This window comes from Fundulus heteroclitus, chromosome 20, assembly GCF_011125445.2.
Source record: "Fundulus heteroclitus isolate FHET01 chromosome 20, MU-UCD_Fhet_4.1, whole genome shotgun sequence".
NCBI lineage: Eukaryota > Metazoa > Chordata > Actinopteri > Cyprinodontiformes > Fundulidae > Fundulus > Fundulus heteroclitus.
In genome coordinates this window covers 41,607,460-41,865,208 of record NC_046380.1, presented here as the reverse complement: position 1 = coordinate 41,865,208, position 257,749 = coordinate 41,607,460, and the positions used below count along the sequence as shown (strand labels likewise).

The window sequence follows — 257,749 nt, the reverse complement described above, 5'->3', positions numbered from 1 at the left end:
CACAGACTGTTTATTTCATGCGTCTTTGGGCTTCTTTTTTCGCTTGTAAATTTCATAAGTCACGGGTTGCGGAGGTTTTTGGGCACGTTTCTGAAAGTGAAATCGCTTATATGGGCTCTAAAATAAGTGACGAAACAGCGGTTATTAAGAAACCTGCCTGCACTAGACACTTTGTATCCAGCTGAAATATCCCTCCGCCATAGAAGCCAACGGTAGTAAAGGCAGACAGAGCAACTCTGCACGTATTTTCTGCAGTTTACGGCTGCAATAACCGGTTTTAACTGCTGAAAGTAGATTACTTGGTGTAGATCACCATTTTGAGCAGACATTGGTTCTGAAGATGACTTTTTAACATGTTGATAACATTGCAGAAACCCAACCCATAAACCGTACTTTAATGCGTATTAATTTGTTTTCTCTGTATTTGACAAACTAAGGCTGAATTACGTTGCCAAACGAAGGACCTGGAGTTACTAAACAGTTGCTAAACAGTCTCATTCAGGGTACTAAGCTCCTGCCCAGTTGCAAGCAAAGTGTAAGACTGGAATGACCTGAAAATTTAAAACCTTTTTCCAGGCTTAAACTGTATGAATATGGATATAAACAGCAAGCAAAAATGTTGTTGTTGGCGTGAAAGCTCAGAATTAAATGTGTGTGAGAGAGAGTGAAAAAAACAAACAATAAAACTTATGACTTTTGAAATGTAAAATTTTTATTAATGCCTAATACCATGTCTATGTTTGTTTAAGAGGCAAAAAATATATTGTCATGGTATTTATTTACAAATTTATTTACACATTGTGTAAACATCACGGCGTCATGATTATTCATTTAGCCATCATAGTCCAGAGTTTAACGTTTGGCACTAGAATGTCTTCATTCCAATTCTCAAAAGTGCTTGAAAAATAACAAAATAAAAATATTTTTTGTACAAGCATGTATTTTATTAATGTCATTTATTGCAAAATTGTATATTAAAATGCCAAAACAGGCTATTACACTTTCAGAAATAAAAGGATAAAACATGCATTTAATTTGCAATTAATCTCGAGTTACCTATCGACATTATGTGATTGATCGATTCAAATTCAAATTTTTAATTGTTTGACAGCCCTAATATAAATATGTGACTTGTGTCCTTCACATTTGTTAATTAATTTTTTTGTTGTCTGTTTTTAAAGAGTATTAATAAGGTTTCTGCTCAAAGCGGTTAAAGTAAACTAATACCCACTCCCGAGTCCAGACAGTAGATGGCGCAAGTTTAAAAACAATAGTCTAACCTACTGGATATAGCTATTTAACTGAAAGAGCAGCTGCTAGCTAACCAAGTAATGAATGAGAACATGTGGCAGCATGAACATCAACAAAGTATTTTGTCATATTTCGACATGAAAAAGAAACAGAAAAGGTCAAGAGTAGATGACAGGACAAAAAGCTGTGGTAATGTTACAAGACGAACTTTGGTGGATGAAGATTTGCAGGCAGCGTCACAAGACAAGAAGTAGCAGCAGCAGCCGATTTATAAGTAACGCGTTTTAAGTAACGCGTTAGAGTACTCTTATTAGTTTTTTTCAGTAACGAGTAATCTAACGCGTTAGTTTTGCGAATTCAGTAATACGTAACTCCATTATTTTCCAAAATAAGCACTCGTTACTCTGTTACTTTAAGAATTTCCCTCGATAAGGAAAGTGAAGTGCCTGCTTTTCTGCATTTAGTCAGATGCGGCTGCTTGCGTCTGTACCCTGCTCCTTGCCTCTGTGTGTGTGTGTGTGTGTGTGTGTGTGTGTGTGTGTGTGTGTGTGTGTGTGTGTGTGTGTGTGTGTAAGCTACTTGTGTTTGTACCCCGGCAAGATGACCGAGAAGACAGCGTTTGATTCTTGGAGGTAAGCACATTATTTTGAGTTAAACAGCGAAAAGGACAAGAACATGGGTCCGGCGACTCATGCGTCGGCGCATGAGTCGTGCTCGTAGAGCAAAACCTGTGTCGATGCGCGTATGCGCTACGTGACCGATACAGGAACTGTTTCGAACTGACTGACGCGCCAAACTGTTAATGTTCCTTCTGAATTGCGTGCGTGTGCATTCGCGCACAACAAAGCTATGCTGCACAGTAAATAAAATCCAAGCTGAACTGTAAACAAAATAATAATAAACCAAGTTTTTTAAACCATTTTGCAACTCTGGTGAGATTGTATACTATGGCTCCGCTCAGTGAGCGCCAGGTGCTGATCGGAGCGCACCGCTGATTGATGGCTTGGGCAGACGCCTTTATGGTTGGGCAGGTTGCTCTGTCCGTCTTTGTTCTGAGCGTCGTTTCAGAAAAAACGGCTGATCTACACTGAGTAGAAAGCTGCAACTCTGAGCAGCTCTTCCTCCCTTTGTCATTCTCAGCATGTCCGTTTTCAGAACAGATGATATCAGTCAGGTAACTAAACACAGCGCCCGACCAACCTTTGAACGTGAGCATGAAAAAAATCCCGATCACTGGAACGCAAATAACGATTCACCATGGCAATGACAGGAAATAAGTTTGGAATTGCACATGTCCTGCGAGTAGAATTAGAAATATTTAAAGAAGGCATATGGACAATATTAAACCATAAGAAACACTGTTGTTGCTGCTGAAAACCGCAAGAGAGAATTGTTAAAAAAGTCAATGCATGCGCGATATGAAAGTTATGTGATGGAGAATTAAAGCTGCTTTCACCACACCTCACTGTTCAACACAAAAGGGGGAATATGTGTGTGTGTGTGTGTGTGTGTGTGGGGGGGGGGGGGGGGGTGCATTGAATGGACATGGCAGCAAAACATTTGTAAAAAAAATAAAAATAAAAAAGCCAGAAACGAAAAAGTAACGCAATAGTTACTTTTACTGGTAACTAGTTACTTTTATAGTGGAGTAACTCAGTTAGTAACTCAGTTACTTTTTGGGAGAAGTAACTAGTAACTATAACTAATTACTTTTTCAAAGTAACGTGCCCAACACTGGTAATGATAGTGACTGTATCACAGTACACAAATGGCTACTGTGATACCTGTGGGAAACACTGAGGCCTCATTTATTTCTACTTGTTAGTTTATTATCTCAACCTACAAAGTGATGCGGTAAACACTGTTGTCTCTTAGCAGGGAGATTCATAGTTTCAACCTCAGCTGAGAGTTTACATTGTTACGATACATGTTGCCCTTTATTTTCCTTCTAATGTCCAAATGCACACATGTTATTTTCATTATTTAAAAATTATTCCTAGCAGGGTAGGTGAGATGTGATTTCACTCTGTGAAATGCTTAAAACCTTATTCCTGATTGCAGCTTTGATCTGCTTGTAACCTTGTAACATCATAAAATAAATGGGCGCTCCAAACTAATGTTCATGTCCCTTGCTCCAATCTTACTGTAACTCTTCCAGGGTATAATGACATTTCAGGGGACTTTCCTTAAACAAAAACCTTTGTGTAGAATATGTACATAACTCAACACAAGACTTATTGTAATATTTATTTGTGCAGTAACTGCTGAATTTTCTTGTTTTTGTTTTAAAAAGGACATCCAAGAGCCTGACATTGACTGGGACGTTGCTGCTGAGTATGATGGACATGTGGATGGTGCGTTAGTGGTCCCTGAATTTCCATCTCCACTCAATGAACAGCAACTGGCTGAGGTGCAGTTGCTGCTTGAAAATGAAGCTGAGAGTGATACTGCAGAACTTTTTTCTACTTTTCATTAAATTTGTCAATGGCCTATGGAAGTCTGGAGGGATGGCAGTAAAAGCCTAACAGCAGCGCGATCTCTCCTCCCCTGCAGCGCCGGTAAAGAGCTGCGTGAAGCTGACACCCCACCCACAAAAAAAACTCAGTTAAATAGACGGAATGGTTAGTGCTTCGTTTGTGCAGGTTTGTGCCGTTAAAAATAGCGTTTGTGCTGTTTTGGTTTTGAAGATATTAAAGAATATTTGTTAAGGTCATCCAGAGTTCACCATCTCCCCATTTTGCTTCGAATCCGATCAAACTGGGCTACTTTTTTAGTGATTCGTTTGTGCCGTTAAAATTAACATTTGTGCTACTTTGGTTTCGGAGATATTATGAATTTTAATTTCAGCCGATGACGTCATTCCAGACCGCCGCTTCAAAATAAAGTGCTACGTTTTTCTTTCTTTGCTGGTGCTGAGCTGGATCCGAAGCAAACCACAGTGGGCTACTTTTTCAACACGCAGTGACCATTTCGAAGAAGAATGTTTTGAACATGACATGAGAGTGAGGATTTTCGGTAAGTTGATTTCTCCTCCGCTGCAGCGCCGGTAAAGCCGTGCTGCAGCGGAGCGCGCGTGCACACACACACATACGCACACACACACACACGCGCGTATACATATAAACTGTAGGACCCGACAGAGTTTGCCCTGGAAATAAGTACGGCTGGATTCCGTCAAAAGTCCGGTTTCTGTCAAGAAACTCTTCTAAAAAAATCCATATCGCTATCAGATGATGATAGCTGCACGCAAGGATGTGAAGAGACTGTTGGAGGGGCAGGTGCTCAAAGTTAAAAGAGGGCACATGGGGCACGGATTTAAAACACGATACAGAAACATACCTTGTTATACAACCGGCTGAACTGTACCAACCCTTACTATAAAGAATGTAACATGGAATCAAGGGTGTAGGTTTGATTTGAACTTTGGTAGGGACACTATTGGTCCAAAGCTTCATTGGTCCTACACAATATGCATGCTCCTATTTTTTGATGCTTGATTTGAGCATTAGGATGCGTTTTGCCTGTCTAAAAAGAAAAGGCAGCATTATTTGCTACATTTATACAAATTTTATAAGCACGACACACACTAGATGCTGTTTGTTTATCTTTAAAGCATCACAGGATCTGATCAATGTCGAATTGGGACTTTTTCCCACTTTGAAAAAGTTTGCATTTGAACTTACCAGCAACAGAGACAGATGGTAAATACGTGCCTATTAAACCAAATATATTCAAAATATGTCTGTTGTCTAGATATATCCTGTATTTTATTTTGAAGATATAGAAATGTGCAGAGATAAACCCCACCCTTATTCTTTTTTTAAATCTAAGAAACTCTGTCAGCATCATAAAACACAGCAAAATTATACATTCAAGTGACTGCAAATAAATGTATTGTATTTACTTTGCACTGGAAGTAGAAGTGTCACTGACACTGACAGCATTTAAAATTTTAAATTCAAACTTCAACAAATGTACAACTGCACTGTTGTTACTCTTTTTAGCCCATTTCATGTAATTTATCTTAACATTCCAAACACATTTCTTACATCATATATCTGAAGTGTAGATAACAGCTTCTCCTTACCTACATCCTGTCAGACAACTAATTATTTCCCTAACAATAGTAAGATTTCAATGTTTAAATGTGCAGTACATCTTAATACATAAGGAGCATGGAGGACCCAATACTGTACTTTAAGTAAGATTAGTGACACTAAAACTGATCTGTTACATGAGTGGTTGTCCATTTCATTATTGAAATGAGAACATATTAATTACTATTGGGATATACTAGTAAGACTATTAAAGAACAGCAGATTAATCTTTAAGATATGTAAAGGCCTATATTAAATTAATTTTGCAACCACATCAATAGATTAAATATTTTTTTCTTTTTGTCTTATTAAAATTGGTGGGGGTGTCGGCGACGTTGCAGCGTAAACAGGGGCGTAATGCAGCCGCTGTCGGGTGAACATTATTGCACACTGATAGCGCAAAGAAAACTAAAATGATGCGGCGTGCTGCTGCTGCACCGCATTGACTCTGCTTCTCCCGGCACCGTCTAGCGATCACCACCTCCCCTCCGCCGCAATTTAAGTAGAACAATGACCAGTGCAAAATTAAGTTCTATTTACCGAAGATGAAGTGTAGACTGCACATTCTGTTGTAGTATGATGGCTCCCACAGTCCATTGAGATTGTCTGCCTGCATCCTTTTCATGGATATTATTCATTTCTTTCTTCTTTCCTCGTCCTTTGGTAAATGACAGAAACGTACATCCGATGATTTGGAATGCCTCTGTGTGCAACCGGGAGCACAACAAGTCATAGACATTGTTTAGATTCCAAAAATAAACTAACTAAAAGTACTTTCTAAATCACCCGTTTTGTAATGATAGTAGACGGGAACAGTTCTGCTTTTGCCTACCCGCGGGAATCGGATGTAGCGCGGACGTCACGCATGACGTCACACGTGAACTGGTCTATAGTGCATCGTGACAAACAGAGCGTTGGGACTTGCTCAACAGCGGGTCCGCTGAGTGACATCACAAAATGGGAGGTGACAGTACTATTGTTGAACAAGATGGGTTCCTCCACATAAACATGATTAAAAGAAAATTATTCTTAACTAAAATAAACATATAATTTATTGCACAGTATGTAGTAGTTTTATATTTAAAGTACTTTCAGCAGTTTGATTTCTGATTTTGACTGGACTTCTCCTTTAAGCAGAAACGTGCCTCTACTCAGCGCTGGTTCTCAGACCAGTGTGATGCGTTCGCGAGCGTCAGAAAGCTATGGTGCATTCAAGAGAATAAGACATTTCTAATTTACAAGGAAAGGCACATAAAACCAAACACAGCCCGAACCGTAGGGTCTACCCCCACAAACTATATATCAAAACGTGCGTCTCGATGCCGTGAAGTGTGCTATTTGTACTTCACTCCATTTCCAGTTACCATGGCAACGAAATTAGCGAAAAACCACTATTGCCTGTTTAAAGTTTGTTCTGTTTTTTTCAGTTAATAAATATGTTTATTGTCAGTATACTGATGTCTGTTTATTTGTATACATGACAATGGTAACTAGTACAAGGTTTAACATGCAAAATGTATAAACATACAAACATGTTAAAGAAAATTGAGCAAAAGGAAAACATTTACTCCTAAACAGTGCCCCAGCAACAGCAAGAACTAGATTCTTTGTGAGAATTGGCAAGAATCTATTCAATAAATTGGGAAAAGCCTCCCAATGAGAAGACTAAACACAGAGTTGGTGGATAAAGACCACTTACATACCAGGTATGGACTTATAATGTGGAGTACTCTGTGTCAGGACCCTCCAAACCAGAGCCAATGTCAGAAGTGCCTTTTTGGGGCTAAAGACAAAATAACCAAAGCTGTTGATCTGTGATCGACAGTACTCCATTGCAAAAAGTTATATATTACAGTATACATGCTAAATTATGGGAAAACCACAAGGAAAGCAACTTAAAAAATCCAAATAAACAACAAATGTAACAAAACAGAAAAAGCAGTGCAAGCCTCTAAGTAAACTAGGAGTTTATTTCACAAGTGCACAATGATAGAAAAAGGCTTCTTTTAAAAATGTTGCCAACTTTGGAACAGTGCTTGTAATGGGTTCATTCTAGGGCCCCACAATTCCTAGCAATGCATGGGAGAACTACCCATCCAGATAAAGACAGCAAACATTGAAAATGGAAACATAAGCTTGTTGTTGCTAAGTATCTGGTTGCTACAACTTCCAGAAGGTGTAGGTTTTGTTTGTGTCACATTAACATATTTAAATATTATGTTGAGCACACCTTTTTGTTATATGTTACCCATAAACACATTGAATCTGGTACAGAAATGTCCAGTGCTGAAATGGCTGCAGACTTTCCGGGCTGGGCTCTATAGTCACCACAGGTGCTGTCCAGTGCCTAATCCAATGAGACTCTGAGTGCTAATGGAGGTAAGGCCCTGTCTTAAGTTTTGACCCGTGGCAAAAGGTTAAATACTAAAATATTGGAAAATCTTGGGGTATTTGTCTTACCTTCCACAGTGTCAGCACACTGATTCAATTGGTTTTAGTGTCTTCCCTGTGTTGTTTTCTGATGTTTCTTTAATGACAACAGTTTACATAGAAGACAGACATTTTGCCTTCCTGCACACAAATCTTTTTTCAAACACTTGTATCAAACCTCTGCTTAAGAAGAACCTCTAAAAACATTTGATTTAAAATCCCCAAGCAATAAAAGCCTACAACCAAGGATAATTTTTAAACAACCAAACATATTTGAAACTAGAATCGTTCAACTTCTGAAGAAGTTGAAGAAGGCGCCCGCCTGGTGGTGCGCGTAACCGTCAAAGGCAAAGCTTCCGAGTTCCTTGGTCGTAGGCTTTTATCACTTGGGGATTTTAAATCAAATCTTCTGAGTGTGAAAAGGATTTGTCTTTGTCAAAACCAGCCGACAGGAGAAAGTTTGCATCCAAGCAGCATGGAAAATTGGTGTTATTAAAACATGATTAAATAGTTCAATGTAGAATAAAAAAATGAAATATGTGAATAAAAATGTTAAAGGCATTACAAACTACTAAAGGAAGTACAAACACTGTGAAGCAGAAGTTGGTGAGACCTTCCTAGAGCTACTTCCGGTTAGCAACATGCTAAGCGTTAGCCGCTAACATGGTTGTGTCCAGTATCACCGGGTGATTGTACTCTGTTAGTTTGGTCCAAATCCTGTACTGGGAAGTTCCTCAAAAAGGGTGCCAATACTTAATGTCACCAAAGCTCACCAAAGGCCATGTGTCAGATCGGCCTCCTTTAGCAACTAAGCCTCACCAAATCTGGGCCCAGAACTCAACATGTGACACAAATGGTGTGTAGTGCCACTTCCCACAGGTGAGTGGTGCTGTATTGGCCGGGGGTAGTTCTTGCTGTTGCAATTTTTTCATCATTCATTCATTTATATCAGTTGTTCAAATTATTTATTTGTTACTTGTAAAAAAAAAATAAAAAAATATTGGGTACCCCTGAGCGGGTTGCGAACCTGCTCAAGGGTAAAAAAAAAGTGCCATGCTTAGCTCTGCTTTTTTGAGAGGTCAATTGTGTCTAGGAAGTGGTTTTGAGAAGTGGTTTTTGGTTAATTTTGTCACCACGGTAACTTTAAATGGCGTCAAGTACAAATAGCACACTTCGCGGCGTCGAGATGCACGTTTTGATATATAGTTTGTGGGGGTACAGCCTACGGTTCGGGCTGTATTAACGGTGACGGAAGAATAAAAAGCAATAATAAAAATAAAAAATAAAGAAACCCTTATTAGGTGCATAGTATAAGGCCTCCGCCATGCATTTTCAATGCATAGACGGGCGCCTAATAAGCAGCATCCGATCTGAACAGCTTACAATTTCCTTTCCACCACATACAGAGAGAGACACATTTATAATTCTTACAAGCTCTTAACGGATATACCTTACACCCTACAAAAGCTCAGCCTAACCAACACTCAGAAGCTTTGCCTTTAACGGTTACGCACACCACCAGGCGGGCGCCTTCTTCAACTTCTTCAGAAGTTGAACGTTTCTAGTTGTTTATTAATCTTCCGTCACCGTTAATACAGCCCAAACCGTAGGGTCTACCCCCACACACTATATATCGAAACGTTCGTCTCGACACCGCGATCAGGGCTTTTTGTACTTGACGCCATTTCGACTTATGGTTGTAACAAAATTCGCAAAAAACTACCGAAAAATGGCAATTTTCAACGCTCTACTGTGTCGTCATGCTTTCACCTACGAACATCGTTTAACTTGCAGTTTGTAGATATATCTTTGAACTATTCAGAAGTGAAAACGGAATGTGGATATCTTTTATCGTTTTCTCATCACGCCATTTTAAGTTACCATAGTGACAAAATTATCCAAAAACCACTGAACAACTAAAGCTTACTTGCTCAATTTTCACTCTACCTACATCAAAACGTAGATATTTCTGTCTGGATTCAGGAAATGTAACCCTCATTGGTGTAGGTCTTTTAGATTTTTCGCAAATCACCTCAGACCGGCAACAACCCCAAAGTCAAAATTATGCAGAAAAGACCTAACAACTTCAGCCTACTCGCTCAATTTTCACTCTACATAGACAAATTATACATCAAAACGTGGGTATTTCTGTCTGGATTCAGAAAATGTAACTCTCATTGGTGTAGGTCTTATAGATTTTTCGCAAATCACCTCAGACTGGCAACAACCCCAAAGTCAAAATTATGCAGAAAAGACGGAACAACTTCCGCCTACTCGCTCAATTTTCACTCTACGTAGACAAATTATACATCAAAACGTAGGTCTTTTTGTCTGGATTCCGGAAATGTAACCCTCATTGGTGTACAATTTATAGATTTTTCGCAAATCACCTGAGACCGGCAACAACCCCAAACCCTCCCCAAATTGAGCGATTAAGCTGCCGTTGTTGTGAGTTTTCCATGTTGCAGAGAGCCAGCCAGGTCCGGTCACAGCCATAGGCGAACAAGGGGCCGCTTGGGCCCACTGGTGCAATGGGGGGCTCCCTAATTGTCTTTTTTTTTTCTTTTTTTTTTTTACAAGTAACAATTAAATAACTTGATCGATTGATATAAATGAATGATGATAAAGGAATTTGTTTATTTTATTTTGTATTCAGAAGTTTTAAGAAAACATTAAAGTGTTTCATGTATTGTTTATTCATTTATTTTATATTAATTACTCTATATGTATGTATGTATGTATATATATATATATATATATATATATATATATATATATATATATATATATATATATATATATATATATATATATATGGAACAGTAAATATATTTCACCTCACTAGACAGATTAAAAAAGAAACAGCGGATCCATCCCTCTGGAAACGTGGATTTGGTCGACAACTAAGAAGACAGTTTCTGGTTAACATTTTTGCATGTGAAGTTTGTTGCTTCAGTTTCTGGTTAACGTTTTTGCATGTGGTGTTTGTTGCTTCTGCTGTTTATAAAAAAAGCTTCTGTGTTTGTTATAGGGCATTCTTGGATTTAATGCTGGGAGGATTATTGCTGTCATGTTCCTGGTCTCTGTGTGCATGTTGTCACTGCTTTTTCCAAATAGGGGACATATACTGGAAGCCATGGCTCTGGAAGCCACCGTGGCTCTTGATACATCACAAACACTTGCTGTCTTGGTCACAGATGCGCCAGCAAGACGTGCACCAACAATTTGTCCTCTTTTGAACTGTGGTATGTCACCCATAATGTTGTGTGCATTGCAATATTTTGAGCAAAACTGTGCTATTACCCTGCTAATTGGACCTTCTCTTCTTGGTTTAATGTGCAATTAATGAAGATTGGCCACCAGGCTGGTCCAATTTAGCCATGAAACCTCCCACACTAAAATGAGAGGTGTTTCAGTTTCATTGTCCAACCCCTGTATATAGTGTATTTCACTTACTGAATTGAGTTACTGAAATAATTGTCTATACTTTTATTTATTACAGTTTTTCTCAAATGCTAAAACACATTTCACAAACGTTTCGTCCATGTTCTCCAATGTCTAAACACAACACCCTTTTCTAAAGCTACATAAACACAACCCCACCTTCAAAACTAAAACTTTCACACCCAAAGAGCAGCTCGAAGATTTGTGAGTTTCATATGAAGGGTATAAATCTATAGTAAATTCTGTACACTACTGTAACACAACTCACTGCAAAAGCAGAATCTATTGCACACATTACTCTTGAAAACATGATCAGGGTGTGAAGTTTTTTTATTCATTTTACAGTATTTACACCACAATCACTGTGCGGCATCATGTTGCTGAGCTGCATCAGGCCACATCACCTCATCCACATCACAGGCTATATTGTCTCTTGCCAGGCACAGTGGGAAAAACGCCCTGGAATGGCGGATCCATCCTTGGAAGTTCTTCACTGGGATGTCAACACACGCCAGCTCCATTGCCCTTAGGAGGTTTTCTCTAGTCTATGGTTGTCTGTCATAAACCTTCCATCTCCACGATGAGAAGAACTCCTCTATAGGGTTCAGGAAAGGGGAGTAGGGTGGCAGACAGACGTTTACGTAAAAAGTGGTTACTGTTGGTGGTGAACCACTCACTGATTTGGTTTGTTGTGTGGAAGCGTACATTGTCCCAAATGATCACATAAATGGGATGTTCGGGCCCAGGATGGTGTTGTTGGCGGTCCAGGAGGATATCTTTTAGCTCCTCTTGGAAGGTTAGGAGACGTTGGGTGTTGTAAGACCCAAGGACAGCCTGCCGGTGGACAAGCCCCTCCAAACCCATAGCCGCACAAAGAGTAATATTACACCCCCCCCCCTGTTGGCCAGGAACCTCAGTGATGGCTCTTTGGCCAATGATGTTACAGCCTCTTTGCCTTCGTTTGTGCAGGTTGAAGCCAGCCTCATCCAGGAAGAGGTACTCATGAGGTCTGGCCATCGCGTCCAACTGTAATATCCTCTGTGAAAATGTGAAAGTGCACAGGTGTTCAGAACGACAGTCAATCAGGTAGCATATTACTGTATTGTAGGCCACAGAGCAACACAGTATGTTTACTAACTGTACTGTGAACATGGATGTATACTTACTTGCACATACTCGTAACGTAGGTCTTTGTGTCATGCAGAGTTTTGCTCAAAGGGAACCCTATAGACTTGTTTCATCCGCATCTTTTGGCGCCGGAGAACTCGGTCTATTGTGGCCAAGCTGACATCATCAATGTCCTCAAAGTTCACATTATCGTCAATGACTTTGTGTCTGATCTCCCGGAGTCTGATGAGGTTGTTCTCACGAACCATATCCACAATGGGTGTTTCTTGTGCCGCTGTAAATATGGCAACCCGTCCACCTCTATGGGGCATTCTTTCAACTCTAAAGAAAGAAACGTGTCGTCAATTGACATGTTTTACAATACAGTAACAACTGATTTGAAACTACTGTAATAGACTACTTTCACAGGCTTGTAAAATTGTATTGTGACAAAGAAAGCAATAGAGTACAATACCTGTTGTGTTGTCTGAATGCCCTTATAATGGTGGCCACGGTGAACCTACTCAGGTTTGGACGGACTCTTAGTCCTGCTTCAGCCATTGTCATGCAATGGACAATGACATGGTCAGTGACTGTTGCTCGCATCTCGTCCGTAATGATGGTACGAGGTTGTCTTGCTCTCCCTTCTGGACCTTCTCTCCCTTGTTGGCCTGCTCCTCTTCCTCCCTGGCCTGCTCCTCTTCCACCATGGCCTGCTCCTCTTCCACCATGGCCAGCTCTTCTCCCTCCTCTGACGCGATTACCTCTTCCCCTGACTCTGCCTTCATCCATTGTGTTTGTTTGGAATCTTTAGCAAACTGTGCACTCTGAACTTGCTTTTATACATGTGGTCACAGCATTAGCAACAGGTGTTTTCAATTTTGAGTCGTTGTGTGTAATGAATGACGCCAGGTGTGTTCATTTTGTTCAAATATTGCTGACTGTGGCAAGCATTTTGCATCACATGAGCTTTCATTTGAGAATATGAGCAGAGTTCTTTTGCAACTTGTGTTTTAGCAAGGAAAAATGTGTTAAGATTTATGTGAATGGAGGATTGTGTTTTGTGAATTGTGTCTTCATGTGAAATGTGTTTATGATATTGGAAAATGATGGCTAGATTTAGTAAATGTGTTTAGACAACTGGTCATTTGGTTCAGAGGATTGGCTTTTGTGTTTTAGCATTTGAGAAAAACTGTAAGATTTAATTCTAGTGTTTATGTAAGGCAGAGGTGAACTGGGGTGATGTGCTCTACTTTCTTGGTCTTAGTGAGGACGCAGGCAGCAGCGTTCTGGATCAGCTGCAGCTGTCTGATCCACTTTTTAGGCAGACCTGTGAAAACACCGTTGCAGTAATCAATTCATTGTCCAACTCCTGTATATAGTGTATTTCACTTACTGAATTGAGTTACTGAAAATTTGTCTATATTTATTAGGATTTAATTCTAGTGTTTATGTAAGGCAGAGGTTACAAATGTAAACGTTACAACCTTTTGTTTGGACCGTTTTTGCCTTTTCTTCTTTCTATTAAAAACCGCTCTAAGAGAAGAGGTGGAAACAACGCCCCCAAAATGACGCTTGTGGCCAAAAAGTGTATTATGTCAGTAGTGGTTTAGGACTACTGTAGCAAATGAATGGGAAACGTTGACCATCGGCTGTCGGCAATTAGCTCATTAGCTGCGTCTCAGATCGAAATACGCAGTTTGCAGCTCTGCAGACGCAAAGTTTTCCCGGTCGGCAGGTTTTGATGAAGACAAATCCTTTTCACTCAGGTTTGATTTAAAATCCCCAAGCGATGAGAGCCTACGACCAAGGAACTCGGAAGCTTTGCCTTTGACGGTCACGCCCACCACCAGGCGGGCGCCTTCTTCAACTTCTTCAGAAGTTGAACGATTCTAGTTGTAATATGTGTCTTGGGACCCACCCTTGAGTCTCCACTACATTGGTTCAGTCCATCTTACTGCGCAAATCAGCAGGACCCAGAAGACAGCACAACATGTGAAAAACAGAAAAGCAAAGCAGACTAGCGTTGTGTCTGAACCCTCTATGGGAGCTTCCACCTGGTTTGCATCATGATGAGAAAATAATCTTGTCCTTAACTCCACATTACAGAATAAGATAGAGTTATAAAGTTTGGTCAATTTAGCTATATTAAATTACATTTAGGTGAACTAATTAAAAGGTCCTTCAGATCAAAACATTGTTTCAAATTCCTGCAGCCAGTTCAATTCTACATGTAGACAAAGTGTTGCAAACTATAACAAAGTGATGCTTATAATATATAGTACTAGTGAGTGTAAAAGTCAGAACCCTTTTTATATTTAACATGCAGCTCTGAGTTTTTTAAATGTGCACTGTTAATAGGAAAAAATATCACAAGCAATCACAAATGTACCATTAATTAGTTAACTGTTTTATATTTCTGTATATTCAATTCAATTTTATTTATATAGTGCCAAAATATATAGCTAAAATTTGAGAAATATGATCCCTTTTGTTGATTTTTATCAGAACTCTTGCTGCAGCATTTTGGATCAGCTGAAGACTTTGAACTGCATTTTGTGGACTTCCTGATAGTAAAGAATTACAATAGTCCAGCCTTGAAGTAACAAATGCATGGACTAGTTTTTCAGCATCGCTCCTGGACAGAATGTTTCTAATTTTGGCAATATTCCGGAGGTGAAAAAAGGAAACTCTGGAAACCTGTTTAATATGGGATTTAAATGACATGTCTTGGTCAAAAATAACACCAAGATTTTTAACTTTATTACCAGAGGCCAGGTTAATGCCACCCAGATTAAGTGATTGGTTAAGAAGTTTATTTTTTGAGGACTCTGGCCCAAAGATTACAACTTCTGTCTTGTCAGAATTTAAATGCAGGAAATTTAAAGTCATCCAGCTTTTAATGTCATCAAAACATGCCTGTAGTTGAAGTAATTGATTGGATTCATCAGGATTTATGGACAAATACAACTGAGTGTCATCAGCATAACAGTGCAAATTAATCCTATGCTGTCTGATAATTTTGCCAATCGGAAGCATATATATAGTAAAGAGAATTGGTCCAAGGACTGAACCCTGTGGTACTCCACAAGTGACCCTAGAGTTTGAAGAAGATTTATTATTTACATGAACAAATTAGAATCTGTCTGACAGATAGGATTTAAACCAGCCTAATGCTTTCCCCTTAATCCCTACAGTATGCTCAAGTCTTTGTAGGAGAATATTGTGATCAATTGTATCAAATGCAACACTGAGATCTAACAGGACAAGTACAGACACAAGTACAGACAGGTTGGTGGTGATCTGGGGGCTGGGAACTAGAGCTATGTTTCCTACGCACCGTCACCCAGCCGGCCTGGTTACCCGGCTGTTCGGGTGCTGCTGCTGGAGGACCACTACGTGAAGTTACTCTATGTGGCTCCGCGCTAGCAAAGGAGCGGCTATCAGCCGGTTTTTCAACAGCACGGAGTCGGGTCTCCAATTCTGATACCCTCGCCTCCAAAGCTACAAAAACACTACATTTATTACATGTACCATTATCACTAAAGGAGGCAGAGGAATAACTAAACATCTGAAACAGAGAACAGCAGATAGGAGACTTAGTCAGAGACGGAGAAGCCATTATGAGGCTAAGGCTTGGCTAAAGCTAGGCTAGCGCCCTCTTACCACGCTAAAAAGCAAACAGTGTGAAACACGAGGAGTTCCCAAACGTGATGTGCAGCCACAGAAAATGTTTTAAAAGTGCTTATGTTTTGGAAACAGATGTTGCAGCAAAGAGGTTTAATGATAAAAGCGAGAGAGCCTGGAGCAACACACTGCAGTTCACACAGCGACAACAGGAAGTGACACAATACGCCTTACTGCAAACAGGAAGTCCCGCAATGGTTGAGGGCAAATAATCATCCTGAACATATGTAATATAAAGTAAAAACAAAGTATTCACACTGATGGATGACGAGCCGTCAGTCAAAAGCTTCCTGACACTACTTCATGTGTGATCGTGTCTGCAAGGCCCAATCAGGAGGAGGCCTACAGAAGAGGTTTGTCTCCGCCCAACCTGTCAACACACATTTTCCTTCGCGCGAGGAGAAAATCAGTCTGAGCGCAGCCGTCCTCGAGCGCAGCCGCTGGATAGAAAATCATGCGCGCGGTGAGATCCAAAGCGCACGTGAGAGGAGCTGGCGCGCGCGGAGAGTGATTTTCTCCTCTCGAAGCGGCAGTTTCTCGCGCGGCGGTTGATAAAACATGCGCAGAAGTAGTTTAACATACATGCGAATATGTTTGTTTTGCTTGCAGGACTTATGACATAAATGTGATTCCATACAGGGGTTCTGATGAAAATCAACAAGAAGGATCATATTTCTCCTACTTTAGCTTCCCTTCATTGGCTTCCTGTTAAATCAAGAAAATAATTAAAAATTCTCCTTCTCACATACAAAGCCCTTAATATATATTTTTGTATCCTTTATTTAACCAGGTAATACCCATTGAGATTAAAAATGTCTTTTGCAAGGGAGACCTGGCCAAGATAATCAAGCTCCATCATATATCAGTGCTCTGATTACCCCGTATGTTCCTAACAGAGCACTATGCTCTCAGACTGCAGGTCTGCTGGTGGTTCCTAGAATGTCTAAAAGTAGAAATGGAGGCAGATCTTTTAGTTAGCCGGCTCCTCTCATGTGGAACAAACTCCTAGTTTTGGTCCATGAGGCAGACACCCTGTTTTACTTTTAAGACTAGGCTTAAAATTTTCCTTTTTGACAAAGCTTCTAGTTAGAGTGGCTTAGGTTACCCTGCGCTATCTCTGTAGTTATGCTGCTATAGGCTTAGGCTAATGGAGGACATCAGGGTCTCTTTTCTCACTGTGCTGAGTTTTTCTACTGTTTACCAATTATCATTGTCTGTTGTTATTTCAACTTCTATCTTTTTTCTCTTCATAGTAGGTACGCTTGGGCTGGTCTTCTGTTAGCTGTGACATTATCCAGTGGAACATAGAAATTGCTGGATCAATGTTTGCTTCTGTGCTTTTTGTATCTCTGCTCTGTCTTCTCTAACCCCCAGTCGGTCAAGGCAGATGAACGTTCACACTAAGCCTGGTTCTGTTGGAGGTTTTTCTTCTTGTCAAAGGGGAGTTTTTCTCTCCACTGTCCCTTCATGCATGCTCAGTATGAGGGATTGCTGCAAAGCCATCGACAATGCAGACGACTATCCACTGTGGTTCTATACTCTTTTATGAGGGGTGAATGCTGCTTGTCAAGACTCTATGAAATCTCCAGAGTTTTCTTAGCTAGGAAACTTTTTGACCAATCTGTATAATTTGATTGAATTTGACCAGACTGAACATTAATGTGGGCATATCTATGTCCACATCAATGTTCAGCCTCTGGATGCTAATGATCCTTTAGCCTCCTCCTCTAAACCAGGAAGTGAGGTAAGGAGAAAAAGGCAAATCTGATGTAGGCCTCAGTAATGCCTCAGCAGAGTGGCTGCCCTTGGCAACACCAAGGCGGTCTGTGCCAGTTTTGGGCCACTTGTGTCCTAGGGCTCTTTTGAGCCCAGAAGAATGTCAAGGGAGCAGATTTGGAAACCTTCCCTGAGCTCAGGATGAATGGCTGCCCCCAACAATTTCTCCCAGACTCTCCAACTTTCTTCCTCTACACACAGAGAAGTAGCAAAAAAAAAAAATGGTTGTTGGAGTTTTCATTCCACAACTTATTATCGTCCAATCCCTTTACTCCATCCGATTGATGGAGTAACAAACATTCAAGAATCTTAAGAATTGTATTAATTATCAGTTGATTTCATCATCGTCATCATCATCGTCACCATCATCATAAGTAGATTATTATTGTTGTTATTATTATTTTATTATTATCCATCCATCCATTTTCTAACACATATATCCCTTGTAGGGTCGCAAGGAGTGCTGGTGTCTCTCCACAGCTGTCAGTGGGCGAGAGACGGGGTACACCCTGGACAGGTCGCCAGTCTATCGCAGGGCAACACAGAGACAAACAAGACAAACAACCATTCTCGCACACACTTATTATTATTATTATTATTATTATTATTATTATTATTATTATTATTCCCTAATGGCTCCCTTCACAAATGTAATATGTCCTGCAGTTAACTGTGTAAGTTTCAAAGGGAAAAAGGAAACGTTTTATAAATATTAGTCAATTAGTTAATCATCTACTGTCAGAAGGCAAACGATGAATACATTTTCCTGCTCTAGATTTTATGTTACAAAGCATTGTTTTTTCTGGCAACTTAACAGATAAGGAGGAGAAAGGAGAAATGTGGTCAGAGAGCAGTTACTTGGAAACATTGGACACACAGGATGAATTAAGTGGTAAAATGTGATAATAACAACAACAACAACAAACTCTGTTGCATCTTCGGTATAACTTTAATGGTAGAGCTGGCGATTTTTCTGGAATTGTAAGTAAGAAACACTCAAGTCCCCTTTTGAGTAACTGCGCAAGACCGTCTTACCTGCTCTTCCGTTCCTCAAGGGGATCGTGTGGGGAAAAAAAATCTCCTAAATCCACTCTGGTCTTATTTCTTTCTTCTTAGGCATTCCTCCTCTCATAAACTTCTACGTATTTTGCTACTTGCGACTCTCTACCATTTTCAAAATATACAGTGAGAGCAGCGGAGCTATAATGAAAAGCTAACACCGAAGCTAACTGGGAACATAAACACTAGAAGTGTGCATTCACAGCCAGCAAGCGGAAACCAACAAGGAACGTTCATGCACATTGCCGTTATGTGAGCCCGTCACAATGTGGCATGTGAGACAGCCAATTAATAAAGCGATCCCCTGGAACTCGAGGAACAGATGGGGTGTGGGCAAGAGCAACCATCTGACCAATCCCATTTGTCAGAGTTTGTACAGTCCTTTTCTGAATACATAATGTATTGACTACTGTCAGGATGGAAGGGCCATTTCACCCAGTAGAACAAAAATGTTTGTGAACAGGATTGCCAACTATCGCTTTAATGTACCACTGTGATAAATGACTGTGACAAAAGACGTATTTAAGACAGCTCAAATAATGGCACAATTTGTTTCTCCCTTTTTCTCCCTTTTTCCAAACAATTATGTCAACATAGTACTATATATCAGTAAGTTGTATAGTGTTGTGTAAAACATGGCAGCAGTGAACGGAAGCAGAAGAAACCAACCATCTTTCTACACACATTATAATTTATGTTTTGGTTAATTTGGTCATACGGGTTTAACTGCACTTCAGTTTAGCAGATGTCAAACAGTGCTCTCACACCATTTCTGCACCTGGTGTGAGATGTGTGTACTCCAGGTGAAGTCAACAGAGAGCTGGACACCCAGGATGACACATAAAACACTACTTCATAAGGTATCAACACTAAAATGGTCGCACTGCTAAGTAAAGAAGACAGTTACTCTTATTGCTATGCAGCTCACAGGTGCACTAAATGATCTGGATTGCAGGGTGCAGCAGGAATGTGAGGGAACCCAGCAGAGAGTCGGGCCAGAACCTGACAGTTAATTGTTGTAAAATGAAGATAGATCATTTATCAAAAATATTAATCTTTAAAAACACTAAAAATAAATTTACATTTGAAACTCTTTTTTTCCCTAGATTGGAATAAAAACTTTTAATCGATGTACATCAGCACAAATGCACAGATGTTTTTTTTTTTTTTTAAATAGTGCCTGATCAAAACACATCTCAAACAGGCTTAAATTTAGCAAGGTCCAACAAGCCAGGAGTTGAAGTATTGAATATACTGAAATATTTAATTAGAAGATTTTAATGTTCCAAATTAATAATCTGACAGTACACAGTTAACATGAATGGAAAATGTGTGTTCTGAGCTGTGAACACTAACTGTTGTAATGGATGAGCTAAACCTCCCGCAGTGAGGTAAAACACAGAGCCAAAGTTACATAACGATTGAAAAATATGAATGTCAAACATGGGAGGAGCTGATTGATGATTCCCAAAGTTTGTTATCCATAAGTAACAAGACTTGCTGTAATCGGAAGGAAAAGCTAAGAGCCGTACCCATTAACTGTTTTGTACCTCCATGTGTGCAGATGTGGAAGGATGGATGTGAGGGTGGGTGAAGGATTACCGGCTACAAGCAGCACATAGTTCACCTATTGAACAAAACAGACATCATCTAGAGAAACTGAAAAACTAATATTCTACTTCTTCTCGAAGTTCTTCTACTTCTACTGGTAGAAGTAGTTATTTGATATTTAAGGTATTTTACAAACAGCTCAGAAGCTTTTGCTGGCACCGATGTTGAATTGGATTTAATTACAGGCAGCTTTTTATTATTATTGCCAATCCTACAAAAATGTGAGCAAAATCCTGGGTACAAGTAACTGTCTGCTAGGCTTACGTGTGATTAAAGTCAGATTAGATCTAATGCTGAAATGATCTGAACTATGAAACCAGCTATGCGGCCTCTGGGTAAATTTGTTTACTTCTTTAGGCGCTGCTGTCAGCATAAAGCTGAAATAATGCCTTGCCCAGCTGAGGTCGAGGACCCTTCAATTCCTCTGCATTACTGTCCTCTACACAGATTATCTGAAGGATAATGAGTTTAAAAAAAACATGAAGTTGTTAAAGAAACTGCAGGAAGCTGCTGATTGAATTTTGAAGTTTATTCTTTCCCAGCTGATCCTCACAACATGGCTGATAAGGCGGAGCCTGAGAAATTGGTGTCTGGTCTGGTGTCATGAGTCATGTCTATGAACATGACTCATGGGACTTTAATATTAATTTACAGCTCAAGTCTGGTGAGGGCGTTTCATCTTCTACGTGGTTTATGCTTATGGTGTCAAGCTAAATGCTAAGGGAGTGGCAGGCCCAACCTCAGGTCTTTCAGCCCAGAGCCATATGCCAATCATGGCCCAGTTGCAGCACCTTCAGCACAATGTGCTCCATGCTTCAGCCTCACCAGCTTAGCACCTACTTAGACATAGCCACACTGATCACAGTGTCCCTACATCCACAGCCTGAGAGCTTCTCCACCTCTCAGATTCAGGCTGCACTAGGCCAACTGAAGCCGAACTACAATGTCATTAGCTCTATTAAAACCAATATAAAACTCCTCAATTAAAACCCACCAATAAACCATGTGAAAAATAATCCACAAATTATATAGAAAAATCCTAAAACCAAACACCATTACTATAAGTAATTCCCCAAACAATCTAAAACCATAAACTATTCCCCCCGTCCCTTCTTCACTCTTGGTCCGGCCCGGAAGTTTCAAATAGGTGTCTGTGGGAATTCTTTTGGCCAGACATCTAGACAAGAGAAGAAGGTAAGTAAAAACAACACATCACACAACGCTAAAACCTTTTAAAACATACATATATGCCCGTGGCGCAGCGGGTAGCTCGATCCATATACAGAGGCCTTAGTCCTTGACTCGGTCGACCCGGGTTCGAATCCGACCTGCGGTCCTTTGCCGCATGTCTGAAAAAGCCCCAAAAAAAGAACGAAAGAAAAAACTTACATATACTACACACAAACACTTAGGTATTAAGGTATTACTAAAATAACATATTGCACAAATGATTGCACATTTACAATTGTTGTTTCTGCAGGCCAGAGCCCTGGGGATGTACTGCTACCGGACCTGCATGGGAAACCCAAAATGTTAAATAAATGTCTTTTAAAACAATTGTGTGCAATTCATGCATGCTCAGTATGAGGGATTGCTGCAAAGCCATTGACAATGCAGACGACTAATTTTGGTTGTGCAAATTAGCCAATAACTTAAAAGTGCAGTGTGTTGTAAAAAGTGCCATGAGCATGTTCCAAGCACTTCATGTAAGGTGTATGTATGTACTTGTTCAGTAACGAACTGGGCAATTAGTATTAGTATTATTATTAATTACTGCTGTCCTATCAAAAGAGCCTCCAAATCGAGATGTGGATCTCAACAGAAATATCATTTAACTTCTTCTTCACAAATATGGGCTACTTTGCATTTGTCTAAGACACAAAACCCAAATAAAAATTGTTGACATTTGTGTTTGTAATGAGAAAAAGATTTAAAAAGCTTTGAGGGGTATGAACACTTTTGGATTTACTGGATATGATAAAAGCAAGTCTGTGTCTTGGCAGTGGCACGTCAAAACAGTGTCCAGTGACCAAACGAGTGTCTGGTGCTGAAGGCGAATAAGAAACCCCCAAATACACACTCAGAGTCTGCCTTTTGATAATAAGTAGTACAAGATATTGTTCTAGAAGCATTTTACAGACCAGGACACACTTGACATAATAGTGATGCTAAATTGATTGTGCAGAGACATGCCTCCACAAATTACGCAACAGGTTTAAACACCTTGAAATCAGATCAAATATGAGCTTCTGGGAGAAATGTATAAAGTGCTTTAAAGTTGCTCACTGTGATGTAGCCATGTTGGATGATAGCTACAAATGAGCATCAATTCCATTATCCTCTTCCTCTATCCTCTGAGGGATTGCAGCAAAGCCATGTACAACGCAGACGACTCTCCCTGTGGCTCTACGCTTCTCCAGGAGTGAATGTTGCTTGTCGGGACTTTGATGCAATCAACTGGTTTCCTTATATAGGAACATTTTTGACCAATCTGTATAATCTGACCCAATCTGTATAATATGATTGAACTTGACTTTGTAAAGTGCCTTGAGATGACATGTTTCATGAATTGGCGCTATATAAATAAAATTGAATTGAATTGAATTGAATTGAATTTAGATTAAATTTTTAACTACAGCTACCAGATGTCGCTGCGTGAAAGGGACACAGCAAGAAACGGGACTGGGAAGAGGGCTTTTCTGTGAGGAGAATACATGCATTCTTTTTATTTTACTTTCTGAGTTTAGACATTTTATGATAATGGATGATTCAAAGTTGGCCCCAGGAGTGAGAAAGCATGGATGTCAGCTGCTTGAAATAAATAATTCCATCTACGTTCTTCTGGTACAATCAAAATGGTAATCTTACCTGAATGGTTAAAAAGGTCTAACTATTTCAGGCGACTAAGCAACCCCTCTGCTGCTGTGCTAGAGCAATTACCTTTAATGTGTTAATGTGGAAAAAGCACAGCCAGGGATAAAGGTCTCACTCAGCCACTACTTCCTGAATGCAATCAGCCATTTTTAGACTCTATGTCAAAGTTAGGAGTTTGTGTGGTTTATTGTGCAAAATTAGAATTTTGATGGCAGCAAAAAAGCCTCACCGAGGAAATCACTGCGGTAGAGAAGTGTTACCCAAAGTGCATGGTAAATTTTTACTAAATCTGGCCGCATCCGCATCCGTAGTGCAGCATTTGTAGCTGTTTGACATTAACACTGTATGAGTCAGCGCAGGCAGGACTCTTTACAAAAATGCGAGGCAACTCCTCCCTGTCTGACATTAAACTTTCTAAAGGTGGTTTTAGAAAAAAGCATGAACCTTAAATTCCAACTGTTCATATAGACTGTACTTTGTGTTTCATTTTGAGAAGGATGTCACTGTGTGAATCCATGTGTTTTACTTATATTGTCTATGTGTAACCCGGAAAGGCATCTGAGCAAAATGGCAGCATAGTTACAACACAATTCAATTCAATTCAATTCAATTCAATTTTATTTATATAGCGCCAAATCATGAAACATGTCATCTCAAGGCACTTTACAAAGTCAAGTTCAATCATATTATACAGATTGGGTCAGATTATACAGATTGGTCAAAAATCTGTACAGGGTCAATGATTTTTTTCTTTTATAAAAGGAAAAACTGAGTTGGAAAGACTAAAAACTTAGCCTGGCACATCTGTCTATCAGAATAATCAATACAAAACACGTGGACGTGGATTTGCAAGCGGCAAGATAAATTTCTTCGCTTTCCCAGGCTTGTAAGTGCAAAATAACATCATTCTGTTCTGCCAGATTCAGCTGCATCTGGACCAGGTAATCTCACTATCATGTTTATTTTATTTACTTCACAATCTTTGTGCTTCAATGACAATCCGGGGATAATAGTGCTAGGCTCTTTGCACAGTCTGGGTGTAGTACCACCAACTTGTTAACTAATTATGATAAAATGCTGAGGTGGGCAAATATTCATCTGTGCAGGCGGAGTTTCTCCACAGTGCAAAAGAAATTGTGTAAGCAATCAGACTCTGATATGGCAGGTGGTGGTATGCACCTGGAAATCAAGGTTGCAATCTGCCATAACAGAATAATAATAAAAAGATCTAAGGAGGGCAGAGAACTAGCAGGAGCAGAGCGGAAAAGCTAAATGTAGCAGGGAAGAGGATAATGGCATGACATGGGAAAATATAACAAAACTGAGCAAATCTAACAGAACTACTGAAATAATAACTCAGGACCAAAATTTACCAAATACCAACACATCTATATCTAACATGAATGCTGAACAGAAAACGAACAGGAAACAAACTCGAGGATCAGGGATAAACATAACAAAATAACCAGACTGCAGGGTCCCCAGGGAGCTATCATAAGTAATCACTCCCCTGGGGATCCTGACACCTGTTTTTACCCAACTTATTCAGGAACACAACTGAGCTGTCTGCCACTGGGCATTTCTTACTGCCGTTAATGAAATGGAAAAGATCACAGGGATGTTTCATTCCCCATATAATAGCCAATGATTTAAGGACATTTTCATAGATAAAGGAAATGTGGTTAGATTATTTTGCAGTTACCTGATATAAGCCGTTTCCTGCAACTACTCACTGCCTGTCAAAATCTTCATCTGAAAATAAATGGTGGCTAATTCACAGTCAGACCTCTCCGTCTTACACTGGAAATCAGACCTACAGTAAATATTCACTCGTGTGGACAAGTGGGTCACAGAAGATAGATTAATAACAAGACTGCAAGTGTAGAGTGATGATTTATCGCATAGCACCAGTTCACACATTACCTTCAGTATGCTCAACTTAAATCTTAGAAACCTTCTTTTTTTTTATTTCATTCACTTTAATTGTTAGAAATCTTAATTTCAGCAAAACATTTGTTAGTCTTAAAAATACATGAATGTTTAGTTCAATCTGGATGCTGTTTCCAGGACCTTTTAAAATCAACTTGGTGTCGAATACAGTTTTCTATAATTAAGTAGGAAGAGTATGCAAAATAAAAAAGGTCTATTTTCTGTGCTAGTAGCTAAAGCACACAGAGTAAGGCAGTTACAACTTCCTGTTTCCCTCCCATTCAGGGTAAACTCATAGAAACACACCCAGCATCAGAAGTGGACCCCCACCGTTTACTTGGTGTCAGCACGGCTGGATTTGCACTCTCTGCCTGCTGGGTGAAGCTGGAGCTGAGTAAGAGGCATCTGTGTAGCAACAAGAAAACTAGACGGAACTGGTCCCCTGAGATTATCTCCAAGTAACAACAAAAGACACACAACACTATGCAATGAAATTCAGTGAGAGTGAAGTGAAAGGGTGATGAAACACCTTTTAGCTCTACAGAGCCTTTCAAAGCTGAACTTTCTGATATTTTATCACTTTATACACACTTAAATGTCCTTTCTAATATTTGGATGTTTGTCTATGTGTAGCACCTTATCGCCAAAGTAAATTCATTGTATGTGTAAAATATTACTTGGAAATGAAGCTCATTTTGATTCTGATTTCTTAAGATGTAATCAGACATACCAACAATAGTTAATAACTGTAAATTTAAGAAAAATCATATCTGGTTCAGTACTTTATAAATCAACATTTTGCTGCGATTACAGCTTTAGTTGTGAACCTCCATCCCAGTCTCAATTCATTTGCTGCCTTTTTTCCAGGATTTCTCTGTATCATGGTCCATTTATCTTCTCATCAACACAGTCAGGATGATGTCCTGCAGGTTAATATGCTAGTCTACAAAGTTAAATTTAAGCTGAACAGAGCATGTTTTTAGAGATGTTTGCTATGTTCTCTGCAAGTCTTCACAAAGCAATGACAAACTTCACAAAGCAATCATTAGTTGTTGTTGTTTGTGTGTTTGTTTTTAAACTGTAGTTTTCATCACATTACTATTTGGTCAGGATTTTTTGAGTCCATGGCTATAGGTTGTCCAGACAGATTCTCACACCTGAAAGTGTGCCCGGATTCACAAAGAATCGTAAGGAAACGTTCACACTGCAGGTCTTGATGCTCAATTGAGATTTTTTGCTGAAATCAGATTTTTTGGGGGGGTGAAAAGATCACAATTGAGTTGTTCACACTGCCATGAAAAAGACAGGTATGGGTGGCATATGGGCAAAAAGATCGGATTTTTTTCACATTTCCCTGCCTAAAAGTAGCTCTTAATGACGTTGTTTTAGGAAAAATTGAATTTCCTGAATTCTAAGATTTTTCTTAGAATTCTCCTTTGGTAAAATAAATGTTATTCACAAAGCATCTTATGGAAGAAACACACCGGAAAGATTGCGATGCGCAAAGCAGCATATGCGTGTCCTAGACTTTGGTTAGCTTTTCATTTTAATCAGTCAATTTACACTAGAAGCATAATATGCGCGTTGTATCCGCGTATTTACGCTACGCAACGCCTAAATTACATTGAAGTTCCAATTTCAGATACGTTTACGCTCCTGTTTGGCGGGGAATAAATGGGAAAACAACATCCTGTGTCAAACTTCACTTCCGAAAGTATCCCAGACGTCAAGTCTCAGTTCAGTCGCAAGGTGGTAGAAGTTACCTTGTTGACGCTGCTGATTTATGGGATTCACTCATTTTTGCTGAGCTCTCTGCCTGTTCGTCAACTAGAGGAAGGAAGGTTGAGGTGCACCTTCTACTAGATGCTCTTTTTACGTGACAATAGTTCTTTTCGGAGCAGGAACACACAGCTGTGGACTGTACTTTGCAGAGGCTGGTATAAATTTATGCTTTTAAAAACATGCCCGTAAGCTGCTATGCTATGCTTACATTAAATGCCCAGTGTATTTCCTCCTTAAGGCCTTAAGAGAGCTCCTAAAGTGGAAAAAAATGTTAGCAGTGGTGAGGAGGACTTTTAGCAAGCCTAAGAAGCAGGGAAGATGGTGGAAACGGAAAGAGCCGATTGGCTGATCCACCACCTAAACAATGGAGGAATAGAGCACATAAACTTCTATAACAATCATACAATATTAATATGTAGATTAGATAAATTCTATCATCCCCATAGAGGGAAATTAATTAATTTCAACTACCCAACAGGTTAAAGGGGGGGCTCTAGTAACATAATTTTATTGAGGATAAATAAATATTAGACAAAATATTGAATAATCATGAATAAAAAGTGGAGAAATTTACAAAGAATATATAAAATAGAGGCAAGAAAGTGTGTATTGCATGATATTGTCAGTAGCCTAAATGGTTATATACTGTATACTGTGCAGTGCTTCCCCAGAAGCACCTAGCGAGCACTACTGCTCTGTCATGTAGCTAGCCACCTTACCAATTTGAGGACAGTGCTGAGAGACACTGCAGAGCTTTCCCAGAGCACCTGGATCTCCTAAAGAAAGCCTTTCGCAGCTTTCATGACCCAAGCCAGAGCTCTCGCTTACTCCCACTAAAACAACTCATTGCCACTGGATGTCAACCACCCAGGCACCACAGCAGGAAACAATAAAGGATGAGGTTTGGCGGAGAAAACAGGAAAAGTTTATTTGGATGGAACATTTGGGTATTATTTACTTCTGATGTGTATTCACTGTGTTTTTAAGGTTAAACTGAGGTCAAAAACTGAAGCTAAGCTACCTGGGTCCAGTTTCAGAAAGCATGGAAACCCTATGCTAAATAGAAAGTAGATACTCTGAGTAGTTCATCCCCACTCTTTTAACTCTGCTACCGAGAATGGTTGTTTCACCAAGTAATTTGTTGTTATAATGTGACTGAGGGTAAATGCTTCTAAGCTTTCTGGAATGGAAGAGTCAGGGCATGCAGGAACTTACCCTGGATTTCCACTAACCCGGCTTTGTGAAATGGGGCTCTGCTAGTGCTCTTTTGAACCTGATCATGTGTTTGGGTTGTGTTTTAAGGCTATGACAAACTTTCTTTCCATGACATTTTTAAAACAATTATGGGATGTTAATGTTTGTGTTTTCTGATCTGCTCATTACACTGAAATATGACTCCATTTAAACAAGTTCCAGGAGGTCCACTGGCTGCTATGCTAACAGCTTGCTACGAGCCAAGTTAAACAGTTTGTTAAAACATAATGTTTGTATTTGTTTGTTCTTCAATTGTCCAACAATACCTTGAGCATTTATATATCATTAGTAAGCATCATTAATGTTAATTAATGGTGTTTTGTGGCGCTTAAGAGAAAGATATCAAGTTTATGGGGCGTTTCGCAAATAACGTCACATTTTCCCAGAGCCAGTCAAGTTTCCCGGATATTTGGAGAACCAGAGCACAAACTAGAATTGCAACAACTGCAGTACCAATCATTTTGGAAATGACAACTTCCCAGGAGCTTGTTTCAGTCAAGAAACACAGAGTAAAATAGCTTAAACGGTTGAAATGTAGAAGCCTCAAAATAAGCCGAAAGAAAGCAATATTAGTAGAAAGGTTGGAGAGGCTGTTCTCTCCTCTCACACAATGGATCAAACATGAGGAAGAAACCCACTGAATTTGTGTAGAATTACAGCTAATAGAAAAAAATTATACATTATTACAGGCCTATGCTTTCAATTATTATGAGACTAGTTGCAAATAGTAGACTTAAAAACTGCTTATTTTCTAAAGTTGCAAAGTCATTTGTGCAAGTCTGTAATCAGACACTGAGATCTTATCTCACCTTCACGCACATACCCCTCCACAGACTCACACAAACAAGATCACCAGTTTTGTGAGATAAACAAGCAACTTGCTCTATGAAAAGAAGTACAACATGCAAACCACCACACTGTAATACAGAGGCCGCTTCTAACATGTACTAGTGCTGTCAAACGAATAAAAATTTTAATCGTGATTAATTGCATAATTCCAGTAGTTAACTCGAGATTAATCGCAAATTAATTGCATATTTTATCTTTTTATTTCTGAAAGGGTAAAAGCCTATTTGGGCATTTTAAGATGCAAGTTTACAATAAAAGACACTAGTAAAAAAACATGCTTGTAAAAAAATATTTTCATTTTTTATTTTCAAGCGCTTTTCAGAATTGGAATGAAAACATCCTGGTGCCATAAAATGTTAAACTCTGGCCTATAATGGGCTAAATCACTAATAATGCCCTGCTGTTTACACAATGTGTAAACAAATGTGCAAATAAATGAACATTTCATACTGAAATATTTTTTAGCCTCTTAAACAAAGATAGACATGGTATTAAGCATCTACATATAAAGTAATACTAATTTTACATTTTAGAGACAAAAAAAGACAACGAATGAATGAGCATTAAAGTATGGTTTATAGGTTGGGTTTCTGCAATGTTATCAGCGTGTAAAAAAATAATCTTCAGAACCAATGTCTGCTCAAAATGGTGATCTGCACCGCCAAATCTACTTTCAGCAGTTATCATCAGTTATTGCAACCATGAACTGCAGCAAATACGGGTAGAGTTGCTCTTCCTGCCTTTACTCCCTCGGCTCCTATGTCAGTCTAGAGGAGGATGCGCTGCAGCGCATAATGAGGCGGAGGGACATTTCAGCTGGTTATACTCATTGTGTCTGTAGTGCAGCAGCGTTACTTATTTTAGAGCCCAAATAAACAACTTCACTCTCACAAACAAGCCCAAAAAAACTGCAACCCACAAATCATGAAATTTATAAGCATCTTTAGAAAAACGAAGCCCAAAGTTGCATGAAATAGCAGACTTGGCAACAGTGAGCGCGGGTCTGTTTTGCTAGTCCTTAGCATTCTGGGAACTAGGAAAAGCTCGAGGATAAAGAGAAAAAAAAGACGGTGTGGAGAACGCTGCGGGGATACAAAGCATTAACGCCATTAACGCGCATAAAAAAAAAAAAACTGCCGTTATGGTCTAACAAAGTTAACGCGTTAATAACGCGTTAAAACTGACGCGTTATCCCTCATAATTACAAATATGTGTATTTAGTTGCTATTTACTGGGATGTTCCTGCTTGCAAAATAGTTGTCAGGGAGGATGGGGGTTGATATTAGCCCAGCTGATAGCTCTGGTTGCATGGAATGATAAACAGGAAGAGGGGTCCTGTCAGAAAAAAAGCCAAGCCCAAAAACGCGATTTCACGTTCAAAACAAGCCAAAAAAATAAATAAACAGCAAACGTCAACTCATGAAACTTTAGGGAAAACCAAGCCCAAAGTTGCTTACAATAAGTGGACTATGCAACACCAAAGCTCACATGAATACCCCTCATGGATTGTATGATGATGTGTAATAAATGCTTAGATAGAACCCGATATTCAGCCAGACACAGAATCAATGTAAACAGGGTTTATTCACAGAGGGGTAAATGGACAAAAGGCAGAACTGAATCCATGGGTTAGCCAGACAGGATGAGCAGAGATAAGCTGACAGACTGAAGGGCTAAGGTGGGTAGGTAGAGCTCCAGCAGCAGTACTGATAGGGTAGAATGAGCCATAGGACAATCCGGGTCAGGGTAACTGGCTGGACCCCAACAACCTCAGAGAGTTCCTCAGGCTCCAAAACACACAATCCGGCAGGTTCAGAATTCAGAACCCACGTAGGCAGGTTTCAGGCAGGCAGACAGAATCAGATAGGGGTCAGGCAGGCTCAAAAACGGAGAACAAAGAGAGCAGGTCGGGCAACAAAACAGGCATGCAGACAGAAATGCTGAAAGGCTCTTACTGAATAGCTTGAGACGTTCTGGCACTGGAGGCTGATCAGAACAGAGTTTATATGGAGGTGAGACCAGGTGAAATCATTAAGGGTTGATTGCAGGCAGGGTGGAGACTGAACAGGTGTGCTGAATAGTAATTAGATCAGCTCCAGTGCCAGGAACGTTACATGATGTTTTCCTTGGGTCAAGCTCAATAAAAGTAGCCTACTTGCACAGATGTTGCAGTTGCTGGTATTAGGTCTGGACATTCAAGTGTTGGCTCCTTACGACGGAGAAAATGTAGAGATCACATACAGTGTAGGTGTCTCTGGTCAGATTCCATAGTAAAGTCCTCTTGGTTACAAACTTGTATCCAACACTGGCATTTCTCGGCAATCCTTTGGGGTTTTGGGAAATCAATGAAAAAAACCTTCATATGGTCACAATCATCACATTGCATGTCACTCTGGCAGATACCAACGCAGCAGTGTTTTGCTGTTGCTATAACATGTCTGTTGAGGCGTGTTCAAGACAGATCTGTTCACTATTTGACTCACAAAAGTAAACCATTTGTTTTTCCATGCTTGTCCAACTCTAAAATGTCCATGTCCCATGCGCACTGTGCTGTTCTAAATTTTGCACTTTGACGTTATTTGAGAAAAGCCCTATTGCCTCACGGTTAGCCACATAGTTAGCTGGAGGTGCTTCCTGTCATGATGCAGCCTGTCTGCTGCACCATGCACAGTCTCTAGACACTTTCCACCTTCCATACAGCTCCAGTCTTCAGTTCAGTAATCATCTACACCTGTCAGTCCCTAATCAGTCAGCACTCAGCACACCTGTCAGCCTCCCTATTTAAGCTCCCTGCATTCAGTCCTCCCATATCGGTTCGTTCTGTTGGTTCTGTTTTCCTGCTTACCTCTGTTTCTGCTGCTCACCTCATCCAGTCTCGTCCAGCCCGAAGTTCCTCCATTCTCCGCCAGCCTGCTGTAGTTCTGGTTTCAAGTCTCCATTCTGTCGTCCTGTAAGTCAAGCCTGGTTCCAAGTCTCCTTCTGTCGCGCTCCTGGTTCCAAGTCTCTATTCTGTTGTGCTGCTGGTCCAGCGTGGTTCCATGTCTCCATTCTGCTGTGCTTCTGGTTCTGCTGCCTCCATGCCCTGGCTCGGTCCCGCTTGCCAGTTCCTGCCTTCACCATCCTCCTGCTTCAGCTCAGCACAGACTCTTGATTCCTTCCTCCACTATCCACAAACTTCAATAAACTGTTAAACTATACTCTGCTGTGGTTGTGTTCGGGTTCAGTCTACAAAACATGACACTTCCTACATAACTTCTGCCCGTCCATCTTTTTTAAAGCTTTCCTCCACCCTCTTGAGTTACAATTAAAATCTGTTTCTGTAGAAATAGCTACATTAATAAAAAAATAAGTGTTCTTAAGCTGTCTGGTCTGCTTCTCTTATTGGCTTCCATGTTTCCAGGCTGCAGCTCTTTTGCCAAGATAAAATACCAAATGCTGAACTCTGTTTTCGCATCCCTGGGAACTCTCATGGGATTGGCTCAGAAACCAGGAAGTAAACACAGACTACATTCTGCAATAAAGTACCTCTAGGTGTGAAAGGAGAAAAACATGACAGACATTGTTGATGGGGAGGATGGAATGTTAATAGGGAATGTTACTTCCATCCCAGGTGACAAATGAGAACGATTTTGATTTTGTACATAGTTCCTTAGTTTCTTTCACTTTATTTTGCTTAATGGTTTTGGTTAAGTTTTACTAGCCTAGTAAAGAAGAGTCGTTGACTGAAATGTGTATGATTTAAGTTTAATTATTTCAGTGAATAAATTCTTAGATTTGATGTGAAGTTATCACTTATCCATTCCATATATGTGCAGACTTTGCTGTTAAGAGACTGCTTGAGGACTGGCAACCTGTCCAGGGTGTACCCCGCTTCTCGCTCATTGACAGCTGGAGATAGGCACCAGCACCCCTCGCGACCCCAATAGGGATAAGTGTGTTGGAGGATGGATGGATGGATGGATGGATGGAGAATGCTTGAGCTTGAGTCCCTCTATTGTCCTAATATCAAAGCCAAATTGGAGTGATATTCACAGGACAATACCTGACAGACAAAGGGTTAATTGAGTAAATATTAAATACATTTGTTGGTGTTAAATTGCAATGGAGCAGTTTGCAGTCAGGAAGAACCTGGCTCGGTCCCGCTTGCCAGTTAGTCAGATCTTCTAAGTTTGAGGCCATGATCTTCTAAGTTTGAGGCCATGTTTCTATACCATAAGGTGAGGGATAATCTTTGCCTCAAAATAAGAAATCTCGTATATTGATGTCTTGTTTATGAGTGATAGGATGGACTATATTTATGGACAGACTTGTCACGTCTGTTGCTGTGAAAAACCATAAAGCAAAATTCTTGATTAACCAGCCTGTCTACATTCCAACCGTCACATATGGTCATGAGATATGAATGGGGACTGAAAGGAACAAGATCCGAAACACCAGTTGTTGAAATCAGCTTCCTCCACGCTAGCCAAACGATAGGCAGAGCCTTGAGGTGGTTCAGGCATCCGACTAGGATATCCTGCATACCGCTCCTCATGTTTTACTGGGAGGTCCCATTAGGGGAAGACTGGATGGATGGATAGATGAATGGATGGATGGAATGGTTGGAATATCATCCATTAGCCAATGGAGAGCTCTCCTGTTGACAGGAATTTGTCAATTTTTCGGGACTCAAATGTAATTAATCTGTATGAGTTGTCACATTTTTAAATCAGGGATCATATGTCTCCAATTTTAGCTTCCCTTCATTGGCTTCCTGTTAAATCAAGAATAGAATTTAAAATTCTCCTTCTAACGTATAAAGCCCTTAATAATCAAGCTCCATCATATATCAGAGCTCTGATTACCCCGTATGTTCCTAACAGAGCACTTCGCTCTCAGACTGCAGGTCTGCTGGTGGTTCCTAGAGTCTCTAAAAGTAGAATGGGAGGCAGATCCTTTAGCTATCAGGCTCCTCTCCTGTGGAACCAACTCTCAGTTTTGGTCCGTGAGGCAGACACCCTATCTATTTTTAAGACTAATGTTAAAACTTTCCTTTTTGACAAAGCTTATAGTTAGAGTGGCTCATACCCTGAGCTATCTCTATAGTTGTGCTGTGATAGGCCTAGGCTGCTGGAGGACATCAGGGTCTAATTTTCTCACTCTACTGATTTCTACTGTTCTTCAGTTTACTGTTCTCCAGTTTTGCATTGTATTACATTGAAATGACTGTCGTCATTTCAGCTTTTAACTTTTGCTCTCTCTCTTTTTCTTCATAGTAGGTACACCTGGTCTGGTGTTCTGTTAACTGTGACATCATCCAGAGAAGACGGCTCACCCGCTACTTCCATCTAATGTAGAACAGATTACTAGATCAATGTGTGCTTCTGTGCTTTTTTGTTTCTCTTGTTGTGTCTCTGTTCTGTCTTCTGTAACCCCAGTCGGTCGAGGCAGATGACCGTTCATACTGAGCCCGGTTCTGCCGGAGGTTTTTCCTTCCCGTTAATGGGTGGTTTTTCTTCCCACTGTCGCTTCATGCTTGCTCAGTATGAGGGATTGCAGCAAAGCCATGTAAAATGCAGATGACTCTTCCTGTGGCTCTACGCTTCCCCAGGAGTGAATGCTGCTTGTCGGGACTTTGATGCAATCAACTGGTTTCCTTATATAGGACATTTTTGACCAATCTGTATAATCTGACCCAATCTGTATAATATGATTGAACTTGACTTTGTAAAGTGCCTTGAGATGACATGTTTCATGATTTGGCGCTATATAAATAAAATTGAATTGAATTGAATTGAATAAATAGGTGGGATTAAATTATTAAAAATACTGTCTCAAAATATATTTTTTATGGTTTTGTTGTTTGTTTTGTCAGTTGAACATGGTGTATGTGTACTTCTTAACACCCATAAAAATGTGATAAACTGATTTTCACAAAGATAAAAAAAAATCTATATTTAGGTCATTTTCAGGTCAAACATTCTTGATACTTTTGCGCAGCCAAGATTTATTAACCTCCGGTGTCTGTGGATTAGTGGATTAGTGACCAACATGTTCCGATCTGCGTGAGCGCCAATTCATTTTGTGAATGTGGGCCTGTTGTTAAATTAAAACTTCGGCTTAAGCGGCTGGTTGTAAATTACTAGGCTTGCGGAGGAGGCTGGCACGCTGGAGTTTCCACTGGCGTTGGGACATCGCAGCATGATGTGCGCAGCTGAGACGAGACCAAAGCACATCCGATATGCACCACACACTGCGGAGGCCCGTGTTATGGCCTCTTGGCACCCCCTTCCTGATGGATTACAGAGGCGCATCCGTGCAGCCGGGCAGGCGGCGCTGGGACACTGACTGGACGGGCGCAATGTGACGGGGAGGCAACTTCAGCCACGAGGGAGGGAGGGGTGGTTTAACTATTAGCCACCACCAAGCATTAAGACAGCTGTGCGGAGCCGGTGCCGTACACAAGGCGTGCGCAAAGCCGAGGATCGGAAGACAGCAGCGTCCAGGCGGCCGCATGGAGTCTTTGTGCACATACTGACCTTCAATTCTCCGCTTCTTCCTCTCCGGGTCTTGGATAGTTTGAGGTAAACTCTTTTATTTGAGATCGCATTCCATTCAGTGGAGCAGAGCACAGAAAGTTTCATTGGGTGAACACCGTGTGCCATTTGGCAAAGGTGAATAAAACAGCATGCACCTGATCATTATGGAGACAAGTTAATTACGCGTTTATGGAGATAATGTCAAGACTTAGATCCCTCCTGGTGATAGCGCTAGGGACGCTTGAAAGCCGGGCATCACAACAGAAAGCCCCCCTGCGCCGGTATAAACGAGCAGTTAGAACAGAGCAGGAGGGCTCGACTATTCAGCCCTGACCAGGAGAGCACTAATTTACGCCTTTGCCATGTTGGGTTCGGGCAGTGTTGGTCCTGACTACTAAGCAGAGGATTGTTTCAGCGCGGAAAGCCAACGGGCTGTGCGAGGATGTCGCAACATGCTGCCGGAGGAACGCAGTGCAAAGTCAGAGAGCAGGGAAGTTTTGCAGACCGGCATCCCAAGGAAAGGTGTCATTTGTGGATTGATTGATTGATTGATTGATTGATTGATTGATTGATTGATTGATTGATTGATTGATTGATTGATTGATTGATTGATTGATTGATTGATTGATTGATTGATTGGCAGATAAACTGATCTGGGTAAATGATCAGGACAGAGCCCTCTTAGAGCTACGCCATAAATCCAATAATCTGTATTGGTATTAGGAAAATGTGACTCAATATATTTTGTAACCTGCTTTTTTTAAAAGCCCTTTTAAGTGCTCTAACAAGCTTCCCTGGCAGGAATATTAAAATTGTCATCGGCATTGCACGTTCTTTCTCCACACTTTTGCAAGATAATTTCAATGTAAAGTTGACGTTTTATGGCAGAATCACAAAATGGTCCCCGTGACGTTCCCTTTAAATTCTAAAAACAGCTGTGTTGAAGCTCCCCAAATCTCTATCTATCCAAATCTATTTCGCCAACTAAGTCCAGGGTTAAATATGGAGTGATCCATCCCAGGTTTGATTTAACACAACTGGGTTGGGTATTCTGAGATGAACCCAGAATACTGGGTTTGATTTTCAAGATTTGGTTTAACATTAATAAGCAGGATAAGCAAATCTAATTTGTTTTAACAAGTTTTAATTTTGTCATTAATGATCTGTAAAAATATCATGAGAATCTCTTATAATCTCTAAGGAAATGATGTTGTTAGAGTTATTCTGTCTGTCTATAGAAAAGAGCATAAAACCAAGAATAGAACAGAGCAGAAAAATCAACATGTTAGGAATAAGTGCAACCTTAAGTACAAAATACAATGAAAAAAATAAGGTGCTCCAATCAGAGCAACAACACAAGGTCCAGTAACTTGTTTTATTATTATCAGCCTTATTGGCCAACTTTGTACACAACACAGGATTTGAGATTGGAGATAGGTTCCTGCCGTTGGTGACATTTTTAAATTCTTCCCAGTCTGGCATTGGGGTCATCTACTGAGAAGCTGTTCTTTAGCTTCTCACTCTAGCTTGTCCTAGCTGCCGTGATCTCCTCTTCCTCGGTCTGATGCAATTCCCTCACATTGGAAGTGAACCGCGGTTTATTGTTGTATGTGCAAACGATCTTTGTTTGAAAGTGTAATTTTGGTAGCAAACTTTAAACTGAATATAAAATGTTGTATAAAATATTGCCTGCCTATATTGAGGTCAACTCTTGGAGTGAATCAGAGGGTCAGTGCTAAGCATAGCTAGCATTAGCTTGCACTAACTCCTAAAGAGAGTAAAAGGTGAACCTTATTTTAAGAGAACAAACCGATTCTTTATTGTGAATTCAAGTTATTAACTTCACCTCCTGACATTAATAGTATTGTACAGCATCATTGCACTGTTTTATCACTTCCTGTTTTATCTCATAGTAGAGGTTAAGTGAAGCCTGATCAGGTCACTGTAAAGTTCAAAGCAGCAGTCTGTAAAGAATGAGGATGTTCCTGCTTGTTCATTCACTAAATCAACAAAGTTGGACAAAATTTTGGACTCAACGTTTGGTTAAAACTGACCAACTCCTGTTCCAGCACATTTCAAGGACTATCACAACAGTTTTAATTTTTCTAAAATGGGACAATCTTGAGCGGTTTAAACCCTCTGCATGTGCACCTGAGTGATACACTTGACAGTCAATCTTCAAAAGTGAGCTTTTAAATGTCTTAAAAGGTTCAACAGGAATTATGGTCACTAAATACAAAATTACAGAGGTCTGACCAGCATTGTCCCATCCACTGGTTATGTATTTTAGCAACCTTTTGGAAATTCGGTACTGGATGAAACTGGTTAAGTCCACTGAGTCTCAACTCAACACTCCCATAATGCCAGAGATTAAAACCTGAACTGCCAGAAATGTCACATGCTTCCATCAAAGTAGTTGGCTGAACTTGATGTAACTGTGTTCCCTTTGTTATCATTACAATTTGTACTTTTATAGGAATCTATTGTGTGGCTCAGCGACATTGTTATAATGGAATCAGGTTGGTCGGCTGACTCATAATGTTTAAAAAAACCCTGAAATATCAATGGATGGTGATTCTTTAAAGACCGAATAACTGATGGATGCGTTCTTTTCCACAGGTGACTGGCAACTCTGGTTTTCAGAGGTGGTTTTCTGCAGCAGGTAATTTGATCCTCATACAGAAGATCTTTAAATATCCTCTTTGAAAAGCTTCCAGCCACCACGTGGCGTAAGGGGAGACATTTCCAGACCGGTGCTCTGAGCAGGATCCCACTATCAGCGGACTGACCAGACTGCAGAAATCTGGCTTCTTCAGTATTTCTTCAGCTTGTTCTGGACTTTAAAGGGCTCTTTACAAATGACTGGCGGGGGGTTATGCAGTAAATCCCGAGTCTACTTTTTTCTTTTCTCTTTTGTTTTGAAGCGCAATGCCTTTTCTTTTGCCGGCCAACCCCTAGCACCTTAGAGTGAATGGAGAACATACTGGTATTGCTTCCGAAGCACCGACAGGAACACATGCGCTGCGGTAGGACGGCTGCTTGTGCCTTGCTGGAAATTTTTATCTACAGAGCAATTTACTCTTCCTCTTTTGTAACAGCCCACAGTACCTGTTAGCCTATTTAATGGGATAAATCAACTGGAGAGACCAGGTGTAAAACCAGATCCACCAACAGGTTTCATTCTGACTTTCCCCAAACCATTAGCCTAAGGCACGCTTACCTTTTCTTGCTGAGGACACTGTCTGTCAAAGGCCTCCGCATGGTACTTTGGTCAAAAGAACAAGACAAACTCCCTGACATCGAGATGTCCTCAGGGGACTTTGAGATGAAGAAGGAGGGAGGTCTCCTGACCCCAGCCTTCCTCAATTCTAACTGCTCTGTCCACCCACTGATCCTCACCAGAGGCCCAGAAGAAGTGAACCCACAAATTGGAGGTGAGTTTGAACTCACTGAGGTCACATCTTTTACGGAAAGAATCAGCGAGATTGGGGAAGATGAGGAGAGATCGGAGATCGTGGTGGCGTTAGACTGTCGGGCCAATGCCAAAGGTCAACGAGAGGAGGATGCTCTTCTGGAGAATGCAAGCCAGAGCAACGAGAGTGATGACAACAGCCTCAATCAGAGCCCTGAGCCACCAACACCACTTAAGGAGACGTCCATTTCCATCGGCCTGCAGGTGGTTTTCCCCTTTCTGCTGGCTGGCTTTGGAACTGTGGCAGCAGGAATGGTGCTAGACATTGTCCAAGTAAGTTTTACTGCCAAATTATAATCAATTAGAAATTGTTTGATAACAAGATATATAGCAGATTACAATCTTGTTTTATCCCTGTCATGTGTGGCTTCATACCATTGCTCCAAAAATGTGTGTTAGGTTAATTTGCCACTTTAAATGAGCACTCTAAATGGTCACTTTAAATAGGCCTTAAGTGTGATTGTGTGTGCACATGGTTATCTGTAGTGTGTGTCTCTGTGTCACCTTGTGGTGAACTAGCGACCAGTCCAGGGTATATCCCCCCTTTCATCACCCTGCCATTGGAGATCGGCAATAGCACCCTGTAAACCTATAAAGAACAAAATGAATGCAAAATTGATGGATGTTTAATTTTAAAAGTACATGCATAAAACAGATCACTGGACTGCGTTAGCTGACAGCAAATCCATTTTCTCAGTGTTCTAAATATATCAAGTTGGACTGCGTGTAGATACCACTGTATACACGCCAGTTACAGACGAAAAACAGCCTGAACAGGTTTTGTTACAGTATTCCTTTTAAGCAGATAATGCACACCTCAACACACAATGTTGAGGGATTATCACTGGAATGCATTGGTTTACCTGAGGCTAGTTCACATTGGCACACATCAGTCATTGTGCTGCTGGTTCATGTAATGCTGCACTTTAGGAGATACATGGGTGTTTTATTGAAGTGACGAGATGGATCTACATACACTCAGTTTTTCTCAAACTGTTTTGTTTTTTACTTTGATCGTGCCTTAGGGACAGATCACCTATTTATGTTAAAAGTTAGCTTGTAATGCAGAAAGATCTGGAGGTGTTAGCCTGCCAGGAGACCAGTACATTGTGTACTGATGGCAACATAGTGGACCCTCAGAGACTTAGCACAAAGAGGAGGGGGGGGGGGGGGGGGGGGGGCAGGGCAATAAAGTGTACTCTCTTTGAGCACCTGAAATGGCAGCACAGTGCAGCTAAGCTGGAATCTGAAGGAAAGCAAAATACAGTGTGGGTGTCAGAGCCGTCATTATTGTGTAGTGAGGTATAGTCACTTAACCAGGAATGTAGAGATTCAAGTTCAAAGTTTTCATGCTGCTTCAGCATAGGCACCATGCTGTTGGAATTTGAGAAATAACCCACAAAGAATGCTGTGTCGTTTTTGACTAATTTGTCACAGCTTTGCCTGCAGCCAATTCTGCTGCCCATGGACCGCGGAACGCATTTCAAATTGGTCGGGCCCATCAGGCAATACTCACAATACCACTACCCATCACATACGCACGCGCCCGCATACACATAAAACACCAGCATCCCCTTGATCACGCAACTGATTTGCATCACATGACACAAGACAAGCCAATCCATTTTTAGACACCACAATTTATTGCTTTCTCATAGGCTGTGGTCCCTGAGCATGATAAATGTGTCTGCCATGTTATAATTAAAATCGGCACCGAATTTTTATTTAACTTTTTTTCTGACGTTCCAGCACACACGCCCCGGATTTATTTCCACTTACAATCATTATATTACAGCTAACACAATATTTACAGAATAAAAATACTTTGAAAAGAAAAGTCAAACTCACCCCTGCTCTAAATATTCCCGAAAAAGTGTCTCCGTCTGTCATTATGCTGGATGAAGTCCCTGGCTATCCTCAAAGCATCACTGTGGTCAAAAGATCCCTGTGTGTGTGGGCGCACATCAAGCTATTTAGTCTTTTCTGGGTCGTTGTTGATCTCAGATAGGTCTTGATACGACGGCGGGATGAGAAACACCTCTCAGCGCTTGACTAACTAGCTAACTAAGCTAACGAAGCAAACGAAGTAGCGGTCATAAGCAGCGCAGAGGTGGGAAAACTTTTGTTTACATCACATGACACAATCAGCTAATACATTTTTAGATGGGATGATTTATCGCTTTCTCATTGGAGAATGATGCTGCTGCCATAGACTACTGTGCATTTGAAAAAAATAGCTATTAAATATTTTAATTTTATTTATATATATTATTTTACATGTTTGATCATCAAAAGTAGGTAGGGCCGCGGCCCTACTGGCCCTACCTGTTCCGCGGTCCATGCTGCTGCCAGTGCTTGCATTGAATGTTCAGGTGAGTCTTGTCTGTAACGACTGTCCAAGTGTGTTCCCCTGAGCATCTAGCAGGTCGCCTAGCTGCCTAATTCCTTCTTCAAGACACTGTCAAATGCTAACTCAGCTAATCCTGCTTGTCCTTGCTGGAGGGTAACTATTTATCTCTGTCTCCGGTCAGGCCTGTTGATCTTAAGAGTTAAAGGGAATTTAAACACCCCAGTGCCACAGAAAGCTCAAATTCATTCACCTTTGTTGATGGAGTTTGATAAGCAGATTACTTACTCTTTTGTGTCAGGCTTCCTCGGTCACTATGACCATCCGCAGTACCTCTGACCTCATTCCCACTGAAGGTTGGCTCAAAAAGGATAACGCTGCCTGATATAGAAAAGGGAGACTTCTGCAGTGATTTGGTAGCAACTAGGGGTGTACCGATACATCAATTCACATTGACATATTGATTATGCATGCAAGATGAAAATATCGATCCATATCCTTATTTTTAAGGTACACCTTTATCTTGAAATTCAGAGGACATGAGACTATAGTGAACAGGTGATTTTTTTATTATTATTTTAAAATTACAATATTGTTGGTTTTGTTCATGTAAGAGCAAAAGAGAGAAATAAGATGGTCAAATCATATTTGGGTTTTATGTGTGCGTGTTCTTGTACTTGCAGCTGAGTGAGAACATTTTATGTTCGTTTTACTAGTAAAGTGAGGACTTTGATATAAAGTGAGGGCCTTTCTTTGGTCCTCACTTTGTTTCTGGGGTAGAAGCTAGATTTAGGACTAAGGTGTCAATTAGATTTAGGTTTAGGGTTAGGCCATAGAAACTGTTGAAAATTAATGAAAGTCGAGGCACGGTTGTCAATTTGTATTTTAAACAAGGATGTATGTGTGGGTGTGTGTGTGTATGGTTGATAATGCAAACAATATTGTTAGATAGACAGATGAGATTGCATCATACCAATCATATACTTGTGAACTGAATTTACTGAAGCTATTTCATATAACATCGTATCGTGACAAAGCTGGTGGTTTAAACCCCTACTAGCAACATTACCTAAAGCTGTCTGTTTCTTTGTGTCTGGGCTACAAAGTCGACCGGTTCATTTGGGAAAATGTCATAAAATATAGCTTTCCTGTGCATACAAGGGGCCATGGCCAAATAAATAATTTTCTGTCACAGCAATAGGTGTAAGCTTGTAAAAAAAAATTGGAAACCAAAGCTGAAAAAATATATGCATGTACATCATACTATCATGGTCTTCTGTGTAGTTCTCTGTTTTTGGCTGTTAAATATAGGGTTAGGATTTGTAGACATAATAAAATACACATCTAAAAAGAAAGATACCAGAAAACAGGAAATCTTAATCAGCAAATCAGAGAAACTGAAAGAATGTTAGATTTAATTACTTCAACTCTATACAACATAATGGAAACAAGAGTTTATCAGTGTGAACCTGTCAGTTTTTATTTTTTAATGGTGCTTGAGCCTGACTTCCTAGTTTAGATTGGCTGCACAGTTTGGTGTTATTACCCAACAATCTTTAACATCACCTGAGCTCTGAGCTATTAAATCCTAACAGCGGCTATGGCTGCTTCTTGTTTAGGATGTGAGTCATTGAGACCGGATGGATTAGCCTGCTGTTGTGATGTCTCCAACTCTGGCTAATCTTTTACTCTGTCAACCATCCCTGTAAATCCCTAGAAACACCCATGCTAATTATTTTATATCTCTTTGATCAGCTAGATCAAGCTTAAAACTAAAGTTATCTACACCTGTCTTGCAAACCCTTCAGATGTTAAACTTTAAACGTGTGGCAAAGTTTATAGCTTACTTGGACATTTATAACAGAAAAAGTGGCTCACTGCACCTGTCATTGCAAAACCATATTTTCCGGCGTGCATTCGTATTTAACCGTTAATCGCTTTTCTTTCACTACACCATTACATTCTACTTTCTGTTGGCCTGTCACAAAACTTCAGAATAAAATACATTGAAAAGTGCCTTGTAATATGACAAGGTGTCAGAAAGGTTTAGTGTTATAAATACTTTTGCAAGGCACTGTATATCTGCTTGTCCATAAGGCCCTTCTTTAACACCATCGTCCATGCAGGGAACAGGAAAGCGGCACAGACACCACGCAGTTTGGTTTCTGTGACGCTGATGGAATGGCTGTGACACTGTCACATTGCACACCAGCATGTCTAGCTTCTCTCGCAGTACAGCAAGTTCAGGGATCACAAATAAAGTGGGGCCATGTTACTCAACTGGGTAACCAGACCCATGAGGGGGTTGCATACCAGAGCTCCTATAAGTCTGTACACAGAGGTACTGGGGCTATCCAGTAGAGTTCCTAGAACTAAGAAGGTGGCCACGAGGAGGGGGAGCTTGTTTGGCTTAGGGCCAATGTTCCAGGGAGACAACAACATATATCACACCGGGGGAGTCAAAGAGTGAGATAGGGGAGTTAGACAGAAGTAGACTGAGAGAAAGCTTGAAAACATGCGACTGTGAAAAGAAGAGAAAACTGCTCACAGAGGTGCTCACAAGGCTGCTGGGTCGGCAGGGGGCAGTGAGCCAAGACTAGGGGCTGGCTGTAGGAAAGGAGCTCTGCTTGGTCTGACTACAGCTTAGGGGAAAGACAGAAAGGGCTTAAGCCACACTGAGGACTTGGTGCCACACCTACAGCACATGCAGACACATTGACAGCAACACATATCAACCATGTGCATCTGATGGGAGCAACACAAGACATGAGAGCTAGAAAGCTTTCATTTTACTGAGAAGCACAAAGCAACAGCATTTGTTCTCAGCGTCACTTTCAGCTAACTGCCTATTTACTTTTCACATCTGATTTTACTTTCCTCCTCTTTTCTCTGATAGCTTTGTAGAATATCGATTGAGCTTAGAGCAACTTGACTGTAAGTGCTGGAGGCCCGTGGGACTGGCTTCAAAGATAAGCACTTTTCCTAGCTATAGCTCGATGGCATCAGCATCAGCTATAGCCTTCTAGCCACAGTAGACCACAAACCTGCTATCACTGCATGCAGCCTTAATAGAGGCAGCACAACACAACCGTGAAAGGCCCAGGGAGTTATAGGGAGCCCAACTCTCAAGGATTGGCCTGTGGCCAGGGAAGGGGTTATCGGGGGTCAGACCCAGTAACACCAGCTATAAGTTTAATTAAAAGGCCAACCAGCAGGGAGGAAGCTAAGTCACGTTTTCCTATTATCGATATACGCTCATAGATCGATATACATCATTATCGAATTATCGTCCAGCCCTAGTCGAGCGTACCTGTTGTCTGCTTTTCTTGTGACAAATTCCTATAATTCCCACACTTTTCCCAGCAGAACGTAGTGGGGAAGTGTTGATTAAATATTTGATTAGCTTAGCTAGTTGAGCATGTAGAGCCGTTTCTTTTCCATCAGGCACCCATCGCGCAGCTGGCAGTGCAAAACAGAGAGAGGGACTGTGATCCTCCTTGTCCTTGCAACGGCCTGTTTGGAGCAGCTCAGTGTCACATATGAAACAGTTCAATGCAAAGACTTCTTGCCGCCGAGCAGTTTATAGTGTGACACCGTGTATGTGGTCGTAGAAATTGAGCTCTGCGCATTCCTGTCAGCGTGGAGTCCATGTCGGCTCACAGATTTAAGTTCACAGTGGGATTTTTTTTATTGATATTTGGTTATGTGAATTGATCTTTAATATGAAAATTGATTAATAATTGGAAAATAAATTTTTTTAACACAGCCCTAGGTTGGAGTAGTGCATACAGAATCAATATGCATTTATTCTGCATCCATTACTCTAACTGAGTATGTTAAGGTTTGCAGTTTGCTAAGAAATTCACACAATGGCTGCCTAAAACAGTTACAGTTGTTAAATCTGTGTTAAAATGCCAGTTTTCTTGTGAGGTAAATAAATTAGACCATGATAAATCATTTAAAAATATCTTCCAGGTATCATGTGTCATTCATCCTGTACAATGGAACTAAAAAACAACTAAGCCATGTGTTTAAAGGGAAAAAAGCTAAATAAAAAAGGTGCAATTATCCTGTTTGTACACCCTTAAACTTAGACTTTTTTAAATAGGATATCTCACGTCTTCAATTTTGATTTGACCATATTTGCCCACTATGTCTTCCAAAAGTTCTCCACATCTATCAGATTAAGAGTCCACAGCCTCCTTCAGGTTTTAGAAGAAATTATAGTTTTCTTGTGAATTAAAATAAAAATCTCTCTAGTACCCCTACTTCTTAGTCCAGACATATGGAGAATACAGTAGATCGTTCTCACCTTTAGAACATAACCAGCATTCATTGGAAATTCCTGTAACATTCCTCCTTTATTGTTGCATCTTGACAGTCTCTTTGACAATGTTGTGCCACACTTACTCCCCCAATTGTTGGTGTCCGTCATTACTGTACCATAGTGTATATATAATGCTGTGGATTTTTATTACACCCTTCTCCTGACATACCTTTGTACATTGAAATCATGGGGAGATTGCAGTGGAAGATGTTACAGTTTTTTACAATTGCTGTGACAGATTTTTCAATACTTTTAACAATTTTCCAAAACTCTTAACACAGTTAGCACTACATCCACATGTGTAAGCTATATAATTAACACATTTCTTCTTGCTTTAACACATAATGCATACAATTAACGCAAATTAAAATTGCTTAAACTCCTTTTACACACCGGCTCAAACAAGACCAAAACAGTAGAATTTTACAGCCAAATTTACCAATGCTTTAACATTGTATGTCAGAACAGATAACGCCACGTTCTAAACCTAACCTTACAGGATAAAGTCAAGGTGAACAACTCTTCATATTGAATTGAAACACAAATATATTCCCTGTATTTTATTCCATTGCTAATGAGAAACATCTGATTGAAGTTATGCAGTTGTTGAAATCACAGATAATTCCCATCTAGGAAGCACACTCAAGTGTTGATGTTCTTTCAATCACATGATCATATGCTATAAAAGAGGACTCTTTGGGCTGGTCTTGGCTGAAAAAGGAACAATTTGGAGCAACACAATGTGAGAAAGAAAGAAAGAAAGAAAGAAAGAAAGAAAGAAAGAAAGAAAGAAAGAAAGAAATGCCTGTACGAGGGCGAGGAAGACAAGTACCAGGACAAGGGAGAGGAGTGGGTCAAGGTAGAGGGTTAGGAGTAAGAATGTGTGGTGGCACTCAAAGAAGGACCAGAGCTAAGGTAAGATGGGGAAATTCAGTTGTCACATCGGCTCAGTAGTCAGTCAATAGTCAGGAGTAGGAAAGGGTGCATCAATTATATACAGTGGATCAAAAAGAAAATGAGAAAAACATAAGAATATTATGTAAAAAATAAAAAATAAAAAAAAGAATACAAAAGAAGTCGGAGTAGGCAGATGATGTCATGCGTACCTCCTAGTTATATACACATATATATGTACACACACACACACACATATATATATATATATATATATATATGTGTGTGTGTGTGTATGCACATAACACATCTAAAATAATGCAGTTTCTGTAATTTCAGCTGATGATAGTGTTTTTTTTGTCATTGTGTTATGATTGACTAAATGTTCATGTTGAAAGGGAACATGTGTTAGTGTTTTGAATAATTATTTAATTTTGAAACATGTTTGCAGTGTTTTGTTAGTGTATTATTGTATTTTGAAAATTAGTTTTGGAGTTTAGCTTACGATGTGTGAATTTGAACATGAAATTAACAGTTTCGCTAATTGTGTGTTTTAGGTGTGTTGGTGCGTTAAGAGTTTAGGAAACCTGTTAAATGTATTGAAAACTGTGTCATAGCGATTTTAAAAAACTGTAATTCCATCCACCCATACATCGTATATAGCCGCTTATCCTTGCAGGGCCATTGGAGGCTTGGTGCCAGTCTAGTGGTCATTGGGCAGGAGTAGGTTACACCCAGGTTGCTAGCCTGCTAGTCCGTCATAGCGCAACACAGAGATACACAGGACAAACAACCAGGCATGCACACAGACCTAAGGGCAATTTAGAAAGACCAGTTCATCTAACAATCTTTTTTTTTTTTAAGTGAATGGTAACTGGTCTGTACTTATATAGCACATTATCAAGTCCTGAGGAACCCAAAGCACTTCACACTACATTCAGTAATTCAACCATTCATTCACACGCTGATGGTGGTGAGCTACATTGTAGCCACAGTTGCAGACTGAAACAAGCAGGGCTGCCATACATCAGTGCCACTGGGCCCCCTGACCACCAACAGCAGGCAACACAGACAAAGTGTCATGCCCAAGGACACAAAGGCTGTTACAGTCAAAGTGGGGGTTCCAACTGGCAACCCAGCAGACACAGGACAAACTCCTAGTTTCTGCTCTACCATCAACCCAGTGCTGGATGTGAACAAACTTGGATAATGGATGGATGGATGGATGGATGGATGGATGGATGGATGGATGGATGGATGGATGGATGGATGGATGGATGGATGGATGGATGGATGGAGGGTCAGTAAATATTGATCAGTGCTGACAGAGCATCTCCATGGCATGTTATAAGATAAAATTTTTAGATTAAGTTATGATCAGGTTACTGCTGCAACATTTTGGTAGCACTTGCATAAACTGCTTATCTACTGTGTATGTATGATGTGGCTAAGTTGTAACGCGCATGCTGAGCAATTAGTGACAACCTGGTTTAGATTGAGATCATATCGCATGTCCAATGTAATCTGCTGTAAAGATATTCAGTGTAATGATCGTCATACGTCTTGTTAAATAAAATCAGTTCAATCCCTTTTTAAGAACAGGGTTCTGCAAACCAGAAGGGTTCTAACAAATGTACATAACTGTGGTCTTTGCAGCACTGGACGGTGTTCACAGAGGTGTCCGAAGTCTTCATCCTTGTTCCCGCATTGTTGGGGCTAAAAGGGAACTTAGAGATGACGCTGGCTTCCAGACTTTCAACAGCGGTAAGAACATGCGTAGTTACCCTTGCTGGTGGTGTGCTGGGCTTGTGGTTGTACTGACTTTTTTTCCATAGAAATGACTTGGAGTAATTTTTAGAGATTTTCACAGATTGTTCAGTTCAAATCTGGTGAAGCGAGATTATGTTATGACGTTAGGATCAACAATGTTTGCTAAAGTTTGAAATGCAGATACTAATTGTTTCAGTTTATGTTATGTAGAGTCTTTGGTCTTTATTCAAGTAAAATCTGGATGTCACCAAATATAGCGACGCGTTAAAAGGAGCTGTGTTGTCATAATGACAGATTGATGGTTCACTCTTGTGAGTTTCACTAACTGCAGTCACTTGACTAAACACAGCCTGTTGCTTATCGGTGAAAATAATATCTATTAACGTCTAACAAATTTAAATTTATCTTTGGATGACAGTAAATGACAGTATTCAAAGCAACTCCATTGGATACCCTGGTATTCATTAATTACCACCCAAGCCTACCACATTTCTCCATATTTCCCTGAAGGCTTTGAAGGAAGATAAGAGTTAATGTGGGATAGACGACAGCATAATGCTGTTTTTAGTGCCTTCACTTGACAAGAGGGGGTCAAATGTCACATTCTCACTGAGCATTAGTAGGTTTTCTCTGGGTACTCCAGTTCCTCTCACAATTCAGAAACCCACGGCTGACTCTACGTTGGTTACCCAATGGACTAGTGAACTGCCTAGATCATGGATCACCAACCTTTTTGAAACTGAGAGCTACTTCATCGGTACTATGTCATACGAAGGGCTACCTGTACACTGACCTTTGAACTACGGGAGTCCAAGCTCACCTTAGCTTTACGCAATATGAATATGTTTTAAATGCTTTTGTCATTTTTAAATTTATATAAATACAAGTATGATTAAAAAGGAAGAGCAAATGAATAAAATACCAATTGAAAAACAGCTCACTGGAGGGTTGTGCTATTTAAAATTTTTTTTTTGAATAGGCTTGAGGGCCCCACATGTGGTCCTTGGGGGCTACCTGGTGACCCCTGCTCTAGAGGATACCCCTAGATTCAGTGTCCAAATTACAACAGATTGGATCAAGAAGTGAGAACTGAAAAGTGATGAATCAAAAAAGATGAAGCTAGTGGTTATTTTCTTTTTTTTGAAAATCAAATAAATGAAGTTGAACATATTAGGTATAGGCCTATGGAATTGCTATCCAGCTGCCAGCAGTAGACTATATGCTATATGCGTGGGGGCAGAAAAGTTTTAGCTTAGCACTGCTTGTATGTACACCAATCATCACATTCTTTCCACTGGCTGGAAGGAAACAGGTAATGAAGCTGATTAGTCCTGCAAGCAGTGGTCTACCCAGCACATTGTGTTCTGTTTTTAACATGACACATCTAATTACTGTCACAGCTTTGGTGTCGGCAATCGAGTGAAAGTACTTAAAACAGCGTTACATTGTGAAAAGGATGAGGCAGAAGTACGTTGGTGGACAGTCTTGATCTGATTTCATTTTTGGTTTCACTCGGCAGAATATATGAATTATTTGTTAAACGTTCTGAGCTAGAAGTGAGGATGCGTCAGTGGCATCATCTGGGGGCTGACTGATCACTTTTCTCAACATCTTGACACAGGTTGAGGCGTTTCATGAATATTTCACTCATCATGACAAGCTCAGCCAGACTCTGCTGGCTCTCCTGAGACAGGACTGGCACTTGTCTGCCGGTGTGGCCCAGCAGGACCACACTTTTCTTTTCCATGCCACCTCCAATTATCAGCAGATTAAGTTTCATAATGCCCTTATTACTGGAAATAGTGGAAATAATGTAATCCCTATTAGTGGCTGACTTGTGGAGTTCATGGTTGATTTTTTTAAAATTCCTTTAATGTAATGTTTGAGCTTTCTTATTTTAATATGGTAATTATATTAATGATAATACAGTGTCTTGCAAAACATTTTACAACAGTAAACTTTTATTTTGGATTTGGTATGATTACTCAATAGAGAGGAGAGAAAGACTTTTTTACATGTTTTTATAATGAAAGCTGTGCAACTTTCTGTGTAATGAATACTTAGTAAAACTGCTTTTTATTCCTCTTACTTTCACAAGTTTTTGGCAGCTCTGAATATCTTGGACCTGAACGTTTTGCCAGTTTTTTTCATCATAACAGCTCAGGCTGACTCAGATTAGAAAGACAGGATGTCTTCATTTTAAGTTTTGTCACTGATTTTCTGGTGGATTTAGGTCTGGACTTTTGACTTTCTATTATATGACTATTTCTATAATTTGACTATTATATTATACGGCTTGATCTGAACAATATAAAAAGATTTTAAGGTTTAAGGTTTTTCAAGGATAACAACTAAACCCAGATTTAATGCCTGTTTGGATTATAATTTCGGAGGAAATTAATATCAGAGAATGTAGTGAGGGCCATCCAGGGAAACAGAAAGAGGCTTTGACATGCAGTGCCTCATGCAGGAACGTTTGAACATTTCGTCATGTTGCATCCTCAATCTTCAACATTTTCTCTTGTCATAGTATGCAATGCACCATCACAACATAGTGATGTAGTAATGATTATGATTTAGCAACTTTTAAAAATAAAACTCTTTGAAGTGTAGCAACCAGCCAGAGTTTGTCTCGACCAGCTCTGCAACACTTGGGGGAGAGCATCTGTGGACAACGATGTTCCAGTCTTGTCACACATTCTCAATTGAATTTAGAGCTGGACTTGGACTGGGCCATTCAAACATAAATATGCTTTGAATGCAACCGTTCCATTGTAGTCCCAGCTGAATGTCTTGTGGTCACCATCAGGTTTTTTTTTTTAGTTTAAAAGGCCTGGCTCCAGGATTGTCCTGTGTTTAACTCTCTCCCTCTGACCAACATCTCTGACCAGTCGTACCAAATAAAAACATCCCCTCAGTATGATGCTGCCACTGTTTTAGTTGCCCTCCACACATATTGTTTTTTTTTTTTTCAACATTCTACCAGAGGGACAGATTAGTGGATAGCCTATCTAATAATGGTTCTCTTTGAGAGATCTTTGAGATGTTTAAAGCTTGGTCAATTGTTTTAGAACCTGGTCCTGCTTTAAACATCCCTAAAACTATAGCCCTGATCTGTCGGCTACATACCTTGGTCTTCATGATGTCGTTTGTTCAATAATGTTCTATGACAAACATCGGAGGCTTTATAGAAGAGCTGTTTTTAAACTGCACAGATGGACTCTGTTTACCAATGAGGGGACTGCTGAAAGTAACTGGTCGCACTGGATTATTTTTTAGGAGTATCATAAAAAAGAGGGCGAATACAACTGCACTCTAAATTTTCCGATTTTTACTATGCCCTTTCTCTTGAGTTAAATACAGCCAGGCAGTATTTTATGTTGTTGTGTCATAAAGTTTGTGGTTCTAATGTGAAACAGGTTCCAGGGGTGTGAATACTCTGGTGAAGCAAAGCCTGAAACTGAGTGAAATTGAGTGTGAGATTTTGGCAAAGTATCTGGTCAGGATGCCTCCTGGATGCCTCCCTGGTGAGGTGTTCCGGGCACCTCCCACCGGGAGGAGGCCCAGGGGAAGACCCAGGACACGCTGGAGGGACTATGTCTCCCGGCTGGCCTGGGAACGCCTTGGGAGCTGAGAAGCTGGCCCAAGTGGCCGGGGAGAGGGACGTCTGGGCCTCCCTACTGAAGCTGCTGCCCCCGCGACCCAACCCCGGATAAGCGGAAGAAGACGGACGGACGGACAGACGGACGGATTTTGGCAAAGTATGTCGGAAAAACCTTCCAGTACCGCGTGGTGATCAGGTTTCAACATTGCTAACAGCTGATCTGCTGAAAACCGCTCATGCTCTGATGTCTCGTGTCTTCAATGAGTCACATTCACGATATGTCTGCCAGAAGAGAAGCACCGCCAATCCACCCAGCTCATGCTTTCTAAAGAAACACTGGGAGTGTGGCATCATCACAGGTCACCATGCAAAACCAGGCTGTACTTCTTAGAAATCCGTCCACTCAACCACTTGCTACCATTTTCCCCCCTAAACGGAAAGCTCAGCTTTTATTGCGTAAAACTAAAGTTCTCTCATGTGTACACAAATGTATGACTCTTTTATCTGTCCACCCTGCCTCTTCTTATCAGCGCTGGTCTCTTGGTGACAGCATTAGTGTCGTAGCTGTAGGTCTCCATCCACGTGTTTATCCAGCAGTGATGACGTTATTGGTGGCCGATTCGGTGTGCATTTTACGTATGCAAGAATGACCATGACAACCCTCCACTGCACACAGTGGATTTTATTATGTCTGGCAACCCTTCATATACAACGCCTAATAAAAGTAATCACACCCCTTGAACTGTTTCACAGTTTTCCACATTACAACCATTCACATAAATTTTGTTTTATGTAAGAGACCAAAACAAGCAGCACAATGTGGAAAAGGAGGACTGGCATTTCTTCTTTCCAAATAGCCTATGATTTGAAAAGTGTGGCATGGATTTTACATTCAGCCCTCTCTTGAAGACAGGTCACGGAGGCTGATTTTGTTTAATTTTTTTCTGCAAAATAGCCCAAACTCCAAGAGATTGCCCAGGAACCTTATTTTCAAGCCTGGTGACAGATTTCTTGCTGGATTCAGGTTTGGGCTTTGACTGGGAAATTATGACATTTTAATTTGTTATGGTCTAAATTGGTGGTGTCCCAAGTGTGGCCCAGGGACCATTTATGGCACTCTGAAGGATTTTGGGCAAAACCCCTTCTGCAAATCAAGAATCCTTCAAATGTGACCAGCAAGCACAGGCAGCTGTGTTGAAGCAAGCATTTCTGAAGACACGGTGACCCATGTTCTGTTGTTGCTGAGAATAACTGCTGACTGTTGACGAGAAATGCCCTGGAGGCATCAAAGGACATCGCAGTGCTGCTGGCTTTGTCCAGATGGCAGAACTAGAATAAGGTAGGATGTCTTCCATTGCACTGGAACCATCTTGTGGGTCAGGTTAGGGTTGAACAGGTGTAGCAGAATCCCACCGAGATGTTGAGTGAGCAGAGAGCTGCAGGATAGGGTAGATGGGAGGTCTGTTTGGCCGGGGCCAGGAGAAGGGGATGCTGAGCTCACTCCTGGACCGACTGAAGAGTCTGTTCAAGTCATTGCTTCTGTTCAGGCCTCCATTGATCTGACCATCCCCCTGCTTGAAGCCTGGGATTTTCTTCACCCCTGACCTCACATCTCTCGTTTTTCTGTCGGAGCTCATTATATCTAATCATGACTTTATAGGGATTTTTTTAAACTCCACAAAAACTCCTTTTCCCCCTCCCCTTTGGCTGGTTTAGCCGTTTGTTTGTGTAAATGGTGATCGATATATTTTTTTTATTCCGGGCTTCAAAAACGATATTTCAGCTCTTTCTAGCGATGTAACAATACTACAGTTTCTAACTTGATACTGCTACTAAGAAAAATACTCAATATCATTGTTGATACGGCAACAACGGTTCTTGAAGCCACAGAGTTATTTCTGGTTAGGAGAAAAATATATGATGAACTACAACATGACAAAAATGTTACTTCCTTTATTAGGCCACACATTAGGTGTTATTTGATCTGTTACCGTCTTAATCAGCTGCTTCTTTAGGATTATCCATGTAAAGGAAGGCCTCTTAAAGGCATTTGCAACTGATAGGTCAGAGCGGAAGAGGAGGCTGTCTGTTTGTATCCTCTTACTGAGGATGGGCGTTTGGATCGTTGCTCTCTGAACACACAGGGCCCCACTGTAGCCACAGCCACTTGACTCTGGAGACCATCAGTGTGTGCGTTTGTTTGGAAAAAGAGATGAGATAAGTGGAGATGGCAGCAGGATGGAGGCTCGGATCAGAGGGTCTTTGTCCTGACAACTGACCCTTCATTGTTCTCATGGGATCAATAGCTTGTGTTAGCTAACACACACAGACACACACACACACACACATATAGAAAGATCCCTCGAGGAAAAGATAGTAACCCTGTGTTGTTGTTTTTTTTTATCTTTTCAGGCTAATATTGGGCAGATGGACACAGCAAAGGACATGTGGAAGATGATCATGGGGAATTTGGCCCTCATCCAGGTAAATTTAGCAATAATGTGTTTTCACCTTACTAGTACAGGTGGATAATTGACATCTACAAGCTAGCTTGTGGTTTTACATACACCTGAGTGCATAGTAATGGATCACACTGAGTTGGGTTCACAAAGAAACCAGTGAAATTAAATGGAAATAGTCTAGGATGAAGAGTCCATTACATATTCATTTTTCTCTGCTTTTATGTATCTTTAGTGAAACAGTTTATTAAAGGAATATGGTATAATTGTAAATTTGCTCCAGATAACTCTCTAAGCACCTTTACCTTGATAAAACAGAATGTTCCAGCTAAAAGCTCGTCAGAGCGAGGCAAGGCTGCAAAGTAGTGCAACTAACTCATATAATGTGCTGGTATCAATACCAGCACATTGTCCAATATAACACTTGTTATTTGTGATTTTTTTTTTTCTGCGCTACACATTACTGACATGACTGTCCTCTGTGGCTGAAAATGTAACCAAAATCATTTTTCATTTTTTTTGCAAGTTAATAATTGTTTTTTCTTTATAAGGTTACCTTGGGTTTTGTTTTTTTTTTTTTCCCAAAATGACTTGATGCTTTACAGTGCTTTTGCTGTTGAAGTTACAACCTTCAACATCAGTGTATTTGACTGGATTTTCTTTATCCTGAGACAGACCCACATGAGATAGGGCCTAACTCAAAAGTGTTAGGCCCCAATTTCCCGACATTGTGTTGTGTCATCGTCCTGGACTGTGACACCTCACCAAATCCAGGGCAAACTGCTGTTGTCAGACTTTCACTGCTAAGCAAATAGAATCCAGCTTTGTGTAATGTTGTCCTTGTATAAATGCAGCTGCCTGGTGAAGACAGTGAGAGAAATTGGTTACTCGGGTTTTGATGACATTTATGAATAGACGACATCCTGCAGAGTAAGAAACACAGCAGGCAGGGCAGGTAAAAGGTTCTGGAGAGGTTTAATGTAGGGCTAGGTTCTAATGCAGTTTACCAAGTGTTGTTCATCTGATGGACCGCTAGGCTAGGCAAGGCAAGACAAGTTTATTCATACGGCGCTTTTCAGTAACAAGACGATTCAAAGTGCTGTTTTATCCATCACCTGAAAAAAGATTGAGACTGACTCAGCAGTAAACCCATCTGCCTCATTAAAATAGCAAGGTGGCCAATAAGAAAATCATATTACAGAAACGCATTGCCAACACTGGAGGAGCTGCTGAGATCAACTATTAACCGTGCACTTTGCAAATCCGACTGGAACAGTAACAAGAAAAGGCCATTGTTAAAAGAAAGCCTTAGAGATTAGTTTTCAGTTTGCTCTAAGTCATATAGGGAATACAGCAAGCTTGGAAGAAGCTGTAATGGTCATACAAAACCAAAATTAGACTTTCTGGCCTAAAAGCATAACGCTATGTTTGGAGGAAATATTAAAAAGTACTGCACACTGATCATCCCCTTGATCACACAATCTCCGTGGCCAAATATGGAGATGGCACCACCATGCTGCGGAGACTCTTTTCTTGAGCAGGGACAAAGAGGTTGTTTAGAGTTGAGAGGATCTGGATTGAGCTGAATACAGAGCAATGCAGGAAGAAATCCAGTTAAGTCTTCAAAAATCTTAAGACGGGGTTGTAGGTTCATGTTCCAGCAAAGACCCAACCATAAGTATATAACCAGAGCTGGAATAGAATGGTTTAGATCACAAGTGTCAAGCTCCTATCCTTGTGATCCGGCCTAAAAGTCTAAAAGTCCTGCAACTCTTCGATGTGTCCCAGATGCACCACATCTAAATCAAATGCTTGAATCAGCTCCTCAGTATGCAGTCAAGTTCTCCAGAGTCCTGCTGGTGACCTGATTATTTGACTCAGGTGTGTTAAAGCAGAGACACGTATAAAAGTTGCAGCACACCGGCCCTCGAGGACTGGAGTTTGACACCCCTGGTTTAGAACAAAGAATAGTCCCGGTTTAGAAAAGTCAAGACAAAATTTAGACCTGAATCCTGTGAGGAATAGTGGCATTAGGAAAAAAAAATCTGAGCACCTTGATGTTGCATTGTCAGCATGAATCATTTGTCCTTTGCCACCTGTGGGATGAAAAGATCCACCTGAGAAGAACAAAAATACATTGTTTTAATTTCATGGTATAAATATTGCATTATCAAATAAACAAAGCTTTGGTACCTCAAGATAGCATTTCTAATTATGTTCTTTCTAGGCTCATGTATAATATGTTTGTTTTACCTTATTTTAACAACACTGCCTTGTGTTGGTCTGTGTGAAATGGTCTTCACTCCACTGCCGCATCATGTAGCTTTGTTATGTAATATTTAAAGGAATCTATCGTGTTTCATGAAACCCTTTACGCATAACCTCCTACTTGGGTGGGTGCAAACACACGTGAGCCTTGGGTTCATTTACAGTTGCAGATTTTTTAACTCCACTTCTTCTTTTGATAATTGCATATCCATGGCTACTGATGCAACATGTACAGTGATCGACTGAACTGTCAGCTGGGTTCTCGCTGATTGATTGAAAACTTCTCAGTGTAACGTGATAGTCTTATGCATCTGCAGTTTAAATGTTAGCTGTAATGACATCTTCGTGAGCCATTTGTGTATGTGCTTGCGTGTGTGTGTGTGTGTGTGTGTGTGTGTGTGTGTGTGTGTGTGTGTGTGTTTGCGTCCAGGTCCAGGCCACAGTTGTGGGGTTCCTGGCTTCCATAGCTGCTGTAATCTTTGGCTGGCTCCCAGAGGGACGGTTCAAGCTGGGCCACGCAGTGCTGCTGTGTGCCTCGAGTGTGGCCACAGCCTTCATCGCATCTCTGCTCCTGGGTACGGCCGCCACACAGAAAGTTAGTCAGGTCCACGGTGTGAAAAGCTTTTTCATTAGACAAATCTGCTTTGCTCTCTCTCTCTCTCTCTCTCTCTCTCTCTCTCTCTCTCTCTCTCTCTCTCTCTCGCTAAGGTTAGACAACTCAGTTGCTAAGGAAAGCTTGGGTTTAACCTTGAACTAGTCATTTACATTGGTATAGCTAAATACTTCGAACGATTTTCTTGTGAAAACCATGAAGATGTGTGTAGCTACACGTCCATGTTAAAATATTAGATTCATTTACCGTTAACAATCATTTTAGATCTGTATTCCCCTCTCTATGTGCTCGAGTACCCTGTGCAATTCAACAGTAAAGCAAACAAATCTGCCCAGTGGGAAATATAAAAGATAAAAAAGAAACTGTGTAAGTGTCACCGTTAAACTGATGCTTTGGAAACACACCCGTTTGATTTGCACTTTCTCCTCTTGAGTTCAGTCCTTAGATGAATTCCAATGAATCCAACAAATCAGTGATGGAGTTCAGCTGTCCAAGTAGGATTTTGCTAACATTAGGATTCCAGTCAACCTGCCATAATACCTATCCTGCCCAGCAGGTGGTGATAACATTTACATCAGTGACATTTTTTTTTACATCAGTAAAAAAAAAGAAGTTCCTGATTTGGCTAAAGAGGTGCTAAGCTAGAGATTCTCAAACACACTTTTAGCTGGTTTCCGTTGAAAGTGTCAGATCAGTCATTTAATTCATTTTACGAGTTTATAGGAACTGACTCAGGATGAATGGAGACTGATGTGAAAAAAATAATTTTTAGCACAAAAAGCCCGAATGGGCTCGAAAGATTGTCCTTTATCCACTGAGTTGATGTGTCTGGGGAAAGCTTCTCCTTATTTTGCCTGGAAATAGACAGACGTGTTGTCCACAAGCCATATGTGGACGACACGTGAGTCGAAATCCAGGCAAAATAAGTACAAGCTTTCACCAGACACATCAACTCAGTGGAGAAAGGCTTCAACTTTCAAAAACTTACAACACAGCAATAGGTTTGATTCCTGCTCAGTTTCACTCTAATTCACACCTCCATGCATGTGACCAGAACATTTCTCCTGTGAGCCAGACAATGATAATCCTAACAACTCTTCATTGTTTGGGCGATTAGTTCCAGGTGAATCTAAACTGTCTAAGCTTTATAGACCTGAGGCATCGCCTGCAGGTCTATAAAGTTTGGAACTCCACACTACTCCAGACATTTTGAACTGAGAAAGCTTCCTGGATGGGAAATTAAATGTCTTCAGCTTCAAAATAGAAGTCCAGTTGTTTTATTTTTTATCTTTTTTTTTTGGACTCAGTGTGCCAGGTTTGCATTATTCTAGATATATCTAAAGTTGTGCTTCCTCTAGCTCCAAAAAGCCAAAAAGATTTGATCCTTAAAATATTCTAGAAACGGAATTGCTCTATAGATGGTTTGAAAAGTACCTGTGTAATCCTGCTTTCTTTTGATTCACGGACACAGCAAATCAAATAAACTCCTAGAAATCATATCAAATATGGTTGTTGACCTACAATTAGAGCCATAAAAATGGAAATAAAATACCATAAATCAGAAAAAGTACATCTGTTAAGTTCTTTGTATGAAGCTAAACATCCTGCTCAGCGCTTGTAACAGATCTTATGAAAGTCTTTACGGTGATGTGAAATCAAGTCTTAGACCAGGTATTCTCAAAGCTGGGGCCTGGACCGCACTGAGCTTCATGAATCAATATGGTCGGGAATCCCTTACATAAAACATGTGGCGAAAGTAAAAACATATTCATGCTGTAAATGTTGCAACTAGGGCTAGCTCAATTAAGATTTTTTGCCCAGATGCTGATCTGAGTCATTTAATAAAAGTTATCCAACAGAAATTCAATTATTGATTAAAGATAGAAATCAGTGCTTTGTGTGTGCTTGAAAACTCGATAGCTCTAGAATACTATAAATTCTCAAACTACAGTGCACTTAACTCAGCAAAGTTCAGGATGCTGCAGTCTCTTCTCCTCGTTTTTTTAGTTTCTTTTGAACAGCCTTAATACATAGCTCCATCCCAGGTTTAACCTGGTTTTAAAAAGGTGAACAATGCTTCCCGTAATACCTGACAGAAAACTAACTCACCACTTCACAAAAAGACAGTCAGGGATGGTCTGGGGCTACTTTGCTGCTTCAGAAACTGGACGACGTGCCATAATTGCCTGCACTCCATCAGAAAACAATGTTTGGCCATAGGTTTATGACCTTAAGCTCAAATGCTCTCGAGTTATGCTTTACAACAAGGATCTGAGGCACAGTCTGGACTTTAATCTCAACAAGGAGCGGCAGCATGATCTAAAACAAGAGGTTCGTGTTCAAAAGCCTACAATGTGGCTGGATTAAAACAGTTCTGCAAACAGTGAGCCATAATTCCTCTATGGCAACGTCTTAAAGACAGTTATTGCAACTGTTGCCGCCAAGGATGATAATGGTTGCATGTTTATTATCTGTTTAAAAATAACTTTGTTCAAAATGGCTACGACTTCCTGAGGGTTTGGATGACAAAATGTGCCAGCACCACGGACCTGGACTCCAGTTTGTCACAGCAAAGTACGACCTCAGATGTCTTCCGTGTTCTGATGCAGTTTAAACTGAAATTCCGCAGGTCTCATCATGATCGGCGTGATTGTGGCGTCCAGAAAAGTTGGCATCAACCCTGACAATGTGGCCACCCCCATCGCTGCGAGCCTTGGAGACCTGATCACCCTGTCCCTGCTGGCAGGCATCTCAACAGGGCTCTACAAGGAGCTAGGTAATAGCTTTTTTATTCGGGCTCATTGTCTTTTACTTGCTAAATAATGTCTCAGTAAAGTGTGGCAGTTTGGCCAGTCTGTGACTGGCCAGTTTTGGTCTTTTAATTACTGATTCAAATCCTTCAGTTTCCTTTTGAGTTTTACTTATTTAGCATTTTCTTAAATCCACACGGAGTCAAAATGTTACATGTATCAACTTATAATTGGATAAATGTCTTCCCGCAGGTTGCTTGGGAACCACACACTTTTTATTTCCATCTTCTTGAATAATTCTGCCTCGATATCTGACAAACCTTCTCTGAAGTTGCTTGGATTTCCTGTACAGATCCAGTTTACGCTTCATTACAGAAGCTTAACCTTGGCCTACTTTATTGACTATTACTTTTTATTTAAGAAAAAAAACTGTTTTAACGTGTTTGGAAGATTCAAACGCCCAGTTGTGCCTACGTAAATTTTCAACCATCTGGATTTTGATTTGAGTTGAAGTTGAAGAATTTCCTTCTTATTTATTTCCCTCAGTATGATACTACCCCCACCATGCTTGACAGTTGGTACAGAGTTTTTACGCCTGAAAGGTTCAGCTTCTGCTAAAGTGTTTCACATTATCTAATATCAATCGAGAAAAGGTGGGTTGTTGTAGTTTCTGGATTAATTCCATCAACCACCGACAAAATCAGTTTGTAAGTGACAACCCAAGAGAGGGGGTATTCGACAACAGCCTTATTCTAGCATCCAGGCCCCAAACAGCTTGAAGAGCTTTCATCAGAGAAGTGGTTAAAGCTGCAGCATGTGCCGATTGTGTAAAATGGGGTTCTCCTGGCAGTGGGAGGTAAATAAGATTGAAAGCCTTCCCACGCCTAATCTTGCTGCTTTACGTGGAGAAACTCCACAGCTATCTAGCTCTGCCGTCAGTGCTGTGACGGTGTCTTGGCCAGCGACACACCCAGCTGCACCAAGCTCCCCCGCCGTCTCCACACCGCAGACACACAAACAGGCAGACCCACAGAGTGTGCCGTAATCCTTTAACTCTTACATCTGTCAGGCACAGGCCAAAAAACAACCTCGCTCCCTTTAAACGCTACGCTGTGCTGCTAGGCTGAGAATATTTAGGATATTTTTTGCTCAGACACACAAACACAGCTGGTGTCTGGGACTCGTAAGCGCTCTGTCTACTCGGATGTTGTGTTTTTTTTGTTTTTTTTGGGGGGGGGGGGTTGTTTGAGTCTCCTGCAGCGTCAGTCGAGTAACATCATCATACAAGATACCGTGTCTTGCAAAAGTATTTATACCTCCTCAGATTCTTCACAATTTGACACATTACAACCACTGAATTCTACGCATTATTGACATTCTGTGTTATAGACGTACGTTGAGCTGTGCACCGTTGTGAAGTGGCAGGAACAGAGTTTTCCTTCACAAACAAGTATCTGGAAAGTGTGGCCTGCACTTGTCTTTAGCTTCTCTTGCTCTGTAAGAGACACTTCAGAAGTTTCCTTACTAGTAAACTGAGTCCATCAAATCCGTGGAGGATGGATGTTGTAACGTGGCAAAATGTGAAAAGGTTCAAGGGATGTGAACTAGAGGCTGACATTTTTTTCGGGAATCCCGCAGGTCACGTGATTCCTGTGGGAATCCCGCGGAATGGGAGTCAACATTAGTAAATATCACGTGATTGGGTCGGTACAGGATTAAATACAAATGGGAGCAGACGGGATCGGGAGTAAACCAATAGCAGGTACAATAAACTAGGATCGATGCCAAAAAATTTAATAAAATAGAAAATCAAAAATGTAGGATCGCCGGCGCCATTTTGTCGTTTTTTTCCAAGAAACCTAAACTATAATTCAAGTCAAAAGAACTACACAACCCAGAAGCCAACAGTGCTTCCGGTCTATTTTTTCCGCCAGCGCTCAAAATAGAGTTGGGGGAGGGGGATCAACTATGGAGCGCTCCATAATTAACCACTAGTGGCGAACTCAACCTGGAAAAGTTGGATTTGCAACGCAAAGTCAGAAGTAAGAACTTATCTATTAAACTCACAGAGCGACTGTAAAGTTGCAAATATTAACAAACTTGACGAGAGTTGAATGTCACGGTGTTAACACTCAGTACCAATATAAACCAATATTAAGAGAATGTTTGTCTAGTATCAAATGTGCAACAGTGTAATAATACAGCCAATAACTTAAAACTACTTTATCATTTTATCCAGTAATATTTGAACAGTGATGTTTTTTCTGTTTTAACCCACTAACTGAACAATGTGTTAACACTTCTCTTTCACTTTTTAACAAAAGTAAAACATGTTTACTTCCATGTCTGGTCGGATAAAAATGAGACGGAGCTGACTGGACCGGCTTTTCCTGGGTCCAGTTAGCTCCGCCTCCAGCTCTGTACCACACCTGAAATTTAACATAATCTCACTCTCAAGTTTTGATAAAAGTTGAGAGCTCTGTCTAAGAGTGTTTAGACAGACAGTGTTTAATTTTCGATGAATGTTTTGGTTCTGATAGTAAACCCTAATTAGTTTATGGATATTTTATTGCAAATGGAAAAATACTAATATGCTTGAATGATATTCAACTTTTTCTTTTACAAAACTGAGTTTTTGAACCACTGAGGTACATTATCTAAATTGTGAAAGTAATGCCATTATACACTTTTTTCTTAATTGAGTATAGATCTCTTGCTAGGTGCATTATTCTTTAGTTTCTGCAATTTGAAACATAAAAGTAACTTCATTGTTCATGTGAAACAATTACTTAATGAATTAGTAAAAGGCAACATTGTACATTTTGTTCATTCTACTAAGATAGGCATGGTCTGTTCGTTGTTTATTACTTGTATTATTTATTTATTATTATTCCTTTTACTTTAACTGGCCTTTACTACAGCTAAAACAGGAACTTAACTGACCCTTCATAGACATTCAGGTTTAATGTATTGCCAGAAAACTTAATGAAGAAAACAAGAATGGGAGTGGCGCAGGAGCGGGAGTCATTCGGAATGGGAGCGGGATGGGAGTGGGAGTAATTTTACACTCCCATGTCACCCTCTAGTGTCAACACTTTTACAAGTCCAGTAGTGCGCGACCAGCCCAGCCATCTTGTTTTGTTTAGTGATGAGGGTTTTTTTCTACTCTGGCCCGGGATTGGGACGGGACACAATTTTTTTCAGTGGGAGTGGGATGGGACAGGAGTAAAAATCCACTCCCGTGTCACCCTCTAGTGTCAACACTTTTACAAGTCCAGTAATGTGCGACCAGCCCAGCCATCTTGTTTTGTTTAGTGATGAGTTCAAATCAACAGCAGCAAACAAGTCTGAAAAACAGGCCGTGTTGTACCTTTATAAGCCACCTGGTGTTAAAGATGAATCTTTTACTCTGTCCCATTCAGAGTACAATGACTATGCCAACCCGCTGGTGTGTGCGGTGTTTGTGGCAATGTGTCCTGTGTGGGTGCTGATAGCCAGGAAGATCCCAGCTACCAGAGAAGTCCTCTATTCTGGCTGGGAGCCGGTCATCATCGCCATGGCCATCAGCAGGTAGGCTCTATAGCCGACTTTGTTTGATCTGAATTAAGTAACATGAGTCACTTAGTAAAGAGTAAACAAATTTTTCCCTTTTTTTGTTTCAGTGTCGGAGGTCTGATCCTTGACAAGACCGTTAGCGACCCAAACTTTGCTGGGATGGCTGTTTTTACTCCAGTCATCAACGGTAAGGCAGGCAAAAGGAGGCAAACAAAGAAAACATTGTCAAGAAACACAGCTTTGACTTTGAGCTGGTTTTGTGCTCAGCCCGTTCCCCTGTGTGTGTTTATGTGGAACAGGTGTAGGGGGCAACCTGGTGGCAGTGCAGGCCAGTAGAATCTCCACCTATCTCCACATGAACGGGCTGCCCCTGGGGGACCCCAACCCCGTTCCCAGGAAGTGTCCCACACCGTGCTCGGCATTTTTTGAATCCAGTAAGTAACCAGGCACTTGTGGTATGGTCTATGGTTTCTGTACATGCTTCTCTGCATGGAGGGATTCCTGATGACCAATCGGGATGCATCTACTCTGCAGCAGGTTCAACCTGTCCTGGGTAGCTTTCATTAATCTGACCTACAGTAAAAGGTTTTCACCCTGATACAGGTTCCTTCTGCTTTATTTTTCTTACTTACCTGTCTTAATTGTCTCATATCATTACATACATTTTAATGTCAAAGATAAAATGCATTTTCAAATTGTGTTATACAAACTATGCAAAAAAAGTGTCCTCAAAACCTAATAACTGGCACCAACAACATCAAGGCTTCATGGTAACTGGCATTTTATTATTTTTACTTGCTGTGGAGGAATCTTAGCCCACTCTTCCTCACAGAATTGTTCCATTTGAGTAACACTGACAGGCTTTCAAGCATGAATGACAGGTTTAAGGTCACTCCACATCATTTCATTTAGATTTAAGTCCAGACTTTGACTAGGCCACTCCAAAACTTTAATTTACTGTTTTGAACCTTACAGGGGTGGACTTGCTAGTGTGCTTTGTATCATTGTCCTTTTGACTGCTGAACCCAACTGTGATTGAGCTGAAAATCACTAGTGGATGGCCAGACATTTTGCTTCATCTTTTTTTTTTGCTAAAGATCAGAGTTCATGCAACCCCAGACCATCACGCAACCAGCATGTGTGACTGTTGATTTAATGTTGTTTTAGTGAAATGCTGTTTTTGACCAGATATACAGCATCTCACATGTGTGAGCATATCTCTGAATGTTTTTGTAATTTTTTTACTATATCTAGTAATTGTTCAACACTGAACGTTTGGCACTTTGATACAATTCAATCAGCATTCAGGTTGCATAACAGTGTATTTTTTTCTTTCCCTCTCAAAATAACTTGACACATAACTATTAATATCCAAACCACTGGCAGCAAACCTGAATACAGCCCTAAGTGAAAATGTCTAAATTGTGCCCAATTAGCCATTTTCCCTCCTTGGTGTCATGTGATTTGTTAGTGTTACAAGGTCTCGGGTGTGATCAGGGAGCAGGTTTTGTTAGATCTGGTGCCATTACTCTCTCACACTGGTTGGTGGAGGTTCAACACGGCACCTCATGACAAAGAAAATCGTGGCTCTACATAAAGATGACCAAAGCTGCAAAAAGATCGTCAACACTCTAAAACTAAGCTGAAGCACGGTGGCCAAGACCCTACAGCAGATTAATGGGACCAGTTCTACTCAGAACAGGCCTCACCATGGTAGACAAAAGGAGTTGAGTTCAAGGTTAAATCCAGAGGTTGTCTTTTGAAATTAGACTTATGAGTGCTGCCAGCATTGCTGCTGAGGTTGAAGGGTTAGACAAGATGCCTCACACTATATCAATACCGCCTGCAAAGCTGTCATTCCAGATGGAAGCCTCTTTCAAGGATGATCCTCAAAATGGCTGCAAACATTTAGCACCATTAAGACTATGGGCATGGATTACTGGACCCATGGCCTGTGGTCTGATGAGACCAGGACAAACTTACTGGGTTCAGATGGTGTCAAGCAGGTGTAGCAGAAACCAGACAGGTTTGTCTTGTCTACAGACAAGCATAGTGGTGGGAGGGTCATGGTCTGGGGCTGCATGTGTGCTGCCAGCTGTGTGGAGCTACAGTTCACCGAGGGAACCATGGATGCCAACTGTGACCTGCTGAAGCAGAGCATGAGCCCCTCCTTTCAGAAACCGGACCACGGGGCAGAACTCCAACATGATAACAACCCCAAACACACCTCCAAGACGGCCGCTGCCTTGCTGAAGAGACCGAGGGTAAAGGTGATGGACCAGCCAAAGCATGGCTTCATCCGCATACTCTTATTGAGTAAGGACTCTTTAGTTAAAATGGAAGTGCGTCAGTGGTTCCCATGATAAGTGCTGTCCAAATAGTGCAGTCAGTCAGGAAGGAGATAGGAAAAGGAGCGTCTCATGTCTAGTTTTGCCTGGGAACCCCTTAACGTCCCTTGCCAGTACTAAGAAGCCTTAAGGTATCCCATAATCCTTTGCGTGACCTGACACATAAGCACAGCACCCTCACGGAAATCAACAAAAATGTCCGGAGAGAGGAGAGCTCACACTTTATAATTAATTTTTGGAAGTCACCATCAAGCTACTTTACTCTCCAGATAGAGTTCCTGCTGTTGACCCTGTGAAAGGTTTACAGAGCTAGGAGCAGGAGCTTGAAGCTATTATGAAGGGTATTCAGATGGAGCCCGTGTCTCCTGACCTGAACCCTATTGAGCATCTGAGGGGCCTCCCTAAACTGAAGGTGGAGGGGCCCAAGGTCTCTAACCTCCACCAGCTTTGTGATGTCATCATGAAGGAGTGGAAGAGGACTCCAGTGGAAACCTGTGAAGCTCCAGTAAACTCCATGCCCAAGAGAGTTAAGGCTGGAAAATAATGGTGGCCACACAAAATACTGATACTATGGGCACAATCTGAACGGTTTCACTTGGAGGGGTACTCACTTTTGTTCCCAGTGGTTTACACATTGAGTTATTTTGAAGGGGACAGCAAATTTATATACAAGTTATACAAGCTAGACACTGACCATCAAAATATCTAATGTTTAGTGTTGTCTCATAAATATATAGAATACAGTATTTCCAAAATGTGAGGGGTGTATTCACTTATGTGAGATACTGTAATGGGATGCACACCTCTTATCTAATCAGCCCAAAGAATATTTTGCCAAATGTCTTGGTGCTTATCAAGGTGTTTGCGGGCAAATGTGAGACAGGCCTTTGTGACCTTTTGGGCCTGCAGGGGGGTTTGCCTGGAAGCACCCTTATGGAGGCATTTTTGCCCATTCAGTTTCCTATTTTTGAATCATGAATGCTGACCTTAAACAAGGCCAGGGAGGACTGCAATGCTTTAGATGTTTTTATGTGACCTCCAGGACGAATTGGAGGCACTCTTAGAGTCTAAATGATAGGATGTCCTCTCCTGCGAAGGCTCACAACTGGTCGGCTCTCATAGTTGTTCACTGGAGTCCCAGTACCTTAGAAATAGTTTTGTGCTTCAGATCTTTTATGTTGACAAACAGGTCCTGTTTCATAGACAATTTTCATTCTACAGGTCAGCCAGTAAACAGGCCTAGGTTTGGCTTGTAAAGTATAGCTAAGCAGTTAATTCTTGATTTAAGAAGGGGGCAATCATATTTTCAGTCTGGTTTTGGATATGGTTATTATCATGGGGTGCAGAAGCTCTTCTAAGACAGCAGGGACATCCTCTGCTCAAATAGTCTACATCAATCATTTTCTTAGCAAATAATGTTATTAGCTACTAATGGATCCTCGAGTTACGGGCTGGATGGCAAAGACGGTTTGGGGATGTGCTGCGCCAAAGGATACACACATGTTCGTGACTGAGTGAGGAGAACTGAACAGTTATTTCCTTCAGAGAACCACTCCATCTCTGGTACTCATGTCACTACCAGGAGGAGTGGTCGTGCCATGAACTATTAAAATGTTGGCACAGTAGCTTTCTATGTGACAAAAATGACAAAAGAAAAACATAATCCTAAACCAATATGAAACTTTTAACAAGTATACCCCAGAGAACATGAACAGAAAATGCTGCAGGAAGGAAAGACAGCAAGAAAACAGTAATCAGATGAGGATTTATAGTTTTGTGCTCTTAGAACAGTAAAAGGTTTAAGCCTTTTTCTGTCCGATGTTACACTGTGCGAAATGTGTTCAGATTAATTTTTTTTGTCTTACATCCTGAAAAACGTTAACAAGGTGGTTTTATTGGTCTAGCTCTCGAAACTGAGGACTAAGCTACAGACATAATTCCGTTCTGTTTGTGAAGTCAGTAGGTACAGGGTTTTCTTTAACTCGTTTTCCAGTCCTGATCTTCAGGACAGATAGTTCAATATTCTAACAACACCTGAAAGCCATGCATAATTTCTTCAGCACATCTCCAAGCTCTGCAGAAGCTTGTTAAAGCCCATCTGTTTCAAAGCAGGTTTCAACATACTGATAGCTAGTGCCTTGCAAAAATATACATAGACCTTGACCTTTTTCACATTCTGTCACTTCACATCCAGAAACCGAATTGGTGTTTATGTGACAGACCAATGCAACATAGTGCATCCCAGGAAAGTAGAAGGGAAATTATGCATGTCTTTTTTTATCTTTTAACTAAAAGAAATCTGAAAAGACGATTAGGAGCAGTAATCAGAGAAGCAGCCAAGAGGCCTGTGTAACTCTGGAGGAGCTGCAGAGATCCTCAGCTCAGTTGGAAGAATCTGCTGATGGCCTATTAGTCACACACTAAACAAATCTGGTCTTCATAAAAGAAAAAAAAAAGCTTTGCTTAGAGTAAAAGCTCAAGTGTTAAAGTTTTCTACCGCCTCTTAGCAGATTGTGATCTGGTCAGATGAGACCAAAATGGAACTTTTTAGCCTTCATGTAGGATGCCATATGTTGCAGAAAACTAACACTGCATGTCACCTTCAACTCCCTACAGTGTAACATGGTGTTGGCAGTATCATGCTGTGGGGAGGCTGCAGGGGCGGGGTAGCTGGTCAGCATTGACAGGAAGATGGATGGAGCTAATTACAGGACAATCCTGTAACAAAACCTGTTAGTGCCTACAAATGGGGCAGCAAAAGGTCCTCAACAGATATAATGGAGAAATTTAAAACCACTGATCAAAGTAGAATGATCTAATAGAATGGTCCAGTCAAAGTCCTTAGTCCGATCAGAAATGTGTATCAATTATTATTGTTTATCATATTATTGTTGTTATTATTGTTATAATATGAAAAAGAATAAAAATATGGCTGTTTACACTCTCCATCCCATATGAATGAACTCAGGCTATTTACAGGGAAGAGTTGCTGGCAGAAACATATCCAATAAGACTGTGTAGCTGGAATTTTCTACATGTTTATTTAAAATGTATCATTGAGCTTCTAACTTAAGGGCCACTTGTGTGTCGTCTATCAGATAATCGTCTCTAATTAAATCACTTTGTATTCTGTTGTTGTAACATGACACAATAATTTACTGAATGGAGACATGCCTTAAAACCATCTTCAGTCATGTTATACCTTCTTTCCAGCGGTGAACTCTCGTTCAGCCCGTGTGCTCTTCTTACTGGTTGCCCCGGGTCATCTCATCTTCCTCTACACCATCAACTCCCTGAGAGGGGGCCACACCACCCTGACACCCATCTTCATCACCTTCTACCTGGTAGCTGCACTGCTGCAGGTACACGTAAAAAATTTTTTCTCATGAATCCATTTAGCTGAAACAGGAGATTGTGTGCTGTCCTCCCAAAACGCAGAATGTTTCTGAAATTAGCACTGAGAGTTTTATTTAGTTCTAAGTCAGGCTCTTCATGTATCTCGTCTCTCTACACAGCTCCTCTCATCTTAAATCTAAACTGATGCTGCTCTCCCTATCGCTGACTGCTTTTGACTGAAACTCTCGTAAACAGAAACAATATTAAGAGAATCTTTGTCTAGTATTAAAAAGCTTACTTAAAAAATCTCCATTTAGAAATGTTACTTTAAAAAATGTTGCCAAATAGGTGAAGGAAAGTTATGATATTTGAATTAATATTTGATTTTTCAGTTGTTGCACTGGTAGCAAAAAGTGAAAGTATGAAAATAATCCAAACACCAAACAGAACCTTGAGGTTTATTTCCAACATTCAGTTTTTGTAAACTTTCCAGTACAGATGTTTTTCAGCCTTCCTGCCATGATTATTTATACCAGGAACAGAGATGAAAACATGTTATGCATGGGAGAGAGTAATCACTATAAAATGGTTATTATTTTACAGATTTCACATTATAATCTGACTTTAAGATCTTATATTAGCTGTGATTAGCATAGCTAGCGTTACTGCAATAGTAGTCAGTGTGTGTGTTTCCCTAGACAGCGTAGCTCCTCATCTCTAAATCCAACATGTTCCATGACAGACAGATGTTGCAGGATAAAAAGGATATATCAAAACAACCTTATTCTTTTCACTTCAGCCTTTCTGTTATCTGCTAGAACTGCAGCTCTCTCTCAGCCTGAATGAACAACAGATGTCTCAACATGTCAAAGAAACTAGCTTCCTTTTAAATAGCTTAATTCCAACTTTGTGTGTTGCCATCAGCACATTGTGGTTGAGCTTATCTACGGTGTATTCAGCTTATCTTTAAAACAAAGTAGTTCACCGGCTGGGGCTGATCAAGCTATAAATTGGCCATATCTGTTTAGCATCGTATTTCTCTGTGCATCTCTAAGATAATCTGTCAGGACGCTGAGGTGGCAGTTCTCAGTGTAAGTCTCAGGAAAGAGTTTAAGGGACCCATGTGACAGAGAAATTTTAATGTGAGTGCTGACAGTGTCTTAACCGAATGTATGTGTGGTACTGGATTTTAATGAGCTGGACAAGTGGAGGAAGAGCTGCTCAGAGTTGCAGCTTTCTACTCAGTGTAGATCAGCCGTTTTTTCTGAAACGACGCTCAGAACAAAGGCGCACAGCGCAACCTGCCCAACCATAAAGGCGTCTGCCCAACCCATCAATCAGCGGTGCGTTCCGATCAGCACCTGGCGCTTACTGAGCCGGGCCGTGGTACACAATCACACCAGAGTTGCAAAATGGTTTAAAAAACTTGGTTTATTATTATTTTGTTTACAGTTCAGCTTGGATTTTATTTACTGTGCAGCATAGCTTTGCTGTGCGCGCTGAATCCAGATGCTGTGCGCGAATGCACACGCGCGCAGCTTAGAAGGAACATAAACAGTTTGGCGCGTCAGTCAGTTCGAAACAGTTCCTGTATCGGTCACATAGCGCATACGCGCATCGACACAGGTTTTGCTCTACGAGCTCGACTCATGCGCCGACGCATCGGTGTTGCCGGACCCATGTTCTTGTCCTTTTCGCTGTTTAACTCAAAATAATGTGCGTACCTCCAAGAATCAAACGCTGTCTTCTCGGCCATCTTGCCGGGGTCCAAACACAAGTAGCTTACACACACAGGTGCGCGCGCACACACACACACACACACACACACACACACACACACACACACACACACACACACACACACACAGAGGCAAGGAGCAGGGTACAGACGCAAGCAGCCGCATCAGACTAAATGCAGAAAAGCAGGGACTTCACTTTCCTTATCAAGGGAAATTCTTAAAGTAACGGAGTAACTAGTGCTTATTTTGGAAAATAACGGAGTTACTGATTACTGAATTCGCAAAACTAACGCGTTAGATTACTTGTTACTGAAAAAAGAGTAAGAGTTAGTAAGAGTACTCTAACGCGTTACTTATAACGCATTACCCCCAACACTGTTTGCTAGCAATTTGCTTAGATCAAGTATGAGGTCAGTTTAATGTGTTAGTTGTTTCTGTCATTGCTGATACTGGAGGTTGTCTTCAAGGTGATTTCTTCAATCTCCTAAAAGGGCCTGCAAAGAAAGCCGCTAAAAAACATATGCACTCTGAGAGGGCTTTGGTTATGCAATATTGCTATAATTTGATCAAATCACGTCACAAAGTTTTTAGGATCCCGGGAGATCATGCCAACTTGTTCCACACAAATATAATATGTTTAAATTGGCTCTGCTTTGCCTTACTACAGGTCGCCATCCTCCTGTACCTGGCTGACTGGATGGTTCACTGGATGTGGGGCCGAGGCATGGACCCTGACAACTTCTCCATCCCGTACCTGACCGCTTTGGGGGACCTCCTGGGAACCGGCTTCCTTGCCCTCTGCTTCCATATGCGTTGGTTCATTGGGGACAGAGACTCCAATTTAGGCAACTGAAAACTTGCAAACGTATGCACAAAAAAAAACAACTAAACTTACATATACTGTAAGCTTGCACGCAAAAACATTGATGAACATCACCCATATGCCTGAGTCTTAAAGTGGACATCCACAATAAAAGGGCTGATCTCCTGAAGGGCTCTGGATGATGGTGTTCTTAGCAGAATTTCACCCTCAGGATATCAGGACGCTGTTTCACTGGTGGAAAAGCAGCAGCAGCGTGTAAATCCTGATAAAGTCTTGCTGTCACCGTGGAACACAGACCTCTTCATCTCAAACATGAAACAACAAAATACTCTGACCAATGATAGATCCAGCCTCACAGGCTCCACCACTCCTTAATCCTACTAAACATCTGAGTCCTGCCACTTTTATTAATTGATAATATTGTTAACAAACAATGCATTTGATATGATTTGATATCTGTTTTATGTGCTTGTCAAGTCCTCATTATTTTCTATAGGGACATAAGCCCTCTTGTTTAAAAAAGCATTTGTTTGAAAAAGAGCACAACCCTCACCCCTCCCTATGTGCATGCACACACATACACACACACACACAAACGAGCCTAGAATGAGTGATTAATCACCAAATGCTGTATTAATATTAAGGTATTTTCTTCTGCTTTGGTAAAATAGTTTTGTTCTCTGTTGTTATGCTTCATTATGGTAGCAAACAGGGCTTTGGTTTTACTTCAGGGGACTGGATGTAAATTCCTTTTTAATAGCGGCTTCCGGGTCTTGGTTTGAGGATCCACTCCCCGTGTGCTTGTTGTGTGATGTTGAAAACTTACCAACAAACAAGAAATTAGTCCATCAAGGCTTTAGTTATTCAATATAGTTGGTGACATATGAGAATATTCTTCATAGTCTTTCTTAAAAGGTGTACATTTGCACAGGTGACGTTAGATCCTTTTGTGTTCACCAGGGGCGCTGTTTGTTAGGTAACCCCTTTTAGATTGATGTGAATTTGGCTCGAAGTTCTGCAGCCCGATGCTGGTTGATGCATAATCCACACATGCAGGATCAGCATTTAGCTGCCATCTAGCAGTTGGAGTTGTGCCCAATTATACCTTTTGGGTCATATAATTTTGGCTCAACTGCATACTGAACACCTACATTTATATATATTGTGTGTGCTATAGTTAACTTAGCATCTACTTGACAACAAAAGCGCAATTTAGTTTTCCATAAAATTGTTGAATAAATTCAAATGGCAATAGGTTCAAAGTAAAAACAGCAGTCATTTGGTGTCTGTAGTGGCAGAAAAATCTAGCCTTTCTTAAACAATACATGGATATGGTAAATTGACTCAATTGATAGTCATACTAACCACTTGAAGCACTTTACATTAGAGCTATCTTCACCCTGTCACATTCACTAACTGGCATACATTGGGCAGATCACTAGGCAACACTGGGGTTAAGTGCCTCGTCCAGAGGCACGTTGGCATGTGAACCCACATCCAACTGCAAGACAACTACTCTACCCACTGAGCCAGAGTCACCCAATATGTGTCTGTCAAAGCACCTAAGAGCCTCCTGTAGAATGAATAAAGTCAATGAAGTCTTATACAGGAGATGGCTTTTTCAGGAGAGTTTACTTTTTTGTTATCCAAGCCAGGCAAACTGTAAGACATGAAGAAGACTCAACACAATGCTGTGCGCAGAATTTAAGTTGCAGAGTTTATTTCAATGATAGACTGAGTTCAAAGATGGTCTTTAAATGTGTCTTTCGTAAATCCCTAGGACATGCTGACTTAGCTTCATGACAGCATATGAAAGATACTAAGAGCTAATACTCTGTGAGATTGTTAACACATAAACCTTTGTCATAGTGGGAGACAGATCAGTATTGTTTTTAAGTCCCAGATGTTTTGCGTCTTTTTTAGTAATTTGGTCAGGCATGGGCTGTATCGAGGTAGACCAAGGATTTAGAAAGTTATGGTCTCAAAACCACAAACATGTCTTATCCTACTGTATGTACGGTGAAACTTTTTTGTGATAAGATGTCAGAGAAAGGGCAACTGTGACTTAAGATTTCTGCTACTGTAGAGAGCATGGATAAAGCAGAGCTGCCCCTTTCCCACCCGCTGCTGCCAGTCAGTTGGCCGAAAGAAGGCTCTTATGTTGCACCACATATCAATTTAGCTTTTTGGAAATCTACAGTTGTGTAAGTAACAGTGAAGATTTGGTAACTAAGAGAGTGTGACAGATAACTCTTATTAAAGTGACACCGTTTTAAAACTATAGCCAAGTCAAGCTAAGTATCTAGCTAAGATTTTGAACAAAGCAGGTAGATTATGTCATATTTATTTCAAATCTCTGTGTTGACACCATGATACAGTGAATCGGCTTCATGCAGCGGCTCCAACTGAAAAGTTCATGCCCCGCTAGCCTCCACTGCCTCCCCCAACTTCATCTGATGAAGGGGGTGAAAAATCCTCCACCTCAAAAGACAGATCCTTGTCCCTCCATGTGTCAACATGTCACTTTCTTTCATCATGCCCGCAGCCCCGAGCCTTGCTTAACCCCTGCTGCTCATCCCCACACTTAGCCATGTCTCTTGGAACCTCACACTTTCGTGGCATTTTTTAAAAATTTGTCTGGGGGTGGAGTTATGCCTTTACATCGGGGTGAGTTACACTTTAAGATATGATACCGTGAGAATCTGGTACCAGGCCGTGCCTAATTTAAATGTTGGTGTTGCCCTCTATTAAAATTCACTAAATGAGCAGCATTTAGACTTTTAGGCTTCCCATAAGCTCAGTCACAGTAGCATGGTTTAAAAGCAGCTGATAAAATGGCTACTTATAGCGAAATCCATTCGGTCCTGTGAAACAGCCTTGATCAGCTTGTCTGTGCTAATATCTACGGGAACAAAGAAAAATAGACTCCAGCAATGAGCCAGCTAACAGAGCGAATGTTGCACTATCCACTACAGTTAATCCTTCAGCTGCTATAAAGTTACCTGACTCCGCCAGATAGATTTGCTCCGCATATCCATCTGGAAACCTTCCGTTGAAGTAATTTTGGGAAGGGGCGAAAATACTGGTTAGCTGATTGGCCTATGTTGGTGATAGACGGGCCAAATAAACCAATCAGATTCGTCGTCGCTCGTAACAGAGCGACGACGAATCACAACCACAAGCCAAGCTACTCTTGCTGCTGCAGGTAAAGGCTCGTTAGCTCAGCAAAGAAATACTCTGTAATTCCGATAAAACTTGCTCGATAGCCACGCTAACGCTAGTTTCATCGGCTGAAGCCGCCATGTTGTTTAGACTGAACTGACGCGCTTCCCGTTGCGTCACACCTCAACCCGCCTCAAAGCCAACGCTGATTGGACGTTCGTTTGGTGAACGGCTCCAAATTTTCTTTAACGGAGAGTAGCCAGACTGATCTGCGAGTGAAACCTTGAAAGCTCGCGAGATCAGGATGGTCTCACGAGGCTAGCTATAAAGCACTTAATAAAATAAAATGTGTTTTTACACAGTTAAATAGACAACAAGACATCTTTAAAATAACTTGTGGGGACCCATTGTATTTTTAGCAACTGCTAGAACTAAATGAAATAACAACTGAGCTGGATATTTTGTTATTTAGAAAACTTTTACCTCTTTCAGTTCCTTTTTTTCAACTGAGGTGATGTAAAACCATATGAGAGCACATTAAAAATATAACAACTCAGAATACAGAACTGTGGGACTTTTTCTAACTATGCAAGTTTATTAGCATTAGCAGCAACTCATGCCAAAAATAAACATAAGCTTGGAGTTTTTTGATAGAATTGATGAAGTTTGATAGATAAATATATAAATAACTTATTACAAGATACCAGTAATAGTAAAATAAAAAGATGGTGGGTATAAATATTTTCATTTCTTTAACTGTCATGCACCAAACAACAGCCACATCTTTCTCAGAGGGCTCTAAAGCTGATAGGTTTGTTATCCAATTCTAAAAAAAAAAAAAAAATTGTTTTGTTTTCTTCTCATGTAAAAGATTAATGGGAACTACTAACATTCATCTGTCTAGTCTTGGGTGAGTCTGAACTCCACATTAATGGATGAGGTTTATTTAAGGACAAGGATCTTCCCCAGAGTTTTACTGTTTCACTTTAGCCTATGTCTTTTTCTCACCACCACCCCACACTAATGACCCGTCATCAGCTCTTCCTGTCTTTATTGGCTTACAGTTGCTGTGAGTCATTTGGATAGATTGTACCAAGTAGAAAAGATGGCAGAGAAAACATTATATCATGTTTGATTTTAATTTTTGTTTAATGTTTTTAAGGGGGCCAGCAGTATGCACAAGCAGGGCACATAATGAAAAAAATATTTTATCTGGTAAAGATCCTTAGCTTTGTGGACTTAAAGATTTTTCTTTTTTTGAATGTCAGATATTTTAAAGTGTGACTTAGGTAGGTTTTATATTTCATTTCTTTTTCCTGATCTTTTAATCTCTCAGATTATTATTGTTTTGAGCTCAACATTGAATCAAGAAAACAGCCGCTCTAAGCAAAAAGCAACTTTTTCTGTGCCATTAAAATGCATCAATGTACTGTAATTTCCAACCTTACCACCAGATGACACCGCAAGATTTAGTTTAAGTAAAGAACGTGTGCTCCAGATCTAAATTGTCCACCCAGAGAGATATTTGTCACTTTGCCTTTTCTTCAAAGTTTGAGCAGCACCTTTCCATCTATCTCTATTAGTTTGTATCCTTGACACTCTTTATCAAGCCGGTGCCAGCATTCTGCCTCTACTGCAATGGAACGTTGTGTATTTACTTCTATTAAGAGGAAAGTAATGCTAGGTCTATTTATTTTTAGAGGCACACAAAGCAAATTGTATATACTATATTTATTCTATATATAAGGTTGTTTGTTTTGTCACTTTCTTTTGGCTCTGACCATCCTCAGTACAAATGGCCATTGACCATTATTCTGGTACTCACTGTAATATGACAGCAGTGAGTTTAACCACTATCACAGTGCCTACTAGGAGTCTCTGTGTGAACAGATTATGCAGAAATGCCCCTCCTGAAGTGAGGAAAGCATCCGTCGATGAAAGGAGACGGTCTTAATATGTTGGAGCCAAGCTCAGTTTAGAGTAACTGATCAGGAGTTACAAAAGCCACATGTAGCATTTGTTTAATTAGCTTTGGATTAATAAAAGATGTACAGTGTAATGATTGCTGATGTGTAAATGTGAAAATTACTCTGTGGCAATGGATAGTAGAGCTGTGAGCATCACTTTTTGTTCATGTGGTTCAGCAGGCTGCTAAACAGGGCATTTGGGAAACACTAGATGTATGCTTCCAGGATATAAACTAGAAAATTGTCCAAAAACAATATAATGAACTCACCACCCAGCGTGTGCTTTGTACGCCCCAGTGCTTTAAACTATTGAGCCCTCATAGGGAATCCCACTGACCCTTAGGCTGCCAGCATCCACAGCAAGATTGAGCTGCTGAATCAAAATCTCCACCTGTCCACTACGCTGCCTTTAAAGACACATGCCGTCTTGTAACGTCTGACGTCTTTTACATGTTTGTCTTCTAAAAGCCCCTCTTCTGTGAGGCAGGAGGAAGGCTTTCTCTCTGCAGGACATTGTAATTTGCTGGAAATAAATAAATGACTATATTATTTCATACAGGTGCTCTGATTGAGTGTTTCTTTTTCAGACCTACTTTACCTGTGAATTTTAGAAGAAGTCTAAAACACAAAGTTTACATAACTGTGTAGCACATTATTTAGATGTATTTAAAAGCATATAAAGGTATTTGGGTCCCTTGATATTCAGGAGGGAAACCCAGAGATCCCTTCTAGTGACATGGTTTAGCTTATTCTGGGGGCTCCCAATTTCTGGGGTGTTTCGCAGGGACTGCTCCTAGTTGGAATGCCCGGAAAAACCTTCAAAAGGAGGTTCCCAGGAGGGGTGTTGGACATATGTCTGAGATACCTCAGCTGACTCTTTTCAGTGCGAAGAAGCTGTCAGAGTTCCTCCTGCATAATTCAGCTCCTCATCCTATCTCTAAAGGTGAACCCAGCCAGCTTTTGGTGGAAAGTAATTTCTGTTGCTTGTATCTAGGATCTCAGTATTTTGGTCTGGATTCACATCTGCTGATCACAGGTGAGGGCCAGAATGTAGACCGACCACTAAATTGAGAACGCAAAGCTTTTTGCTCAGCTCGTCCATCACCCTGACTGACCAGAACAATCGGGAGACCTCCTACAATGGAACACGACAAGGGGCAGCCCTGGTGGAGTCCAACACACTGTGGGGAATAACTTGTCTTTGTGCGGAGAACAGTTTTTTGCTTTAGTTATACAAGGACCAGCACCACATACTCCTACAGCAATCCCCACAAAATGTCTTGGGAGACATGATAGTTACTCTTCTCCCATTCCATAAAACACAAGTGGACTAGACAAGCAGACTTGAATTGTCTCATCAGTTCAACATTGGTGAACAGCCAGTTCACTTTTCTAGAAGAAAAGCTACACTGCTCCGTCTCAACCAGACGTCTTCAGAGGAAACAGTCTAGAGCAGCCCTCTCGGGGAGGCTGAAATTTGTGATCCTCTGATTCAAGATGGAACACCTTTGCTGCTCTGTTTTTAACAACTGGGATCACCACCTTGGTCTTTTACCCCACAGGGATTACCTTGGCCCTTCATGAGACATTGAAGAGGCATGAACCACACAGCTGTACAATCCTACAACATCCAAAGCCTTCAGCATCTCAAGGCAACTCATGTCCACTGCTGGTGCCCTGCCATCTTGCAGCTTTTTAAATACTCCAGGGACCTGTCATTATGATGGACTCACCTTCTATGACTAGTCAGACTCTGAGGACATGGGGACTAGAATAAAGATATCCTTAATGTGTGTTCACCACTCCAACATGTCCTCGGTCCAGGTCTCTGGTCCCCTCCTGCCAAACCAAACACAGCCTTGGATGATCCCTGCCTTATTCTGTTGGCCTTTAAAGGCATACTATGCAACATTTTTTAGTTAATTAATGTGTTCCATACCGATTTGGATGATTAAATGAGTCATTTCAGGTCAAACAAAGGTTTTCTCGGCCGCCCTGGTGGTCTGTGGGGGAAATACCGCACTTGCAATTGCAAGAGCTCACGGCCTGCACACACAGAAGTCTCGCTTTACGGCGAGAACTCCATGTGTTTTTGCCCTGCCATTCACTATATGCACGCGTGAAAGTAACAACAAAGAACCGCGTGTTAACGTCAAATAAACATGCAAGCATATCGAGTTTTATTATTATTATTATTATTATTATTATTATTATTATTATTATTATTATTATCTTTTTTTTTTTTTATGCTGGCGAGACGCTACCTCGGCGGCGGCGGCGAGGCGGCAGCTGCGGCTTGGCGAGGCGGTGGCGGTAGCGTCTCGCCAACATAAAAAAAAAAAAAAAAAAAAAAAATAATAATAATAATAATAATAAAACTGGCGAGGCGGCAGCGGCCGCCTCGCCAAGATAGCGCTGCGGGAAGCCTGATGTTCATACCTTCACCGTGTTAGTCATTGTTTGTACTGCCGTTTTTTCCACTTTTCGTTGCGTTCGCCTGTCTGCTAAGCTCAAAACAACCGCGCCTGGCTTGACGGAGGAACCAGAACAGCTGAGCATCTTTATGACAGTGCACTTTTACTTTCTCCCTCTGGGGGGAGCCTCGCTGGAAAATCAACCCCGGTCGCATAGTATACCTTTAAAAAGCCAACAAAAGAAGGCAGGGATCATCCAAAAAGGCCTTTCCCTAAAAGGTCAGCAGAAACGCTTTTATCTCTGAATTGTCGGGCTGCCAAGTGTTTGCCTCAATAACCAACGAAGCTGTGGTCTTCAAATTTTACTTGAAAATATTACAAGTAAAATTCCAATAGCATTCGGAGTATTCTTGTTGGGCAGCTGTGAATAACCATTTGTCCTGATGTTTTTTTACTTTTCTTAAATTAGATTTTATCTCTCATTAATACCACAAGAGCAGCTCTAACCACTAGTGTAGTGGCCTAGACAGTACTCTGCTTACTGTCTTTCAAAGACTAAAAGACTAAAAGGTCATCAGCATATTTCAGAAGTGGCAAATATCTACTAGCCAGCCAATGTATTGACCTACCTCTGTCTCAGATTCACACAAATCACTTTGACAAAATTAAATTAAATAGTAGATTTCTTTATTGACTGAGCCACAAATGATTGAGGTAGGTTATAGTGAAATTCTGAAACCCAAAAAATGATAACATAATTCTACATGTTTATGTCAATATGTCTACACAAGTGCTTAATGTAATTTTTAAATTAAATAAATGCAAAATAACAGACTGGATTAAGTACGTACATTTAAGGTTAAATCGTAAAATTAGATTAACTAAGACTGGAATGACAGAGGTTAACGTTTTAACCAGAGATGAGCAGAGAGTTAACATTGTTGGTTTGGCATCCTGAAGGTGGGAGCAGATGTTTCTTTGCACTCTGGCCTTCTTCCTTGTCCTCCTCCCCTCTGCCTTTGGGAAGGCCACTGGAAGTCAGGTGGATGCAGAGGGCGTCAGCAGCCTGCAGGCCCGGCGGTCGACCTACACAGGGAAGGAAAAGGGTTCGGCAAGCAAGCAAAGCTTGAGCGTGAAAAGAACTTAGAAGCAGACGTACCAGCTTTACCTTTGCTGTGACATCAAGGCTGTCCATCACTATCTTCTCCAGGACCCTGCATGACACATTCTAATGGGAAAATCACAGGGCATCTGACTCAGTGTAGGTTGCTGAGAAGCAAGGAACTGATGAGAGAGGTTGACAAATTGACTCAGTAATCTGCACACACTGACCAAAAAGTTAAACACTAGGCTTGGTGCCATTATGAGAGCAGCAGTGTGTGTTACAGGCAGTTCCTCCACTTTTAGATAGTCAGTAATACTGCTTGTAAATGTTAGTCAACAACAATGATGTTCAGGTGCCTTCTTGCATCTCATGGACATAGTTTAAACATTGGGCAGTTTTGACTTCTGTACACCCTCAATCACCCCTCCCCCTGTGTGGTAGTGTGTTTACTAGGGGATGTGTGAGCAGGCCAGCTGATAAGCCTTGCCTCAGCCCTGGACAAGAAAGTACTAGATGCCTTCCCCCCGACCCACACACTGCATCTGGTAACTAGAAGATATTAATAAATGATTGACACTGCCCCACTTCTGCAAGGACATTTATGAATAAAAAATAGAAAAGGTTTTATACAAGCTAAATTATTAGGTTTACATATTTTTCCGTAAACAGACCTATTTTGAATAAAACAAAATATTCTTGACTATAACACCAAGATGGTAAGAGCACCCCAACCACCCTCCACCTGGGGCCAGGGACAACTGACCCGGGTATCCCTCCCCGCCAGCGGCCATGTGTGTATGTACCTTGTTGCGCAGCTGTAGCAGCAGGGTGAGGGAATCTGTGAGTTTGTCCTCCAGCAAAGACAGATGCGTCTTCTCCGCCTCGTCCTCAGGCCTCTGGGGAGACACACACAGCAGCCCATTCATCTTGGTTACAATTAAAGTTTGATCCTCCTTCCTAATGCTTATTATCATCGTCTTTAGAGCTAATCCCCAATATAATGAAATGCAATTCTCAATGTAATATCAATGTGTGTAATATGGCAAGCCCAAACAAGTAAATAGATGCCATATTTGGCAGGATATTGTTAGTCCAATGCCATGCAGGCAAATTGTCTATACCAATTATATGTTTGGCTGATTGGACAGATTTTCACTGCCCTTCAAACCAACATTTACGTGAGCATATTTGTAGCATCCTAAACCTATTAAAACAGTGTTAGGTACATTGTAATGAAGACTGATTTAGGTTTATTGTAATCAATAATGCTATTGTAATATTCAGCAATAGTTCTGTGATTTGCTGTTTTCTTTAATAGTGTGCAGCCCTAATCATGATTTACTAAACAAACTGTGATGGTTTTAAAACTTAACTTCTGCTCCTAGGTGCACCTTTCCTCTCTTCAGGTGCTCCTAAATGTGGGAGGAGACTGTTTTCCTGCAAGCTCTATTCTACAAGCTGCCACATTTTTGTAGAATAGACAAAGTTTATGGAATCACACAGAACAACACCACAGGCTCTTATACTGCCTGAACCCTTTCACATTTTGTCACAACAGCAAACAATGTATTTCACTTGTAGAATATAGATCCAACACTGTATATTTTTGAAATAGAGTAAAATTATGCACTGTTTTCATGTATTTTTTTAAAATTCAGATGTTCTATTTCTGGCCTCCGAGGCTTGCTAGTTGACATTAGAAATTTGTTAATATTAGAGAACAAACAGCATCGTGGAGACCACCAAACCCAGCAGACAGGACAAGGAGAGTGTTGTGGAGAAGTTTAAAGCTGGTTTAGGTTCTAAAGCAAAGAAACTATGAAATCAAAGAGAATGCGAAATGTGTGGTTATTAAAAGGCAAATGCGTTGTGTTGTATCTAATATGTTCCACTGTACCAAGATTTTAATTTGTTAGTAATAATGTTGCCCTGTGCTGGATGGCAGAAATTTCATCATTCTTGAACTGCAGTCAGGGGCAGATCTTTGGACGCCCTTGCTGTAATCTGACAAAAAAGTAAAAAAACTGGTTCAAGGGGTATACTTTTTAAATTCACTGTAATAATAACAAGAATATTTTTAATCATATTTTTTTATCCTCAGGACAAGATGATAACCCTTTTCATAAAACAGCAAACTCAGAATAATGAAAACAACTAAAATGAATCATTGAACCTAATGAATGATTCAAAATTTCAGCATCTAGTCAAATTTCTAAGGGTGTCAAATACAATTCAACTTGAAAATTACATCTAGCAGTAGAGCATGGTTTTCCATGTCGTGTTGCATACAGTAGCTTTCGAGGTGCTGGCTGATGTTGCTGATGGGATAAATCGTCAGATTTAAAGACTTAACATTTCCCCTGGATTTAATAGAAACAACCTTTTTCACTCACCTTTACCTTTACAAACTCTCTACATCCATTTTCCATTTTCTGCTTTGGTCCCATCCAGCTGCAGCACTTTTTCCTGTCCCTAGGAGTGCCAGTGGGCTTTCTTGGAGCACCATAGAGAGACAGCTGCTCTCTATGGTGCTCCAAGAGACTCTGAGAGAGAGGTCGATGGACTGTGTTCTTCTGAACCCTGGAAAATGACAAGGGACATTCGATTCCCCTCTATGTACAGCACTTGATGGCTGTCAGAGTCTTACATTACCAGAGTTCTGTCTGAGAGTCAAATAGTGACTAACCCATCACCAAAGCCATGATTGAGTGACAGGTTGCTCTTTCCCTCCAAGGAGCAGCATTTTCCTCTCTTCTTTAGCCCCTGGTCCTCTTCTTCTTCATCAGAGGCAGCTCTTCCTTCAACTGCCCTCTGCAGACACTCAGCATCTGAGAATGGATGAACAGGAATTAAATGTGTAGGATCATTCATGTGAACTGTGTTTCTAATTGTCCCCAGTATTTAACCCTGTCTTACCACAGGATTCCTCAGGTTGACTAAAATGACCTGCAGAGGCGGAGAGGCAGGTGCAGCCGATTCTGCCGGAGACAGAAACAAGAAAACAACTACGTATGAAATAAGCTGCAGCTCAGGTAACATGGTGAACTTTATACCAGTAATGGAAATATTTCACCCTCTGCCTCAGTCATTGCATGATCATTCATGTGAGATTGACTTATTCATATTTTATTGCAGAAACATGATCTCACACTGAAAATGTTAGACTTAGACTTAAGACATCTTTGTCATTTTGTATGTACAGAGTGCATAGAGAATGAAATATTGTTGCATACAGCTTGTAAATTACAGTATAGAGTGCAGCAGTGATTAAAAAGTAAAGAATTGAAATGTAAACAATGCAGGAGAAAGAGAACAGTGTGCGATCACGGTGTACAGGAGAATATTTAAAACCATTTGTATGTGCAGAAATGATGGTGCAAATAGGCATTTGTGCAAAAATGCATTTTGAAACTACAAGTTCGATAGCATTTGTAATGCTAGATAGAGATGAAGTGATGCAAATGTGCAAATGTGGTGCAGGGTAGGTGGGCTCTCCTCATCCTCCGCAGGAAGTACAGTCGTTTCTGTGCCCTCTTCACCAGTGACGTGGTGTTCACAGACCAGGTGAGGTTGTCCGTGATGTGCACACCCAGGAACTTGGTGCTGCTGACCACCTCCACAGCTGAGCTGTTGATGAGCAGTAGAGCGTGGTGAGGCCGGTTCTTCCTGAAGTCAACGATAATCTCCTTCGTGTTCTTCTCGTTCAGGATCAGGCTGTTTTCTCTGCACCAGCACTTCATCATGATGGGAGTCAGTGCAACAGGCCGGTAGTCGTTGAGACAGGTGACTTGAGGTTTCTTCGGCACCGGAATGATGGAGGCAGACTTAAAGCATGCAGGCACTCTGGCTTGGTCCAGCGAGGTGTTAAAAATGTCTGTGAGGACACCAGCCAGCTGACCTGTACACTCCTTGAGCACCCGCCCAGGTATGTTGTCAGGACCTGGGGCCTTCCTCGGGTTGACTCTCCTCAGAGTCTTCCACATGTCGGCGGTGTCAAGGTAGAGCACCTCCTCTTCCTGATGGGGAACAGCCTTCACTGCTGGAGTGCTGTTTAGTGCCTCAAACCTCCCAAAGAAGTTATTTAGTCCATTGAGGAAGTCAGCATCAACTTCACCCACCGGGGGTGAGGGCTTGTTGTATTCAGTGATCGCTGGTGTTGCTGCCGTCGTAGAAAAGCTCCTGGATTTTCTAAGTGTGGTTCCGCTTCGCTAACCTGATGGCACAGTTCAGGTTGGCTCTCGCTGTTTTCAGTGCCTCCTTGTCACCAGACTTGAAGGCTGAGTTCCGTGCTTTTAGCGCTTGACGGACCTGCTCAGTAATCCATGGTCGTTGGTTGGCTCGGGTGATGATGGTCTTAGTGGTGCTGATGTCCTCAATGCATTTGTTGATGTAGGCTGACACAGTCATGGCGTACTCGGGCCCGGTGGCGCCGGTGCATGGCAGCCTCGCCTCTGTCAGTCTGCCCTAGGGCAGCTGTAGCTACTAACATAGCTCACCACCATCAGGGTGGGAATGTGTGTGTGAATGGGTGAATGACTGAACTGTAGTGTGAAGCGCTTTGGAGGTCGTCAAGACTAGTTAAAGTGCTATACAAGTACAAGCTATTTACCATTTACCATTTACTCATCAATGTTTATCTTGTCATCATATGTTGCTGCAGCTTTGAACATGTCCCAGTCAGAGCACTCAAAACAGTCCTGGAGCGCCTCCATTGCTCTCTCAGTCCACACCCTCACCTGCCTCACTGTAGGTTTAGGTCTGATCAGCAGGGGCCTGTATGCAGGAAATAGCAGCACAGAAAGGTGGTCTGAAGAGCCGAGGTGGGGGCGGGGGGCTGCCCTGAATGCACCTTTAATATTTGTGTAAACTAAGTCTAGAGAGTGTTCTAGAGTGTAGAACTGATGAAGAACAGTTTTCATATTTGCCTGGTTAAAATCCCCAGCAATGATGAAAACACCCTCTGTGTGTGCAGATTGCAGCTCAGAGATGGTCCGATAGAGAACACTCATAGCCTCTTTTGTATTAGCACTCAGAGGAAAATAAACCGCTGTGATGATAACAACAGTAAACTCTCTAGGCAGATAAAATGGTCTGCAGCTAACAGTCAGGAGCTCGATGTCCGGAGAGCAAAAGCTTGTGACTACTCTAGCATTTTTACACCAGGAGTTATTGGTATAAACGCAGAGTCCACCTCCTCGGGTCTTACCGCTGAGTTCTTTGTTTCTGTCGGCGCAGAAAGTAGCTAGCCCCTCCTGGCTAACGGCATGGTCCGGGATTGATGAGTTAAGCCATGTCTCCATCAGGATCAGAGCACAGCATTCTCTAAACTCCCTCTTTGCAGAGAGTTCGAGTTGTAGATGGTCAATTTTGTTGTCCAGTGAGCGGACGTTGGAGAGCAAGATGGATGGGAGTGGCGGTCTGAACGGTTTAGCCTTTAGCCTCGCTACTAAACCTCTGCGACAGCCGCGTTTCGCTTGGCCCTCCTCCGGCCTGAGCTGCTTGGCGAGTCTGCAGCGCCGTAGGCCCCTGGGACTTGTTCCCGGAGGACTCAGAAGCCGTGTAAACAATCAAGCGTAGTAGTGGTTACGAGTCCAAAAACACTACATGGTCGTAACTCCAGCAGGCGCTGGCGGTCATGTGCCGATCGGCTGGGTGGATGAATAGTTTGTAGCGAGTATGGCGGCATTTTTTATGAAAAATGTCCACCAGTGGTCTGAGCTGTATGCCTACCCACTGCCCTAGAGCGCAGCCGGAAGAACAATCCAACCTTTTATTTTAGGTCATTTAGGCACGTAGAACATTGGACCTCTAACCATTCAATGGTACCTAGAACCATTCATTGGTGCCTCAAACCATTCATTGGTAACTAGTACCATTAATTGGTACCTAGAATCATTCACTGGTACCTAGAACCATTTATTGGTACCTTGAACCATTCATTGGTACCTTTAATCATTCAATGGTACCTAGAACCATTTATTGGTGCCTAGAACAATTCATTTCTACCTAGAACCATTCATTGGTACCTCAAACCATTCACTGGTAACTAGAACCATTTCTTGGTATGTAGAACCATTCATTGGTACCTAGAATCATTCACTGGTACCTAGAACCATTTATCGGTGCCTAGAACCATTCATTGGTACCTCTAACTATTTATTGGTATCTAGAACCTTTCATTGGGACCTAGAACCATTCATTGGTACCTCTTAACTATTCACTGGTATCTAGGACCATTCATTGGTACCTAGGACGATTTATTGGTGCCTCTCATCATTGCAAGGTACAAAGATTTCTTGTAGCCAGTGGCCACTGGGCTGGATTAGGCCTTCTGTTCATCTTGTCACCACGTGAGGTGAGCAAGATTTTGAGCAATATTGTCCAAAAATGACTGTTAAAGAAGGCCAGAAAAAATAATTTTGCCTCCAACTATCAGACATTAAATGTCAGCATACTAAACTCTACTTGAACTTTAACTGAAACTGTGTGCTTTGGTCCAATCAGACTAGGATTAGGCCTTCAGCAACAAACAAAGTTGTCAAGTAATTACAGTTTTTTAAAATAGCTATGACACAGTTTTCAATACATTTAACAGGTTTCCTAAACTCTTAACGCACCAACACACCTAAAACACACAATTGGCGAAACTGTTACAGTTTTTTACAATTGCTATGACACAGTTTTCAATACATTTAACAGGTTTCCTAAACTCTTAACGCACAAACACACCTAAAACACACAATTGGGGAAACTGTTAATTTCATGTTCAAATTCACACATCGTAAACTAAACTCCAAAACTAATTTTCAAAATACAATAATACACTAACAAAACACTGCAAACATGTTTCAAAATTATTAAATTAATAAAGCAATCATATATATATATATATATATATATATATATATATATATATATATATATATATATATATATATATATATATATATATTAGGGCTGGGCAACGATTAAAATATTTAATTGCGATTAATCGCATAATTTGCCTGATTAATCGCGATTAATCGCATTGTATTTACAAACTCCAAGAATGAATTCAAAAGTAGTGTAAAGAGCACTTTTATTTTAATGTTCTGCTGCCATATGAACAAAAGTATTGTAACATTTGTAGCACTTATCAGTAACACATATTTAGTGTAAAGCTCAACTTAAACATGTAAAACAAAAAATAGCAATAATAATAAATTAAAGCTTATTGCCACTGACAGGGAATTCTCTTTATGGGGAAAAAATCTACCAAAAACAGGCAATTTCTGAGGTAACAGCAGGGAGCAGCATTACCATTTTATGTTCAATACCAAAGTTTAGGAGACGTTCAGTGTTGTATGGCCCAATTAGTGGTTTGTGTAACAGCAGCCCATCAGTGGATATTGCTGCGCACATTGTGATGTTGGCACCCCTCTGGCCCGGGACATCCACTGTGGCTCTCTTCCCAATCACATTCCTTCCTCGTCGCCGTGTTTTGGCCAGGTTGAAACCTGCCTCATCCACAAAGATGAAAATGTGGGGCGATTGCCTGCCTTCAATCTCCATGACTCTCTATAATACAGTAAATCCACAAGGCAACATAAGCTGTTACAGTAGTAAACATTACCTAAAAAAAATTTCTTTGTGTGTGTTTTGTTCAAAAACAGTTCTGTATTTTTCTGTATTGTGATCTTACCTGGACATATTGGTTCCTGAGTTGCTTGACATGTTCAGAGTTCCTCTCAAAAGGCACAGTGTACAACTGTTTCATCCTTACCTGATGTTTTTTCAGGACTCTAGAAATAGTTGTGATGCTTACACTGTGAATATTTGCAAAAGTAATGTTGTCTGCCAAAACTGTGTCTCGAATCTCAGTGAGTTTTATGCCATTGTTTCTGATGACCATATCAACAATGGCAGTTTCCTGCACATCAGTGAGCATCCTTCCTCTCCCACCTGTGTGAGGTAACCGTTGACTCCCAAGCAGAAATGCAGAAGCAATTACACACAAGTCTATTTACTTCTGTAATGTGCAACTCAGTCAAATGCCCTTGCAGAATACAAGTTACCTTTTGGTTTGCCGGAAAACTCTAACAATAGATGCCACTGTTGAGCGTTGCAGATTTGGCTGCACTCTCTGACCAGCCTCTCTCATTGAGAGACCATGATTTACTACATGATCAATTACAGTAGCTCTGATCTCATCTGAAACTACAGCTCTTGGTCTTCCTCTTATTCTTCTTCCACCACGCATACGTATTCCTCGCCCCCTCCCAGCCCCTCTTCTTCCTCTTTCAGCCACTTCTCTGTTTCTGGCTGGGTCCATGTTTACATCACAATACAAAACTATTCAGCAGTTGTCTCCTTTTGTAATGAAATTGAAAGAGTAACACCTGTGTAGATGTTCATCTACAATGAGAATCAGCTGTGGTTGGTCCAATTGTCCACTTATTTTTATAGCATTTAATTTTAAGATGTAAAATATATTTCATTAAAATATTCCTGTAGAAATGTAGCAAATTGCTGTCTTATTCAGTTTTGTATTATGTTATTGTTTTGAACATAAATTTAACAGTTTTGAAAACAGTATGTAAGCATGTGCAAATTGTCCTGTAGGTACACAGAGTTTTGGCGGTTGTTGTGTCGAAGTGAGAAAAGAATTAATGTAATTTGAAAGATGTAGTCATTGAATGCATTTTGTGCCAAAGCAATGATAAATGATCCACAGTTTAGCCCACATATACTTCTGTTGTGCTCACTGTGTGAAGAGTTTTGAAAAAGTGACCTAAGTATTGAGAAATGTGTCCTAGCGACTGTAAAAAACTGTAAACTGAAATGCTTGCTAACTCGATATGCTTGCGTTGCTTGCGTTTATTTGACGTTAACACGCGGTTTTTTGTTGTTGCTTTCTCGCGTGCATATAGTGAATGGCAGGGAAAAACAGGCAAAAACACATGGATACTTTGAAACGAGAAGCGACTTCACCGACGGCGTCGATGCAGACTCCGCTCCGCTCCGCACAAAACTTGTTCCGTTTGCCAACTCACCGCCTCGCCTAAGCAAATTCCTGCGGGAAACACCGCCTTCCCCATGTCTGCTTTGTTTTTTTCCGGCCAGCACCTTTCTTCCTCTGAATCCGAGGCTGGGCTGACAGCGAGGTTATTGGCGCATTATCGCCACCTACTGTTCTGATTCAAACCCCTACACCGCAGCAACAGACCTTCACAAAATAAAAGCATGTGAGCAACATGCGTTAATGCGCGTTAAAGAAAATATCGCCGTTAATAGTCTAATGAGTTAACGCGAAATTAACGCGTTACTTGCCCAGCCCTAATATATATATATATATATATATATATATATATATATATATATATATATATATATATATATATATATATATATATACTCACCGGCCACTTTATTAGGTACCCCATGCTAGTAACGGGTTGGACCCCCTTTTGCCTTCAGAACTGCCTCAATTCTTCGTGGCATAGATTCAACAAGGTGCTGGAAGCATTCCTCAGGGAGTTTGGTCCATATTGACATGATGGCATCACACAGTTGCCGCAGATTTGTCGGCTGCACATCCATGATGCGAATCTCCCGTTCCACCACATCACAAAGATGCTCTATTGGATTGAGATCTGGTGACTGTGGAGGCCATTTGAGTACAGCGAACTCATTGTCATGTTCAAGAAACCAGTCTGAGATGATTCCAGCTTTATGACATGGCGCATTATCCTGCTGAAAGTAGCCATCAGAAGTTGGGTACATTGTGGTCATAAAGGGATGGACATGGTCAGCAACAATACTCAGGCAGGCTGTGGCGTTGCAACGATGCTCAATTGGTACCAAGGGGCCCAAAGAGTGCCAAGAAAATATTCCCCACACCATGACACCACCACCACCAGCCTGAACCGTTGATACAAGGCAGGAGGGATCCATGCTTTCATGTTGTAGACGCCAAATTCTGACCCTACCATCCGACTGTCGCAGCAGAAATCGAGACTCATCGGACCAGGCAACGTTTTTCCAGTCTTCTATTGTCCAATTTCGATGAGCTTGTGCAAATTGTAGCCTCAGTTTCCTGTTCTTAGCTGAAAGGAGTGGCACCCGATGTAGTCTTCTGCTGCTGTAGCCCATCTGCCTCAAAGTTCGATGTACTGTGCATTCAGAGATGCTCTTCTGCCCACCTTGGTTGTAACGGGTGGTTATTTGAGTCACTGTTGCCCTTCTATCAGCTCGAACCAGTCTGGCCATTCTCCTCTGACTTCTGGCATCAACAAGGCATTTCCGCCCACAGAACTGCCGCTCACTGGATGTTTTTTCTTTTTCGGACCATTCTCTGTAAACCCTAGAGATGGTTGTGCGTGAAAATACCAGTAGTAGCAGTTTCTGAAATACTCAGATCAGCCCTTCTGGCACCAACAATCATGCCACGTTCAAAGTCACTCAAATCACCTTTCTTCCCCATACTGATGCTCGGTTTGAACTGCAGGGGATTCTCTTGACCATGTCTACATGCCTAAATGCACTGAGTTGCCACCATGTTATTGGCTGCTTAGAAATTAAGTGTTAATGAGCAGTTGGACAGGTGTACCTAATAAAGTGGCCGGTGAGTATATATATATATATATATATATATATATATATATATATATATATATATATATATATATATATATGTGTGTGTGTGTGTGTGTGTGTGTTTATAACCGGTACACATGACATCATCTGCCTACTCCGACTTCTTTTGTATTATGTTTTTCTCATTTTCTTTTTGATCCACTGTATATAACCCTTTCCTACTCCTGATTTTGACTACTGAGCCGATGTGACAAGTGAATTTCGCATTGTATTTACAAACTCCAAGAATGAATTCAAAAGTAGTGTAAAGAGCACTTTTATTTTAATGTTCTATGACTATCTTATCTTATCTTTGCTCTGGTCCTTCTTTGAGCGCCACCACGCATTCTTACTCCCAACCCTCTACCTTGTCCTGGTACTCATCTTCCTCACCGTCTTGCAGGCATTTCTTTCTTTCTTTCTTTCTTTCTTTCTTTCTTTCTTTCTTTCTTTCTTTCTTTCTTTCTTTCTTTCTCACATTGTGTTGCTCCAAATTGTTCCTTTTCCAGCCAAGACCAGCCCAAAGAGTCCTCTTTTATAGCATATGATCATGTGATTGAAAGAACATCAACACTTGAGTGTGCTTCCTAGATGGGAATTATCTGTGATTTCAACAACTGCATAACTTCAATCAGGGAATACATTTGTGTTTCAATTCAATATGAAGTGTTGTTCACCTTGACTTTAACCTGTAAGGTTAGGTTTAGAACGTGGTGTTATCTGTTCTGACATACAGTGTTAAAGCATTGGTAAATTTGGCTGTAAAATTCTACTGTTTTGGTCTTGTTTGAGCCGGTGTGTAACAGGAGTTTAAGCAATTTTAATTTGCGTTAATTGTATGCATTATGTGTTAAAGCAAGAAGAAATGTGTTAATTGTATAGCTTACACATGTGGATGTAGTGCTGTGTTAAGAGTTTTGGAAAATTGTTAAAAGTATTGAAAAATCTGTCATAGCAATTGTAAACAACTGTAATTTCATGTTCAAATTCACAAATTGTAAACTAAACTCCAAAACTAATTTTCAAATTACAGTAATACACTAATACAACACACTATGTCTAACAAAACACTGCAAACATGTTTCAAAATTAAATAATTATTCAAAAAACTAACACATGTTCTCTTCCAACAGGAACATTTAGTCAATCATAACACAATGACAAAAAAACACTATCATCACCTGAAATTACAGAAACTGCATTATTTTAGATGTATCAGGTGCATATATACAGTATATATATTCATTCAGGAGCTTTCCTCTGCCCCCTGAGGGAAGTAGACATTGAATCCTTAGAGAGACAAAATACAGTTACATATTAGAGACTGGAGGCATAAAGTTACTCGATACTGTAAATGGTAATTTTACAGTATTTACACTTTGCTGTAGGAGAAGCAATATCCTAACTGTTGGTTTCTCTGAAAATACAGACAATAGATGCCACTGTGTCTCGGCTGATATTTGGCTGCACTCGTTCACCAGCCTCTGTGTGATAGCCCGTGGTTTATGACATGGTCAATGATAGTGGCTCTTATTTGATCAGTTACCTTAGCTCTGGTCCTTCCTTGAGCGCCACCATGCATTCTTACTCCTAACCCTCTACCTTGCCCCACTCCTCTCCCTTGTCCTGGTACTCGTCTTCCTCGCCCTTGTGCAGGCATTTCTTTCTTTCTTTCTTTCTTTCTTTCTTTCTTTCTTTCTTTCTTTCTTTCTTTCTTTCTTTCTTTTTTTCTCACATTGTATTGCTCCAAATTGTTCCTTTTCCAGCCAAGACCAGCCAGAAGAGTCCTCTTTTATAGCATATGATCATGTGATTGAAAGAACCTCAACATCTGAGTGTGCTTCCTAGATGGGAATCAGCTGTGATTTCAACAACTGCATAACTTACAGTAAATCAGATGTTTCTCATTAGCAATGGAATAAAATACAGGGAATATATATGTGTTTAAATTCAATATGAAGAGTTGTTCACCTTGACTTTAGCCTGTAAGGTTAGGTTTAGAACGTGGCGTTATCTGTTCTGACATACAGTGTTAAAGCATTGGTAAATTTGGCTGTAAATTTCTATTGTTTTGGTCTTATTTGAGCCGGTGTGTAAAAGGAGTTTAAGCATTTTTAATTTGCGTTAATTGTATGCATTATGTATTAAAGCAAGAAGAAATGTGTCAATCGTATAGCTTACACATGTGGATGTAGTGCTAACTGTGTTAAGAGTTTTGGAAAATTGTTAAAAGTATTGAAAAATCTGTCATAGCAATTGTAAAAAACTGTAAGTAAAAATACTTCATTACCTTACTTAAGTAGAAATTTAGTTTTTTTATACTTTACTGGAGTAATAAGTTTTTAGCCTACTTTTACTTCTACTCCTACATTTTCATGGAATAATCTGTACTTTCTACTGCTTACATTTTGAAAATAGTCTCCTTATTTCTATTTTATTTCAGTTTGTTTTTTGTTCTGATTTGTAAAAATAAAATCATATATTCAACATAGTGCTAAATGAATAGAGTGATTACTTGTGGTTGAGGCAGTACTGTACCAAGTTGTTTCCCAAAACGCCCCAACAAGAACATAAAAGAAGAATAAAACATAGAAGAAGAACATAGCATTTTTAGGGTTATTAGTTATTTTCCTTTTGTTTCATTTCTTGATTAACGGCTTTGATTAATCATTCATTTTGACAACACTGTCTACTGTATACAGACAATGCAAGGGCAATCGTTTAAGAGGGTAATGCACTCATTCTCATGTCCAGTTTTGTTATCTTACAAATGTTGCACTCATCCATTCCTGTAGCTACACTTGGAAGGTTTCCAATAATAACAATTAAAAGGTTATTGATAATATGCCTCTGAAGTTTGACTTGTTGCACCAAAACTTATAAGAAACCCAACATCCGATTTTGTGCTTCGTGAAACGTATGTTGATTTTCAGTGTTGCACCTATATGACCCTTTAATATATTTGTATTGGATTACATTTTTTGTTTTCAATGGACATATGTGTGGGTGAAACAGCCAATCCTATTTTTTTCTATGTTAGTTATAGTAATGTTGGCCTTGAAAAAGGTCCTTGCGGTGCAGGATTTATGTATTTCTTTCAAAACTTAAATTACCTTTGCTCTAATAGCAGTTTTGAAGCCGGCACTTTTATTCTTATAATTGAATATAAAGTTCGAGTTGATACTTATACTTCTACAGAAGAATTTTAATCTCTAGTATCTTACTTCAACTGTGAATACTTTTGAGACCTCTGGCAACAAAGATTCCAGGTGGATTTGGTGTAAAACAATGAATGAATATGTAGAACCTTTTGAAACACCAAAAGATTTCCAATACAAATCAAATGGATTCTACCTGTAAACTGATAATGAGTCATCACTGGGGGTTTGATGAGGATAACAACCTAAAACATACAAGCAAAATTGGGTTGTGCAAAGTATTCAGTCGTACCAACACCTCTGAAATAGATTATTCTGCTCCCACAGGGCATTTCTTTGTCCTACTGAACAGATGTACCAACAGTTGTGGTTGGGTCTTTCTAAAACGGTCAGTGAAATGATGCGGCTATAATAAAAGGTGGATCTATTTGACTACATTTTCCACATCTTCACCAGAGGTGGCAATGTGGTCGGCAAAGCAAAGGGGTCACAGTATATGGGCAGTGACCATATACTGGCAGTGACCATAATCCTGCTGTACCTCAGCAGTGAGCAGATGATACAATCAGAGGTTAGTAAGCGTCTCACTTTTTGCACCATCAAAAGGAGATCCTTCTCTTCCACAGATGTCAACAAGTTTTAAAGCAAGGCCACTACAATTTTTGAAGATGTGTTTTTATTTCACACATCTGCACATAGGGCTGCACAGTGGTGCAGTGGGTAGCGTTGGTGCCTTGCAGCAAGAAGGTTCTGGGTTCAAACCCAACCCTGGGACTTTCTGCATGGAGTTTGCATGTTCTTCCTGTGCATGCGTAGGCTCTCTCCAGGTACTCTGGCTTCCTCCCACAGTCCAAAAACATGACTGTTAATTGGCATCTCTAAGTTGTCCTTAGGTGTGTGTGAATGGTTGCTTGTCCGGTTTGTCTCTGTGTGGCCCTGCGACAGACTGGCGACCTGTCCAGGGTGTACCCCGCCTCTCACCCAGTGAACGCTGGAGATAGGCACCAGCAACACCCATGACCCCATGAGGGCTAAAGCGGTTTGGAAAATGGATGAATGGGTGTTTTTATTTCAAGAAATCTCAGGTCAGGCTTGTCTTTAGTAAATTTGTTTTGTATCACTTTTCATGGAAGCAGTGAGGTAACGTCAATACATTAGAATATGTGTCCAGATAAATCTTGTCTGCAAGATTAAAGGTAAATAATAAATAAAACACACATAACACTATACAAGCACTATACAAGTCTGCAATACAAGCACTATACAAGTCTGCAAAGAACGGAGGCAAATGATGTGTAACTGGATCCTGAAACACACCCAAACACAGAATTCCTTGTCTCCAAACCACACCCAGCGTTTGTACCTGTACCGGAGTAGCTCTGTTTCCAGCTCAGTGATCTTGGACTCGAGCTGTGGCACAGACTGAGCCTGCTCCTGAATCAGCCGGACCCTCTGCAGCCCCAAACTCAGAGCCTCTCTAGCTTCCTCTGTCCGCTTCCTGTTAGCAACCATCAACGAGAATCACACATTTCTGATAAATGTACTGGATCAAAACAATTTTTTTGTTTGTTTAAGATGAGTTACAGCACCTGATCTGGCTGTTCTCCTTTCTCAGGGATGATTCCATCCCCTGCAGCTTGCGCACCTCCTGGTATGCCCACTGCAGTTCTTCCTCCAAGCGCTCACTGAATTTCATGGCTTCTTCTAGCTGCCCATCACGTGAGGATCGAATGAGTTTCAGCTCCCTCAGAAGGGGGTCTCTGGTTTCCCTCCTCCTTGGTCCCCTCCTAGGTCTGTCGTCTTGGGCACCCCCAGGCTGCCCTTTGAATCTCTCAATTTGGACCAGTTTTCCCTGCATGAGGATGCTGGAGGATTCAGGAGCAGAAACAGAGGCGCTGTGGTCGTAGGGTGCAGTGAGGGTCCGGCTCCTCTCTCGTCTGAGGCTCACCTCCAGGGCCAGACAGCGAGCGTCGCTCCCTTGCAGAGCACAGCGGAGATCCTCCACCAGTTCCCTGAGAGCGGCAGCCTCATCTGTAAAACATTCAATTAAATTCAATTAAATTTTATTTATATAGCGCCAAATCATGAAACATGTCATCTCAAGGCACTTTAGAAAGTCAAGTTCAATCATATTATACAGATTGGGTCAGATTATACAGATTGGTCAAAAATGTCCTATATAAGGAAACCAGTTGATTGTCCCGACAAGCAGCATTCACTCCTGGGGAAGCGTAGAGCCACAGGAAGAGTCGTCTGCATTGTACATGGCTTTGCTGCAATCCCTCATACTGAGCAAACATGAAGCGACAGTGGGAAGAAAAACTCCCCATTAACGGGAAGAAAAACCTCCGGCAGAACCGGGCTCAGTATGAACGGTCATCTGCCTCGACTGACTGGGGGTTACAGAAGACAGAGCAGAGACACAACAAGAGAGACAAAAAAGCACAGAAGCACACATTGATCCAGTAATCTGTTCTACATTAGATGGTAATAGCGGGTGAGCCGTCTTCTCTGGATGATGTCACAGTTAACAGAACGCCAGACCAGGTGTACCTACTATGAAGATAAAAGAGAGAGAGCAGAAAGTTAAAGCAGAAATGACAACATGTAATGCATAATTGAAGAACAGTAGAACTCTATAGAGTGAGAAAATTAGATCCTGATGTCCTCCAGTAGCCTAAGCCTATAGCAGTAAAACTATAGAGGTAGCTCAGAGTAACATGAGCCACTCTAGTTATAAGTTTTGTCAAAAAGGAAAGTTTTAAGATTAGTCTTAAAAGCAGACAGCGTCTCTGCCTCACGGACCAAAACTTGTGATGAATTTAGGAGGACCCAAGAAATACCCGAAAACAAGTGAGTACAAAAATAATATCAGTCTTTATTTTGACGCTGGCGGCGCGGTCCCTGGCTCGGCTCGCACGCTGCGACTGGCCGCTCCTGGACGTGCTGAGGGCAGAACTCTGACTCCTTATGACGAAGGCGTCTGAGAGGGGGTTATCCAGGGCTCTTTGTCCAGGTCCGGTCCAGGTCTTTGTCGGGGGAAAATCCGTTTAGCTCAGGCAGCGGTTTCCAAGGGAGAATCCAACAGGGCGTCCAGGTCCAGGTCCAGGTCAATCCAGAAAGCACAGACAGAACAGGGGGCAGGCGAACTCGTGCTACTCACGGACAGGCTGGGGTCAGAAACACGGTGAGGCAGTCCAGTTCTCTGAGGCTGACAGGCAGGACCCAGGCAGGCAGACAAATCCAAAGGGGCAGACAGGTTTTCAAAAACAGAGGCAAAACAGGTCGAGAGAATGACAGGCAGACAGGAATTCAAAAGGAAGGCTGGAAGCGCTCACCGTGTGGCTAAAGACGTTCTGGCACTGGAGACTGCGAGGAGCAGAGCTTTTAAGCAGCCAGGGTGGAGAAAGACACAGGTGTGCTGATTGCAATCAGCAGCTCCAGTGCCAGAAACGTTACAGAGCCCCCCCCTCAAGGGCGGATTCCAGACGCCCTTAAACGTCTCTAAGAGTACAAAAGAAAACTAAATAAAAGTCTGACCGGGCGGGTGGAGGGGGCTACAGGCAGGAGGGTCAGAAAAAAAAAAAAAGGAAAACAAGGGTCCATAACAGAAAACAGCCCTCGGAAGGGCAAAAACCAACTAACTGAAATGCTTTTAAACCAATCTCTAGAACAGAGAGTCTGGTGGGCATCCTGGAAGACGGCCCACGCGAGAAACGGTCTCCAGCGGTCGTCCCGGCGGACCGTCCGGCGGACGGCCCCGGCGTGACAGGCTCTCCGGCGGACGGCCCCGGTGTGACAGGCTCTCCGGCGGACGGCCCCGGCGTGACAGGCTCTCCGGCGGACGGCCCCGGCGTGACAGGTTCTCCGGCGGACGCCCCCGGCGTGACTGGCTCTCCGGCGGACGCCCCCGGCGTGACAGGTTCTCCGGCGGACGGCCCCGGCGTGACAGGCTCTCCGGCGGGCGTCCAGGAAGCCGTCTACGGAGCAGGAACCTCGGAGGCCGGCGGCGAGGTCTGGAGAGAGGAAAAACAGAACCCGGCGCCGGACTACAGGGTACGGAAGGCGCCAGACTACAGGGTACAGAAGGCGCCAGACTACGGGGTACAGAAGGCGCCAGACTACAGGGTACGGAAGGCGCCAGACTACAGGGTACGGAAGGCGCCAGACTACAGGGTACGGAAGGCGCCAGACTACAGGTTGAGGAGGGCGCCTGGTTAGTGGCTACAGGCGGCGACGCCTGGTTAGTGGCTACAGGCGGCGGCACCTGGTTAATGGCTACAGGCGGCGGCGCCTGGTGAGTGGCTACAGGCGGCGGCGCCTGGTTAGTGGCTTCAGGCGGCGGCGCCTGGTTAGTGGCTTCAGGCGGCGGCGCCTGGTTAGTGGCTACAGGCGGCGGTGTCTGGTTGACGGCTACAGGCGGCGACGCCTGGTTAACGGCTACAGGCGGCGACGCCTGGTTAACGGCTACAGGCGGCGGTGCCTGGTCACTGGTTCCCGGTGCGGGAGCCTGGCTACAGGCGACCGAAGAAGGAGCCTGGCTACAGGCGACCGAAAAAGGAGCCTGGCTACAGGCGACTGAAAAGGGAGCCTGGCTACAGGCGACTGAAAAAGGAGCCTGGCTACAGGCGACAGAAGGGGACGCCTGGCTATAGGCGACTGAAAATGGAGCCGGGTTACAGGCGACTAACGAAGGAGCCTGACTACAGGCGACGGAGGAAAGAGCCTGGTTACAGGTGACCGACGAAGGAGCCTGGCTACAGGCGACTAACGAAGGAGCCTGACTACAGGCGACGGAGGAAAGGGCCTGGTTACAGGCAACCAACGAAGGAACCTGGGTACAGGTGACAGAAGAAGGAGCCTGGCTACAGGCGACTAAAGAAGGAGCCTGGCTACAGGCGACAAAAGAAGGAGCCTGGCTACAGGCGACTGACAAGGGAGCCTGGCTACAGGCGACTGAAGGGGGAGCCCGGCTACAGGCGACTGACAAGGGAGCCTGGCTACAGGCGACTGACAAGGGAGCCTGGCTACAGGCGACTGAAGGGGAAGCCTGGCTACAGGCGACTGAAGGGGGAGCCTGGCTACCGGCAGCTAAGGTGGGAGCCGGGTTACAGGCTGCTAAGGTGGGAGCCATGCAACAGGCTGCTAAGGTGGGAGCCTGGCTACAGGCTGCTAAGGTGGGAGCCTGGCTACAGGCTGCTAAGGTGGGAGCCTGGCTACAGGCTGCTAAGGTGGGAGTCTGGTTAAAGGCTGCTGAGGCCACAGGATTACAGGCTACAGAGGCCACAGGACTACAGACTACAGAGGCCACAGGGCTACAGACTACAGAGGCCACAGGGCTACAGACTACAGATGCCACAGGGCTACAGACTACAGAGGCCACAGGGCTACAGACTACAGAGGCCACAGGGCTACAGACTACAGAGGCCACAGGGCTACAGACTACAGATGCCACAGGGCTACAGACTACAGAGGCCACTGGGCTACAGACTACAGAGGCCACAGGGCTACAGACTACAGAGCTACAGACTACAGAGGCCACAGGGCTACAGACTTCAGGAGGCCCCGGGCCACAAGCTTCAGGAGGCCCCGGGCTACAGGCTTCAGGAGGCCCCAGGCTACAGGCTTCAGGAGGCCCCGGGCTACAGGCTTCAGGAGCCAAAGTCAGACCCTTTGCCACCAGGAGTCTCAGGATCAACTCCTGGAGGGTCTCAGAAAGAGACATCCAATAAAGTCTCTCCCAGAATTGGCTGTCCATGAGGGCAAAAAGGGGTCTGGGCTTAAACACAACATCGAGAGGCTCAAAATCTCCAGGGGGCCACAGTTGTTGCATCCTCTTCGGAGGCCCGGGGTGTCCGAAGAACGAAGGATCCACCTGAGTCCCCGCATCACAGTTCAGCGACGGACCCCACTGTGTTGCCGCATCACACCTCTGCGAAAGACCCCTCTGGGTTCCCACGTCAGACGTCTGCGACGGACCCCTCTGGGTCCCGACGTTGGACGTCTGCGACGGACCCCTCTGGGTTCCCACGTCGCACGTCAGCGACGGACCCCTCAGAATTCCTACGTCGCACGTCAGTGACGGACCCCTCTGGATTCCTACGTCGCACGTCAGTGACGGACCCCTCTGGGTTCCCACGTCGCAGGTCAGAAGAGGCAGGTCCTCCTGGACCACCTCTCTGGACTTGGGCAGAGGCAGATCCTCCTGGACCTCCTCGTTGGGCTTCACGGGAGCCGAGGCGTCGGCCGGATCCTCAGGGACAGACTCAGGAGGCGAGGTATCGGCCGGACCCTCGGAGACAGACTCGGGAGCCAAGGCATCGGCCGGACCCTCTGGGACTGGTTTAGGTCGGCTGTAGAAAGCCTGGAGGGCTGACCTATAATGTCCCTCTACCTCTCTTAATTTCTCCTCCAGTCCCTCTGAATATTGACAGAGGAGAGCCTCTCTGAGGCGTTTAATAATGGGGGCAAACGTCCTTATTTTATTCTCCAGGGCTTTATGGTCGGCTTCTACAGCGTCACTAGAGGGAGCTGTGGGCAGATCAGGATAGGGAAGTGGAGGACTCCGGTCCGCAGGACAGGAAGCGGCTGAAGAAGCCCGAGGGACGGTCGGCAGAGGCTGGGGCTGAACTGGCCCGGCTGACCGCTCCTCAGAACAGCTGGAGGCCTGGTCAATAAGCCGCCGTCTCCTCCTCCGGCGACGGGACGGCGGACCCAGCGGGGATGCCGATTTCTCTTGAGGAGACGGGATCGATTCCAGAAATAGGTCCGGACGGAGCTCCCGGATCACCTCCGGGTCGACCTCCAGGAAGACGTCCGGACCACTGACGGAGTAAGTGGAGGCAAAGCAGGACATCACATATGCTTTATCGGACCGGTCTGAAAAGAATGAGGAAGGTTGCAATTCGAAATGTGTCTCGCACTGTGTGAGAAAAGCCCTGCAATGTTCTGGATCACCAGAAAATATTGCCGGCGGGGAGAGTCGGGGCTCTGACGAGGACGACGTCACCGGAAGTGACGGAGGGCTAGAGGAAGCGGCTTGCGGAAGTGGAGGCTGCGTGCTTCCCCGACTTCGAAGATGGCCTAGAATCTCCGAGACGCCGGCTTCTAAAACAGAAACGGATTTCTCTACCCTCGCGCGCCACTAGGTTTCGGGTACAGGGTCCATGTTTGGCCAGAACGTACTGTGATGAATTTAGGAGGACCCAAGAAATACCCGAAAACAAGTGAGTACAAAAATAATATCAGTCTTTATTTTGACGCTGGCGGCGCGGTCCCTGGCTCGGCTCGCACGCTGCGACTGGCCGCTCCTGGACGTGCTGAGGGCAGAACTCTGACTCCTTATGACGAAGGCGTCTGAGAGGGGGTTATCCAGGGCTCTTTGTCCAGGTCCGGTCCAGGTCTTTGTCGGGGGAAAATCCGTTTAGCTCAGGCAGCGGTTTCCAAGGGAGAATCCAACAGGGCGTCCAGGTCCAGGTCCAGGTCAATCCAGAAAGCACAGACAGAACAGGGGGCAGGCGAACTCGTGCTACTCACGGACAGGCTGGGGTCAGAAACACGGTGAGGCAGTCCAGTTCTCTGAGGCTGACAGGCAGGACCCAGGCAGGCAGACAAATCCAAAGGGGCAGACAGGTTTTCAAAAACAGAGGCAAAACAGGTCGAGAGACTGACAGGCAGACAGGAATTCAAAAGGAAGGCTGGAAGCGCTCACCGTGTGGCTAAAGACGTTCTGGCACTGGAGACTGCGAGGAGCAGAGCTTTTAAGCAGCCAGGGTGGAGAAAGACACAGGTGTGCTGATTGCAATCAGCAGCTCCAGTGCCAGAAACGTTACAAAACTGGGAGTTGGTTCCACAGGAGAGGAGCCTGATAGCTAAAGGATCTGCCTCCCATTCTACTTTTAGAGACTCTAGGAACCACCAGCAGACCTGCAGTCTGAGAGTGAAGTGCTCTGTTAGGAACATACGGGGTAATCAGAGCTCTGTTATATGATGGAGCTTGATTATTAAGGGCTTTATACGTTAGAAGAAGAATTTTAAATTCTATTCTTGATTTAACAGGAAGCCAATGAAGGGAAGCTAAAATTGGAGAAATATGATCCCGCTTGTTGATTTTCATCAGAACTCTTGCTGCATCATTTTGGATCAGCTGAAGGCTTTGAACTGCATTTTGCAGCTATAGAGTTCACACTCAGTGTGAGTCAGGGTAAAGATATTTACAATGCCTATATTCTAAACACCAGAATTCTCAGAAAAATGGAGATACATGACAATGAAGTTATATCTGCTCTGAATAGATCAACAAAAACCCTGTCAAAAAAAGCACTTAATTTATTTCAGCAATCCAATAAAAAAGTAGAGTTTCATTTCACCTATAATTATATTTTTCAAGCCATTATGGTATTCAGTTAATAAAAGTATAATGTTTGGTTTCTCTGAAAATTTGAATATCACACAAATAAATAGTATTTTTAATTCACTGGATAATGGCTCTTACCGTGTTTAGCTGTAGCCCCAAAGCCAAGACATTAGTGAAATTGTTTCGCCTACGTTTTGAATTTCCTTAAATCAGAGCACAATGTGTTGATTTTTGCCATCTTTTAGCCTAATTCATGTTGCCAGACGGGTTATGCTTCTACTCATTGTACAGGTCAGACCGTGATCAGGCCTGATTATGACTTTTTGCCGACCTTTTGTTCTGTAGCTATTTTATCTGTTCTTCAACATCAGAGATTCTGGCTGGATTGTATGGCTCTTTTTAATTCTGCTTTGGAGGTAAAAGTTACACCTTGGATTATTTTTACAACATACATAATTGGACAAAACTAATGATATGCAATAAAAAATTAATTATCGGACATAGGAAACATATCTTTACTCAAATTCCAATCGTTGTATCGTACATTTCTAGTGTCTTCACAGCCTTATTCCCTCGGCCAACAAGGAACTCTGTAGTAATCAGAGGTAGTTCATACAGCCTTCTAGCCATGTGCCTGCGCAAATTCTCAGTTATCAGGGTCATGGCAACAGTAAACAGGCTTAAATCGGAGGCAACCAGAGTTTTGCTCAGTTGTCTCTGAAAACGTTTTGTCGCTTATCCAGGAGTCTTTGTCAATTCTAGTGGCTCACATTCAAGCAACCCGCAGTTGGAGCGCTGCTGCTTTTAAGGACATGGAGGCCCATCCTCCTAGGCAGATTGGTGACGACACGTTTTCAGAAAGACCTGGTTGAAAGTCCGGTTGCCTCCGATTTAAGCCTGTTTGTTATACCTTCTAGTCATGCATATGCTCTTACTAACTGGGCTCATTCCTTTTAATGCCTTTGAGGCATTTAATGCCTTTGAGGCAATTTCCTGATCACACTGTCAGACTTTATGCAATCATCCTTGCATTCTTATTCAATGTACGATAGAAAAAGGTGGGAATAATGAACCAAGAATGAAACAAGTAAGCATTTGAAGTGAGAAAAAGGTACAAGAGAGGAAACCGTCTGAAAGAGCCGGCGCTTATAAATTCCTCCACCCTTTTATTAGCCCACAGCTTTCACAGCTCTGTCAAAGGAATGCTGCTGAAGCAATGAAATTACAGGGAATTATAAGTTAAATGTATAATTTCCTGTGTAAGTATAGGCTTGTGAGGATGCAACCGTCACTCAATATGCAGTTACAAACAAAACTTATGATTTTATTAGGTTCCAACCTCAAACTGCAATGCATTTTTGGGAGGATTAGATGTGATAGACTAACACAAAATAGTGTATATTTGCAAAATAAAACAAGGATACATTACTTTCCAAAGCTTTCACTAATAAAAGCCTGAAAAGTATTGCACATCATTGTATTCAGCCTCCCGTACTCATACACCTAAATAGGGTTGTCACAATACTAAAATTTCAAACTCAATATCGATACCCAGGAAAATATTCGATACTCAATACCATTCTTAAAAAAATGGGGATAAAACAAAGACAAATAATTTAAAGACATAAAAAATATTTTAGTAACATGAAAAACTTACCTTTTTCAATCTCAACATTCAATAAACTTTTTCTGTTCAATTTTATTTATATAGCACCAATTCAAATCACATCACCTCAAGGCTCTATACATGCAACGTGCTTTAACTAAGTGTTGTGCTATATACCAGCATGAAGAATATTTCATCTCAGATTGGACTCTGAACAGTAGGGAAGACAAAAAGAATTCTATCCTGCTGTAAAGGATACACAAGCACAGAGGGCGGCCTCTCTCTCTCTTTCTCTCTCTCAGCAGGAGGTCAGCTGTGACCAGTGTTCCCTCTAAGCTGCGCACATGCGCAATCGCACACGGCATCTGGCTTCAGCGTGCACAGCAAATCTATGCTGCACAGTAAATCAAATCCAATATGAACTGTAAACAAAATAATAATGAACCACGTTATTTTTTACCATTTAGCAATTCTGCTGAGATAGTGTTCCGCGCTCCCGCTTTGTAAGAGCCAAGTGCAGATTGGAGCGCACCGTTGATTGACAGGTGGAGAAGACGACTCTAGGCATATTGCGGTGTGCGTCTTTGTCAGTCAATGATACGTTGCGGTTTATGCCTGTACTTGTGCAGCCAATCACTGTCATGAGCAGAACTTAGGCGTATGTGCCACTTTTTTGTAAACCGTATGCTAAAGACGAAATTAAGGAAGTAAATCCTGGTAATCGCACTCTTATTATGGCAAAACGACCCGGCTGTGGAGCATCCGCTAATCAAGAGAAAGCTAAAAAGAAATGCGGTACATTTAAAATGGAATGGCTGTTGGAGCATGTACAAATAGAAGAACGAGAGGTGAAACTGGGGGAGATTTTTTCTTTTTCAACCGAGAAAGATCTGCGCTGCAAAGTATGCTGCGAAGCTAAAGTAGCAAGCGAGTTTTCAGAGGGAAAAGTGTGGACTGAGTGAAAGTTGGACTACCTTAAACGTCACATTGAGCATAAAACTCATTTGAATGCTGTTGGAAAAATACAAAGATTCAAGATGGGAATGGAGATCAGCTCATTATTGCAGGAGAGCTCAAAAGATAGAGAAAAAATGAATGAGCTGTCACAAAAAAGAAATCTGACCCTGAGCAAGTTAAACTTCTTATTAATGACATTCTATTTGCCATCAAAATAAATGCATCAATGCTATCGGTGCAGCAAATACACGATCACATGGCAAAGTATTTGAGTGTACCAGAAAGCTGGCAAAGCAAAAATGATTCCTTTGAATTTGTGAACTCGATCAATGAGATATTGCAGAAGAAAACTATGCACAGTGTTAAAAATGCACCCTGGCATACTCTAATAGTAGATGAGAGCACAGACATAACGGTGCACAAAATGCTAGTCTTGTATCTTACAGTTTTTTACAATTGCTATGACAGATTTTTCAATACTTTTAACAATTTTCCAAAACTCTTAACACAGTTAGCACTACATCCACATGTGTAAGCTATACAATTAACACATTTCTTCTTGCTTTAACACATAATGCATACAATTAACGCAAACTAAAATTGCTTAAACTCCTTTTACACACCGGCTCAAACAAGACCAAAACAGTAAAATTTTACAGCCAAATTTACCAATGCTTTAACATTGTATGTCAGAACAGATAACGCCACGTTCTAAACCTAACCTTACAGGCTAAAGTCAAGGTGAACAACTCTTCACATTGAATTGAAACACAAATATATTCCCTGTATTTTATTCCATTGCTAATGAGAAACATCTGATTGAAGTTATGCAGTTGTTGAAATCACAGATAATTCCCATCTAGGAAGCACACTCAAGTGTTGATGTTCTTTCAATCACATGATCATATGCTATAAAAGAGGACTCTTTGGGCTGGTCTTGGCTGGAAAAGGAACAATTTGGAGCAACACAATGTGAGAAAGAAAGAAAGAAAGAAAGAAAGAAAGAAAGAAAGAAAGAAAGAAAGAAAGAAAGAAAGAAAGAAAGAAAGAAAGAAATGCCTGCACGAGGGTGAGGAAGACGAGTGCCAGGACAAGGTAGAGGGTTGGGAGTAAGAATGCGTGGTGGCGCTCAAAGAAGGACCAGAGCAAAGATAAGATAAGATAGTCTTTATTGATCTCAGATTGGAGAAATTCACTTGTCACATCGGCTCAGTAGTCAGTCAAAATCAGGAGTAGGAAAGGGTTATATACAGTGGATCTAAAAGAAAATGAGGAAAACACAAGAATATATAAAAAACAAAGAATACAAAAGAAGTCGGAGTAGGCAGATGATGTCATGTGTACCGGTTATATACACATATATATATATATGTACACACATATATGCACACACACACACACACACACACACACACACACATATATATATATATATATATATATATATATATATATATATATATATATATATATATATATATATATAACTGATCAAATTAGAGCCACTATCATTGACCATGTCATAAACCACGGGCTATCACACAGAGGGTGGTGAAAGAGTACAGCCATACAGCTAAATATCAGCTGGGACACAGTGGCATCTATTGTCCGTATTTTCGAGGAAACCAACAGTTAGGATATTGCTTCTCCTACTCCAAAGTGTAAATACTGTAAAATTACCCTTTATAGTTTTAGAGTGACTTTATGCCTCCAGTCTCTGATATGTAACTACTTGTAACTATAAGCTCCTGAATGAATATGAATATATATATGAATATATTTATATATATATATGAATATATATATATATATATATATATATATATATATATATATATATATATATATATATATATATATATATATATATATGCACCTGACACATCTAAAATATTGCAGTTTCTGTAATTTCAGCTGATGATAGTGGGTTTTTTTTGTCATTGTGTTATGATTGACTAAATGTTCCTGTTGAAAGAGAACATGTGTTAGTGTTTTGAATAATTATTTAATTTTGAAACATGTTTGCAGTGTTTTGTTAATGTATTATTGTATTTTGAAAATTAGTTTTGGAGTTTAGTATACGATGTATGAATTTGAATATGAAATTAACAGATTCGCCAATTGTGTGTTTTAGGTGTGTTGGTGCGTTAAGAGTTTAGGAAACCTGTTAAATGTATTGAAAACTATGTCATAGCGATTTTAAAAAACTATAAACAGCAGAAGGTGTACTTTACCATTACAATTATGAGCAGAAAATCCATTGGGGTGAGAATATTTTTACGTACTACACTTACATTTGAGTTGCTGTGAGTTGTCTCTCTGGGTTAACTAGTGCATGTCATAAATTAGTTCGGACTTCCCAGGGTGACTGTTTTACGACTGGGCCTCACTCTGGAATGCACAGATGTGATCTGGGTTACAAATTCTGTTTTTAAACAAAATACTATTCACAACCAGTGGTACACATTTATAGGTTGGACAAATCTGTTATTTGTTATTTCTCATTAGCTGAATGATATTGAGATTTTTCTAGTTTACATATAACAGTTGGCAGCCACGATATACCGGACGCTCACAGAATTTGTTATATTATCAGGTATTTTTAATATTTGGCACATTCAGCATTCTCACAAAACCGAATTGTTGTGTGCAACTGAGATCATCAGTCTGCAGTCATCATTTCATTTAGGTACACTGATCATATGCAACCTTTGAAGAACTTCAAGCAGAATACATGGTATGATGAAATTGAATAATATGTTGTTTTGGATTCAGGATACAGGAAAGTATTTTTCCTACTTCAACAAAGATAAGCATTTGCAGTTAAGTTTTTGTAACAAAATTATTTTTGTTCCATGGAGGGAAGGAGCGACAATAAGTAAATGTTAGATAAAATAGAAAAACTTACGGTGGCCCTGAGGTGCAAACCACAACTACAAATCTAAAAGCACTACTACATTAAGGAAAACGCAACAACATTTGGCAAAGCGCAAACAACTTTAAGGAAAACGCAACAACATTTGGCAAAGCGCAAACAACTTTAAGGAAAACGCAACAGCATTTGGCAAAGCGCAAACTTTAAGGAAGACACAACAGCATTTGGCAATACGCAACATTAACCTACCGGAAAAGGTAGGTACCAGTGGGAAACGTGAGACATCCCTGATTGGACGACGGTGCCGTTTGACCCTTGAACCGGAAGTCATTTGCTTATCGCCTTATTCAAAGGAGGAAAAGAGGGAAAGCAGGCGCCATGTATTGCCCAAGCTGCGGAAAAGAGCTAGTTGAGCAAAATCCAAATTTTTGCAGCAACTGTGGCAGGAAGCTATGTGAAGGATCTACCAAAGAAACTCCACAACCTTCGACTTTGAGTAAGTTAATAAGCATACCCAAAGGTTTTTGTTGCTTATGGATGTAGTAACTTGGCGGTTTCCAGACAACGTACGTTTAAACCAAGGGTTAAAGTTCTCCGTCGCTGCGACAGAATTTCATCATTTGGAAAATGAGCGCACATTGTTCCGTCTACACTTTTTATTCAAGGTTTTAAACTGAAACTGCTTTCAACCAATTAAACCTGGCAGAGCCAGGACATTAGCCAATCAGAAAGGGAGTAGGGCGGGTCTTTGCAAAGCTGACGTCTGCCAGACTGAGCTTCATTGGTGTTTAATTATTCTAACTTTTGGAAGAGCATCTCAAACTGGCCACAGATGCATGAATGAAAGTAGTGTTGGTCAAAGGTTTTCTTTGAATTTTTGTGAACCACCAGGTCAGAAAGTTCAGCGGATAGAACAGCTGACAACAACTTCCCTAGGTAAGTGTGTCTGTCGCTGCTCCTGCAGTTTAAGAAAACTACATCAAAAAAATAAACTTCAGCTACAACATGGACTGGAGAGCGGGTTATAACTGGGTGAGGCCAGAGTTGATTCTCAGATTCTCTGAGAGCTTTTATCAAGTATGGAGTATGGCATGTCGCCTGTGGGACATGCAACATTGTAATACATTTGTTTTGCTTGACTTTAGCACGACAGAGTACCCCACCCTGTCCGACTCCAGCCTTTAGCACTTTCCTGCAATACCGACAAAAGAAAAACGAGGAGCGGCAAAAGTATTCTCTGGGGAGCATGGGTTTAAAGAAAAAGGTAAAAAGGAAAGTTCGGGTAAGTTCGCCAATACTCCGACTGAGAAGCTGCTAATCAGCTAGTTAACGCCTGTTCATTATTGACATTCCCTAATTCCTGATAAGTGACATATGAAGAAAGTTTATCGTAGCTACCCAGAATGAGAACATTTGTTTTGCCTGACAATTCTCTTTTTGTGTAACTGTGATAACAGTATGAGTCAATGTCACACCTGACTTTCCCCACTGTGGAACATTAAAGGTTTTCTTATTCATTACCATTAATAACAATTTAGCTTGTCAAGAAGACCCCCATGTTGTCAGTTAATTGATCTGTCAAAAAGGTATTGATTAATGATTTATTATGAACCGTTTCTATCCAATGTATAGTTTACAACAGTGATCTCAAACTCAAATTCTACAGATGTGCATTTCAAAATGAAAACAAGTGGTTGCATACAGCTTAAAGTGGTAACAAACAGGCTAATGGGAGGAGTTTTGCGTCTAAATTGTAGAGTAGAGTCATTCACAAAATCTCCTTAAAATATAAAGTTGTCATATTTACAAGGTACTGCAAAGTTCCATCCTCCACTTAACACAAGGGACTAAGCTAGATTTAAGTAGCCATGTTGCAGCTTTATAACTTCAAAATGGGATTAGAACTAAAAAAAAATTAGCTTAATGAAATCATTAACTTCAGAATTTGAGAGCCCCAGTACAACCTATTGAAAAGAAAGAGAGCCACATTTTTGGCAATGGCGATTTGTGGGGGAGTAACAGCAACGTCCATACAGAGAAACGTGTGGGTGCAGAGTCAAAGCCAGGAATGATGGGATAGTAATGTAACCTTTATGTGCGTCTGAACGGATCTCTTTAGCGCTCTCACGTAAAAACTAGGGCTGGGCAAGTTAACGCATTAATTTCGCGTTAACTCATTAGACTATTAACGGCGATATTTTCTTTAACGCGCATTAACGCATGTTGCTCACATGCTTTTATTTTGTGAAGGTCTGTTGCTGCGGTGTAGGGGTTTGAATCAGAACAGTAGGTGGCGATAATGCGCCAATAACCTCGCTATCAGCCAAACCTCGGATTCAAAGAGGAAGAAAGGTGCTGGCCGGAAAAAAACAAAGCCGACATGTGGAAGGCGGTGTTTCCCGCAGGAATTTGCTTAGGCGAGGCGGTGAGTTGGCGGCCGGAACAAGTTTTGTGCGGAGCGGAGCGAGGTCTGCATCGACGCCGTCCATGTGTTTTTGCCTGTTTTTCCCTGCCATTCACTATATGCACGCGAGAAAGCAACAACAAAAAAACGCGTGTTAACGTCAAATAAACGCAAGCAACGCAAGCATATCGAGTTAGCAAACATTTCAGTTTAAAGTTCTTCCAGCATCGAATATGACAGAAAAAAGTTAGTTGTAACCACTGCCAAGTTAAACTTTGGTATTGAACATAAAATGGTAATGCTGCTCCCTGCTGTTACCTCAGAAATTGCCTGTTTTTGGTAGATTTTTTCCTCATAAAGAAAATTCCCTGTCAGTGGCAATAAGCTTTAGTTTATTATTATTGCTATTTTTTGTTTTACATGTTTAAGTTGAGCTTTACACTAAATATGTGTTACTGATAAGTGCTACAAATGTTACAACACTTTTGTTCATATGGCAGCAGAACATTAAAATAAAAGTGCTCTTTACACTACTTTTGAATTCATTCTTGGAGTTTGTAAATACAATGCGATTAATCGCGATTAATCAGGCAAATTATGCGATTAATCGCGATTAAATATTTTAATCGTTGCCCAGCCCTAGTAAAAACACATCTTCGCCGGCCGTAGCGGCGAGTAAACGCGTTGCCCTGGCACTGTATTGACTTACAACAGGTGCTTGTTACAGCACAATAGCCAACCTCTTTGGTATAGTCATGTCCACCGTTAGTGACTTTTATTAAGTATCAATGAGGTGTGGGTTGGATGAATGTGACCTGGCCGTACAGACACAGGTCACATTTAAAAAGATCAGATATGTATCGGATTCAGGGCCACATATCAAAGCGGCCCGGGTCGCATTTGAAAAAATTCGATCTGTGTTGTTCAGACTGTCATGAAAAGATCAGATACAGGTTGAATATGGGCAAAAAAAATCAGAATTGGGTCACTTCCGGCTGCAGTGTGAACGTAGCCTTAGAGTTGCAGGACACCCTCCATTAAAGGCCTGGAGTTTGGGGCCACTGGTTTAGAAGTAAAGGTTTGTTCATTCTTTTTTGACTGATATTGGTAATTAACCCCTGACACATTTGGGTCTTATAGCAAGTTGTAAGCAATTCAAACAAAGTTTCACATGATTTTGAAACAGTGCTCTGTCTTCTTCCTTTTGTTTTCAGATAAATGTTGGCTTGATGGCCATACAGAAGCATGGTCTTAAGCCACAACGTGGAAAAACTATTTCACTTTCAACAGACCCTGACACTAATGCCACAACACTGCTCAGTCAGGCTGTAAAAAAATCAAGGACTTCAACAAAGATGTGAGAGATGGACCTTTTGTCCTTCTGTATCCAGATGGGACAGAGGTCATTAACATCCCAGGGACACAAAGACCATTTACCCTAGAGGCATATAAGGCAGAAGTTGGCAAGCCATATCAACGGATCACTGTTTATATCTGCATGAAAAGGGACTTTGAAGAAGGTAAGCTTCAATGTTTGTGTGTGGAGTTTGATTTACAGTGCCTTAGTTCCAACACATCTAAATTTTCTTATTGTGAAAAACATACATCACTGAATAAAATCATCCAAAAACATATTTAAGTAAGTTCCTACATGCAAAGTTACTTCCTGGAAACTAGAAATATCCATATTTTGTGATCTTCTAGATCACGACTTTCCCCTTTTTGCTGTTTCCCCCTTTTGCTGTTGTTATGCCTTTTGGTATTAATCTGTTTTTATTGACTACATGTAGTATTAGGGCTGGACGATATTCAAACTCAACCCTTTATTCAACCACCTTTTTACCCAAAATAAAACGTGCTCTCTGAACTCTTTCAATGGGGCGGGGTTTGGTTATGGCACGTACGTGGATCTGCGTTTGATTGTTTGGAAGGATGTAATGACTATAATATTAACCTACATGGTTAAAATGGATAAGGAAGGAACACTATTGAACTTATTATTGACCCCTTTTTTATCATCTGTTATTGTATGAATTAAGTTGATTTGATTTGTTTTGCAGTTGGGGAATTGTTCAACCTGTCTGACTCTGATCCAGAGATTGTTATTAAAAAGTCATCAGATTCTGATCTTGCTGATACATTGGTATGTAATTTAAAAGATATTTGGTCTATTTTTGTGTTTTTTTTAATTGTGCAATCTACATTTTATTCCTACTTGCTTTTATTCTGTTTTATTTTGTTATGTTTTAATCATGTAAAACACTTTGCATTGTCTTTGTACTGAATTGTGCTATATAAATAAATTTGCCTTGCCTTGCCTTGCCTTGCCTTACCACTACTAGGACTGGGTGATAAATCTGTTTAATCGATTAATTCAAATATCCAATATTAAGATTTAATTTTTGAAAAATGGGGATTTTATTTTGCCAATGGACTCATTTGGGCTTCGTTGAATTGAACAGCAAAAATGCTGAATATATATTTAGGACAATATATTTGCAAAATATTGTAAAGCGGAAACTTATTTTGTATAATAAGAGGCACTTTGAGATATAGGTTTAATTCAGATTTTATTTTAAGCTATATCACCCAGCCCTAACCACTGTTTTTTTTTTTTTTTTTTTTTTACCTATTACCTCAGCTCAGTAGAACTATGTAAATTGAATATGTTTTGTATCTTTACTTCAGTCATGGGAACCTCAGCATGAAAGCAGTCCTTTACAAAAAGTGGCAGAAACAGAGTAAGTTATATTATAGCATGCAATCTACCAAAGGAATTTTAGCTTTTACTGTTGTTAAGCTACTGCACCCGGTCGGCAGTGAAACACTCTTAGTGGACTCAGCTCGTTTTTACCCTTCAGGCGACCCCCACTTAAATGTTGATTAAGCTCAGAACAGAAAAGTAAACTTCAACTTATTTAATCTACTAAAGTCAGAGAAATATTTTACAGGCACGTCAGCGCTGACGGGCTGTTGATTAGCTAGAAGCACCAACCGATCAAATTCACAAGAATTATAAAGCAATCTAGGTACACACCCATGCAAGGGCTGTACCCTTCCCAACTATGTCATCAGTGGAGAAAATGTGTCACCTCCAGGGTGCTATCTGATAGATTGTGTCGGATACAGGTGGCCCCAGGCGTGAATTCCTCACACTTCTGATGAGCCATCTGAAAAATCTCCCAATTTTTGATGGACCTCCAGAAAGCCGTTATCTTGTGTGTAATTCAAGAGGTTGGTCCTTTTACCTTTAGAGCAGGGATTGCACTATTAAAAATCTAAATGTAAATAAAACTGTACGTTTTTTTTTTAACAGATCTAAGTAGCAATTTACCTCCAAACTGTTTTGCTCTGTATAACAGCTGCGAGGGAAGATGAGTATTTTCTAGCAGGGAAGATGATTGCTGTGTCCATTGTACATGGGGGACCAGCACCGCATTTCGTCTCAAAGAACCTGGTCAACCACATGCTAGGGAATCCCAGTTTCAGTGCCACTGTAGAAGATGTGAAGGATGAGGAGATATGGAAAGTTCTACAAAAGGAAGGAAATTAACTAAACTCAGGGATTTTACTATAGGACAGATGTGCTTGTATTAGCAAAGATTCCCAGGATCCTCTTCGAGAGTTTTTTTTTTTTTTTTTTTTTTTATCATAAAAACTCCCATCTAGGTGTTTTTAGATTAAGTGATTCTGATAATTGCTGAGAGCAACTCTGAGAAAGCGGACAACCCTGTTGCTAGGTGTTATGATGTATTTTAAGAGCTGTGATTAGGTTGATGGTACAAGAAAAATGCGTTCCCTCTAGTCAAACAAGAACAAAATAAACAGTTAGTGGATTAAGAAATGTGCTAACCTGACCAGCCAGATTGATAATGTGCAGCACTCTATTTTTGCATATCGCAGAACATTCCGCATACCTCTCCGAGCTGATTTTGCGAAGCAACAGCTAGTGCCCATCTACAAAAGGTTGGTTTAAGCCATTCATGGTATAAAATTCTTACAATCATTTTTTTTTATATGTATATAGATCCTGGAAGCGGAAGCAGAAGAGCATTTGCAGAATGTAGTGTTGCAAAACAGCACCATGTTCCAGACTGCTGGGTGCCTCTGACGTGTGAAGCTTTATCAAAAGACAGCTTTCGTGGAGGAGTATCTCCGATGGTACATCATCAACAGAAACCACAGTGCCATTCAACCGTGTATGAAAAACTGCCATTAATGGAAATATTACTAATCTAAAATTGCCAATTGTTCATCACAGTAGCCAGTTATCTTCAGATATTTATGAAAAGCTGATTAAGTAGCAAATGTGTCACCTAACAACAAATCACATATCAAATTTAACCAGCTTTTTTCTTTTTATTTCCAGGTGCTAACCCATCAATGTTTCCACTTCTAGTAAAATCTGAATAAAAAAATGATTGTAATACTAATACATGATGAAGTTATAATCTTTGGACCAGAGTCCTTGTCAGGATCTGGGTTTTTGTTTTGACTGTTTGTTTATTTTGATCTATTAGTTAAACTCTCCAGCTTTAAAGCTCAGTTTTGGTTTTGGGTTCTTTCTTGTTTTGTTTTCTGTTATAGCTTGTGTTCTGTTTAGTGTTAGGTTTTGGTTCTGTTTTGGGTTATGGTCTAGTTTGGATTTTATTGTGGTTTGATTTTGTTTATTATCGCTTCACTTGGCCTGCTCTGTTTACTTCTCTGTATCCAGCCTTTAATCAGTCACTCAGTTCACCTGCCAGCTATCTGCCAGCTCACCTCGTAGACAACACCCAGTCACTCCTCTTCTCCAGTCACCATCCAATCAGTGTCAGTTTTCTTCCAGTCACTTCCTTGTTCCTGATAAGCTCCACCCATGTCGGTAATTAGTCTTCACTCCTGTTCACCTGCTCACTCCCCTATATAGTCCTGTCACAAACCTCTGCAATCTGCCAGATCAATTCAAACCACTTGGTGAGTCTTATCCAGCGTTTTATTTCTGATAGCCCTGTTGATACCGACCCGATTGCCTTTTTGACTCTGAGCCAGCCTGATCCCTAAACCTGATTTTCTTGCCCTGAATGATTGCTTACCTGTTTTTCTGACCTGGACCTGCCTTGTGACATTCTGAGTTTGCCTTATCCTTGTCTGTACTTCTGCCTATTTTGGACTGCCTTTAGTGTACGGGATTTTGGACTGCCCTTTTGATCATTGAGTCTGCCTGTCCCTGTTTTATTATTAAATCCTGTTTTTTGCTTAAAACCTCTCTTGTCTGGCTGAATACTGGGTCCTCTGTCTCTGGTTTGTGACAGTCCTCAAAAAATAAACATCTTAATCAATCACTTAATCTGGATGGCATTAACTTGGCCTCTGGTAAAAAAGTAAAAAATCTTGGTGTTATTTTCGACCAAGACATGCCATTTAAATCCCATATTAAACAGGTTTCCAGAGTTTCCTTTTTTCACCTCCGGAATATTGCCAAAATTAGAAACATTCTGTCCAGGGGTGATGCTGAAAAACCGGTCCATGTATTTGTTACTTCAAGGCTGGACTATTGTAATTCTTTACTATCAGGAAGTCCACAAAATGCAGTTCAAAGCCTTCAGCTGATCCAAAATGCTGCAGCAAGAGTTCTGATGAAAATCAACAAGAGGGATCATATCTCTCCAATTTTAGCTTCCCTTCATTGGCTTCCTGTTAAATCAAGAATAGAATTTAAAATTCTTCTTCTAACGTATAAAGCCCTTAATAATCAAGCTCCATCATATATCAGAGCCCTGATTACCCCGTACGTTCCAAACATAGCACTTCACTCTCAGACTGCAGGTCTGCTGGTGGTTCCTAGAGTTTCTAAAAGTAGAATGGGAGGCAGATCCTTTAGCTATCAGGCTCCTCTCCTGTGGAACCAACTCCCAGTTTTGGACCGTGAGGCAGACACCCCGTCTACTTTTAAGACTAATCTTAAAAATTACCTTTCTGACAAAGCTTATAGTCAGAGTGGCTCATGTTACTCTGACCTATCTCTATAGTTATGCTGCTTTAGGCTTAGGCTGCTGGAGGACATCAGGATCTATTTTTCTCACTCTGCTGACTTCTACTGTTCTCCAGTTTTGCATTGCTTGTCGTCATTTCAGCTTTTAACTTTTTGCTCTCTCTTTTCTTCACAGTAGGTACACCTTGTCTGGTGTTCTGTTAGCTGTGACATCATCCAGAGAAGACGGCTCACCCGCTATCACCATCTAATGTAGAACAGATTTCTGTATTAATGTGTGCTTCTGTGCTTTTTTTGTCTGTCTTGTTGTGTCTCTGCTCTGTCTTCTGTAACCCCCAGTCGGTCGAGGCAGATGACCGTTCATACTGAGCCCGGTTCTCCCGGAGGTTTTCTTTCCCGTTAATGGGGAGTTTTTCTTTCCACTGTCGCTTCATGCTTGCTCAGTATGAGGGATTGCTGCAAAGCCATAGACAATGCAGACGACTCTCCCTGTGGCTCTACGCTTCTCCAGGAGTGAATGCTGCTTGTCAGGACTTTGAAGCAATCAACTGGTTCTCATACATAGGACATTTTTGACCAATCTGTATAATATGATTGATTTGACTTTGTAAAGTGCCTCGAAAAGACATGTTTCATGAATTGGCGCTATATAAATAAAATTGAATTGAATAGAGTAGGATATTTTTCCACTTTTCCTCTTTATGATCTCATCATATTTTTATCTGAGTATGCCATATTATGTAATATTCTGGTTTCTGTTCTGGTTTTATTTTTGAGTCATTTTACTCTCCTGCTTTAGGTTCTCTGCTTGCTTTGAGTTTTTATCCTGTCTGGGTTTTTATTTACTGTTAGTTTATCCGGTTTTGTCATCTGTTTTAGTCTAAGCTTTATTTTCTGTTTTAGGTTTTTTCTTTAGAGTGATTTTGTTTCTTAGTAAGTTTGGTGTAGTTTCTGTTCACTTGTCCTGTCAGCTTTTTAGCTTTGGTTTGAATTCATTTCTTGTTTTGATCCTCTGCACTGATGTCTGGTCTAATTACCCACTCTGCACACCTGCCTTACTCCACCCCTGTTGCAATCATCTCTGACCGGTTTCACCTGCTTCCTCCTCCATATAAACAGTCGAGACCAGACATCAGTGCCAGGTCGTCATGTTGAGTGTAGGTGAGTTCTCCTCTAGCAAGTTGTTATGTTTTGCTTTTGGATTTTGAACCACCTTGTCTCCAGAAATCTGTGCCATCCCGTTCTGTCTGTTTCAACCTGGTCTGCCCCGAGAATCCGTCCGCTTCTGTGCCGTCTTTTGGATTGACGGTCCTTTTTGGTTTTTTCCCTGTTTTGCTTTTTGCTAATAAAAGAACCTGATCTGAACCTCTGCTGGTCTGGCTGAATTCTGGGTCCCCTGCCTCTGATTCATTATATATTATCAGAAATTGTGCAAAATTATACCCTGGATGTTTCCTTATGGAGCATTAAAATTTGTGAATGTTTCAGACCAAGTGAGAGATTTGCATGATATCCCTATGAACAGGTGTCAAATGGGAGCTACGTGACACTGTGCAAGCAAAGCGAGACCACAGTGGAAAATTGTTATTTATTTTTTTTACAAATTAATGCCTTGTTTGCAGCTAATTATATTTTTTATCACTGCTGCATTTGATATTTTATTTTATTTCAATTGCAATCTCAAGTGTAACATGTTTCGGTACCTAAACGAATCACGGTGACCCTGAGTGAATGGAAGACTGTCCAATTTTCCATGCAGAACATGATCACAGCATTGCTGTTTTTCTGGGTTGTCGCCTGCTTTACAAACACCTGCCGATTTGTCAGACAAGCGACAGCCTGCCAAAGTGCCAACATGGTCACTGCAATGTGAAATCACGTTTAGAGCTAACTTAACTTTTTGTATTGTGCGTAAGGCTGTCAGCTTTCGACCGGCGCAGGCTCCACGTTGAATATAGAAGCAGGACCATCAATAACTTTTGAGGTGGTTTATTTAAAGACTTGCACCAACACACCACACACACACTGAACAACAACAACGTCTGCCTTTTATAGCAGTGCACCCTGAGTGTCTTGCTAGAATGAACCAATGAAGGGGATGATCAGAAAATAACAACCATACTTACACAAAAACAACACCCAAAAACAATAAATGAAACCTAACAAATATTTACATAAATGCAAATCATTTTAACTAAACAAATCTAAAGTCAATTAAAATAATACTTCAAATTAAACATAATTCCTTAAAGCTCTACCCTCCTTCCAAATGGTTTGCTCCAAGAGCTTTCAGCAGCACCTGCAGCTTGTTTCTCCCATTTGCTGCCACACCCTGCTGAGGAGCCAAACCAGGAAGAGGTAGGTGCTTACAACTAAACAAGAGTTCTGTCAAAACAAGAAAACAAACATCTGGAAACTTAAGGAAACATAAATTGACATTCATATATTGACACTTCCCTCACACAGAATGGATGGCCAGTCCCCCTGCATCTCAAGAAGGTACACCTAAATGTCTGAACAAAAATACAACAAAAATAATACAACAATGCATACATCAGTTTCCTGATGTAATGGAAGCTATCTCCATTACATTTCCTCCCCCTTCACCCAAGACAACAGTTACTCAACATTCATACATTCGGGACAAACAGTCAGCCACAAGGTTAGACTTTCCTGACCGATACTGTACTGTAAAATCAAAAGGTTGCAGTGACAGGTACCATCTTGCAATACGCATGTTAGAGTCTTTCATTTGGTGTAACCATTTCAATGCCCGATGATCTGTTTCAAGGGTAAAATGTCGCCCTAACAGATAGTACCTCAAGGATTCCACTGCCCACTTCACTGCCAGACATTCCTTTTCAACTGTGGAATATCTGGTTTCTCTGTCCTGAAGCTTCCTGCTGAGAAACACCACAGGGTGCCTTTCATCGTTGATGTCCTGTAGCAAAACCGCACCAAGGCCTACAATGGGGGCATCAGTTTGCAGTATAAAAGGTTCATCAAAGTCTGGACTGTAAAGCACAGAGTCACTGGAGATTGCAAATTTCAAGTCATTAAAAGCTTTGTCACACTCTTCAGTCCACCTTACCTTCTGAGGTGCAGATGCTCTAGTTAAATCTGTGAGAATGGCAGCCCTCTGTGCAAAATGAGGAATGAATTTACGATACCACCCCACTAGACCAACAAAAGCACGGACCTTCTTCTTTGTTGTAGGCATTGGGTATGCATGAATAGCCTCTACTTTCCCCATTTGAGGTTTAACTTGTCCATGTCCCACCACATAACCCAGATACTCAACCTGCCTCTGTGCCAACATACATTTGTGAGGATTAATGGTGAGGCCAGCAGATTTAATGAGATGTAGGACATTCTGAAGATGAGAAATATGCTCCTCCCACATCTGGCTGAAAATCACAACATCATCCAAGTATGCTGCAGCAAAGTCTGATGCCTCCCTCAGTACCTGGTCCATGAGGCGCTGGAAGGTTGCTGGGGCCCCTTGTAAACCAAAAGGCATCACTTTAAACTGGAAAACCCCAAAAGGTGTCTTGAAGGCCGTCAACTCCTTGGTTTCTGGTGCCAAGGCCAGCTGCAAGTAACCCTTGCTAAGGTCGAGGGTTGTGATAAAAGAGCATCTTCCGACTCTCTCCAAAAGTTCATCAATGCGAGGCATCGGATAAGGGTCAAATTTGGAAACAGAATTAAGATACCTAAAATCAATACAAAATCTCAAAGTGCCATCTTTCTTTGGTACTAGAACCACTGGACTGCACCACTCACTCACAGAAGGCTCAATGATCCCAAGCTCCAATATGAGCTTAATCTCTTCCTTGAGTTGTGGGACAAGACGTTCTGGAATCCTGTAGAACTTCCTGCGGGGTGCAGCATTACCTCTTAAGTGAAAGGTATGTTGTATCAGCCTTGTGAAACCAGGCTTTTCCTGAAATAGCTCTGGATCCAAAAGAGGTTTAACATCACCTTGCTGAAAAGGCTGGAGATGAGAAAGAGAGACTGAAGCTTGTTCGGAGCTACTAACAGGGAAAAAAAACTCCTCTTCATCTCCATCTTCAACGACACGCACAAAGAGTTGCGGCAAAACGGCGTCTGCGTGGTCTTTGTGTTGCAATGGCTCCTGTTGAGATGGCTCAGAATTAGAGAGCATGGCAGACCACTGCGGGGGCCTGTTGTATTGTTTCAACAGGTTGATGTGGAAGGTTTGATGTTTTTTCTTCTTTTCAGGCATATACAGTTCATAATTAAGCTTCCCAAAACAGCGTGCCACTTTGTAAGGCCCCTGCCATTTAGCTAGAAGCTTATTGTCACTGGTGGGGAGCAGTAACAATACTTCTTGGCCAGGATGAAAACTTCTCTCCCTGGCACTTTTATCATACCAGGTTTTCTGCTTAGCCTGAGCTGTTTTCATGTTCTGCTGTGCCAATAAAGCCATTTGCTCAAGTTTCTCCCTCATTTTGATCACATACGATACAACATTCTCACCCGATGGACTTGGACTTTCCCATTGTTCTCTCAGGAGATCCAAAGGCCCTCTCACCTGTCGTCCATAAAGCAACTCGAAAGGAGAAAATCCAGTTGAGGCCTGCGGAACTTCCCGATATGCCAATAGCATGTAAGGCAGCCATCTGTCCCAATCTGCTCCAGTCTCTGAAACAAACTTGCGTAGCATATTCTTCAGTGTTTGGTTAAAACGTTCAACCAGTCCGTCTGATTAGGGGTGGTATGGGGTGGTTTTCAAACCCTTTATACCTAACAACTGATAAACATGCTTCAGCAGTCTTGACAGAAAATTTGTCCCACAGTCTGTGAGGACCTCTTTAGGAATGCCTACTCTTGAAAAAAGTTGCAGTAAACAATTAGCTACTTGTTTAGCCTTCACTGATCTCAAAGGAAAAGCCTCAGGATACCTAGCTGCATAATCACAAATAACCAGAATGTAACGGTTACCTGAGGAGCTCTTCTCCAAAGGGCCTACAACATCCATCCCTATCCTTTCAAAGGGTGTTTCTATGACAGGTAATGGCTGTAGATGGGCTCGAGTAACACTTTTGTTTGTGGTCAACTGACACGTATGACATGAAGAACAAAACTGCTGCAGGTGGGTATACATACCTGGCCACACAAACCGACTTGCTATTCTATGGAGGGATTTTTGAAAACCGAGGTGACCAGCCCAAGGGACAGAATGGCCAATTTCCATGACTTTTTGTCTCAGCTGCTGTGGTAAAGCAATGGCTTCTATTTTCCCCTTAATTTGATAAAGGATCCCGTTTCTCACCACATAGGTTGTATCTCCCAAAGCATCTATTTTGCCAACCACCTTTCCATCAACTTCTGTGACCTTTTTAAACCACGGTTCTAATGATGGATCTGACTTCTGTGATGCAGCGATGTCTGATGGAATATCAAAGTCAAATAAAGGACAGGGTTTCATAATTCCTTCCACCTCTGTTTTGGCTGAACCCAAAAACCTATCCTTTCTCCTTTGAGCTCTGGATTTAACAGGCTTTCCTGGACCTGTGTCCAATTCAACATCATAGAATGGTAGTTCTTTAAGTGGATTCAGTGCTTTCTGTGCTCTAGTAGTGACTAAAGTACAGAGGGGAGACATAAGTTATTTTTCTGTCCCAATGGGAACTACCTTTTGTAGCTGTGCAGCTTCCTCGTGGCTATTAACGACAGCCATGTTATTATCATTGATGTTAGACACTAAATCAGTCAAAGTAGGAACGTCCAGTCCTAAAATGACAGGATAGGGCAACCTTGGAGCTAATGCTACCGGTAGTAGAAATGTCTGGCCTCCTATAGTCAGATAAACCTCAGCTACAGGATACTCCATTTCATCTCCGTGAATGCAGCATATCTTTGTTTTAACATCACTCCAAAGCTCTCTTGGCACCAAACTAGAAAGAACAACAGATTTGAAGCTACCTGTGTCTAATAAAGCTATTTCCCGTTGACCATTTACAAGCACAGGCACTGTTTGAGCAGGTTCATAATCAGGGGATGGGAGACTTGGTCTGGGCACCGAACACAAAAGTGAGGGTTTACTCTGTGTATTTGCAGGGCATGTATACTGCGTATGACCCATTTTGTTACATTGATAACACCTAACATCTTGCTTTGAAGAGGTAAATAACTTCTTGGCAGGATTGGGTTTACCAACAAAACTTGATTTATTAGAATAATTCCTAGTCTGAGCTGTACAACCACCCCTTTCACCCCCATCAGACTTACTTCTTCCAGCAGAGATGTCTCGTCCAAAGTTGGTTCTCCTGGCGCCTGTCCTTGCCGATAAGAAGATGTCTGCCAAACTTGCTGCCTCTTCAGCAGACTTTGGGGCTCTTTCCCGGATCCACACCTCCAAGTCCGGGTTCACCATCCTCAGAAACTGCTCCATGATCATCAGTTCCGCCACATTCTTAACAGTCGACTGCTCCGGTTTCACCCACTTGTAGAACATGTCCTTCAGACGAACATAAAGTTCTTTTGGTGTCTCTCCCTGATGGATGTCCAGGGATCGAAACCTCCTCCGATAGGTGTCAGCGGTTATCTCATATTTGATGAGAATGGCATCTTTAACCTTGTCATAGCTATGAGAATCAGCAATGTCCATCAGAACATAAGCACTGCGGGCTTTTCCTGTAAGGAGAGGAACCAGTCGAACAGCCCATTCCTCTCGAGGCCAGTTGCAGACCTGAGCCATCCTTTCAAAAGTTGTTAAAAAATGTTCAATGTCTTCATCTGAGGTCAATGGGAGCAACTTTGGTTCCCTCTGTGTTGCTGGTAGCTGATACATCACCCGGCTTGGGCCTTCATCAGGGTTGTCTTCCTCTTCTTCATGGATGAGATTATCCCCCTCCATCTTGCCTCCATCATGCTTTTGTTCCTCTTTCAAATCCTTCACCTGAGCTTGCAGTTGTTGAAACTGATGGTGTAAAGTCTTCCATCTTTGCTCTTGACGTGCTGATTCTTTGTCCATATGCTGGTCTCGTGCAGTTTGAGACAGCATTAATGATTTAACAAGGTTTGCCAGTTCATCCAGTTTGTCACCAGAACTAGCCCCTGGTGTCGTTCCATCTGCAGCTGCAGTGCAGTCTTCACCATTAGCCTCAGCATCATTTTTCTTCCCACCTCTGGTCATCATTGCCTCTGGGTTCTTTCAAAACACTCCTGGCACCACTTGTCAGCTTTCGACCGGCGGAGGCTCCACGTTGAATATAGAGGCAGGACCATCAATAACTTTTGAGGTGGTTTATTTAAAGACTTGCACCAACACACCACACACACACTGAACAACAACAACAACGTCTGCCTTTTATAGCAGTGCACCCTGAGTGTCTTGCTAGAATGAACCAATGAAGGGGATGATCAGAAAATAACAACCATACTTACACAAAAACAACACCCAAAAACAATAAATGAAACCTAACAAATATTTACATAAATGCAAATCATTTTAACTAAACAAATCCAAAGTCAATCAAAATAATACTTCAAATTAAACATAATTCCTTAAAGCTCTACCCTCCTTCCAAATGGTTTGCTCCAAGAGCTTTCAGCAGCACCTGCAGCTTGTTTCTCCCATTTGCTGCCACACCCTGCTGAGGAGCCAAACCAGGAAGAGGTAGGTGCTTACAACTAAACAAGAGTTCTGTCAAAACAAGAAAACAAACATCTGGAAACTTAAGGAAACATAAATTGACATTCATATATTGACACTTCCCTCACACAGAATGGATGGCCAGTCCCCCTGTATCTCAAGAAGGTACACCTAAATGTCTGAACAAAAATACAACAAAAATAATACAACAATGCATACATCAGTTTCCTGATGTAATGGAAGCTCTCTCCATTACAGGCTGTCTCTTCCAATGCAACATCTGGATTGTTGGAAATTAAAGGAGTTAATTTATCTTTTCAGTTCCAACACTTCTTCAGTTCCAACACCTCTTCCACATCTCTCTTGTTCGCTTGCACATCTGGTCGGCAAGGGCATTTACTCAAATTGTGATGTGGAACAGTTGGTATTTATGCTATATATATATATATCAATTATGACACTGTTATGTATCTACCCTTAACAGATTCAAAGATGGACTGGCGACTCTTGGTTTTTTCACTGCGCTGCAGAAGCATCCCAGTGTTCTGTCCCCACTGTTAAGCTATTCTGCCAAAGTCCTGACTGCTTTAGAATTGGAGACCATGTTCAAGCCAGACCTCAGTCCAGTTGGAAGCAACAGGCGAGAGAAGGAGAGCAGAACACTTGGCTTCTGGACAGATTATCTCCTTGATTCTGAAGGTTTGTATGGACAGATTTATTTTTATGTTAAATTGTTTCCTTACTGCTGAGTTTAGCAACCACATTATTGACTTTCTTCTTTCAGAGAAAGAGGCGGCTGTGTCTTTGGAAGAATTGTTGATGTTTGCTACAGGTCTGGCAGCACTTCCACCTGCGTGCCACCTCCACGCATTGAGTTTTCAAGTGATTCGCCTTTTCCGGTTGCAAACACTTGTGCAAATACACTCAAACTGCCTCTCTTGGAATCGTACCATGTCTTTAAGGCAAATATGGATTTCGGGATACAAAATGCGCCGGGATTTGGATGTTATTAAATCTTAAATGTAAAGTGTTAGTTAATGATTTCCATCCAGTCTAGTTCAGGTGCTGGTGGCATTCTACCGTTGAAACACACTGATTTGACAAGCAGCTTAGCATTTTTGGTTGAATAGTTTTGCTGTTTCTTTGTTCTGAGCCAAACAGTTTTTACAAAATAAAACAAATGCTGGACACTTTAGATTTTTATTAAGAATGTGAAGAATCTGTTTTTTCTTCAGTTTGTACTGAATTCACAGAAAAAAGGTAAATAAAACGTTGACTCCATATCTGATGTGCATGTGCAGATTAATCTGATCAATAGTAGGTATCAATTAATGAGGAGCAACAGTTAACACAAGATTAAAAACAGATTCAAGTTGTTTAAAACCCAGCTATGTCCTTGAGAGTTAGATACAGTTCTGAGGCTGATTCCCATTCTTGTGGCTGTTGTAGTCCATGTTGTTGTACAGCCTGTTGTAGGTATTCCTCAATGTTTGGATCGCCACATAATTCAGGCACTTGCCTTGCTTCAAGGAACACATCCAGTTCACTCTCCTCAACTGCAAATCCACAGTCCCTTGAGCCATATCTGCAAAAATTAGAATATAACTTTTAAGGATATTTTACATTAGTTTAAAATGTCTGTTCAAGTGAGCACCAGCAGTGATGGCTTATACATTAACAGGGCTCTGTTTCAGAAAGATTAGCTGATCTACCATGAGTAGAAAGGTGCTACTCTTAGTAGTTCTACCACATGGTGTCATATGCAGCAGTACTGGTTTCAGAAGAGGTGATATCAGCTAACTAACCTCAGAGTCCTATCAACCATAAAATGAATGTACAAGCATGAAAGAAGCCCTCATCAATGGAACAGATAAAACGATTGACCATGACAACGGCCAGAAATGAGAAGCCTGGAAGTGCACATTTCCTGCGAGTGGAATTAGAAGTCTTTAATACAGGCATATGGAGTGTATTAAACTATAATTAACTACTGAACAAGCGATTTAGCGGCAGAAAACTGCTTAAAAAATTAATGCATGAGTGATAATTAAAGTTGTATTCTTATACTACACTCATACTTTATTAATCTTGTGGGTCTCAGACTATGGAACAGCATTTAACTTTACTATAACTGAGTTCCTCAAACATTCCTGACAGCAGAACTTACAGCTACCTGTAAAAGATTTTCTGCATCACCAACAGAAATAAAAACCTGTTTGTATAAAAAAGAGCAGCACAGAGAAATTGTTCAAGACTGAGCATCCCCTTGTCATAGAAGCGATGTTCCTGCTGAGAATGTTGAGATAAATCAATGACGGTGGTAAAAACTTAACACTTGAAAGTATATTAATCCCGAAATTTAAAAAAAGTGTAACCATGGTCTAATCAACTTCTAACAGAAATATCTGTGAATTATTTGCTCTCCAGAATACATGCTTCTCCAGCACGGAATGTAGAAAAACTCAGTTAGGCCAAACAAATATGCTCGGTAGCAGGATTGTTTCATAGAGTAACGTGTTGTCAGAATTTGACTCAGGCTTTAGACCTGTCTAAAACGGAAAAGCCAGGGTATGCAGGAATTTAACGTAGAAATTACTCTGAATATCCACTAATCCAGCTTTCTGAAACAGGGCCCTGCTGTTTTCAGTGTTTAATGACAAATATATTTCACAACTTATGCTGTAAGATAAGACTACATTATTGGTTAATGCAGAAGGATTTTCATTCTGTGAAGATGTAAATTAGGTATACCTGTGAGGCAAGAGATAGAGTTCATTTGGAATCCTATGGAGATAATTTCTTGACAAAACGTTGTAAGCAAAAAAATGTGTTGCACACAAATAAAACTTGTTTTGCACACAAAAAGATATGTTTCACACACAAAAAATTGTTTTGCAAACTGTTCGCCAACCTTGCACTCAAAATATCATTTATAAGTTTTCCTCGGGTACAAAACGGTCTGTGCTCGTACAAAACTGCCTCTGCTCGCACAAAGCAGCCTCTGCTCGAGTACGAAACAATCCCACCACCGCTGCGGTAAATTTGTGCCAAAAGTCACGTGATGCATTAAGAGTTGTTGTTGTTGTTGTTCAGACTTCCCGACAGCAGGGGGCGCACCCGAAAGAAACTGAAATGCGCCGGTTTGGCTGAGGAAGAAAGACGTGACACCATAGCTCAGTGCAGCTAACAGCATCAGCACCCCACAGGTAAGTTTCAAAGCTTTCCCGGTGAAAAAGTAACAGCTCACTTTGCAGATAGAACATGTAAGATTTCAGTTAAAGGTACTGCTGTGTTACAGTAAGGGACCATGTTACGTTTTAGAGCAAATTACATGAAAGCTAGCCTTAGGTTGAACGCCATGCTAAAACAACTTTTGCTTTGTATGTAACCCCACTGGTTGGCTTCTCCCTTTACTTTGTTGTCAAATAAATAGTACCTGAGTGGATACCCAGATAAATGCATTGTTAACAGATTATAATGTGTTTTTATGTTGTTTTCAGCTGACTGTCTGTTGTTCTTATTGGTGTAAACCTAAATTGGTGTTTGGATATAATAATTTATCCTAAAACTGTTAAACCAATGCATGTATGCTTATGTGCAAAACGGATTCTTAAGCAATTTAAAATAATTGCAACAAGTGGATATTGATTATTTGAAAATTGGTAAGGAAATTAATTAAAAATTGCGTTTTCTAACATAAATATGAATGTTACAAGTAAAGCATATAGCAGCAGATCTAGATTATATCTCACTACCTTTCTAACTCCTTAATTTCTTCAAAGTAAAAATGAGGTCATCTGTGCCCAATTGCAAATATGTGTTGTGCACTTAATAAAATTGGTTTGGCCATGGCAAAAACCACAGCTGGAATTGGCCACATGGGCAGATATTTTCTTAAAACGTTTGTTTTCTTCTTGGTAATTATTTTTTTTTCTTTAAGAGGAGTATTATCCTTTACATATCCATAACACATATCTGTTTTCCAGCATCCACTGATGAGGTGAAGGTCATCAAAGTTCTGGGCTGGATGGAAGGCTACCAGATCATCAACCTGCTTTGAGACACGCCGACTTCCATCACAAGACTACCAAGACTTGAACAATTCAAAATTTTATGTAATCTTTAAACATACGGCAGATGATTTGAGCTTGTTTAAAAATAACTTAATATGTAACCGTTTTAGTTCCCAGTATTAACTACTTTGATCACTAACTGTTGCAGCATGTCCTTCATAGCTCTTAGTGGAGCCGTTTAGGCTGGAAAAAAAAGGCCAGGTTTGAGGTTCTAAATTTCCTGACAGTCTTACATGCAGAAATTGTTTTTCATAGTCCTGTTTTTGGCTTCATCCATTTCATCAGCCAGTTTGTTTTATACAGCCCGCTTTATGGTAATGCATGGATTGTTTACTGGGAAAAACCTGGAGAATTAATGGAGTTCTTTCAGTCTTGATTTCAACAATAAAAGCAATCCTTGTGGAAAGGTGTATTCACTTTGATTGATATTGGTAAGAATTGGAAATGAAGACTTTATGAAAGGGTATGTTTATTATGCAATGTGGAAAATAAAGGACAAAAATTTTCCCACACTGTTTGCATCCTCAGGTTTATTAACAGCTCCATGTGCCCTTTTTTCCAATAACCTCAGCATTTTCAAAATTTTTATACAGTACCATACACATTTACCATCATAATCCCAGCAGTTCTACACTTTTATTCAGTGAATGCACTAACTTGGTTACATTTCCCTGGCTAGATTTTACTACTTAAAAACCTTTTGCAACAATGGTAACCACAATAAGATTAAACCCGTAAAGTGTTGGTCATACTGGAGAGTAGCAATATATATATATATATATATATATATATATATATATATATATATATATATATATATATATATATATATATATATATATTCTGAGCCGTGCGATTCAGAATGTCCCAGTGCATCCATGGCTGCCCTCAGTGCTACCAAGTTGTTCAGGGCTCAACACATTGCCAGTTTCAGAAATAGTGACCCCACAGTGTGGGTCATCCAGCAGTCCACTGTTGTCCCAGTCAATATGAGGCAGGCAGAGTCCCTGCAAGAAAGATATATAGAGAATAAAAAAGAGGCCGTGATTCTGTTGCTACAACTTACTGAATATAATTAAATTTATGAAGCTAAGGATGGAAAAGCAAATGACTCCAAAATCCATTAATTATTTTGAAGGACCATAATAAACAGATTTCAAAGAAACCAGTTTCAGTGCCACCTCTCTGATGTACTCAATGTTTTGTTGTATTGGAGTGATCAGATAAATGATCAGATAAATTCATTTCTGGTTTGAAATATACACATTAATGTGAGAAACTGTATAATAGCCAGCACAAAAAAATCCTTCTTACCTCTGTGATTTCTGGTTCTACCACAGCATGCTGGATGCTTCCCATCTTCCATAACTGACTGAGTGTTAGATTCCCCTCAGTTCTGAGTGAATGGTCATCTCAGCCACTGCTGATGGTGTGAAAACTTAGTTGTAGTCTTGGGACAAATAAATGGTGACAACAGAAGTTATCTAACATGTTTCACAGGTCAAGCGAATTGTTGTCCTCTCCTGAGTGCAGCACATTGTTGTGTATGTTAGTTCCTGCGCACCACACGTCTCCAAAGACGTTTAATTCTGAAAGGAGAGTAAAGATCAAATCATAGTCTAAATACATTATTTTTCAAAAGTCCGTTACACAGCATTTTTAGATCAGAGATAAAACTAAACAGGGCCTTTAACTAAAATCTTACATGATCTATCAGTGAGCTGTTACTTTTTCACCGGGAAAGTTTTGAAAGTTACCTGTGGGGTGCTGATGCTGTTAGCTGTGTTATCACGTCTCTCTTCCTCAGCCAAACCGGTGCGTTTCAGTTTTTTTGGGTGCGCCCCCTGCTGTCGGGAAGTCTGAACAACAACTCAATGCATCACGTGACTTTTGGCACAAATTTACCGCAGCGGTGGTGGGATTGTTTCGTACTCGAGCAGAGGCTGTTTTGTGCAAGCACAGACCGTTTTGTACTCGAGGAAAACTTATAAATTATATTTTGAGTGCAAGGTTGGCGAACAGTTTGCAAAACAATTTTTTGTGTGTGAGACATATCATTTTGTGTGCAAAACAGGTTTTATTTGTGTGCAACACATTTTTTTGCTTACAACGTTTTGGCAGGAAATTATCTCCATAGAATCCCCCCAGGACATGATGCAAGTCTGCTTGGTCGGATCCTGTGTTTGTTCCAGAGGACTTGTCTTTCTGGATTACACTGCTGAAGCAGAATCTCAGCAAGCATCGGTGTTCATGGCTTCCATTGAAGTTTCCAGAGTCTCTTAGGTCCCCAAATAAGTCCATCCAAAACTGAGACCTGGGGATAAATTAGATTTAGAGCTGAAAAATATGTCCAAAATTTCATATCATGATATATTTCTTTATCTATATTTCGATCAATACCATATAGCTAGAAACAAAATAAAAGTCACATAAAAACTGCAAGAATGCCCACAATAGATGCCTGTACAAACTAATGACAATTTTTATAATTTTTATAAAAATCCTACAATATAACATTTTAGAAACATTTGTTTTAAGAAAATACATTAAACAGTGAATTTCAGTTAGTGTCAAAAGCTGTAATCGTAGACTAATGTATATTAAATTATTGAAAATATATTGAATAAAGCTATATCCCAATACATAATGATATTGAAATATTGTTCACCCCATTTGGATTTAAAGTCGCATTTTTGATGTTTAAATTCAAGTGATTAAAAATGTATCACCTATTCCATTTCGGGTCATATTTAAAGAATGCTAAAGATGTATGTCATAAATAAAATAATGCTTATGACTTTTCCACAGACAAATCTAAAACCATTTTAGTGTACCCTCTGTCACTATATAATGGAAAAGAGTAATTTAAATCATAAAATCACTGCTAATAGTAAACAGTTTTGAGAGAGAAATTATATGGAATGATAGTCGGTTAAATAAGAAAATGTTAAACGTCAGCTCTGATTAGCTCACACTGTGTATTTCATCTATCAAACACAAAACTACCCACCTTCCTCTTCTCAGAAAAGACCACCATCACTCGATCCGTTGATTCCCTGTCGACGATCCGTAACAGTGGCTTGCTGAGCCAGCATAATGGTCCGTATGTGCATGACGGAGGGTGCACTGTATCGCTGCTAGAATCCCGTTTTCTGTTCCGAAGTCTGTTCGCAGTCTCATTGGTATCACACCAAGACTCTTTACACAGGATATATAATTGTGAGCGATGATAGCTGGATTGTTGTTTGTTGTTCCACAAACAAGCCACATCATCCTTCTTGAAAAACCATCTATACATCCTGAGAGGGCTAAGCCATATGGCTTCAGTTTGTCATAGCCATCTACATTCCATATGTAATTGGGACCCATGGAGTGATACGTGCGTCTTGTAAAACCTTCTGCGAGTCCTCGCTGCAATCCCTTGAGGATTAAGTTGCCTCAACAGTCTCATAACAACATCGCGCTTGACAGTCAGCTTGTGTTTTTGTTTTAGAACTTGCCACATGGTCCGATAGCCGAATAATTGTCCTGGTCCTCTCAGTTCGGTCATAATGGCATGCCTCACTTCAGGAAGTGGAGAGTAGTTGCGTTGTCTGAACAGTCCAGCTTCTTTTAAGTGTGCCTTCAGCGTGCGCAAACTAACTGAAATTTCGTGATTAGTCTTGAGCATATCCAGTATCACCTCGTACGTATGTCCCGATTCAAAATATTCCTGGATAACGGCAGCTATGTTTGGGGCGCCGACAACATCCATGTTTTCAAAAGCCCGCAACAGCCAGAATGACTTCTGGTTCAAGGGTCAAACGGCACTGTCGTCCAATCAGGGATGTCTCACGTTTCCCACTGGTACCTACCTTTTCCGGTAGGTTAATGTTGCGTTTTGCCAAATGCTGTTGCGTTTTCCTTAAAGTTGTTTGCGCTTTGCCAAATGTTGTTGCGTTTTACTTAAAGTTGTTTGCGCTTTGCCAAATGTTGTTGCGTTTTCCTTAAAGTTGTTTGCGCTTTGCCAAATGTTGTTGCGTTTTCCTTAAAGTTGTTTGCGCTTTGCCAAATGTTGTTGCGTTTTCCTTAAAGTTGTTTGCGCTTTGCCAAATGTTGTTGCGTTTTCTTTAAAGTTGTTTGTGCTTTGCCAAATGTTTTGTTGTTGCGTTTTCCTTAATGTAGTAGTGCTTTTAGATTTGTAGTTGTGGTTTGCACCTCAGGGCCACCGTAAAAACTAGATAAAATCAAAAAACAGAGGGCAACAGAGGGTAACTTAATGCAGATCTAAGCTAGTTCTATTAGAGGCTCTGTTAAAGTAGTAGTTTAAAAAATGGTTGTTGTGTCATGCAGGATAGTTAAGGATAGAAAGCTGCATATATCGTGTTGGAGTTAACCGAATCAGGATTTGTAACAAGTTGATGGAAAGATAAGTGAATAGTATGGAGGTTCAGTATGTGTTGGAAAAACAGTGCATGTCAAATGATGCTAAAGGGTGGATGCAGGATTTTTTGACATGAGGATGGTATCTATTGAAGGTAAACAGAGACAGGAATTCATTGCAGGAGGACTAAAGGTGCTGTAAAATGACCTGATGGAGGTTTGCTTCTCCTCTAGGATTAAAACAGGAACTCTTTCTGAACCACACAGGGTAGGACATCTGGGTTTGGAATAGAGGCTACAGAAATGTTTTGTGTAAAGTGGTGCGATGCGTGGTTACTTTGATCCAAAGAAGATGCTGATATTCTTACAGGAAAAATATACTTTGATTTCAAAACTGAATTAACTAATTTTTGATTCCACAGACACAGAGGTCCCCACCAGAGGTTTAAAGTATTTGTGTGTGCGTGCATGGATCCCTTTGCAGGACGACCGGCGGCCTGTGAAAGGAGAGGACAGAGAAACTGTAATAAAATGTCTCATTAAATATTACATTTCTAGCAGAGGTTTCCTGACAGGGTGAAGATGGACAATGGAAGGTGGTAAGGATTAATGGGAATCTGAAAAAACAATTGGCTAACATCTGTGCACAGACTAAATTAACATGGGGTAATGCTTTGATGTTTGTTTCTTGTTGGGGTGTCAAATTGGAGTGTTCAGTTAATTTCATTACAGGATACATTCCATGTGACTGAAAGGGTTTTTTCAGGGTGCGACGTCAATCTCCAGGATTCACAGGTAGCACACAAAAATTTGATATATAAAGATTGTCGTGTAGTTTCAGATTGTATTGGAGAAATAAACCAGGAGATTCAGAGGAATGCAAGAAGGGTGCACCAACCCCCAGACATCGACTGAGTGCGTGCTAAGGTCATCGAAAGACAGATGTGGGGGCCATGACTTAGGGTGCTTGGCCAGACTGCAGAGCCGTGTGTGCCAGCCACAGAGAGTTCAAGGAAACATCACCAGAGCAGTTTTCGGGTTGGACTCCCTGACTGGAGGGGTTTTCAACTGCCACACACCCGTACCATCCGGCAACGGGGCAGTTCAAAGCGCCGATAGCCACTCTGGAGAGGCAGCAGGATTTTTATTTTGTTTTTTATTTTTAATAAAAGATTAACATACGGCTGTGTGGAGACCACGGTTGGGACAAATGACTCTATAACCCATTATTTTTAAAGGCAAGACGAAGACATCTCTGAGACACAAGACAACATCATGACAACAATTGATTGCATTGTGTAAAAAAAAGACATTTGTAATCACTGAATTTGTCTTATAAGTTCCATATTCCTAAGATGTTAAATACTAGTACTGTTAGGATCTTGGTTATGTATTGCATTATAATTTGGTCTTTATTCTGTGGTTTGATTGGAGTGTAGTACTTTCACAGGTTATATTAATTTCTAAAAAGACATCTTTGTTGATCTAGTTTAAGACTCCTAGTCATATTTAGTTAATATAACAGTTTCTTGGTAGTTGTGAATATATCATGGGGTAACACCTAACGGATAAAAGTGCTTACTTTTATTGGTTCTAATGTGTCTTAGGATTTAGATAAGCTCAGTAGTTTTTCAGTTTATAAATTGGGTTATCTTACTTTTAAAGGGTACAATTCAAACTTCATTTGGTCATGCCAATTGTTTTTAACTCCATTCCATGTTTTTGAAATCAGATCTGTAGTAAACAAAGATTCACTGAATTATTCTGATTATGATCAATCACTTTTGTTTTGTCTTTTGTTTGTTTTTGCATGTAAATAGTTCCTTAGCTTAGCTTCTTATCTTCATTTTGCTTAGTAGTTTAGTTATGTTTCACTAGCCTAGTAGAGAGGATTTGTTAATTAAATATTGTGTTAATTCAGATAAACAGCATTACATAGTGATGTTCTCTGGATGTTCATTTTATTTCTGTTATTAAATTCTTGGACTTGAAAAGAAGTTGTCACTCCTTTATTCTATGTGTGTGCAGGTTTTGCTGTTAAAAGATCGCTAGTGCTTGAATTCATCCCTTTCAACCATTGTCTTGATATCAGCTTAAGAGCTGATCATCGCCAGACAATACTTAACAGACAGAGGGTTATTTAATAAACATTAAATAACATTAAACAGTGTATAATTGCACTACATAAGTGTTCAAATAATTGCTAAATACATAACCCAAATATAACACATGCCTAGTAGCATGCTAGCTACAGCTAATCACACAACAGTAGTGCGGACCACCGGTCGTGCGAACATCAGTAATATCTATGATGTAGTAAAGGGTAATTCACCGCCAAATCAACTTTTTTGCCAATAAACTGTTAACATGGTTGTCTGTCTACTTACTGTCCACTTATCCTGGTAATTATGTTGAAAAATAAGTGCATATTTGTTGAAATCCTGCTTTCTTGTCTGAAATTGTCAGAGTGGTGCCCTCCTACGCTTAAACGGTGGTGTTGCTTTGAATTTCAAATTAACATTGCTGTTGGTGGCTGTGACGTAAATCTGTTGCAGTGACGTCGGTAACTCTGTCGCTGTGGGGTATAAAAGCAGAAGACACTGCGCTCTGCGGCTTCAACAGCCAGCCAGCAGACAGGGAGTGGCAGCCCCAGATCAGCCTCCCTGTATTGGCTCTAACAGGAGGCAGATGCCGCTGAGGCCGCAGAGCGTGAATGTCCACTGTCCAACCTAGAACTAACTTCACCGCGGTTGCTGTGAACTTCCCCCTCTGCCTTTCCTGGTATTGAGCAAAGAGGAGATCAACCATGCTTTGTGCCCACATTACAAATGAATCATGATACACAAAGCTCTGGGGATCCCGCCTGGAATACAAGGCAGGAAATAAATATAATACATAACTGGACTGATCCTGTCCTCCACTTCCTCAGCAGCAGCAGTTTCAGGCTTCACTGAGTCAGAGCCTTGAGCCAGCAGCTCAAACTTATAGGGCTCTGGCCCGCTGGACTCCATAAAGCCTCCCTCAACGTCCACCCCCCACCCCCATCCCGGGGACGAGGTGGGTGAAAAATCCTCCACTTCAAAAGACAGAATCATGGTGTAACTACCAGCATAACCTGCTCACTTTCTATGATTCAGTATCAATGGCTGAATCAAGCTTGCGGCTGCTCCCCCGCCACGCTGAACACAGCCCCCTTCCATTCCTGCGTATCCCCGCTCACGTTGATGGAGTTTTTCACATTTGTTTGGGGCGGAAATATGCTTTTACATGGGTGAGTTACACTTTACATTAAATTATGAACGTAACTTTAATTTATTAATCTGTCGGAAGTGATCATGAAGGCCAGGGTGTCGGCGCTTGAGATGTTTGGCCAGGTTTGTTGTACTGCTTGACTTCATTGCCACCATTTTTAAGCACTGTTTGCTCACAGGTTTGTCGAGTTCTTTGGGGTTCCTTCTTTGCTTGCCTCGTATGCAAAAATATTTAGTATCAATACCAAGTCAAAATAGTATTGTATCTGGATACAGCATTGGAGTATTGATGCTTTTCAAAGTATCGATGCTTTTGACAACCCTACACCTAAAAAAAAACACTGCAACCAACTGCTATCAGAAGCCTGATGGATGTCAGTTAATCTCATTAGTGAACAAACAGCATCATAAAGAACAAGTGTCAATGGCGCCGGAGAAAAGGAGTTTGTCCTATACCCAGTGGGCTGCCAGTTCAAATCCCAGCTGAATGACACCTTGTATGGCAGCCCTGCTTCTGTCAGTCTGACGCTACCATTGACACCACCGTCAGCGTGAAAAGCACTTTGGGGTCCTTGGCCTTGACAAGGTGTTATACATGGATGACATTTTAAACATCCCACAGAGCACTGTTCAAGCAACATTAAAAAATTAAACATGCACCAAGCTTAAACAGACATGGTCATACACCTAAACTGGACAAATTGAGGAAGGGACCCTTCTTGCTGTTCTCTTTGAAAGAAGAACAGCAAGAAGTGCCGTGACCAGTGTAAGATGTGGTTTCTCATGGTGCTAGCTGCTCTCATTTGGCTATAACCAATCTTTGATAGGCAGACACTAGGTGTTGCTTCACCCAATCAGCTTGGAGAGTTCTGCTGCATGTGGTTCCTTTTCCCAAACCGATTCGATGACAGCAGACCCAGATTGATAATATGCAGAATCGAGAGCACTACACATTATCAAGCTGGCTTACCAGGTTAGCGCAACCCAACATTGGGAAGAAGGTGTTCTGGTTACATAAGATCAAAACCACAATTTTTGCCCAGCATGCAAAACGTTAAATGGATCGGAACACCCAATATTAACTATCCCTAAAGTGAAACATGTTGGTGGCAGCATCATGCTGTGTGGTTGCTTTTCCTTAATAGTGACAAGCAATCAGGTCAGAGTCGATGCGAAGATGAATAGAATTAAATACAGGACATTCCTGGATGAAAAAAATGCAATGGACTTGAGACGGTCCTTATACCAGGACAACATCCAAACACACATCCAGAGCTACAATAGAATAGTATACATTAAACAATATAGATACTGTAGCGGCTAAAATCCTCTATTTTAGGCTACTGGTTGTTGTTTCTGAAAGGCGTTGGTTTTACGTGCGCTCGATTAAGATTCGTAATCCGATCTTCAGTTTGACTTATAGTAAAGTCATTTATTGTTAGCACAATGTCCGTTGTCTCAATGTTTCCATTTAGATCCACAAACATTCCACTTCAATCTAAATCAAGCACACTAGAAAACCGTTGCCTCTTCCCATTAACAATACCTGAACATAATCATGGTTGACCTTAAATAACCCCATTCCCCCATCAGACACTCAGAACTCAAAATGAAATACACCACCTGGTGGCGATAAAGGAAAAATGGCACCTACAGATACATTAGAATGGCCTAGTCAAAGTCTATACTTAAATCTAATTGACAGTGACAGTGAGTGTGGTAACACTTGAAAACTGTATTTCTCTGACACTCTCCAACCAATCAGAAGCTTGAGCTATGTTGGGAAGAACTATGGGCAAAATACTCTCTGTACAGTAGATGTGCGAGGTTGGTGGAAACATCCACCAAAAGCCTTCCATCTGCAGCAAAGGGTAGTTTTGAATCGGGATGGGTAAAGACAAAGCCACGCCACATATTTCAGATTTAGTTGAAACAGCTTTAGGAAACCATGAAAGCCACATTTTTCTCCATCATAAACTAACTTGTGCTGGTCACATAAAACCCAGATAAATGTCACGTTTTGTGATTTTTTACTAACAAAATGTTTTTCTTTTAAAGTACATGCATTATTATTTTGACAGGAAACCTAGAATGATCAGTTGTGTTTTCAACTCTAACAGGCGTCCTGTTACTGTGAGTAGCACATACCTTGCTCACGGAGGTGCTCCACGGTTCGACTTTTCCCAGACCTGCTTCGGGTTCCAGTCTGATCTCTGCTCAGATCAAAGCTGACACACTTCTTCCTCCGGACGCGGGGCCACCGCAGTCGGATCTGTCTCTCCACCAGCTCCGTGTCCTCAGAAACCGGCAGACGCCAGTCGCATACCCCGGTGACCGCAGACGTGCTGCGCACACGGAAATACCCACAGAGGCGAGAGTGAAAGTCTTTAAATGAAAGTTTTTCAGGAAGCGATGAACAAACATCCCTAAACTCTTCAAGTTGCTGCTCTATTCCGTCTTCTCCGCTTCCATCCTCTGCCGTCAGTGTTTTCAGAGCTCCGGGAAGTCCCAGCACGGCGCAGAGAGCTTTGAAGTCCTCCGCGGACACAGTGTCGTCCTGGTTAGGATAGGCAAGGTGGTGGAAGACCTCCTGCAGGTACTGATCGATTCCCGTGGCCAGGACGATTATTTCGTTTTCGGCTCCCGTATCGGGACAATGGTGATGGGCCAGGGCGCTGCGGAGCCACTCGCTTTTACGCGCAGCCCGCGGCGAGGGCTGGATGCGCGGAAGAGCCAGAGCGGTGCGCCTCATGGCTGCACTCAAATTTTGGCTACTCTACTGATCAAACCTGACAGGCACCGAGTGTGATCAAAAAGCAAACCGGTGCTCTAAAACGCACATTGTGACAGCTGTGAAGCTGCCGCATTTTATGGACACCTAACATCCGATTTCCTCCTGCGGCTCTTCAAGTTTACATTTGATCCCTGCGGGCTGGAAAGAGAGCTCCGGCTCCACCCTTTGTGTGCACACTTCAACCGCTGTACCAATAAAGCGTTCATAGCGGCAGTTACCTCTGCTTGTTTGATCCCTGTTGCCAAACTGGATCAAATATCAGTGCAACCCCAAGAATGGAAAAGTCCCCAAGGGAGAACAACACAGAGACCCGTCAGAGTCATTCCTCAGCTTTCCATGGAAGAGCGCAGTGAGGCTTACAGTATGATATGTGCAGTTTTTTTTTTTGTTTTTTTTTTTGTTGTTTTTTTTTGGTGGCACCTGTCCTCTGGATCCAACAGTCAACCATGAACAATACAAGTCTTTGTTTGCACCTTTCTGACTCATCCTACAGTACCAACAACAATAAAAACAGAACCTGACTGCTACTGTCCCTGTGCACACACCAGCTACACTTACAGTTTAAAGAGACATAGCTGTCCTCTAACTTTACATCAATCAACAACTTTTGTTTTTATGGCATGCTATCAAGAATAAATTTTATTTGCTGACTGCCAAAATAATGTGAGAGTACGTTTTTAGCCATATTTATCTTTTCTCATATTCAAAGTTGCCTTTAGACTGAATGGCTGCCGTCAAATGTTAGCTTCTTCTCTCAATAATAAGCTGGAATTCCCCCTGACAACAAGACAGGTGCAACTTAGTCTGCCATGCTCACACACATGTTTTCAGCTCTGCCCACAATCTATATAGGACAGAGATCTGAGCTTTGTGATGAAGGCCAGTCCAAAACATTAACTTTGCTGTCCCTAAGTCAATTTAAATAATGAGGTGATGTGCTTTGTCTTATAGTCTATTTAGAAAACCCCTTTGAACATCTTACCACCTGTAGTCAATCACTCTGCTGTTTAACAAAATAAGCACATTATTACTAAATTAACAACCTGCCTTCCTATTTCCCCCTATCCAGCTTTAAATACTGTTCATTGTTTCTTTTATTTTATCTCCTCTTGTACGCTGTGAGAACCTGAAAGCAAAGTGAAATTCCTTGTCAGTGCACACAATCTTGGCCAGTAAAGCAGGTTGTAATTTGTGCCTAAGGCGGAAGTTCCTGGCTGATGCCATGAGATGTTGCATCACCATTTCCACAAAATGTTCTTTCCTTGAGGTGCCATCTATTCTGTGAAGTGTATCACCCCCTCTTACAGTAAAGCATCACCACAGCATGAGGCTGCCACCCCCGCTTGCAAGCTTCCGACTTTGTTCTAAAAACTTCAGTTTCATCAGACCAGGGAACATGTGTCTGAAAACTCAGGGACTGTCATTGCATTTGCAAACTATAATCTAGCTCTTACATATGTCGCTGTGGAGGTCACGGCTTCTTCCTGTCTGTGTGGCCTTTCGGTCCACTTTGGCACCCGTTTCACTGGGGGTAATGACTCTCTCACCAGCTTCAACCAGACTCTACACAACCTCTTCAGATTTTTTCCCCCTGGAATCAATGTACACATTTCACACCAAAACCCTTTAAACACTGGGTCACAGAGCCCGTCTCCCTCCCATTCCATTATGTTCGGATATAATTGTTTAAACAGATGAATGTCCAGGTATGTGTAAATTGTACCCAGACCAGTGGCGGCCCACTATTCTCCTCCTGATATCTTTGCTAGTTTATCTAAAAAAAAAATTTAATGGCATGCTTCTAGGAAGCAGTGTATCTAAAATACGTCTGTTTAACTTAAATGTTGTAAATATATTAGGGATACAAATCCCATGGGAATATAGTCTGGGCTTTCATAAATTGTTTAATGGCAGAATAATCTTAGTGTATGTACACCTCTGACTTTGAAGAAAGTAATAATAAAATTATCCCAAAAATATTGTATCAATATTCTGGCATTAGTCATATAGAAATTATTTGGATTATCCTAGCTGACCAAAAAAAGGGAAAAAGGTTAGCTTGATTTTATGTCAGTCGATGAAAAAAAGAAATCAGCGTATATTTTAATACATGTGTATAAATATCTTGTTTCTGCTGTATCTGGAGATGGAAATCAGAGCCAGACATGTTTCCTGGGAAGTCAGCAACTCCTGGAGCGAAAATACCTTTCCCCACCCTGACCTCACTATGTTTCAGAGGTTTGACAGCTAAAACAAAAGCAGCTTCTAGAATTCGCTCACCTGGGCATGACCAGGCTGCACCAGCCATAATACATTAATCAGCCTCCACCAGTCATACTTTTACTTTACTGATCACCCCAACAGTACAGTTCCTAGTATTATTTGGGATTTTAGATGAAAGACCAACACAAGATAGGATATACTGTAAGTGTGAAGTGAAAGAAAAATGGTGAATCTTGTATAGGTTCCCCACAGACTCTGTTTGGTTCGCTGGAGTCCCAAAGCCTCTGAAACAAATTTGTAACATTTCCAGACTGATTCCAGTGATACTGTGTCCTAAACCTTATTCAATTCCTCTAGATCTGGGCATGATGTGTTGCTTTTTTGAGATCTTTTGGCCCACTTCCTGCTGTCTGTCCGGTTCTATTTAAGTTACTTTCAAGTTGTACAGGTCAGCCAGTAAGCAGGCCTGGTTATGGATGGTGAACTTGAATTCAGCTTCCAAGAAAACGTGGTTGATAACAGTTAATAGTTTAACAAAGAGGAATGATTACATTTTTACACAGAGCCACTCTGGTTTCGATAACATGTTCCTTTTTAATACTGAACTAACTACTTGAACACTGCTTTTTGCATATTTACCCAGGTTGTCCTTGTATATTTTAAAAAATAAAATGAAACTGAAAGGACCAAGCCTACATGAAACAAATCTCATGTTATAATGTCTGCTGAAATAACCTCAGTCAGGTCTTGAGGAATCATGGTCCTCTTTAATATTGTCAATTCCGTTCCAACATGAGTTACAGGAAACTTGAAGTGATTTCAGGGCTAATTAATTTACATAGGCTGTTGTATATTTCTTTTGCTACTGCTGTACAGGTGAGTCACCTAAAGTCACATGAGCCCACAGTGTTAAGACTTCACCGCATCCCGTCCGCAGTGACACACCCTAGGTGGACCTAGCTCTTTTTACCCGTCAGGCGACTCCCACTTAAATATTACCTTGAATGTAGGACGCATAAAACAGACAAGTATGCTTTTAGTTGTATTTTATCTACTAAAGACAGAGAAACAGTTACAGACACATCAGCGCTGATGGGCTCTTGATTGGCAAGAAGCCCCGATTGCTCATTACAGAAACATTATAAAGGAGTTAAGGTTAACACCCATAAAAGGCCGTACACATCCAAACTGCATCATCAGTAGATAAACTGTGTCAACTCCGGGACACAATCAGACAGATGAGTCATTTCTTTGTTGTCCGGTATCATCCAAGTGTGGCAGGCAGTTCTGGGATAAACAGTTCGTTCCACTTGACCACATTGATATCGTAACACAGAGAAAGACTTCAGCCTTTGTCTTGATTACTAATCTGCTCATGGCTGAACAGTGGATTTTCTCTGTGACTCATCTGGGGGTGCATTTTGAGTCAGCTCCACTCAAAGGCCACATATCTTGTGTAGCACCAAGCCAAACCCATATTTTTTTTTTCTAGACAAGCACTTAAATTATCATGAGTGTACAGAAAAAGATTACTGGTCAAAGACCTAATTTAGCAACGTAAGGAGGCAGACTGGGTGGTTCCACTCCTCAGACAGTGTGTTGGAAACACTGGTATTTATTTCAAGGTGTGGGGGAACAATATGTGATGTAATAGATCAAGATGTGAAACTTGAACTTGTTCATTTAGCTTTTGAATCTGTAAACTGAAGAAAACTATATTGATACTGGCTTGAACAGCTAACAGCAGTAAGCCAAGTCAGTATTAAAGCAGTCAGCAGTTCCTGCCGTTCTTTGGACTTTCTGGAAAATTTTTAGATCTAAGTTCCGACTTTGAAACAAACAGAATCAGGCGTTAGAAATTATGTACTGTTTTGGTCAGAAGTATGCATACGCCCAGACATTTCCTTTTCCAAAATCGGGATAAAACTAAGACGGACGTAAATATTCTGGTGACATATTTACTTCCATACTCTGTCCCCTCACACATCATGTTTATGGAATCAGCAAAACCATCTGTTGGCTGATCTGAGGGAATCAGGTGGCTCGACAAGTAGTATTAACTCCTATGTTAAAACAAACAGGGAACTATAGCCTGTTTGGCCAATGTTGTCAGATCATCAAAGAACCCCAGTTACCAATATATCCATTACAACCTATGTCGACGCACATACTTAACCCCACAGAAAAGGTCCATGATGAAATTAACCTCTCACCCAAACTGTACTTTCTTTTCATCTCCCATTATAGGAACCTTGATGCATTCCTTGTGGGTATGTCCTGAAGAGTTTTATTTTTGGTGTAAGGTCATTGATACATTATCAAAGTTGACAAATATTCATTTGACAAGATTACAACCTCTGTCTTGTCAGAATTTAAAAGCAGGAAGTTTAGAGTCATCTAGGTTTGGAGGTCATTAAGACATGCCTGTAGTCGAAGCAATTGATTGGATTCATTTGATGGCGCATAGGCAGAGGTGTCAAGTAACGAAGTACAAATACTTTGTTACTGTACTTAAGTACACTTTTTAGGTATCTATACTTTACTCCATTACTTATTTTTCTTCCTACTTCTGACTTCTACTCATTACATTTTCACACAAGTATCTGTACTTTCTATTCCTTACATTTTTAAAACAAACATTACTCGTCACTCTTGGCTTCAGTTTAATATTTATAAATATTTATTTCACGTAATGTGCGCCATCCAATGCAGATCATTTGGCCCCACCCACACCTAGTGAGAACTAGTGTAATTGGATGAGTCATATAACACAAACACTCATTGGTTAGCTATTCGTCAAATTTGTGCTGACGCGAAAGGAAATCATCAGAAGCAGGTGTTTTTCAAACTGCAAACGTTAAGTGTATGTCATGCTACAATAATGTCAGATTCAGAAAAAGATGTCGAAAGGTCGGACACAGGCGAGAGCGTGTCGGGAGATGGAGACTGAGACCAACAAGACCTCCCGCATCCTTGGCCCTATCTCAAACAATTTTTCGAAATAGTCGGGAGCAAAAATGACTCATGGAAAATGCAATGCAAACTCTGCAAACCCAAGACCCACGTTATTTTGGCGTTCAAGAACTCTCCCTCCAAGGCGTTAGCCTTGCCTCTTAGATTTTTTCGGAATAAGGTGCCCCCAATCTACAGTGTGAGCTACTACACTTTTGTAAGCTTAAGACGTCTAATATCTGGTTTATTTTGCCATGTTAAGTAATTGTGTGCCTTCAGCGTTTTTCACTGTCTTCAATTGTGTTGGTTGTGTGTCCTGGGCAATTGAATTAACAATTTTATAGCCTTCCTTCATGTCATCTCTCCAAAATTTCTTGAATTCAATATCCAAATATTTTCATCACGTTTTTACCCTGGGCAATTGTGTCCAATGATTATGTTGTGTCTTGGGCCACATGTAGAACTAATCAGTGTTTAAATTAAGCTTTCAATTCATATAGTGGCATTTTTTTAAAGGTTACTTTATACTTTTATACTTTAAGTAGTTTTTGGAGCACATACTTTTTCACTTTTACTTGAGTAAAGAGGTCAAGTTGATACTTCAACTTTTACCAGAGTGTTTTTAAACTGCAGTATCTATACTTCTACTTAAGTAACAAATGTGTGTACTTTTGACACCACTGCGCATAGGAGGAGCTAGACTGGATCAATTCAGTGATGAAGGAGGTCAGAATTAAAATGTAAGAATCATGTACAGTGTGGTGTGTTACGGTTGTCAAGGTCCAGACATATATCCAACTTGAAATCTGCAGCAGAACCTGAAAACTGATTTTCACAGACAACCTGTCCAATCTGACAGAGCTTGATCTAGTTTGCAAAGATGATTTGGTAGTGCTATAACCTAAAAAAAAAAACTTGGGGTATGGGACTGAGATCATTTTCACACCCTATAGTCTAGTAGACTAGGTTTTCCAAATTGGAAATTTTCACCTGGTTTGCTTTCACGCTGCACTTTGTCAAAAGAACCAAACCTGTTACCAACCTGTTCAACCCCTTGCTCTAGGGGCCCTTGGATGGAGAGGGGCCATCTCTGGTGGCATCATTTTTTTTGCTACACAAATAGTCTACAAAGAGGTTTGCCCTCAATTTTCATAATCATCCCATCAGAATACAATAAAAGATGTTTACAAAAAATGCATCCTCATGATTGTGACTTTTATGAGTCAGTTTGTTCACTTGACTGGTTATGATTGGCAGCAGGTGGCAATGCACTGTGTAGATTGGCTAAAAATAACGGTGTGTGGGCATAGGACAGGTGGTTTCTATCGTAATGATCCCAATCAAAATTTCTTAGAACAAGTTGAAATTAAAATGGTGAAATTAGTTTGAAACTGATCAATGGTCCTTTCTGAGTCTTTAAGTGAAATTGTGACAAAATTGAGCGACATTGTCTTGGCAGAAAATGGACAGTGGTAGCAAACAAAAGACAAGTGGGGCTGCCAAAAGAAAGAAGAAAACGGAAGAGGAAGAGAAAGAAGTGGCTGCATTAAACATTTAGCTGTGTCTCAATTCGCAGGCTGCGTCCTTCGAAGGACGCATTTTAAGGCCAGTGACGTCACAACGATGCGCGAAGGCTGTCCCATTTGGCAAAAATTCTGAGGATGCTTAAAATGCAACCTTCGAATGCGTCCTCCTTTTCCCCGAATTCTGAGGATGCACCGCTACCATCCTTAGTGGCCTCGCCTGCCGTAAGATTTCCCGAGGTGCTTTGCGCGCTTTTTTAGTGATAGTGAAAGTAGTGATTTAAGTCAGTTATTTACAGGGTTTGTACACATTTAACTATTCAATTAAAATTACTAAAGTTACAAACATAAGCTTATATCAATTCTTACAAATAAATATAAAATTTTATATTTAAACATATTCGTCAATCTGCTGACAAGCGTTTGTTTAATAATTGGTATATTATGATCATTAGCAGGTCCCTGGGTGAAAATAATTGCAGGTAAATATTACCTCTCCACTGTGCTTTCCCAACCTGAGAAAAATTTGTTGCCGGTTTTGCTGCCACTGAAGCCGTCTAAGCCGACTCACCTCCTCCAATAACAAGTAAATAAAAAAAAAAAAATTCCATATCCATTTTTTTGTCGTCTGGCGCTGTTTTTCCCGGGCTTAGGGTAGACTTGATGACGTCGTGTCGCAACCAGAAAGTGCTTCCAAAGGCTAGACCGTCCCATTTGCCGACGGTTAAGGATCCTCCGGAGCATCCTCCGATGGCTGGGTCCTCCTAAGGCTGTGTAGGCTGGCTCCTTCGAAGGATGCAGTCTGCGAATTGAGACACAGCTATTTTCTGTAATGCCAGTTCAGACGTGACAAACTGCATTTCCCATGAGACAATGTGGTCAAAATGGCCACCAACTCCCATCATGCAATACGGTCAAGACGGCCGCCGGCCGAGATAATGTTGCCATGGTGATGGCTATAAAACACAGCCACATACCACAATCGGCCTTCTTCTTGGCGCTTCGCCAGTCCGAGAAGGCACACAGCTGTTACACTCTGTTGGGATTACCCCCACGCCACGTGCTCGATAACTCTTTGTTGGACCAAAGATTACCGAAGCAAGCTTATCCCTGCATTAATTATAGCTGGAGGTCGACTTAAAAAGAAGTACTTTTGAATTCCCTCTGATCAAAGACTGAGAGCCGTTATCTCCAGGTGATCGAAAGAGGACCACGCTTTTGTTTTGGCCGAACAAAACGTCTGGAAGCCTGGAAAAGAGATACTAAGGAACTTTCTCATCCCGTTCCCGCCGCCCGCGGGCACCTGTGTTTGTCAAGACGCCTTCAGGACGCCGCGTTACTCTGAGCGCTCCGGGACATTCCCTGAGACAATACAAGTAACGGGGCTTTCCCCTTTTATTTCTTTTATTTCACCCACAAGGTGACCGTAGCGTGCCTGGGCAGGAGTAGGAATTTAGGTTAATGCTTGTTACTCCAAGACAGAGTTGTTTTAATTTGCTGAATATTTCCTTTGAATGTGCATGCATTTTGAAGGTAATTTTGGCTGTGTTGATTTGTGGTTCATAAGTGACTCCGCTGCGGGTCGCTTTTTCAACTCTTTTTCCGTTTTTTTTCCCTCTCTCCTCATTTCTATCTTTGCTCCCTGTTGCGGTCTTTCTTTAAACTCACCAGTCAGCCGCTCCCCCTCTGGCCGAGGCACCACCCCACTTAGTGTACGTGCTGACCAAAGCCATAGAGAGAAAGAGTTGCGACACTCCCATTGGACTCCGTTGTACGCTTTTTGCCGCCTACTTCCGGGGTATGCAGCCTCGCGTAGTTCCAAAAAGCCATTCTATGGCGTTGGACATCATTCACTTCCATTGCTGACTGTCGAGTAACTTCTGAGGTAAGTTGATTAAATAGCTACCTGTTTTGAATTGTCAACTGTCTATATTGTATCATAGGCCATTTATGATGCATATACTGATCTTTTGTTGTATATACACAGCGTAATTATATATATATTTTTTATCTTGGTAGACGACCGATTGCCTGCTAGTTTGTTAGCTTGACTTGCCTTCTGTAAAGGTAGCACTAACGTTATATCCAGGCATAAATTGATTAAATAGCTACCTCTTTTGAATTGTCAACTCTGTATATTATATAAATAGGCCCTTTATGGTGCATATGCTTATATTTATTTGTATGTGCACAGTCCAATTTATATATACACTCACCGGCCACTTTATTAGGTACCCCATGCTAGTAACGGGTTGGACCCCCTTTTGCCTTCAGAACTGCCTCAATTCTTTGTGGCATAGATTCAACAAGGTGCTGGAAGCATTCCTCAGGGAGTTTGGTCCATATTGACATGATGGCATCACACAGTTGCCGCAGATTTGTCGGCTGCACATCCATGATGCGAATCTCCCGTTCCACCACATCCCAAAGATGCTCTATTGGATTGAGATCTGGTGACTGTGGAGGCCATTTGAGTACAGCAAACTCATTGTCATGTTCAAGAAACCAGTCTGAGATGATTCCAGCTTTATGACATGGCACATTATCCTGCTGAAAGTAGCCATCAGAAGTTGGGTACATTGTGGTCATAAAGTGATGGACATGGTCAGCAACAATACTCAGGCAGGCTGTGGCGTTGCAACGATGCTCAATTGGTACCAAGGGGCCCAAAGAGTGCCAAGAAAATATTCCCCACACCATGACACCACCACCACCAGCCTGAACCGTTGATACAAGGCAGGATGGATCCATGCTTTCATGTTGTAGACGCCAAATTCTGACCCTACCATCCGACTGTCGCAGCAGAAATCGAGACTCATCAGACCAGGCAACGTTTTTTCCAATCTTCTATTGTCCAATTTCGATGAGCTTGTGCAAATTGTAGCCTCAGTTTCCTGTTCTTAGCTGAAAGGAATGGCACCCGATGTGGTCTTCTGCTGCTGTAGCCCATCTGCCTCAAAGTTCGACGTACTGTGCGTTCAGAGATGCCCTTCTGCCCACCTTGGTTGTAATGGGTGGTTATTTGAGTCACTGTTGCCCTTCTATCAGCTCGAACCAGTCTGGCCATTCTTCTCTGACCTCTGGCATCAACAAGGCATTTCCGCCCACAGAACTGCCGCTCACTGGATGTTTTTTCTTTTTCGGACCATTCTCTGTAAACCCTAGAGATGGTTGTGTGTGAAAATCCCAGTAGATTAGCAGTTTCTGAAATACTCAGACCAGCCCTTCTGGCACCAACAATCATGCCACGTTCAAAGTCACTCAAATCACCTTTCTTCCCCATACTGATGCTCGGTTTGAACTGCAGGAGATTCTCTTGACCATGTCTACATGCCTAAATACACTGAGTTGCCGCCATGTGATTGGCTGCTTAGAAATTAAGTGTTAACGAGCAGTTGGACAGGTGTACCTAATAAAGTGGCTGGTGAGTCTGTATATAGATATATTCTTAACTTGGTAGACAACCGATTTTCAGTCATTGCCTGCTACTTAGTTATCTCAATTTTGCCAGCTGTGAAGAAGGTATCGCTACACCAGAAATTACGAAGTTCATTAGTGAATCTCTGACATCTTTTATTAGGTTATTGATGTTAAATTACTAGGATCATTAAGGTTGACTAGGACGTTTTTTTAGGTTGTATCTGCTGAACCTGGCGGTGTTAGCCAGTCAGCTGAGTACTGTGTATCTGATGCTGGTAGAAATAAGGTTTGTTTAATTACAAAGTTTAGTTGGATTGCATGTAGGAATACAAATTATTCCACACAAAAAATTATCATAAGCCATAATGAGCTTTAAAATGTTTATTACTCAGACAGTAGTGTGACTAATTTGTTCCCCAAACACTGCTGCTGCTGGAGGCGATGACTGCTTGAGCTGGCTGATGTTGGCGAAGGATGGTGATGGCGGCTGCTGCTGGTAATGGTGGCTGCGGCTGCTGTTAATGGTGGCCTCTGCTGGTGCTGGCAGCTGGTGGCGGCTGGTGCTGGCCATGGCTGCTGGTGGTGACTGCTGACTGCTGGAATAGGAGGAGACTGGAGGCTATGGAGACTGCGGACGGTGTGCCGGGAATGGAGAGGCCGAGTACATCCATGGCAACCAGTAAGGTGTTCGGCAGTGGCCTAGATGGTATGACCTTAGGTGAGGAGGTCTGCTGTGTGGAAATCGCCTTCTTGGTCTGACTCTTGCTGCCAAGGTACCCCTTATTACGGCTGTTTGCCTTCCTCTCAGCTCCGATGCACTTTGAGTGAATCCTTAACCTCAGCCTGATGTATGTTGAAAGGATTTTTTTTTTCAGCTCTTGGCATGAGGGAAGCTCGCTGTCCAGACTCATGGCCTCTCTTTCCAGCTGTTCCACTACGTTGGAGGATTCCATAAGAGAATCACTCGTCTTGGAACAGAAGAGCTGCTCCACGTGCTGCAGGAGAGTGAACAGCTCATCGGATGGCCGGTATAATGCAGTGGAGCCCCCCCCCCCCAAAAAAAATGGTTAGGATACCTGTTCTTAACGCCTGTTTACACATTTGTTGTTCTTGTTACCACATACTGTACGTATGTTTGTTGATATTATTCATGCTTGTTCCCATTTTTTTGTTCCAAACTGTTCATTTTTATCTTATGCCAGGTACCTTTATTATTAATGTTGTCCTTCCTTCTGTCATGGTTTTCAATTGTTTTGCCCACATGCGGATACGAGCGGGAGGCCAGGCACAAGTTTTAAGATGTTTATTGAAGGAATCAACTGCTGGGATACAACGACGAGACGCCGAAGGAGAGGTCTGAGCGTTGAGCGGGAGGTACTGTGGGAAAGGAAAAGAAAATGACTACGATTGAACGAACCAAGGAAATACAAGAACCTGCGCAGCTTACCACTCAGCTGGGCGGACCTGACCGGGAGGAAGTAGCGGCAAGAGGACCCTGTGATCCTACCCCTGTTGGTGTAGTGGCTAGCGGCTGAAGGGCAGCAGGTGGAACTGGCGAGGGACCCAGAGCGAGCTTCGGCTGAGCGGGGTGACAGATGGATTAACTTGAATGACGAGAGGAACCAGCAGCATCCGGGAGGGGAACCACAAGCCCGGCTGGGTAATATCCAGGGAGCAAGGGGGGAGTCGCCAGAGCAGAATCTGAGCCTTGTGATGCTGCGGGTGTGATTCTCCGGACAGAGCGTCAAGAGGTAAGTGCTTCCACGCACAAAACTGTGACAAAAGAGAAGATCCAAAATTAGTCAAAAAGTCGAGAGGCAAAGCTTACACGCTAGTGTTTCAGAGCTAGTTGGAGGCCACGTCATACCACGACTGGTTTAACATTCTGGCGTCTTCCATCTGTCGGTGCTCTGCTTAAGAAGCCGCTCCAAATGAGTCGCAGGTGTGGGCCACGCCCCTCGCCAGCTAGAACCACCTGCGGAGCAGAATAGGGCACAGATACACAGGGAATCCTGACACCTTTCAGCCCTGATGCACTCCGAAGCCTGATGTATGTGGAGGATTTTTTAAAAAAGTGTATTAATCACTTATAATATTCCTCCCTGTTCCTTCACTTTGTTCTTGTTTTTCCAGTTAGATACACACATTTACACACACACACACACACACACACACACACACACACACACACACACACACACACACACACACACACACACATCTTGTTGTCTCACTCAGTATTTTTTATTAAACAATATTTGATTCATTCATCCAAGCTTAATGAGTTGTTATTCTTTAAGATATTTGATTCTTTGTGTATGGCTTAGTATTAAAATTATCATTCTTGTGTGGCCAACTCCTGCCTCATCAAAAAAAGTGGGTGTAAATGCTGAATGGACTGTTCTTTCTCAAAAAAGCAAAATGCAACAATGGAGTCCAATGGGAGTGTTGCCTGTCACTGTTCTCTATCACTTTCTCTGCAGCTAACCTTACTCTTACTCTGTGCATTAACCCAGAGATGTAGAGAAAAATCTTAATAGCTCTGCACTTACCTATAGACCCAAAACATATAAGCATAATGCTTTTGATAATATGTGAATGGCTTAATCTTAAAATTATATTCTTAGTCTTAAAATGATCATGTTTCACGTTGTGGTCTGCGGGTGACCACTTATCAGAAGTGAGCTAGCTGCTAGGCGAATGCTGAATGGACCACGGCAGACCTAACGCTACCACGAAGGTAAACTAATGGCTGAATCGGAATTTATAAGCAAAATCACGATAATCAATAATACAGCCCAGTCGCGATAAAATGAAAATCATGAGACATTTGTCATCACATGAATGATATGGAAAATAAAACTTAAGTTAGAGCCGTTCTAGCCTGTACTCCTGTCTATACGAACATGAACATAAGCTTTTCCCTCCAAAAATAATAAAACGTATCTAAGTAATATACAGCTTTTAGTTATCACCCTGCCTCTCTAAATGGAAAACTGACATTAACAAGTATGTAATCATGCAATAACAGTTGAAAAAGTAGTAGGGTGTATGTTTATATATATATTTACCGTTAAATAACGCAATCGCTGCTGTCTGTCCCATAGAAAAACATGAAAGCCAGCGTATGTTTTGGAACTATAGAGATAACTCTTTATCTCTATGGCTTTGGTGCTGACTGCATCATTAGGACCTCCCCTCACGCATCACACAAGGTTGCAGGTCCTACGTCACTGAACTGTAGTTAGCTCAGCTGAACTAGCTTATGGAAAACATTAAAGCGTCCAGTGGGATTCTCAAAGCTGTTCTGTCTGTCAATGCTGCTACGTCAAATGCTGACGTCTTGAATGTTTAAACAACTGTGAGGTGAACTAAGATTTGCTACCTCTCACTTTAATCCATTATTTACTTTTATTTTCACACATATTTTGCATGTTTTTATTTAGTAGCGAGTACTGTCCTAAGGTTGTTGAATCAGAGAGTTACTGTAACAGGGAATTGTCTTTGGTTTAATAAAACAACAACTGTGGAATAGTAATTGTTTGTGTTCATTCCAATTCACAGTTGCATGGTTATTCAGAATTCAGAACTACTTCCTTTCGGAGTTAACAACCGATATTAACACAGAGACATTCTCATTGGATTGGTGATAAAAGGGTAACGGTTTAAACTCTAATTGCAGTTATAAGTTGAGTTATCACCGTTGCTGGATAAATCTGATCAGTCAGAGTCCGGTCAGACCATTTGTTCCAGCACAACTGAGTTCATAACAGCTAATTAATAAATGCATTAGTAGTATAAATCATTACAAGCTTATAGCTCTTTGCCACCATTTGAATTATATTTGTTATAGCTAATATTTGAGATGAATGACTTATTATTTAAATTATAATACCAAATTATAATTAATAATAATAATCATATTCAATCAGCTTGTGGCATAACATAGCTTAGAAAGGCATACTTTCAGATGGACTAGTCTTTCAGCGCTTGACTAACAAGTGTGTGATTTGACAAGCCAGATTGGCTGGAAGTTTTAATAATTAGAGTGGTCCTTAGCATTGTCTGTGTGAGAAGTGGTTCAGGCAAAGGTTACATCAGGTGTGACTACAGATTGTTGGGTATAACGTTATTGCTTCTTTTAGAGATTGTAGATGTCAGGGTTGGGAGGGGCCTGTGGGTCTCAGTGCCCAGGGGGCACTGAGACCTCAGGTCTCAGTGTCCGCTTACGCTCAGCGTAAGCGGACAATAAGGCAGAGGACCACAGAGATTGTTATATTTTCCCCAAGGCGATGAGATGGTTCCATGTGATGCGGAGCGTGCGAGTAGGGGCTCATACAGCTTCATCGAACTGATGTCATGCTTACACAGACATTGAGCAATATATGAGGGCCTTCATTAATATTATTGCTCAATTACAATTGTATTTACCCAGATTGCCTTTTGCTGTAGTCAGCTTCCTGTTTTTGGAGCAGCTTACATTAGCATTACAGAGTTCAGTTCAACCGTGCCAAGACCTAGGTTTTGAGACGGACCCGTCCGTCCGTCCGTCCGTCCGTCTTCTTCCGCTTATCCGGGGTCGGGTCGCGGGGGTAGCAGCTTCAGTAGGGAGGCCCAGACGTCCCTCTCCCCAGCCACTTGGGCCAGCTCCTCAGGAGGAATCCCAAGGCGCTCCCAGGCCAGCCGGGAGACATAGTCCCTCCAGCGTGTCCTGGGTCTTTCCCTGGGCCTCCTCCCGGTGGGACGTGCCCGGAACACCTCACCAGGGAGGCGTCCAGGAGGCATCCTGACCAGATGCCCGAGCCACCTCAACTGGCTCCTCTCGACGTGGAGGAGTAGCGGCTCTACTCTGAGTCCTCCCCGGATGACTGAGCTCCTCACCCTATCTCTAAGGGAGAGCCCAGACACACTACGGAGAAAACTCATTTCAGCCGCTTGTATCCGGGATCTCGTTCTTTCGGTCACGACCCAAAGCTCGTGACCATAGATGAGGGTAGGAACGTAGATCGACCGGTAAATCGAGAGCTTTGCCTTTTGGCTCAGCTCTCTCTTCACCACAACGGATCGGTACAGCGCCCGCTTCACAGCAGACGCTGCACCAATCCGCCTGTCGATCTCCCACTCCATCCTCCCCTCATTCGTGAACAAGACCCAAAGATACTTGAACTCCTCCACTAGGGGCAGCACATCCTCCCCAACCCGGAGAAGGCACTCTACCCTTTTCCGGTTCAAGACCATGGTCTCGGATTTGGAGGCACTGATTTTCATCCCGGCCGCTTCGTACTCGGCTGCGAACCGCTCCAGTGAGAGCTGTAGATCACGCCCTGATGAAGCCAATAGGACCACGTCATCCGCGAATAGCAGAGACGCAATCCTAAGGCCACCAAAACGGATCCCCTCAACACCTTGGCTGCGCATAGAAATTCTGTCCATAAAAGTTATGAACAGAATCGGTGACAAAGGGCAGCCTTGGCGGAGTCCAACTCTCACCGGAAACGAGTCCGACTTACTGCCGGCAATGCGGACCAGACTCTGACACCGGTCGTACAGAGACCTGACAGCCCTTATTAAAGGGCCCGGTACTCCATACTCCCGGAGTACCCCCCACAGGATCCCTCGGGGGACACGGTCGAATGCCTTCTCCAGATCCACAAAGCACATGTAGACTGGTTGGGCAAACTCCCATGCCCCCTCCAGAATCCTGCTGAGGGTATAGAGCTGGTCCAGTGTTCCACGGCCAGGACGAAAACCACACTGCTCTTCCTGAATCCGAGATTCGACTATCCGACGGACCCTCCTTTCCAGAACCCCTGAATAGACCTTACCAGGGAGGCTTAAGAGTGTGATTCCCCTGTAGTTGGAACACACTCTCCGGTCCCCCTTTTTAAATAGGGGAACTGCCCCCGATGTCCACGCAATGTTGCAGAGCCGCGTTAACCAACACAGCCCCACAACATCCAGAGCCTTAAGGTACTCCGGGCGAATCTCATCCACCCCCGGGGCCTTGCCACCGAGGAGCTTTTTAACAACCTCTGCAACCTCAGCACCAGAGATGGGAGAACCGGACCCAGAGTCCTCAGGCTCTGCTTCCACAATGGAAGACGTCTTGGTGGGATTAAGGAGGTCTTCAAAGTATTCCGCCCACCGAAACACAACGTCCCGAGTCGAGGTCAGCAGCACACCGCCCCCACTGTAAACGGTGTTGGCACTGCACTGCTTCCCCCTCCTGAGACGCCGGATAGTGGACCAGAATCGCTTCGAAGCCGTACGGAAGTCTTTCTCCATGGCCTCTCCGAACTCTTCCCACGCCCGAGTTTTTGCCTCGGCGACCAGCCGAGCCGCTTGCCGCTTCGACTGCCGGTACACATCAGCTGCTTCCGGAGTCCCACAGGCCAAAAAAGCCCGATAGGACTCCTTCTTCAGCTTGACGGCTTCCCTCACCGCTGGTGTCCACCAGCGGGTTCGAGGGTTGCCGCCGCGACATGCACCGACAACCTTGCAGCCACAGCTCCGACTAGCCGCCTCAACAATAGAGGCACGGAACATGGTCCATTCAGACTCAATGTCCCCCGCCTCCCTCGGGACGTGTTTAAAGTTCTCCCGGAAGTGGGAGTTAAAGCTCCGCCTCACAGGGGACTCCGCCAGACGTTCCCAGCAAACCCTCACAGTACGTTTGGGCCTGCCCGGTCGGACCAGCTTCCTCCCCCGCCATCGGAGCCAACTCACCACCAGGTAGTGGTCGGTGGAGAGCTCCGCCCCTCTCTTCACTCGAGTGTCCAAGACATACGGCCGCAGATCAGATGAAACAACAACAACGTCGATCATTGAACTGCGACCTAGGGTGTCCTGGTGCCAAGAGCACATATGGACACCCTTATGCTTGAACATGGTGTTTGTGATGGACAATCCATGACGAGCACAGAAGTCCAACAACAAAACACCACTCGAGTTCAGATCAGGTGGGCCATTCCTCCCAACCACGCCCCTCCAGGTCCCACTGTCATTGCCCACGTGAGCGTTGAAGTCCCCCAGCAAAACGAGGGAGTCCCCAGGAGGGGCACTCTCCAGTACCCCCTCCAAGGACTCCAAAAAGGGTGGGTAATCTGAACTGCTGTTTGGCGCATAAGCGCAAACAACAGTCAGAACCCGTCCCCCCACACGAATGCGGAGGGAGGCCACCCTCTCATTCACCGGGGAAAACCCCAACGTGCAGGCACCGAGATGGAGGGCAACAAGTATGCCAACCCCTGCTCGGCGCCTCTCACCATGGGCAACTCCAGAGTGGAAGAATGTCCAGCCCCTCTCAAGGAGACTGGTTCCGGAGCCAGAGCGGTGCGTCGAGGTGAGTCCGACTATCTCTAGTCGGAACCTCTCAACCTCGCGCACAAGCTCAGGCTCCTTCCCCACCAGAGAGGTGACATTCCACGTCCCAAGAGCCAGCTTCTGCAGCCGAGGATCGGAACGCCAAGGTCCCCGCCCTGCTACTGCGACGGACCCAAGTCTGCTTTTTTGGTCTGCATCAGAGTTCGATTGCGCATTCACTCCTCCCCACTGAACTTTCTGAGCAAACAAACTAGAGTCCAATTAAAGCAGACTAAACAGGGCTAGTGTGAATGCACCCTAAAGATCCATTTCCACCGACCCTATTCAATTTGGCCCACCCAGTTCGGCTCCTCCGAGCTGGGTTTTACTCTGCCCTGTTTGTGTTTCGGGCAGCCTAGAAATGCCAGGAAGAGGGAAAAGCCTTGGTGACTTGCTCCTAAGTTTGCCTCAGGGAGTTAAAATTTAGATTTTTATGAGATTTTTTTCCTCAGCCATGGTGGGAGCGACGAGAGTATGTTGATAGTGCAAAAGATTTTTTACTGCAGTGAAATTACTTTTGCAGGTTGGATTTGGCATATTAGCATTGGGAGATCTTTGGTCAAAGGAGTGGGAACTTCATGGCTGCTCTCTGTCTGAAAGGCATACAGTAGCTCTTTCTTCTACCACACACGGTGAATGGATCAGCAGCCGGGAACACATTTTTGAACCAAACGCTCTTCAGAAACAAAACAAACTATAAAAAGTAAATATGTAAATTCACAGATCTGATACAGTGTGTCTGCGTATAGAAAAGTGAAGTCCTGTTTTTGTTGTTTTTTTTCCCGTCAGGCATGGTTCATGGTTAGTAAATAGTGAAATTATATTTCAGTTTGACCCACTCTTTTCATTGTGGTCCATTATATTAATGTTGTTGCTCTTCAGTTTTTCTCGACTTCTTCGAAGAAAACCTTTTCATTTCTCCTCGCCCCTCAGCCAATCACTGAAAAGAGGGGTGTTCACTCAAAACTCCCCTTGAATCACCTTGCTTTTGATTTACTCCTTAGCAGAGCTGGCCCTGAAAAAGCTGTTCCTGAAACGCTCACACGTACATGTGCAACCACACCGAGGTGGTGGAACTAGGGCCATACTGAATGTCATTTCATCATAAGTCAATACACTCGTTTCATTGTATTATTTAGTTTTACTACACAATGCTAATTCTCCATTCATATAATTAATCATAAGATAACCTAATTAGAGTAATGCTGATTAGAGTAATGCTGTTATATATATATATATATATATATATATATATATATATGCTTCTAATTCTTCATAAAACATGGGTCTTAAAGTGCACAGGCTTAACACGATGACATAATAAATGTTTCCCCAAAGGATTCAAGTGCTGCCCTGAGTGTGGGGTAATCAGCTCTGTGTCTCTGAAAGACTGCTGCTGCTGTCATCCTGCCTCCCTCTGAGAAACAACCCTGCAGCTGCTGCCTGCTGTGGGTGAAAGGACTTTATCTGAAAATTAAAGGGAAGGAAGAAGAGGGAACCGTAAAGAGAGGGGGAGTGCAGGGTCTGCGGCCATATGTGTGAGCTTGCTAGTGTGTGCGCTCATGCAACCGTGCACGTGTGTCCTGCTGTTCTCCTTTTGCACTGGGAGTGGCACGCTATCAGTATTGACAGAAAGCTGGGTTAGTGCTTTGTGTTGTGCTGCCATATGCTCGTCTGGGGGATTGAAAAAAAGGCAAATAAAGTTACAAACCACTGAGGCACTTCTTTGAAGTGGTGACACTGACCAATATGTGGTGTTGAGTTGATTGAGCACTGCTCCGGGAGTAACCCTGCGACACAGTGTCTAACAATGATGGAACTCACTTTATTCTGTCTGCAAGCTTTCATTTGACTGCTCAGTTTTTTTCCTCTCTCTATCATGTTAGTGGGTTATTGTCAAGCCAAACGATCTTGAATGTAACAAAATTTCTTCTCCATATTGTATTACTGTAAAATGTAGCCAAGAGAACATGACCACCTGTCATTCCTTCAATTAAGAGACATATTTATACATAAGCTTTGTTTATATTCCATTTAAAACACAAACAACAAAAAAGTACTATTGTCAGGGTTCTCTGTGTTCCCGTGCTCTAACTCTGCTTCACAGGTGGTTCTAGTTGACTGGGGGGCGTGGCCCACACCTGCTGCTCGTTAGGAGCCAACATCACTGGCTTCTTAAGGAGTGTTCAGACAGATGGAAGAGTGTTAACCCAGTCGTGGTATGCCTAGGCCTCTGACATGTGTCCTGTGCCTTATACCTGTAAGTTCTTTGAAACCGTGTTTTTGGACTTACTTTGTCTCCTGTTGTTCTCCAGTTGGTTGTGTTTGGATTTACTCACCTGTCTTGGCGTTGTGCTCAAGGAACCAGCTCCTCATAATCCCCGCTGTTCAGATTGTGCTCTGGCATCTCCCCTCATACTCCCTTTGTGATACCAAGCCGGGCGTGAGACCCCCCTTCCTGGATTCACCTGGTTCACCCACAACACTCCGGTTCTTCCATCTGCTCCTGCCGTCTACTGTGGTGCGCTCCGGATCCCTCGGCAGTATTACATCTGTCAGCCCTCCAGTCACTCAGCCACCTGTACCCATCAGCGAGTTACGGTCACAGAGTTCCCTCGTCACTTACTCTCCCCGGATAGGTCTTCCCAACTAAATGGTAAGCGGCGCAGCTTCTGGTATTTTCCCCTGGTTCGATCCTCTGTAACATTATTTCCCTTTCTTCCCTCAGTCGTTCCAGCACTGACGTTCAGACCTTGCCTGTCCCACACGCTGTGTGTTTCCCCGTTATCTGAGCCTTTAATAAACATCTTAAAATAGTTTCTGCCTCCGTCTGTATCTGCATGTGGGTCAAACACTTAAAAACCATGACAACTATTAATCTGACAAACAAGCCTCATTGGAAAGTATTATCTAATTCCTTGAATATGATTATTTAGTTATTTTTGTCAGATCTGCCTGGTGGTTGGTGTGTGTGTGTGTGTGTGTGTTTGTCGCATACCACTTCCTTGCCAGGTGTAGCTGGAAGGCGTGATTCCGTCCCCGCAAAACATCAGGACTTCAGGAGGAGCTTAAAGTGGAACAGATTCCCTGAGGGAGATGCCAGATTGCTTTTGCTCACATTCTATTGTGTCATAATTGTTGCCCATCCTAGTGTCCTTCTTACTTAAACCTGACATGTATATGAAATAAGAATACTACGTATATAAATCAAGCAAAGCCTGGTACACAAAGACAGCTATAGTTCCTTGTATCTTTCAGAAATTAACAACGTTGTACCCTGATGTGAATACAACCACCTTGTCATAAATGTAAAAAAGACCAACAAAATGGTATTTGACCCCAGAGCAGTTGGTGACCAGACTCCACTGATCACTCATACTGTCAGTGATGTGGGCTCCTACAAGGACCTGGGGGTTCACATAGACATTGCATGTTTTTTTGAACAGGTATATTGACATTCCGTCTTCCCAACTGAAGCATAGGATGTACTTCTTCAGAGTCCACAGAAAGTTCATGCTTCTACCAGGCAGATGGAGAGCCTGTTACGGTTTAGTACACAGGCTTGGTATAGAACACCTTTTGTGCAACTAAAAATAGGCTCTACAGTGTAATTAAAACTGCCACAAAATGTATATGTGAGAGAGATCAGTCCATCCAGCCACTACTTGAAAATCATAGTGCTGAGTGCTTAGAGAAAGCAAAGGAGAACTGCTCAGCGCCTTTAACTTAAGTAAAAATTTGTTTGCATTGATCAAAACTTTACTGTAGATAAAAATCACAGAGGTGCAGCGACTCCACTTAATTGGAGCTGCCCTGGGTGTAACTGCTCAGACCTTAATTACCTGAGCTGAGCGGAAGCAGGAGCTGGGTATGAGACTGCAGAGAGGATAACATAATATTATATCTCATACAGACAAATTTCATTAAACATATTAAAGGATAATACATAGATAATACAAATATGTTTTATTAAAGTCTAAGCTGGGTTCATCACTTTCTAAAACCTCCCCACATTAAATTTTTGGTAAATGTTGTCATGTTTTGTGAAAAAGTAAACCCTTCTGACATACAGATCCCTTTTCCAAATTCATCCAGTCCATCCTATGTACAGAATCTGTGATGGATGAGGAGTGTGTCAACATGAGCTTTGGAATGAGAAATAAGGTTTGAAAGGACACTATCTTGGGATTCTCTCTTTCAATAGGAATGTGATTTATGTCTCACTTTTTCACCTGTCTTTTTTCATGTGTGTGACTGTGTAAACATTTCCTCATTCCTGAGTTGTTGAAGGAGTGCTGGTTTACCTTTGAGCTGTCCTACCTGGGTCATGATTGAGGTATACACACAGCCCACTAACACTCAGAGACGAGCTCATGAACAGTATGCCAGTTACATACCTGAAAGGCTGCGTTGAGCCTGGGTAGCTGCAGATAAGGCATGTGGCTACAGGTAGCAGCAGGTCTGAAGACATTACCTGGGGGTGACTGCATGGCACATCCCACTTTGTCCTGCTCTACTATTAGTAGCTATTGGTCAGTTGTAAACATTTAAGGCTGTTGTTCATTATTTGTGGTATTAGCAACTTTGTTAGTAGCTCCCATTTACCACAGTGAATCAGGATTTCATTCTCAAAAACAACATCATTTCTATCTGAGCAATTGAAATCTTGCAGCAGGACATTGGGTCATTGCATACGCTGCAAGAACCAAGAAATGTGTTTGCTTCTTGAAGGTGTTAAGAGTGATACCAGAGTTATGTTTGAGAAATTTCATTCTTTACAAGAAACAACAAGTAAGATAAGAGAGATAAGATAGGCTTTATTGATTTCACATTGGAGAAATTCACATGTCACATCGGCTCAGTAATCAATAATCAGAAGAAGGTGCATCGGTAGGACAAGGTGCATCGGTTATAGACAGTGTGTCCTGGTTTATACAGTGGATCAAAAGAAAAGAAGTAGATAAGAAAAATAAGATTAAAAATACAAAATAGAAATAAGGCAGAGGATGTCTTATGTACATTCACAGTGACATATACATATGTATTGACATATATTCAGGTGGTAATAGCAGCAGAAGTCACTTCTTTCAGGATTATTGCACAGTGTATTAAATAGGATTGCACATTAGTTATTGCACGTTGGTTATTACAGTTATAGTTACAGTTATGGTTACAGTTATAGTGCAGCATTGTATAATCTGATAGCAGCAGGGATGAATGACCTGCGGTAACGCTCCTTTTTACAGACAGGATGTCTAAGTCTGTAACTAAAGGAAATGCTCAGCTCCTCTACAGTCTGGTGCAGGGGGTGGAAGGTGTTGTCCATGATGGATGTGAGCTTGGACAACACCCTCCTCTCCGCTACTTCCTCCACAGAGTCCAGAGAGCAGCCCAGGACAGAAGTGGCCTTCCTCACCAGTTTATTCAGCCTCTTTCTGTCGCGCTCTGCGCAGCCAGGGGCCCAGCAGACAACAGCGTAGAGGAGGGCCGAGGCCACCACAGAGTCATAAAAAGTCTTAAGCAGGGGCCTGCTCACGCCAAAGGACCTCAGCCTCCTCAGGAGGTGGAGGCGGCTCTGGCCCTTCTTGTACAGAGCGTCTGTGTTATGAGTCCAGCCCAAATTGTTGTTGACGTGAACACCCAGGTATTTGAAACTCTCCACAGTTTCTATGTCCTGCCCCTGGATGTTCACAGGTGAGTGAGGTGGGGGTCTTCTCCTGAAGTCGATCACCATCTCCTTGGTCTTACTGGTGTTTAAGCACAGATAGTTCTTCTCACACCAGTCCACAAAGTCCATGATGACCGACTGGTACTCCACCTCGTTCCCTTCAGACACACAGCCCACAATGGCCGAGTCATCAGAGAACTTCTGAAGATGGCAGCTGTCCGTGTTGTAAGTAAAGTCCAAGGTGTAGAGGGTAAAAAGAAACGGAGACAGGACAGTGCCCTGGGGGGCCCTGGTAGTGCAGAGTGCCACCTCTGACTGACAGCCGTGCAGCTGCATGTGATGAGGGCGGTCAGTGAGGTAGTCGATTGTCCAGTCAGCCAGATGTTTGTCCACCCCAGCGTCCTCCAGCTTCTCCCTGGGGTGGACAGAACTCCTGAAAACTTTGCACAAGCAGAAAAGTAGGAATGATAACATTACCATTTTTTTCCTCATAAATTACCTCCTCTTCAAAATACTGTAAGTAGTACTACTTCTACAAGTTGCTATCAGACATCACACAAGAAAATAGTTGCACCTGAAAGATGTCGAACAAGCTGTGAGCTCTCCATAACCAGGGCTGAGGAAAGAATAACATATTTTTCCTCCTACAGGCCTGGTAGGAGAGAACTTATTTAATGGTTCTTGAGCAGTACAGGCCTTTAGTGCCAAAATAGCATTAGCTCTTTCTTGTTTAATTTAGGGGACTACATTATGGCACAGTTACCAGCACTGTGGCCTTGCTGCAAAGTAGTTGTTGGTTCAGTAACAGGTCCTGTGTATTGTCTTTCTGCAAGCATGGTCTCCCTGTGAATGTCAGAATAAGAATCAAAATCAACTTTATTCACCAGCTTTGTGGGTACAAACAAGGAATTTGACTGTTAAAAACCATTAAAGGGGACAAATATGACCCAAACGCAATATAAAGACATCTATGTAGCTCCTAGACAGACTACATTCCACTGTGCTGCAGTCCTAGAGACACCAAGTGGACAACAAAATGTGTTAAAGGACTAAAAGAGTGGATTTTGCATATGTCACCTTTAAAGTTTGATGAAAGCTTGAATTCTTGCTCCAGCACAGACACTTTCTAAGTCACAAGTCTCAATACAGTCCTTAAATTTTACCGAGTCAATGTTTTGTCTGCTGGAGGCTGCACATGATGAAAGAGAATACCAGCTGACTGAACCAGCGTCTTCAGTCAAATTCTAATAAAAGCTCTACTTAAAAGGTGGAGGTGGGACTAGTTATCAAAACAAAGTGGTTAACGTTGTTGGAAGCACATCATTAAGTTCATTAATAAACACTGGATTTTCAAACTGATATGCTTGTTTAATATGTGTACACTTCTAATGGCTAATGTGTAATGCAGCACAGCAAGCTGTGTCTTGCTTACATTTCTTCAGGTAACTTTACTTTGTTTATGCTCCATTTTAGGAGGGTCATTCTCACACTCGAGAGCAGGCGAGGAAACTGCAGGCTAATTTTAATAATCTTTTGTTTAGACACACTATGAGACCAACGTGTAAAATCATGCCTCAAAGCATTTTACACAACCGGACTTCAATCTGCCCAAATCAAGTGTTTGCTCACAACAGCGTGTCATCACAGACAAAACCCACTACTTATGACTCAATAGAATAACATAATTTGAATGGTTTTGGATAACGCCACTTGTGCAATAACTGGCCAAAAAAACTCAGGAGAGAGTGCCAGAAGCTTTGAATCATGAATATTGGCAGATTTTCTTCCACTTGGCCATAGAGATTCATTAACAAGTCTTGGGATATCCATCTTTTAATAAACAGTGTATGAACACAATTAGAATTTATGCTGTCCTTACCTGCCATAGATTATGCGTAGAAACACATACACATATACAACTCATTTTCTCCTGTCACTCAGAAATAGCTACTCCTAGCCAATTTTAATAAAACAACATTAAATTGGACCTTTTCAAAGCGCAACAAGTAAACTGTAAAAATGAAGACATTCAGAACTACTGATTAATACTTTTTCTTCTGTTTTTTGTTCAAAGAACAATATAGTGAATATGTCTTCTGACCTAGTAACAGCTCAGGATCCCCCACAATAAGCTGGAAAGTGTTGCCCAGGAAGGGGAAAGTCTGTGTCGCTCCCCTGGACTTGTTGACCCCAGGATCCAATCTTGGATGTGCGGAAGACAAGGGATGGATGGGTGATACTACCAGCCTTTTGTTTCTTTGGTTTAAGAGGATATGTTGAGATATTGCTACTCTTACTTGAGTAAAATGTCTGGCTACTCTACCCACCTCTACACCAGTAACACGTGTAAGAGTTGCAGGACACCAGCCCTTGGGGACTGGAGCTGAATCAACAAAATATTTCTATCAACGAATTCTCTCTACTTGAAACTTAACTGAACTACTAAGCAAAATTAAAATAAAAAGAAGTTAAGGAACTATCTACACACAGAAGAAACAAAGGACAAATAAAAATAGTTGAAAACTATCATCAGAATGTTTCAGCGAATCCTGAGTTCACTGCAGATCTAAGTTAGAGAACCAATGTTCCTGTTAATTCAATTCAATTCAATTCAATTCAATTTTATTTATATAGCGCCAAATCATGAAACATGTCATCTCAAGGCACTTTACAAAGTCAAGTTCAATCATATTATACAGATTGGGTCAGATTATACAGATTGGTCAAAAATGTCCTATATAAGGAAACCAGTTGATTGCATCAAAGTCCCGACAAGCAGCATTCACTCCTGGGGAAGCGTAGAGCCACAGGAAGAGTCGTCTGCATTGTACATGGCTTTGCTGCAATCCCTCATACTGAGCAAGCATGAAGCGACAGTGGGAAGAAAAACCACCCATTAACGGGAAAAAAAACCTCCGGCAGAACCGAGCTCAGTATGAACGGTCATCTGCCTCGACCGACTGGGGTTACAGAAGACAGAACAGAGACACAACAAGAGAAACAAAAAAGCACAGAAGCACACATTGATCTAGTAATCTGTTCTACATTAGATGGTAGTAGCGGGTGAGCCGTCTTCTCTGGATGATGTCACAGTTAACAGAACGCCAGACCAGGTGTACCTACTATGAAGAGAAAAGAGAGAGAACAGAAAGTTAAAGCAGAAATGACAACACATAATGCATAATTGAAGAACAGTAGAACTCAATATAGTGAGAAAATTAGATCCTGATATACTCCAGTAACCTAAGCCTATAGCAGTAAAACTATAAAGGTAGCTGAGAGTAACATGAGTCACTAGTTATAATTTTTGTCAAAAAGAAAAGTTTTAAGCCTAGTCTTAAAAGTAGACAGGGTGTCTGCCTCACGGACCAAAACTGGGAGTTGGTTCCACAGGAGAGGAGCCTGATAGCTAAAGGATCTGCCTCCCATTCTACTTTTAGAGACTCTAGGAACCACCAGCAGACCTGCGGTCTGAGAGCGAAGTGCTCTGTTAGGAACATACGGGGTAATCAGAGCTCTGATATATGATGGAGTTTGATTATGAAGGGCTTTATACGTTAGAAGAAGAATTTTAAATTCTATTCTTGATTTAACAGGAAGCCAATGAAGGGAAGCTAAAATTGGAGAAATATGATCCCTCTTGTTGATTTTCATCAGGAAAATGGAATGTGGAATGAGGTTAAATTAGCTTAACTAATTTAGAACAACATTTGGTGTGTTTCAACCCATTCAAAATGCAAATCCTGAGTTAAACAAAACATTATAGACCAATTCATTGTTATTGTTTTGATTCGTGTTTTTCACACATGCGCACCTGACTGGTAGGCAAAAGGCGAACACAATGGCAGACGAAAATAAAGGAAACAACGATTTCTCAACGTATTTTTGTTCTTTAGATAACGTATCACAAGATCGTTATCAGAATAAGTTGATGGTTGATGGTATCAGATTGCCAGATCCATACAGCAAACCATTCGCCATACAGCCAAGTGTTCCGTACGGTGACATATACAACTACCTTATCAACACGCCAGGCCAGTTCACACGAGAGAGCATGAAAGCCATGAAATCACTTGACGGCTACAACTATTTCATATCGGGACATGTTCAGACACGTTTGTGTAACATACTGGAGAAGGACACGACTGTGTGCTTTGAAGCCAAGGTATCCCCATCCCAACGGGCCAACGACAGTATAAATCTCAGATCAAAATATTTTTAGAGTAGTCACTGTAAAGTAGCTCTAAATCAACAATTGAATATATATTCCGTTACTGGATATATTGGCTTATTAATCCTTTTCACAGACTCATGCCAGAGGGTTTGCATACATTGTACATGTACGTATATTATTACGAAATGAACGTTTACGTCTTGACTTAAGTATATATCCTAATTTTTATTTAGATAATTATTTAAGTAGAACAATGACTAGTGCACAATTAAGTTGTATTTACCAGAGATGTATAGACTGCAAATCCTGTCGCGGTATGATGGCTCCCATAGTCGACTGGAATTGTCTGCCTGCATCCTTTTCATTGAAATTATCCATTTCTTTCTTCTTTCTTCGTCCTTCAGTAAACAAAAGAAACGTACATCTGACGATTTGGAATGCCTCTGTGTGCAACCGGGAGCACAACAAGTCGTAGGCATTGTTTATATTCTAAAAATAAACTAACTAAAAGTACGTTCTAAATCACCCGTTTTGTCACGCTGACCCGGATGTTGCTCATAACGTCACCCGTGAATTGGTCTATTTGATCATGTTTAAACAAACTGTGGTTATGTTTACTTGGTGGTAACTGTAAGCTATTAAAAGAGGCTAACTAGCACAATGCTTGTGGACATTCGGCACTAATTTAAAGACACTTTTAACTTCTATTTGGTCGTAATGAGCGGACCGGACAACTTAAATATTAACATCCCATCGGTGTATAAAACCCTTATGGAAATAAAGTTTGTTATAACCGTAAATCACACTCAAACCAGCAAATCCTTGTTTCAGGAATGCTAGCGGGCAGCTTGGCCTGTTAGCTCGGTCTTTACCTCAGTCAAAGCTTGAAACAAGAAAGTAAAACACATTTAAAACACCATTTGACTTTCCCTGCCTAACTCTGCTAAACCTATCTGTGTTTCTGTGTCAGTTTGGTTGACTTTGGGACTTTAAGGAGGCAGCTGTACTGAGCATTTTCTTCAGAGTCACCCTTGAGTGTACCACAGTCATGTAAAAGAGTAGACACCACAGTGGCTTTGCTGCCCAATAGAAGCCCTGTTGAAGGGCACAAGTCAAAACTGTCTGATAACAAAAATGTTTTGCAGGAGGCTACTTCGAGCATTGCTGGATTTTTTTCTAACCCCCTGCATGCACGGTGGAAGTCAGTGAAGTTGTACCAGAAACTTATTTATGTCTGCCCAGCAATGCAGAATTTTAACACATCTGCCTATTAGTGGCATGATCAACTCAGAAGCCATAAGTAGGTTTTCTGAAAAAAAAGGAAAACAATCGCTCATGGACAATTGATGAACAGGTGAAGTTGGTATGGAAGAATATATGTTGATATTAACACTTGGAATGACAAACATAGAAAAAGGAACAATATTTCTAAATTAATATGAAATTTGAAACACAGTATGCTGAAAATGCACCTAAGCCTTGAAAAGCCTGAATTACCCCAATTTAGTTTTCATTCAGTTAGTTTATCGTTTCAAGAGTGAATGTAAAGCAGAGAATTTTTATTTATCAGATTTGAATAGTAATAATAGTAATAATAATTATTACATGTATGTTTACCTCAAATGATTCGTTCTTTCTTTAATTTATTCATTCAATTGTGGACTATGAAACAGAAGAGACTTGTACTGCTGATGTGGTCCCACTATCACAACAGACCACACACAAATACAGCTTGACCTGGTATCATCCGAACAGGACCGGCTTCCAAAGCTTTTCGCGTCTTTTTCCATAAAGCGGCTAGATTGACTGTTTCTGCGGTGCTTCTGTGTCGCCGCATTTTTGCTGCTATACTGCCATCCTTTGGTGAAGTGGTGGTACTGCCAAAGATAAATTGCTCTGAAGATCTCCAAGATTTACTCGCGTGCCTTTGTGTTTGCGAAGATGCATGCATTCAGCATCGATGTTGCCTGACTGTTTTTGAGACAAGTTCATCTATTTTGTAAAGGTTCTATTTATATAGCTGTCACATCTCATTTTTGACAAATATTAAATTAATATTATTATTATTTACCCAATTCAATTCAATTTTATTTATATAGCGCCAAATCATGAAACATGTCATCTCAAGGCACTTTACAAAGTCTGGTTCAATCATATTATACAGATTGGTCAAAAAGTGCCTATATAAGGAAACCAGTTGATTGCATCAAAGTCCCGACAAGCAGCATTCACTCCTGGGGAAGCGTAGAGCCACAGGAAGAGTCGTCTGCATTGTACATGGCTTTGCTGCAATCCCTCATACTGAGCAAACGAGAACAGAAAGTTAAAGCAGAAATGACAACACGTAATGCATAATTGAAGAACAGTAGAACTCTATAGAGTGAGAAAATTAGATCCTGATGTCCTCCAGTAGCCTAAGCCTATAGCAGTAAAACTATAAAGGTAGCTCAGAGTAACATGAGCCACTCTAGTTATAAGTTTTGTCAAAAAGGAAAGTTTTAAAATTAGTCTTAAAAGTAGACAGGGTGTCTGCCTCACGGACCAAATCTGGGAGTTGGTTCCACAAGAAAGGAGCCTGATAGCTAAAGGATCTGCCTCCCATTCTACTTTTAGAGACTCTAGGAACCACCAGCAGACCTGCAGTCTGAGAGCGAAGTGCTCTGTTAGGAACATACGGGTTAATCAGAGCCCTGATATATGATGGAGCTTGATTATTAAGGGCTTTATACGTTAGAAGAAGAATTTTAAATTCTATTCTTGATTTAACAGGAAGCCAATAAAGGGAAGCTAAAATTGGAGAAATATGATCCCGCTTGTTGATTTTCATCAGAACTCTTGCTGCAGCATTTTGGATCAGCTGAAGCTGAAACTGCACCCAAGACTTCATAAATTGAGTTCTGTTGCACCCTGTTTCTACTGACCACCCGTCAGAGTAAATTCAGTTGATTGGAAGTGTTTTGGAGGCACACAATGTTCTGGGGGTCCATAGTTATGGGATTGTAGGGAAGGAAGCACAGAGAAGGAAGCCAAAAAAAAAAAGGTTTCCTGAGTGAATGTCCCAATGAGTCCATCATCTTTGTGGACACTGTAAAAAAAAATAATTTAAACAGCTTAGTGGAAAGTCTTGGCCATTTCAGTTTCCTGAGGGAGAAGAGCCGCTGTTGTGTCTTCTTCTTCGCCAGGTGTTTACAGACCAGGGGTCCGTTTTTCGTACGTTGCTTAAAACATCCGAGATCAAATGACACATCCAAGATGATTTCATCCGGCTAATCATGATCCGGCTAATTGGGTTCTTCGAACACACCTGTTGTTTATGATTAGTATGGCTGGATTGAGTTATCTGAGACAACTGCGCGTTCATGCGTTTGTTTAAAAGGGGAAATGTATCGATAGTAGAAACAATGATCAGCAACGCTGCTATTGGCTGTTCAGCATGGCCAAAGAACGCCCACAGTTTTTCTCCCAAGCAGAACACGAGCTTTTAATGGAAGGTTATGCCGAATTTGAGTCATTAATTAAAACAACAAGGAACAAGGCAATAAGTAGCAGCCAAATTATTGCATAAATACTGTCCATGGTAGATGTTTCTATCACTATCACTCTTTTATATTAGCCTCCACGGGACCCACTGGAACATGGGAACAAGTAAACGTGAAATACAAGAATATTCTACAAAATGGTAGCCTTTAATTATTACACTTTATTTTAAAAAGGCACTTGTTATGTCAAGAGATCCAAATTTCGGTGTCATTCCTTAGACACTGGAAGTAAAGAACACGTGCAAACTGGGATTTTTAACAAAAATATATTTATTTATAAAAAAATGAAGTTCTTCCTTTTCCAAGTCATACACAGTTTACACGGTAAAACTGTACTGCTCCGTGTCTAGATAATCCACCATAGTTTTTTTCTAATACAATATACGGCTCGACAGGAAGCAAGCCTTTCAAAGTAAAACTAAACTTCACAATAAAATGGCCTGAACAAATCTTACCGAATATAATAAAAATAAAAAGCAAACCATCATACAAATAACTTAAATATTTTCTATTTATGGTTCTAACATCACTTTTCCTTTTTAAAAGCCACTGTTAAATGATGTGTTTGTCTGTTTATAACAGCCACCAAGAAAAATCTCTCTACACTGTCGCGCTGCGCTAAAGGATCCTGTCTATTGCGCAATACGTGAATAATTCGAAAAGCTCTAAAATTATTCTTGCACCTTCCGCAACAGGTTGCTGTCGTAAAAATGGACATGGATACGATAGACTTCCCTATCTCCTCCGCTTCCAAAGCTGCGATCTAATACTGTTTACATGAAATAAGCCTGCTCTCGAGCAGGTTTAAGCTGGCGCACGTTGCTATGACAACAAGTGCAGGAAGTCTTTCGAAAAACCAAACGATCCAAGATCATGCCAAATCGCCAACAATCAAATCCAGCTAACTGAGTTAGCGACGTACGAAGAACGGACCCCTGGAGAGGTTGGAGGAGATGCAGAGGCGCACCTTGTCAACAGGCAAACCAAGCAACTGCTTGGAGCCCCGAGCCGCTGGGGGGCCCCCCAAGAGCCAGCTACTGTACACCCGGTAGGCGAGCATGAAGTGGCAACGCTATAGTGACTGAGGAGATGCACAACTGCATATAAAAATTCCGATTGGACGGAATGTTGATTGACATTGGCTTTGCCCAGTCAAAATCCAGCCCAGCCCAGCCCAGGTGGATAACTTCCCTTAATGAAAATGAACGTAGCCTAGCGAATGGGTGACGTTGTAGGCCTATCGTTCAGTAAATTTGAAAGCAATTAAGTAACTAAGCTGAAGGAAAATGAAGAGGAGCTATCCATCTGGTAGCGAGAAGAAGAAGAAGAAGAAAAAAGAAGAAGAAGCAAAAAGAAAGAAAGACAGTGGTAAGTGGAGCAGATAATGATTTAAGCATAACATTAACAGTAAATGACTGCTGTCATTGAAATGATGCTACTTTGTCTTCTAACGGGGAGACAGCAGCTATAGCTTTAAGTGAATGCTATGATAGCAATGAATAATGAAAGCTATGCCCAAGGAGAACAATTAAACATTTTTAACAAAATCTTTCATATCTCTCCTCAGGATCATTGCTTAAATTTCTAACAAAACAGACAGATAAAGTTCCCCTACCAAATGCTGATGAAAACCGTAAGTCCAGTGTTCCACTTGAATTGTTAACTGTAACTGTTTAATTGCTAATTGTAAAGATTATTTATGGCAAAATTTTTTTGTCATATTATAGTTCCAGCAACATCCACATCCAGTGGGATAGTGGCCACTCAACCTGTTGGTTGTCATGAAGAGCAGGAAGAGACACCAGAGGCACATCGAGCACCCATTCCAAGTTATGATACTGATGACTGTGAGTTCAATATATTTTACTTCAATCGATAACATGTGACATGCTCTGAAAAGATTATTTAGGATAATATACCCTGTTGTTTTTTTGTCATATCAGTTCCAGCAACATCCACCTGCAGTGGGATAGTGGCCACTCACCCTGTTGGTTGTCATGATGAGCAGGAAGAGACACCAGAGGCATATCGAGCACCCATTCCATGTTATGACACTGATAACTGTGAGTTTAATAATTCAATACATTTTACTTTAATTGATAACATATAGCATGCCCTGTAAATTCTTTATGACAATGTATACCCTGTTTTTGTTTTTGTTATCAGTTCCGGCAACGTCCACCACCAACAGGACAGGAATTACAGTTTTTTTTATTTTATTATACATTCATTTTAATTTATTAATTTATTCTTTACTTTTATTCTTTTATATTTTCCAAAATAACAAGGTTGTTCATGTTTAGAACATTTGGAATAAAAAAAGGTTTCATTTAATACATTTTTTGTTGGTGTCAGATTATTTATAGCCTAGCATATTGGTGATAAACACTGGTCGGTAGGGCCCCCTAGGATTTTTTGCTTGGGGCCCCCACAGACTCCAGAATCGCCTCTGAGGAGATGTGAATGCCCAGGAACTGTCACCTAATATTCAACACTGAACTGCAAAAGTGACCTAATAAATTATGGTGAACCTTAAGGGAATATTCCCTTAATGTTCACCAAAGGTGATAAGGCCCAGCCTTCAAAAAAGTATTATTGTAGCTGCTCTATGAAGGCATTAGAGCTTTGTTAGACATTAGCGAATATATATATATATATATATATATATATATATATATATATATATATATATATATATATATATATATATATATATATATTAGGGCTGGGCAACGATTAAAATATTTAATCGCGATTAATCGCACTGATTAATCGCGATTAATCGCATTGTATTTACAAACTCCAAGAATGAATTCAAAAGTAGTGTAAAGAGCACTTTTATTTTAATGTTCTGCTGCCATATGAACAAAAGTGTTGTAACATTTGTAGCACTTATCAGTAACACATATTTAGTGTAAAGCTCAACTTAAACATGTAAAACAAAAAATAGCAATAATAATAAATTAAAGCTTATTGCCACTGACAGGGAATTCTCTTTATGGGGAAAAAATCTACCAAAAACAGGCAATTTCTGAGGTAACAGCAGGGAGCAGCATTACCATTTTATGTTCAATACCAAAGTTTAACTTGGCAGTGGTTCCAACTAACTTGTTTCTGTCATATTCCATGCTGGAAGAACTTTAAACTGAAATGCTTGCTAACTCGATATGCTTGCGTTTATTTGACGTTGACACGCGGTTTTTTGTTGTTGCTTTCTCGCGCGCATATAGTGAATGGCAGGGAAAAACAGGCAAAAACACATGGATACTTTGAAGAGAGAAGCGACTTCACCGACGGCGTCTAAGCAGACCCCCCCCGCTCCGCTCCGCACCGCACCGCACCGCACAAAACTTGTTCCGGCCGCCAACTCACCGCCTCGCCTAAGCTCGCTCGCGGTACCTGCGGGAAACACCGCCTTCCGCATGTCAGCTGTGTTTTTTTCCGGCCAGCACCTTTCTTCCTCTTTGAATCTGAGGCTGGGCTGACAGCGAGGTTATTGGCGCATTATCGCCACCTACTGTTCTGATTCAAACCCCTACACCGCAGCAACAGACCTTCACAAAATAAAAGCATGTGACCAACATGCGTTAACGCGCGTTAAAGAAAACATGAACAGGGGAAGTAGCACCGTTTGGCTTTATTTTAATACCGTAAATGAAATCAAGCTGTATGTTTTGTAAAAAGCCGGTTCATTTCAATGGAAACACAACAAATTTATCTAAGCACGTGAAAAAACATGAAAACGTCGAGCCCCAGAAACGGAGAGAGGAGACGAAACTTCTGTCATTGCCCCGACAGACCCACAGACGTCTCTGACTGAGGCGTTTCAGTCCTCCAGGGAACATCCAGGTAGATCAGTGGATGGATGGATGGATGGATGGATGGATGGATGGATGGATGGATGGATGGATGTTACTGGAGCCCACACATAACATGTAATTAAGACCTTGAAAGAACCCAGTACATATATTAAAAAGTGTTATTTAAGATAAGATAACATTAGCTAATCCTTTTTTTATCCCATGACGGGGAAATTTATAGGATTAAAGCAACAGGCAGGTGCACACAACACAGACAAAATTACATAAGGATTGAAATATATAAGAGGTGGATTAGCGAAAAAACACTGAACATAACATTATTATTATTATTATTATTATTATTATTATTTAATTGTAATAATAAAATAAAAAACACAAAACCCAAAAGGTCAACAGTTTCATGATACATCAAGCTTAGGGACTGGCTAATATACAGCAGGTCAAAAAAGGCCATATTTTGCCTGCAGTGCTTGCTGTTCTCTTATGAAGAAAAGATCAAGTAGTGCACTAAATTCAATAGATGGGTTGAAAATATCCAGTATAAAATAAGTGCTACAAATGTTACAACACTTTTGTTCATATGGCAGCAGAACATTAAAATAAAAGTGCTCTTTACACTACTTTTGAATTCATTCTTGGAGTTTGTAAATACAATGCGATTAATCGCGATTAATCGCGATTAATCAGGGCGATTAATCGCGATTAAATATTTTAATCGTTGCCCAGCCCTAAGATATATATATATATATATATATATATATATATATATATATAATTCACCAATGTCTAAAGCTCTGATGCCTTCACGGGGTAGATGCAATTTCGGAGAGATTAAGTCACAAAAACTTGGACGTTTAGACCTGTATCTCTCTATCTAATTTGAGAAAAATCACATTCTAATATAAACAGTATCTTTTAATCTTACTTGTGAAAAGTTATCCCTCGAGCCCTGACGTAAATAGTCCCTCGATTTAAACAAAAATAAGCCGCACATTGCTGAGGCATCATTAGTGTGTTCAGCTTGAATCAGCAGGATTGGGTAGCAGGTCGACCGCCCCAAGATGGCGGCCGTAATTCCTGCGCAGCGATAATCAATGCGGGGTCTACTCTTATATAATAATAATAATCATATACGTAGACGTGTGGTTGGGCGGGTTCTGCCTATGGGCCGTTTCTCAATGGCCGTTTCTCAATATGCGTTCTTGAGCGTTCTCGTGTGCTCGTGACACGTCATCAGCCTCAGACCGAGCACTGTTCCGATTGCCGAGAACGCCAAATCGAGATCGCCCGCCCTCTTTATCGAGCATGCATCAGAGCAGACTTGTGCGTTCTTCAGACTGACCGCTTGCCCAGAATGCACCGCGGCCGCAGCTTGATTCGAGACAGCGCAAACAGAGCTCAGAGCGGTAAGTAAAAAAATTCCCTTTTCTGATGCTGTTGCTGTTCAAAAGTACGTTTTAAGATCGTTTGAGGTGAGAACATTATACTTTTAAGCTTTCTCTATGTGGCCTGTTTACAGAGTTGTTGCGTAATTAAAAAAAGTGGTGTGCATAATACCGCTGGTTATGATTAATTTGTTTTGTGTTTATCTGACTGACGTGTGTTACTTTATTAACTCAATACTTGCTGGAAGAAATTGTAAATGTCTTCCTAGGACCACAGCAGCATATAAAATAAATGAATAAATTCTATGAATGTTTTTCCTATCGAAGTGAGTTTCTTCTGAGTCAGGACACGAATAATTGAGATGAGAAAGAGGGAAAGAAAACAATAGTAATAATAGTATATGAAAATAACAGACATTTACTTTATACAAATGTTTAATCTTTGGAAAAGAATGAAGGTGTAATATATTCAACAAATTATTAACAGTTACTAACATGGTTTAAAACAAAGAAATAACTCCTATTAAGATCTTATACAAATAGACAATGCTTATAAACTTACAATTAAAAATAGTTGGAATGGAAATTAATTTACTGATTATTTAATGTATTTTCACAGGTGGTAAAAAAAAAATGAAATGAAGCAGCATGTGAACATGACTCCAACTGATCTACATTAGGTTAGGTGTAGCCATGTTCACTTAAACATGCAGCCAGCTGGAGAAGCTCCCTGTCTTCAGCCGCCGGATGGTCATCCTCCTCTGGATCAACCTCCTCATCCTCCACGTCCAGCTGGTCCCCTGCCTCTATACTAATATTGTGGAGGATGCAGCAGGCGGCGATTACTTTTGGGGCAAACGTCAGGTGGACCTCCAACGACCTAAAGAAGATGAAACGCCACCGTGTCTTCAGACCACCAAAGACACGCTCAATGATGTTTATCAGCCTTGGCGTGGTGCCTGTTGTAGCGTGCCTCCACTAGACCTGTACCAAATATAAAATAACTTGTAATTTAGGTAATATGCTGATATGTCTTAATCTTCTTTCCAATTAATATAATCTATGTATCAATTATGTGTCATTGCTGGCTCTATTTAAGGACAAGAAGGTAAGAGATCTTACTGGCAAGCTGTTTCCCTATAGGATGCACCGCAGGCCAGCCAGCAGAGGGTCACCAGCACCTCTCTATCTCCCCTGGCCATCCATGGACCTTCTGGATGGGCAGCAGCTGAAGGAGGAGGACGATGGTGGCCCTGTTTAGCCTGAAGGCTGGTTTCAGGTCCCCTTCATTAAAAAAGATTTGGAGGATTGGCACAGAGGTGTTTATCCTCACATATTTTGTTTCTGTTTCTTCCTGTAAATAAAAAATGCCAAATGTTACCATAATTGTTTTTTCAATTCTCACCTTTTCACAGCATAAAACTATACCTGTGTAACATGCAGAAATTATAGTTCTCAAGAAAGAAAAGGTAAAATGTATAGTGTTGTAAAACTAGTCAACTACACCAAATGACAACAAATGACTTCCCTTCTCTGGTATTTTTACCATTTCACTGAAAAATGGGCTGAACTAACTGCACATAATTTATAGATTAATCACTGTAAAGGTAGACAGACATAAAAATATGTTTTTTCCTTTCTTAATCAGTAAGTAGCTTAACCCTACTGTTACTAATGTTAAAATTGGGTCTTCATTTTAATTATTTATAGAAAAAAGTCACAATTTCAACCTGATCACGTTTTTATTACCACCCTCAATGTTTTTTTTAAAGATAAAAGTAGGAAATAGGCTGTCAATCTTAAAATGCCTACCAGTTAGTAATAGATGGGTGAGCAAAGCCTGCCTTTGAGCCTCCTCTGCTGCATCAATCTTCTCCTTGCTCAGATTTGCCTCCTTAATTGCATCACCTCCTCTTCAGCCTGCTGATAAAGCTGACCAACGACCGAAGCAACAGCAATATTGCTCGTATTGCTCATTTTGCTTCTACAAAGTGCTGATTTTTTTAAAAGAAGATTCAATCGCCACAACAATTACAACTCCCAACAAAGAAATTCCTGCTATTGCTGGTTTTATACCCACAGTTCTGCAAAAAATTTTTTAGATATTTTATTAGACTTTTTAGAAATTAATAAAAGAAACGTTTTCAATAAGATATGATGGTGTGGTGTATAAATAGATTTGAACGTTAAAGAAATGCTCAAGAGCTGCGGGTGTGATGACGTCACGAGTATACTTCTGTTCCAATACACAATACGTGCTGCGTGCTCGCGTTCTCATCAAGTCCGATCTTCCTGTGTTCTTACCAAGAACAGACTTGACGAGAACGCGAGTACGTGAATTGAGAAACGGCCCAAAACAGTATCAGGAGGACTTTAATCTCAGAATATACTTTGTATTCGTAATATTTTTATTTTTGTAATATTACAAGTTTATTTCCATATCCCTTTAGCTTCATTCTCCTGACATTATTCTCGTAAAGAATAAAAATAATTAAAATAATCTAAAGTGGCCCTAGTACTCCAGGAGTGAAATAATTCTACAAACTGTGACTATTCTGGAAATGTTCCCTCTTAATTCTCATAATATGAGGGGTTTTCTCATAAAATTACCACTTTTGTGTTTTTTTATTTTTTGTTCTATTTTTTTTTTTTTACTTATTGTCCGAGGACTTTTTTTTCTGATATTTTTCTGATATTTTTTCTGACTTTAATACTCCCCCAAAAAGTCTGTTCCTAAAAGTTCACATGTGACAGGGTTTTATGAAATAATGAAGACCACAATGTTATATATATATATATATATATATATATATATATATATATATATAGAGCCCTGACGTAAATAGTCCCTCGGTTTAAACAAAATAAGCCGCACATTGCTGAGGCATCATTAGTGTGTTCAGCTTGAATCAGCAGAATTGAGTAGCAAGTCGACCACCCCAAAATGGCGGCCATAATTCCTGCGCAGCGATAGTCAATGCGGGGTCTACTCTTATTTAATGTCTATGGGCATAGACATCATATACGTAGACGCGTGGTTGGGCGGGTTCTGCCTATGCTGCGATGCGTCAGAGCGTCCGCCATCTTAAATGTGGCAAATCTGCAGTTACTCAGTCACTTAAACAGCATCAGAGGGACTTTAATCTCTGAATATACTTTGTATTCGTAGTATTTTTATTTTTGTAATATTACAAGTTTATTTCCATATCCCTTTAGCTTCATTCTCCTGAATTTATTCTCCTAAAGAATAAAAATATTTAAAATAACCTAACCTGGCCGTATTACTCCAGGAGTGAAATAATTCTGCAAACTGTGATTATTCTGGAAATGTTCCCCCTTAATTCTCATAATATGATGTTTTTATCAGAAGATTATCACTTTTGTGTTTGTTTGTTTGTTTATTTTTACTTTATTGACCTAGGACCTTTTTTCCTAATTTTATTAATTTTACCTCTTTAATACTCACCCAAAAAGTCTGTTCCTAAAAGTTCACATGTGACACGGTTTTATGAAATAACGAAGACCACAATGTTTAGATTTAACAAATTGATCCTTATATATCCCATATATATATATATATATGGGATATATATATATATATATATATATATATATATGTGTATATATATATATATATATATATATATGTGTATATATATAATATATATATATATATATATATATATATATATATATCTATATATATATATATATATATATATATCTATATATATATATATATATGTGTGTGTGTGTGTGTGTGTGTGTGTATTTATTGCAGCACAGGAATGAGGCATCTTGTCTGATCCACCTTCACAATAACAGAACTCAACTTTTTTCTGCCACATACAATATGGCGGTGACGTTGACATGCGAACCTACGCTCAACGACGCGTCTACGTACATGATGTCTATGTCTATGGGGCTGTTGTTGGCTGACTGCTCCTAAGAAAACCGGCGAAGAGCGTCCGCACCGGGCAGTCCGTGTCAAACGTCTTCCCTTCGGTCCGACGTGGAAACAGCAGCGCGCGGAGAGATCGTTTCGTCTGGCAAAGCTGTTAACCCCCCCCCCCCCCCCCATCTGAAAATCACTCCTCGAAACAAAGCAGCTCTTTTATGCTCCGCCTTGCACAGACCTCTGAAGAGCCCGCAGATTAACGTCCCAGAGGAGCCGTCGCAGGATGGAGACGCAGATACATGTGCCTGTCGGCTCGCCGGTCATCAGAAAGATCCCCGTGTTAGTGGACGAGCACGACGTGATCGCGGGGGCGATGAAGCTGATGAAAGAGCTGAGACCGGCGTGGGAGCCCCACGGCGTCAGAACCAAGGTACCGTCAGCTATGCTAAGCCACGCAAGGCTAGGCTAGGCGGGGGGTGACAGCTCCGTAGCAGCACCGGGCTGAGGAGGGCGGAGTGCCGGGGAAACACGACCTGACGGCTGGCTGCATTGCTCTTCACTCCACGGTGACCGCTGGCGAGACGCACCGCTAAATAATTCAGTATACTGGCTTATTTCTAATATATTCTGATAGCCCCGTTAGCAAAGATATACATTAATTACCATCAATATAGAGTCCTCATGGGTCTATAAGACACCTATGTTTAGACAGCTTATTTATCAACAATGTTTTAAATACAGGCGTTTCCTTTTATATTATAAATAGAAAATGCAATAAAGTTTTACAACAAAAAAAGGTTTTTGGCACACAGTGGTGTTCAGCTCACATCAACACGCCTCAAGCAGTTCTGTTGTGAACAGAGTGGATGTCAAAGGTGTGAGCTACAATTATCAATAGTCTTAATTTGATTATTGATTGTATTTAGAGTTTGGGCTTTGACTGGGCCATTCTAACAATCCCTTCTTTCCCTAAACCCCGAGCAGCTTTTCCTTGCAGAAAGCGGGTTCTCTGCCCGGTGGAAGAGAAGTATCCTCTGCCGAGCCGCCACCCGAGGATGGGTGTTCAGGCTGATGTGGTGTGTCTAGCAATCTGGTGGGTGTGGTGCCCCCTAACATGATGGTCAGAGAAGCGTTGTCATTGACGGTTTAGGTTAGATCATCAAAGGTCTGCAGCTCCTAAACGCTCACTTTTCTCACTACTTCTCTGTTTAAAGCTCTCCTTGTGTGGCCTGTCAGTGTAGGCCAGGGGTCTGCAGCCTACACCCTCTGGAACCCTTAAGGTTCTTTTGTGGTGACGATTTAAAACTAAACAGTGTTTTAGAATGGATGGCATCAGGAAACGGCCCGTTTTAGCTGTTCTTTGAGCTGTTTAATGCAATATTTGGATAGAGCTTCCATAACAGAATGACACTAATGGTTCTAGTTTCTAGCAAAACACTTTTGTTTTGCTAGAAACTAAAAATAGAAGTATTGTGATCAGTTTCCACTATAACAAACCTTCTAAATAGTTTGGTATTAAAGCTTGATTAGCCGTCTTTGCAGTAGCGAAGGGGGAAAAATGGCGGTCAGGATTGTAAAGGTTGCTGACCCCTTAGCTCGGTGGATGGGTAAAAGGGGGCTGAATGCCGATACACTATGAGCAAGGCGCTGTACGTCATTTTGCTGTTAAAGACAAGCTGATGGTGGTGTGATGCTGAGCTTGGTTGGGTAATGGGCCTGCATTTAATGCATCTTTCTGATTACAGATTCTCCTTTAGAGCCCCATCAGAGCATCACATTGGGAGATGGGTCCGAGTGTTTGACCTTTCCTAGGCGCTAAAACCTAACCTAGCCAGGGTGCCCGGCTCTTCGCATCGTTCGTTAAAATGCTTGCCGTTGAGAAAGGGTCCGTAGCTTGTTCAAGGAGGAAGACGGATCGTGTTCGGCCCGCCAACATGGAGTTTTGGTTCTTCATCGTGTCTCCAGCTTTCAGTGTTGAGGGTTTGGATCCCTGTGTGGCTGATAACAGCTGCTGGGAGCAGTGCAGTTATGACTTTCATCGATTCAAACCAGGTCACCATACAGTTCAGGGAAATTATTAAATCACTCATTACTGTGAATGCAGTAGGCATCCTGTTTCTCTTTATCAAGTGAGAATGCTATACAGCATTCTCACTTATTAAGTTCCTTCAGGTCTTGATTATTATTCCGTACGTTTTTCGGCATCTAACTACTCCTGCATACTTCAACCGATTTAAACAATTTTTGTATCAAAACGTTCAGCTCGTTCAAGACATTACTGCTATGTCTTTTGGTAACTATAAATGTTATAATATTTAAAATATTTAACTTTTTGTGAGTTTTTTGCTCTCATTGAAATTAAATGGAGAATCCTTCAAATTCTTCAAAATGTTCAGCTTTTTGACAACTTACTGCTTCAGCCTACTTTCAGCTAGAAACGCCATTCAACTTTTAAAATGTTCAAATAACCTTCAGCTATCTTCAGCTACTTCAGCTTTTTCAAATCTTTCACCATTTTCATAACTGTGACATCATCCAGAGAAGACGGCTCACCCGCTACTACCATCTAATGTAGAACAGATTACTAGATCAATGTGTGCTTCTGTGCTTTTTTGTTTCTCTTGTTGTGTCTCTGTTCTGTCTTCTGTAACCCCAGTCGGTCGAGGCAGATGACCGTTCATACTGAGCCCGGTTCTGCCGGAGGTTTTTCCTTCCCGTTAATGGGTGGTTTTTCTTCCCACTGTCGCTTCATGCTTGCTCAGTATGAGGGATTGCAGCAAAGCCATGTACAATGCAGATGACTCTTCCAGTGGCTCTACGCTTCCCCAGGAGTGAATGCTGCTTGTCGGGACTTTGATGCAATCAACTGGTTTCCTTATATAGGACATTTTTGACCAATCTGTATAATCTGACCCAATCTGTATAATCTGATTGAACTTGACTTTGTAAAGTGCCTTGAGATGACATGTTTCATGATTTGGCGCTATATAAATAAAATTGAATTGAATTGAATTGAATTTCATATAGTACCTCCTTAAAATAACTTTGCATTTTCATGAAATTCAGAAAAATGAATGCAATGCTATGGTTGCTAGGGAGTTAATTTAGAGTGGCCACTCTACCGTTCCTATAGATTTTCCTTCTCTGAACAACTTTTTCTCACTCGCTCAATTTTTACTATATTCACATAAATTATACATCAAAACGTAGGAATTTTTGTCTGGATTCTGGAAATGTAACCTTCATTGGTGTGGGATTTATAGATTTTTCGCAAATCACCCCAGAGCACCACAAAACCTAAAAGCTCTCCATTGATTTTCTATGGAGGTGTGGTGAGAAATCACACCTGACATTCCCAAGCGACACATGTTTTCACATCGTCGCTACTCCTAAACCGTTTTATGTACAGGCATGAGACTTTCACACATGTCCAGACCCTTCTGGCGCTCACAAAATAGGAATTTTGTCGATAACTGTTACGGTTTTGCCGCAGGAACAATTTGTTCGGGTGTAGCGTTTTTATAGGATTTTTGAAATTTCTTAAAATTCCCCTTCAGATCATAATTTTTTACGCCTTTATTAAAATATTTCCTGCAAAAACCGATAGCAAGTCTTCTTCCCCTATCCGTTAAGAAATAAACGCAGAAAAAATTACGTCTCTACCATTTACGGATAAGGAGATATGGAGTGTTGTGCGAGGAAAAGTTCTCCATTATAACCCAATGGGACATATTTTGAGCAAAGTGTCTGCACTTCTGTAGACGGGCAGCTGCAGGTGTGTGAGTGAGTTTCCATGACGACGGAACTCTGAGGGCCAGAGGAAGAGGCTCAATTGAGATAGAATGGCAACTTTCGACGCTCACCGCAGTTGCTCTGATTAATGTAGGAATCTGAAATTCGCACAGTCACTTCCTCTTGACATTTTAAAATTTTCAAGTGACTTTCAGCTATGTGTCACTTTGTGTCACTGCCTCATTTTGAATTTCACATGCTTTCCTATTGGGCCTTTGCTTCCAACAGGACCTGGCATGATGCCCAGACATGACCCAATTGGCCAATACAGCACCACCCACCTGTGGGAAATGGCGCTACACCCACTTTGGTCAAATGTTGAATTCTGGGCCCAGATGTGGTGAGGCTGAGTTGCTAAAGGAGGCCAATCTGACCCATGAACTTTGGTGACCTTTGGTGACATTAAGTATTGGCACCCCTTTTTGAGGCACTTCCCAGTACAGGATTTGGACCAAACTGACAGAGTACAATCACCCGGTGATACTGAACACAACCATGTTAGCGGCTAACGGTTAGCATGTTGCTAATCGGAAGTAGCTCTAGGAAGCTCGGACAAACTTCTGCTTTACAGAGTCTGTACCTCCTTTATACAGAATGCTCCACAATAAGTTTGGGCCTCGTCACGTAAAGCATCTCCAAGTTAGCAGGTGTCAAACATCCAATGCTTTTCAATGGGGGGCAAAACCCCTTATACTCCTAGAAATGCAGGCCCACATATGGCTACAGTATATTCAAGTTTGAAATTCTACTTCTGCTTTGTTAAACGATTCAGTGTTTAGAATGAGTTAGGAAATGTTTGGTGCCTTTCCCTCAGTTTTTTCTTCTTCTAATCATTCAGCTATTGTTCTTTCATGTTCAAATTCTTCAACTCTTTCAAATTTTTCAACTTTTTCAACTTCTTCAACTTTTTCAACTTCAATGCTTTTCAGCTATTTTTTCTCTTCTTCAAAGATCTTCTGCATCTTTTGCTCAATCATTCAGCTATCTGCATTCACAGTGCATTTTCGCAGGAAATGCAAATTTGTATAGTTTGCATTTATGCTTCGTAGTCCACTTCAGTTCGATAATTGTAGTTGAGGTCTGTCGATGGAGCGACCCGACCTCAGGCACAATGGAATGTGGTTTTTGACCCAAAAATGGAAGTCGGGTAGTGTGACCTGATCACCCACCTGACTGAGACGTGTTTCCAAAACAAATAATCAAGGCAGAGACGCACCATCAGCTACCAGCTGTGTTTTTTTATTTTTACAAAACAGCTGTGGCAATCATACAAACTATCCCCTAACCCAGGGCTCACCAAACTTTCTGAAACTGAGAGCTACTTCATTGGTACTGTGTCATACGAAGGGCTACCAGTACTGACCTTTTGAACTAGTAGAGTCAGAACTCATCTTAACTTTATGTAAAATAAACAAATATTTATGCTTTTTTTTTTTTTTTAGATGATGTTATTTTCACATCTATTTAAACACAGGTGTGATTACAAAGGAAGAGCAAAGGCATAAAATGACATTTTAGATGCAGCTCACTTAATGGGTGGGCCATTTTTAGAACAGGCTGGAGGGCACCGCATGCGGTCTTTGGAGGCTACCTGGTGCCTTTGAGCACCGTGTTGGTGACTCCTGCCCTAACTCATTAGAATCAGGCAGCGATGAAGTTATACGGTGCTTTTCTAGACATAACGATCACTCAAAGCGCCTCAAAGGGGCACGTTAACACGTGGCAGGAGGAAGCTGGAATTGAACACACAACCTTTGGATGGCAAGATGACCACTCCTAACCTGACCCTAGCCATATGGATTTCGCTCCGCCTAGCTCCACTCGCATCCATCTGGGACTGATCCATAGAAATGGCCTTTTTTGAAGGCTGGGCCTTATCAAAAATCCTTGCATATGATTGGATAAGCCACTTGTCTGTCATCTTTATCGACGTGCTATTTCAACCACTCACACCGAAGCCAACCCGTGACGCTGTGAGAGCGACGCAGGAAAAAACAAAACTTTTTTTTCTTTTAAATGTGTTTGCGGCTCTAGTGGCATGCGTTTTGACAGTGAGCTGACAGGAGGGGGGAAGACAGGCGGCAAAGCGCCGCGGGTCGGAGTCCATCCCCGGCCGACCGCTTCAAGGACTGAAGGCCTCCTAATATGGTTCGCGCTAACCGCTCCGCCACGGAAAACAAAACTTGCCAATTCCGGTCGGGAGAACGGCGAAAACATCGTTTCCACCAACAAAAGCCTTCAGAGCCGTTCTCTGATGTTCTTTTAATGAAACAATATTAGGTAGATTGGACAACACGGAGGAAATAGCAGCATAAATGTTAACGCTTGCTTCCTCGATGCGAGCCGCAAAAAAAATAAATTAAAAAAATCAGAAGATGGACTGATATGTTTTACTAAAACACAGGAAATAATGAATGGCCTCGCTGAGATGGACCGCCTGGTTTGAGAAGTTTAAGTTTCAGAGTATTTTCCAAATAAGCTACATTTTATATTCTTTTAAACATAGGAATATCCATTAAGATAGAAATACAGACTTTTTTAGATTAAAGCCAACATTGAAGGTTATTCTAAGACCCACAACAAGCTGTCACAGAGTAAAGAGATGTTCTGAACTTTTGGTTTTTATGTGGATACACGAGTCTCCATGGGAACCAATACACTCAGTCACGAGGCGTACACCAGCTAACTTTACATAAACTAATGTCCATACACTGCAGCGGTGGTCAGAGGGGTATTTTTTCTCTCCCTTCTCCCAGATAAATTGAAGCTCTTTTCTCACTGTGGCACGTTCATTTAATGCATATAAAGCGCTGCCATAACAGTTATGGCAGAGGTTTTCTGTTTACCTTCTGACCTTCTGTTTACCTTCTGACATCAGGCTCGGTTAGCCTGATGTCAGAATAATCGGCATCGGCCTTAAAATGCCCCGTATGGGTCGATCTCTACAGTCAACACCATCCAAACCAGACTTGATTTGTGGGAGAAAGTTGGTGTTTAATATTGCATCTCCTTCATTTAATGGGCGAGTCGAACAGTAACGTTTTCCGAACTCTCAGCGTGTCTACTATTACCGCCACCTACTGGTGTGGCTGTCTCTTCAGCCTGTCAGCCTCGCCAGAGTTTCCATGAGGGTTTAATGCATTCAGCTAGCTGCTGCAGGGTTGGACAAGTCCTGCGGTTTGTGAGCCCTCGGCAGGTCCAGGTTGTCAGGCGTGGAACCAGTCGAATAGTTTCAACTCCCAGACTTCTCAAAATCTATGAAGACTGTGGAAGTTGTGTGGTTTCCCCCAGTTTAACTACAGCGGCAGAAGAAAAATGATGCTGAGCTCAGAATAAAAACAGCAGCATCCATTTCACTGAGTTTCCATCTGTATAAATATCAACATCGTAGGCTAACAGTATTTCCTTTTGTTTTATGGCCAATGCTAGGAGAAGCATTAGCGTCTTTCTTCTGCTGTTTGTGGAAATCTGGTGGAGGTGTTTTAGGGGATTTGCCTCAGCAGGAGATGCTGCTAGAGATGATGTTGTTCCTCCCTGCTATGAGACTCTCTAGTGGCTGGACTGCAGTGATCAGTGTTGGGTCTTAGCCTCAGACCTACTTGGTAGTAAAGAATAGATTTACATAATGTTTAAACTAGCTAGCTTTTCCTTACTAGAGGAAACCACAGGTTTGAGTTCCAGTTAGGATCAAATTAATAAATGACATCATTTTGCATGTTTAAACCTTTTCTTTTAATGCTTTTTGATGACGAAACTGGAAAATCCTCTTTGATTTCCAGTCAGCTCTCAGCTGATAAGATAACGTTTACTGCTCTTCCCCTCCAGCAGCACATTTCAAACCCAGCTGCCACGTTGACATCATGTTAGCTAATCTACGCCTCAGTCTGATACCACACCCACTCACACGGGCATGCACCTGCTGCTAAGGACGTCACGGTGTTCACCTGGAGTCTACAGAACAGAGGGCGACGCTTCTTTCAGGGACCACCACCCAAACAGTCCCCACTGGGAGGACTGGACCCAGCCAAAGCTGATCGCAGAGATGTTAAAGAGGAACTGTTTAGCCGAGCTGGAAAAGAGGTTCTGGAGCAAAGGGCAGAACTAGAAATGCACTAATCAGGCATTTCCTGGCCGATGGCAATTTTTGGTTACTTTGGTGTCAGGGCTAAACCATATATACAGATTTTAAAAATATCTAGAATTTTAAAAAGAGATATGAGACTATATCGTTTATATCAAGATGGTCTATGCTGTGTTAGAATTATACTTTTATGTACTCCAGGAGGGCATCTCTCAGCTGTTTCTCATATTTATCTACAGCGTATTGTTAAAATGTGCCTGTGAGACATTTGACATAAAGCTTTGATTCAGAGATGTCTTTTTTTTTTTTATATAAAAATAAAAACGTATCGTCAGCCGATCTCTGGCTGACACTCCAAGCCTCCTTTTCTTCAAACTGAAGGCACAGATAAGGCAGTCAGACCACCCCCACCCCCCCCTCCCAGTGGGAGGCAGCGCAGTGACCGGCCATGCCTGTTCTAGATGTCCACTTTGTCTGTGTCTAAGCTTACCAACCACTACCGATGTATTGATTGGTGGTTTTAGCGTTGCATTGTTTAGTGGGCGATGGGGAGGAATCGGCCTTGCAGTGGGGGGGGGCGTGGACACTTGTGTATGTTCAGTCATAACAGATGCCAGCGCGCCCATCTTTGTGGTCCGTCACGCGTGGAATGTTAGATATGTGTGAGTGAGCGTTTGGCCTGGGCGGCACGCGTCGAGGTATACGTTGCTGTTGTTTGCTGCCCGGCAGCAGACGGGCCAACTGCTTTCATCCAGCGCAATGTTGGCTTTCCAGCAGCAGCTAAAAAAATTTAATATTGTTAAAAGGTTCAATAACTTTTTTTTATTTTTTTTTTACCCTAATGTCAGAAAGTAAAACTCGTGTAGATTTATCACACATGGTGAACTAGTATAAGCCTTTTTTTTCTTAGAATTTGGATGACTTTGGCTTACAAATAATGGCAACCCAAAGTTCAGAAATGTCAGGGTTCTGAAAGGTGATTGGAGGCGATCAGCCCATGGTTCTGTTGAGGTGTGGTGGAAGCCCAGGTGGCCTTGAAATCACCTGCATTGTTCGCTCTGGTGTCTCTGATCTTCCTCTTGAGAATCTTCCATAGCTTGTATCTCTGATACGGCACATCTAAGAAAATCCCGCCTGGCTATCCGGATTGGCTCCTTCACTTTGTGGTATTGAAATCCCTCCTAATGTAGCGATCCCAGATGGATGCGTGAAGCCGTGTGGAGGTCAGCAGAACTACCTCCATCTGGTGAGAGTCAGGTTAGGCTTTTTGACTTTCCAGGGTTGAAAACAAGCAGGTCTTCGCACACAGCAACACACAGTGTGGTGTAAAGGTAACATGACTGGGCAGGTTGGAGGCAGTGAAGCTAGTTTCAGGAAACGCGCCTCATCACCCTCAGGAAAGGGAGGAGCATTTGAATTAAATTAAAAGAAGCTCTTGGTCAGATCTGTTGCTCTCTCTGCAGTGACCCAAGAAGAAATCCAGCCGTTTTCTGTGAACTTCCTGTTTGTCTTTCTCAGTCCTTCACTGACGGTACCACCAACAAGCTGGTTGGCTGCTACGTGGACGACAATCCCGAGGATGTGGTCCTGGTCCGAGTGTATGGGAACAAGACGGAGCTGATTGTGGACAGAGACAACGAGCTGAAAAGCTTCCAGGTAGTGTTCAGACGTTGAGTGGATCACTGGCTGCTCCAGCTTCGGTTTGTCCTATACATGTTTCTACTCCCTGGCCTTCCAGGTGCTGCACGCCAATGGCTGTGCTCCACGCCTCTACTGCACCTTTCAAAACGGAATCTGCTACGAGTTCATGCAGGGGGACGCTCTTGGGCCGCAGGATGTCCGGGATCCTACCCTGAGTCGGTGAGGTCGAAATCATCCAACTTTTCAAACCAGAACACCCATTTCTAGTCAATAAATTCAGGTCCAAACGTTTAACCGTTCCGTGTAGTCTGCCGTTAAGTCGACTGCCGCTCCAGAAAGGATTGGTTTCATGCTAAAATCCGTTCTCTTCTCAGGCTAATAGCGAAGGAAATGGCTCGAATCCATGCTATCCACGCGCACAACGGCTGCATCCCCAAGCCCAACCTGTGGATCAAGATGCGGCAGTACTTCTCCCTCGTGGCCACAGAGTTCACCGATCAGGCCTCCAACATCAGGTGAGCTCTCGGACTGGCTCCAGCATTTTGCTCAACGTTCACAGCGATAACCATGCAAATGTTGCCTGAAGCCGCGCTCTTATCATATCAGCACTTGGCGGAGCGGCGCGGTGGCACTTTGGGCTGGTTTGCATCTTTAAATACTGGCTTTGCTGTAGCCATGCTACAAAGGCATCAGAAATCATTGGTATTCATGCACTTATACTAACCATAATCGGAGATTTAAATGAATTTAAATATACATTTATTTTGCAAACCCAAGACTGCCGGCTCCTGCCTGTCTGTCAGGAATACGTTGTAAATGTATAACTCATGTGCAAAGCTGTCGGTGATTCCTGCCTGAATTACAAAGCGGGATATTCAATTAAATTCAAATCAATTTTATTTCTATAGCGCTAATTCATGAAACATGTCATCTCGAGGCACTTTACAAAGTCAAAATCAATCATATTATACAGATTGGTCAAAAATTTCCTATATAAGGGAACCTGTTGATCGCTTCAAAGTCCCGACAAGCAGCATTCACTCCTGGAGAAGCGTAGAGCCACAGGGAGAGTCGTCTGCATTGTCCATGGCTTTGTAGCAATCCCTCATACTGAGCAAGCATGAAGCGACAGTGGAAAGACAAACCACCCATTAGCGGGAAGGAAAAACCTCCAGCAGAACCGGGCTCAGTATGAACGGCCATCTGCCTTGACCGACTAGGGGTTACAGAAGACAGAGCAGAGACACAACAAGAGAGACAAACAAGCACAGAAGCAAACATTGATCCAGTAATCTGTTCTATATTAGATGATAATAGCGGGTGAGCTGTCTTCTCTGAATGATGTCTCAGATAACAGAATGCCAGACCAGGTGTACCTACTATGAAGATAAAAAAAAGAGAGAGAACAAAAAGTTATAAGCAGAAATGATGACAAGCAATGCATAATTGAAGAACAGTAGAACTCTATAGAGTGAGAAAATTAGATCCTGATGTCCTCCAGTAGCCTAAGCCCATAGAAGCACATCCCCATAGGTAGGTCAGGGCAACATAAGCCATTCTAGTTATAAGCTTTGTCAAAAAGGGAAGTTTTAAGATTAGTCTTAAAAGTAGACAGGGTGTCTGACTCACGGACCAAAACTGGGAGTTGGTTCCACAGGAGAGGAGCCTGATAGCTAAAGGATCTGCCTCCCATTCTACGTTTAGAGACTCTAGGAACCACCAGCAGACCTGCAGTCTGAGAGCGAAGTGCTCTGTTAGGAACATACGGGGTAATCAGAGCTCTGATATATGATGGAGCTTGATTATTAAGGGCTTTATACGTTAGAAGAATTTAAAATTGTATTCTTGATTTAACAGGAAGCCAATGAAGGGAAGCTAAAATTGAAGAAATATGATCCCTTTTGTTGATTTTCATCAGAACTCTTGCTGCAGTATTTAGGATCAGCTGATGGCTTAAACTGCATTTTGTGGACTTCCTGATAGCAAAGAATTACAGTAGTCCAGCCTTGAAGTAACAAATGCATGGACCAGTTTTTCTGCATCACCCCTGGTCAGAATGTTTCTAATTTTGGCAATATTCCGGAGGTGAAAAAAGGAAACTCTGGAAACCTGTTTAATATGGGATTTAAATGACATGTCTTGGTCAAAATAACACCAAGATTTTTTACTTTAATACCAGAGGCCAAGTTAATGCCATCCAGATTAAGTGACTGATTAAGAAGTTTATTTTATGAGGACTCTGGTCCAAAGATTACAACAAATATAAATATAATGTAAATATTTTTTAATCTAATCTTCTTTTTTCTTTCTCTTTTTTCTGAAACTGTTGCACTAAAATAATTCCCTGAATTTGATTCTCACACAGCTTCAATCACTTATTCACCTCGTTCACTGTGTGCCTCTGATATCTGTTTGTATGCAGTGTGGATTCTGGCAATGCATAGAAATCCATACATTATTTCATGTATGGCTTTAAGTACTGTTAACATATGTTATTTCAACAGCTGTACCATAGTTTAGTTTGGCCTTCATGTGTGATGTTTCTGATATGTAGCAGAAGGTTTAAACATTTAGATCAGGAATGATGCCCAAACGGCTTGGAGTGAGCGTTGAACATGCCTAGAGCTGCCTGGTTGACATGACGCTAAAGGGTGAACACGGCTTGTCTTTACTCTCCTGAAGCCCACACCTCCCACTGTCTGAGGGTTCTCGGTGCAAAATCCAACTGAGGACTTCCAGTCTGGATAATCCCTGCAGTCAGAGTCATCAGACCTTCTCATAATGAGTCTAAATTCAGTTTACACCCTTGTTCTTCAGCAGCAGGCTGGAGCGGGCCACGCAGCTCCGGCCCAGTCACACTCAGGCTGTTACTGGTCCTGGGACGCAGATTCTGCCTCTCTGCAGCTCCTCCAGAGTCACCATGTGGCTCTTGGCTGCTCCTATAATGATCTCCTCACACAGCCTTAACTGAAGCAGAGGGCCATGTCAGGGTGGGTTTACAGTTTCTCCCTGTGTTTAGATGATGGACCGAGCAGAACTCTGGGAGATGCTCAAGACTTGGGAGATTCTTTTAGAACCTGAACCAGAACTTTCTCTCTGACTTGTCTGCTGTCTTCCTTGGTCATCATGATGCTGGCGGTTCTCTAATGTTCTTTAACACAGAACACCTGCATTTATAGAAATTAAATTACACAGACAGGTTTTGTTCTAATCAGGTCTGGAGGCAACTGGCTGCGATTGATTTATTTAGGGCTATAAAAGTAAAGTGCACTAAACAGAAAAATGTGCCACTCTTGTCAGATTTTATTTGTAAAAGAATGTGGAAAAGACCATATCCACTTCAGTTATGTAGTACTTTGTGTTGGTGGTTCACATCATATCCTGATTAAATACTGTAAAGGGACTAAATGTGTTTTAACTTCAATTGGTGTGAATACTTTTCCATGTGCAGTACATCAGCTAGCGGAACATCTGGGGCTGCGTGGCATGTTGTTGAAGCTGATGCATTTGTTCTGGAGGACGTAGCAGCCAGGCCAGCATGGGGCTTATGTAACTGCAGCAGCAACTGCTGACTGGACCAGAGACACGGTCCGGTCCAGTCCAGGCAGATGTTTGCTGAGCTCCAGGCGCTCAGCAACTCACTTTACTGTCTCGCTCAGCGGTACCAGCAGGTGGTGTTTCCACCATCCTGTGGGAAGATGGTTGTAGAAACAAAATCAACCCCTTAAAATGTTAGATGAGCTGAGACGTTGTCAGCCTGGGAGAAGCAGTGAGGAGGGCTGAAATCTCCAATCTCTCTCACACACACACACACACACACACACACACACACACACACACATATATATCATTGTTTGAAACAAAGTGAGGACCGTGCTTTGACTTCCATTCATTTAAGCCTTTTTGTCCCCTAACCTAAACCTGATTGACACCTTAGTCCTAAACCCCCATGGGACCAAGAAAAGGGCCTCACTTTACATCAATGTCCTCACTTTACTAGTTAAAATTAGCAAACACTCTTCTCACTCGGCTGCAGGTACAGGAACGCACACAGTGAGGTTGTGTGAAACCCTGCCTCACTTCCTGCTTCCTCTCGTCTCCTCCTGTCAGGCTGACCCGGGATTAGGCTCCTTAAGCCCATTAGACTCAGCACAAGGGTCTCTGCTCAGCATCCTGGACTTGATCAGCTGATGCTCAAACTCAGAGGCTTAACCCCTGCTCCACAGACAGGCTGCAGCTCATTTGGTCAGGTTGGAGCCAGCCGAGCACTTGGCAACATGCGCACAAATGAATAGGAGAGGGTTCTTGAGAAATGCAGCAGCAGAGAATGCATGGATGCAACAGGAACAAACAAGTGAAAAATCAGATTAAAACCTCAAAGCTGACCTGGAATCAGCTGTTTACTCTAGTGTTTGACTGTCATGGCTGTCGCCACAGCAGCCTAAGAGCTGGGAGGGAAGAACTGACCTTTCCTTCATTTCCTCTCCTTCCCTGCTCAGAATCCAGCAGGAGGTTCCCAGCAAGACCGTGTTGGAGCAGGAGATGGTGTGGATGAAGGAACATCTCTCCACGCTGGGGTCCCCCGTGGTACTCTGCCACAACGACCTGCTCTGCAAGAACATCATACACAACACCAAAGAGGGTAGGCGTACTTTCCTTCGGCGGCTGTCTTGCTCTTATCTCGCCAAGAATGCGGGTGTAACCAAAACTGGGAGATGTGAGTCTATGCACATATTGTGAAACAGGTCCTGCCATGGCCATTAGGTATGGATGCAACAGGACAAAAATAAAATCATTTATAGATTAACTACAAAAGGAAGAGACTGAACTGGAAATAAACGATAGGTGTCAATTTGGTCGGAGCTCAGTTCCACCAGTGAACAGAATCTGTGTTACGACCCTGGCTCAACTAGGGGAAAAGGTGTGAGGGTAACATTAAAAACAGATGTTAAAGGTGTAAAAAAAAAAAAAAAAAAAAAGTTCATTGGTTTATCGTTCAATTTTTTTTCTCATCTCTTTAGGCAAGAGAGCACAATAACAGTCAGAAGTAAAGAAAAAGCCTGAACATCAGAGCTGCACTCAAAGCTCTTGAAATACAAACTAAAGTAGAATGACTTAAGGCCAGACAAAGGAAGATGCTGGAAACATCTGGATATAACTAAAAGAAAAACACTTAAACTAGTAGCACATTCAAAGTTTGTAAAGTTACAGAATGCCGCAACAAGACCAGCTATCAACAAAAAAAAATACTCCATGCAAAGAGGCAAGCTGCTCAACAAAATGCAGCTGTAAGTCTGCAGAGAAGTGCCAGCTTAAATAAGGAGGTCTCTTTCAGGATTAGTGGTGCAATCAAGGTTAGTATCTAATACGGGGAAGAGAATTGAACAGGAAGTGATGCAGGAGGAAGTACAGGAAATGACCCAGGAGAAGGTCTGCATCAAGACCCCATAGCGGAGCCAGCTGGCAGGAAGCAGCAACTGCACCTAAGAAAAACGAAGGGCACTGGCTGTAACAATCTTTCTATTATCGTATTCTTCGGACTATAAGGCGCACTTAAAATCCTTACATTTTCTCAAAAATTTATGGTGCGTCTTATAATCGGGTGTTTATATATGATTGCCGTTGTGCTTACTGACTGATTTTATGTGGTACAATGTGCTCATAAATTCGTTAAATGTGTAAGTACGACTTTGGTTTGCAACGAAGCTGCTCCACTCAATGGATATTCAGAGCATTGCGGTACACTGTGTCACTACCTGATTGGCCCCGTAAACAGGACCCCTGAGCTGTCTAGAAGACTGCCTGACTGTAATGTCTAAACTAGAAGTGCATTCATGTAAGGCAACCCGCGCCCAGAGTATGAGCTAGCAACAATAAACCTATTAAGTTATTCAATATAAAAGTTCTGTTTATTTTGGCCTTATGTTAGAAACAGGGCAGTGTAGTCCAACTACTCTATCCTCCTGGTAGAGATGGATAGCTCTGCCTTCCAGGAGAGAGTTGTGTATGTGGTGTTATGCCAGTTCAGACGTGACAAAAACGGCATCAATTCGGGACGTAACGGACTGTGTTACCCATGATGCAATGTGGTCAAAATGGCCACCAACTCATGTGGTCAAAATGGCCACCAACTCCCATCACGCAACACGGCAAAATGGCCGCCGATCAAGATAAAGTTGCTATGGTGATGGCTATAAAACCCGATCACACACGACAATCTATCTTCTTCCCTGGCTTTAGCCAACCCGAGAAGACACACACAGCTGTTTCCGTTGGGGCAATCCCACGCCACGTGTTCGAGTTTCTCGCTGGACCGAGATTTTTCGACGCAACGGTTATTCCCTGCTTTGCATAACAGGAGGTCGACTAAAATAAGTACTTTTAAATTCCCTCTGATCAAAAGACTGAGAGACGGCGTATCTCCCAGTGATCGAAGAGGACCCCGCTTTGTCTGGTCAACAAAGCGACTGTTGAACCCGGAGGAAGAAACGAAGGAGTTTCTTCCCCGTCCCGCTGCAGCCTGCGGACAACTGCGCTCGTCAAGACGCGTCCAGAAAGCCACACTACTCGGAGCGCTCCGGACCAGCCCCGAGGCACCTCAAAGTAACGGGGTCTCCCCTTTTATTTCTGTCTCACCAACAGGATGTTTAGAAGTGCCTGGGCAGGCGTTAGAACTTTGTAGGTGTTGGTTAATGCTTTTATTCCACGACGAAGTTGGAATTATTTTGCTGAACATTTTCTTTGTATGTGCATGCATTTTACAATTGATTTTGCTGTGTTGATTTGTGATTCATCAAAAACCCCGCCGTGGGTCACTGTTTCAGTTCTTTTCATCTTTTTTTTTTGCTTCCCCCCCCCCCCCCCTCTTCTCGCTTCTTCTTATCAGTGTAATCTCTTTGTCCGAGCTCAATTCGCGGCTTTGTTTAAACTCCCAGTTAGCCGCGCCCTCTCAAAGCGAGGCATTATCCCATCAGCGTAAGCGTGGTTACGTCATTAGGACCTCCCCTCATACGTCATCGTAGCAGCCATCTTGGGAGGGTGACGTGTATCTGAACTGTAGGGAGCTTAGCTGAACTAGCTTGTGTAAGACATCAAAGCGTCCAGTGAGATTCCCGAAGCTGTTCTGTCTATCAATGCTGATACGTCAAATGCCGGTGTTTTGAGGGCGGTGTTAAACAACTGTGAGTTGAGTTAAGATCTGCTAACCGCTCATTTTAATCCATTGTTTATTTTTTGTTTTGTTCTTTTATTTCCACATATATATTTTGCATGTTTTAGTTTAGTTGTGAGTAAGAATTCCAAAGTTGTTGAATCAGAGAATTACTGTAACAGGGAATTGCTTTTGGTTCAATAAAACCAACGACTGCGGAATAGACATTGTTTTGTGTTCAATCTAATTCACAGTTGCAGGGCTATTCAGAATTCAGAGCTAACCTCCTTTGGAGTTAACATCTGACATTAATACAGAGACATATCATTGGATGGTGATAAGGAATAATGATTTAAACTCTAATTGTAGTTACATTGGGGTGCTCACAGCCTGCTGGATAAACCTCGTCGGTTAACAGTCCGACCTGATCATTTATTCCAGCATAAATGAGTTCATAACAGCAAATTAACTAATGCATTAGTAGTATAAATACCTACAAGCTTATAGCTAACATCACCACCATTTTAACTATATTTGTTATAGCGGAATTTTGAGTTGAATGATTTATTATTTAAATTATAATACCAAATTATAATAAATAATAATAAGCATATTCAACCAGCTTATGGCATAACATAAATTGGCTTTTCCCTGGGTGGGTGGAGTCTACTTATTGGCGTTCCTTTAGACTAAATCGAATAACCAGCAACTTATGAATTTAATGAACACAATCCATATTCCAGCATTTTGACTGCTCACCTTGCCAAAAGGACTATTCAGTCATAATTGATTAAGGAGGTATCATTACTAAATATATACGTGTTTGTGGTGGTTTGAGGTTGTTAACCTGAGGTTTGAATATTGATTTCTGGACTGGAAGTCAGCTAGATTGAAATAGACAACAGCCAGCGTCTGCTACTTGTCAATCAGTCTGTGTCGTGTTCTGCTTTGAAAAGAGAGACCTTGCCTCCATCTGGTGGACGTTGTGTGTAATTGCAGCATAATTGTTTGAAAGAAGGACACGAGTCCCCATCGGCTGGACATTGTGTGTAAATACAGCCCAGTCTTCCCAAAGTGAAGGGCACCCTGCCTCCATCTGGTGGCAAGGATAGGTAGTTGCAGTCACGGTCTTAAAGACAGCTTTTGAAAGTCAGTCTCTAAAAAAAAAACTTGCCTTACGGTTACGCCCTTTTTGTCTTTTTAATTTAATTTTATTAATTTTTTTTACTTACTATCATATCTTAATTTTTTTTTCCTTTTGAATTTTTTTTTTTTTTTACTTTTATTATTATTTTATTTTGGTAATTTTTCTTTTCTTTCCTCCTTTATCCCCTCCTGCTCATCATAAGTGGTCAAAATTGAGCTGTGATTTTAAAACTAAGGTTGCAATTTAGCGGTTTTTAACTGTCATTCTTTGCCACCTCTGAAGCTCCAAAACACTTTGCTATTTTCCACACATGTGTAGAGCACCTGTTCTTAAATAACTTACATCACAAACAAAGCCACAGCTTTATCACTTAATTACTGGCCGAAAGGTTAGTGGTCCATGTCACTCAAAGTTAATATTCTCAAATTTAAACAAGCATACTAACCGTTCCTAAAACATAGGAGTTGTAAGTCGCAGGGTTGATTTTCCCCTGCGCAGCCTAATTAAACGCACGTATTTGAACCCACTTCCTGCAGTAAAGTGTCAGTCATAGTGCGTGTTTGCTGTTAACAGTTAAAGTGAAGCCACTTAACAGTTGTTGTTAGCAGTTGTTGTTTAGCGCTGAGCTAAACTTAAGTGTATGCGTTGTTGCTTAGTGCTAAGCTAGAATACAGCGTTGTTATTTGTTGTCTGTCATTTAGCGCTCTGCTAAACTACAGTGTTGTTACTTGTTGTGTTGTTATCCATAGCTGACACAGAATGGATAGTGAAGATTCCTCAGTGTTTAGGTCTGAAGGAGCTGAAGGTCCAAACCATTCCATTGGAATTGGAATGGTCATTAGCTCACTGCTTAAAATGACACCGGACGAACAAACCTGCCTGAATCAGTTTAACATAGAGGACTGTGAGAGGAGAATTCAGGAATTGGTGGAGGAGGTCCAGAGCAAGCCAAAGGGTAGATTGGTAGCAGATGTCTTGGGTGAATTATCTGCATTATACCACCGAAGGTTAGTGATAGAAACTGAGAGGCGTGTTTTAGCTGAGGAAAGAATCAGGGAGCTAGAACAGAGAAGTGTTCAGGGCAGCTGTCATCTCAAAGAGGAGTGAGAGGAGGATCGCATTAGCTTGCAGACAGAAGGATCTGAGTATGAGAACTCCAAAGGAAAACATGGAGATCACACCTGGAGGACATTGGACGAACTGGGCCCCCAGACACCTTCTGAGCGAAGGGCAAGCGAAGGTCAGCACAGACATAGCAGTGTGATACGGAAAGAAATGCCTAAACAACTCAAGGCGGGAAACAGGACTGATTCACATGATGTAAGTCATGGAACAACACCTGCTTCCCACCCGACCCCTGACACTGTCCGCTATGATCTTTTCCCCCCACCAGGGCGACGAGAGCACCGTTCCTGGGACACAGGTGAACCCCACTCCTCTGAACTGTGCCCACAGACAAGAGTTCATGACAGGAAGGGTCCGCCGGCGTCCCACGAACGGCCGCCTCTGCCAGGTAGGTGGTCAGAACTGGAGCCTCCCTCCTATCGTGGTCACCGCAGGCAAGAGTCGTCAGGAGAAGACTCAGATGGACCAGCCCCGATCCCTGAACAGGGACTGCGGATGCGTCAACTTGAGTCCCTGGCCCGAGACATAGAGCGCTTTGATCCTAGCAATACAGAATCCACCATTGATGACTATCTCAGAGTACTACCGTCGCTTGCGGGCTGCTTACTTTCAGGGACGAAATGCTCCCGGCTTGGAGGAAGAACACACTTTCAAATCTTTGTTCCTCCATAATCTTCATGAAAGCGTGCGTTATGAGGTTACCATGCATTGTAGAACCAAGAAACTTACCATGCAGGAAATCAGGAAATACGCGCAGGTGGCATGGGAAACACGTGTCCGGCCCAACAAAGGAGTCGACAGTGATAAAAAGGTTCTGCAGATTCAAGCCGAACCAGAAAAGAGTTTAGGTCTGGAGGGACATGAGATGCCTCCCTTCAAACCTAAAACTAGATTTGGTCCTAAGAAGCAACATGGTTTTGAGCCGCAGCAGAAGAAAGCTTCCCAGGATAAGAGAGGTCAGCATAACAGCATGGAAGGTGAGAGGTTTCAAAAATGACACAGGCCGGATCCAGCTCGATACGGTAAGCAAACTGACAGGTCAGGAAAGCCGAAAAGCACACATGACAACAAAGGCTGGAACCTGTGCATGGAGGAGTCAATGAGAAAGGAGATGGAGGAGACTTTTCGCAGGTTGCTAGCCGAAACAGTGCGTCAGATCGCGCCGCAGCCATCCCAGCCATCATCCAATCCTGTCGACCCTCCAGGTAAGCCAGGCCCAAAACCCCCGTCAGCATGACTAGGCGTGGACCAGGCTCCCCCTTCTAACAGAGTTTATCTGATTAAGGGGGGGACCAACCAAAAATTCACCGACAACCTTCTAAGATCCCATCAGCAGGTGATCAGAAAACCCCTTTTCTAAGGTTTTTAGGTGAGCTAAACCATAATGAAAATGCACACCGCTTATACTGCTCGACAGTTATCGGAGGATGTGTAACTGCAAATGCCCTTTTAGACACAGGTTCCGAGATCAGTCTAATGTGCTCAGATTTGTTTGATGAGGTGACCAGAGCTATGGTGTCTCTTGGGAAACCGTTCCAGGTGGAGACCTGCAACGTGGGCATCACCAGCTACACTCAGGATCAGTCATGCATCACCAAACGGGCGTGGTTAGACATCACTTTCCGTGACATGACCATGCTGCACCCCATCTACATATGTACTTTGGAAACAGAACCTTTTCTTGTGGGTCAGGACCTGTTGAACAGGTTAGCCCCACTCATTGACTGCTATCATGGTCACCTTTGGGCCCAAGTGGGGACTCCCAAGCCCCTCACTTCTGGAAGTGGACTGTCCGTCCCTATCAACCAGGTGACATGCTCCGAGGAGCCCAAAGAACTTTTAGCACCATTTCTGCCTTCCACAGAGCCGATTTCCAAATCCTCTGACACACCACCGCTTCTCAGCGATCAGAGAACTTGCAGCCACACATCTTTCCTCTGCTCATTTAAACACTCTGGAGTTGAACCCTATAACCCCAGAGTGGCCGACGGTATGCACCTGGAAAGCACATTCATGCCAGACGTGCTGCTGGCTCTTTGGTCAGAGAAGTCTGCGATCAGCAGAGATCTGTACAGCTCTCTGTGCCGTGAAAAGCCCCATCTGGCTGAAACAAAACACAGCCACTACCTGCTCTCAGCAGACTGGCCTCGCCGGCTTCTGAAAGCAACGGGGGTGTGCATACTTTATGCACAGATTGGCACAAGACAGCTCTCTCATCCTTTCAGCATTGTGGAGAATTTACATCCTCCAGTATTTGTTGGTGCTGATCTTCTGGTACGGCTGGGTGCACAGCTGGACACTTGTAACCAGGTCCTGTGGGCCCAAGCTCACGTGACCCCAAGTTCCTTCCTGGGCACCCCTGAAGCCATGCGATCAGGGCAAACCATCCCACAGGCTTGCCAGGTGGCTAGCGAGACAAACATGCTAATACCACCACAGACTGCAGGCGTACCTATTAGATTAGCCATCTTGAAAGGTCAACAAATACAGAGCACACAGGTTTTCTTCCAACCCCTTTCTTATTTCCAGGAATCCAACCTGGTCATCCGGGGCACACCCCTGCTTGAGCTGAACAACCGCTCAGCTTACCTTTTAGTGGAGAATCCAACCCACATGCCGATCCAAGTGGTGGCGAAGAAACCTCTTGGGGTGCTCATCGAAAGCTCTTTCCACGACTTTGAGCTGAGCATTCCCGTCATTGGAGACCTGCCCTTATCTTTGACCGGCAGACAGGACTCTCCAGACACCGTGTTTACTTTTCCTTCCAACATGATCCAAATCAGGCGACATGAAGCTCTGCCTGCTGGATCCATTTGTGGTGCAACGCTTGAAGCTGAAGGAAACCTGTTGGTGTATGCGACAGCAACCGACCCAACAGAACCAGCACCAAATCAACCAGAGAACCGGGACTCAACCACTGAGCCCTGCCCTGGTTTCGAAACAGAAATTATGCAACAGCTGGGAAAAGCTGATGCACTGACCACTGAAACAGAGGAAACAGCATAACAGTGGAGTGATAATTAAATATGATAATTATATATGTAATATTATTAAGCACTTGGGGAGAATATTTAATGCACCTTAAGGTCTGAAAAATACAATACACCTTTTAAATTAAACTTTAAAATCACCAGTGTTTAAGTCTGATGGAGAAGTTTGTCTAGTTGAAATTGGGGTGGAATTAACTTATACTTCCATACAAAGACTATACAGCGCCGCACCCAGGAGCAGGCAGCTAATCAGTTAGATGTGCTGGAAAACTGGGAAACAGGCAGCTTGTCTGACCTCAGAGAGCTTTCAGCAGCTTTTTTTTATCCTTTTTCTCTTTGTCCTCCCCCGGCTCATCAGCAGCTCCTGCGTTCGTCTCTTGAGATGCTCAGTCCACTTCCACTGCTGCAGCTTGTGACAAAACCTCACAGGTTGTCCACAGCTCTATTTCCCTCACCCAGTGTTGTAGTACTCGAGTCCGAGACTCGAACTCGAGTCCGAGTCATTAGCTAAATTTAGAGACTCGTGACTTGACTTGGACTTGAGCACTGATGACTCGAACTTGGACTCGGACTCCTACATTCAGATCATTCTGACTCGGAAATTGAGAAAAAGACTCGACTTTTTTTATATCATTAGGCTATAATTTTAATATGTCATTAGAATATTATTTGGTGTATGATTTTAATATCTAAATGTCGTACCGCGCACGTGACGTCACCATTTCATGAGCAACGCCCCTTGCCGCTAAGGTTGGGCAAACAGTGTGAGAGCGCACGTAGCAACCAGCCATTACACATGCAACATATACAACTATATGACCAACTTTACAGCCGTTAAACTTTCACAAGAGGATGTCCACGCGCCCAGTTTACTGGTAGAACTGTCGTACAACATACCAACGTTCAGCTCAAACGATGGCTTGAGTGTCGAGGGCTCGGAAAGACGGGCCGAGTTGATAGGAAGGTAAGTCGTTGTTTTTCTCCTGCTTGGTGTTCATGCCGTCATCGGCCGTTTTTTTTTTGTTTGTAGTCACCGTCCAGGAATCGGTATAAATTTTCCGGCCCGCCGAACAATTTAGTCCGGTCCGGTGGCCAAATGCATTATCATTATCCAACGGCTATATCTCCTCGCTGCATCGACCGATCCACACCAGATTTGTTGTAAGTCATGGGGGAACACTGCCGAACGCGTTTGTGGGAATCGCCCGGTGGACGAGCGAGGAAAATGCGTAACAGCATCTGCGGTGGCGGGCGGTCGGCGGTGCGCGAACCCCGCTGGCCGGCCGGAGCCGCGGCGGTGTGCGAACCCCGCCCGCCGGCCGGCACCGCGGCGGTGTGCGAACCCAATAGGCCGGAGTGCGCTTGGCTGCGAGGGCCGATCGACGCCGCTTGCGGCTTTAACATCCTTCATATGCGGCCTATCAGCGTACCTCGAGTCGCTGTTGCGCGTTCCATAACAACAATGTTTAAAAACCATGGTTAGGAGACGTCTTAGACTTGGAAAAAGCGGTAGTTTTACCGAGTAAAACCAAGGGTAACTACAGCGAAAGAGTTATTAGTGCAATGGAATGTTACTGCTTCATGTCATACATCACACGTCAATAGTGACTCGACTCGGACTTGACTCGGATGAGTAGTGGACTCGACTCGGACTCGACTCAGATTTTTTTTTTAATGACTTGGACTTGACTCGGACTTGAACACTGGTGACTCGAACCTGGACTCGGACTCGAGGCATAGTGACTTGACTACAACACTGCCCTCACCTATCTTCAAGTACTTCCAGACTTTAGACGTCTCCAACCCTTGAAAACTTCGGCAGATATTTAGAACCAGACTCACTTGTGAGGAATCTGATGCTTTATCCACCACGTCTATTTCCTCTGGCTCAGACAGAGCCAGCCGCTTAGTGGTCCCCAACTGCACTGACTTAAAGACACACACACACACACACACCAGCCTGTAGAGAGAGGACTCATGCAGCCTGACCATTTGGAAGAAAACTGGTGGAGTTTTTTTTCCAAGGATGTTAGGAAAGTAAAAAAGATGAAACCATCAAAAATAAAGTCAGGGCTTCAGAGGGCTGGCAGAAAACCACGGTTGATTCTGTTCATGTAGTTTATTGAGAATGACTTAAAATGACCTTGTTGTCTATAGGTCATGTTCGCTTCATAGACTACGAATACTCCAGCTACAACTACCAGGCCTTCGACATCGGCAACCACTTCAATGAATTTGCAGGTTTGTGATGGACTTTCTGATCTGAACGTGAGGAGCCGTGTTGTGTTTACGCAGCCTGGATTATTTGCATCAGTGTTTGTTCCTGCGTGTGAGCAGGCATGGCCGAGCTGGACTACGGCCTGTTCCCCAGCCGGGAGATGCAGATGGACTGGCTGAAGGAGTACCTGCAGGCATACAAGCTGTTCACCAAGAAGACGGAGGAGGTCAGCCAGCAAGAGCTCCAGACTCTCTATGTGCAGGTCAACAAGTTTGCTCTGGTGAGGAGAAAGCCCCTCTTTCACACTTGGATAAATGCTGTGTCAGGATATCGTTCTCAGCTGACATCTAACGTGTCTCCCTGAAGGCTTCTCACTTCTTCTGGGGCTTCTGGGCCCTCATCCAAGCCAAATACTCCTCCATCGACTTTGACTTCCTCGGGTATGTCCTTGTTCTTATGGTTATGTGTCAAAGTGTATTTGTGTTTAATGACTCCACCCTCCACCTGTGAGCTTGGATTTGAGGCATTTCCCTGAGAACAATCTGTCAGCGTGTGTGAACTCCAGTATATCACTGCAGCCCACTCTGTCACTGGACACACCTCAAAGTCTACATCTGTCCTATGTAGAGATGATGGGCTGTTGAGCAGTGCCTTCCAAAAGTATTCACACCAGCTGAGCTTTTCCACCCTTTCCTGTGTTAAGCTGTGAACTTCACTGCATTTTTTACAGTTTTATCAGATAAAGCAGGACATCGTTGAGAGGTTGTAGATGACAAACACTTGTGTTTAAAGCAAAAATCTGAAAAGTGTGGCCTGCATTTCCGTGGCTGACCTCCCAAAGTGACTGGCCGGACAGGGGGAGCGTTAGAGAGGCAGCCAAGAGGTCCAACTCTGGAGGAGTTGCAGAGTCCCGGTTTAAGTGGGAGAATCTGCTGAAAAGACATTATTAGTGTGCAACAGCCCACATAATGGTGAAATTTAGCTCACTGCTGCGTTAACGTTTGGCACAAGCCACGTCAAGTGCACAGCAAACGCATAAAATCCTATTTGTGGTGGATAATGAATAGGGCTGGCTGATGATTCAATAACGATATATATATCGATAGACGTATATTGATGATAGAAAAAAGGTAAATAAAAACTTCAGTTGAGTAAAAGTTTTCCTTCATTATGCATTCTAGCCTATCATGTACATTGATATTACAGTCACTACGTCCTCCCGACCAATCACAACGCAGACCCAGGAAATGCTGGGTCTGCTACTCTTTTTTTTTTTTTTTTTTTTTAAACGTGTTTTTTGGTAAAAAGTTGGTTGAATACAGGGTTGAGTTTGAATTCAGTGTTTGTGAGTACTGCATCTAAAAATAGTTTGCTAGGCAACAACATAAATGGCCAGGGCTGCACTAAAAATGTTTTGAGTTTGTTAATTATTGATCCAATATGATCGACATATAGATTTGTGGTGGATAATGATTTGCCCGACTCTGAATGCGCCATTCCGGTTTTAAAGCATGTTAAACCTTCCTTTTATACCAAGAGTAACTCTTCAGTGCTGTCACTCCTTTCACCTTGTTGCAGGTACGCTGTGCTGCGATTCAACCAGTACTTCAAGATCAAACCTGCGGTGACGGCCCTTCAGATCCCCGAATGAGAGGAGGCCAGGGGGAGGCTGCAGCATCTGAGAGCCCACAGGCGTCCTGTTGGACCTGGGACCGCTCTGTTCCGTTCTGTTAGGCAGCTGCCAGTGGACGGCCGCTCAGTCTGCCACGCAGCCTTCGTCTTATTCATGCGCAATTCCTCTCATTCCTGCAAACTTACCTCAACCTAGCTGAAGAGTGGCAGAATTTCCATGTGTGTGAAAGGATCATTGGTTTATTTATGTGCGAGCGTCAGAACACCCGTCAGAGTTGGGGTGGAGTCGCTGATAACCTGCTTCGCCTGTCATGCAGCCGGGGTTGGAAGGCGGATGGGTTAGACTGAGTGTAGGAGCATTTTGTCAAGCGTCCATCCCGCCTGTCTGCTGACAGCTTAGCTCTTCCTCTGCTGCTCCTCTTCATGTTTGGTGCTAGGAGCTCATCGCTGCTGTAATGTGGCTCCGTTCGAGCTTCTGTGACTCAATCAGCTTCCTGCTCTTGCATAAACAAACTGCTGATCGTGCTGCTAAGGTCGACCTTAGATCCACCACACACAGCAGGTAAATCAGCGAGCGGACACCCTGTTGTTTTGTAGCAAACTGTGAGGAAGAGGAGCTAAACGTTTCTTTTTGTATTGATTTCCATCGTGCCCGCCTCAGGTTAACGGCTCCTTCTCTTGGGCCGCTCTGACAGGTGTTCTTTAGAGGACGGTCCTGATGGAGGAGAAACACGGCCACTTTGAGCTCCGTGTCCGTCCACAGGTTCGATTTTCCAGCTTCTTGGCTTTTATGGCTGTGGCGACTCGCTCGGTTAACTTTCCATTTCAACTTTCCAGACACGTTGGAAAATCCCAACCTCTGTCACCCCTCCGTGCTGCCCTCCTATGTCTGCTCTCTCCTCGTGTTTCAGTGCGATCTCCTTCCAGCCTGCTGTTTCCGGCTTGCCCCCCCCCCCCCCCCCACACACACACACATACACATTTGGAGCCATACTGAATCTGACAGTCAAACATGGCAAATTTTTTTCAAGTCCAGCTTTGATAAAGATGCATCTTGAGTTGTCCGAGGTCCCCGTCGAAGTAAGTTGCTCACTGAACACAGTTTAGAAAATATCGGCTGCGTAAAACCTCACTGGGTGCAGCTCATTTGTCTCGCTTCACACTCCTGTCTCCTCAAATCGTCCAGGAGCACTAAACCTGAAGCCGTAGCTGCTTGTCTGTATCTAATCTTACTGTATCATGTCCGCAGTTGATTACAGCCACACACTCCTAATGTGTAATCCCTCGTACGCCCACAGGGGGAAGGCGGTGAGCTCTGACCTTTTGTTTTGCATTGCCGGTCTCACATTGCAGACATGGTTCAAAAATTGAGCAGATGAAGAGAGCAGACACACTAACTGATGTCAACGCCTTTCGTTCAGAGCAGTTGACCTCCTGGTACTTTGAGGAGAAAGTGGAGGTGATGTCTTCCTCTAAAACAAGACAACTGTAGTCCTCGCAAGGCTAATGGAGGCTCATCCCAGGTCCGTGTGATGCACGGTGAGGTAAAGGGTTCACACCCACAGTGGCACATATTTTGGAGCAGAGAAGCACTTTGAACTTTAGAGTAATTATCAAATGACAGAGCGGCATGCGTAGATTTTTAGATGAAGGCCAAATTAGTGAAACGACTGCTTTAACGCACAATCATAGTACGGCCTGGAGAAAAGGCACATTTGCACTCTAGAAGCACTGAAACGCTCCAAATGAGGCTGAGCCTTCTATGGACTTTGTCTGCTGAGACATTCAGAGAAGATGCTCAGCAATCTGCTGAAGACTTATTCCACACAGAGCTGAGGTTCTCCAAAACCGCAACACAGTTAATTTGCAGATGTTTGGACCGAGGGTTTTAAAAAATTCGGTTTCTTTCCCAGCATTAGTTAGCTGACGTCAAGTCGTCGGCATTTTCCAGATGCACCGATTGCTTGTTGTAGTCCGAGAAATTTAAATCCTTGAAAACATTCCCTCTTGTCGGACCAGCGGATCCATTTCCCAGAAGTTCTCACCGTCATGCCTTTTAGGTCTTTTAAAGCAGTTTATTTATGTAGTGAATCTAACATTGCATTTCCCACCTTTTTATTGCGTTGTCTAATTCCAGCTAAATAGTTGGCTTCAGATGCATTGAATTGCAGTTTATTTAAGGTTGAATTATTTCAGAGTGAATGTACTAATGTATTTTAAGAAACACTGTTGATTTCTGCTTTTGTTAGATGCACTGATTTCCTTTTTGTAAAGCATGAACTAGAGGCGCAGCGTTGTTGAACGGGCCGGTGCTCGGCCTGCAGATGGGACTTTGTACATGTGTTCATCGGTGGAGACGGAGGATGTAAATACTGTAAGAAATACCATGAAAGGTTTACTGTACATTGATCCTGTGGAAAGCATTATTTAACGGTTGTCAGTGTATTTCCATTAAAGACTAATGTGATTTTAAAAGGGTTCTCCTGTCCTTTGACTCGTTGAGCATGCAAATCTGTAGCTGTCCGACCTGTGTCCATGTGCCGGCTTCCTTGTCTGCTGACCCCGGGTTCTGATGGAAGGAAGGTTAGAGCGTCTGCCGTGGGACATCCTGCCACACGCTCTGGTTGACAGAATAGGCTAAAACAGAAAAACAATCCCTGGGGGTGATTTATAATACAACTAACTTTGTGGTGTTTAGTTAGAACAGCCCGATTCTGCTTTGATCACCCTTAGGTCCAAGTGAGTGAGTCCATGATTGTTCTGTCAGACAACCCAGATGTTCTCTGCCTCTTACCGATTCAAAACTGGAGAAAGGGTAGTGTGGGGGGGGGGGTGTTCCGATGTGTTAATTTTCCTTTAAAGTAATGCTGCTTTTCATGTCCCATCATAAAAAAACATCCCATTTAAGTTAGTAATGTGATAAATGTAGAAAGTGTCAGGGTTTTGAATCATTCCAAAAGGTGCTTTACTGGGGCACAGTAAGGTCTTCCAGATGGACTTACCACCACATGGAGGTTTCTACAGGTGATGTACAGTAGACAGGCCCGTTTACCTAACAAAGATACAGCTCATAAAATTTGAATATTAGGAAGAACTTCAATATTTCCTTGACAGCCGCCTTTTGCTCATCTGCATTCTTGGCTCTGGTGTCTTGTCTTCCTCTAGATAACACCCCAGGGATTATCTGCGGGGTTCTGGTCAGGACGGGGCCAATCAAGCCCGGTAACACCATGGTCACTGGACCAGCTGCTCAGCATCTCCGTACAGTTTGTCGGTAGAAGGAGGCATTAAGTGCTCAGAAACCTCCTGGTATGACCTCCATGATAACTGGACTTCAGAAAACCCAGTGGACTAACACCAGCAGATGACATCACACACAAATCACTGTGGAAACTTCCTGCTGGACTTCAAGGAACCTAGATTCTGTTCTCCACAATTTGGGACTTTGATTTCCAAATGAAATGCAGAATTTACTTTCATCTGAAAAGAGTCATGTCAAGTTTATTTGTATAGCACATTTCAGCAGTGAGGTGGTCCAAAGTGCTTCACATGAAAATGTAAAAACACATTGAAGCAGTCACTGGTTGTGAGACGAGTAGCAAACATTAAATTGCATCAGGTGAAAATATCAATACAAAGAGGACTTTAGACAACCATCGAGTTCCTTTTCTAAAAAAACATCTTAGGCGGGGTAAATTACATTTACTGTCATGATTTGTCTACGTGAACCCGGACAGAGCATGCACTCACAGAGTTTGTTCTATTGCAGTTTATTGAAAGTAATGAGTAGGATGATGATGACCAGAGTTAGTAACCGGACTGGAGATGATGGGTGTAGGAGCAGGCTGACTGGAAGAAACTGAAGAGAGTTCTTGGAGCTGCTGGGCTGCTGTCAGAGCAGAGGTGCAGAGTGAGACAGTTCTTGGGGTATGGACTGCTGGAGCACAGGGTAGCAGACAATCCAGTAACAGAGCAGAGAGCAAACCTGGAGCACAGAGGAAGAAGGCAGTCCAGCAACAGAGCAAACCTGGAGCACAGAGGTAGCAGGCAGTCAGGCAACAGATCAGCAGGGACAGTTCTTGAGATCCGGGGGCTGCAGTAAATCCAGCAGCTAGCAGAGGCACAGAGGAGTTTGGAAACCCAGCAGCTAGCAGAGGCCTTACTTGAGGCACAGAGGAGGCAGGGAATCCAGGAACAAAACAGGGAACAAACCAGGCTGACAGATGTGGAGAATGACTAGACAGCCGTGGTGTTGATAGAGACTGAAGACGAGCCGGTTGGGAAGAGAAGACTGAGGGAGGCTCGCAGGTGGAGTGAATTCAGACTAATTAGTGCCTAACAGGTGTGACTGATTGCTGAGGAGTGGAGGGTGAGGTGAGTAAGAGGAGAAATTGAAAAATAACAGGGAAAAAAAAGCCAGACCAAAACTAAACCATGACACGTTACAATTTTCTTCAATGTGTAAAGAACATATAGATCAGTTTCACTCTCTGAAATGAGTAACATAAAACAGCCTTTTCATGATATTCTATTTTTATGACATACCTGTATGTTTTCGTACTACCAGGATACCTGCAGAGAACCCATGCATACAGGGAACATGCAAATGCTAGAGAGAGGTAATTTCTGTTCTTTTAGTTGCTGCCCATCGTCTAAACAGTCTGTAAAATATATTTACCTAGAAAAAAAACAACAAAGTGTGAGCGGTGCTATCCAGGTTGGTTGGTCTTACCATTGCTCTAAAAGCAAATGTGATTATGCCAATTTTCAACTTCTCTGGATACTTTGAGACTTTTTTGACCATCTGAACATTTTTGACCAGTTGTCCTTAGAAAAAATGCATGTTCCCGTTTTCAACTCTGGACAAAGATTGGGAAGGCGATATTAAATATATTTAAACCCGAAAAAGATCTGCAATCCAGAGCTCAACAGAGATTAATTCCTTATTTGTTACTTGTTGGAGAATTTTACTACATAGCATATACTTTAAATGCTTTTTCACTTTACTAGTTTTTTCTATCCCTTTACGTTCTTTGTACTGTAAGGCATGCTAAAGTCCTGAAACTTGGGACCTATAGGTACTGGGTCACATTTTTGGTTTCAAATTAGGTTTTACAGTAATAGTAGGAATTCCAAAGATTTTTACACTTGCTGTCTGTTGATGAACTAGTTAGATGTTAAATTGAAGGAAATAAACAAGAACTGGCAAAAACAGTTTAACTTAATAAAAACATGAAACACAATTTAAACAACCAGTTTATTGTCTTTCAAAAACTCTGAAAACATATGGAAATGTACACCTTTAAATTACACAAGCTCTTATAAACAAAATAAAGTCTTCTATATTTACATCAGCAGGGTAATGACAGGTGGTTCCAGTATATGTATTAAAATAACATTTTTTTTTTTATCTCTGTACATCAAGGAGCCAGCATGTTTCTGATGAACCTTCATGTCCAATATAGGACTCAACACCCCAACCAATGGTGGTTTAACAGAGATTTATTTTAATTATTCTTTAAAGAAAAAAAAAAACCTCTTTGTTGAAATAATTAAATAGACAATTGAGTCAGGAGATGATGGGGACAAAAACACCACAATTTATCCTGAAATTCCTAAGAAACATTGAGACTGTACCTGGTTTAGTTATTTGTCAGAAAATGTCCATTGAAAACGTCCATTGAAACTGAAAGAGCTAATGTGGTAGCTAGCTAGTTACTTCACCTGTCAACTTCTTTACTGGAATCAGAAATACGGGCAATTTTAAATCAATCATTTCAAATAAATTAAAGATGGAAACCATTTTCCATCCAGAGTTTTTTAACTCAACATTTGCTAAATTTATGCTAACACAGTTAGCTCTAAGTGTTTGAGGCTAAAAGGCCTCCTTGCCATCCCCCTAACCTTGAGCTCCCTCCACAGATTCTCTAAAAGATTCAACTTGAACCCGAGAGTGACTGATGAAGGTCAGAACATTGATATGACTTTCAATAAGAAGAAGCATGTTGGTAAAAATGAAACTGTTACTTCAACCTAAATCGGAAAGGGACAACAATAATTTGGGTTCTAACTGTAGCTTATGATAATATTACAGGAGATAAAAACAAGCCATCTCCTAAAAGGAACAATGTAGATGAAAATAGTTGCAGGTTTGCTTGTTGCTGCTCATATTAGCTAGTGTAGTCAGGCTTTCTGCTTGGCTAGCTAGCCCACATTTGGTTACAAACACATACAGCCCTTGCAGCTTGCCAAAAACTGTTTCAAGATGTAGCCGTCTTACTTCAGCCCTCTGGATAACAGTGCACAGCAACAGGTGAGGAAGGGGAAGAGCTGCTTTGCTTTATGAGTCATACAGAGGGAGAAACTCCTCTCAGTGCTATTTCTTCATTCAAAGCATATATTACCTAAAGTTTCTGTGGCTCTGAAGTTGTAGCTTTTAAAAAGTTGTATATACTATGGTACCAATAACTGGTCCCATAACTGATTGTAAAAAAAAAAAAAAAAAAAAAACATTATTAACTTGGGCTTAATATCATAATATAAACCCTAAAAGGTAAAGGAGGACAAACTATGGTGTCAGTGTGCTCACCAAGACCAGAGTCCCCAAAACACAGGAAAGTGCTACCATATTAAAATTTTTTCCACCATGAGACGGTTGCAGGTTCATTTACATCCAACCAGCTCCTTTTCAAATGTGATTCAAGGGTTGTGTGTTCCGAGTCACTCGTTCTTTACATCTGGCCGCAAGGAGACCAAAGTGATACATTTTTAGGTTCTCCACAGTTGTCACAAGTAATAGCATATTTCTCTATTACAAAGCAAATCCTAATGTTACACCTCAGCATTTCCAAGTTACACTTAATTATGGCATGTCTACGCCAAGGGGGCAACATGAATGACTGATTTCGGACACAACCATCTGAATTTCTGGGCTTCTTTTTCCTACTGCCGGATAATCTGAACAAGAACGTAAAAAAGGTGATGAATGAGCTGTTCAAATAGAACTTCAGCATAATTTTGCCATGATAAAAAAACATGTATTTAAATGCACAGATTCAACACGACAATCAAGAAACACATAGAAAGCAAAAACAAATATATGCAACAGGCCTGGGTTCAACCCACCAAGCTGTGGAGAGGGGACTAAAGTAAACACAGTCACAGCACAGAGGAAATGAACAGGCGGACATGGAGGGAGGAAAAGGGGAGGAGGGGCTGTTGATTACCTGGACCAAGCCTGAAATTTGATGGGTACCAAAACAAGAGATAAACACCTGTCCAACAGCAAATCTGTTCCCTACATCTGTTCAAAGGGGCAAATAACTGCAGAACAACTGATCAACAGCCAACACTTCTCTAGGTCTCTAGGTTCACCGCCCAGCTGCTCGCTCTTTTGCAGCTATTAGTCTGAAATCTGACTTCTGATCCTGTCTACAGAGTGTGCGCCAGTCAAACCTCAGTTCAACACTGAGCTGGATTACAGCAGATCGTCCCAGCTGTACATAGTGGCAAAAATATGTATGGGTGCTCCTTCAGGCTAGTGGCTAAAAGAAATGTCACGTCATATTTGTTCCCCGCGGAAACAAAGTCATGGATTGGCATTTAGAAAGTTAATAAAAATAAAATTTAATGTAACGATAAAAAAAAAAAGCTTCAGTTATATTTTAAAGGGATTATTAGTGGCACCAATAAGTGTGTCTCCGCTGCAAGAAAAGGCTTTTTACACATGAACGTGTCAACATCTGGTTCTGATCTGGACATAAAAAGCAGTCGAGACCAAATGCTGTACCAACGTTTTGTTCTGAAACTAACCATCTCCCTCAACTAACCAGTTCCCATGATGCTTTCTTTGGTCAGTATTTGCTGTTTTTTTTTTTGTGTGTCCATTCAGTAGATGTGAATAGCCCAGGAACAGCCTGTGGTACTTCAGTGAAATTATGCCGGCGCCTTTCAACCCAGTGTCCGACTTGTGTAATAACTAGCCTTTACCACAAGGTGGCGGTGCAAACCCAACGATGAATCAGCTGCCTGACAGTGAAAAACGAGCTAATCTAACTTTAACAGTGCCTTTGGAGTTTCCTGCAATGATTCTAATGCAATTGGGGGTGGGGGGCAATTGTTTCATAAAAGGCAACATGTAAGGAGAACAAGAAGCAGTAGGGATTAAATGATAACTTTCCACAATTTAACAACAGTATTTTAAACACAAAGTGGGTGATGAGTCATCTGGAAAGGGAACTGACAAGAACCATAGTAATGTAAGAGGGAGTATTGTAGTTGTCCAGCATGCGGTTCTGATTGACTTTAAACCAGGAGCAACATTTGAAGCCCAGTTCCTACCAGTTCTGCTCATCACCCCCACTCTCCCCAACACAAAAAGCCACTGATCAGTCTGTGAGGAGCACCAGTTCCCCTTCACTTCTCTCTTCCACATCGCTTTCCTCTCCTTCACTGTACGGGGGCCGCTCTCTCTCCCGTTCCCTCTCTCTGTCCCTGGGCTGAGGGGTGGGTGTGGCCCGGCCCTCGGATCTGCGGGCGGTGGGTGGGGCCTGCGGCATGTAGTGCTCCAGCAGCGCGGGGTGAAACGGCAAGCCGGGGACGGAGATGGCCCCGCCGGCTGGATACTGGCCGTCGCTTTGGGAGTAATGGATCTGCTGTGGCTCTGATTGACTGGAAGACAAGACAGGACACTATCAGCACATGTCAGCAGACCCGAGATCAGATGGTACAATACCCTCGGGTTTTCTTCACATTTTGTGACAAAACAGACTTTGACTATTAAACCAATTGACTAATGTGGTAGGCCGAAACGAAATAGAGCTGATGGAGTTAAGTACAGGACACAGAGGTTCCCCTTCATGTCATGGAACGGCCCAGTCAAAGTCCACCAATGAACTACAGTGAGGTTTGTGGTGTTAAAAGGACAAAAAGTGAAAAAATTATGTTCAAGATAACATTATGTTTCAATGATTAGTTATTTTAAAAAGTGACTAAAATCTTAGATGTAAGATGAGATTGTTTAGGTGAGAATGACATTATGTTTTCAGAAACGCTGTAGGCCCACATATGACTGTCATCATCCATGTGTGTTTCCATCGCGTAACGTCGGAATTAACGGCAGTCTGAAGCTCCTTTCCTCCCATGTTAGAGTTCTTACTGTTGACCCCATAAAAGGTCAAGGAACAGAAGCTAGAAGCTATTATTAAGGGTATTTGGATGGGTCTCCAACAGTCTGAAGCAAAATGACCTCCGTGGGTTTTCTACCTGTGTACGTAGGTCGCTCTCTGCTCCTGTCTACGGCTCTTCATCATGGCCTTGTACTCTCCCACCCTCAGCCTCCGACCTTCCACGATGCAGGTCCGTTTGGGCCGGGGCTTGTATTTGTAGTCGGGGTAACGCTCCAGGTGCTGCCGGCTCAGCCTCGCCTGCTCCTCATAGTAAGGCTGCTTCTCCTGGTTGGACATGGCCTTCCACCTGGTGCCTGCAGGCAAAAACACGTAAACATTAGGTGCGAGATTTAAATAAGTCCTGTTTTTATCATGTATCAGTTAGTTTTGAGAAAATTTTACCTTTATGGACTTTTCTATTTTGAGTAAACATGTTTTTCCTCTTTAGTAAATGTCTTTTTAAGGCATGTTTAGTGCCTTTCAGCCATATTCGTATGACTTGACCTTTTATTTAGAGGTGTCAGAATAAATGGCAGTGAACACTAGTGCATGCAACACTTCAATTAAATTTTTCTTTTATCTGAGTAAAAAAAAATCATTATTTTGTAGATGATCTATCAGAAAAGAAATCGCTACAAAGTACATTTAGGTTTGGGATTTTAATGTGGAAATATTGGACACCATACAACCACACTTCAGTAAGTATATGAACCATCGCATCACTTTGGGATCTTCAGATTACTATTCTGAGTTTATCCTTCCCATGGTTAATGACTAAAAGGCAGACTGTTAACAGGATGGCTCCTTTGGGGCTTCGTACACTTTAATTTCCTTGACAGTTAAAGAGAAGAAGAAAATATAAAGTAATAACAGTACAAAACTTTCAACACAGGTTTTCCCAAGAACTGTCTGCATTGGTGGGTCCTTGATTCCTTCACAATAGCTGGCAGCTTTGCCATGCGGAAGCCCATCTCTTCTCACTGGCAGGACTCACCTAGAATCTTGCTGATGGAGGAGTTGTGCATGTCTGGGAAGGCCTGGAGGATCCTCCTCCGTTCGTCCTTGGCCCACACCATGAAGGCATTCATGGGTCTCTTTATGTGGCCAGTGGAGGAAGCGGGCCGGGTCTCAGCGTAGTTGGCAGAGGAAGGCAGGTTCCCTACAGCAAATACGGTCACAGGTAAGGCTGTGAATGTCAGTTTTCCCCTTAGATATGATTATTCTTTAGGTTTCTTTCAGAGTTCATAAATACTTATTTCAAGTGCACATCTGTCAGACTGATTCCTAGAGGGGCCTAGTCACATACTCTGACTTCACAAATCTACAGCAGTAGCTCACTCTGGTTGCATACAGAGGTTTTCTGTTTATAGTATTCCACCTTGTTGGCTTATTGTATTGTTTTATGTTTTACATTTTGTTTTTGCTGAATTTGTTGGTAAGCAAAGTGCTTTTGTGTTTATTAACCAAAACAAGAGCACGTGACTGGAAGTACAACATTTCGCATGCGCGCAATAAGTAAGCAAGGAGAAGCAACGGAGTTGAGCGAGTCAGCAACAGCCAGCAGAGGTGCTAAAGGAAATAGGTTAAGGAACAGCTGCTGCTTCAGTTGTCGCCATCTTGCTTTCTGATAGCTCCGTGGTACTAGCGGCACAACAATGTTTATGTCTGCTTGTGAAATTCTAGCAAGCGCCATCAGGATAAAGGCTTGGTGTACATTGTTTGATTTGAAGAGGAATAAATATATTTTTTCTGATTTCTTTCTATGGTCAAAATACATGACTAGGCCCCTTTAAAAACCTTGGAACACAACTATATGTCTGACATGGTTTCTGAGCTGCACAGTGGCGCAGTGGGTAGCACTGTTGCCTTGCCTGGGTTCAAGTCCAACCCTGGGTCTTTCTGCATGGAGTTTGCATGTTCTCCCTGTACATGCGTGGGTTCTCTCTGGGTACTCCGGCTTCCTCCAACAGTCCAAAAACATGACTGTTAGGTTAATTGGCCTCTCTAAATTATCCTTAGGTGTGTGTGAATGGTTGTTTGTCCTGTTTGTCTCTCTGTGTTGCCCTGCTACAGTCTGGCGACCTGTTCAGGGTGTACCCTGCCTCTTGCCCAGTGAACGCTGGAGATAGGCACCAGCAACCCCCACGACCCCATGAGGGATTAAGCGGTTTGGAAAATGGATGGATGGATGGATGGATGGGTTTCTGAGCTCCCCTGTGTTTCAGATCTAAGCTGATTTTTACTGTTTGAACAACTTCATGCAGAATTCTACACCTGAAGACTCACCAGCGCAGTCTTAGAGCTGAATATCAGTTAAAGGATCTGGTGTTACCCTTTACCAATGATGGATTTGCAGAACTTTTGCAAAGCATAGAGGCTAAATGCTGCCACGTCAAGATGTGGCATGCTGGTAAGGCTCCTATCAAATAAGACTGAACATTGAAATTAAATCTTAAATTGTATCAGTTTAAGAGTTTGCGCCTTAATTCAACCAGGTTATTGCACCTTTTCATTTTCTATATTTTTAGATTTTCCCCTCCAGAAAAAGTGCTTGTTTTTCTTGTAAATTAAACAGGATATATGTACCGACGAGGTGTCCATTATCAGAAATTAACGGACGACGCAGAGGCATGAACTGTCTGCGGTTGCTTACGGGAAGTCCATTCATTTCTGATAATGAACACCTCGAAGGGAATTATTCCGCTTATGAAATAAATAAACATTAAATCAGTCATTAATACTCTACTGTTTTTTTCATGGTTAAAAGTTTTCACAGGATGTGGGTGAGAGAACTGTTTCATATCTGTAGTGGTGATGCGTTTCCAAGGTAACCAGCTCTGGCCACAGAACCTAGAAAGTATAATTTCAACTGTCAGCTGTCCTGTTGTTTGAGCCAGCGCTATAATTCCTAAAAAATCACTTTTTAATGGACACCCAGCAGCCAATCAGATTTGGGTATTCACCCAGACCATGGTAGAAGATATGATGATCGAGTAAAAAATTTTTAGACATTTTCTTCCAGTACGTGTTTTTATTTTATTTCTTTGTGAATTAGATAACTTAGTTTCCTTACAGTAGACTATGAGCAGATAGTGGAAAATTATCTCTAAATGATCTGCTGTCAAAACAACATTGAAAGCGTCACCAAATTGGGAAGAACTCACACACGATCGGCATGAAACATGCCGAGGCGGGCGCTTTCTTTTTATAACGGGGTAAAATAACGAAATTTGCTCAGGGGCAAAACGACCAACACCCTCAGCTATCACAATCTGTCAGGGTTTACTCTTCCCTCCCCCGTCTGTCTCTCCGTCCTGAGGTCTGATCTGTGGACATGTTGGAAACCTTGCGTTCCATTTTGATGCGCCACAATTTAAAGATAGCGTTAGTTGTAAAAATATTTAAATGTCAATGTGATATTGTGGTGGAGCGCTGCTAAAGCATGTTCGGGAGATAGCGGTCCCATTGCTCTTTTGCATGTGTTTTCTGTGCAAAGAATGTCAACAGCCAGGACCATCTGGAGACACCTACCCTCCGAGTCACTGCTCAGGTGGTCCTCAGTGCTCTGCGGGCCATGTCTCTCCTCACCACGCTCACAGTGGGTGATTTTTTCTGAACGTGGAGAGTTTTTATATTCCTGCAGACAAAAAAAAAAGAAAAAAAAGAGAAGCTGAGGAGGACAATCATGCAGTAAACTCCCTGATATATCAGCATTTGAATTTGGCCCGCAGTAAAACAATGACCCAATGTTGCGAGTGTGACTTCAAGACAAGCATGTGGCACAAAAGTGCTATTTAAGGTAAGAGGGATGGCATGCTCGCCGTATCTGTTTAAAGTATAAAACGCAGCGCCACATTTGCAAAGATAGCAAGCGAAAAACACTGGCGTCAATTGTTGGAGGAGAGGAAACGAAGGAGACAAGGCTGACATGAAAAGGACAAAACTCAGAATGTGCAAAACAGCTGGAGCATCCGTCGCCTCTCCTGCTGCTGTGAGTCGTGGACACGGTGGACTGTGATACCAAAATAGGTCAGTCAACAGTTTTGCCGCTCACACAGCAGCACAGGAGAGACGGGGCCCGATAACAGAGGAGAGGAGGAGGAGGAGAGCTAAGTACAGTATTAGCGAGGACAAAGAGAGAGGGCAGGTGGCTCTCTCAATGCCACACTGAGGCCTTTGTGGTATTGTGAGGCAGCGACAGCTGTTGCTCAGGACAAGGCTGAGAGCTAAGGCTTCAGTCACCTCAAAGAATGAAGGCCGGCATAGCAGGCCGTTATTACCAAGCACGATACATAAAATACTAACAGGCTCCCCAACAAAATAAAAAGTTTGTTGAACCTAAAAAGCAGATGAGTGTAAAAAAAACCCCAACAACAACAAAAGAATAACTAAAAACAACAGCGCCGTATGCTGGACTAAATATGTGCCTCTGTGTGCGGCTGCAGCACAGCTGGGATATTTGTCCATCAGTTTAGTGCTGGGGAGAAGCATGACTCCATGTAATCCAAAACCAGACTGACCTCTAAATTACATCCTAGATATCAGATGGACACTGACTTAGGACTGCTTTCTCATGCCCTTATGGAGTTAGAGGCTATTTGGAGTCCACTGCCGTATTTAATACCTAATTTGTTTCCATATGCCAATATTGAACATGGCAACATGGAGCGCCTTTATAAGCCCCTGTCCTGCCACTGTCCTCATCAGATACAATGAGCCCCTCTATTAGAATGGAGAAGGGCGTAAAACGCACATCCTACTACTGCATAAGAACAGAGTAAGTTCCTTCTGTTATCATAGCTTCTTTTTTAAATGGTGACCTCATGCCCGGAGAGGCATTAATGCGGATAGTAGCAGCTTTTATATTAAGCTGACTTCTTGGATAACTAAACCATGATGTTATTAATTGGCCGTTGAAAGTTATATGTTGCATAATGACATAGTCATGTAATTCAAGTAACAGCTAAAAAATGCTTTTAATACCAGCAATCCAATTTGAGATTAGATGGAAAAGGATTTTAAATCTTGAGAATCTGTATCGAATCGATTCTTTAAAATTTTAATCCATACCCAGCCCTAAACAAGACCCATGCCCCCAACTCACCATTTTCCCCGAGCCGTCTCTCTCCCTCTCCCTGTCCCTGTCTCTCTCTCCCCGGCTGTGACTCCTCAGGAGCTGCTGGGCATCATGGATGGCCTGTGTGACCACGTCGCCGTCTCCCAGGAAACCTGATGACAAAGGGGGAGCAGGAGGAAGAAACATCTCAAAATGAGCAACTAGGCATTGGTGGATACACTCACCAAGGGTGAGACTAGCATATTCTTTGCAACATCTTATCAACACTGAGAGGTGGTTTTAAAGGAATCTGAACCATATTTAAAAACATCTAGCTCACAACTGAAGAGATTTAGACTGATCATTGAATAGAGGTTCTTTTAAATACACTTTCTTGGCATTAGGGACACCTTAGAATTACATCATGAAAAGCAGAACACGTGACGCAGTCAAAACTGGACTGAATTATTCCACAGCTATACTGTAGATTATATAAACTGCAGTCTGTGATTCATGAGACCTGGACTGTCTTTGTGAACCCCGGATAAAAAAGAAATAGATTCTTACTTTTAACCAAAATATTGCTTGAATCTCAGGTCGTCTCGTTTAGGTGAACAAAGCATATTTTATTGTATCGTCTCATGAGCCTACTAACATTACACCCCTAATGTACAGCACTTTGAATCGCCATGTCACCGAAAGGTGCTTTACAAATAAACTCGCCTTGCCTCATTAAATAGTCAACCATCAGATGGAAAATGAAGACAGTGTAAAAATAAATAAAATAGTGTTATTTGAAAGGCTTTTTATTTATTATTATTTTGCAGTGTGTCCCTCTGCCTTGACTCGACTAAAACGTTTTGTTTTGCAGGACATCTTTCATGCTCTAGGGTCATAATTAAGGTGAGCGAACTACTGTGGTCTTTATTGTAATTAACTGTAGCCTTCAAAGTAAATACTGTGAACTGTCAATGTAAAAATGGTTTGAAGGTTTGTAAAACCGAAGTAAAATGAGCCACTTTGATCCATTTGTGTTGGAGGTTACGCTTCTCTTTGCTTAAGCTAAATGGTAGCTTGAGCATCTAGAAACATCAAATCATTTCAAAGGAAGAAAAGGGATCGTAAAAGGTACAAATGCATCAGTCAGGAGTAGAAAAAGTATTCCACGCCATGATGTTCAGGAGTAAGAGGTTAGGACTAGATCTTTTAGGTTTGAGCAGAATACAGCAGGAATGACAAGCGGCTTCCACTCTGATGAAGGGTTAAGGCTCAGTGTTGCCTGGAATAACAGTAAGTTATTAGGTTAATAATAAGTGGCCATTAGGCCAAACATATTGCAGCAACAGAGGTTTAACTAATATAAAAAAAAATACATCTAACAAGATATAATCATCCATCTGTGCACAAAACAACTCAAGCTATTTTAAATTACTTTGTTCAAACGCACAAATGAATCAAATTAAACTCAGCTAACTGTAAGTAGTTTCTGGCTCAAACTGTCAAAGGGGACTTTAGCGACATCGTGTGGCCAGATAATACTACTGCACCATGTCGCCAGGGAGTGAAAGGCTTTAAACCCAGCGTGCAAATAAATGTGCTGCATCCGTTACATGGAAAGCAATTAAAGACGTGCCGATAGTCTGGGTGAGAAATATCCATAAATCCTGATGAATCCAATCAGTTACTTCGAAGGCAGTCATGTCTTGATGACATCAAAAGCTGGATGACTTTAAATTTCCTGCATTTAAATTCTGACAAGACAGAAGTTGTAATCTTTGGGCCAGAGTCTTCAAAAAATAAAGTTCTTAATCAATCACTTAATCTGGATGACATTAACTTGGCCTCTGGTAATAAAGTTAAAAATCTTGGTGTTGTTTTTGACCAAGACATGTCATTTAAATCCCATATTAAACAGGTTTCCAGAGTTTCCTTTTTTCACCTCCGGAATATCGCCAAAATTAGAAACATTCTGTCCAGGAGTGATGCTGAAAAACTAGTCCATGCATTTGTTACTTCAAGGCTGGACTATTGTAATTCTTTACTATCAGGAAGTCCACAAAATGCAGTCCAAAGCTTTACTGCTGCAGGAGTGAATGCTGCTTGTCAGGACTTTGATGCAATCAACTGGTTTCCTTATATAGGACATTTTTGACCAATCTGTATAATCTGACCCAATCTGTATAATATGATTGAACTTGATTTTGTAAAGTGCCTTGAGATGACATGTTTAATGATTTGGCGCTATATAAATAAATTGAATTGAATTGAATTGAAAATAAGCAGATTTATGGAGGCTAAAACATTTCATTTATGGCTCAGGTAGAGAAAAAGCATTACAAACATCACTTCCTGATCTCTTATCAGTACTCATACAAGACCTGATCTACCATAAGCAGACAGATTGGCAGGAAAGGGTAACTTACTTACTTTCAGTCATCAACTGAACACGCACTGAGGAACGCAACTTGCAGAACTACGTGAACGCAAACTGAGCTGGAAGCAGGACTATAAAAAGACACCAACCCTATGGCCTTAATCACTTCCTAAAACTTAGCGTTTAAAACAACATCACAGAGAAACTGGAACTACCAGAGCCCTTTATACAATATAGATGTTTTCACTACGCCATTCTACAGCGTCATTAATGATTTAAGGACCTTTGAGACAACAGGGTGGCTACAAAAACTGCACCTTTCATCTAAAAAGCCAATAAAATACCAGACTGAAGCTGGTGAGGGAGAGTGTAAAGAGAATGACATTAACACTGCAGGAGATTCAGGACTCTCCACCAAGCGCAGGTCATGTTCTACCTGTGACTGTGTCTGGATTTAAGCCTCGTCTCAAATTTGGTGTCAATACCCAAAGCTTTGTTTGGCACAAAAAGCAACATGGGCGCATCATCAAAACGAGACGCCTAGTTAACCTGCTGGAACCAACATCATCATGGTGTTGCAGCCCCAGATCATCAGGACTTGGCGGCTGTCTGTCTTTAGATGAAACTGTCAGTTTTTGTTAGGTGAATGAAATCATATTAGGTCCAAACCGAGCTGTATAATGGCACCTTTAGTTGAGCATCATTTCATTCTTGACCGTCACTGTGAGTCCAAGCACACAAAAGAGCAGGTTCACCTAAAGAAACTTCAAGTGCAGCTATTGTAGCCGTTTTACTTTCCAATATTTTTTTTTTTCAGTCACAAATATTTTGTTTTACGTTTAATTGCCCGGGATATGCATCACAGTAAAATTTGCAAAACGTTTACATCACAGAAACCTGGGAACCGCGCCAGTGGTGCGTCACCTTCGGAGAACCGCTGTATCTAGTTACTCACTGAGGGTGGACCGTGATGGGCTGTGGGACACCTCTCTCTGGTGTTCTCTGAGTCTGTAGGCCCCCTGCAGCCCCAGAGATCCCAGCTCTAGACACTGTGGGCTGGATGTCTTCCCCACTTCCATCCCCTTTGGCTTGGCGGTCAGGTTCAAGGGCTGGCTGGCCTCCTGCAGAGAGAGCAAACAATCAGCGGCAGGGCCTTCGACCAAAATAAGGCATGGCGACAACGGATGAGGGTGTGCATGTATCCCGGGTTTGAACAGCCCATTTGGCATGTTGGAGCACATCCATAGTAAAGTTTTTGCGTTACTCTCATCCTATTATTCCTTTTGTTTATTCTAGCCGTCTTGGTTTTTCTCTTCTTGAGAACCTTCCGTGCAAACAGTTTGCTCTGCAGATACACACACCTAATCCACACGCAGCCAACCTTTGAGCAGAGGGTGTGGTGTACAGCTAAGGCTTTTCAGCCTCCTAAATACCAGGAAAAAAACCTTTTGATTGTTCAATCCTCAGGGAATCACTTTCTTTAAGACGCTTTAAACCACAAACACTTAGAGCTGGACAATATAGGAGAAAAAGCATATCGATAAAATAGAAATCATATTTATCAATATCGATGATTATCAACAAATTCAAAACGTATATTTTAAGTGCAACCCTGGCCATATTATGCTGTTGCTTCGTGACCTATTTTTAGATACAGAACACACAAACACTGAATTCAAACTCAAAATTTTATTCAACCAACTTTCTACCAAAACTGCAGGTATTTAAAAAATGGAAAAGAATGCGTGCTCTCTGAACTCTTTGAAGGAGGTGGAGCTTGGGGGTGGAGCGTTACTGGGTCTGCGTTTGTGATTGGTTGGGAGGATGTAATGAGTGTAATATTAACCTACATGATAGGCTAGAATGCAAAAGGAAAAAAACTGTTCTATTGAACTTTTTATTGACCTTTTTTTCTATCATCGATACACGTCTATCGATAGACATATATTGTTATTGAATTATCGCCCAGCCCTACAGACACATATTCAGCACCTACACCCACCACACAGCAAATGTTTTCCCACCCGCCGTCATAACAGTTGCAAGAAAATGACTTAAATGGATGACAGCACAAACAGCTTGGTAGTACCGTACCTGCCGGAAGGAGTTGCTGCTCCTCTTGAGGGGTGCGGGGTGGCTGGTCGACAGCAGCTGCATGGAGTAGTCAACCGCTGTGAAAGGTCAAGCACAGCTTGAGAATGTTTGCATAGCCCGCCAGTCGAAACACTTTCATTAATCTTCACGCCATCACCGCAGTGATACACGGTGGTGGCATCAGACCTGGTTTCAAACTGCAAATCCAGCAAAGCATTGTTGTAGAAAGCATTGCATCAGGTGGATGAATACAGACGTATGTAATACAATCATGCATCATTTCCTTCCACTTTACAACCATGGCCTACTTTGTGTTGAAATAACACATAATTGCAATAAAACCGAATGACGTTTGTGGTCATATCCAAACGAGGAAACGTTTCAGGGCCATGAACTGTGTAGTGCCAAGTATTCAACCGCGGAGCGATGGCAGTGGGTGGTCTGTTTTGGGGTTGGAAAAAGAAACCAGCTGGGGGTTTCTAAAGCTTACTAATGACCAGGTGCACCCTTTTATGGAAACGGTAGCCCATGACATCAGCGCTGTCAGTCAGCAAGATAACGGGACGCGCCACACTGCAAACAGGGTTTGTTACTGGTCGGGGGAACACAAGAAACTCAGACCCATGAAAGACCCCATCTTATACTGTCAGGACACGTTATTGGGGGAGCTCAATAAAATCTGATGTACGAATTTACAACATAAGTCACACCAAGGCCCTTTAATAGGACAAAAGTGCAATAAGCAGCTGAGGACAAACCAGTCCAGTTAAAGGCATTCATTTCACTCCAACTCCTTCCGGTTCAGTTGTCCATAACGCACGGCCCAATCTCATCAATTGTAACACAATTCAGTCAGATAGTTGGTTAAGCCGAACTGAATTTAACGCTTGTTGATAAAGAGCAGCGCTCATTTGTAGTAAAATGAAAGACTTCGAGGTGACGAGCAGCGACACCATCGGTTTGCATGCTTATCACAACCTGTTCTGGTTAATTTTTATTTGGAGATAGTGGTGCTGAAGGTGCTACAGTTACAGAAACAGACTGGATGCAACAGCTGGCCTGTATCAGGTGCCAGTAGGATGCATTAAAGCAGGGGTGTCAAACATACGGCCCGCGGGTCGATTCCGGCCAGCCGAAAAACTTATTCCGGCCCGCTGGCTAAATGGATTATCATTATTCAAAAAAAAATAAAAAAAATTGAAAAAATAAAAATAAAAATAATTCCAATGTCCTGTCTGGCAATGTGGCAATACGAATTGTTGTCTTAATGCCAAAAAGAGCTCATCAGATCTGACTTTCACAAGTGGAGCAGTACTGCTTTTGCCATAGTGCTACGCTTGATTTATGTGAATAGTTTTATGATGATTCATGCGGGGATTATCCCAAACTATATGGACACTACAATGGGAAAGTAGGAGAGGAAAGGAAGAACAAGAAGATAAAAAGAAAGAGGAGATAAAAGGAAGAGAATGATAAAACAATTATTAAAAAAAACATGTACTTCGTTTAATGGAAAATCTGCAGTTCCTATATTGTCCACGAGGGGCGCTGTGTTTTAATCAGCAGATGATAGCACTGAGCTTCAGATGTGGAAAATTGATTTTAAATCATTTCTTAATTTTTATCTGTTTGATGTATTTTGTCATGCAGGACAGTGTTTTTAAGTTCCAAAAAATGTGAATAAATGTTTTTCAACATTGTACAATCACTGTGATCAGTTCTTATGCATAATGCACAAGTAAATGTTTAACTGAGTAAAAGTATTGTTGAAATTGCACATACTTTTCTTAAAAACGCTGAGGTTATTCATAATATATTGTGTAAAAGTGAAATTAATTTAATATAATAATCAACAGCAAGTCCACTTTTATTAGTTCTATTTAATCTTGCAATGAGTTTACTCGTGTGGCCCTCTTGAGATCAGATTAAGCTGAATGCGGCCCCAAAACCAAAATTATTTTGACACCCCAGCATTAAAGACTCTACGGCAACAGATTCAGACACTTTCTAGACTGTAAGCACACTCATCAGTATGATCGTTACATTAATGTTGAAATTATAACGATGCATTTGGAAATGTCTTTTTCCAGAGTGGAAAAAGATGCATTTTAAAACTGGCTGAAAAATCCAAACAACAATCTGAAGAGTTCTGAAAAGATTAGAGGAAAGAGCCTTTAGACAAATAAGGGATAGGTCAAGATTTTTTGCATCAAATGGTTAAATTAAATGGTGTTCTGTCTTTTTTTGTATTTGTTGTATTGTTAGTTCAGCCAAGCAGTTCCTGTTTATGAGTCTTTCTTAGGCCTTGTCCACAAGGAGATCCCAAAACAATCTCCATTTGTCTCCATTACCCTCAGGTTCATGGATAGGTCAGAGGTGAGGCTACGACATCGGTCTACAGTTAGGTGCATATTGGTCTTCTGTTCCGTCGGGACATCGTCCTACTCTTTTTAGTTCATGCTAACAAAACTAACATTATCTACAAAGCATTTTTTTTTACAAATGCTAAAAAAACAACAAAAGAGTTCTGTAAGACAAATGAGTAGAGGAGCAAAAATCCCCCAAATCTCACGTTACTTCACTTCCAAATCGTCACTTCATTTGTAGTCAGTAATTCAGACGTGATTGTGGATTGGACCACACTCTGGCAGAGGGCTGCAACAGTCTAGTCCTGGAGTGGTTCATTAACTTCCACCTACGTTCACCTCCTTTACCCCACGAGCATGCTTTACACACCATGCGTCTAGCGTGTGTAATCTGGGCTTTCAGGGAAAGTCCCAAAGGCGCAATGTTTCATTGAGGGTCAGAGTGTAGCTGATGCAAATGTGCACGACAAAAAGAGAGGCGCTGCCGACATGAAAATCAGCAGACATTTTCCCCCCACACATCTGACAACAGCTTGACTTAATTCAGTGGGTGTCCTGAAATTCTGCTACTTTCCTTTTATTTTCGTTGTGGCACGGCTTTCCCTAAATGAAGCAACTAAAACCTGTGAGATGTGAGTTGTGTTCGAGAAGCCTTCAAAAACTGGGGTCTAGACTCGTACTCTATATTTTACATTCATCAATAGTAAATAGTACTTTAATAATACCTTGAAAATGAAACCTCTTAACTTTATTTAGATTAATGGATAACTTAAGTGTACTTTGCAGCGTCTGGTGTAAATTTCTGCTTTTAAAAACACAAATGTAAGCCGTGCTATTTACATTATGCGCCCAGTGTATCCACTGCTTTACAGTTCTTCGGAGAGTTTACAGAAGCCTCTGTAATGCCTACTTAGAACAAATTTTAACCCGTTACTGACATCCCCGTTTCCAGAACAAATCTTTTTAAATATAAATGTTCTGAAAGCTAGTAATGAATAATTTATCCATCGAAAAAAACAAGCTGACGGGAGCAGTAGTAACTTTACAAAAGTGCTTCTTTAAGATGTAACTAGCAGTTTAAGGCCTAGTTCTCAAATTATGGACATATTGAAGACTTTTTGAACACTTAAAATTAGGATTATGAAATAATATCAGACTTTGCAGGAATGCGTGATATTTCTGTTCAAAGAGAACTCTGTCTCACGTCATCCCGTTGCTGTTAGCATGTGAATGTTAGCTTTAGATGTGAAACTGAGTGCTTTTAGCTTGAAATCCTGAGGCTCTTATTTTCAAGTAAGTTCTTGAGTTGTCCTGCTGTGTCAACACAGCGCAACAGTTCTCATCAGGCTTACTGACAACTCTCATGGCTCCCACATACTCGGGCGTACTGTGCTCACACTGTGAGCTTGGTGGACTCCACGCTGACTCTCTGTGGACGTTTTACCCTTCACAGTCGATCGCACTGTTGCCTACATTCTTGTGGCAAATTTGAACACCCCACCACCCTGGTGGGGTGTTAGGCGACTACTCATGTATTTTGGGATTGTTCAAAGATTGGTATGTTTTAGAAACGTGTATCTTTGGGATTGAAACAGATTTGGACCCACCCCTGTACAGTCTGGGAATAGTACCCGGGAACTTCACAAACAGGAATGCTAAATGCTTTTGAGTTTTGCTCATGGTAGCAAAGAAAGCGATCACGTCTGACTGGTTCAGGCTGCAACCTGGGGTATATGAACAAGGGCACCACCATTGAACATGTTCACATTAACTACATTTGGAAAATACATACAAAGCTATAAAAGAAAAGGTTCTGTAAAAACCAGCTTGGCTTTGACTAGATCTCTTTTGTGAAATGACAAAATTTTGAGTTACTTTCTTTTGGTAGCAGCACCACCTCAGTATGAGACTGCAATGGATCTTTTAAAAAGCAATCGTATTCCTGTGAGATTTCTGGAAAGAAAACAAAAGGATATTCCTAGTTTTTCCAAAAATATTGTTAAAATTAAACATGTTGTTCTTGTGAGGTGGATGTATGGTTGAAACCCCGACTTCTTAACATTTAATCCTGCTTTTACAGAAGCAGACTTGGTGTTCTCCACACTGCCCTGACTCTTTAAAAATAAAAATAAATGAAACGCTCTTCTACTCACTCGGCTTGCAGGGGATTGGCTGCACCGGCAATGTCATCGGGGGTTCAGAGGTGACAGGGAGGGGCTGGGTGTTTGGGTGGAAAGCTGGAATCATCACGTAGGGCATGTTCACCTGCTGGGACAAAGCAGGACAAAAGCAACCTTACACAAAATGTTCTGGGGTTATTTTCTCCAGCACTCTAATGTGCCGGCCTGCAGCAGGAGCTTCTCATTTGTAACAGTCATCCCATGCTAGCTGTGCTCGCTGTGATATATGAAGACAAGTGAAAGCTCTTGAGAGGAGCTGACCTGGATCTGCTGCTGAAGCAGGTTGATCTTATGCTGCTGCTGGATCAGCTGCTGCTGCTGCTTGGCGATCTGAGGGACAAGGCACCTTCATTAGCTGCTATATGAGCAACCACAGCGGCACGAATGGGTACAAGCTAGGGAGAGCTGGGCTGTCTTTTTCACAAATAACAAAACACACAGCTCTTTTTGACAGTTTGTCCAATTTGCTCAGTGTTCACATGTACAAAGTGATGCACAGTGGGCACTCTCATCTACATGGCCACAGGAAGTTCCTGTAACCAATCCACTTTATTTATATGGCACAACTTTAACAAAGACAAGGTTTCCAAAGTGTGCTGTACAACAAAATAAAACACGCTAAATGTATAACACAGTAAAAACACAATAAAAGATGACGTAGACAATAGAAAGATAAAAGTAGTAAAATAAAATTAACTAATAAAAATACCATCATTTGATCAGGAAGATATGAAAAGCTGCAGTGGAAAGCTGTACCTGCTCCTGTTGCTGTCGGGCCAGCTCCATCTGCTGCTGCTGCTTCTCCAGCAGCAGGGCGGCCATGTTCCTCTGTTCTGAGTGGGCGCCCAGCAGCTGCTCTCTGAGGCCGCTAAGCTGGTTTATCATCATCAGCAACTGGAGTTCCTTCTCTGCCAGAGACTCAGGGGTGCCTGGAATGGATCAGAGGATCAATTTCATCTAAAACAATCTATTTATTGGAAAACTCTCCATGCTTCAGTTTTTTATGGAACAGAAAAACTTTGTTGTTCTTGTTTTTTAATATACATGTCTTCTTATTTTTAATGGGAAACTGTCTCACATTTGCAACAAACTTTTTTTATTTTATTTTTTAAAAGTCTTCAGCCTTTTTGCTCATAAGCAGTTTTAGTAGTGTGGGATGTCAGTGTAGTTTGAGAACTTCCAGATCAACAGGTTCAGCTATGAAGACTATGGAGGTTTATGAGTGCACTGGTCTTTAAAACTATAGTCATTCACAAAAATGATTTCAGATCTGACTGCCAATTCCCCCACCAAATATTAACCTATTCTACAGTCACATGGCAACATTTTCTTCTTAACAGGGGCCAATGGCTAGTAAAACCTATTTTGTTTCTCTCTTAGAGCCCTTAACACCAGACAAGACTCAACATGGCTGTGACATCTTCTAAATACAATGAAATGATGAGCATATACAGTTGATGGATGACAAAAGATTGAGTATTTAGTCATGATTATATGAACTGTTTGTTTAGATTTAGTGTAATCCATCCATCCACCCAATAATGTAACAAGTTTGAGAGCTAAATTACACGTAGGCTTAGCAAAGCATTGCTTGCAGCCTAATACGTCAGCAATCTCTAAGGAAAGAGCTGTATTTTAGACATGCACTGAGAAATGAATGGCAATGGCTGACGTACATCTCAGTCGGCTGGCTGAAAACTTTTTAAAATCAGTTGGCAGCATTTTAGAAAACTCTAAGCTAGCGTAAGGGTCTACATTCTCCAGGACTACAGAGAGAAATACTGCAGTTCACAATTACGAAAGCTAACTGTGCTAATTCCCTGTTACAAGATGCCAAGTACAGCTTAAAATGTCAAATCCATGATCAGTAATGGCATTGGTTAAAATAATAGGGAAACTCTTCTGGGAGCTAAAAGTGACATCGGCAGGTTAAAACTTTAGATGCCAGAGATCGAAAATCGTCCAGAAAACTCTGGTCCGTTCATGTCTATCTCATTAGCGAGGCACTGGGAAAGCTGAGACTACTTGAAAGAATGAAGGTACAGGCCGAAGAAGGTTTATAGCAACATGTTGATGTAGAGAAGCCTGCACACTCGATCATTAGGGTTTTTATCAACACTGTTTCATCTTGCTTAAATCGTCATAGGGTTAAAAAAACAACAACTTAATTTCCATCCCACCAAACAAAAACACAACTAGACAAAAATGTGAGGTTGGCCTAAATGCAAAACTGAGACAGAAATATATAAAAACACAAAACTAACCCAAGCCTCAGCTGATGGTGATGCAAATTCTGGGGACGAATGCAACTTCTGTTTTTCCTTTCGAGTTTGTCATAGTTCACCCTTGCAGTTCTGCACCTGAGCCTCTTTATATCTGTGGACTGTCTATAAATGTTTGATTTGATGACCAAGCAGAATCGAAACGCTGTTATTAAAAGCTGGTAAGATCGGGTCTGCGTGCTTCTTCTCACCCATATAAAGGCTGTGGCTGATGGCATATCCTTGGGGTTAGGATTAAGCTTAGTTTGAAATTGCATCTCTGGACAAACATAAACTCACTTTCCAAAGACTACAAACCGGTTTCTTTCTCAACTGTACTAAGACGAGGGATGGACTTTGTGTAATGGGAGGAGTCACATTTTGATCATCCTAATGATCAAAATGTGACTCTTCTGCAAAAATTGCTGGGCTGCGAGATACTGGAAAAACAGGAAATTGCTTAATTATTGCTACATTTTGATGGGACATAACGACTGAGATTAATCCACATTTTCCAAGCTATACTCTCTTTTTCTCTATCATCATCACCAGTTCCCCACTACACTTTTCAGTGATATCAAAAATCAGAAGTGGACATAAAAGGCAGTGAAAGCCCATCCAACTGGCCAAATCAAAAACTGACGTGCAGAGTTGTGTAGCTGGGCACTGGAATATTACGCCCAAGCAGCACATACTGAAACTGTGATGAGCACTGAAAATTCAATGTATTGTGCAGCTCTAGTTTTAACCATTGCTATAGTAAAATTGTTTTAATGTGAGTAATATTAATGACAACCAACACCTCACAATGCAATGGCATATAAACAATTCTATACATGCAGTAAATGGTATAAAGTTGTTGTTTATGTCTTAGAGCTGACCTTTCAATTGTCCTATGCCCACTGTGCTTTTCAGAAGTTTCTCCTTCCAGTCAGTATTCAGCAGCTTCTCAAAGGTCGGCATTACTGTTGACAGAACCAAACAGGCACTCAGCTGAACTGCTCTGTGCAGCGCTACATGACACGAAAATGACTCTGGCAAATAAAACACATCTAACAGAACTGCGCACTGCTTTCTGCGACTCCCCTCCCGCCCGCCCTAATGGCGCTGATTGGAGAAGATGTTCAGAATGTCGAAGGCCACCGATTGTTTGTGCATCAAGAGAGAAATTTGGAGTGTTTGAGTGGATCAATATTTGGACAGAGAACAATCCAGGGTCAGAGAGTGGAGGGTTACTTGAAAAAAAAAAAAAAAAGAAGTGAGGAGTTCAGACTTGTGAAAAACTTGAGGGCAGAGAGAATGAACTGCACTCAACAAAATCAGAGAGCAAAAAAAAAACAGCTTCAGTCCACTTAAGACCAGTCTAGAGCCCAGCAACACCATTGCTCTGCTAAACAACCAGGCAGGACGATCTTGAAGATATATGATGATAAATTTCAAGTATTTATTTTGGTTAAAATTTAATGGTTTTGGCTTGCAATTGCTTAAAACATAAAATTCAGATAGGCGATCTGAATATCACATAAGACTAATAAAAAAGGATGTTCAATCCAGAAATGCAGGTCCTACCAGCGTCTATTTCCTGCACAGTATAAACATTCATTAGTTGGTTGGGGAGAAATACTACATCTGTGCAGCTTGGCAAGAAGGACATAAGTCTGCTGAGGTCTAAGGGAAGCCCGGGTTGTTTTAATAGTGACCTTTAGCTCATCTGCATTGTTGGCTCTGGTGTTTCTCATCATTCTCTTCACAGCAGCCTAAACAGTTTCCCTTTTGTTCAGGTCAGGCCTGTTTACTCGTCAATCAAGCTCAGCAACACCATGGTCATTGGAACCAGCTTTTAGAACTTTTGGAAGCGTGAGAGGGTTCGAAGTCCTGCTGGAAAATGAAATCAGAAATGTCCTGGTAAGAAAGAAGAGGGACTTTGGACTTTATAAAAACCAGTGGACCAATGGTAGCAGATGACTTGGCTGCCAGAATCATCTCTGAGTGTAGAAACATCACACTGGACCAAAACCAGCTTGGATTTGATGCCTCTGCAGTCTACCAACAAACTGTGGCACCCTTGTTTTAAAATAAAATAGAAAATTCACCTTCATCTGAAAAGAGAACTTTGGACCGTAGTCCATCAGTCAACATCTATCACCAGCATTATCCATGACCAAGTAGGCCATACCAGGACCATAACATATCATTTCTGCACAAAAACAGAATATCAAATTCCAATTTTCTGAGACACTAATTTTGTGGTATTCAATACTTATGAGCCACAGTCACTGAAATTCACTCAAATAAATGCTGAAATACTGCATGTTATTAATGTGTATAATACACTAATTTCCCTTTCTGAACTAAATCACTGAAATAAATGTGCTTTTCTGTGGTAATCTAATTTATTGAGATGTACCTTTATTTATCAACTTTTCTAATTCCAACCCTTTCAAGGGGATTGACATGTTGCCCACAGAACTATCTCCCAAGAAGTACAATGAACCCATGGGATATGAAGAGTCAAACCTTGAGCCTGTCTCTTGTCCCTGATGTAACTATGGTTGTCAAACATTTACTCAGAGAATCTCTGTCCTCTTATCACGGTACTTTAACTAATAACCAGCTTTCTAAGGGAAATGATTCAAGCAGCTATAAACACTTTTGCCCAAAAGAAAGATATCACAGCTTGCCTTACAAGCAATTAGGATATTGTAAACACAGCTGCTGGGGTTACCATGTTGGTTTGTAATTAGCATGCCCTTGGGCAAGGCACTTATCCCAAGGTTGCCTAGCGGTATATGAATGTGTGTTTAGCAGAGCAATTGGTTAAATGGGGCTATAGTGAAAAGAGCTTTGAGTGGACAGTAGGACTAGAAGTGCTGTTTAAATTCACTCAGTTTACCATCTACTGCTAGATCCTAAAACAAAGTGAGATAACGAAGAGGTAGTGAGTTCCCTCAGGTAGATGTCCCAGAACAAGGTTTTTCCCAAGAAGCACAAATCACAGACATTTGCTGGCAGCAAATGGTTATGATTAATTCAACATCTTCAGCAACAGTGTCCATCCAACTGTTCGTTTACATCTACGGGCTTGGTGCGAATTAACCAGGCTACGCAAAGGCTGATTTTGTCAGGAGTTGACATTAGGCATAGCTTAAAATAAACAGGAAGTAGAGGTTGTCAACTAGCACGGACCACACATCTAAAAAAAATGAGAGAGGTTTTTGGGACTGTGTTGCTACTGGGTAAGTTGTAATTGTTCAGTCATGTCGGCTAGAATTGGCAATGCTCGTTGCAGTTCGGAGATGTAGAGAAAGAAACAATTCTACTTGCATTATGGGAATATCTGGGAGGACGGCGACAACCAGAACAGCTGATCAGTCATGTGAGGGAATGTGTTACATCAGAACTTATTCAGCGAATGTATTTCCATCTCCGGTTTTGAAAATTAACTCCTTTTTGCAAAATTTTAAAAACATCTCAAGCGAGTGTAAAAACTTGTGAAAGAGAGGAAGTTATTTTGGATTTTTCCCATTTCCATCAATGTTTTCAAATGCGAACACGACTAGTAATTAAAACGTTAGTTTTGTTAGCCTTATTTTTGAAAGCTTCCAGCTGCTGCTGTTCTACCTTCCTGCAGCAGCTAGCTGGTTCTAATGCAGGCTTGTCTGGCAACAGGAAGAGTGAGATTTGCTATTAGTCGAGTTATTTTTGTTTCTGTGCACATCTATAAGAATGCTACAGCTAACAATGTTTTGCTACCATCTTCTTTGATTAAATAAAGGGTTAACCTCTTTCCTTTGTGTCATAGCAACCTGTTAGAAGTTCTTGTTTTAGATCCATTACCTATTGAAATAAATGTATTTTTCGCTCAATTAAAAATCGTAAGAATATTTCTCTAAAAGCATTGATTGCCCACCTTGGGGTTAGGCTAGAGGAACATTAAAAAATGTAATTCAAGTTCTGAGCCCAACTTCATTGCAATATATTCAATTATTTTTTAAAAGACCTAAATGTGGAAGACCATAAACTTGAGCATCCAAGACTTTGCTGACCAGTAATGCCAAAGATTCTTTGAAGCTGCCAAGAAGACACCATCAGGGTGGCTTTTGATAATCATCAACAACATAAAATTCAGACTATCTCCAAACCCTGCCTTACTGTTTTAAGTTGCCACAAAGACATTCCCAAACTAACATTAGTACATTTTCTCATTCTGTTGTTGGTGCTAAGCATTTCCACCAACAGAAAGTGACCCAAATATGGACTTCTACAAACCTTCCTTGACTTTGGATTGCCGCTCTGATCGCTCCTGAATCCCAGCTTCCTTCAGTCCTGTGGGGCTTTGCTTGTGTGGCGGCTCTTTTCCTGGAGAGCCCTCCTATAGAACAAGAATAAACATCACATCAACCAGCCTTACAATGAAATAAACAAAGAACGGCTATTGGTCCCCACAGGCGGACCAATAGCCTTTAATTACAGTCCTTACTGAAGGGGAGCGTGAGAGTGGTGGGGTCAATTGGCGTGCCTCAACAGACTGATTTGCTGACCAGTCGTGCAAAGTCCTGTGGTGTTCCGAATTGGTTTTGGCTCCTCCATCTCCGCTGTATTCCTCCTGTTCGACTTTAACACCAATATCGGCCATGTGCACATCCCCACCGGAGAGGAGGTGCAGAGCTGAAGGGCTGGGCTCAACCATTCTGTTGGAAGACAAACAAACACATAATACTAATTGTCCTTTGGGTGTGGTGACCTTTGAGCCTTTGCCATGCTAATTTGCCAGTTTTTAAACAGGCAGTTGATACAAAGTATGACTCAAAATGGAAATCAAGTAAGAGCGGAGCAAGTTTCAGAACCGTTTCATTTCATACCCTGACAAACGTAAAGTTTGGGCACAGTCTTAATTAGATGTTTGGCCACAAAAATGAAAAGATGATCAGGTTTTTTTTAGTTCCACCCGGTGTGGTGCAACTAGGTTAGGTTTCATAGCACTAGTAAGCACCAGGTACCCCACCACCACCCCAGCTAGTTTGTTCACAGGTATTGTAATTTTGTTCCAGCCTTCTTCTAATTGGTACAAACCCATTCAAACCATGCATATTACAGGTACAAGGACAAATGTAGCTGGACAATAGATCAAATTAAAGTCAACAAGAAAAGATTCTAGCAATGTTTAGGGCAAACTGAGGATCACATTTTTGTGGGTGTAATTAAAGGTTTCACAAATCACAAACCGTGTTTGAAAGAACCTGTTCAGTCCTGGTTTGACAAGTTCATATATTGACATTTTTATGCCTGTCTGTATCTGTGGTGTTAACAACCAGTTAGACGGCCAGCAGAACAGGACGATATAAGAAAGTTTTCCTTTGCTACTTCAAAATAATAGTTTCAAACATAGATAAAATTTGTTTGTATACTTATTGAAGAATTTCTAAACCTCCTGACCACCATTTGTTCTGGTTGCCATCCCTATAGATAAGTGGACTCATGATATGAGAGATTATGACCTTTGACAAAACCAAAATAGGTCGTAGCGATCTCCTGTTACGACCTATTACTCCATTCTAGGGCTGGACGTTAATTAAATAGCAATATGTATCGATTAATAGACATATATCGATGATAGGAAAAAAAGGGTCAACAAAAGTCCAATATAATAACAGTTTTCCTTCCTTGTGCATTCTAGCTATGTAGATTAATATGACAAATGCAGACCCAGGAACCAACCCCCATCAAAGACTTCAGAGAGCATGGGTACATTTTTAAAAACTTGTAATTTTGGTAAAAGTTGGTTGAATAAAGGGCTGAGTTTGTATTCAGTGTGTTCTGTATCTAAAATGAGGTCGCTAAGCAACAGCATAAAATTGCCAGGGCTGCACTTAAAATATATGTTTTGAATTTGTTGATAATTAACGATACATTAACATTTCTTTTTTATCAATATGCTTTTTTTCTATATCTTCCAGCCATACTCCATTCCCTTACACTAGATTATACTTTTTTTTTTTTTTTTTTTTTTTTTTTTTTTTTAGAATAGGTGCTTCTCAAAGCAGCTAAAAAACATTCCATGTCTGGTCTGAATAGGCACATAGCCTGTACCAGATGTCCGGTGTTAGATGCTTCACCTTTGTATGCAAAAAAGTCATAAAGAATGACAAAAACTACCCTGGTGCCAAATAGCAAATAGAGAGGGAAAGGACGGGTTGATTAAGTGAAGTCTGAGTCGCTGCAAACTTCAACAAAAACCAACTCAGGGTTGTGTGCGTGTATTATTTCCAAGCTGTACAAGCGGCGGAAAGAAAAACACAGCAGACAGCAGAACAAAACAAACAGAACACACAAGGGCAAAAAGTGTGCATATATATATAAAGAGGCAAAAAAAAAAGCTATTGTTGGAGCCGGGGAACAAAGGAAGCCAGGACAATGGGGGAGAGGCTGACAAAAGCCGCCGGCCGCAGGAAACAGGCCGGATAACAATGCCAGCGGAATGTGCCGACCAACTCGGGAACACGGCAAAAAAATGCGAAGCGCCACCATTCTGTGGAAAGCATAATAATGACTCAGACCCCCCTCCCTCCAGTTCACCGAGCTCTCCCAGCCTGCACACCCTGTTTCTGAACAAAGGCACCTGTCTGCCAGGGTCCAAGGCTCCAGACCTCCCCAATTTGCTTCAATGTGTAGGTGTGGCTGTCCAGAGCTGTAAAATCAAATACAAGTAGAAATGCAAAGCAATGGCAACATTATAGCTAAAATAGTGCATTAGACGTGGGGATGTAACGATACATCTAAACAGTCCACCATATTGAGTTCACAAGAGCAACACAAGATTTGACCAATATCTCTGGAAAAACTGTGGAACAATTTATTACCTTATGTTTTATTTTATAGATTAAGTAGAGGTTGCAATACACATATTTAATATAGATTGATTCAACAAGAGTTTATTTAGGACATACATTGTTGTTTTTAATGCTTATATCAATTTAAAATCTAAAGCCAAAAAAGCCACAAAAAAAGCTTAATTTAAAAATTTTCACAAGTATTGATAATATTTATTCTTATAACAAAAAGTGAAAATATCTAATTTCAGCGTAGAATTATTTTGTTCAGGTTCGACCAGATTTTAACCTGGAGCTGATGAAAGGGCAGTGACGCGCAGTCAGGGGAGGCACAAGTTAAATACCAACACTGTTACGATATCAATTTGTCCACGTGACTGTTCTATACATTTATTTACATATTTTCAGTATGTTTTTAACATTTCAATAGTCAAAAAATAACTGAATTTATGCATTTTCTAATCAAACACATGGGAGATGTGAGAGGTGAGGCAGTGAGGAGCTGTGATGGCGCCTCGATTCACGTACTGAGCGATGTTGGCAGATGCCGCATGCTTATTGCTGTCTCTTTAAATCGCAAATTTGAGACTCAAATACATTTACTTCAAGTCTCCTTATCATAGCTTTCTGACACTAAAGTATCTTAAAAGTAATAATATCCTTATATACCACACTCATTATTAAGATTATTTGAACCTGCATTGTTCTCATTAGTCCTTTGCTAGCTAGAATCTCTGCTTCCATCTCTTGCATTTTGATATCTGGTAACAGTCATTAACCTAGTAATAATTTTTTTATAACTAATATTTTAGCTGCATAGTGATTCATTCACAATGTGCTTATTGACCCTGAATCAACTGGATCAATTATTCTACGGTTCCTCAAAATGTTCCATTTATTTAGTGGTATCATTGATTGGCACACATCGTTTAAAAGACAAGATTTTGAAACAAAGTGAAATATAATTGATTCTGCTTATCACTTTTCAGGAAACTAGCAGCAGGTGAGCACAGACATGGCTTTTAGGCATAATCCCTACGTTTTCAAAAAGGTTGAGATGGAACATGTACTAGAAGCTACATTTTATCCAGCTTTATCCACCCCAGAACCAGAAATTAGAACTTGGTATTATTGCTTAGAAAAATCACTAAAGGTTGTTGGTATAATAATTTTGCCGTGGAAAAAGACAGTTCAACTGCAATATTAAAAAGCTAAAGATTAATTTGATATTCATCCCCATAAAGAGTTTGTAAAAGTCTGGCTGGAACTGAGCACATAGCCAGGGTGCCAGTTTTTACAAATGTGGTGTCATAGACAAATAGAAAAAAATCTTCATTGGACACTTTCAATTTCCAACCATGTTTAATTTTATTCTGGTTTAATTAATAATGCATTTTAGTCCAAGGAAGTTGTGCTGTTTCAGTTCTACTGCTCCACGGTGTCACCAATGGTTGATCCAGTCACCAAAACCAAATAGGCGCCCTGCCATTTGTTAGAAATTGGCAGCTTAGAATTTATTGCTTGGTAAAGTAGAGTATCTAAGTATCTAAGAAACAGTGATACAACAAAAGGCTATAATTTTTCTGTATAGTTCAACAAAGAACTGCTTTTCTGGTCAATATATGTCAAGGGTATATTTTTTTGTACTTTGAAGATAGATTTTCCAGGTTCACACACATAAATATTAGAAAAAATTCCCCTCAAGTCTGAATTTCAGCTGAGAAAATGGGAGCTTGCTGAGCAGCCCCAAGCTTCATATCCAATATGGCTGGCGGATAAATACAATTTAGTGACAGCTGCTGCTAAACTATTTATTTGCACTAGAGGTTTAATATTACATTAACCCAATGTCACATACTGTACCCGACCTCTGTGTGTAAACATGCTCTTTTGGTGTTTGAACACAATGCCATTGCCAGATGTCATTACCGTGAACGTTCGCCACAGCATTAATTTCAGTGAATTTTTGGATTTGTACCACTGTCTGTATTCAAATCATAACAGAACATGTTCCAGAGTGCAGCTGTAAGCACGTGGGAAGGGCAGTCTTACTTGAAGCCACCTTCTTGACCACCGTTGGCTTTAAATGTCATCTGAATTATTGCTGTGTATTTGTTTTAGCCCGCCAGCCAGTGGAATTGGAGGCTAAACGCATGTGAAATAGAACAAACACACGGCAGTAATTCAGATCATTTTTCAAGTCTTACGTTCAAACATGCCAATCCTCGTTCCACTAATAACTGGAATAAATCAACAGCTTTGAAAAATCTGCATGAGCCTCATCTTGTTTGACAGCTATTTTCAGGTGTTGGGTGTGTGTGTGTGTGTGTTTGTGTGTTTGCAGATATTTATGAAGAAACACGAAAGGGGTGGGAGGGTGAAGAGGGAGAGGTGGGAAACTGTTTAGCCAACACTGCGCCGGCCACCATCGGCAAGGGGTTGATTGTGCGGCGGCAGGAACGGAGGGGGGGAAAACGACGGCAGTTCAGTCCCACGCTGTAAGTTATTCCTGGGTCTCCTCTCTGTGTTCCAAAGGGAGCCGGACCACAGGGCAGGCACATGTGGTGTTCACACGCCTCTGAGCACGCACAGATTGAATGTGTGTCACCGACTGCAGAGGTATGCACAGAATCTCCACGACCCACAGCACTGTTGACAGCCTGGAATGCACGTCAAGGTGTGTGTTTTTCTCAAGAACAAAGGTTTTGTTTTTGTGCTCCAAGACAATGCCGTTGGCGTCTTCGTGAAAACAATGCAAACCTGTCAAGGTTATTGCTTCCGTGCACATCGCTCTCATCTAGTTAAACACGCTCGAGTCTATCTGCAACAGATTGCACCCATGTGGAACCTGAGCTTGTGTTGCATGGTTTGGATAGCATTGCTGTCTTATGAGGTTATCTGATTGAGGTCTTTTTTCCGACCACCTATGAGGCTTTTTCAGCTTTTGAATGCCATCTCAGCATGAAGTTGAGAAATCCCAATTAAACCGACCTCACAGCAGATGTTGAGCTCTAAAAAGTAGAACAAAGTGACCAAAAAACTAACGTGGGTAATCATTTTAGTGGAGAGCTGACATACTGCACAAAAAGAACCCAGAGCAGGTGGTTTTTGTTATGAAGGGGAAATAATCTACCTGCGGTATCAAATGTTGTTGGAGTTATAAAAGATGAGCTGAACCTTTCAGTCATGTTTTACACCCATCTTTGTTCATCATAAACCCATCAAAAGCAAACTGAAGAAGCCAGAGACATGAATCAGGTATTTTTACATAGAACTATTGTCTACTCTTACACACATATTTTTAATCCTCCTATTCCTGTTTTGATTCCTCCTACCGATTTGGCAGAGGACTGTCAGAGTCGCTGGAGTTATTTTTATTTTACTTTTTGCTGCATAGAGCATAGGCTATGTTCCTCCCCCACATGTTGCTGCACACTGCCAGTTGGCTGGCTGAAAGAATGCTACTATATTTCGCCATACTTGCACACAAAAAAAAATTAGGATGTTTTGAAATAATTTTGAGAACAATGTTAAATCTACAGCTCGTTTAAAATAAATTAGATCATGCTATTAACCTTTTTAAATTAAAATCATTGTGTGAAATACTGTGTTACAGAGAAACCCCAGCATTTCTAGTCCGTGGGCCAGAATCTGTAGGATGACTTTTCGTATGAACTGAACTGAACTGGGCAACTTTCTTCCACCGGGATAAGTTGCTACATATAGCAGTGATCTCAAAACACCAATGTTCCCATGTTTTCACTTGCACATTAATAAGTTAAAGCCGATAAAAAATCTAAACTGTTGTGCTCCGGTCCAAGAGGTCACGTGATTCGAGTTTTGCTGCTCAGCCAATCAGATCGCTGTATTGTCAGCTGAGCGAGTTCAACAAGTTCATCATGGCTGCGCCCGTAAATGGTTGTATGCATTTGTTTTCAGACGAAGAAAGCCCAATAATAGCATTTTCTGGTGCCAGTTGGCAAAGATCTTTATGGCAAGAAAAAAGAAATAGCCCAGACCATCCATCCATCCATTTTCTAACACACTTATTCCTGCTGGGTTCGTCAGGGGTGCCAGTGCCGATCTCCAGCTGTCAATGGGCGAGAGGCAGAGTACAACCTGGACAGGTCGCCAGTCCATTGCAGGGCAGAAATAGCCCAGACTTTTGCCCATTTTACTGTGATATCACCAAGATCTGCTGCGCCAGGATAGCACAGGCGACAGGTGTCGTTGTGCCAAACGAGTTATCCCCACCAGAATTTGTTTCCCCTGCATCGGGTGAGTGTTTGAAATCAATAAAACTTTTGACCTCTTGCTTTGTGAAGTCTAAACATTTTTAAACATCACAATCTAATAAAATTGATTTTTTTAAACTCCTAATACATTGTTCTATTTTTAAAAGTGACATATCTTGTTTTCTTAATATGGTTAATATCTCTATATTGTTCTTAGTTGAATTAAAATCTTATTAAATCTGATAATTTTGGCTGTACCTTTATTCAGTGTTCATTTTATCACACGTGAAATCCGCTTTATATGATCTATTCATGCGGGTCTAGCTACCAAAAAATAAAAATAAAAAAGATGAACAAACAGACAGCTGTGATGAACTCAGGAAGGTGGATTTGTGGTTTCAGCAGATAGACATGCGACAATCTTATAACATAAAGCTAATATTTTCATGACACATGTGGAAATGACCACAGAGCCGTTTTCTTTCTCATAACGTGTTACATTGAGTGATCAATCGAGTTTTAACCAACATAGCAATCCCTTATGATAGCACTAACAAGTGTTACATTTTCAGTTTTTTCACACTAACTGAACGATAATGTAACGACACCATTGCTATATTTCGTTAAGAAAAGTAAAACATCTTAATTTCCACGCCTAATAGGTTGGAGATGAGGCTGATGACTGGATTCATTCTTCCAGCTGAATGTGCTCCCGACGCAGTGGAATACAAATTCTGCCAGGGAGAAGTCGTTTGGCACGACACCTGTACAGCAGGTCTTGGGGATATCACAGTAAATTGGGTAAAAGTCTGGACTATTTCTGCCCTGTGATGGACTGCCGACCTGTCCAGGTTATACCCCGCCTCTCGCCCATTGGCAGCTGGAGATCGGCACCAGCACCCCTGACGAACCCAGCTGGGATAGGCGTGTTAGAAAATGGATGGATGGATGGTCTGGGCTATTTCTTTTTCCCTGCCATAAAGATCTTTGCCAACTGGCGCCAGAAAATGCTGCCGCAATTATTGGGCTTTTTTCGTCTGGAAACACATGTTTATAACCCTTTTCTGGCGCAGCCTTGATGAAATTGTTGAACTCGCTCAGCTGACAATACAGCAATCTGATTGGCTGAGCAGCAAAACTCGAATCACAAGACCTCTTGGACTGGAGTGCAACAGTTTAGATTTTTTATCGGCTTTAACTTATTAATGTGCAGGTGAAAACTTGGGAACATTGGTGTTTTGAGATCACTGCTATGTGTAGCAACTTATCCAAGTGCAAGAAAGTTGCCCCCTGACAGTTCATACGAAAGTTCTTAAGGAGACGTCCTACAGATTCTGGCCCACAGACTATTCCACTCAAGGCTATCATACAATGTAGAGCTGTCAGAGTAATCGATATTTTGACGTAATAAAAAATAAAAAAGGGTTAGGGTTATAAACTGAACGGTTTACATTTGCCCAAATTGTTGGACCTCTTCTGGCAGCAGCGCTGCAATATCACTCAATCCCTCCACTCCCTCCATACTAACCTGATCAAAAAAATAATCTGTGGCTGAAGTTTGAAACTCTGCTAACATGGCGAGCACAGCGATAAACAAAACACTCAATTGTCTGTAACCTAGAAGGCAAAACACAAAAGTGTTGTTTGGAGGAATGTTCACTATGAGGCAGACAGACAAGACAATTTTGAAAAGCTGACTTATGCCACATGCTAGCTAGCGTAAACTTACATGTCAGTGCTATGGCGTTGCTATTTGAGGCCAACTTAAAAAGCTCAGTACTGCTCCTGTATCTGCAGTAAAGAAGTAATACACATCCCAGATAACACCAGCCAATGTTATCTGTTCAATTATTAGCTTCATGGACACACCCAATGACGGTTCTATTTGTCGTTCTGTTTGTCGTTTGTGCTTCCCAGGTGTGCAGTTCAGAACCCCACAACAATTTATTCTAATGCAGTACAAATCAATCAAGGAAAATGTTAATCAGTTGATGGCTGAGTCGACTAATAAATAGTTTAGTAATGAAACACACCAGTACGCCCACCATCCCTTAAGTTGTCAAAAGAATTGAAGGCTAATGTGGCTAACAATAATACAATTCATGGTGAAGATGGCCTGTAGCGGATATTTAGAGCAGAAAAAGTAGGAACCTACCCTGCTGCTATGGTTGATCACTGAAGAAAATATTGCGCAGAATTACCAGAAAGAGAGAAATTGTACAGGGCTGCAGCTGCTGCATATATTTGCATGCACCAGATCCTTGTTTGTTTTCAGACAGTTTAGTTTACAATTATTCTTTATGTGTCTCTCAGTGTTAAAGTTTATTTGTACAGCAAATCAAAGGTACATATATCTATAAAGCATATTAACATTTATACTATGCGTTAGATGGTCTACTGTTTTGCCAAACATGGACGTGATACTTAAATTATACATTTCCTTAAACAAAGGCTGAATGCTTATTGGTTTACCCCTCAAGAGGAAAGTTAAAAGTTGGAAATATTGCAAATAATCCTATTTTTTGCTCTAAACTAGAAAGAATCCTTTGCCTTCAAAAAATGCTGCAGCAGTATCAAAAACAGCATTAACTTTTAAATGTTTGTATCGTGACAACCCTGACACCACAAGAATCTCACACTGGCCACCAACTAGGTAACATAATTCCACACCTAATGTTATAACTCCGAAGAAGATTTTTACCTATCACTTTGGTCAGCCATTACCTGTTTTAATCGTGCTTTGTATAGACATTGGATTGGATTTTTAGTGCACACAAAGGTATCACAGCAGTGACAAATCCTGAGAATATTAGAACTAAAATCATGTGTTTCTTAGCCTCTGCCTTGAAAAGAACTATGTGGTTTTCCAGAGAAAATGTTGCTAGTTAGCAAGCAGTGTCCGAAATTAACTTCCTGATTCACTGGCCAAGTTGGACAGAAGATGTAAAAATCAACCGGCCAGGCATAAATATTAATCCTGACCAGACCTCAATTTTGATAAAAATTTAGAGTGAGATTATGTTATTTTCGGGGGCGTGGTTAGGGGTGTGGCTGACTGGTCCCTGGAAGAGAAATCTTTGTTTTCTGACTTTGATAAGAAAATATTGTAGTTGATTATAAAAGACTGAATTATCAGATTCACGTCCAGGCAATAAAAAAACACTACAGATTATCATTATTGTATCCATGTTGGTCTTATTTGTGAATGAGGCAGAGTTTAATCAAGCCAATAAATTCCAACATTTTACCTCAGCTGCAACACTTAAAGCACGCAGGGTTCAAGCTGCGTCTTTACGCATGATCCAGCTGCTGGATTTTACCCTGGTGCGCTGCGCGCGAGGGATAAACAGTGGGGAAAATGCATAATTGAAGACTGTAAATGGCTCCTTTAGGGAGGAGAGAAGGAATAATGGTTCTGAGTTAAAGCCACCGATGTTACAAGTTTCTTAAAATGACCCTTAAAAGTGCGCACCTAAATTATATGTAACGTAATTATGAGCACCTAAATTCAAGCGCAAGGCACCACGCCCACCTAAGTACCGCTGGTTCTGTGTCGTTAAAAACAAAAGAGCATGAAACACAGCTACTGACTCTCCTATTGACTTTAATTGGACATTTTGGTACGAGTCGGACATTAAACGTAGTGATTCACGGGGGGGCAGTAAGAGCGGCGAAGCATAGAAACACAGCGCACGTAGTTAAAAAAAATGCAGAATAAATAAGAACGAAACTTATAAACAGACTAATTGGCGTTTTAGACTGCCTCTGGTTAGCAGATCTGTTTTCTGATCCAGCAGGCATGACTGTTCTGAATGTGAAAGAAGCTGAAGCAGCTCCGTAGAAGGCGGGTCTGGACTGAGCTCTGGATGGAGGGAGCTGTGAACAGATCAGCCCAGATGGGTTTTGTTATTTTTATGTTATTTTTATTTTATTTGGTACAAACATTTACTCGCCATGTGGCAGCTAGCCCTCTGAAATTCACTCACCAAACGGGAAATTTACTCGCATTTGGCAACTGGCGAGTGTTAATTTCGGACCCTGTTAGCAAGTAGCTAGTATGGAACACTAGGTCACGGCTTAAAAGTGTCATTTGTGAACAACTATTTTTAAAAAAATAGTTGTTCAAAAGTCAGCACACTGTGGTTACAACAAGCACTAAAAAAGTCACAGGATTAATTTTCTATCTTTTTTTAAATTGTGTACTTGTGAAACCCTTTTGCTAAAACCCTGGCGTTAGCTAATTTTTAACAAGTTGCAAAAAGTAGCAATGTGTTGCAGATCTGAAGTCTATTTTCATCTCATTTGTATTGGAGCATTCAAGCAGAGTAAAATATGTCTGCATGTCAACGTGAGCTACTTTAACTTTGGACACACACGCTCATCTTCAAACGTTTTTCAGCTCACTCAAACCCCCGGCACTGCATCAAAATAGAGTGCCTTCCCTAAGCTTCACAGGGGCCATAATGCCATGAGACTACCTAGAAGAGAGCGAGAAAAAAAAAGAAATTTAAAAATGGGATTTGTTTGCTGGAAATCCCATTTCAAAAATATGTACAAGGAGAGCCGTATCGGACCCTAGTGGAAAGATACAGATGACAAAATCTACATTTCACAAGCTTTTGAGTTAAGCAGACGGCAGATCGAACTGGGAGGTATAAAATAGCCTACCCTCTTTTTAAAACTGGTCTAATTTTTTTTGTTTGTTTAGTAGTAATGTAAAGTGTCCTATGTAATCACGTTACATGCTACATAACCTTGTAATGTTCCCTGAATTACTGAATGCAATACTGGAAAAAAATGTCATCTCCTCTCCAATCTTATCAGCCATTTTGATAATTTTTTTTCCACCTAATGAAATGCTGTGTTTGCTGCCCTCAGGTGGCCAAATCAATAATTCAAGATAAACATTTGTCATTAAAAGTCTGATTAAAACTGATTAATTTCAAGACAATCTGTAAACAAACAGGTTTATTCAGAACTTACAGTTGGATATTTTTGACACGGCATCCTATATTAGACTGAGTTAGTGACTTGTATGTCAAGAAATTACTTCTATGGTTGCTTTTAAAAACAGTAGCATGTTAACATTTTGGCAGAATAATTTTCTGTTTGAACTTGTTCTTCATTTTGTTGATTTTGTTGCCCATAGATGAAATTTTTGCTTTTAAAAAAACGTACTTCCAGGAGAAGCTCAAAGGGTGAACTGACCTTTTACAAGTCGATGCCTCTGTATCCAAGTGAAGTTTAAGTGCACTGTGCCACGAGTCTTTTATGATTCCGTGGTGCCGGTTGAGCCCTTCTTTCACATGAATGACAGCAAACATAGGAAACCTCTGCTCTCCGATAAAAATCAACTCCTCTCCTTTGAGCGCTGACAACACTGAAACGTTACACTTCCCACGACACAAGAATCACTTCACACAAAAACTTCAGTTGCCCAACAAGTTGTAACACGCAAAACCCAACATCTAGTCTCCAGGGGGTTGGCAATTGGAAATCCCTTCTGTTGTTCTCCCTTTCTTTTCTTTTTCTTTTGTTTCCTTCTTTTCTCTCTCATTGTTTTTCTTTCCTTCTTCTTTGCTTTTCCCGTCCTGGCAAGTGCAGCTTGTTGGGTTTATATCATTCTTGTTGCCTTTCAACAAGTGCCTCAGGCAAAATTGTTGAGAGTACACAAAAGCAAGGGTGCGTGAGTGCCAGAAGGCTTTCTCAACAGATGAAAGAAGTGACATCTAAAGGTTTGCTTGGCAATATAGATAAAGACAATTGCATTGTCAACTCTGTGACTGACAGCTCCAACGGCAAAAATGATTAATGCCTCAGTAAAATCCATGTAATTAAAGCAAACCAAAAAGTAAAATATACTAAAATAATTAAAAAACTTTCTCTGTGCCAAATTTCTACAGCGCCATCACACGGAATCCCTGATTAGCATGCCATTTCTCACGTATTGTTCAATTGTCAACAGCCTTTCATGTCGGGTCGCCCACGGTAAGTTTCCTACCTGCTACGCAGTCATGTCAAGACAAGTGTGAAGCAATGTATAAACAAATGTTTGGGGAAATGTTTCACAGTTAGCAGTATTTGCTTAGGGATGATAAAACAATCCAGCGCGCTGCACGAGCTACCAGCTGCACCACCATCTGCCCACAGGGCCTGGCTCGGCCTTATCATGGAAAGAGCTTCCAGCAAAGTGTAACATAATTTAAACTAACCACATCTCATCTATAAAAGCTCAAAATAACCCATCAACAACTAATCTGATTTTGCGTGTCACGGACGCCTGTCTTTGAGAGAGGTATGCCAGTAACTTGAACTTAACGCAGTTTCGGGACAGTGATGTCTCATATAATACTGATAATGAATTAAAAAAAGGAGAATTCCCTTTACACACCCTACTGTCTTCCTCCATACTCATTGTGCTCTCTGTACTGACCTGGTAGGGCCGGGTGAAAGAGCGGGAATCCAAAATCGCTCCCTGCCTGGAACAGTCCTGCTGACACAAGTCATAGTAACTGGCTCTACCTCTCCTGTAACGCTCGTCTTTTCTACACTTTCAGTTACCTCTGACCCAGCCACCCCCTCCGCCCCTTCCCCCCCGCCTCTCCTCTCAAGAGGGAAAGTACAAAGAGGCTCTTCAAATCCCACCGCACAGGCTCTGTATTTGCATAATTAGCATGTGGTTGCAGGTAACCCTTCCTGCACCACGACTGCGCGCGATACTGATCAGCCATCCAACAGGTGTGATTTTCATGTGATAAACGCATTCGTCAGAGGTGGACACTTTCTAACAAAGTCGGCTTTATCCTCTGTTATGATTTCCTGGACACATGACCATGGATCGGGAGCGCAACGCCAGAATAATATCTAAAAGGTATTGTAGATTCAGGGTTGAACCCTATGAGGTAGATGATAAAAGAGAAAAGAATAAGGCTTTACTGCTTTCTATGGAAGGTTAAGTGGGACAATATTAAATTAATAAATATATCATGAAATAAATCAATCTAAATATACAATGAAATAAATAAATGTACCATGAATAATGAAATGTAAAATGAAATAGTGAAATGTAGAATGAAATAAATGCACCATTAAATGTCCCATTAAATCATTAAATGTACCATGAAATAAATAAATGTGCCATAAAATAATTAAAGGTAAAATAAAATAAATAAATGTACCAGTAAATGTTCCATTGAATATTTTGCTGTAAAGTGCAGAAATAATGTCAATACCGTGTTGCAATTTGTTTACCACACACTGGTTGAGCAACACCAGCCTCTATATCCCTAACCTGACTCCGCCAGATGTATTTCGTTCCGCCTAGCTTCACTCACATACATCTGGGAAATCGCCCATTGAAAGTGATTTCTCCAACCAATTTTATGGTCTGGCCAATCAGGACGCAGGGCTGGAGTTTCATAGATGTGACGTAGTGGAGACGCGACCATGACGTGAGACTGTTTTGATAGCAATGGCGGCTCGTCGAGGAAGCAAGCGTTAACATTGATGCTGCTATTTCTTCCGTGTTGTCCAATCTACCTAATATTATTTCATTAAAAGAACATCAGAGAACGCCCCTGAAGGCTTTTGTTGGTGGAAACCATGTTTTCGCCCTTCTCCCGACCGCATTTGGCAAGTTTTGTATTCCGGGGCGCGTCCGCGTCCGCCGTGGACGCGCCCCGGAGCGGTTAGCGGTTAGCACGAAACCATGTTAGGAGGCCTTTAGTCCTCGACGCAGTCGGCCCGGGATCGACTCCGACCCGCGGAGCTTTGCCGCCTGTCTTCCCCCTTCTTCCTGTCAGCTCACTGTCAATAAAACGCGTCCCAATAGAAAAAATAAAAAGTTTTTTTTTTTTGTTTTTTTTTTTTCCTGCGTCGCTCTCATCAGCGTCACGGGTTGGCTTCGGTGTGAGTTGTTGAAATAGCACGTCGATAAAGATGACAGACAAGTGGCTTATCCAATCATATGCAAGGATTTTTGATAAGGCCCAGCCTTCAATAAAGGCAATTCCTATGGCGGTGTCCCAGATGTATGTGAGTGAAGCTAGGCGGAACAAAATACATCTGGCGGAGTCAGGTTACTATATCCCTAGGTTGGCCTGAAATGTCTCTAAAAAGTTCAAGAGAGAGCTCACTATAGTTGTGGTCCTGTGTGGGGGAAGCTGTGACAGACAGGATCAACATTAGCTCCGCCCACTGGCTAACACCGGCTAACGTTCTCTCCCAAACTCTTTAGAGATATTTTAGACCAAACTAGGACTATAGAGGCTGGAGTTACTCAACCAGTGTGTGATAAACAAATTGCAACACATTATTTCTACACTTTACAGCAAAAATTTGACCCAACCAGGTAGACGTTTTCTTGTCTTGCTCAGTGTGAATCAGTCAATCAGGCGTCAGGGTCTCCCTTATCCCGCCCACTGAGTTTGACGGTTGAAGGTGAGAGTTTAAATGATTTCATGATGAGTCTGCTGCACGACGCCCTGAAATAAAAAATACACAGTGAAATAATGAAATGCAACAAGAGGAAATTAGAGAATTATTTTAAATATTTAGCCGTCAAAGTTGGTACATAACATTCCCAAGGCATAGTCCTAAAAACCTATTTCCAGATAAGAAACTACGAGTGATGGTACTTTACAAAGTCAAATTCAATCAAATCACACAGAGAGATTGGTTAACAATTTCCTATGTAAGGAAACCCAGCAGATTGCACAGAGTCTTGACAAGCAGCATTCCCTCCAAAAAGCACGCAGAGTCACAGTGGACAGTTGTCTGCATTGTCGATGGCTTTGCAGCAATCCCTTATACATGCATAAAGCGACAGTGGAGAGGAAAACTCCCCTTTAACAGGGAGGAAAACCTCTAGCGGAACAAGTCTCAGTATGAATGGTCAACTGCCTCGACTGACTGGGTTTAGAGAAGACAAAGCAGAGACACAAAAAGCACAAGCACCCAAACTTGACTCGAACTACAGTAATGTACAGTAGAAGGAAATGGTGCAGCTAAAAAGTGCTGACCAAATAAAAAAATGAATTGAGCAGCTTATAAATCCATTTAAATTAACCGATCGCAGGGTTAATGAGAGCTCTCACTCTGACTGATCATCCAGACCAGGGATCTGCAACCTTTACAATCTAGAGAGAGACTTTTGCTCCAGGCCTGCCTAATTAAAGCTTGTCTAGCAGACAACTTATTATTTTTATACATATCTACTATAAGAAATGAGTGGTCAGATTTATAGAGCCATCAATTTATTTCCGTTTTAGGGATGCAGAGAAACACTTTTGTAAAAAAAGAGGATGAACACATTTCCTCTACGAAAATTATGTTTAAAAAAAAGCACATAGTGTCCAAGCTAAAAATCTAATGTTGGCAGAATAAGAGTGCTAATACCTGCATTTGTTATCATATCGATATTTTAAAAAACATAAACTGATTCTGTATTGTTTTCAGCCAACTCTATTACGAGTCATAGTAGAAGGTCCAAAGAGCAACTTGTGGCTTCGGAGCAGCAGGTTGCCTGAACTGGACGGTTGGTATAAAGTAGGGGTGTCCAGCTCCTGCACCAGTAGGCCACAGTCTTGTAGGTTTCAGAAGTGTCCTTCCTCCAAAACAGCTGATCCAAATGACTGAGTTACATCCTCAGCAAGCCTCCTAATGAACCAGTTATTTGATTCAGGTGGGCTGAATCGCAGAAACATCAAAAACATTCAGGACAGTTTGCTCCTATAAGTCCTATAAAGATGTTTAACACTCAGTTTGTCGTGTATGGTTGTGGACTAGAGGTAGAGGAAGACTAAAGAAAGAAAGTAAATTAAGGGGTTTTAGAGGGGTTGGTAATTTCCAACAACTGAACTTTATGGCCACTTTGCATCATTATTTTGCACTGCCAACATTGCTGAACTCTTATAATCCAGTTAAATTTAAAAGTACACAACTGGACGTTTACTGCATTTTTGGATCATTATCTTTTTGCACTGCCAACATTGAACAACATCCTTCAGCACACTTTTTTCAAAAAACAGTTTTTCTCCTGCATTGTTACATTCTTAGCACTGCTGCACTTTATCTTGTAATGTTATCTTATTTCAATTGCAATCACATTACACTGTTGTAAGCCGTGTGCAACGAAATTTCATTTTGTATGCACTCTGTGTATACAAAATGACAATAACTTTGTCTAAGTCTAAGTCTAGTCTCTAATTTTATCGCTTCATCAGTTTGCACTTTTGGTTGTTTCGATGCCCTGTTACAGGACTGGTGACCTGTCCAGGGTCTATCTTTGATGGTTGGATGAATGGATGGAGAAAGAATGTGATCCATTTACAAACAGGTCACAAAGTACTATTTTAGTCAAACTCATATTTCATAATAAACACTGGAAACAAAGTACTATATAGTCTTCAGGGAAAATATACAATTAAATTACATGTGAGATTTGGACACTTTGTCTTTTCTATTTTCAAAATTCATCAGAAAATACCTAGAGAAATAAACTGTTATGCAAAGGTTCATATAAATTGTGTAAATTACTATAAATTCTAGATGTGAAATGGAAGTGATAAGGGTAGAAGTGGCAATGTTTGGGAATGTGTGGCGTGTGAATCAGGAAAGGGGAGAACTGACCCAGCCAGAGCCAACTTTTGGAATTGATGACGTGTCGGCCCACTTCCCACATAAACAACAGAGCACGTTTGCTTGTCTTTCTGACTGGATTTAGTTATAAAAGTGAATAACAACTTTTTTAGATTAATGTCAAAAAGAAGTGTGGAATACAGAGAATTTCCCCAGGACCATTTAGTAAACTGACAGTCAACCGTTGTTACAGTTTTGGATATGGAATCTCTTTAAGGCGTACCAAGCAAACTAAAGATAAATTGCACCAAGGTTTGGTGTTCATTTTTTAGATACAATGCAAATGAATTCTCTTCCTGATGCACCTGCACTAAACTGAACATTAGAACATGTTCCTTATTTGAATTACAGACTCTTTCATGATGCCTCAGTCAGTTTAGATAACACTATGTGCGATTACTCAACTAATTTGAGGAAAAATACAAAAAACGATTTTCAACAGACTTCCAATGCCCTTGAAAACTTTTTGAATCCTTCTGAAGATGAATTCGTACAAAAATGGCAATGCCTGTTTTGTGTGTGGAACAATTTGCTTTCTTTCTAAATACTGAATCTGTAGAACACACACACTGAGCTTTTCAACAAAGCTTCCTCACGGTGCTGTCCGAGTCTCATTAGAGAATGAGCTCTCAGGACCGGAGACACAATAGCCTCGCTCTTTTCTGCTTTCTTCCCCCTCTCTTCCTCTGTTCTCTTGGCCTTTTGATGTCAAGGGTACTGAACCGTAGAGCACAGTCCAAAGAATGAGCTCATCAACAGTGCACATGTGCTTTTCTCAATTTTTTGGGCAATTTTTTTTCTCTCTAATCACACTGAATGTTTGTGCGCACACAGTGGGGAGTGGACAAGGGGAGCTACAAGCCCTGATAAGATGCTCACTTCATCACACCAACAGCAGAGCTGGGAACTCCAGCACTGCGATTGACTGATAGAGACATCACAAAGACTGCATTTTACTCGCCTTTTCCTCTTGGAGTTCAAGGGCTGCCCCTCACAGGCCGCCTGCCTGACCACACACACACACACACACACACACACACACACACACACACACACACGGTTCATTTTGGCACATCTCTGTCTCCTCCATCCAGTCCACCTCCTAAACACAGATGCAACAGTTATAGAATCAAGTCATTTGCTGTCTCTAACAGGTTTTCTTCCAGAATTGCTTTGTATTTATCATCTCATCAACGTTTCTCTAATCAACAGATTCTCCTTCTCTCCTTTCCCAGCCTGCCAGTTTAGGTAGACAACTATGTTATAACAGGTTTGTTGTTGTGCCATTCTCTTTCCATTCTCAGATGATAGACTGAAGAGTGCTGGGTGAGATGTCCAAAGATTGGGATATCGGCTGCTGTGTTCCCTGGTCTTCATGATGCTTTGTTCTCTAACGTTCTCTAAGAAACCTCTTGAAGCCATCCCAGAATAGCTGTATAACTGAGATTAAATTACAAATAAATGGACTTTATTTACCAACTAGGGGAAATTCTGGAAATTGATTTCACTGAAGTAAATCGGGACAAATGCACATGCATGTGATACTTTTCAGAATTTTATTGTAATTTTCTTCCGTCTACTTTACATTTATGCAATATCTTGTGTTGGTCTACAAGTAAAACACATTGCACTCTATGGTTTTAAAGTGGTGATGATAGCAGAAAAGGTTAAATGGGTGTGAATAATGCTGCAAAACATCATACTTCTGGTCTGACACCACATCTATTCAGCACACCGTCTGTTAACAAAGAAAACAAAAATGCACCAAAGCTTTTGATAGTCAGTTACAGTGGGTGTTTTCAGGCAGATATTGTTAACAGATTTCCATAGAATTTGGATACCAGAACAGATGAACATCCACACTGACCCAGAATGAAGGTCTGACCGGATCCAACAATAATGACTTCTCTATGTTATGCATTCAGGAAACACAATCTGACTCACTGAAGACTACAGAGTTATGCTTTCTTGAACAGTGCCTAGGAAAGAAGAAGTTTCTATAATACGCAAGCCGACCTTTGTTATTCAGTGTCTCCTTATACACATGCAGGACAAGTCTGGCTTTGCTGCCTGCTTTCTGTGTTTTGTTTTGTTGTTGTTGTTTTTTCAGAAAACTTTAGCTTTAAGCATGCAACAAACAGAACAATTTTGCACTTTTTCTTCAGTTATAAAATACCACTTATAAATTTGATTTTTTTTTAAGTATTTTAATGTCCTGCTCTACAGGGGATTGTGGGTGTTGGCATGGTCTGAGTCACATAATATGACAACTTACCTTGATTTCCTCAGAGCACACAACTTTCTTTTCCCTTAATTCCCTGTCCTGCTGAGTGACAGCGGAGAGCTATGTTCCCTGTCTGTCTGCTGAGTTTTTACAAAATTAATACGCAGCAGAATTATGTTTTTTAACAATACACACACAGTCCCATCCAAAATGTGTTTTATTTTTCTGTCAAACAGAACTAGGTATTCAATTCAAAGACTCTCATTGTGAAACCTCATTGTGAAACCTTCCAAAAAGCACAACTCAAGCCCCTTTTCTTTCCAAAGGTCTTTTGGGGTTTAGAAGAAATTCTGATGTGCATTGTTAACAATTACAGGAGTTATTTCCATTAATTTTTTTCCCTCAGGACTCAATTCAACTCCAACAAATTGTTTTCTCTTTAAAGTCTTTTCTGTAATTTTTGGTATCACTCCTTCTTAAATTTGACATTTTTTTCTGAACTATTTTCTAAATTGTTTGACAACTGCTCTGAGATGGGCTGAGATTGCTTGGACAAATTGTGAGGAGTCAAGTATTTATTAATAAAGTATAAAAATTGTCACCACACAATCTTTTATCATGGTTATTCCAAAAAAGCCCTAACAACAAAAGGACAGAGGCCTTGGTAAAAGCTATCTGACATCTTAAATCCCCTGGCTTTACGCTTTTCAATGGTGCATGGAATTTACTGCATGCAACACAGACGGAAAACACTTTGAACACCTATTTAAAAAGGTTGAAAAGAATGTTTAACTTTAAGCCTTTGGTTTTCAGCTCATTCAATCGATCTTTCACTTTTTACATTAAAAGAAATGGGTAATTTCTGAAATCTGCACGCTTTAAGTTTTTTAAGCCATAACAAAACTAGAGCCCACAACTAACAGATGAAGCATGAGTTCACATCAACTACGCATTGGGGGAAATAAAAAAAAGGTAACCCTGCCTGTTTTCATGCCCTGTGGGTAATTGTAAAGGTTGAAGGTTACAACTTCTCCCTTTTGCGGATGCTCTACTGCAGCGGCTATGTTTGTAGGCTAAACTCGGGTTGGGGGATTTTGTTGTTTAACTCTTATAAACACAAAAAAAACAATACTGGACCACAACAGCGTGATAAAACTGTAAAGCTGCAGTCGTTTCTTATTTTGCCTCGTGTGTTGGCATAGTGAATCATCATCAGTGCAGACAGAGCATCTGTACAGTGTAGCAAAAGATCATTAGTAATTTTATTGGGAAATTGTTGCAATATTTTTGTAATACCTATGTAAATTCTTTAGCAATGCACGCAGCTCTATGGCTATGTTCACAACCAATCCTCAGTAGAATTCCCATTTTTTTTAAGGGCAATGAAGCTACTTTTAGCAATGCTGCACAGCAAACAGCAACAGGGAGTCAGAAAATTAACTTCATGCGGTTCTAAAATAAGCCAAAGGTTTATAGTTTTTTTCACTTTACAAACTTTTCCTTTTATGGCACCAGGTGGATAATAATTATTATTATAAGTCTACTCATTGCTGTTGCAAAATATGTTGTGTTAATATTAGCTATAAATAATCACGATAAGAGTTGCTCAATCATTGAGTCATAGCAGTCAGGGCTCAAGCCTCAACCAGAAGACTCAAGTAGGCTAAACTACAACATTACCAACAGTTGGCAAGCAAGGGTATGATGAAAAATGACATAAAACAAAACAGGCCTTTGAAGGTTAATTTAGAATTCTGTGCAGGTTCAAACAGTCAAAAACAAAGCAGACTGTTTCATCATTCAGATCTGCTGTCTGTGAGAGGATACGTATTTCCGATGGATGCACAATGATCGGCTTTATATGTCAAACAAATATGACATGCCTCCTCTGTTTAAACCCTGGCCACAGCACTTTTCGGTCCCGTTCACTCTCTTTCTTGAAAGCTTTCTAAATAAGATGTATAAATAGGCAGATGACACAACTGCATGCTTCACAAAGAGACACTGAGGAAGGAGAAAAGAGAGGAAAGCAGACTCTGGCTTTAGTCACAGCCCCTTTATTCTGCTGCTTTTCAGAAGCGCAGGTTAAAAAGCAGTCATTTTATTCCTTTTCATGCCTTACTCCCTCTCATCCCTCTTTCTCTGCCTCTCTCCCTCTTTGCGTTCTCTGAAACAGGTCGTCTATTGTGGCAACTAGCGAAAGGCTACTGTGGCATTTATCAGACGGGTGGAGGGGTTGGGATGGGGAGGGGGGACAAAACACAGTCCCAATAAAGAGATAGAACAAGAGAAAGGGAAGAAAGGATGTGGATGAAGGCCACTTTTTTCTCCTCTTCCTTCACAAAGGATCCCCCCCACACACTCACCCACTCCTTTTCCACCCCCTGCTCCTTCAGGCTACCTCAGACAAAGGAAGCCCGACTCTCACAATGCGGCTGGGCACACTTTATATCCGCACTCTATTTACTGCTGCTTCTTGAGAGCACCCACACGAGCATTAAAGCTGTGTGTGTGTGTCTGTGTGTGTGTGTGTGTGTGTGTGTGTGTGTGTGTGTGTGTTTTCAGGAGTCTGTTAGGGTTGTGTTGGTGGTAGGGGCAGAAGGGGCAGTCTATATTTGCCGAGGGTCTTTACAGACCAAGGGGCCATGGCTCTAAGAGGTTACTATGGAAACCCCTTTGAGCAGCAGCACAACAGGTGATTCTGATGACAGCCTGTTCTTCTCAACATTGACAAGCCACAGGAGGTCTGGGCGGTGTGTGTCTGTACTTCACCAAGAAGGGTGGGGCTACGCTATCACCAAGTTAGCGCCATGGATCTTAACCAGCTCCAACGTGCTGGACATCATGTTCAAAGTGGCTAGCTGACCACGCTAATGACAGGATAGTTGGCCCCGCGCACAATCCTGCAAACTTGACTGCAGATACATCTGGTACCATGAAAGCACGGGAGCCCCATCTGATAAGATGACTGGGTCTTATTTGACATCTTAGAGAAAGATCCAGAAAGGAAGGAAAGAAAATACCAAGGAAGAGCGATAAGTGAAGCTGGAATTTGTACATCATCTCAAAAATATACTACTTTTATTAAACCATAGTACAGTAACAAGGGAATGTGTTTGACGTTTATCTATTAAGCTGATGGTTATAGTTCATATAGCTGGTGAATCAGCCCAGACATCAGGTAATACAACATAATCATTGTGTTTTTCCTGATGGACACAAGTCATTCTTTTTTTAAGTTAGAACAAGGATGTCCAGTTTGCACAACTCTGGAGTTGTGATGGGTGCACGTTTCAGGAGAACGTCCAAGAACTTAACATTTCTTAATCTATAACACAAATTGGGTAGTTTTAGTTGCTAAATACAGTAAGCTTTTATTATATAAACCTAGAAAGTGCTTGTGCCGAGCTTATCTAGACTAACTCAATGCATTTTATCAAATAGTTTTGGTTACCTAAACTAAACTACTCTGATGTTATCCATCAAGTTGACAACAGTGTTTTTGGTACTTCAGCCTTATTTAGCTTAAGCCTTAAAGCTAACCAAGCAGTGTTTAGGGGCATAAAGATGACTTGACTATTTAATTTCTATAGTTATTAAAATAATTCACCACAACCACTCATAATTTGTGTAAACAATAATTATCAAGACATAACCAATTCCTTTCAAATATTTCAAACTACATCTCAAAAAATTAGAATATCGTAAAAAAGTGTGATTTTTTTTCCCCTCTCATTTCAGAAAGTGAAACTCATTATATAGATTCATTATACATATGGGTGAAACATTTCAAGCCTTTATTTCTTGTACGTTTGATGATTATGGCTTACAAGATGATGAAAACCCAAAGTCCAGCATCTCAGAACATTGAAAAGTTACCTAAGATCAATAAAAAAGTATATTTTAAACAGAACAGT

The 257,749-nt window shown here is 41.6% G+C and overlaps 4 protein-coding genes and 3 long non-coding RNA genes across 16 annotated transcripts; 3 read left to right on the top strand and 4 right to left on the bottom strand.

Annotated features, from left to right (window-relative positions):
• Window positions 1-35,398: 35,398 nt before the first annotated feature.
• slc41a1 (solute carrier family 41 member 1) lies at window positions 35,399-74,605 on the top strand. 2 transcript variants are annotated; one of them, XM_021313512.2, is made up of 12 exons: window positions 35,399-35,713; window positions 38,145-38,187; window positions 38,288-39,413; window positions 48,365-48,472; window positions 54,495-54,566; window positions 57,240-57,384; window positions 60,052-60,198; window positions 63,595-63,742; window positions 63,835-63,914; window positions 64,027-64,161; window positions 69,289-69,437; window positions 71,818-74,605. In XM_021313512.2, exons 3-12 carry the CDS (start codon window positions 38,928-38,930, stop codon window positions 72,001-72,003), a joined length of 1,656 nt encoding a protein of 551 aa, XP_021169187.1. In that variant the 5' UTR covers window positions 35,399-35,713; window positions 38,145-38,187; window positions 38,288-38,927; the 3' UTR covers window positions 72,004-74,605. The 2 variants fall into 2 exon arrangements, with proteins under 2 accessions (XP_021169187.1, XP_012712978.1); XM_012857524.3 differs by lacking the exon at window positions 38,145-38,187.
• Window positions 74,606-80,186: 5,581 nt separating this feature from the next.
• si:ch211-112f3.4 (EF-hand and coiled-coil domain-containing protein 1) lies at window positions 80,187-139,199 on the bottom strand. 7 transcript variants are annotated; one of them, XM_036151993.1, is made up of 9 exons: window positions 138,021-139,089; window positions 95,983-96,424; window positions 95,757-95,891; window positions 83,538-83,599; window positions 83,308-83,449; window positions 83,015-83,201; window positions 81,425-81,517; window positions 80,685-80,744; window positions 80,187-80,602 (listed from the first exon to the last, which is right to left on the bottom strand). In XM_036151993.1, exons 1-9 carry the CDS (start codon window positions 138,622-138,624, stop codon window positions 80,555-80,557), a joined length of 1,773 nt encoding a protein of 590 aa, XP_036007886.1. In that variant the 5' UTR covers window positions 138,625-139,089; the 3' UTR covers window positions 80,187-80,554. The 7 variants fall into 7 exon arrangements, with proteins under 7 accessions (XP_036007886.1, XP_036007884.1, XP_036007883.1 ...); XM_036151992.1 differs by having other exon boundaries at window positions 80,454-80,602; window positions 80,676-80,744; window positions 138,021-139,195; XM_036151994.1 differs by having other exon boundaries at window positions 80,477-80,602; window positions 80,685-80,800; window positions 138,021-139,197.
• LOC118567279 lies at window positions 129,062-130,059 on the bottom strand. Its single transcript, XR_004933560.1, has 3 exons — window positions 130,017-130,059; window positions 129,574-129,848; window positions 129,062-129,266 (listed from the first exon to the last, which is right to left on the bottom strand). It is a non-coding gene; the product is annotated as an uncharacterized LOC118567279 (long non-coding RNA).
• Window positions 139,200-149,955: 10,756 nt separating the features above from the next.
• On the bottom strand, window positions 149,956-150,935 carry LOC118556674. Its single transcript, XR_004927287.1, has 2 exons — window positions 150,804-150,935; window positions 149,956-150,013 (listed from the first exon to the last, which is right to left on the bottom strand). It is a non-coding gene; the product is annotated as an uncharacterized LOC118556674 (long non-coding RNA).
• A 19,696-nt stretch (window positions 150,936-170,631) lies between these two features.
• On the top strand, window positions 170,632-171,792 carry LOC118567324. 2 transcript variants are annotated; one of them, XR_004933609.1, is made up of 4 exons: window positions 170,632-171,160; window positions 171,255-171,374; window positions 171,471-171,590; window positions 171,694-171,792. It is a non-coding gene; the product is annotated as an uncharacterized LOC118567324 (long non-coding RNA). The 2 variants fall into 2 exon arrangements; XR_004933608.1 differs by lacking the exon at window positions 171,694-171,792 and having other exon boundaries at window positions 171,471-171,686.
• A 6,902-nt stretch (window positions 171,793-178,694) lies between these two features.
• On the top strand, window positions 178,695-206,882 carry etnk2 (ethanolamine kinase 2). The gene is made up of 9 exons (XM_012853680.3): window positions 178,695-179,061; window positions 188,023-188,160; window positions 188,243-188,364; window positions 188,520-188,660; window positions 192,645-192,787; window positions 202,715-202,798; window positions 202,895-203,055; window positions 203,142-203,215; window positions 204,354-206,882. The coding sequence occupies exons 1-9, from the start codon at window positions 178,915-178,917 to the stop codon at window positions 204,424-204,426; spliced, it is 1,083 nt and encodes a 360-aa protein (XP_012709134.1). The 5' UTR covers window positions 178,695-178,914; the 3' UTR covers window positions 204,427-206,882.
• A 5,828-nt stretch (window positions 206,883-212,710) lies between these two features.
• Window positions 212,711-247,361, bottom strand: LOC105918560 (SRY-box transcription factor 13). Of its 2 annotated transcripts, none has more exons than XM_012853673.3 (14): window positions 246,179-247,361; window positions 234,386-234,596; window positions 234,175-234,277; window positions 230,787-230,870; window positions 228,401-228,573; window positions 227,906-227,974; window positions 227,618-227,732; window positions 223,099-223,175; window positions 221,960-222,125; window positions 218,679-218,803; window positions 217,106-217,211; window positions 214,569-214,733; window positions 213,672-213,888; window positions 212,711-213,077 (listed from the first exon to the last, which is right to left on the bottom strand). In XM_012853673.3, exons 1-14 carry the CDS (start codon window positions 246,292-246,294, stop codon window positions 212,795-212,797), a joined length of 2,010 nt encoding a protein of 669 aa, XP_012709127.1. In that variant the 5' UTR covers window positions 246,295-247,361; the 3' UTR covers window positions 212,711-212,794. The 2 variants fall into 2 exon arrangements, with proteins under 2 accessions (XP_012709127.1, XP_012709128.1); XM_012853674.3 differs by having other exon boundaries at window positions 227,618-227,729.
• Window positions 247,362-257,749: the final 10,388 nt, after the last annotated feature.

Coding starts and splice junctions, on each gene's coding strand:
- LOC105918560 (XM_012853673.3), bottom strand. CDS start 246,294: ATGTTTGCTGTCATTCATGTGAAAGAAGGGCTCAACCGGCACCACGGA. Junction 234,278..234,385: donor CACTCTCACGCTCCCCTTCA/GTAAGGACTGTA, acceptor CTTGTTCTATAG/GAGGGCTCTCCAGGAAAAGA. Junction 218,804..221,959: donor CCCATCACGGTCCACCCTCA/GTGAGTAACTAG, acceptor CTTTGTCATCAG/GTTTCCTGGGAGACGGCGAC.
- slc41a1 (XM_012857524.3), top strand. CDS start 38,928: ATGGTACTTTGGTCAAAAGAACAAGACAAACTCCCTGACATCGAGATG. Junction 39,414..48,364: donor TGGTGCTAGACATTGTCCAA/GTAAGTTTTACT, acceptor TGGTCTTTGCAG/CACTGGACGGTGTTCACAGA. Junction 60,199..63,594: donor AGGGCTCTACAAGGAGCTAG/GTAATAGCTTTT, acceptor TGTCCCATTCAG/AGTACAATGACTATGCCAAC.
- si:ch211-112f3.4 (XM_036151989.1), bottom strand. CDS start 138,624: ATGAGGCGCACCGCTCTGGCTCTTCCGCGCATCCAGCCCTCGCCGCGG. Junction 95,892..95,982: donor AAGGAGAACAGCCAGATCAG/GTGCTGTAACTC, acceptor GGTTGCTAACAG/GAAGCGGACAGAGGAAGCTA. Junction 83,202..83,307: donor AATCATGGCTTTGGTGATGG/GTTAGTCACTAT, acceptor GTCATTTTCCAG/GGTTCAGAAGAACACAGTCC.
- etnk2 (XM_012853680.3), top strand. CDS start 178,915: ATGGAGACGCAGATACATGTGCCTGTCGGCTCGCCGGTCATCAGAAAG. Junction 188,161..188,242: donor ACGAGCTGAAAAGCTTCCAG/GTAGTGTTCAGA, acceptor CTGGCCTTCCAG/GTGCTGCACGCCAATGGCTG. Junction 188,365..188,519: donor CGGGATCCTACCCTGAGTCG/GTGAGGTCGAAA, acceptor TTCTCTTCTCAG/GCTAATAGCGAAGGAAATGG.